This window comes from Rattus norvegicus, chromosome 15 (assembly GCF_036323735.1).
Source record: "Rattus norvegicus strain BN/NHsdMcwi chromosome 15, GRCr8, whole genome shotgun sequence".
NCBI classification, from domain to species: Eukaryota; Metazoa; Chordata; class Mammalia; order Rodentia; family Muridae; genus Rattus; species Rattus norvegicus.
This window is the reverse complement of record NC_086033.1, coordinates 41,046,461-41,258,179: the sequence shown is the minus strand read 5'-3', so window position 1 is coordinate 41,258,179 and position 211,719 is coordinate 41,046,461. Positions and strand designations below refer to the sequence as shown.

At 41.5% G+C, this 211,719-nt stretch overlaps 3 protein-coding genes and 4 pseudogenes across 13 annotated transcripts; 4 read left to right on the top strand and 3 right to left on the bottom strand.

Annotated features, from left to right (window-relative positions):
* Positions 1-24,064: 24,064 nt before the first annotated feature.
* On the bottom strand, positions 24,065-58,578 carry LOC134482069 (zinc finger CCCH domain-containing protein 13-like). The gene is made up of 3 exons (XM_063274833.1): positions 58,504-58,578; positions 38,435-50,691; positions 24,065-37,512 (listed from the first exon to the last, which is right to left on the bottom strand). The coding sequence occupies exons 1-2, from the start codon at positions 58,576-58,578 to the stop codon at positions 49,084-49,086; spliced, it is 1,683 nt and encodes a 560-aa protein (XP_063130903.1). The 3' UTR covers positions 24,065-37,512; positions 38,435-49,083.
* Positions 33,830-177,596, top strand: Ints6 (integrator complex subunit 6). Of its 11 annotated transcripts, XR_005493766.2 has the most exons (22): positions 33,830-34,163; positions 35,022-35,122; positions 79,146-80,401; positions 80,718-80,795; positions 81,610-81,759; positions 96,804-96,893; positions 125,307-125,490; positions 127,384-127,509; positions 128,011-128,165; positions 131,919-132,071; positions 132,508-132,640; positions 133,869-133,963; positions 135,474-135,584; positions 136,570-136,782; positions 138,138-138,264; positions 138,888-139,030; positions 140,366-140,597; positions 144,096-144,458; positions 145,207-145,300; positions 147,795-147,936; positions 163,538-163,855; positions 171,891-177,596. XR_005493766.2 is itself a non-coding variant. In XM_063274427.1 (21 exons), exons 3-20 carry the CDS (start codon positions 80,291-80,293, stop codon positions 147,886-147,888), a joined length of 2,652 nt encoding a protein of 883 aa, XP_063130497.1. In that variant the 5' UTR covers positions 33,830-34,163; positions 35,022-35,122; positions 79,146-80,290; the 3' UTR covers positions 147,889-147,936; positions 159,046-159,383. The 11 variants fall into 11 exon arrangements, 10 of the variants coding, with proteins under 10 accessions (XP_063130497.1, XP_063130498.1, XP_063130496.1 ...); XM_063274427.1 differs by lacking the exons at positions 163,538-163,855; positions 171,891-177,596 and adding an exon at positions 159,046-159,383; XM_063274428.1 differs by lacking the exons at positions 163,538-163,855; positions 171,891-177,596 and adding an exon at positions 151,772-152,025 and having other exon boundaries at positions 140,366-140,567.
* LOC134482128 (large ribosomal subunit protein eL27-like) lies at positions 40,692-41,257 on the top strand (annotated as a pseudogene).
* Positions 67,708-76,773, top strand: Sec61g-ps5 (Sec61 translocon subunit gamma, pseudogene 5; annotated as a pseudogene).
* Serpine3 (serpin family E member 3) lies at positions 149,174-173,361 on the bottom strand. Its single transcript, XM_063274875.1, has 7 exons — positions 173,100-173,361; positions 170,079-170,312; positions 168,593-168,790; positions 167,117-167,315; positions 158,089-158,189; positions 152,314-152,400; positions 149,174-151,862 (listed from the first exon to the last, which is right to left on the bottom strand). Exons 1-7 carry the CDS (start codon positions 173,359-173,361, stop codon positions 151,711-151,713), a joined length of 1,233 nt encoding a protein of 410 aa, XP_063130945.1. The 3' UTR covers positions 149,174-151,710.
* Positions 163,266-163,601, bottom strand: Rpl38-ps7 (ribosomal protein L38, pseudogene 7; annotated as a pseudogene).
* A 19,485-nt stretch (positions 177,597-197,081) lies between the features above and the next one.
* LOC120097246 (small nucleolar RNA SNORA17) lies at positions 197,082-197,206 on the top strand (annotated as a pseudogene).
* Positions 197,207-211,719: the final 14,513 nt, after the last annotated feature.

The window sequence follows — 211,719 nt, the reverse complement described above, 5'->3', positions numbered from 1 at the left end:
CAGTCATGAATAAAGTTAAGTAATGGGGAGCTGTGCGTCAACCTTCAAGTAGGAATTTAGGAGCAAGGGCCAAACCTGTGGCAACTGAGGAAAGATATAAAGGGCTGTGGAGTTAGAGGAATTGGTGTTCCAAACCAAAAGAGTGAGATGGGACATAAGTGCTTCACAAGGTGTCCTGAAGCAAATGGCTGAAACTGCTTCTCCACCTGTCAGTTATAGATGGATAATCCCAGTTTCAATTTACAAAATGGTTATAAAAGAAGGAAGAGATGAAGAGTCTTCATTTAGAGGAATAATCCCTGTATCTCGCAAAGAACAGTTACAGAGGATGAGGGAAAGGTATAAGGAATTGGAAGAAGTTAAAGAGAAGAAAAAAGTGTGGAGGCGACCTGACACCTTTCTCTCAAGACAAAAGGAGAGAAATGGATTACTAGTCAGGGACATGGGTCAGCAGTCAGGGCAGACCATCCTGCTGTAAAAGCCTCAGCCTTTCAAACATCAAAAGGCTGAGGATAAGAAAATAAAGGACCCTGTGTCTTTCATTTTCTAAGGCAGTTCAGAATTCAGTTTGAGAGTTGAGTTTTCTTACCAATTCAATTATATGTTGCTTACTCGAAGGCATGCTTTCAAAATCTCTACAGTGTAAGAGCACCATGATAAATCATGCTTCTTCGAGGAATACCTTGTATTTTAATCAAGAACACTAGAAAACATGCATTCTAAGCCCTGGACTGTGGCAGTGGATCTCTGTGAGTTCAAGGCCATCCTGGTCTACAGAGTGATTTTGTAGTACAGCCAAGGCTTCACAGAGAGACCCTGTCCAAAAAAAAAAAAAAAAAAGGAAGGAAGGGAGAGGGAGGGATAGAAAGATGCATTCTGCCTTCTCCCTGTCCCATTCCTTTGAACGGCTGAGCTCCCTCAGTAGGAAGGTTTGGTGGAGACTGGAACATGTAGCTCCATGACAGAGTGCCAGCCTAGCATACTCAACCTGAACTCAACCCCCAGTACAGCAACAAACAAATAAATGGAAACTCTAAATCCAATGGGTCTGAAGCCAGCTTCACCAGAAGGCCTGGGAGTTTCTGAAAATGTAAATTCCTAGACCCTCTCCCTTAAATTCTGCATCCGATGTTTTAGGAGGATGGCTTGAGTACTGTAGAACATGTTTCCAAGTGTTTTTAATGTAGGAAGCACACCAAGTCAGTCCAGTTCGAAATACTCAATAAAGAGCTCACAGGAAGATTGAAGGCAGTGTCGAGCGGGGCGCTCCAGCAGGAAGAGTGGCTCTCATCGGTTTTCTCCCTCAGGAAGGACCATCTAGGCCGATGGACTTTCCACTGTTAATGCATGCTTGTGTTAGGCTAATATCTTTGCTTAGACTGTACTCAGTTGCCCTGGGAACTGCCATGGAGGCGTTTTCTGTTTTGTTTGTGTGTATTGCGGGGGCTGGAGGGTAGGACGGCCTGGGTGTTGGGGGGTGGGGGTGGGAGTGGGGTGGGGAAGTGGTAACTTATTGTTTGAGTTTGTTTGTTTTATTTTTATTTTATTTTACTTTTATTCATTCTGTGTGTGTGTGATATGTGTGTGGGCCACCCTGGAAGGCAGAGGAAGGTGTCAGATCCTTTAGAGCTGGAAGTACAGGAGGCTGGAGCCACGTGAGTGAGTCCTCCGAAAGAGTAGTACACAGTCTTCTCCAGTCCCACTCGGTTTCTGATTTTGAGACCATGTTTCATTATACAGGCCAAGCTGGCCTTGGGTCTCTACTTCTCGGGTGCTGGGATTGCATGCCTCAATGCCTGACTGAACACAATAAACACAAGGTTTTGTATTTTTGTTGTGTTGGGTTTTGCCAGGCTTTCTCTTAACCTTCTCCATTTCTGCTGCTCTAACCCAGACAATATACGTAAAGTAAAGCTCTATACATACCAAGGAATTAAGTAAGATCTACCTACCTATCATCCATCTATCCACCTAGCCAGACTATCTTTTTTTTTTAACTTACCCTTCTTAAAACTTTTTTTCACATTCATATTAGAGGGGAGAATCATGCTACTCGTGAGTGAGGAGGTCAAAGGACAGTTTGCCTAGGTTGGTTCTTTCTTTCCACCATGTGGGTGGCAGAGATCAAGTTCAGGTCATCGAGTTTGGAGCCGGTGCCTTTCCTGGCTGAACCATCATGGCAGCCCAACTCCTATCTTTTTAAAAATAGACGTTATTTTATACAAACACAGTCACAGCAAAATTGAGCTGAGAGCACACTAAGTTCTCATGCACTCCCTGCCCTGACAGGGTTTCAGCTATCTCACATCTCCCACCAGTGTGGAACATTTGTTATAGTCAGGGAGTTCACAGTCAGTCATCCAGAATCCAGAGTTTCCACTAGGGTTTACTCCTGGGATTGTACGTTCTATAGTTCAACCACCATACGATCACACAATATAGTTTTATTTCTCCCCAGATCCTCTGTGTTCCAACTGTCCATCCCTCTTTCTCCTCAGCTTCTATCAACCACTGGTCTTTTAGTGTCTCCACAGCATTGTTTTGTTTTGTTTTGTAGGTCTGGGGATTGCACACAGGACCTGGAATATGTGGAGAAAGGACTTTATCACTCCATGCTCCTAGGCCAGTATAGATTTCCTTTTTCCTGAGTGTTTCATAGTTCCAATCCTACCATAGGTCATCTTTTCATTCATTCCTTCATTTGCTCTCCTGGGTTTAAGGTCCCTCTGTGGTAGTGCTCACATCTTTATGTCTTATTTCATGTTTCCATTGAGGACTCTCCCATTGTCTAGATGCACCGCCCTTTCTGTCTCTATTTGACTACTGAAGGCCATCTTGTGTGTTATCAAGGTTCAGCAAACTCTGATCAAAGTAACTGTAGCTATCAGAGTGCTAGCTTTAGTCCACATATAATTCTGCTAATGAAGAAGTTCAAAGGAGCAGGATTTCTGGATCATATGGCAAGACTGTTCAAGTTTGTAAGGAACTGGCAAGCTATCTTCGGAGTAACTGTGATGTTCTGCATTCCTACCAGCAACATACGCCAGTTAGATTACCTAAACTTCAACGGAAAAATCAATTCTTGGAATTCTGTACAGAAGAACTGAGAGAGCAGAACCCAGTCTTAGGGGAAGGGTGGTGGAGAAAGTCACTGCAAAGGAAAGGAAAGGTATTTTTATAATGCCCATGCTACTACAAACACACTAACCAGTCCCCCAGCTCTGCACTGGCTAAGGAACGAGCCAGGGACTACAGCTGCTGAGGTCTGCTTCTTAGAAGACCCAGAGCTCGGAAATCCCGAGGGCACGTGATCAGAAATAGTGAGGGCAGGGCAGCTCTCCAAAACTGTTGGTTAACTGAAGCTAGAAGAGAAACCTCGGGAGCTAACAACCACAAGAGTCCTAAAAGCTCAGGAATCTGAGCCTAACTCGCCATTCGATAGATAATATCCTCACTCATTCTGTTTTTCCAGAAAATATTTATTCAGTGTCTGCTGTGAGCTGGATGTTGAATATAATTAGCTGTCTTATGAAATCGGGGCAGAGTTCAAAGCTGAGCTTACCTTGAGTTGACCATTAGAAGGCCTCTAGGCATAAGGAACAAGTAAACCAGAGAGATAGCTGTGGTAAGAACTTAGTACTGAAAGTCAGGCTTTAGCTGAAGTCAGAAGTGTTTGGTGAGGGCATCAAAGTGTAGAAAGTACCAGTAGAGGATGCACATAGGACCTTGGGTTAGTCAAATAAGGGAGAGATGTGGATGTGACATATATTGTCATTTAGGCAAAATGACTTAATAACTTGGAAGCACACAATAAAATTCTTCCCTGGCTAAGGAATAGACAACTCCTATCTTGTGACAAATCTGGCAATAACATATTTTCAACAGGTGCCAGGCTTTTTTTGTTCAGTTTTCCACTGCAAATTATACAAATGAGAAAGAGAAATGATTCTGTTGATGAAGAATAAGCCAGTCTTTCTTCTCTAGGAATTAGTTGAAGGCCACTGGTTAATGACAAAAATTTTAATGCTGCCCTGAGAATCCTGGCAGAAATGGCATGTGACATTCTTTGGATATATCTGATGAAACTTTTAAATACTTTTCATGTGCTTCGAAAGTCAGCAAAATATGCATAGCTCACTGTACATGAGGCAGCTGTTCTGATATATGCCTCTGCCTCGCCAACATGGCTTCCGGCAAAGCACTCCCCATGCTGGACTCTACATTGTAAGTTCCTTTAAGCAGAGACTCTCTTATCCCCTGCTGACCTCCTGCCTCTGATATGGAGCACAGTGCAAGGCCTAAAGGGAGAACATAATAATGACAAAGTAGAAAGACTAACTGACTGCGTCTCTTCAGAGTAGTTTCCAGTGAAGTGGCAGGGAGGGGTCACATGTTTCTCATATCAACAGAATTGACTCGATAATTTATCCTAGAGCTCAAATCAGGGCAAATGTTTGTTACCAAAGATGCTCTTCCTGAAAAGAAATTGGTAAGGATCAGGTTCGTATCCCTTAAGAGTAGCAAATGTTCAGGAAAAGGAGCTTTTGAACTGAACAAATTAATGTTATTTTTACTGTTACTGCTGTAATGGAAAATGTCACTGCTGTATGTCTGTAATGGAAAAAAGCAAAAACAAAACCAAGCAAAGTCTTTAAAATGAAAGAGTTTGTATAGAGTATAGAAGAGCCAGAAGCCCCAATGCGAAACAGAGACCAAGACGTTACTGATAACCAAAAGCACAATCCCTACACTGAACTCCTCACACTCGGAAAGTTCTGTGGCTTTCTGTGAACGTAGAGTAGACACTATCAAATCAAGTGTTTTTGAATTTATAAAGATTTGTCTTATTCATATAAGCATTTTCCTGCATATGTGTATGCATAATATGTATATGCTGATGCCTTTGGAGATCAGAAAAGACATCCAAACCTACTGGAACTGGAGTTAGAAACCACCGTGTGTTTGCTGGGATCAAGACCAGGTCTTCTGCAAGAGCAACAAGCAGTCTTAACCTCTGAGCCATCTCTCTAGCCCTGAGTTAAGTTTTGTTGTTGTTTCTGAGAACTCTGGCTGGCTTGGAACTCACAGAGATCCTCCTGCCTCTGCCTCCTGGGTGCCAGGATCAGTGGCCTGCATCACCACACCTAGCTGAATTAAATATTTTTTAAGATAATTCCCTTTTGCGATTGGTGGGGAAAGGATCCAAAAGTGGCACTTTTGGATGGCACTTTAAAAGAAGAGGAAATAGGGGCTGGGGATTTAGCTCAGTGGTAGAGCGCTTACCTAGGAAGCGCAAGGCCCTGGGTTCGGTCCCCAGCTCCGGGGGAAAAAAAAAGAACCAGAAAAAAAAAAAAAAAAAAAGAAGAGGAAATATGACTTGAGTTTCTCACTGGTCCCGACTTGTTCTGTCCAAGCCATCCACAGTACAGCTACTGTAGTCATTTAAAAGTAATAACAGAGAGCGTCGCTTCCTAATATGACCAAATGTTTAAGTGCTTTCTTTCTGTGTCTCCACAGCAGACCCTGTTCTCACTGCAGAGACCACGTCTGTGGGTTCAGGGCAGCAACAGTGCAGAGTCCACTGGTTTCAGTGAGAAGACTCTCAGTGGTTTGTGTAAACAATGAAGAGAGACCTGAGTCACTTCATCAGTGGCCAAGTCACTGGCTCCATTTCTTTGCAATCAATCCCTTTAGCTCTCTGTGACAGTTTTCCTCTTGTTTTCTCCTCATCCTAACAAAATGAGAAACAGCAATCTTGGGTCCGCAATCTTGGGTCCGCGTGCTTCCTCTATGTCCAGTAGCAATGAGTGTGTCTCGGTCCCTTGAGGAAGCCATGGCTAATTTGCTTAGGCTTACAGGACATGCTTTGTGAGAACCAGCTGTGGCAAGAGAATGGATTATGGTGACTGGGGCCCACCCAGCAGCTAGGAAGGAGGTCTGTTGTTCTCGGCTCTGGGACTAGGAAACGTGAATGCGAAGAGAAGAGATACTGAAAAAGCAGCTCCAGGGTTGGGACTGAGAGCCATTCCTTACTGTCCTGGTACAGCTCCCCACCTGCCTCCCCAGAAGCCATGCTCCGATTCAGCTATCTGGTAAACCCTTACTCTCTAAACCTCTGATCTACTGCTTTGTCCTTTGTAAAACCACCTGGCTCCTCTCTTCTCTCTCCCCTTCCATAAAACCCAGGGCCTCTCACACCTAAACAAGTATTTCACCACTGACCAAACCTCAGGCTCTCCACATTCTCACTGTGAGTCACAGTAGACTTGATCTTGTCTCTGCTGTTACACCCTCCCCAGGTAGAGGATGAGTCCTTTGGGAGAGGCCTGTTTTTCTTTCTTCCTTTTTTTCTTTCTTCCTCTCTTTCTTTCTTTCTTTCTTTCTTTCTTTCTTTCTTTCTTTCTTTCTTTCTTTCTTTCTTTCTTTCTCAGCACTATGAAATAACCAGAAGATACATGAGCATCCCCTTGTATAAATTTTGGGTTTTATTGATTTTGTTGAAAGTCCTTTTTACCAAATTGTGTTCTCCCCCATTGTGGGTGTGACCTGTTCTGGCATCATGAACTAGAGGCGACCCTCAAAACTTTCACTGAAGACTGGAACACCTGCAGGTGGGGGAGGAAATGGCCATCACTGATAGGAACCCATGTTCTCTCTACTATTCTTAATCAAAAGGGAGGAGCATCCCCCCAGCACTTTTCCCCACCGTATAGCCTTAAGGAAACACTTCACCTTTACCTCTGCTTTGCCTCAATCAACAGTGTCTGGAGCTGAGGGCTCAGCTAACTTGTATGAGGCCCTGGGTTCCAGTCCCAGAGCTTTAAATAAATAGATAAACAAACAAACAAACAAATTCAGTATCAGTAGCTGAGGTAAGGAATCAAATATTTTAAAAAGAAGATAATTATCACTGTTAATAGTCTTTAAGTATATTTCCTCCTGATTAGGTGTAGGATCTACAGCCAAGAAACGTAGGAAGCAATTCAGGATTTCACACAAACCAATAATGAACCAGCAAATGAGCTGCACTGGGAAAATAATAGTGTTGATACTGATAATTCACGAAGTTTAGAATTTAAAGGGTCCTGGGCCTTGGCAATGAAACCTGCATTGTGTTAGATGCTTCCTTCTCATTTATATTACAGAGTTGGCAGAAGATAGCTCTGTGACCCTCGACATATGAACGTAACTGCTAGGCACCATTGATAAGATAAGATGTACTGAAAATAATGTCTTAGTGGCCCAGCCACAGCATCATTTGACTGCTGATGAAGACAGCATTGAAATGGTATTATCAGGGACGGTTCTTGGAGAGGCTGAGTCACTGCTTTTTGAACAAGACACTGACATAAAATAGATCATACTTTTAAAATGACATCTTGGCAACAAGGTAGAAAACGAAGTGAAGGTGCACAAGGCTAGAGGGCTGGGTGGGAGACAGTCATGTAAATGGGCTGAGGGACCAGCCCACTGCGGGGGCTGTACTGTACAGAGGAAATGGTTTAGACACAGCAACATTGCCTTTTGCACAATGGCAGGAGCTGTACATGAACTCACTTGGATTCCAATTCCAGCCCTAGCACTCTCCACTCAGGTTACCTGGGTAACTATTCGCCCCACCCTAAGTCTTGTCTCTCATCCACACACAGAGGCAAGAGGTGATAATATACTGAGCGCTCATCACCTCGAGGTCTGATTGTCCTGGATCAGAATGAATCAAGCCATTCTTCTTTCTGCTTCTAGCAGTCAGTCCACAGGCACATGCCTGAGCACGGCCACTTAGACTCACCTACCTTTCTGAGGGCAGTGGGTTGGGGGTAAAGGCAGTATAGCCAGTCTGAGAGTCTTCCAGACCATGGTCACACGAGAGTCCAGAGGCCTGGGAGGCTCTGACTGAGAAATTGCTACTCATGTGAAGGGTGGCAACCCCTCTGCCCCTATAATCTTAGCCCTCAGAAGACTGCGCAAGAGGATAGAGAGCTCAGGATTAGCCTGGGTCACATAAGTTCAAGATGCTATATAGGTGAACTCTGTCTCAAAACCAAAGCCATCGAAATAGAAGTTAGGGTCTGAACTTCCTGTTCTGCCTCTTGCCCCACCGATTCCTAGTCCTCCACTTTCCTGCTGATGCTCTGAGTTGCCAGTGCACTCTCTACAAATTCCAGTTCCAAGTAAGTTACTGTTAGGCCCCAAGATTTCCTTTTCCTAAAGTCTGAAATTTAGAGAAAACTCAGCACTCCCTCAGGGACTTAGGGAGCTCCTACTTGCTAAAAGGTGTCATTCTCCTTACCTCTGGCAAAAGGGACAGATGGCTCTTCAGTTAATTTATGCCTGTGGTGCTTATTAGCGTATCAAGTATGGTCAGCCTTTAGGCTCCCTCAGTCCCTACTCACAAGTATGTGTTATAGACAGCACCCTACCCTACACCTCTCCAGTCCCTGAGCTTCCCTTCCCTTCCTTCCCCCAGCTTCTCTTTTCTCCTATGTAACCCAGCTATTTTGCCTACATGTTCGCTTGTCTGTTGGTTCTCTTGGCTCCCTCTCTCCCCCCTCTTCTCTTCCTCTTCCCCCCCCCCATACACCATGACCCCGGATCAGTCTGGATACTTGCCGATGCCTCTGGCTGTTTTCTCCCTCGAATCTACATAAGCCTTCTTCTCAACCATACCCTGGAGCAGTTATGTTCTTGTTTTTCATTCAGTTACCTACTGTTCATTAGCAAGAATCTTGACTAGAACATAATCTTTTGGGATTGGTTTTGAGGACCGAGTAAGATAAATACATAAAGCTCTGACCCCAGTCCTTGCTACAGGGAAATGCTGCTAAGGAAATATAGTATGTGACAGAAGGTCAGATTTTGGTATAATCTCAGTTGAAAGGTGTTTGCCTCGCATACAGGAGGCCATAGTAATGGAGCAGGGTGGTGCTCGCTAATAATCTTAGCACTCAGGAGATAGAAGCAAGCAGATCCGAAATTCAAGGCTAGCCTTAGTTACATAGTTACTTTGAGACCAGCCTGGGAAAGACAAGACTCTCCAAACAAACAAACCAATAGGAAGAAAGGGATCACAGCAAGTCTGCAACTTTCCTAACTAACCTAACAAGGCCAGGGGAGCCAAGAGAAGGAAGACGGTTGGAAAGTGTTTGGGAACGGCAAAGGCAGAGCTCTCCGTGCTCCCACCGAGAAGACAGGTTTGCACACAAGGCAAAGTCCAAATTGTTAGGCAGACACATTAGATACTTCATAATCTGTCCCAACCTGCTTTCCCACACTGATTCTTGTCAACTCATGAAAAATGCCTGTGGAAGGTGTCGGCTTGCGTTGCCTAATGTGACATTTTATGCTTTGTTGCCTTTGGACACAGAGGCCTCTCTAGCTGAAGTGTCTTTTTCTTTTGTTCTGTTAGTGCTGTGGGTCAAATCCAAGGCTTCATGGATGCAAGATAAGCTTTCTGCCACATAGCTCCACCCCTGCATGGAATGTCTTCCTCACCCACCTCGACTTCAGCCCCTCATTTAAAGCACGGTTTACACTGGCTACATACTTTTTTCCCCGTGTAGCATTCTCTTGTGAGAGTTCCTCCCTGCCTTTCTACATTACCACAGACTTCCACTAATGCCTCTAGGATGAGTCACACTCTGTTCTCTGTGTTGTTAGGTGTCCAGGTGTGTGCAGATAGAGGCCAGAGGTTGACTTCAAGTGCTGTTCCTCAGATGCTGGCCCCTTTCTCCTCCTCCTCCTCTTCTTCCTCCTCTCCCTCCTCCCCCTCCTCCCCTCCTCCCATCCTCCCCCTCCTCCCCCTTCTCCTCCTCTTCCTCCTCCCCCCCCTCTCTCTCTCTCGTTTTGAGACAGGGTCCTTCAGTGGCCTGAATCTCCCTAAAGTAGGTTTAGGCTGGCTTACCAGTAAGACCCAGGATCCTACCTGTCTCAGTCTCCCCAGTGAAATACCCAGCTTTTAACAACTTAATTCTGCAGATCTAACTCAGGTCCTTCTGCTTGCAAGGCAAACATTTTACTGACTGAGCTGTCTCTCAGCCTCCCAGCTGATTCTAGTTTTCTCTTTATATCTGTCATCTGTGATCCATGACAATAGAAACAATGATTTAGTCTTCTCTGAATTACCCTGGCTTGACATTATCGGGCCAATCACAACACTACACAGGCTCATCACTGAACAACACCCAGAATATTGTTTTTGGGGGGAAAAAGGAGGCATGACTATAAGATGATAGATTAAACAATTCATGCACAAAGCCAGGTTTTTAAATTATTCATTGACCCGTGATATAATAACAATGTGTCTGAGTTTCTTAGATCCTTCAGGGAGGATTTTAACTCACCTGGTTCTGAAAGGTTGTGCATCAACAGATGCCATAAAGTAATTAGAATTCTTTGCAAGATGTTGCTTCTCTGTAACCAAAGCAATGTGGCTACTATGGAAGAGGGAGTGACTAGAGGCTTGTTATCACAGGCCAACTAGCAGGCTTGGTTATGTGTGTGTGCGTGTGCGTGTGCGTGTGTGTGTGTGTGTGTGCGTGTGCGTGCGTGTGTGTGTGTGTGTGTTATCTGTCCTTAGGTTTCTCTCTCTTTTTAAAATTTATTTATTTATTCACTTTACACCCCAATATCATCCTCCCTCTCCTCTTAGTACCCCTTCACACAGATCCTCCCCCATTCCACTCCCTTCACTCTCCCCACATACTACCCACCACCACCCCTACTCCCAACCCCAACCCCATCCCCACCCCCACCCCCAGCACATCAAGTCACTGCAGGACTAGGCACACCCTCTCCCACTGAAGCCAGACAAGGCAGCCCAGTTAGGGGATCCGCAGGCAGGCCACGGATTCAGGAGCAGCCTCTGTTGTTGGAGGACCTGCATGAAGACTGAGCCGCACATCTGTTACACACATGCAAGGGGCCTAGCTTCAGCCTGTGCTCATTCTTTGGTTGGTGGTTGGCTCAGTCTCTGGGACCCCTCAAGGGTCCTGGTTAGTTGACTCTGTTGGTCTTCCTGTGGGGTCCCTGTCCTCTTTAGGTCCCTTGGGCCTTCCCCCCAACTCTTTCACAAGACTCCCCGAGCTCCATCTAATGTCGGGCTGTGGGTCTCTTTCCATTGGCTGCTGGGTGGAGCTTCTCAGAGTACAGTGATGCTGGGCTCGGCTCCTGCTCTGCAGGCTGTTCTCCCTGAGGCTTTTCTAACATTATCTTTCTAGTCTAGTTCCCATGGTTTAACCAACTCACCCTACCCAGGCAGGCACCCCTAATGAAAATAAATATTTCCCTTAATATCTTTCCAGTTTAGGCTTTAACATATCATTTTCAAGGAACACAGACACAAGTTCAGAATTAATTATTTTACTTTCCATTACCCATTATTCTTTTAATATGTTACCTTAAAAGTTATAGAGATTTCATTTGCAATAAATAGTTTAGCTATATTAGGTTATAGGTATGTTAGGGCAATGGTTAGAGTTCTGTGCTAATTCAGACGTCTCCACAGTACAGTCTCCAACCCCCTCCTTCTTCCTTAGCCCCAGAACTTCACCATGGGTACCAAGCAGTCACTTTCCTATGTGCCCTGCCAGAGCAGCCTTATGTATCTAAGGGAATAGTCATCGTCTCTCGTGGCCTTTATGGAAAATGTGGCTTGGCATACACAGCCCTGCCTCTTACTATTTTCTACTAAACAATGTCCGTCATTGTTTTCTCATGACAGGGTCTCACTGTGTAGCTCTAGCTGTCCTAGAACTCACTATGTAGACTAGGCTGGCCTGAAACCCTCAGAGATCTACCTGCCTCTGCCTCCCTAGTGGTGGGATTAAAGGCGTGTGCCACAGGGATGGCTCAGTGGTTAAGAACACTGACCATTCAGCTCTGCCAGAGGACCCTGGTTTAATTCCCAGCACCCACACGGCAGCTCACAACTGTCTGTAGCTCCAGTTCCAGGGGATCCAACACCCTCACACAGACATATATGTAGGCAAAACACCAATGTACATAAAATAAAATAATCATAAAAGGAAGGCATGTGCCACTAAGCCCGGCAACCATTTCTGTCTTTGGATTTTTTTTGTACCTTCCAGTCTTTTATGTGGGAGAGCTGTAATCTGTTCTCTGTAAATGGACCATTCTCAGATATTTCCCAGTCCTTATCTTATGAACATCTCTGCAGCTCATCTAAGCCTCGAACTTCCTACTGAGCCTGCATCTCCTTCATTCTGAAAAACTCTGTCTTATCTCACAAAGAAGCAAACACCGTTGGCTGGAACTCCTGGCAATTTCCTGCCTCCTCTGCACCTGGTACACAGTGTTCCTTCAATACCAAACGACATGTAGTCCCAGCCTGCGTCTGGCTCTGTCTGGCCTCTTTGCCTCTCAGAATACCGTTTATACTCTTTGGTTTGCCTGTGAAACATCCTTTAACCTTTCAAACCCAAACCAGGATATCCCCCTACAAGGAGCCGATCAGTCATTTCTGTGTATTATATGTGCACCTCATGTGCTTAATGTATATGTAATTGTATGTGAGGCTCTGTCACCACCAGTCTTGCAAGTGCCTGCAGAGCTAAAATGTCACGATGCTCTGCACTTGCCACTGCCCGGTAAGAGCATCTACTTAGTAAGTGTTTGTTGATAAATAGTGTAGTATACACCATAACAACAGCGATCGGCAGAAGTAGAAATGGGTTGTCTGCTTTGTGACATGGCAGAACAGTTCTAGTCCATGGGAGCAAGAGACCTGCGATAGGCTCACTGCTGCCTCCTCAGAGCCCAGAGAAAGAACCGGCTCTACTAACGCTGGAAAAGACCTCCCAACGTTTCTGAACCTACAAGGATACCCTTGCCGTCTACAAGAAAAACAAGAACTAGAGAATCTGCTGCTTTCAGAGTAACTTAGCCAATAGCCAGCCTTGGGTAAAATATCATAGTGTTAGTCAACTTACTAATAGCTTAAATCAAGCAGTTCCAAAAGTTGACTTCTGTGTATGAGTAGTATATGCACACATGTGGACCAGTATGTGCCCTCATGTAGAAGCCAGAGGAGGGTGTCGGGTGTCTTCTTCTGTCACTCTCTTTATTTTGTTTGTTTGTTTTAAATAGGGTTCTCTTACTGAATCTGAGGCTCATTACTTTGGCTAGGCTAGCCAGCAAGCTCCCAACATCCATCTGTCTTTGTTTCCAGGTGCTGGGGTTGTAGGCAAGCGAAGCCATGCCTAGCTTCTACATGGGTGCTGGGGATTTGAACTTGGGTCCTCCTTACTTTTACAACAAGTGTTTTTACCCACTGAGCCATCTCCTTAGCACCCCAAAATTGCCTTTTTAAAATGTTGCTATATTTTTAAGAGCAAAATATGGACTTAATTGTGATGTTCAGTGAAAGGGATCTGGTTCAAGAAATGATAATATGGGAGCTAGAGAGATAGCTGGGGAGTTAGCACTGACTGCTCTTCCAGAGGTCCTGCGTTCAACTCCCAGCAACCACATGGTGGTTCACAACCATCTGTAATGAGATCTGATACCCTCTTCTGGTTATTCTGAAGACAGTAACAATGTATAGACACACACACACACACACACACACACACACACACACACACACACACTAAATCTTTAAGAAAAAAAGAAATGGAGGTTGGGGATTTAGCTCAGTGGTAGAGCGCTTGCCTAGCAAGCACAAGGCCCTGGGTTCAGTCTCCAGTTCCAAAAAAAAAAAAAAAAAAAGAAAAGGAAAAAAAAGAAAAGAAATGATAATATATAGTATGTGGCTGCAAAACCGAGCAAGGAAAATCTCTATGTTAATATAAGGATAACTTATACTATACCAATATTAAGAAAAATATAGAACAAAATATATATAGTAGGCTACTTTCTATGTTATAAGGTGAAAGAAAATATATATTATGTATATTCATATTGCCTTCAAAACCCTAGAAGCAGAGGCTAGTGAGATGACTCAGTGGGTAAGAGCTCATGGCACTCATTTGGAGAACCTGAATTCAGTTCCATAACCCATATTGGCCGGCTCACAACTGCCTGTAACTCCAGCTCAAGGAGATCTGATGCTCTCTCCTAAATCGCATAGGCACTACACAAACACACAACAAACCCTAGAAACAACGTCACAGATGTAGGAGAGGAAAGAACGTAAAAACCTGGAAATGTCAGGAGAGTGACAAAGAACTGAGACCAGTAAGGTATTATTTATTTAAAAGCCCAAACAAAGTAATATGTGACCAAAAAAGATCTCCAGAAATATACCACTGCGTTAGTTTTGTGTTAGCCATCTACTGATGAGCATGGGGTCTGCCTTTACATGTGATTTGTATACCCAGCGAGATTTCACAGAAGAAAACCAATTTTTCCTTTGTAAGAAGTTGTGAATTGGAGATCGCTCCTGAGTTAGGGATGGGAACTCAGGTCTGCTTCTCCCTCTCAGTGCTGGCAGCCCATCTGGCTTGGACCTGCACAGGCCATCTGCATGATGCCACAGTCTCTGTGAGTTCATGTGTACATCAGTCTGGTTGTGTCTGAAAGATACTGTTCCCTTGGTACCATCTGTCCCTGCCATTTCATACAATCCTTCTACATGTTCTCCCACATAATTCCCTGAGTCCCAAGGAGAGGACTTCAGTGAAGAGTGTCCCTAAGTCTCTCATTTTCTGTACAGTGTGCAGTTATGGGTTCCTACTGAGTAAGACGCTGCTCTATGGGTTTATCAGAATGTCGGAATGAGTCGTTTGAGTGTTACACTCCTCTAACAGTGTATTTGATTTATCCCTATAGCCTATCTAGTCCTGCATTCTCAGCCACCGCGGCAGTGTCAGGCGTAGATCCCATCTCAGGGCGTGGACCTTAAATCCAATTAGATAGTGGTTGGTCACTCCCACAGTATTTGTGCCACCATTGTACCAGCATGCCTTGCGAGCTGTCACCATTATGGATCGAGAGGTTTACAGCTAGGCTGGTCTTTACCTTTTTCCTCTAGTAGCATACAGAGCATCTTCTAGTACCATAAATACTAGTCAGTGGAGGTGAAGGCTCTACGAAGACATCAGCTCATCTTCTCTGTGTTCAGTGGAACACGTATGTGTTTTCTTCAGTAATGGGGCCTTGCCATCAGTTAGTGGAGATCAATCAAGAAGTTTGGCAATAGCCCCAGCTGTTTGGGGGTCTCCATGGGGCCTCTTTGGCCAACCATCCCATTAGATGTACCCATTCTTCGCAATGAAGGCTTTACTTGGTGGACAGAGATATGCCGTTGGGGCTCTGTCTACCCTGTTATTTTATGATTCCATTTAGATATCTTCATATATGTATTTATTTTAAGAAGCTTCTACTGTAGCACTTTTCCATAGACCCCTCAAGTGTCCCTTAGTATTAACTGTCCCTCCCTTTATTTCCCCCTTCACCCACCTCTTCCCTATCCTTTTTCATTTAAGCCTCTCATTCAAGTCCTGCTCCGATCCCTCTATAACTGAACATCCTAGTTCCCCTTCCTTGGGGGCACTCTTGCCCGTCAGTCCTTACACTATACTTAAGCTCTGTGGTTATACATTGCAGTGTGCCAGTGGAAGGTTTAACAGCTACTGTCCACACAGAAGCACACAGACTATCCTTGTCTTTTGGTCTGGGTTACCTTGCTCGGGATGATTTATTTCTAGCTCCATCCACTTGCCTGAAAATTTGGTTTTTAGACAGGTACATAATATTCCCTCATGTAAATGTGCTACCCTGCCACTCTCCATCCATCTGTTGATGGACATCTGGGACAATAGGTTTTCAATCTCTGGCTGTTGTGAATAAAGAGAGCAGCGATGAAACAGTTGAGCAAGTGTCTGTGTGTAGGACGGAGTGTCCTTTGGGTATGTGCCCAAGACTGGCATCAACCCCCAGCTTCTTGGAGAACCACCACTCTGATTTCCATAGTGACTGTACAGGTTTGCAGTCCCAGCAGCAAGGGACGAGTGTTTCCCTAACTCCACATCCTCATCTGCAGGAGCCGTCATTGGCTTTATTGATCTTAGCCATTCTGACGGGTGTAAGACGAAATAAATAGTTCTGGTTTGCATTTTCCTGGTGATTAGAAATGGTGAACATTTCCCAGGAGGAGGTGGTGGTGGTGGTGGTGGTGGTGGTGGTGGTGGTGGTGCACGCCTTTAACCCCAGCACTTGTGAGGGACATGCAGGAAGATCTTTAAGTTCTATGCCCTCCTGGTCTCTACAAAGTGAGTTTCAGGACAGCCAGGGCTACACAAAGAAGCTGTCTTGAAAAGCTAATAAAACAAAATTAAATTAAAAGATGTTGCATATTTTAAAGTGTTTCTCAGCCATCTTTGGAGAATTCCCTGTTTGGGTTGCTTGTTTTCTTTCTTTCTTTCTTCCTTCCTTTCTTTCTTTCTTTCTTTCTTTCTTTCTTTCTTTCTTTTTCTTTTTTTCTTTTTTCTTTTTTTCGGAGCTGGGGACCGAACCCAGGGCCTTGCGCTTGCTAGGCAAGCGCTCTACCACTGAGCTAAATCCCCAACCCCGCTTGTTTTCTTGATGTTCAGAATTTTTAGTTCTTTAGATATTTAGTATTTAGATGTTAACTCTTTATCAGATGTGCAATTGGTGAAGACCTTTTGCCATTCTGTAGCCTGACACTTTGTGAGATCCCATTTATTAATTGTTAGTCTTAGTGACTAACAATTGTTGGTCTCTGTGCTATTGGTGCCCTGTTCAGGAAGTCGTTCTGTGCCAGTGAGTTCAAGACTATTCCCTACTCTCTCTTCTTCAGACTCAGTGTATCTCGGCCTTAGGGTGAGGTTGTTGATTCATCTGAAATTGAGTTTTCTGTAGGGAGATAAGTATGGTTTTTTTTTTTTATTCTTCTACATTAACCCATCCAGTTTGACTAGCACCATTTGTTGAAGATTCCCCACCCCCACTGTGTATTTCTGGCTTCTTTATTAAAAATCAGGAGTCCATAGGTGTGTGAACTTATTTCTGGGATTTCAATTCCCTTACATCGTTCAAGGATTTCAATCCCCTTACATCGTTCAGTGTATCTACTTCTATGTTGATGCCATGCTGGTTTTACGACTATCGCTTCTGCAGTACAATTTGAGATCAGGGATAGCGACACCTCCATCAGTTCTCTAATCATCTGAACTGTTTTAGCTCTCCTGGGATGCTTATGTTTTCATATTAAGCCGAAATTTTTCCTTTCAATTTCTGTGAAGAAATTGGAGTTTTGGGTTTTTTTTTCTTTCTGATAATAGCATATATGTTTATTCTTTCCATCCCAGTGTCAAGGAGCAGAAACTACATAATTCTATTTTCAATGTTACAAAGATATGTATTTACATGTTTGAATATAAAAATGTGATTGCCTGTACATTTGCTTGAAATCAAGCTGCGAATTCTAAGAACAAAACAAGGAGACAAAGAGCTATCTGTAGAAATTGGAGTTTTGAGGGAAATTGCATTGAAACTGTAGATTGTTTTTGGCAGGATGGCCATTTTTACTATCTATATCAATCCTACTGATTCATGAGCATGGGAGATCTTTCCATTGTCTGTCATCTTCTTCAATTTCTTTTTTAATTATCTTAAGGCTTTTTACTGTACAGTTCTTTCACTTGCTTGGTTAGAGTTACCGCAAGATATTTTATATTATTTGAAGCACTGTCATTTTTGTTGTTGTTGTTTGTTTTGGTTTGGTTTTGCTTTAAAGATTTATTTATTTATTTAATGTATATGAGTACACTGTCGCTGTCTTCAGACACACCAGAAGAGGGCATTGGATCCCATTACAGATGGTTGTGAGCCACCATGTGGTTGCTGGGAATTGAACTCAGGACCTTTGGGAGAGCAGTCAGTGCTCTTAACCACTGAGCCATCTCTCCAGTCTTAATTCTTTTAAAAATACTTCTTCATAAATGATATAGTGCTTTTGATCCTACATAAGGGAGGAACTAATTTCTTGCTTTGAAGTCATTTATTTTTAAAAGCATATAACTTAAAATGTAGTTCACAAATACTTTGTCAGGTTCCAAAGGTAGAGAGTGGTACACAGAGGGATAAACTTTCTTCCTTGAGGCACCTAGCCACTAGGTTCTTTTCCATAGAACATCTATATTCTATTAGAGAATAGAGATTAAAAAAAAAAAAAAGGAGGAGGAGGAGTATCTGGAGAGATGGCTCAGTAGGTAAGAGTGAGCACCAGAGTGTGGTTCTGAGTTCCCACGCATGTTGGCATACAACCTTCTGTAATTTCAGCTCCAGGGGATCCTACCTCGTTTGCTTATGCACATGCACACACATATACACAATTTAAAATTATTTTTAAAAATAAATATTTATGGGCTGGAGACATGGCTCAGTGGTTAAGAGCACAGACTGCTCTCCCAGAGGTCCTGAGTTCAATTCCCAGCAACCACATGGTGGCTCACAACCATCTGTAATGGGATCCGGTGCCCTCTTCTGGTGTGTCTGAAGACAGTAACAGTGTACTCAGTCACATACATTAAATAAAATAAATTTTGGGGTTGGGGACTTAGCTCAGTGGTAGAGTGCTTGCCTAGCAAGCGCAAGGCCCTGGGTTCGGTCCCCAGCTCCGAAAAAAAGAAAAATAAAATAAAATAAAATAAATTTTAAGAAAATATTTGCACAAAGAGTTCCCGACGTTTACGTGATACGGTGATGTCAAATGGCTCAGTGACAAGCTGAGACCCCAGAAGTTAGAAGGGAGGAACCGAGACACGCGTCTAGTCAGCTAGTCAAATTTTAACTTCCTTCTACTTCCCCAGGAGAGCCAGATACTAATCTGAACTCCAATTTACCAAGTCATAGCAATAGATCCACCTAAAGTACACTATATAACTGCATAAAATGCAAATGCCCGCTACCTCATTGTCCCTGCTAGAGATGGCAAATGAGATTGGCCCCTGATGTCCCTGAGATAGCAGGCCAGGAGCATAGTGACAAATGTTTAGCTTCTTCAGTTAGATGAAAAACTAAAGAAATCAAAATCCTGGCATGAAAACAACTTGAAAGCCTTTCCCTAAGTAAAGGTGAACCACGCTGTAAAGAACTTGGAGCAGTCACATGAGCTTCAGTGAGCAATGCAGGTGACTGGACCTTACCCGGAGCCAGTGCTAGAGGGGCAGGGATGAGTCGTTGCTAAAGCCTGGGGCAGTGGAAGCAGATGGAGCAATCTGGGGGGAACAGAGCTTGTTTAAGGAAATCAAACTCTACCATTGCTTCATTGTATTAGGGGGTGTTTTCATCCCTCGACATGTCACGTCCCTGTGACAATGCTAGAGACCGCAACAACAGACGCTGGTCTCAGTGTCTGGGCAGTGTTGAAGAAACCACCCTCCTGTGTCTGTCCCCTAAGCTTCCCCTGTGGTCCCCCTTGCTGTCCACATCAGGCTCTGGTGTTACAGTCACAGGTAGCTCAGGTGACTTTCTACAAGGGACCCAGGAATTTAAACCCAGATCCTCGTGGTTGCAGTGTTCTTTCTTACCTGCTGATCCATCTCCCACCCCCCAACATGTTAAAAACTGCAGTTGTGTTGTTTTTAAATATAAATATTATACAACTTCATATAAAGAAAGAATAAAAAAATTACGTAAAGTTTTTAAAAGGTGGAAAAGCTGGGGGGTAAACAGAGGGTGCTTAATGTTAAAATTCAGTTTCTAGCATGTGAGTGTCTCTGGGTTGCCTAGTGTCTGTCTGATTCTATCCTTGCCTTTCTTCAACCTATTTATTTACAGCACAGGCATTGCCCACAGTGGGCTAGACATCAGTCATTAATCAACAAAGTGCCCACAGACGTGCCCACAGGCCAGTCTGATGGAGGCATTTCCTCAGTTGAAGCATTTCTCAGGTAACTCTAGCGTGCATCAAGTGGACATAAATTTAGCCCACATACCTCATCAGAAGTAAAAGCCAAGAGCGTCACTGTGCTCTTAACGATTATGGTATCTGTCACCCATCAGTGTGCTTTATGTGAGCTGATTTCAGAGCAGGTCTGGCTCCGAGCTGTCGTTGAGGCAAGCCGGGTCCTTGTCCTTGTCCTCGGCCTAGAGTTCTCTTCTCCTCCCCAGTCAGAGCTTCCTGGCCTCACCCAAGTACCAGCTTTCTTTTTCTTTTTCTCCAGTTTAAGTTTGTTTTATTGTGTCTCTTTTTCATTTTGCTTTACCTATTGTTGTTCTTGCTGTGTGTGTGTGTGTGTGTGTGTGTGTGTGTGTGTGTGTGTGCTTGTCCTGTCATATGCAGTACACTTTCCATAGAGTAATGCTGAACATTGTTTTGGTCACTGCTGCATCCCTGGCCCCAGCTGAGGGACAGAGTGACAGCACTGTGGAAGGAATTCAAGGAAGTGCTAGGTTCTTCTCCATCCACCATCTCATGTTGTCTTCTGGTAAAGGTTTGACTTTCCTCACAGTGCATTACCAGTGTCGGACATTATTATAAATGATGTTTTTATGTTCGATGTCGATCTTCCCTGAAATTAAAACTAAACCAAAAGCACCCTTCCTTTCTTCAGGCTGGAGTTTGAAAACACTGCTTCACATGGGCATATGCTTCATAGCCACCTGAAAGAGACAAAGATTACAGCAAGAAGTTTGCAGTCTTCTCCGCACCGGTGACATTTATTGCTTTTGGATTAAAATTAATGATGAATTTCCACCCAAGTTCAAATTGACCTTTTCTATTTCGGCATGACTTCTTCAGCCCACAAGACTCATTTTAACTTTTGTTCCAGTGGTGTGGCCTTGCTCTCTGCCTTCGCCTGGGTGGAAATAAGGCCCGCCCACTGTGTCTCTGCTTCCCACAGCAGATGACTTGCAGGCCACAGCGTCATTTAATGGTGTTCTTGAAAAAAAGGTGATGACTCACTCCACAGCCCCTGGGGAGGGAGGAGGTGATTGCAAACAATTTAGAGCCGTGCAGGAAAGCCCAGCATAAATGCCTCACAGCAATCAAAACCGACCAAAAAAAAAATTGTCTTGTCTAAACTTGATTGAATGCTGATTTTATTTTTCCAGAAAGATTTTAGCTGAGCAGTCTACTGAGCATCACTACTTCCCTTTCTCTGACATAGTAGAAGTTGTAACCATACCAACCAGATAATATGTTTTTCAAAGGAAGATTACCCTAAAGAATAAAAAAGGAAAGTTTTTTTTTCTCAAAACATGTGATTTTCACTTTATGGGGATGAGTGTCACAGCTTTATACAGATTTTTATGAAAGGAGCGTTAAGGGGTTTGTTTTGCTTTTCAAAATAGAAACCAAGATTTAAGACACATCAGTTCCCTGAGTCAGTACAAGGGCGAGATCCCAAAGCACTCCCCACTCCCAACTTGGCCTCTCGATGCCTGAAACCTTGAAAAGTGGGGGTGCCTTTGTTTGTTTGAAGACTTCATTTGTGGGACTGAGAGTGTAGTGCAGGGGTCTGGTTTACCAAGACCTACAAGGCCTGGGTTGCAATCCCTAGCACAGAAAATGCAGCCCACCCTTCACAGTTTGGAAAAGCCCCTATAGCTGTTAAAAGCTCACTGCTTGCCTGATTTTGCTTCCTGGTACTGCAATAAACATAGTGACCCAAAACAAACTTGGGGAGAAAGGTTTTTATGTCAGCTTGCAACTTCTAGGGCATACTCCATCACTGAGAGAAGCCAAGGCAAGCGCTCGGGTGGGAACTGATGCCTAGGCCATGGACGGGCGCTCCATTGGCTTGGTCCTGGTGGCTTGCTCAGTCTGCTTTCTTTTTTTCCCCAGGACTCCCTGCCTCGGGCAGCACCCTGCATCTTGGGCTGGGCCCTCCCACATCAATCATTAATTAAGAAATTCCCTGTCAGGCTTGCTTTCAGCTCAATATAATGGAGCCTCTTCTCAATTAATACTCCGTCTTCCCAGATGACCCTAACATCGAATCGACAACTAACCAGCATGCTGCTTTGGCAGAGGAATGGAGTTTGGTCCCCATCACCCACATCTTTGACTGACAGCCACCTATAACTTCGGTTCTGGGTGATCCAATACCTTTGGCAACAGCACACATATGCCCATCGCCCATGTACAAATAAATAAACGTGGTCAAATTAAATATTTTAAAACTCACTTATTAAAATAATAATGGACCCGTTTGGGGTTGCTGGTTAAACTTCTTAGCTGCTTTTACCCTGAAGCTACGGCCTTTGTGGAGGTCTGTGGAAGGTTCCCACTGTACCTCAGTTGAGATTTCTGAGGGTAGGAATAGTGTTGGGAGGAAATCAGATGAAGAAGTGGTGGGCAGTACTCAATGTGAATGGAACAGCATATGCAAAGACTCGAAGGCCACGCTCCCCACACGTCTTTGCCACTCCAGGACACGGCCCAGCTCTTACTTGTCACCATAAAACAAAGGCAATCTGGGTGTAGTGGCACAATCTTGGGATAGAGATGGGAAGATCCCAATGTCAGGGCTACCCTAAGCTACCAGAAATAGTATCTTAGTAACACAAAGTTTACAAATGGGCAAAGCAACCACGTCAATCACCATCATCATTGCCGTCTTCCTCATCATCAAGTATGCCCTGGTGTCTGTCAGTACAATAGCTAGTAATATACTCTCGGAGAATTTAATTTCTCTTGCTGATTAGGAAGATTAATGCTAGTGTTTCTGTGGCTTTAGTAATGACGATTACCTAACCACAATGCCGGGGACTTGAGACCTTAAGCAGGGAGTCGCACATCATATTTAGTTCAGTATAATTTATTTAGTAAATAGGTTGTGATTTCTACATGATCTTTATTAAATTAGTCTAAAGGAATCCCTGCCATCGTTTTCAAATTCGCAATTGAGGGTTACCAATGAAGTACTGTCTGATTCTGACACTTCTGCTAGGTCTTCAGTCCACGAGGCTGTCCCAGTGTCTCAGCAGTTCCGATCTTGAGCTGAAGGCCTAAAGGACTCCTGGAGAGCAGCTGGTCTTCAGCCTACACTGGGGTCCTGAAGAAGTTGGATTCAACACCAGGGAAGACATACCCAGCAAGAGGAGAGATGAATGTCCAGCAAGAGTGAGGACACACAAGCAAAAAGAAAATTTCCCATGTCTTTTATCTGGGAAGCCACTGGAAAGTGCCACCTCTTTTAGAGTGGGTCTTCCTGCCACAAGTAATCTGATCAAGAAAACCCCTCACAGGAACGCCCGACTTGGGTTCTAGTTGTTTGTAGATGCAGTCAGGTTGACAACCAAGGTTACCTGTTTACAGGTAGTACGTGCTCTTAATCACCAAGCCACCTTGCCATCTGCCTGGAATAAGACGACGGAGTAGACTTTCCTGACTTCTTCTATCTATAAGCACAGAGAAGGGAGCAGAAAGAAGAGAAGTAAAACCCACCACAGAGACAACTCAGAAGCGTTTCTCCTTCTTAAAAATAGATACCTGGAGACCTCTACCCCTTACTACAAAGCAAGCTAGTAATTGATGTAGGAAATGATCTAATTTGTTGAGTTTTCATGGTTCCCAAGCCAGGTGAGGGGTGGTGGAGTGTTGCCCATGCCCCCGACAGCTCTCAAATAGCACTGGCAGAAGTGGGTGACTCCACCCAAATCAGGCATGGGCCTGCTCATCATGTGGTATCATTACCACATAATGATAAGCTGGTTAGGCTTTGTCATTGTCCAGTTGTCAGACATCATGTGACAGCAGTCTGCCAATCTAGCTGATATGCTTTTAAGGCCCCTGTTCCCCCTCCCTAACCCCCCATTGCAGCACCTCCTTTGTCATGCCCTCACTCCCATTCAAGCTATATAATCTAACCCTTCTATCTCAATAAACAAGATGTCCTCTGACACAGTCTCCTAGGTTATCCATACTTACTGCTGCCCAAGACCCTGCTCTCCAAGTGTGATGACTGAGGGTGGGAGATCCACAAGGGTTTTTTTGTTTGTTTGTTTGTTTGGTTGGTTGGTTGGTTGGTTGGTTTGGTTTGGTTTTGGTTTCTCTGTGTAGCTGTGGCTATCCTAGAATTCACTCCGTAGATCAGGATGACCTCAAACTTGGAGCTTCCCTCTGCCTCCTGAGTGCTGGGATTAAATGCTTGTGCATTTAACTGCCTGGTGTAATACACTGAGTTTTGACAGTTTTATTAAGTTGATAGGACTAATATTCAGAGGAGCAATGACTGAATGTTTGTGGTTTCTTCAGAATTTCAGGGACATGGGCTGCATTGGAGGGCTAGTACAACCCTACTAAAGGCAGCTGGGAAATGTGACACAAGGTGGTAATGATCTTTAAGAACAGGACCTGGATCTCTTGTATTTGTTATTATTACCGAGATGGGACCCTGTGTGTCATTCGGGTTGACCTCAGGCTCATGCGATCTTCCTCCTCTAGACTACATCCTACCCAGCAAGCTTTTCTACATAAGAATTTGGTGCTACTGTGTCTGCATTCGCACCCAAATCAGACACTGAGACAGATGTGTGTGCAGGGAGTGTATTCTGAAGGCTCCGTGGTCAGTATCTGCAGGAGCATGAGGCTTGTGGGCTGGGGAGATCGGGAAATGAAACCATGATAATAAAGGTCAAGTGGCCCCACAAGCTGCTCCAGAGATGGCATGCTCCGTCTGAGTTAGCTTGCTTCACGTCAGGAGCTTTAGGCCTCAATTACCCTGCGGCCTTCAACCAGTCATTGAAGATAGCCTGCTTTCAGGGAGGAAGCAATGCCCTTAGGAAGGCAGCCATTGGGTGAGGAGAATTCTGCTTGCATTTAGCTAAATGTTATGAAGGCTACCACTGTCAGCAACTGGAGAAGTGGGGGCCAGTCCTGAAGGTCTTCATTCCACAGTCTCCACTACAGTTCTCAACATGGTTTGGCAACGATGCTTTCATACATGTACACTTGAATTCTCCTACTAGTTAGCATGGCCCTGTTGACAGATATCCAGTTGTATGGCAGCTCACAAGAAGTATAGGGATGACCATGTAACTCAGTGGTAGAGTATTTTCCTAGCATAAATGAGGCCCTGGGTGGATCCCTAGATACCCTTCACCAATGCATACAGTGCAGTAAATGCCAAGACTTTCCCGGGGGATTCATAGTATGGATATTAATGGTGATTTGAAAAGAGTAACCATGGGACTGGAGAGATGGCTCAGTATTGGCTGCTGTTCCAGAGGACCTGGGTTTGAGTCTCAGAATCCACATAGCAGCTCACAGCCATATGTAAGTCTAGGCCCAAGGGATCTGATGCCCTCTGAGGCCTCTGTGGGAACAAGAGGCTTACATGGTGTACAGTCATCCATTCAGGCACAACTTGCATGCACATGAAACTAAAAAAAAAGTCAAAAAGAAGAATCTGTATGATTTGCCTTCCTTCCTTGGCTAAAGTTATAACTCAAAATTAGGAATATTATCTGTAAGGATAAATACATCATACTCTTTTTAAAAAGATTTTTTATTATTTTTAACTGTGTTTGTGTACACACACACACACACACACACACACACACACACACACGTACGTACGTACACACACTAGGTAGAGTTAGAAGCAGTTGGGAATCACCATGGCTGCTGTGAATGAACCTGGGTCCTCTGGAAGAGCAGTAAGTGCTCTTAACCACTGAGTCATCTCTCTATTCCTTACATCATAATCTTTTTTAACAAGTTTTTTTCATTGATTCACCTCCCCCTCTAAAGAAAACAAAAAAGTTGTTGCCATGTAAGCTGCCGTATGTCACACACACAGTATAATCTTTTGTCCAAATAGCTTCACTTGCAAATGTTCATTGCAATGAGTCACTGGTCTGATTCAAGGTCTTTGGCTTCTGCCATTTTCAATACTTGATCTTCACCAGGACTCCTCTCCCATATCCTGTTGTTGCCTTGTGTCATGAAGATCCTGCAGCTTTAGTCCCGCAGGACTGGCCTCTTCATGTGCTTCTGCAGTTCATAGAGGGGGTCGATGATGATGCAGGATAACTCAAAAGTCCTGGAAATAGGCCTGGGTGGTAGCTGAAGTGGTCTGCCTGCCTGCACCCACTCCACCAGGGCTAGTTCTCCCACATGTCCCTGGCAAGAGGGATGGGGCCAGCTCTTCCACTCTTCTACCCTTGGCCAGCTCACCCACCCTTCTCCACCAGGGCCAGCTCTACTGTGCTGCCCATGTGAGCTATAGGACCCTTCCTCCCCAGTGCTGCAGCCATTTGAGTGGGGATGGGGGAAGGTCTCAAGCTCTCAAGCCCTCAGGTCCAGTCCTCACAAGCTGGCCAGGCGAGGGGTGGGGTCATCCCTCTGGCACACCACTGCGTGGCCGGTATTGGGTGGGACCTATATCATAATCTTAACATTAAGAAATATGTTTGTTCTTTGATTGATAATATTCAATTAAAGCCTTTATTACTGGGTATGAGGAGGTTAGAAACCACAAGTTAAGATAAAAGAATACAAGTGTAATCATAAAGATACTCCATTAAAAATTTGAGTTGTCCTCACTTATTAAATACGAATCTGAGAGGGACACTCCTGAGACGCCCTGCATTTGTGTTACCCAGGGGTATAGAGCATGTAGATCAATATCCTTAAGCCTACATTTAAAAATGGTCGTTATTTAAAAAAAAATCTCCCTGTGTTTCTTTTTTCTTTAGGGAAAAAAGTAAAGAAAACTTTCCCATCTAAAGTAACATAACTTCCCATCTGACTTGGTAACATAAAGATAACACAATCTGACATGGATGGCATCTTTTTAAAATGTGACTTGGAGCGTGGGAGGTGGCTCGCTGGCAAAATGACTGCCCTGCAAGCATAAAGAGCTGCATTTAATCTTCAGAGCCAGTGTTTTCAAACATCAGATATGGCACGGCATGCTTGTCGCCTGTTGCAGGGGGCACCTGGCCTAGCTGGCCTAGCCCACTTGGTAAGCTAGAGGCCAGTGAGAGACTGGGTTTCAAAAAATCGGGTGGATAGCTACTGAGGAACAACACCTGAAGCTGTCCTGTTCCTTCCATGTGCACATGCATATGGGACTGCATACATGCATGAGTTCACATGCATGCACATAGACAAATAACCTTTGACTTTTGTTGAAAAATATATTCATATATTCTTATTTCACCTAGAAGAACATTTGTTCCATAACCATATTTAATGCATTTATATATTACTGTATGTACAAATTAATTAAAACATAAGGAACAGACATTCTCCAATTTGTGTTTTGTTTTTGGTAGTACTGGAAATCAAGCCCAGTGCTTCCTGCATGGTAGATGAGCGTTCTACCTCTGACCCACTTCCCTGGTCCAATCTCCAGATTCTAAGTGTGCTTCAGACAAGAAGCAACCTTCAGCAACCATGGGTGTGACATTTTAGAGGCCAGGACATGGAGTCTTACTCACAGGTCTGAAACAGTAGGCTCAGAAGCCCTCTCCCAGAAAAGTAGCCATGGCTTTTTGGGGTGAAACAAGGGTCTACCTCATCAATTCCATCTTCTCAAAAGTGCCAGATGTCAGGGAAACTCTTCTTTGGAAAGACACCATTCAGTGGAGTTAGAGTTACTTTGAAATACTCACTTAGATCCCAAGATAAAAATTCACAGAATTAATGGTAGCACACACCTTCATGCAGTTTTATCTTTACTGGATTTTGTGAATTGTTGGTAGACTCACTTACGATGTAAATAGGAGGTGGAGTCACCACAAGCACTACTGAAGAGCAGAGGCTCAGAGGACATGTTGATCTGGGGGTGCGAGAGGGGGTCTGTCCACATCCTGTGTGTGTTCTAGAAATGCTGGGATGGGACAAGACCCCTCCCTAAGCCAGTATATTCTACCTTTGTGATCTGGCCATACATCCAATTCTTGTTTCTCTATATTAAATTAGCTAAACTGACATCGCTTAAGCCCCACCCACCTTTCCTTTCCTTCTATTTTTGTTCTCTGTTTCTCTGTATGTGTTGTATGAGTGTGTGTGCATGTGTGTGCAGAGGTGCTCACCCATGCAAGTGGCTAGAGGTTGATGTTGGATGTCTTTCCTCTGCCCCTCTCCATCTTATTTTTTGAATGAGGTATAGGCTAGCCTGCCAATGAGGCCCCAAGATCCACCTGCCTTCACCCTTAAGCATCAGAGTTAGTGACTGGCTTTTATGTGGGTATTGGAAGTCCAAATTTAGGCCTTTATGCATGGGCAGGAAGCATTTTACCCATTGAGCCATCTCCCCAGCTCTTCAATGTCTCTTCTTTATCAGGACTATGCTGACTAGAAAAAGGAGTGATTCATGATTTGATATACTCTAGAGAAAGTCATCAAGTGATTTTTCTTGTCTAGACATTACCATGGATGGGTACAGAGACAGATAAGTGCACACCCAGAGCAACAAAGTGCCATTAAAAAACTTAGAAGTATTTTGAAAAGCTTTATTCTAGAAATACAAACTCTTACATTTTTCTTCAGGATAGGGAACACAATCCCAGTGTCTCACACATACTAAGAAACCATTCTATTGCTGAACTACATCCCCAGCCCTGAAAACATAGATATTAACTCAAATTCACTTTCTACCTTGGCCACATATAGATAATAATAACAACATGCCAGAAGTTTATTCACCTGAAATTTGAAATTTTATAAAGACTAAGATGATCTTATTGACATTAAAGTTGTGCTCTAGAATTAAAACTATAGGAAGAAATCATTTGTTTTGTATTGTTTTTCCTTCAAATAAATGAAAAAGGTTTAGTATAATTCTCTAGTTCCCTCTAGTGAAATCTTTGCACTCCAATCCAGGTTATGTGGGGCTCTCCTTTTTCAAGGAAGGTGTCCCCAACAAATGAATGAATATGTAAGTGTTTGGCTTACTGATTATTTTTAAAAGGCACAATACTGTCCTTTACTAATAAAACAAAAGAGTTCAAGTACTTTAAACTACAATAATCCAGTTATCACCATTTCCCATTCTTTGCTTAGTATTACTGATCTAGAGTGGGACCTGGGAAATGGAGCCGATATGAGCCAGACCAGGCTTATGCAGTAGCCAACTTTATTCAGCACACCAGACAATTTATACTCTGAGGGTTAAAAGGAGTCACCTGAGTAAAGTGTACAGTTCCAAGGACAAGTGGCATGTGACAGAGAAGCTGCATGTGGCAAAACTTGTTTTTCCATAGAGGCATATAAACAAATAACATTATCCGGTTGTAATTGGTAATCTGAAGTAAACTCCTTCCTATCCACTCCACCTCTCATGAACACCAAAACAGTCCAAGAACAATCCCTTGGTTTGAAGAAACTGAGCCCACAAGACTCTGATCTTGTCTTGTTGGAGTTTTCCTTAGAATTCCCCTTATTGACTCCATTCTTGGACTATGACCCAACAGTTAACGATACTGTAACAATGAATTATATGATCCATGTCAGGTAACCAAATGCTTAAACATTTTAAAAACATTTGCATTTCTACCCCTACAGGTATACATAACCCTCCCACAGACTAAAATTGATGATGAAAATAGGCTAGCTCTAGGCACTGGCTGTCATTTCTTTTGAAGTTTCAATTATTTCATTCTTCTGGATTTGTATAATCAAAAATTTATGATCTATTTCAAAATAAAAGTCTTTTAGCTTTTTGCTTTTTAAAAATGTGCATTTTCCTCTCAAGTGCTTTCCTAAAATCTTATTGTCTCTCTTCTTTCTAAAAGAAAACGTGTGTAGCAAAAGTGTCTGCCTACCCCTGACACATTAGTGGCATTAAGCGATGGGGGTAACCAGCCATTACTGGACTGGATTTGAGGTCTGCTTCACAGGAAGGAGCTTGTGTTTGGTACTGTAGACCTCATCACCAAGGCCCTTGGGAGAGGAGGTCAAAGGCCATAGAGGGGAACCCACTGTTGTTGTCTTGCTAAATGGCATGTTGTCAACGTGCCTTTTAAATATTTATGTTTATACACAAAGGTTAGTGGCTGCCCTCAGCCTTGGCCAGAGAGCTGCAGTGGTCAGCAGTCACCATGAAGACTAAATAAAGCATAACTGGTCAGAGTGGAGAATAAGTGACTATATTTTTAAAGAATTATTTCTTTATTCTATGTACACTGTACACTGTAGCTGTCTTCAGACACACCCGAAGAGGGCATTGCATCTCATTACAGATGGTCGTGAGCCAACATGTGCTTTATCTCTGGGCTGAGTCATATCACTGTCTCCTCTCTTAAGAGTTAATTCTGTCAAGCTGGTCAACCATCTGTCCAAGGAAACAACCCTTGGTAACGAGGGTTCACCTTAAGCTGTGCTAAAGAGATGGGGGGAATAATTAGCCTTTAAATGAGATGCTGTAAATGGGTTGCTGGGACTTGAACGCAGGACCTCTGGAAGAGTGCTCTTAACTGCTGAGCCCTCTCTCCAGCCCCCAGAATAAGTCACTATTGAGTGCTTAGCTATAAATAGGACATTGTCATTATTGCCCCCCCAAAATATTTCAACCTACAATTCCTAAGAAAAAAGTAAGTTTCATATGGAATAGGTAGGCTGTATGAATTAACAGACTGTCTCAGGAGCCAGGTGCCTTGGCATTGAGTGAGGACACACACATAAATTTTTTGGCTTTTTACTAACTAAGTAATTGTCTGTGTCTGTCTTTGTTGGTGGGGGCATGCATGTTCCACTGGGTATGTACGGAGATCACAGGAAATCTCTAGGAGTCAGTTCTCCTCTACCATGTGGGCCCCAAGAATGGAACTCGTGTCATCACTTAGAAGCAAGTGCCTTTACTGCCCGAGCTATCTTACTGTCCCTAAATAGTCTTATAGTGTATGTTCAAAATATTTTTTTCACTGCTGGGAACTGAACCTGGGGCCTTGTACCTGTCAGCAAGCATTCTGCCTCTGTGTGCCACACCCTGTCGTGAGTTTTAAGTGTTTAAGTGTCTTTCTATGTCGCTTGAGTACAGAATAATGATGCTCTTAATTGGCTCTTACTATGTTTGTTTTTAATGCCATTAAAACCTTTATTCTATTCCTCTAGAGGACCCTAACTAATACAGCTCTCAACGGGGAGATTTAAAGTTTCCAAGGATTCAGGGCAGAGATACAATGGCTAGTTTGGGTTTTTGTTGGTTTGGTTGTGTTCTGATTTTTAGAGAGAAGTTTATTATAGACTCAGAGGTAGGAGTTTAATAGATCATAAAAGGTCGTCTACACGTTGAACAAGCAACTACATAGCAAAAATGGGAGGGAGACTTTAGAGAAATTAAGGAATCGCAGAACATCAGCAAAAGTATGCTTATTTCTGGTCAGCATCCAGAAGGAAGAAGATACCAGGCAGAATTAGCAGCATGGTGGCTCTTAGGAACTGTGGGAGGATGTGGGAATTCTGGGAAGTTTAAAGGCTAATTATTCCCACCCTCCGCCCATCTCCCAGCTTAAGGTGGACCCACCTTACTGAGGGTTGTTTCCTTGGACAGCTGATTGGCCAGCCTGACATGATTAACTCTAAGGGAGGAGACAGTGGCATGTCTCAGCCCACCAATAGATTGCAATCCTTTGGGTGGGGGTCGTAGCTTTCCCTCAGAAGCCTTCAGTGCTACCAGAGCATTTCCCCTTCTGAAGAGACAACCCTAAAATCATTTAGGAACCAGTCCAGGAATCAGGGCCTATAAACTCTTCTGGTATTTCTGCCTTCCAGTCATTAGTAGTTAGTGTTATATGTAAATTGGTTAGACGCAAGGTGCTGCTCAGGCATTTGGTCAAACATTACTCTGCGTGTGTCTGTAAAGGTGCTCGACAGACTAGAGCGGTGGCTCTCAACCTTCCTAATGCTCCGACCCTTTAATTTGACTCCTCATGTGGTGGTGACCCCCAATCACGAAATTATTTTCCTTGTTACTTCATAACTATAATTTTGCTACCATTATGAATCATAATGTAAATATCTGTGCATGGTCTTAGATGGCCCCTGTGAAAGGGTCACTGAATCCCAAAGGGGCTGTGTACACAGGTTGAGAACTGTTGGACTGGGTAAAGCAGATTGCTGTCCCTCATGTTGGCAGCTTCATCACTTCCACTAAAGACCACAGTAGAACAAAAAGTCCAAGTAAAAATTCATCCTGCATGATTGCTTGATTAGTGGCATCAGTCTTTCTCTGCCTTCAGACTCAAGTTGAAAAATCAGCTTTTTCTGTGTTTTATTTAGCTGGTTTCTTGACTGAATTAACGCCACTGGCTCTCGAGATTCACAGCCCTATGGGGCCGTAGTAACGGCTCAGAGCACTGCTGTTCTTCCAGAGGACAGGGGTCACCCACATGGTGCCTCACAACCATCTGTAACTCCAGCCCCAGGGCATTTGATGCCCTCTCTGTTCTCTTCAGGTATAAGGCACAGACATACATGTAGGAAACACCCCCCAACATACACAGAAAGACTTACACGTCTAAAACGCCATGGACAAGATATGGGAGTGAGTGCACGTCAGTGGAAGAGGACTTGCCCAGTTGTGGGCAGCCTTGGGCTTGATCTCTAACACTGACAAAGCAGACAAATCCCTAAACAAAATCCTTCCACATTGAATTCTGACAAAAGGCTGTTACATAATGAATGTTGATCAATGTAGTTTACCACACTAAGATGAATCTTAACCTGATAAAACAATAAACTGAGTGGAAGATGGGCTGGAAAGGTGGCCCAGAGTTTAAAAGCACAGTCTATTTTTCCAGAGGACCTGAATTTTGCTCTTAGCATCCATGTTGAATGTAACTCCAGCTTGAGGAGGCATCTGCACTGACACTCTCCCCCCCACCACATTCATGCACACGAACACCCACACATGTCCGTGGACGGGGAGAATGCACACACAGCACATACACACAATTCTAAAAATAAAATGAAACTTGAAAAAATGTAATGGAAGGTAACTTTGTCAATTTAATGAAAGACAGTTATAAAACACAAATAAAAATATTAATACTAAAGTCATTCTTGATGTTGAAATACTGAAAGTTTTCTCCCAAACTCTGGGAATGTAGCAAGCTTTTTCTAGGTCAGCATTTTTAGTCAACCTTGACCTGGAGACCCATTGGAGGAGAAGAAGGATGATGTACAAGTTTAAATGAAGGAATAAAACTGACTTGGTTCACAGCTAAAGTTGTTGTTCTCATAGAAACTCCTGAAGGACCAAGAAAAAGATCCCTGGACTGAGGACTCCCAAGATATAATGTTAGTACAATGTCAGTTGGGTTTTATTCAATGGTATGAGCACTATAATGAGCAAAGAAGACACAGACAATGAACTCAAAATCGCATGTAATAACACAGGACAGGAAATTTTCATGGATAAACACGTGTAACGCCTGCAGGTTGAAAAATACAAAACAACGCTGAGAGAATGTGAAAGTCTAAATAAATGGTGTGATCATCAATGTTGCAGGGAAAAATTAGACAAGAATGAATTTCCAAAAGACAAAGATAGCAAACATGGTTTAGAGGAAAAGTTGAAGAAAGTATCCATCTTAAGACTTACTATAAAACCATAAAAGAATGACTTGTTCCACCAAAATACCAACTAACATGAACAACACATAGTCTTCCAACGTTTTCAAGGATGTGGGGGCATCCTTGTGGGGGTAGCGAGCTCGTTCCCAAAGATGCCTGGAGCCAGCTCAGGTCTAGATACAAATGAACAGAACCTCTAGACCTTGGCAATGCCAGCTGGTCAAGCTGGTCCTTTCTACCTAAACGCTGCTGAGCTGTGCTCCTCACCCAAACTACAAGTTCAGAGTAAAAAGTCACTGACAGTCAAGCTTGCCTGCAAAGTCACGTGTCTGATACGTTTTAAAAGAAACAGGATGTAAAACGTAGAGAGGAACAGACATGCGGGTTTTGTTGAGAAGGACAAATGTAAAGATGAGATCTAGATGGCATCTGAAACAGCATTCTCCTGATGACTCAGTAATGAGGTGCCCATGCACTAGGGCTTAGAAACTGTTTTTGGTGCTCAGTCAGTGAGACTGTACTTCTAGGCTGAACCCTGCTTGTAACTTAAACCGGTTCTTGTTAGCTGCTCTGAGTCTCCAGGGCTCTTATTATGAAGTGAAGATCATTGCTTCTCACACCTGCAAGAGCAGTAGTGAATGAATGGCTGAGCCACCTCTCCCGCCCCAGTGCCAGCTCATCCTGAAGGCTCCTCCGTGCACACCAGGTGCGTGCAGCACCCTTAGAAGCTAGAAGAGGGTGTCTGGTCCCCTGGAGCTGGAGGTACAGGCAGTGCTCCTCCACGTGGGTGGATGATGGGAACTGAAACTTGATCCTTTGGAACAGCGGGCAATGCTCTTCACTGCTGAGCCAGCTCTCCCACACTACCCCGCTTCCAGCACAAATTCTTATTTATCCTTAAAACCGTAATTTACCACATAATTTAGACATTTATATACTGCAGTGTGATGATTTGCTACATATAAACAATACGAAAGGATCGAATCAGGAAAGCTGTCATTTCCAGCTTCGGAAGTAACTATCGTTTTTATATAGCTGGGGAGACCTAGTCCTACCTGTTCCTTATAAAATGAATAATAAGTCGTTGCAAACTGTTGCCACCTTACTGTGAAACGGGTGCTTGAACGTAGTCTTCCTCCGTGTGTGTGTGTGTGTGTGTGTGTGTGTGTGTGTGTGTGTGTGTGTGTGTCTGTCTGTCTGTCTGTCTGTCTGTCTGTCTGTCTTGGGATCTGTCACCGGACTTCCTTCTGTTGTGGCTTGAATGTGAACTGTCCCAACAGGCTCATGTGTTTGATCCCTAGGCAGTGGTGCTTTCTGGGGAGATCGTGGAACCTTCTGGTAAGAGGCCCTAATTGGTGGGTGCAGGGCTCTGAAGAGTGCAGCCTGATGTTTACAGGCTGCCTCTGCTTCTTCCTGAAGCCTGAGGGCTCTGGTTCCTGACCCATTGGGACATAAGAGGCCACTTGATGTGCTAAGGAGGCGGCCCCAGTGGCCATGCCTTCCCCACCCCACGAACTGTTTCCACAGAGCCGGAACAAAAACAACCTTTCTACTTCTGCTGTAGGTTGTTCCTGTCACTGTTCTGTCTCATTGATGAGGGAAGAAACAGAGACCTTGGTGCGGAATGGCTACTGTTGTGTTCTCTGCTGGTGTCCGGGTATGACGGTATGCTGTATGTGTCTCTATGCCTGGGCCTTTTCAGTTAACGTAAGGCCCTCTACTCTCGCTGGTGGGCTAAATAAGGGCTTCACAGAATAATATGCCGTTTTGTTTAATGCACTGCGCTTTCTTTCTTTGCTGCCAATGGACTTCTCAGACACTTCCATTTCTTAGTTACTGTGAATAGATCAGCACTAGTTCAATTTTTATTTACATTTATTAAGTTATCGATTTGGGGTGGTACAAGCTATGATGTCTGCGTGTGGGTGTGAGTGTGCGTATGGGCACTGGCTGTAAGCCAATGACCTGAGTTCAGTGCTAGACCCCGTGTAAAGGTGGAAGGAGAGAGACGAGTCCACAGAGCTCTCCTCTTGGCACATGTGCAATGGCATGAGCACCCACCCCATTCACACATCACCCTGCACATAATAATAGTAGATAGAACAGAAGACGACTCAATAGTGAAACTGAAGAAGGAATCCTTTCTGTGGAAGTGGAGGCCTGCACTCTAGAGGAGAAAAAACTGAGAAGACCTAAGTCGCGGGAGAAAGCAATGGGAAGGAAGACAATGGGAGGCAGCAGCCACGAACACAAAGGTTTGATCAGCACCACAGTCTAGTACAGACTAGGAGCTGTAAACGCGAGCTTTACTTATTTCCCTTGTAAGGTGTTGCTCACTCGCCAGAATTACTTATAATGGCTCAAGAGACAGACCTGGAAAATACATTTTTCAGACAAGGTTCTTGACTGAAAAAAACATGTGTCCTGGTGACCGCCATTTCGAAGGGCAGGAACTGGGCTTGTGTCTATCCCTCGATTTCACAGACAGGGAAAGAAGGCATTACATTGGGTTTCAAAACCACAGTCCATCCTGAGTTTGGAAACACGGCTGGCCTCCTGGCATTGGACACGAAATTTAGGCTGGTAATACCTAACCTGCTGGATTATGGTCAGGGTTAAATGCGACAGCAGATGGGAAAGCCCTATTCAGTTCATTCTCCCTCCCTCTCTCTAATTATAGTTCTGTCCATTTATTGGAGGGGGTCATGGCATGCATGTAGAGGTCAGAGGACAATCTGCCCGAGTCAGTTCTCTCTGCCACATAGATCTCTAAGAGGAATCTCAAGTGGTCTGACTAAGTGGCAGGTGCTTTACCCGCTTTACCTGCTCAGCCATTATGTTGGCCCCCTATCCATTCTCTATGATAGGTAATTATTATTGCTAGGAAAAAATTATTTGTTTTAATCAGTAATACTTGCAAGGTGAGGAAGACGGTATAAGAACATTCAAGACAAGGAAAGGAGAGATGGCTCAGTGGTTAAGAGCACTGACCGCTCTTCCAGAGGTCCTGAGTTCAATTCCCAGCAACCACATGGTGGCTCAACTATCTGTAATGGGATCTGATGCCCTTTCTGGTGTGTCTGAAGACAGCTATAGTGTGTGTGTGTGTGTGTGTGTGTGTGTGTGTGTGTGTGTGTGTGTATAAAATAAATCTTAAAAAAAGACAAGGGAAACAGATTCTGCAAAATTTGTTGTGGGACAGTGACAGATCCATTCTGGGAATATGAAATAAGAAGGTGGTTTGGGAGCCATGGTGTAAAAAGCCTTTAATCTCAGCATCTGAGATTAAAGAGAGGCAGGTGATTCTCTGAGTGTAAGGCAACATGGTCTACTTAGTGAGTTCCAGATCAGTCACGGATGCATAGCAAGACCTTGTCTCAAAAACAAGCAAACAAACAAATAAACAAATGAACAAATGGTATTGGGACTGGAGAGATAGCTCAGTGGTTAAGAGCATATTGCTCTTACAGAGGACTCGAGTTCAGTTCCCAGGCTGGCAACTACCTGTAACTCTAGCACCAGAGGATCTGACCTCCACAGGCTCCGTATAGATCCCCACACAGACACAAACATGTGCACACAATGAAAATGAAGAACTGGATAAATAGTTACACTCTGAAAGGTGGGATTGAGGAGGAGGCTGGAAAGTTAGGTCAGCGCTAGGATCTAGGTGCTTAGGCTGTTTATACTCCAGAGTGAAGAGACTAGGGTTTGATAAGATCTTATCAGTTGGGAGCAGAGCTCTGGTGACCACAATGAATGAGTCATGGTGGCTAGAGTGGAGCTGAGAGCGTTGGAAGTGGGGAGGATTTACTAAGATGCTCTGGCAGGGCTTGAGTTGAGATTTTGAAGGCTGGACCACTAAGGCAGCAAAATAAAGGAAGCATCAGGATCACCAGGGAATCCGGAAACCAAGGCGAGGTGAGAGTCCTGGGGATTCTGGAACTAGATGTTCCTAAGACGTTGAGCACAAGCCACATCTTGCACATCTGACAGGAGGCCAAGGACTTTAGTTAGCAGGACTAGCTTTTGTTGGAAGGAGGGATGCGCAGAATCTGAAATGTTTACAGAATAGTCAATCAAAAAATGGGTTTGGGCTTTGGCATCTGGGTCAGTTGGTGATAAATAGAGTATCATTCAGTCAGAGGTCACAGCTAAAGCTCCCTCAAGTGCCTGAGGCCATTGAGAACAGCAGCAGAAGGCCAACGTTACCCCCAGTAATGATGTTTGTACAGATGCGCACACTAGGGATATGGGCAGGGTGGGGCGAGAAGGGCATCAAACAAAATCAAAGCTCTGGGTCTCACTCAGTCACTAATTTTTCACACACAGTACTGTGAGGTACAAAAAGACAAGAGGGATGGATACTTGTTCATCTTTTCAAGATGTAGGCAGAAGAAAGAGAGCTACAAAAGGGACAGTCACAGGATGTGGATGTGGTGACAATAAGACTGGGACATCAGAGACAGGCGAGTTCATTGGTTTGCTGGCCAGCAAAGCTGGCCTGATTGGGGAGGCCAGGCCAAGGAGGAACACTGTCTTGGAAACAAGATTGAGGACAACTGGAGAATGGTAGCTGAAGGTGTCTTCTAACTTCTACATGTACGGGGTGGGGGGGGGAGGGGAAGAGGGAGAGAGAGAGAGACAGAGACGGAGAAGAGGGAGGGGGAGGGAGAGAGAGGAAGAGGGGGAGGGACAGGGACAGGGACAGGGAGACTGTTGTGACTATGGATTGTGCCTTCCATACTCTTGGAAGCACAGGATGAGATGCTGAGAGGACATTTGAGGAGTAACAAGCTCATGGCAAAAGCAGCCAACACTGCTTGGTTATGATTTGGGTTGAATGGCGCAGGTTTGCTCAGAGACAACAAAGGTGGGCTAACGTGTGGAGGTAGGTGTTCCAGGTAGGCAGTGGAACTTGGTGGTGCAGAGAAAGCCATGGATCCATGCCCTTGAAGGCCGGATGCTCTTCCTTACCGACACTGAGAGTTTCCTGTAAACTCGAGAGGCTCGTCTCCCTGCTCTGTCTTCACTCCGGGTTTCCCACGTAGTCCTGCTGCTGCTGCTGGAACATATATTTGTGGTCATCAGGTGTGACGAACACTGGCCTCTGTAACTTTTCTTTTAAACATCAGCACATTTCAGCTTTCCCTTCTGTGTCCTACCTATTTTAGTGTTGATATTTATTATATACCTTTGCTTTTTCTTTGTCTTTGGAGATAGACTCTCAAGTAGCCCAGGCTGGCCTTGAACATGCCATGTAGCAGAGTTGAATTCCTGAACCTCCCCCTGCCACTGAGCCTGGAATTACAGGAATGTACCATGCTTGACTCGTACCTTTGTTTTTAAACACTAACTCACCTCTGTGATAAGTAGTCTGGTATTATAAGCCAGTAACGTCGTGCTCAGAGATTGCACAAGACCAGTTGACTCCAGCTGCCTTCCTTTCTCCACAAAAACAGGAGGAAGCCTGGAGCAAGATCGCAGTTCACACTATGCTGGGTATTTGCAGTTCCCTGGCTGCCTTGCACCCGGGCTGGCCCTCCCAGTTCTTAAGAGCACTCTCCAGTCCTTGTCGGTAATTGTTTTGGGCCTGGGCAGCAACCTAGCTGGTCTGCTAATTAATGAGGCTGCCTGATTTATTCGGGCCACTCCATCTTGAACCAGGTAACTGAAGAACTGTTGAAGAAAATTGGAGCAGGATTTATTTTGACAATGTTGTCTGAGCTCCTGGATGTCTGTCTATCCCTGGGGAGATACAGGTTGTCCTTCCTGAACCTTGTTTTTCAGGTCCTTTCTAGCCTGTGATCTGTTCCACATCTTTCAAGTAAATTCTTTCTAGAATTAGTTTCTCCTGGGTTTAAAAAAACACAAGTCAATATTAAAACTGGTGAGATGGCTTTAGTGGTGAAGTGTTTGCTGCTTTTCCAAACATCACAATTAAGCTTCTTGTACCCATGTTGATAGGCTCACAACCACACACACACACACACACACACACACACACACACACACACACACATTTTATAAATAAATAAGACAACTCCATTTCTGACACAACTAGAAAATATTTACAATTGTCTGGCAAATTTATCTGCATTGCTTTGGGAAATTGAGACTGAGAGAGATAGGGGCTGGAGAGCACGACTCAGTAGTAGAGGCTATGCTTTCTGCGCATGAGCGTAAGGGTCTGAGCTTGGTCGTCAGCATTGCATGAAGGACAGAGAAAAAGAGGAGAGGAGAGAGGAATGAAGGTGAGGAAGAGAAGAACGAAAGGAGAGAACATACATAATTATGAGCCGTCAGAACCAGGTGTGCTGTGCATGCCTGTAATCCTGGCATTCAGGAGACAGAGGCAGAAGATGATGAGATCAGGGCAAGCCTGGGGTAAATAGGGAGTGAGAAATCAGCCTGTGCAACATAATGAATCCTGACTATAGACAGACAGACAGACAGACAGACAGACAGACAGACAGGGAGACATAGCAAATGCTAGTTTGTCTGTTTTCCTTACATTTAATCAAATCACTTTCCACAGTTGCTCGAAGCAGGCACCAGGAAATCGCCCCTGGTTTTTGCTTATGAAATAGACTAGACTAGTAGATATTTACTGTCTAAGGAATCAAAATGAGACATATTCTTAGGAATAGTTTTATCATAGTAAACAAGGGACAACGAGATTACACATGAAATGTGGTTATATTGCAAACATGTATGAACATAGCGTGTGCCTATGGTGAGCTATGTGGGTACAATGTGTGCCTATAGTCATCGTGTGGGGATGGTCTGTGGTTATACTCAGTTCTTATCTCTTTATCTAGCCTTTTTGAAATAGAGTTTCATACAGCGGTGAATTAGCTAAATGGCAAGTAAGAATACCAGTCCTAGGGCCCCTTTCCTCGATTGGGTCTGGGGTAGCAAAGATGAAATATAGGTTTTAAAAGATGTTAACTCAGGAATACCAGAGGGGAGTGTTTGCTAGCCTTAGGGAGATGTAGAGGTGCCCACCCATTGAGTTAGTCAAAGCATATGGAAATCAGCTGGCATGCCTGTGTCATTCATTCCTGAATCCAAAGAGCTCTAGCCACTGGCTGGGAACCAATGCCATTTAACTAATTCACCACAGTAAGGCAAAACATTAGAACCAATTACCAACAGTTTTATGAAGCCTCAAATTTACTATGTAGCTCAGCCTGACCTTGAACTCCTGATCCTCCTGCTTCCAACCTTCTGAATGCTAGGATTACAGCCACCATGTCTGACTTACAATCAATTCTATCTAAGGAAAAAGGTAACCTATCAAAAATGTAACAATGGCTTTTTTTGCTGGGTGCTGGCTGGCAAGTTTATGAAACCCAGGAAAGTGGTGCTGGTCCTGGCTGGACGCTACTCCGGACGCAAAGCCGTCATCGTGAAGAACATTGATCATGGCACCTCCGACCGCCCTTACAGCCATGCCCTGGTGGCTGGAATTGACCGCTCCCAGAAAAATGACAGCTGCCATGGGCAAGAAGAAGATCGCCAAGCAATCCAAGATCAAGTCCTCTGTGAAAGTTTATAACTACAGCCACCTCATGCCCACAAGGTACTCTGTGGATATCCCCTTGGACAAAACTGTTGTCAACAAGGATGTGTTCAGAGACCCAGCACTGAAACGCAAGGCCAGGCGAGAGGCCAAGGTCAAGTTTGAGAAGCGATATAAGACAGGGAAGAACAAATGGTTTTTCCAGAAGCTTCGCTTTTAGATGTATTTTTGTTTTCGTCATTAAAAAAATTAAAAAATAAAAAAAAATGTAACAATGGTTTGGGAATGTCCTATTTTGCTTCCTATTGCTGTGATAGAGACTATGTCCAAAAGCTGCTTGAGGAGGAGCAGCTCGAGTGTTTGGCTTAAGGATCCCATCATAATCCATGATGAGGGGAATTCTGGGTAGGAACTCAGGCGGGGAAGGAACCTGGAGGTAGAAACAGAAGCAGAGACCTTGGAGGAGGCTTATTCTCCCAAGGCTTGCTCAGCCTGCTTTCTTATACAACCAGGCCTACCCGACCAAGGATTGTACTGCCAACAATGGGCTCTTCCACATCAATCATTAATCAAGAGAATGCACTGGGCGTGTTAATCACATGTCTTCAATTCTCGAATTCAGGAAGCAGAACAAGCTGTCTCTGCAAGTTTAAAGCCTGCATGGTCTACATAGCAAGCGACTTACAGGTCAGCCAAGGCTCCAAAGTGAGACCCTGTCTCACAGAACAAAACAAAACATTAAAGAAAATGCACCCTAGACTTGCCTACAGACCAGTGTGCTGGAGGTATTTTCTAAATCGAGGTTCCCTATTCCCAGATGATCTGAACTTATTATGTCAAGTTGACAAAAAAAAAAAAAAAAAAAAAAAAAAAAAAAAAACTAACCAGCACAGGAACTTAAAAATACCTCTGAGAAAAAGTACACAGTATTAGTTCTATAGTAGATATAAAATCAAGGAAGGTCCTAAGGGACATGCTTAGAAAAAGCTTCTAATATGAACCCAGAAATGTCCTATAGGACAGGGTAAAATAACAGTGCTGAAAATATGTTTCGGGATTCGGATGGAAAGATCATATTTGGTTGAGGAAATCCAGAAAGGCTCTGTGGAGAGCTCTGTAAGGGTGTTCAGAGGAGGAGTACTGCAGTAGATAATTTTATGGATGTATAGATTTTTGTTTGTTTGCGGCCAGATTTCTCTGTGTAGCCTTGGCTGTCCCTGAACTCACTGTAGACCAGGCTGGCCTGAAACTCAGAGATTTGCCTGCCTCTCCCTCCTGAGTGTTGGGATTAAAGGTGTTCGACGCCATAGTCTGGCTAAACTTTTTTTTTCCAACAGAATTTGGAGAATTAAGAGAAAACCTTTGCAAAGCTATTAATGGTAACAATCCCAAGTTGTGTCTCAGAATGTTGACTTTAGGTAGAGGACTGTCCACATAGATAGGATGCTTTCAGGACAAAGGGCTAAGATGGTGGCAACTTGAGAAAATGGTTTGCACTGGTGAGGTGCTGTGGTCATCAAAGCTATTACCAAAGTAGTGGGGGCTATTTATCATGTGGACTCTGTAACAGTGTGCTAATCTTTCTCAAGTCTTTTGTTGTAGTGGTGGCAGGATAAAGACCTAGGAGATGGCTGTGCTTAAGAACAGCTTTGTGAAACAGCTAGGGATTGATTGGTTCATTGGGTGAGGAGAAGGAGATACCACCTTGCTCTGAGATTTACTCGAATCCTTCTCCACTGAGCTCTAGATCTGACAATGATCTGGATTGCTCTACACTGCTTGACTTCCTAAGACAAGTTTAGTTTAAAAGAGATTTGAAAAAGGGGAGAGCCTGAGAGCTCACTTTGGGCTGGTCTGAAATTTATCCATTGCTCCTGTCAGGGGACCTACTATTCAAGATTTTCCTTTCAGGCTCCTTGAGGTTTCCTTTCCTCTTCCCTTTGAGTTCAAGAAACCTAAGTCCTCGTCTTCTCAGTTCATCCTATCTTTTGTCTTTCCTCTAACCAGACCTTTTAACCAGCTTTCCACTATGTAACAGATACTGCAAGCTTATTTTGACCTACATCTTTGGAAGTTCCCAAGCATGATCACTTGACCTTATTATTTTGGGGCCTGTGGTGAGGTCCTACATCTCTATGAACCATGTGACAGAGCAAAGCACTTCATGGCCAGCAAGCAAAAGAGAGGAAGAGGAGGAGGCTGGAGTGCCATGACCCTTTTGAAAGTCCCCCGGAAAGACCCTACACAGAGTAGAATTCACCTGTCCAAGGTTTCATCACATCCCGATGTGCTGAGCTGAGCAGCAAACCTTTAGCACAAGGGCCTCGAGGAAGAATAAGCTGTAAAAGTTGGCATCTGTCTGTGATCAGTCCCGCAAAAGACCTAGCAATTTACCCCAACACTGCTTCCTGTTCATTCTACTTCCTGTTGTGGCACTGGCTTCACTTTTTAAATTACACAGGGCAAACCGTTACGTGAATAGTTAAATACTGACCATGCATGCAACCCCAAGCACCAAGATTGTTCTGGTTTTGCAAAAAGGTCCCACTATAGAGCCCAGACTGGTGTCTAACTCACAATGATCCTTCTGTAGCCTTCCAAATGCTTACCTCAGACACCATCATGCCTAGCAACTGCAGCTGTTCTATCACCGGTTGACAGCTTTCATGTACTGGAGCCAATAGCAAAATGTAATGTCAACTATAATTTTTTTCTAGCCTTCAGACTCCCACCCATACGCTGCTGTGTAACTGAGAAGAGACCTTTGTAGTCGAAGACTAAACTGTTTAACACTGACCCTGCACTGTCTGAGACAGATGTTCATCTATGCACAAGGAAAGCTTCGCTCCTACAGGTGCCGGGAAGCATCTCTGAGACTGGGTTCTCTTAAGATGCGTCTATGGGAGTCTTCAGGGTGTTGCTGTCTCTCTGGGGCCAAGTGTTTAAGCAGCAGAAGTTTCGGTAGCTACCACCTGGAACTGACCTTGTCCCTAGAACGTTTCTGGAGTTAGATTGACGGTCATAATGTTCACTGACTTCACACCCACTGTAACTTGTGCTCTTGTGCTGGTATGAGAAACCCAGTCCTTGGTTTTTCATAGCCATTTTTGCATTTCCTCCTGTTGGAAGTTTTTGTTCTGAGCATCCTGTTTGCTTTAAGCACAGGAATTGATTTACCCTCCCAATCCCTGTAGATTCCCTGACCTTGTACGTTGGGTCTACTTAGCTGTCTCCATCATGGCCTGAGTTTTTGGTGTGATTCTGCAGAGTGCACTTGTGTCCGCGCATAGATCAGCTGTGCTCTAATTCACCCTTAACCACCTAATCCTGCAGCGCTGTCGTCATTCTTCAGCTTGACTGAACACAACATGGCTCCTTTCGGTACCGCACAGGCTTCACCGGGTATTAGAGGAATTGAGCACGTCCTCCACGCTCTGGTACATGATTCACAGTGCTGTGAGAAGGAGGCTTCCCTACACACAGATTCACTTAGAATTAGTCCCACATTTTATCAGGTAGGGACAGCAGCTGAAGGATATTAAATAACTTCCCTGGTTATGAGGGAACAGAAGTGGGAGAGCATACATCCTAGTAGGGAAATTATTATATCAACACAAAGAGGGGTGTTTGATAAGTTAATGAAATTATGAATGAAAAATAAACTACTACTGTCTGAAGAGGTTGTAGATTAGGAGAGGGGCCATCAGGAATTGATGAGGTTCTCATGGCAGGTTGACATGACTAGTGTACTCACTGGAAACCAACTGCGTGCCTGGGGTGGGATGGAGGACAGATGGGTAAGGAGGGAGAGGGAAGGAGGAGGGAGGGAAAGGGACAGGGGGAGGGGGAGGGAGGGAAAGGGACAGGGGGAGGGGGAGGGAGAGAAGGAGGGGGAGGGAGTAGGAGGGGGAGGGGCAGAAGAGAATCAGTATCTTTTCACCAAAAGTCTTGTTCAACTGACTGGATAAGGCTTCTGCACATTGTGGAGGGTAATCTGCTCTACACAAAGTCTACTGACTTCAGTGTAATGTTGTCTAAAACAATTAATTTCATTGAGAGGCAGACTTGACTAAATAATATGTAAGTAGCATGGTCTATTCAAGTGGGCCCCCTACATTAACCCAGGAAAAAAGAGAGGCTGCTACTCGGGTGGGAGATTGATGGATGATACGGCATTGTTAGATTTCACAGTGTGAAGACAGCACCTGGGGCATAGTGGGCAGATAAGTTACAGTTCTACTTATTTGTAGAAATAGTTTGAAAGTTGTTGGGTCACTCAGCTACAGTACTTAGGAAAGGGTTGTTTGTTTGTGTTCTTTGGTTTTGTTTTTTGTTAGCAGTGATGTGATATGTAGCTGCTCTTCCAGGTGTGATGGCTCGCACACCCCAGCAAACCTATATGACATTGACAAATGTTTAAGAACAAAATGCATTAAATCCATCCAGTCCCTTGACATCATAGTTTGTAAGAGCTTATTATAAATGCATGCAAACCACTTACTTGGCCCACCATGGAGCAAATGCTATTTAACAGGAAGCTTGGTTTGTGCTGAAGCATTGTCTGTGTCCTCACAGGGAACCGAGGCTTGCCGTTGGCCAGAATGACGAGAGAGTTTGGTACTGTACATTGCTAGCTTGGAAGAAGTTCAGACATCAAAGTGTGACATGTGTTGCTTTGGCACCATTACAGAACTGAAAAACCTTAAGTCACATTAATTCCAGCCAGAGTTACAAAAGACAGGGCAAGGATGATAGATACCAATCTTTGGTCATGTAGACATAAAGGAAGAAACATCTTTTACTATGTGTCGGGTACCACTACAGCTTTCAGATACAGTATCTTATTTAATACTCTTTTAAAGAATTACTTATTTATCTTATGTGTATGACTGCACTGTAGCTGTCTTAAGACACATCAGAAGATGGCATTGGATCCCATTACAGATGGTTGTGAGTCCTGTGGTGCTGGGAATTGAACTCAGGAAGAACAGTCAGTGCTCTTAACCACTGAGTCATCTTTCCAGTCCCTTAACCATCCTGCATGTAGGTACTTATGGATCATTGCAACCCTGTGACCTCTTCTATCCTTCCTAGGGAACTTGTTGAAGATCTCATAACTAGTTAGGAGAAGAAATAGGATGAAAACCCAAGTCTGATTCCAACCCAAGCCATCATTAACAAAGCTGACAACAGGAGAGCTAAGAGGGGACAGACTAATAACATTGTGGCACTGAAAGAAATTAGCAGCAAATCAGATATCCTAGAGCCAGAGACAATGGTAACTGGCATGTTTGTAATCTAGCTATGTATTTTACAAAGATTGATGTTCAGGAAAAATAGAGTAGTCTGCGTTAGAAGCTGGTTTCAGAAGATGCAGGGGCAAATCTGGAGTTGTTCAAGAAATGCTCCTTGAGGCAAGTGTATGGAGTGGTTCTGTGTGACCTCTCAGTGGACAAAGCGGCCTGACCTCATCAGGCTTCCGCTTTCAGTGGAGAGAGACAGAACCTAAGTAAACCGCAGCTTATGTCAGTGACAGGTACCATGAATAACAGGAAAGCAAGGGAGAGAAATAGAGATGGTGCAGGGCAGTTAGAGGAGCCCTTGCAGAGAAGCCAAGGATTGAGGACCTCAGAGAGGAGAGAGCCAATCTTGCAAATGTCTCTGGGTGTGCACATTTTAGCTTTGAATTTTCATGCTTGTAATATAGTCCTGTGACCCTCCTCACCCCATTCCCTTCTCTTATGCCCCAACCCTTGGAGATCCCCTTTTACTTCCCAACTAGTCTCCTACTTCCATGTCCTGTACACACACATGTAGATCTTTTAAAGAGTTATTTTATTTTTAATAATGTGTACTTTGTATGTAGGTATGGGTGCCCATGGAGACCAGAGGTATCAGATTTCCTGGAACTAGAATTACAGGTGTTCATGAGCTGCCCGACAGGAGTGTTTGGAACCCAACTCAGGTCCTCTGGAAGGGTGGTATGTGCTCTGAACTGCTCAACTGTCTCTCTCCTGCCCTGCTTATTAATTTGTTGATAATTTCACACAACATATTTTGATAATATTTACTTCCACTCCTAATTCATCCCACTCCCCGTACCTTTACCTACCCCAACTTCATATTTCTTAAAAAAAAAAAATCACTCACTGACTTCAATTTAGGACACCTACGGAAGTGCGATTGCCTAACCAACAGTCAGGTCCTTAGAGAAAGCTGACTCTCCTTCCAGAAGCCACCAACTGTCCCTAGCTCCTCGGTTAGGGATTTGGGGTAGTGAACCTTTTCTCACTCTGTGCCAGAATGCTGACTGGCTTGATTTTTGCAGGTCTTGTGCAGATAACGCTGGCTGCTCATGGGTGCTGTGGTCATCCCCTGTCCATTAGACTGCAGAACTTGAAGGAGTATAATAACTCCAGGAATGTTTCTGTTTTTCTGTGTCAGTATGACTAAGGTCTTTTGTGATTCCATAATTATTTTAAGATTGATTTTCAATTCCTGTGAAGCTTCGCATCTAAATTTTGATGGCGATTGTATTGAGTCTGTAGCTTGCTTTTTGCTAAGATGGCCACTTTCACATATTAATCCTACTAATTCATGTGCTTGGGCAGTCTTTCCATCCTTTGGTGTCTTCTCTAATGTCTTTCTTCAGGGCTTTAATGTTTTCATTGTTTAGGTATTTCATCTCCTCAGTTAGGTTTATTCCAAGGGTTTCTGTTGTTGTTTCTGGCTATTGTGAATGGGACTGCTTCCCAATTCCTCTCTTAGTCTGTTTGTTTTGGGTATTATATAGGAAGGCTACTGATTTTGGTATTATCCTGTGACTGACACTTTGCTGAAAGTGTTTCCTGGTAGGGTCTCTCACTTACAGAATGAGGTAATATGCAAATAGAAACACTTTGCCTTCTTTCTTTCTTGTTCTGAACACCTTTTGTTTTCTTCTCTTGTCTTCCTGTTCTAGCCAAGACTTCAAGAACGCTATTGAATGAGCTTAGTGAAAGTGAACACCTTCGTCTTTTTCCTGATCTCTGTGGGAATGCTTCAGAGGGTTTCTGTTGTTGTTTTGTTCTGTTTGGCTTTTTGTTTTATTTTCATTTGATATGATGGTGGCTATCAGTTTGTAATAGATGTTAAGATATATCCCATCCTTAGTCTCTACAGGATTTGTTTTGGTTTTTGGTTTGTTTGTTTTGAGACAGTGTATCTTTGTAGCCTTGGCTGTCATGGAATGAGCTCTGTAGACTATGGCTGTCATAGGACTAGCTCTGTAGACTATGTTAATAATCAAGTGATTTCTGTCTTTGAGTCTGGTTTACATGGTGAATCATATTTATTGACTTAGCTATGTTGAATCTTACCTCCAATTGTAGAATGACATCGACTTGATTACAGTGAATGATCCTTCGGATGTGTTTTGAATGTAGTTCCCAAGTATTTTTTTTTAAAGGGAACGTACATTTATTAAAAATAAAATAGCACACAGTCTCTGATAATGAACAATTAAACCCCACTCAAAAGTCCAAAGACTTCCAATATATGATGTAGCAATGTACATGTGTAAAAAAATCCCATGGAGTCATTTATTTTAGAATTTTCAAAAGAAAAAAGCAAACCCACTGGGGTTTCCTTGTGAAGACTGCCTCCGGGTGCACTAGCAAGGCCGGCGCACCTCAGAGCTCTGTACACGGCACTGCAGCCTGTGCAGCAGCCTCTAGCGACACACCTTTCTGACTACGGTCAGTTCTGCGTGGTGATCCAGAATAAAAATCAGTGCTTTTATTTCATAGGAAGTATTCATAGGCTGGAAGAGCAGGGGTGACCTGGTTTCTTAAAATCTTCAATTTTAATGAAGACACAGACGAAATTACTAAATCTAGACATTTTCACATTATTTTGCCTGAGTGTCAATTACTGTATAAAAATTAATGTAAAATCTTAAATGAACCAAAACTGGTGTCTCTGAAGACTGAAGTTCTTCACATCTGATGTGGCCGGTGACTCTTCTGTCTCTGTAATTAGCAATGTCTCAAAACAAAAAACTTTTGAGAAAGATTATGCACTCCTGTGAAGAGAGAGCAAACGGGCCGTCCTCAATCTCTGCCTAGGACACACACAGCTCCTGCTGGCCACTGCACGGGGCTAATTTCCCATCTTCAGTCTTTTCCTGCCCAGGGGTGTGGCAGGAGGTCTTCCTCTTGAGTAACCGAAGACTCAGCCGAAGCAGCTCGTTGTCCACCATCGGAGTGTTGGTGTACGCCTGCTTCACGGTTCCCTTTTCGTTCTTCACAAGCTGCTTCCGGATTGCAGAATCCCGTCTGAAACATAATGCTTTACAACATGGTCCCAGGTCACTAAGGAGACTCGCCCGCTCTTCTTTTCGAAGTAAAGCAGCCATGTTGAGAGCCCCTAGTTCATGTTCAAAAAGGCTGTCTGCATCTTTGGGTTTCTCTAGAAGTTGTTGACATGTTTCTTTAACTTTTGTAAAGAGCTCAGAACCGGCCAACTTTTTAGAAATCCCAACTCGTAGTAGCACGGCTCCGGGTGTGAACTTTAAGAGTGCAGCCCCGGGCTCTCTCGGCTCTTTCCGATGCTTTGGCATTAGTCCAGACCAGTCCACATCTATCACATCTAATGGATCTGGCATCTTCTCCTCTTCCTGCTGGTCCTCTCTCTTTTCTGCATCCCCTGCCAGAATTTCATCTAGCTCGTCGTCACTGATGGGCTCATAGCCTTCCCCAGCACCAGACCCTAACGAATGCGCATCATCTAACTTGGACTCGTCATCTCCTTCCAGACTCTCTGTTCTCTCCGCTTTACTCACATCCTCAAACCCCTGCGCAGACCCCAGGTCTCTGTCCATCCTTTCTTTGTCCAAGGCCACAGAGTCCCGGGAGCTGCCCTCCAGGTCTCTGTCGTGTTCACTCTCCAATTTGACTTCACTTCGCTTCACAGATTCCAACTGAGATGTCTCAAAAGTTCTATCTCGTTCTCTGTCTCTTTCCATGGGGTCGGCGACCAGTCTCTCTCTCTCTCTGTCCAAGTCTCTCCTTTTGTCTCGGTCTCTCTCGCGTTCCCGAAGTCTATCACGGTCTCGGGTCCGAGGCCACTCTTTGTCTGCTTCCCGGTCCCACTCCCTTTGTCTGGGATCTCTCCGCTCCCTCTCACGCTCTCTGTCATGCTCATACCTATCTCGTTCTTGAAGCCGGTCTCTGCTGTCAAATGACCCAGACCTGGAGTGAACCTGTCGGTCTGACTCAGGAGAGCTTCTTCTGGAGCTGTGGCTTCTGGAATCCTGGCGATCTGAAGAAGTACTCCGACTGGGCTCTCCACGCTTTAACTGATCAATCCTAGATTTTCTCTCTCCTGTGAGCTCTAGGCTCTTTGTCTTTTCTCTATCTCTGGAGCCACTGTGGAGCACTCTCTTCCGACCACCCTGATCGTCCCCACTTCGATGTGCAGAATCATTAGATGGGGAGCGCAGGCGACCAGAGGTATGGCTGCGGTGACTCCGATTGCTTCCCAGGCTGCTGCTTCTCTTTTGATCCACCAGTTTGCGATGTGGTGTATCTTCCAGGGTCACATGAGACACCTCTACCTTCTCCCCTCGTGCCCTGTGGCATTTTCTGTGTGAGTCTTCACTGGCATTGATATTGGAGGTGGCACCAGAGCTTGAAATGGTGTTCCCAAGTATTTTATTGAGAATTTGTGTCTATGTTCAGACAAAGACACAGAAAGATTGGCTTATAGTTTTTCATTGTTGCTGTTACATTTTTCCATATTTAAATAATTTCTATTCTGATTTTCATTATTTCTTTTTATCTACTGCTTTTGAGGTTGGTTTAGCTTTGTTTATCCAGTGGCTTAAGGTTCACTGTGAGCTGTTTATTTGAGATCCCTCTAGTACTTTAAGCACTTAGAGCTATGAACTTCCCTCTTGGGACTTCACTGTATCGCAGAGATTGGGATGGGCTGTGTCTGTTTATCATTCAATTCTAAAACCTTTTAAGTTTCCTTCTTTTTTTTTTTTTTTTCGGAGCTGGGGACCGAACCCAGGGCCTTGCGCTCGCTAGGCAAGCGCTCTACCGCTGAGCTAAATCCCCAACCCCTTAAGTTTCCTTCTTGATTTCTGCAGTAATCTCTGAGTCAGCATTCAATAATTGTTTAATTTCAATGAGTTTGCATTTCCTATAGTCTTCTTTTGCTATTGATTTTTAGTTTTATCCCACTGTTGTCAGATATAGAACACAGAATGTTGTTTCAATTTTCCCTATTTGTTGAGACTTGTTTTGTTTCCTAATATGTAATGTATTTTAGAGAAGATTTCATGGGCTGTTGAGATGACTATAGTGTTTGTTATTTGGGTAAAATGTTCTGCCTTTTTGTTTGTTTGTTTTAATGTTCAGGCTTCTGCAGGCAGTCATTGCTGCTGTGTGTTGTAACACTGTGCCATATCCAGGGTGGTGGTTGAATATTCTTGGCCTAGGGACTGGCACTATTAGGAGGCACGGCTTTGTTGGAGGAAGTGTATCACTGTGGGGGTGGGCAATGAGACTCTCCTCCTAGTCATGTGGGAGGCAGTCTGTTCCTGGCTTCCTTTAGATGAAGATGTAGAACTCTCAGCTCATTCTTCAGTTCCATGCCTGCCTGGGCGCTACCATACTTCCTGCTATGATGATGATTGACCGAACCTCTGAACCTATAAACTCGTCCCAATGAAATGTTGTCCTTGATGAGAGTTGTCTTAGTCACAGTGTCTCTTCACAACAATGGAAGCCTAGGACACCCAGAGACACATCTTACAGCATTCCTCTCCATCCCTTGCTCTTTACTCCCTCCTCCATGGTGTTCCCTTCTCTAAGACTGAAAGCTACGCCAGTCTGTAGGCTGTAAACAAAAGTATTTAGAAGGCAGTTAGCGTACATGTCCATTTAGTAAAATAACAACAGATTCCTCCATAGACCTTGTGACCTCTCTAGGTACAGGCTTTTGACCAGGTGTCATATTACTTTTCTATTCTTACAATACAACACAGCCAAGACAACTTCAAAGAGGCATCATTTGATTGGACTTATGGTTTCAGAGGATTAGAGTCCAAGATGGCAGAATGAAGGCATGGCAGTAGGAACAACTGAAAACTCATCTTGATCCAAAAATAGGAGGGAGAGAGCTGAATACTGTGAACAGTGAGAGTCCTTTGAGACCTCGAAGCTTGCCCAGTGACACAATCCTCCAACAAGGCCACACCTCAGGATCATTTCTGAACAGTCCCACCCACGGGGGACCAAGTGTTTAACATATGGGTTTATAGGAGTAATTCTCATTCAAACTACTACACCAGGATCACAGTACCAGCCACGGATTGCCTCCCATGGAGGATGATCCATTGAGAAGTGGTTGGATACTCCTGGACCCATCAAGGCACTATTAAACACACAAGTGTATCTTGGGTGATAGCTTGTTGAGATCACTGATGGTTTTTCTATCTGATAGCCTGATAGAATCCTCTGACATGACAAAAGCTAATCATCAGAGAGGAAGCGTCCTATTGGAGGGTTTCGTACAAAGTTGTTGTGATGTGTCTTCTGCTTTTAAAGCATCATTTTGGATGCAGAGTTCACAGGAATGTGAGGTAGGATAAAGGTGAGAAGGTCTATAACTCAGGAAGATGGTTACAATGGCAATCCAGGCTAATTAATTGTGCCCAGATAGAGGAAATGAGGTCATAGTCTAATGCATTTTAAAACCAGCAGAGCAGATATGTGGATATCTATATGTGAGATATAGGAGGAGAATAGAGGAACTTTAGAGCAGAATACCAGAAAGATCTTTGCAGTGCTAAAAAAGAGGACAGTGACAGAGAGAGGTCTGAGAAGCACTCATAGTAGTGCCAATCAGAAGACCCAGAAAAGCAAATGGTGAGCGGGGGAATCATGGAGCTTGGGAAGATAGCGAAGCACCACAGAAGGTGAGAGAATAGAAAAGGAAGCCACCGCGGTGGAGGAAGCAGACAGGCTACCACTGAGTATATGGGACTTTGTACTCTGTGACAACCTTTGAAAGAAACGAATCAATATTGCCCAGTACTATTGTTTTGGAAAGTCTGGTGGTGCTATGACCTAGTCCTGTGTTTGATGGATCATCATAGAATACAGCTGGCAGCTGACAGAACTTTGATTGGGGATATCAGAATGACCATTTGTATCCGTCTACCAACTTGGTGCTTTCATTTCCGGTTGTTCATTCTGTACTTAGGAACTATGTGTGACTCACCTATGGTGAGTGAGTCTATTCATTCCATGTGCAGTAACTGACGTTTGTTTGGGTCATTTTTCTTTTTTACGTATAAAACACAGGAGTTAATGTCTAGTTCACTTTTGTGCTTATAAATACTTAAAGGGGATAAAAGTTGTCTTCACTGGGCTTTTCTTTACACACTTGAGCTCCATGTGAGAATGAGTGACAGAGGCAAGCCCCGCCTCCCACCCCCCCACACCACTAACATTAAAGCCTTCATTCAGCTGCAGTAAGAGGTCTTGTTTTCTCTGCTCCAGTCCCCAATAAACTGCTCAGTTTTCCATGCATACACCCCAGGCTCAGGGATGCGTCCCACAAATGCCCTTCACCTTGACTGATTTGGCTCTGGGTTTTCTTCCTAATCCCAGATCAGCAGTGAGCTCCCCATGGCTGCATTTCATCACTACGATCAACTGTATGGTTCTAGTTCGGCCTTCTCTGCTTCCTCACCTTCCTCTGGCCAGTGAAGAGCCTCCTTCTGCCCCTGTGATGGACTACACAAACTTTCTTCTAGTAGGAGCCTTCATCCCACAGCTTGGTCCTTTCCCATTGCTTTGTCAGAACCCACCAAAGACAATGTACCTATGATGTCCAACCTTTGAGATTCTTCTAGCAATACTAGATTCCAGCCTGAAGGTTTTTAAATTTAGAAGCTTTTTAAAAAAAACATGTGCTTGTACATTTTCTTACCTATACTCATTAGCATAGAAAGAACTTGCATGAATTTGCAGTTGCAGTAGCCAACACCGGGGGGGGGGCACACCATATGCCGAGCATTGTTTTATATTTTGCTTTGATACTTAGAGCAACATCCCATGTTCATCTTTCAGGCAATTAAATGGCAAGCAGCTCACACAGTCAGAATCGGACTTCAATTTAGCTGTCTGGCTCCACAGCCCAGCCTCACTGCCCTATACTCCCCTGCTTCTGTGGTTGCTCAAAATCAGAGTTTCACTGATTTTGTTGTGAAGGTCCCCTGGGGACTGTCACTGAATGTAAAGCTCAGCCCTCACCACCCTCTACCACCAAGAAACAGAAAATGCTCTCAGACATTTTGGGAAATGTTTTCTAGCTAAATGCTTCCAGGTGAGGCCCAACAAGAGAAAAGTGAACATCAAGAAGGCAAAAAAGATGTGAAAATATACATGTCATCTGTAGATCTATGCACCCGCTCACCTGGCTTTCTCCAAGTCTTGAACATTTTAAATAAATATAACTTTTACAAATGTTTCAACTTTCAAACACATGAATATAGTTGCTGGGCAAGAAATGGGCATGGAGATGAAGTGTAGCCCTCTCTCTCTCTCTCTCTCTCTCTCTCTCTCTTTCTTTCTTTTCCCACGTGGAGGGGTTTAATGAGAGAAGAGTAGAAGAAGAAAGAGAGGAGAGGCGGCCGGCCATGGGCACGTGGTGGGAGGGGGGAGGGGGCAAGAACAGAGAAGAACGAAGAGTGAGAGAGAAGAGAGCCCTCTTTTCTTTCTTATGTATGAGGCTAAATGATCTTGCATGGTCTAATGCTCATAGAAGAAGATAACCTCTACTGTTTACCAAGAGCCTGGCATACTTTTTAATAGTGCAAAGGTAAACTTGAATCCAGCCCGTGCCAACCCTCAAAGTCACAATCGGAAAGTCATGGTTTTCTTCCTGTTTACTTTTGGCTCTTATGCTTGAGAACATTACACAGATGCCCGTTGTCCTTTACCGTCTCCAATCCTTCCCCAAGGAGACCAGGAGCAAGAGTGGGCTGTGCCTCATGCTTTCTAGGCTGAGCTAGACCCTTTGAGTGGACTGTGCAGTGGACACTGAGTCTCTAAGGTCATCACATAATGAAAACACCTTATGAGGCTGAAATGTGGACTTCCATGGCTCTATTTTAAGTGACTGCTCCCTCAAGAGGTCTGCAACAAGGCGAGGAGCTCTGCTCTGGAAGGGCTACCGTCACTCAGAGAGGAAAAATGGGCAATTACAACACATATCCTGAAATAGAAACATCTAGAACTTATACTCATTTTTGCTCCCTTATTAAAATAGCCTGCCAGTCTGAAACATCTTGATAACTTTGCAATATATCTTAGGAATTATCAGCATCGAGGACACAACACTAGGCTTTGTCTGTCCCCTCCTGCTGGCAACATGTCTCTTCCATGGTGTCCTGCCAGAGCTTGGATGATACAGCAGATAAGATGCCTTCATGTTCCCAAGTGCTTCAGATTTAGGTCTCTTATTATTAGAACAATGTAATGACCCAGAGATTTTAAAAAAAGAATTTCCCTTCGAGTGCCACACACCTCACCGTGCAGCAGAATGTTTGAAGTACACATTACAAACCAGACAGTGTCCCTCACAGACATGTTTTCATAGTTTTTTAAGATTTAGTAATTGAAATTGTCTGGATACATTTTTATAGCTGAGAAAATAAGGTAAGACATACTTGAGAAAGCATTTTATCCATAATCCCCGACACATTATTGTTTCAGCTTTTCACTCCTCCCCCATACACGTTTTATCTACCCCTTCCCTGGGGAAGGGGAAGGAGGACCAAGAGAAACTCGCTATTAGCACTTTCCAGGCTCTTGGTCTGAAGGAATATGGCGGGAATGCAACCGGATTTGTGGTAGCTTCCTGCCAGGGAGTTTGTTTAGCCTGACCTGTTCAAAGGAGAAAAACCCCTGGATCTGAGGACATAAAAGGCTTCATATTCTTTTTTTTTTTTTGACACCCCTTACACTCCCAAGGTTTCATGTTCTTTATGAAAATGAAAGTGGTATTCCTTAAAGCATACACAGATCTTGCAGAATGCCTTAGAAGAAAAACGAAAAACAGTTTGACTTACTCTTTTTTTTTTTATCTGCCAAAGATTGAACGCATTACAGGGAAGCAGTGAGTAAGAGTAAGGAGGAAATGTGTGGCCAAGGGTGGCGCGCACGCCTTTAATGCCAACACTTGGGAAGCAGAAGCAGGGGGATCTCCGTGAGTTTGAGCCACCCTGTTCTTGTAGTGAGTCCCAGGCCAGCATGGACCATATAATGAGATACTGTCTTTTAAAAAGAAGGAAAGAAAGAAAATTTCAGGGAAATCTCAAAATTAATACACACACACAAAACACACACACACATACACACACACACACACACACACACACACACACAACAAGGGTTCTACCTGTGAAACTATAGATGAGCTGAAGCAGGTTTTTGTGATAATTCATATTATCTAGCTATTAGCTATATCAACAAGTATCTGTGCAGATATAATGCCAGTCTAGTAAATGTTGGAATTATGAGTTAGCCAAGTTCTTACCTTACATTGTTTTCTGATCAAGTAATGAGTAAGAAGGGGAGCTTTGTCCAGAAGGAAGATGCGGAGTGTGGCAGGTGAGAAACTGGGAGTGGTGGTGCCACAGAGGAGCAGACCCATGCTTCAGCAGGTGGTGGAAGGCACGCAGTCCTTAGAAGCTGCCACTCCCTCACAGTTAGTGAGGGAGTATTCACTCTATTAGTGTGCATGTGTTGGTTTGAATGAGACAAGTTCCCGAGGTAAACATATTTGAACACTTAGTTCCCAGCAGATGATGCTGTTTGTGGGGCTTTTGGAACCTTTAGGAAGAAGAGCTTTCCAGATTAAGTGTATCACTGGGGGTGGGCTTTGTGAGTTTGTAACCTCACCTGACTCCCTGCTTACTCTCTTTCTTCTTCTTTTTCTGCTTCCTCTATATGCATGAAAATGCAATCAGCCAGACCCTGTTCATGCCCCATGCCTTCCCCACCATGATGGACCCCCATCCGTGATGGTTTGTACATTCTTGGCCCTGGGCATGGCGCTATTAGGAAGTGTGTGTCGCTGTGGGCATGGGCTTTAAGAGTACATGCCAGCTGCCTAAAAGCCAGTGTTCTGCTAGCTGTCTTTGTAACAAGAGGTGGAACTCTCAGCACCTCCAGCCCCACGTCTACCTGGATGCTACCATGTTCCTGCCTTGATGATAAGGGACTGAACTTCTAAGTCTGTAAGACAACAATTAACTGTTGTCCTTGTAAGAGTTGCTTTGGTCATGGTGTTTGTTCACAGCAGAAAACCCTAACTAAGACATCCACCATGATGGACCCCATCCCTCTGGGTCCATAATCCAAAATAAACCCGTTTCCCCTTAAGTTGTTTTGGTCCTGGTGTCACAGCAACAGAGAAGTAAGAAATCTAGAAAAGTGGGTTGCCACTGGGAAGAACCTCACCATGGCTTTGTGAGGAACAGGGCATTAGGACTAGAGAAGCTGCTGAATGCTATAAGCAGAGCTTAATTGGCCATCTTGTAGGTATGTATAAGGCAGGAGTAGTGTTAAGAGTAAAGAGGTGAGGGGCCACTCTGTGGGGGGGAGCTTGGAGGCCTAATTCGTGATGATTCAGAGGGAAACAGAACGTTTAGCAATTGTGCTAGAAGGCATTCATGTGATGTTTTAGCAAGAAATACAGCTGCATTCTGCCTGTGTCCTGGGACTTTTCGTGAGGACCATAGAACTTACTTTGGTGGAGGACATTTCTAGGATACCTAACACTGAGTCTTAGGCGTGGTCATTACTGATTACTCTTACTTAGATCTATGGTGAAGAAGAGTGACAAACACATGAGGTGGATGGAAATGGGGAACAATGTCCAGCTGGAGAGGAGAAGATCACCAGATTAGAAGAGCTGAAGTTGTTATGGAGTCTGGTGACACTGAAGAGGAGTTTCGGCTCTGCCCCGCAGCAATAGACAAGGTTCCTGACTGCACCGCCACACCTAGCCAAGCCTCCAAGTGTTAAACCTAAAGGGTTCTTGCTCCTGGAAATCAACTGCAGCGCACAAAAGCCAGCGCCCGTGGCCCAGGGGCCAGGGCCCAGCCCAGGCGGCAGCCAGCTTGGCAGTGTTGCCCGTGTGGCACTGGTTTTGGAGATAAAAGGAACACAAGACTGAGGAGGTCATGTACTCTTCCTCTGTGGTTTCAGAGAGCCTTCGAGCCTGGTAATTTGTGGCAGGGGATATCCTGAGAGGAGGTCCCTCGAGGTCATTGTGTGAGGCTCTGATAAGGAAAGCTAAGTTTTGATAAACACCTCAAGACGTTGGAGATGTTGGAGCTCTGAGACGTGTCCGAGGACAGCTGCCGAGTGTGTGGAACTAGCCCAAGAGAGTTATGTGTTGTAGGCATCGAAGCTGGGAGTGGAACCATCTAAGACCCTGAAACAGAAGCCCCAGATACCAACATAGGAAGCTGCAGAGTTTCGGGTGTGCCTTCCTGGATTTTCTTTGGTCGTGTTTCCACACGCTGCCCCATTGCTCCCTTTTGTAATAGTACTATATATTTTGTGCCATTGTATGTTGGAAGTATGTAACTTGGTTTTTTAATTAAAAAAATTTATAGGGAACATAGTTTAGATCACCAAGCTTCAGAAGTGACTTTGTACTTTTGAATAGTGTTGGGACTGTAGGGATTTTAAAAATTACCTTTATTTCATTTATTTTATGCTGACGCTGTTCTCATGCCATGTTCTCATTTCTTCAGTTTCTTTTGGGGTGTCTTTTTCTTTTGTGCTATCTCCTTTTCTGGCTTTGGAACAATGGATTCCTCAGTCCAGACCATCTCAGTGTTGCTCAGGGACTCCAGGTATGGGCCGATTGGGCCATGAGCTTTGTACGTTTGACAGCACATCTTAGGTGCCTTGTCATCTGGATGAAGGCCTGACAACCTACGGTTATACTTAGTCCAGTATTACTCTCAGTGTTTTTAAGCATGTGCAGCAAAATTTCAGCACTGTTTGGCTTTGTCACACCTGTCTACCATTTTCCACCTGAATGGCACACATCTCTCTGATATTGGTGGCTTTTTGGATATGCATACCTTTTATGGCCTGGGCAGTTTCATGGCTGTTCTGGAAGTGAATATGAAGATTTGAACCCCTTGCTTTACATGATTTTGTTAGACTTCCTGGGTCATCTCATTTTCATGGTCATCCCAGTCCACTTACAAGAAGAGGTACTATGGGTCCTCTAAAGTTGGACTAAATGGGTTTTCCATCATGAGATAGCCATGAGCTTGTGTGGAAGGCAGGCAGTGGAAAGTTGTGGTTTGAATGAGAAATGGCACCATAGCTCATGTATTTGAGCACTGTTTGTGGAAGTTACAGAACTTTTTAGAACTGGAGCTTAGCTGGAGGACCCGTGACACTGGGGGTGGACACTGAGTGTTTATAGCCTCACCTCACTTCTCCCTTGGATGCTCTCTCTTTCTTCTGGGTGTTGATGAAATGTGATTAGCTCCTGCTCCTGCCTCTGTGTCTTCTCTGCTGGCTGCCATACCTTTCCTGCCAAGATGGACTCCTTCTCCCTGATTCATGAGGCAAGATAAACCCTTTCTTCCAAAATCCACTTTGGTTATAGTAGTTTATCACAGCAACATAAAAGTGGGAATAGAAAAAATACGATGTTATAAAAATCACAGAAGAAAATCATAGGAAACAACTAATAGGATACAAATATGAAAGGAGCATTGGAAAGAAGTCGGGAGGGCAGTCTGGATGGCTAAGGGATTGGTAGAAAAGGGTTACAGTAAAATTTAACACATGGATTTTACTTCAACTGGTCCTCACAAGTAAGCCTGACTTCAAAAGCAAGGCTAATAGTGGTTAATGCTGACACAGGCACTCTGGGTTAGAACAACACACATGCTAACTTGGGGACAGCAGAGGGCTTGTGTTGTGGCCATGAAGCAGGCTTTGTGAAGTAACAATGTTTGACTTCTTGAGACAGGCTCCTGCTTTCTAGCCCAGCATGACCTCTAACTCTCTATCCTCTTGTCTTAGCCTCCTGAGTGTGGGGACTATAGGTGGTAACCACAATGCTTGGCTTAAATAAAATAATTTAAAGAAGGTCAAAGGTTATCTTTAAAGGGCTTAACAATAGATGATGGACTCAATGTAGGCCAAGGGAGTGTAAGCAAGAACAGCTAAAAAGAAAAAATACACCTGACCGGGGCTGGGGATTTAGCTCAGTGGTAGAGCGCTTACCTAGGAAGCGCAAGGCCCTGGGTTCGGTCCCCAGCTCCGAAAAAAAAGAAAAAAGAAAAAAAAATACACCTGACCTTCTAGGGGGACTGGGGTCTCTAAAACTGAAATTTTAATATATATAATTGCATTCATGCAAATTAAATATACACAATTATACTCATTGACTGCTGATTCAAGCATTTTCATTATTGTAGAGGAAAATGATAAACCTTATTTAAATTGAAATACTTGGGATTGAACTATGTAAACTGAAATCATCAATTATCCCTTCATATTTATAATTGACTGAGTTGTCTTGGGAAAGCTAACGTCAATCACAGTCACATCACATAGAACAGAACACTAAAGCTGCAATGTATCTGCTGGCAGCACCAAAGGCCCAAACTGCTGAAGGAGATGCAAAGAGGTCAGTCACTTTCACCAACCAATGTGAGTCCCAGCTCTGCACCCTTGTGTGGAACACGCTTTTTCTGAGTGCATCCTCTCTGGGAACTTCCCTTTATTGGGTTACTAACTACACAGTAAAGATTAAACATAATGATTTTCTGTGTAGAATGATATTTTTTAATATTTATCTTCTTTTGCACTTCTTTTTCTCTCTCTCTCTTTTTATACTGAGTTTACTTGAAAGATGATGGGTAAAGGCTTTGTATTAATTGTCTAATCATTTAACAGTAATTTCTGTGACTATATTCTATGGGAAAGACGACTCACGTTTGTATCATGTCTTTGAGGCAGATGCTAAGCTCTGGATGTTGAGTTTTGGGTACACAGACCCACAGGTGCCTCTGTGTGTTTGGAAGGTGTTCTTCCACTGAGTCACATGCCTACCACAGATGCTTTTAAAAAATCATGATCAGAATATATTGTATGAAAACAAATTTGTTTCAATAAGACAATTTTATTTATGTGTATATAAGTGTCTGACTCTGCCTGCACATGTGTGTGGGTGCCCTTGGAGACCAGAAGAGGGCACAGATCCCCTGGAGCTAGCTATTATGGGTGCTGGGAACTGAAGTGCTCTTAACCTCAGAGCCACCTTGGCAGCCCCCATTGGTACTTTTAGATGCATGCAAGAAAATGTTTTATTTCTGTAAAGTAGTTCCACATATTTTATAACATCAAGCATGTTTTTATAAAGTGTCTGGCACTGTCATGCTAAGTAGTAACACACCACAAGTTGCTTCTTATTCACAAAAACCCAGGGTTCCTCAGAGACATTTCTTTCAAGTTCAGGGTCTTTATTTAACAGTATACAAATAACAGAAATAAATATCACCAAACTGAATAAACCCTACTTAGGATAAAATACACAATGCAGGGGCAATTAAAACAACAAATATTACCTAATAGTGGTGGTGCACTCCTTTAATCCTAGCACTTGGGAAGCAGATCTCTTTTCAAGGTCAGCCTGGTCTGCATAGTGAGTTCCAGGATAATCAGATCTACATAACAAGACCCTGTCCCCAAAACAAAAACCACACATATTTTTTCAAATCATAGAGAAATAGGGTATTTGTATCATAAAAATTTGAGACTCATTCTTTCTCCCATTCTTTTGGAGATCGGTCTCATATATCTCATGTTTGTCTCCAACTCTCTGTAGCTGGAAATGATCTTGAACTCCTGATCCTCCCACCTTGACATAGGTATAAAGTTATTGTGCACTGTGTAAAGATTGTCCTTGCATTATTCAAATGCTGATTTCTCTGCCCCCACATCTGGTTGCAATCATGGCGTTGTAATGCTTATTCTAAGCATCTCCTGCCTTGACGTTATTTAAACATTGCTCCCCATTTAGTCTCCAATAAAAGATGACCAGCCAATGACTAGTAAGGAAGAGAATAGGGCTGGACTTCCTCCCAGCCAGGGGAGGGGAGAGGGAGAGAGAGGAAGTGGGGATTGGTGAGGAGGAGAGAGTACTGGAGACACCATGAGAAAACACCTGAAGCCCAGAAAGCCAGATCAGTACTAAAATCCAAGTATCACTGGGATTTTGACTGGGAGGTAGCCAGATTACTTTCGAGGATTAACAGAGTAATACTGCTCAGTCGTTGTGCCCTTAAAGTTTGTTAAATAAATATAATAGTTTTGTCTCAATTGTTTGGTAGCTTTCTTAAGAGGAAAACTGCACAAAAATTTATTAAAAAGCCACTAACACTTGACCTCCTGAGTTATAAGTGTGTAACTCTACATATGGTTATATATGGGATCCAAACCAGGGCTTTATGTATGCTAGGCAAGCACAAGATCAACTAAGTTACAGTCTTAACTCCAATACCCCTTTTGTTGTTATCCAAATACTAATGTTCAATAAAATGAGGGTTTTTTAAAGTTCTGCACCAATAATTTAAAACCAATTTTCCTACTAAGTTTTTTTTACTACCAAATTGAATTCATTATATGTGGGAAAACATTTCTTCAAAATTATTAGAAAGGAAACCCTGGGATGGTGAGATGGTTCCATGAGTGTAGTAGGTCCATGCTGCTGGGCCTGACAACCTTAATCTGTTCTGAGGCCAACATGGTAGAAGAAAACTGGCTTATGTCGTCTTCTGACTTCCATGTGTGGATGCCCCCAACCCCATAGATAAATACGTAGTATTAAAGAGAGAGAGAGAGAAAGAAAGGAAAAAATAAAGAAGTGCAGAGCCATTACCATTCGTTTTGTTTTTCAGTCACTATTCAGTGCCTAGGGTGATGCCGGCCGGCACTTCCCTGTGATCTCTTATGACCTCAGTCCAAGTCTATCCATAGTAACTGCTGCTCCTCCTGGCTCCTTACTTACTGCCTCAGTTGCACTGCAGCTAGCAGTATGCTCAAAGTCTCACTTCCCAGACTCCCTTGCAAGTGGATGTAGTCATGTGACACGCTGGAGTGCAGACCTAAGAGGAAATTAACAGGGGCCGTTCTAGAAACTTTTAAGGGAGACAGCTCGACTGGCATGTTTCTTCTTTCCATCGCTTCTACCAAAGCAATACAGACAGGACTAAACTGGCTAATGATGGGAGGATAAGCCCAGGTGGAGACTGACTGAACAAGAAAAAGAGAAGGCTTAAAACCCCTGGTGACATCATGGAACAGAGCAGATGGATGGAGAGGCTGCTGGCCCACCTCCACTCTGACACACATCACGGAAATAACCTGTTTTTCAGGTTTCTTTATTTATCAATGCCCGTAACCCTCAACTGATTCACCTGGGAGGAAATGTTGACCTTTAACTTAGTGTCTGGCAGGAGGCAGGGCGGGACAGGATAATTGATACTTAGGTATCAGAATAGCTTCTGACATGATTTCTGGAGGCAGCTTCCCAAACAATGTAGAGTTTTATAAACGGTTCTTTTCTTCTTCTTCTTCTTCTTCTTCTTCTTCTTCTTCTTCTTCTTCTTCTTCTTCTTCTTCTTCTTCTTCTTCTTCTTCTTCTTCTTCTTCTTCTTCTTCTTCTTCGATAGTGTTTTATTATGTATTCCCTAGCTGGCCTCCAAGACCAGACTGGTCTTGAATTTACCGGGATCTGCCTGCTTCTGTCTTCCTCACGCTGAGATCGAAGGTGTGCCCCCATCAGGGTGGTGGGTGGCACAGGCCTTTAATCCAAGTACTTTGGAGCCAGAGGCTGGCAAAGCTCAGAATTTGAGGCCAGCTTGATCTACAGAGTGAGTTCCAGGACAGCCAAGGCTACACAGAGAAACCTTGTCCCAAAAAAACCCCAAAGATGTGCACCAGCGCACCTGTCCACTTGTCTTAACTTTATTTCAATACACTTTTATTTTAGGGGATTTTCTTTAAATTTTGTTACTCTTCCGTTTACTCGCCTGTCTAGATTCTGTGATTCATTTTTCTCTTTTGATTCTAGAGATAGAACTCAGGGAAGGGCATATACTAGGCAAGTACTCTGCCCTCAAACCCCACTTCTAGCCCTAACTCATCTTAATATACTAGATAATCCCCAAGGTTCTTTGTAGAGGTTATTAAGCTATTATATACACATTGGCATACAGCAAAATAATAAGTGATGACGGCCTGGCCCCCAAGTGAATAATTCCTTATGATTTGGGGATATTTGTGACCCACAAGTAGCCAGGAGACAAAGGTTATTATGTAAGAGGGACAGAACTCCCAAGCCTTAGAGGGACAGGTCTAAGCAGGCAGGTTCAGAGGAAGTTGTTGAAGGACTCACAGGACAGGGTGGACTCCAGCTTTTAATTTTGTTTTTTGAGGCAGATTGTAGTTTTTATGGAAAGACGGCTGTAAAGTGCTCTCCGGGTACACTGGATATTATAAAAGCTTTCTTAGCCAACATAGTAGGTAGTGACGGATGGGAAGGTTAAAACAGAAATTTTAAAATGATACGTGGTCAGGGGTATACTTCTGTGGCAGAGCGTGTGCATAGCAGTGGCAAGAGTTCCAATCCAAACACAAATATGTATTATTTTATTTACCAGTAAATACATGTGGGCTATTTAGGTTTTATTGTTTACTTTGGTTTTACACAATACTAAATTAATTGCCATAATTCCAATTACAAGCTTAACTTACATAAACAAGTGTGAGGAAATCTACAGCTTTGAGTGCGCTCCTTGCTGTGAATATGCATTGGAGAATGAGTACCAGTTTCCTGACAAATTGAGCAGATGCCGTGGGTTCTGCTATGTGCCCACTGTTAGTGATAAACTCTTCATGTACTCTTTAAGGCCAGCCTCTGGACATTAGTGAATTGATTATTACCAGCCCTGTCTTTAAGAACAAATCCTTGCTTTGGATGATATTTTGTTGACTGTCTCTTTGTCATTGTCTGATCCTGAGTGTCCTTTTGGTTTCAAATTTCAACAGTCATCCAGGGAATGGGAGGTCCCTCAACAGATGGTCCCACGTGCAGGTAAACAATAATTAAGGTCACACCTAGCATCTTGCCTCTAGATTCAGATCCGAATTCTAGTTCCATTCTGCTTTGCAGCCTCAGACACTGATTTAACAGTCTCCATGATTACCTGCTGTCAGAGGGGAAGCTCGGCCTACACTTTGGTTGGGTTTCATGATGAAGGGAGCTAGAGCAAATGTGCCATGGAACACTTGTTCTTGCCCCCTGTGGGGCCAGCTACAGGTGGTCATTGCCTGTAACCTTTCACCACATTCAACTCTGAACACTCACAGTTATGCTTGCTGAGCGTCCTAACTGCTGGCCATCGGCCCTGCGGCCTCTCAGCTCAGCAAGAGCCCAGATGCTCGGTTTGCGTCCCTATAATTTTTTATAGGGATTTTTCTGGAACACCATTTTTCTCAGTGCAGCCTAAACATTCATCCCCTTTCTACTTTCTCAACCTCTGAATTTGTCATTCAATATACATTAAAATTTTACTGGAAGGCAGGGTTTTTTAGGGGTCTTCAAAGAAATAGAGTCAATGGAAGATAGATACATGCATATGAATGAAAATAAGGAATTGGCTGAGAAGTTCTCAGACCTGTAGTCAGGAAGTAGACGGCACAGTTCAAGCTTGTCCTAAGGCCTGACAACTGTGAGTCAAATTCTAGTCACAGACCAGTAGCTCAAGATCTAAGAAGCTAATGCATCTGTTTGTGTCTGAAAGCACAATAAGCTTGAGGCAGCTATAGACAAGAAATTCATCTTCATCTCTCTCTCTCTCTCATCGTTTACTAAATTCTAATTGTTCTTGCTCTGAAAATAACTCCATGTCCTTTTTTTTTAAAAAAAAAAGATTTATTTATTTATTATATATGAGTTCACTGTAGCTGTCTTCAGACACACCAGAGGAGGGCATCAGATCTCATTATAGATGGTTGTGAGCCACCATGTGGTTGCTGGGATTTGAACTCAGGACCTCTGGAAGCAGTCAGTGCTCTTAACCACTGAGCCATTTCTCCAGCCTGTCTCCATGTTATTTCTATAATATGGGTTCCCAAGGGAAACATGGAGCTTTTGGTAATCTGTATTTTATTTTCTTCCTTAAAATGTCTCTACATATGTAACATATATGTGCAAAATATAAGCCTTCTAATGATTCTTGGCAAATTAAAGTACTTTGTAAAGCTACTAAAAAATGATTGGGGGTTGGTGGTTAGGAGAGCTTGCTGCTCTTTTCTTGGGGATCTCAGTTCAGTTCCCAGCACCCATATAAGGTGTCTCACAACTGCCTTCACTGTAGCTTAACTCAGGGGACTGAACCGCCTTTTCTGATCTCTTCAGAAAGCTGTACAAATGTGGCATGCATTCATACAGAGATACACACACTCATCCAGACAAGAAGAAATAAAAACAGAATCTTATAATGGATTCAGGCCATGGCACTTTTTTCCTGAGAGAGACGGGTCTCCATGTGCAGCTCACAGTTATCTCAGGCACCTGGATTGAGGTGCTTTTTCCAGCTTCAGCTTCCTGAGCTCTGGGACTAGGGTTGTGAGCTGCCATGCCTCGCCCTTCAAAGCTCTTTTGTAAACTCTATGTCATTGAGAATGGCGGAAGTATGGACTGGAACTTGTCCGGTGAACAAGTTTGCTGTCTGTAGAACGAGCCCTTAACATGCGCGTAGTACTCCTCCTTTAAGAAAATTTCTCCAAGAAGAATATTGGGAATGTTTGAAGTTATTCCTTTCTTGTCTCTAAAGTCACTTTCACTATTAACTTCATGGTTTTTCCCCAAGTCACACTGCCGCCTCCTGACTGATCTCCTTGTTCCTATTCCTCCCTCTGCAATCTACTCTAAGCTAATAGGTAAACGGATGCTCGGCTCAGCCCTGCCCAATGACTTCCCATCCCATCCCACATGGAGGCACATGCGCTCATCAACAGATTGACATGCGCTAGTTCCAACTATCAGGTCTTGGAGTGAGCCTTGTAACAACATTCTGTCTCACTCTGGTCACTTCTCTCCTGTCCCCTACATATGCAAGCTCCACTCCAGATTTACTGCTGTTACATTATTTTTCTGCCGAGAATGTAGTCACCCATTATCTACCTGGTTCTATGTCTCATCGCCATGGTAGCGCTCAAATGTCACTTTCTCAATGGGCCCTTTTATAAATGTCCCATTAGAAAAAACAATCCCCAGGCCTCTACTTCACCACTTTAAAAAAAAGACAATTTTTTTTGTTTCAAGTGTATGGGTGATTTGCATGCATGTAGGTACACCCCATGTATGCCAGTGCCTGTGGAGGTCAGGAGAAAGAACTGGATGCCCTAAAACTGGGTATTATGGATGACTGTGAGCCACTATGTGGAAGCTAGGAACTGAGCTTAGGTCTACAAGAGCAGTTCTTAGGGGCTAAGTCATGTTTTATTTGTCCCCCACCCCCACCCCCACACCCCCGTCCACCAGTGAGTGCAGAGGTATTTGTGTGAATGTGTGCATGTATGTATTGTTACTTTTTGTTTTGGTGATAAAAACCATGTCAGAAAGCAACTTGGAGAAGGTTTACAGGTTACAGACGAAACCAGGTATCTGTGCAAGATCATTAGGCACTCTTAGTTGCCGAGCCATCTCCCCAGCTCCCTCCACCTTATGTTTTGATACAGGGTCTCTCGCTGAACCTATAATGGAGACCTGTATGTATGGTATACTGATGCAATAACGCCGCAAATGCTAAACAGCCACTCTCTGATTAGATTTAAGGCCCACTCCATGAGAAGGAACCCCTGCCTTACATGCTCAGGTGGCCAAGAACCTAAGAATACATAGATCATAGGCCTAGGGCAAACCAAAAACTATTGTTCTGCTAAAGTAACATAGCAATAAAATGACTATTAAGGATATCTGCTAAACGGTAGACCAGTGTCTCACTCCTACCAAAGATGGGAGCTACCACAGAGATCCGCAACTGGACAATGTGCAGGGAGTGAGAAGCCATGGAACCCTCAGTCCTAAGTGGTTTGTCTCATCAAATCCCTCCCTCAAAGCTCAGGGAGCTATACAGGAGAGAAGGCAGAAAAAACTAAGAGCCGGAAAGGGTGGATGACACCAAGGAAACAGCGTCTTCAAGAAACAATAGGACTCCACTTACCAACTACTCACAAAGGGAAAATTAGTTCCTGCAAAGGAGTCTTACCTGGCACTCAAACCACACATATGGTCAGGCCCTAAGCCCAGCAGTGAACGGCCAACACAAAACGAACTCAAGAGTATGTTTAGGATTTCTTGTATCATATTGCTTTGGGGGATTTTGTTTACTGATCTTTGGCTTGAATATTATAGTTTATGCTCTTGAGTTTTCATAGGTTTTGTTTGTGTACACAGAGTGTGTGAGTGCGTGTGTGGGAGGGGCTTATGTATGCCTTTCTCATGCCCTTTCTTAGTTTCATTATGTTCTGTTTGTTGGTTTGTTCATTTTGGGTTTTTTTTTTAAGATTTATGTATTTATTATATATAAGTACACTGTAACTATCTTCAGACACACCAGAGGAGGGCATCAGAACTCATTACAGATGGTTGTGAGCCACCATGTGGTTGCTGGGATTTGAACTCAGGACCTCTGGAAGAGCAGTCAGTGCTCTTAACCACTGAGCCATCTCTCCAGCCCTGTTCATTTTGTTCTCTGGTAGCTTCCAGTACCGTGAAACCAGCCAGTAGGGATGAAGGCTCTAGTTAGACACCAGCTTCTCTGTGTTCAGTGAGATATGTGAGTATTGTCTTCAGCAATAAGTCATCAACCGATGGAGAGCAACCAATAGTATTGGCAGTAGCCTGAGTTGGTTGGGTGTTTCCATGGGTCCACTTTGCCCAACAACTCAATTAGATGTGACCCTGGCACTGCAAATTTCATTTGTAGTGAGAGATGTCTTTGTTTCCTCCATTACTTGATGATTTCATATATATATATATATATATATATATATATATATATATATATATATATATATATATATATATAATATATGGAATGAATGAAGCTCCTACTGTAGTAGGTTTCCATATGACCCTCAAATGGCCCTTGGTTTTAGCTGTCTACTCCTGTCTTTCCTCCCTTCTCTGTTTAACTCTCCCATTCCAGTCTCCCCATTATCCCTTTCGTTAAAAATAGAATCTCATGTGTCCTTCTAACTCTGCTTCCATAGTACTGGGATTACAGTCATATACTAAACTAGGTTCATGTGGTGCTGGGGACTGCATCTAGGTCTTTATGCATGCTAGGCAAGCATTCTAACAACTGAGACACAGCCCTGAAAATAACAGAAGGAATTTTTTCTTTGCCTTTTCCTTGTATTGAAAATAGATTCTTTTCTCATACAATATATTCTGATTCCAGTTTCCTCTCCCTTTACCCCTCCCAGCTCCTTCCCACCCTTCCAGGTCCAGTTTCTTTCTCTATCTCATTAAAAAAAAAAAAAGAACAGGCTTCTAAGTGATAACAGCCAAAAGTGACCAAATAAAATATGATAAATCAAAAACCCATCACATTGAAGCTGGACAAGGCAACCCACCAGAAGGAAAAGAGCCTGAAGAGCAGGCACAGGGATCAGAGGCCGGTTTGTTTATTCGCTCACTCAGGATTCCCATAGAAATACTAAGCTGAGTGATGTAATATGACCTTGTATAGACCTGCGTAGGCCCTGTGCTTGCTGCTCCAGTCTCGGTGAGTTCATATGAGCCTTGCTTAGTTCATTCACATGCTCTTGTTCTAATAGGAGGAAATTAAATTGTGCTATGCCCATGAAAGGAAAAACATGCACTTATTACATATTTTTCTAGGCATGACAGCAAAAGGGATCAGTGGGAGGAGGGAACAAGAGTGATGGGGATGAATGTGGTAAAAATGCTTTGTATACACATATGTCAGAATCAAATCCAAACTATGTATAATTAATATACACTAGTAAAAATCTTTAAAGTTATTTTAACATCTAAAATAATGTTATAAACTAGACATGGTGATGCACACCTCTCATCCCAGCTCTTAGAGGTCAGAGGCAGGTAAATCTCTGGGAGTCGGAGGCTGGACTGGTCTGCATAGATACTTTTAGTCTGTCAAGGCCTCTCATACACCTTCCAAAATGCTTACAACATATCAACTAGGAAAAAAGAGTTAAGACTCCAATTTTATTTTGAATATAAAGGGAGGGCTATATACTAAAATTCTACTTTTAAAAAATGTTGACTGTCACATCATTTCACTTTCTTTACTTTGTGTGGTGCTGGGGATCGAACTTCAGGGTCTCTCACGGGCCAGTCAGGTACTGTATCTCCCTCCCAAATATAACCTACACTTTTAAGTTAAAAAAGAATCTAAAAAATTAAAAGGTTTGAAGGGAAAAACCTGCTTCTTTCTATTCATGCCATGTCTGAATAAATTCCTTACTTCAACTGAAAGTAGGCTTTGCACATCTCTGCTGCCACTGACTTTCTCGCCAGTACTACGCATCTTTATTTCCTCTCTTAGGCCATGTACTTCCAGAAGGCAAATTCTATGGTCCTATTTTTAGGGTCTACAAAATGTTCTCTATTTTTATGAATTATTTCAATGGAACACATTTACAATGTTTTAGTAATCAGGAGTGGTATATGGTATTAGTAATGCAATTTCCATATAATGTTCTGTCATTATCAGTGTAAGAGAAATTCTTGCTGTTGTTAAAGGTGGTGTTAAAGGTGCTGTGTAGCCCTGGCTGTTTTGGAACTCACTATGCAGACCAGGCTGTCTTGAACTCATACAGATCTGCTTGCCTCTGCCTCTTGAATGCTTGGACTAAAGATATGAAACCACACTCAACCAGAAATTTATTTCTTGACATAAGAAAGTTCTTGGGGGTTCCATTGGGCTCAATTCTCTCCTAAGCTACATGTCTCTGCCCTCTCAAACCGCCATCCCTCAAACGTGGATCAGGTAATACAGTTTGTCAAACCGGCAGTTTGTAAAGGACTTAATTTGACTGCTTAAAAGATACACTCAAACCTGAGAGGAAAGAATTCCGGAAGATCACCATGGCCACAGCGATAGGATTTGTTATCCTGCGATTCACTGGCTTCCTTATGAAATGGATCCACATCCCTATTAACAACATTACTGTGGGAGGTTGAGTACTTTTTCATCATGGAGCTAGTGAACCAATGAGGGGGTGACAAGCTCATGAAGTAAAACGTTGCCTGGATGCTGTGTGTTTTTCATTTCTTTCCTCTTTCCTATGAAGTTTTCTATTTCTAAATTAAAATAATTTCAAAATAACCTTTTTTTCCCCCGGAACAACAAAGGAGAGTGTTCTTGGTTGTCAGGCAGATTTCCTTCACTCATTCAGGGTTCCCGTGACTTCTAATTTATGATTTCCTAGGTTACATAGTATTCCCCATACCCTAACTATATTTACTGATAATTGGTCTCCGGTGTGTTAAACTCATAGTATTGCAATGCTTGGTAAACAAAATACAGGAGGTACAATAAAGTGTGAATTTCAAAGAATATGTAGTTTCTACTATGAGTATGTCCCGGGTATCACAGGGGACATACTTATACTAAAATACTACATGTTATCTGACATTCCAATTTAATTCTAAATCCTAAGCTGTATTTTCTGCCCCTACCTAGGGTAGGGATTAGTGTTATCTGATTTTAAACTGAATCCCAAGAATCTTATAGGGCCACTTTATTATTAGACTAACAACTCTCTGTGTTCTATCCAAGACAGATGAACAGACACAAGGACAGAGCTGGGATTGGGTTGTCTGGGTTCTCAGATAAAGAACCCCCAGCACCCCGGAAGTTCAGCTTGTTTATGATACAGACAGAGTTGAGCAGAGAGGTGGGGGTTATTATGCATGCTGAACATAGAGTCACAGCCATTACAGACAGGTAAACAAGGGAGTGGGCGTTATGGTGTACGGCTGCGTCAAGGAGACAGGTGAACTATTCTCAGGGGAGCGGTGTCTGTCGGGGAGCAGTCTTTAGGGAAGCCTGAGGGAGGGAAGCTGTGCTGGGCATTTTTAAAAAAGATTTATTTATTATACATAAGTGCACTGTTGCTGTCTTCAGACACACCAGAAGAGGGCATCAGACCCCATTACAGATGGTTGTGAGTCACCATGTGGTTGCTGGGATTTGAACTCAGGACCTCTGGGAGAGCAGTCAGTGCTCTTAATCACTGAGCCATCTCTCTAGACCCTGTGCTGAGCATTTGTTTGTACTTACTATCAACATCTACACATGAAACTGTTTCCTAAAGTTAGACTTCAATTCTTTGGGTCATTCTCTGACCCTCTACCATTTTTTTCAACCTATCATTTAAAGCACAAAATCCAAAATATCTTAATTGGGCACATGAAACCTTCCAGGAGATGGCCCAGTTTCTGTTTTCAGCATTCTTCCAGGCAGAGGCCCTGGCTCCCCTTCACAAATCCTCATGTGGCCTCTGCTTTGCCACCATGGTATGAGGGCTATCTGTCCATCCTCACCGCTCACACAGCCCTCTGCATCTCCTCCCAGCATTGACTTTAACAGGTATCACCCATAACTGGTATTTCCCCATCACTATCACGTATATTTCCCTTTAAAAATTCTAAAACTGGGATTCTGACTTCCCAGTGACACCCTGCAATGCGGACACCAGAAGGCAGTTCTGAGCGGTTGTCAGAGCTGGAGCATGCGAACTTTGCGGTGGTTATTCTCAGTGGCATGACAACTGTACTTTCGAGGCTTTTCAGTCAGCCAGCTGTGTACAAAAGGATTTTAAGTTGACTGCAGTCTGAAAGGTACGCAGTGACACCTATTAGGTCAAAAATCTTACAGAACAGATTTCAAGGGTTTGGAAGGAAATACCAGAGACAGGAATAGTGTGTTCTTAAAAAAAAAAAAAAAAAAAAAAAAACCCGAAGGAAAGAAAAGAAAAAAGAAAAGCAAAGATCTCTGCCTCTCACTCATGCTCATTAGCAGAATTCATTATTGAGGATAATTTCTATGTGATGAGTCACTATTGTTACATACTTTAACTAGCAGTAGTCCTACACTGGTTCAAAATGAAAATCCTTTTTTTAAAGATTTATTTTATGTCTGTGAATACACTGTTCCTCTCTTCAGACACACCAGAAGAGGGCGTTGGATTCTTTACAGATGGTTGTGAGCCACCGTGTGTGGGAATTGAACTCAGGACCTCTGGAAGCAGTCAGTGCTCTCAATTGCTGAGCCATCTCTCCAGCCCCTGAAAAGTCTTTAAATTGAAACAACAACAAAAGTTGTGTGCATGAGGCTTTTGCCTATATGTGCATCAGTACAGTGTATCCAGTGCCCACTGAGGCCAGAAGAAGGCACTATGGCTCATTGAACTGGAGTTAAAGATGATTGTGGGCAGCCTTGTGGATGCTGGAAATTGAACCTGGGTTCTCTGGAAGGGCAGCAAGTGCTCTTAACCACTCAGACAACCCTCCACCCACCGCCCCCCAGGATGACTGTTGGCAATATAAGGTGTTCCTAAGCTGATGAAATGTGGTTCATTACCTTGCATTTTCAAAGAAATTCCTTAGCAATTAGTCTTACTCTGTGTGTGCAGAGGTCTTCTGAAGGCATTGTATCTCACTATTTTATGTTTCCTTTTCATTGAATTACAAAGTCTCAGGGGCCAGCACAGTGTTGGCCACTTAGTCCATGTGCATCTGGAGTTAGTTGAGCAATTCTAGTGATTCATGCCTGTAGTCCATTGGGAGGCTGAGACTAGGGGACAAGTTTAGGGACAGTGTGGGTTACAGAGGAAATTCAACACTAGTGTGGAAAACTTGGTGAGACTGCCTCAAAATTAAAAAGTGTAAAATATAGCTGAGCAATCGTGCTCATGCCTACTGTCTGCAAGAACCATAGCTCAGTCCCAGTGACAGAGAGACACAGATACTCACAGACACATACCCACAGGCAGACACACAGACACACACAGGCACACACACATGAACAGACACACACACAGACACACACAGACACACACAGGCACACACACATGAACAGACACACACACAGACAAACACACAGAGACACACACAGACATAAACATACACATAGACACACACACACATAAACACACTCACACACACACAGACACATTCCCACAGGCAGACACACATAGAGGCACACAGACACACAGACATGAACAGACACACACACAAACACAAACATACACACAGACATGCACATAGACATAAACATACACACAGACATACACACATAGATATCAACACACACAGATATCAACACACACACAGACATACACATACAGATATCAACACACACAGACATACACACACAGATATCAACACACACACAGACATACACACACGGGTATCAACACACACACAGACATACACACACAGATATCAACACACACACAGACATAAACACACACAGGCACACTCTCACAAACACACACACAGACACACACACAGACACACACATACAGACATAAACACACACACAGGCACACACTCACAGACACACACATGGACATAAACATACACACAGACACAAACACACACAGAGACACACACACAAGGACACACATATGCATACACTAAAAGAATATCTGCAGGTCTCATGTTCTTTTGCCAGGAAAACTATCTACTCTGACTCTCAACCTGGTTCTATCCACTCTAAAGGATGACCTTGAACCATTTGTGACTTGAGCTATTACAGCAAAACATTTCTCATCAGAAAGAAGTAAGTTCTTTTTTAGTAGCATTTTTTGAGGTCTTGCATTACATAATTTGTACGATCCAAACTAAGTTTCCTTGTGTATTATCTTATTACCTCATTCGTGTAATTTCATATCCAATGTTAAGCTTGTTAATTTTTGTTGTTCTCAGCATAACTATCTAAAAAGAGGTAGAGTAGCAAAGAGCTAGTAAGACAGCCAAATGCAACTGTGTTACATTACCTCTGAGGAACACTGAGTTCATCTGATTGTTCTATTCAGATGCTAAATCTCTTCCAAGGAAGAGACATAAATGGTGTCCAAGGTCCCAACAGCGAACCAAGGCAAGAGTCCACTAAAGTTAACTCTGGGGAACCAGTGAGTTTATTGGGCTTCCTTACATGGGAGTGGACCTCCTCTCTCCTCTTTCCTCTTTCCTGGCTTCTATTTCTTCTCCTCCCCCAGACCATGTGTCATTAAAGCAGAGTTGGGTACAACAGCTGGTATAACAGGTGGTGGAGAGCAGCTGGATAGTCAGGTGAGACTATTATGTCTTCTCAGTCCCTCTGTGCTGGGATAGAAACCACCAAGCCCAGCCCTGACAATCTTTTGCAATGGAGTGCAGCTGAATGCCCAAATATGGGGGTCACTTGGCTCAGAGGACAGTCACTCATGATAATGGCATATCCAGATACCAAAAGCCATGTTATTGACACATGACTATTTGAAAAAGGTTACTCTGCTTAGTTGGTTTAAAATAATCTAAAATGGTTCTGGTTGGCTCCTACAAGGAATATAACTCGGCAGTTCATAATTCTGCCAGAACAGTCTACTCCAACATTTCAGGTAGGCTGTTGTTTAAGCAGTCACCATGTTTCTAGTTTTCCATATAATTTATTTATTCCCTCTTAAAGTGGAACAAGGGTATTTGAGTTGGACTCCCTACTTTTAGTGTTTTTGAGAGAGAGTTCCTCTGTGTCACCTTGGCGGTCCTAAACTTGCTCTGTAGACCAGGATGGCTTTGAAGTTAGAGATCCATCTACCTCTGCCTCTTGAGTGCTGGGACTAAAAGCATGCACTCACAGCCTGGTTTACTCCCTATTTTTAAAAGAAACCTTTTTTTTTTTTTTGGTTTGCTTGTTTTTGTGTTTGTGAGTGCTTTACTGTACTGTGTGTGTCTGGTGCTTATGGAGACCAGAAGAGGAAGATGGATCCCTTGGAACGGAGCTACTCAACAATTGTTGAGCTGCCATGTGTGTGATGGGAACCAAACCCTGGTCTGTGGCAAAGTGAGTGCTCTAACTGCTGAACCACCTTGCCAGCTTCAGGACAGCATCCTTTTAAAAACACCAGCAAAGACCAGCTTCTCTCCCATCCTCGACGGATACCCCTCAGAAAAAGCTTTCACAGTGTGGCAGCACAGCTCCGGCACACGTCATAGTCAGGCACTTTACAGCATAAGAGTTATTTCTTCAGTTGAAGCTTTGGAAATACTTGGTTTGAATTTAGGGCCCCTGTTTAAGAAAGTAAGCCTGAGAAGTCCTCCAAGAACCACCTCCCCCAAAGAAAAATGAATGAAGGAAAGATTCACCATGTTCATCTCATGTTCACTTCTATGCCAAAGCTTGCTGGGTAAGGGTCGCACTCTGCAAAGTCATTTTGTGTTCTTGTTCTCTTTCTTTCCTTTGCCAAATACAATTGAAGTCATGTGTATACATCACAGACCCACCACACAGATTGGGGATCACATTCAGCATTTTCTCCACTTTTTAAAAGACAAATGCAGTGATTACAAGGACATGGGAAAAACACTAGAGGCCAAATGCATGTATTATTCTTGTACATTAAACATGTAGTATTGTGTATGCGCATGATGTTTATGGGAAGGGTGCATGCCACATGATGGTCAGAGGACAACCTTTGGGTCAGTTTTCTTCTTCTGCCATTAAGTGTTGTGAGAATCAAGTTGAAGTTGCCAGGTTTAGGAGGCAAATGTCTTTACCTCCTGTGCCGTCTTGCCAGCCCTAAATGTGGTTATTAATCAGTACTATAAGATTCACCTGAATAAAAACTTAAACTATGGAAACCAGAGCCTACCCAATTCTAATTTAATTTTACTATTGTGCATGTGATGTACAACATCCAGCATGTGGAGGTCAGAGGATAATGTTGTGGAGTATGATCTTTCCTTCTAAGTGGGTTTCAGGGATCAAACTCAGGTCCTTAGGAGGCAAGTACTTTTACCCTGTCAGTTACCTTGCTCTCCACTATCTTACCTCCACTGGACCTTCTTCCTCTGGGTATGGACACTTGGTGAATTACGTTTTAAAGCTCTATAGGCAATGCTGATGCATAAGTCTTGGCTAAGAACTGCTTTTAAATCATCACCCAGTGAACCAGTCACTTCAGAAGTGTGGCCCATTTCTGTCTGGGGACTGATTGTTAATATTTCCTGGCTTCTGTTTTTGTATGTGATGCCCCCTCCATATATATATATATATACATATATATATGCATGCCATATATATTTATACACACACACACACACACACACACACACACACACACACACACACACACACCCTATTTCCTGTTCAGGTAGATGGCCCTGTCATTTAGAACTTCTGAGCTTCCTGGCTGAACACCTGATCTTTGGTCCCCAGCGCCATTGCAAGCATGGGTTTTGGTTATTTGCTCCAGGTTAGTTCTCAAGACTTGGCTCTCCTGATCTTTGCGTCTAACCTGCATCTTCACCACACGCCTCCATAGCAACCCGAGATTGACAACCTGCAAATGCCACTGAGTCAGGGAAGAACTGCCAACTGGAAAATGACGACAAATAACTGTAAAAGGTTCAGTGAGTACCAGAGTGTATCAGCAGACTCATTCCCTTCAAACGTGGTTTTGGTTCTCACACACACACACACACACACACACACACACACACACACACACACTTGGTCAGAACTGATCTAATGATCTAACATGGAGGGGGAAATTTCTTTCTCAGGACTAAAGGTGATCTGCTATCTGGGCCTAATGACCTTGCTGGCTGGTGCCTCGGTCTAGCTGTGACTATGAGCAAAGCTGTTCTTTCTTCATATTTTTAGGGCCCCGATTTTTTTCTTCCCTTTTTTCACTAGCAGCTGCTACTTCTTTAGCTCATACTAGACTCATACTATTCCATAATACACAGGAAGTAGACATTATTATGGCCGGTTTTCAGACAGGCAGCTTTCACACACACCTGAGAGGCCCTGGTGAAAAAAAAATGAGACTAATTTTCTAAAAATTATGGACTAACATGGAAAAGAAAGACGTCAGAGCTGTGAAAACAACTTTTGTATTGTCACTGAACTCTGATTAGGAGATCTTGAGATCTGGAGTCTTAAGCAGTAAACATAAACCTTGGAAACTATTCCTATTAGCTCCAATTTAAGAGATTTTTTTTTCTTCTTGAATTACAGTAATCATTTTCTGATTTTCAACGTTTTTATATTTTCTTAGAATACTGCAAACTTTTTTTGAAGATAGGGACCACACCTCATAACTAGCATGCAACATATACTGGTTATTTAATCAGTTGTGATCTTACTCTCTAATAAACTCATGCCTCTACTATGGTTCATTCCCATAGAACACTATGCTACTATTGATTGTTAGTAAGTTAAAAAATATTCGGAGGCTTTTTTGTTTTTGAAATATTAGGAAAAGCCCAAACAACAAAGCCTGATTTTTAAAACGTGCCACAAGCATGTCACTTCAGATGCCTAGCAGGACAGAATTTCAGCGTAGAGAAAATCCGGAAATGCAGAGCCAACGGGAGAGGCCCTTCAAATACCTAGTCTTAAAAAGGTCTCAATGTTCCAAATTCAATTCATATTTTAGGCAGCGGGTCTTGCAGTTCCCCAACTTCATATGAGAACAAATCTCCAGACTTGCAGGTGCAGATTGAAGACTTTAGGTAACGTGACGGGCTGAGAATGTTTTCCGACACAATACTGGCAAAGACTGAGAGGCGGGTTTCCCAGGAACCTATCCATTCTCTGGGTCACCTGCGAAACGTGGTCATCCCTTTTCACTTTTAAAACGAGGGCAGTGGATTGGGGTTTGGAAAGCCCCTTTTATTTCTTAATATAGTCTAGTTAGTGCCTTAACAATTTGAAGACGGAACTAGGTTGGAGAGGACAGTTGCTTTACTAGTCTACATTTGAGTTCCGCTTCGTGTTTGCAGGGCTGGCTTCCTCTTCGGTGGATCCTCTGACCAGCTAGAGCCGGAGCCGAATGACTGGCCGGGATTAATACCAGGTCATAAACAACCTCTCACTTCCCCTCCCCCTGGGCCGCCCCAAGGCCCGGCCTGCTGCCGCCGCGTGGGCCTGCGCGGTCCCGTATCCTTCGTCAGTTCACCCTTCTCGGCCCTGCACTCTTAATCACGACACAGAGCCCTCACCCACAGGTTGGGGGCGGCTTCCACTTCCCTTCTCCCGACCCTGTCACGGTGCACAGCCAAAAGGCCGGACGCCCTGACACACACGCCTACAGCCCGCTGCCGCCCTACGCGCGCTGACGCAGTCCCCGGCCCAACCCGCGGTGCTTCCGCGGCCTGTCCCCGCCCCTTCCCGGAGCCCGCCTCCCGGCTGCGGGCCTCGGGCCGTCCGCCTCCCCTTGCGCTGGTTCCAGCGTGCACCCGCTGCCCCGCCTCTGCGCGTGCTCAATAACTGTCCTCTCAGTCGGCCTGCAGGCTTCCCCCGCCCCTGAGCTGTTTGAATATGCTAATGAGGCTGTAAGGACCAGCCAATAGGGCAGAGGGTCTCTGGATCACATGACTCGAGTACGTGTCAGGGGCGGAGCCTACGTAGCCCCTGCCCGAGTTAAAACCGGAGTGTGAGAGAGAAAAGCGCTTCAGTAGCGAGAGGGGCTGAGAAAGTGGTGACACCGCTGGGGTGCGGAGGGAGTCTCTCAAACTTCTCTCAACAGCCCCAGGGCCAATCTCCCCTCAGCCCACTCCCCTGTTCGCCAGATCCCTGGTCCCCACTCCCTGCACTGGGGGTGGGGTGGGGAACTGGGCCCGTCTCCCGCGGGGACACACACAGGGGCCGGGAGTGGGGACGGGACCCCCAGGCCGGGGGGGACGGACGGACAGACGGCCGCGCGGCCGCCCCAGCGGGCAGGCAGGCCGGAGGCGGGGGTACGGCCGGGTGGACCTGGGCTGGGGAGTTTCCTCTCAACTATCGGGGGAGAAACTCCCCATAGCCGGTGTTTTCCTCCCGGGGGCCGCGTTCCCCGCCCCGCATATCGGCGGTTGCCGCCGCCGCTGGTGCCTCCACCTCTGCCATCTCTTCACCACCTCGGGCCCCGGTGTCCCCGGCCAGCACTATGCCCATCTTACTGTTCCTGATAGACACGTCTGCCTCTATGAACCAGCGCAGCCATCTGGGCACCACCTACCTGGACACGGCCAAAGGCGCGGTAGAGACCTTCATGAAGGTACCGACTGACCGAGCCCGGGTGGCGACCCCGACCCGGTGGCCCGCGGGGGGCAGGGCGGGGGGCAGCGGGTTTACTGCGGGCTCCGCGGGCGCGGGGACCCCTCCCCCACCGCGCTGGCGGGCGGGCGGGCGGGCGGGCGCTGGGAGCGGGCTCTGCTGGGCCTGGCCCATGTGGGGCTGCTGTGGGTGCGGGGGGCGGCGGAGGGACGGCCCTGCGTGTGCGGTACTGTGGGGGCGGCCAGCGACCCTTCTGTGACTGGTAACCTCGCCTCTGTGCTTCCCTCTCTCCCGCCTGTCCCCACCCTGGCCCGCAGCTCCGTGCCCGGGACCCTGCCAGCAGAGGAGACAGGTATATGCTGGTCACTTTCGAAGAGCCGCCCTATGCTATCAAGGTAACAGCCCTCGCCCTCCCCCCTCCCTTCCCTGCTCCTTCCTAGCTCGCCCTCCCCGCCCCCTCTTCATTATGCTCCCCTCCCCCACCGCCGCTCCCGCCTCCAGGTCCCTTCCCCGCGGCCTCCCGCCCCTCCCCAGCTCGGGAGCGCCAGCGCGGTGGCAGTTTCTGGCCCACCGCCGTCCCCTCCGGGTCCAGCTCGGCCTGGCGGCGGAGGCGCTACGATCAACATGGCCGACATTTCCCCTCCGCGGCGTGAGCGGCAGCAATGAACTGTGGGGGATATTTATTCAAGTTAGCCCGAGTGACAGCGGGGCCCAGCCTTGCCTTGCCCGGTTTTGCATTAAAAGGGAATCAGCCAAGCTGGCAGGGAAGCCAGGAAGGGGGCTTCGAGACTTGGTCATCACTGAGTGGAACTAGGAAGGCCACAGATCGGTGGGACAGCTGTGGTCAACTTAAGAAGTCCTGCTGCCATCTGCCTTCCACTAGCACCTTCGAAACACCCACCCCTTACACACAATTTGGAGGATGTTATATTAGCAAATTTCCCAGTTGAAGTTATTAAAGTATTAAGACGGTTGTTACTTAACAAAAGGTGTAGGGGCGAGCAGATTGATTCTTGGCCACCTTTGGAAGAGTTTCCTCACCAGAGACAACAGTTATAACACATTCCCCAAACTGTATCAAGCAAAAATGAAGTTAAATATACAAACCCAAAATGGAATACCTGCTTAGTGGACATCACATTATAATCGGTGTCCATGTGTGTACATGGCTTCAACTGATAAAAAAAAATCTTACATCTTTCTTTTCAGGCTGGATGGAAAGAAAACCATGCAACGTTTATGAATGAACTGAAAAACCTTCAGGCAGAAGGACTTACGACTCTTGGCCAATCCCTAAGGACAGCTTTTGATTTGTTAAATTTAAATAGATTAGTAACTGGCATAGACAACTATGGGCAGGTAGGTTGAATACTAAGGTAGAAAAGAGTTGTTTTTATTTATGTGTACAAAACCACAAACCAGTCCAAAAGTATGTAACCTGGAATGCAAGTATAAAACATTCGAGGTTGAAAAACAGTGCACACAGTTCAAAACACCTAAGGTGTATGGTCTTACATCCCCAGTCCCCCTTTAAATGTATCTGCATTCAGAATTCAAACCTGAATTCTTGGCTAGAAAGTTGACACAAATTTGGTTTCAGTCCCTCAAAGTTCATAAAAGACACACAACGGAAGATGTCCTGTCTCAGTGTGCTGGTCTGAAATTTCTTGTAGGCACATATGTAACTATTGAATAGGTCACAGCCAGTATTGCCTCTGTATTATAGAGATGTTGGGCAAAATGATTGTTAGCCGAGGGTTTAGTTTAGCCTAGACGGTGTACTCAGAAAGGCAAGGTTTTACCATAGAGTGCAGTAACTGGTTGACTACATTCATTATGAAGCTGAAAATAAATGGCAGATTCTTAATTTCTAAAGTTTAAAATTCCAAGACTGTGGGAAGATGTTTCCTGGAGAACCTGAAAGCCTGCCTGTTTTCCTGAAGCTCCCCATAAGTCCTTTTTTTCATCTGTTGAGGATAGGGCAAGAGCTTCAAGTCACAACAGTCATTCACCACAATGTCGATAACTTTTATGATATTGCTGTCCTAGAAATACAAGATAACCAAAGAATATGCAGTGGTGTACACAAGGAGTAATATCACACCCAAGGATTTCAGTATGCAAAGCACTATTACCATAATGCTATATTTAGGAATATATGTTATACACTTTTCCCAAGTTCCATAATGCACAGTTCTCATGAATTTTGAACATGTTAAGGAAAATTTCCAGTGACTTCAAGCTATATGCCTCAATTGGGAATAATTCTTAAACATCTTTAAAAACTAGTTGAATTTAGTCCTTATAGCATTTAAAGTATGCATTACAAATCAGGCTTATCTGAAAATCATTTCCATCATTTAGGTAACTATAGTAACACATTTTTTTGTTGCTTTATTTTATAATTCTTGCCACTTGTTGGTCAGTTTCTGTAAAAGCATTTTTTTCCTTTGTTATATGTAGTGCTGTTGTCTTTAACATTTAAAATTTAATCCAAACTTGATGAGTTCAAACACCTTTGAAACTTGTTATTTAGTTCCTTTCTTTCGTTGTCTGGTTCTGTGTTGTAGAACTATTTCCTGTTTTTCTGTGTCATATTTCATATGAGGGAAGGACATTTGGTTACATACACCTCCTACATTTTTAAAACATGGCATAAAGTCCTGTAGGAGAATTGTTTACCATGGAGTGTTCGAGGGCATTTGTGTGCTTACTCTTGTAGGAAGTTTCAGGCTGAAGGGAGAACTGTTCTGAGCTTTATTGCTTTGACCAACAGAAAAACCCTGGAGACTATGATGTTCTCACTGGCCAGACGACAAGGACGAAAGATGCTCCGTAGTTGTTTCAGTGACTCTGCTAGGATGCAAGAAGCAGTATTGATGCTCTTTGCTTATGTCCTGAACTTTTACATAATGAAACTAGCATTAAAATAATTTAAAACGCTACAATTTCTGAATAAATAGAAATTTTTATTTGAGTAAAGTTGACTTAGAAGAAAACAGTCTTCTGGATTTTTTCATCATGAAACCATTTTTGTTTATTTAAATATCTTGTTATTTCCTATTTATATAAAGGTGGTCAGAATTTTGGAAGATTGAAACTAATTTAATACTAAATCTCGTTTGGATATTTGGAAAAGAGCATTAGGATGACTTTATTCTGTAACCTTAGCATTTTTTTATATAAGCATTTCATGTTGAATAATAGGAGTACTAAATATGTTCTCAGTAGTTGGAGAGAGTGAGAGAATGTGGGTTAACTGGAAGACAGCATGTTACTTTTACAGAGCAGCTCTACAACTTAATATAGTTCCAAGTTATTTTCTTAAATATGGGTTAATTGTGCACGTTTATTTATATACTTATATCAGTAACCCTTTCTCATATACATACAGATACATAGGTGATTTCAAATAATCAGTTGTAAGAACACTGATTTCTGTATTGCATTTATTAACTTAATACTCTTTTTTTTTTTTTTTTCTTTTCTTTTTTTTCGGAGCTGGGGACCGAACCCAGGGCCTTGCGCTTGCCTACGCTCTACCACTGAGCTAAATCCCCAACCCCTAACTTAATACTCTTTAAATATTTATTTATGTATATGAGTGTTCTGCTACACTGTACATCTACTGTGTACACCTGCATGTCAGAAGAGAGCATCAAATCATGAGCCACCATGTAGGTGCTGGGAATTGAATTCAGGACCTCTGGACAAACAGCCAATGTTCTGTAACTGCTGGCCATCTCTCCAGCTCCCAACTTAGTATGCTTAATTAGATAGAAGACTCAGGATTGTAAGGTTAGAAATAGCTGAGCAAAAAGGATTCTTGAATAGTTTTCTCAAACACCTTGAAAACACTAACAATTGTTCTACCTATATAAAGGTCCTTTTAAAAACTTGGTAATTAGTACCATTTGCTGGTTTTTCTATAGCCATAGATCAGTGTTAACCTCTAGTAATCCCTTCCCTTTACAGGCAGTACATTTTAACAATTTCAGATGGGTCTGAAAATAAGCTCTAGTTGATAAGATTAAGAATGCAGACAGGTTGAACAGTATTACATAAATTTTTTATATTCTGTGGGGTTTTTTGTTCATTTGTTTTTCAGTGTTTGCAGCATTTCTGTTTGGTTTTGGTTTTTGAAGTTAGGCTTACCTGCTCAATCTGACTCTGGTCTGTACATCCTCATTTTTCTCACTGGCCTCACTCTACCCCCGTCTACCAATATACTAGCTCTGATGGGATTGTTTAGAGTGGTGCCTGACATACTGTGTATTTTAAAAAGAATGCTTTGAGGATTTTAGGTGGGAGCAGTTACCCCGTTTGAAATGATGGCTTTGGTGTGAGGTGAGGTGGATGATCCTATTTGTCTTTCGAGCTGGTCTCAGTGAGTAGCCATTGCTGGCCTGGAATTCACTGTGTCGATTGGCTGGTCTTGAACTCACAGAGGTCTGCCTGCTTCTCCCTTGACTGTGGCATTACAGGTCTGCATCACCACACCTGGCCAGGTTCTCTTTAACGTCAGTTAGTGAAGTGGTGGGAAGTTGGCTCCTGTTTGAGTTTTTGGGTTTTCTTTTGCCTTAGATTATCAGTAAGTGTTGTTTGCTTATTTATTAAGCTATAGATGTTTATTATGTTATGCATATATTAAGGTATAGATAACCCTTTCAAGTGGAAATAGATTATTATACTTTGCCATGTAATGTCTGTACTACACTGCTGAAATGTAATTTGAAATAATAGTGAAGAGTTAGTTTTTGTGTGGTGTTAAGTATGAAACCCACAGCCTGGTGCATATTAGACAAAGATTTTACCACAGAGCTACACTCTGTTTCCTATTAAAAAACATTAATCCCTTAATTTAACAAAGTAAGTTTTGTTTTAAAAATTCATTGCCATTTGTGTGTGCCACAGTCCATATGTGAAGTAACCTGTGTAAGGTTTAGTGGTGTGGACCTTTTTCTGCTAAGTCATCTTGCTCTCCCAGAATTCCTTTTTTTTTTTTAAAGTACAAAACAAAATTTCCTACCTTCTTTATTTCTAAGTGTGCAGTTATATAGTTCTAGGTATATTCACAGTGTCCTATAAGCAATGCCTGTAACTTTTTCATCTCACAAAATTAAAGCTTATTAATAACCTTTGCTGCTTATACTCCCTTCAGGACCTTTTTCTATTGGGTGGTTTTGTTTTTGTTTTTGTTTTTGCTAGACTACTGTATATACCTGTGTTATCACATAAATATAGTTGGACCCTCCATCTGTGGGTTTGCTAATCTAGGCAACCACAGTTTAGAAACAATTAGGAGCTAATCCTGCATCTGTACTGAACATGTTTCCATTGTTGCTGTTCACTACATACAGCTCTTTACATAACAGTAAGATTATATTAGGTTTTTCAAATAACATAGAAATTATGTAGAAAGTACATAAGAGATGTGTGTAGGTTATAAATAAGTATACTATTTTATATGAACTACTTGAGAATCTGGATTTTGGTATCTCTGGGAAAGTCTAGGAACCAGCTGTTCGTGGATGCTCGGGATAAAGAGTGTAGTTGTCTTACTATGACTCAGGATTATTTGCCCAATTCTTAAGGTTCATCCACACTGTAGCATAGAGAATTTTTGTCAGAATTTTCTTGACTATTAGGAATAGTCAGTAATGGAATAGGTTAAGTATCTCTTTAAGACTCTATTTTTCACTTCTTTGGATATGCACATTGAAAGAGAACAGTAAATCTAGCCAGGAGTGGTTGTGTGCACCCTTAATCCTATTACTTAGGAGGCAGAGGCAGGTATGTTTTTGAGTTCAAGGCCAGCCTGGCCTGTAGAAGACCTGTCTGGAAAAACCCAAAAGAGGAGAAAAAGAATAGTAAATCTTAATTTTTTTGAGGTTTCCATACTTTTCCGTAGCAATAGTACACAATATTTCACGAACACCTTAGTGGGTGTGAGCAAATGCTTGCTATTGTTTTGGTTAGCATCTTTGATCATTGTCCTGAGCATCTGCCCATGAGCTGTTTAGCTGCTTTAGATGCAGTCTCTGGACATAGAGGTATTTAAAGTCACGCTAAGCATGGACTTGACACAAGCACAGACACACGAGTTTTTGTTTTGTTTTTGTGTTGTATTGGGGGTTGAATTTTGTTTTTGTGTTGTATTGGGGGTTGAATTATGGCCACACACACCTATTCAAGTACTCTGCCATTGAGTTATATTCCTGTTCTTTGGGATTTTTTTTTAATGTTCTGGTTATTAACTCCTTTACCAGATAATTCACATATTTGTCATTGTGTAGGTTAGGCTTTTACACTGTTGATTGTGTCCTTTTGGTGCATAGAACTTATTTAGTTCATTAACTTTCCCTGTGCTTCTCTTGTCTATAGAAGTTTGCTTATTCTAGTATTATTGAAGCATTTCTTTTATAGTTTTAGAACACACTTAGGCCTTTTATCTGTTTTGAGCTGATTTTTATATACAATGTATATAAAAGATCTGACTCTTCTTTTGTATGTGGCTGTCCAATTGCTCCAGCAATATTGGATAGTCTTGGCAAATCTTTTTCAAAGGCATTTTTAAATAATTAGTAATGAGAGAGGACTTTACACTTAATACCACCCCCACCCCCATGTGGTTTAGAGAAGAGAGCAATAGCTGGAAATGGAATGCCCAGTCTTCACTTTGTCATTAAATCACTGTGTGAGACTTAAGAAATGACTTTGCTGTCCTGTCTCTGCTGCTTATTCTGAATAATTGTACCCATGCCATAGAATGAGTGAGAGGTTTAAATCTGATAAATGTCTAAAATGTCTATGAAGTGTTTAGTTAGGGACAAAACAAACTTTTAACAATACGCAGTAAAATAGGCTTGGTAGCACAGGCCAGATGTAAATTCTGACGGAAGCCAGAAGGCCATCCTGGTCTGCCTATTGAGACACACTGCCTCAAAAGCCAGAACAAAACCCAAAGTAAAGATGTGCAGTAGCTTACCTCTAGTTTTCCTGTTTGTTTTTTTTTCTCCTTTGTTTAGAATTGTAATTATAAAAAAATCTAGTGAGCTTTAATGTTGGGTTCTATTACATGGTTTGAAACCTATTAGAATGTTGAGGTTTTTTTTTTTTTTTTCCCCCTTGAATTTTGTAGTTCATCCTAGAAAAGCAGGGATGAGAGAGATATTAATATAACTTTGTCAGAGTTGCTTAATGGCAGCTAATTACTATAAGATTGTGTTTTTAAAGAAATACATTGAGTGGAAATGTGTTAAGTATTGGGGAGACATTCTAAAAGCAGTACACTGAGCAAGAACTGGGTGTGAATTTGGCTAACAGGTCAGAGATATGACCTAAATCATATTGCCCTCGGATTTTTTTTTTGTTTTCTACCGGTCTGATTTATAAAGAGCTTTTAGGAGCTGTTTTCGTTCCAAAAAACTTGCTACAGTATTTTTTGATACTGTAAGTCTGTTTTCTAGATACTAAAAAAATTGCATGGATTTGGCATTTCAGAAGGAAAATGACAACATTTTATCCAAAGAACATCTTTGTGTTCTTAATTGTCTTGTGATGTCTTAAATACAAGCGGCAAGAAATTCTGTATAGTTGAAAAGAGAAAGACAAAGAGCAACTCTAGTGTCTGAGTGAGGCTTCTGCCGACCTAGAGTGTTGAGTTGATGTAAGATAATTTATGGTTAGAAGCAACTAAAGATTGGTTAGCCTTGTTTATGTTCTAGGGTCTTTAAAATGTTGCTCTATTATTATGCCATAATTTGTAATTTGAAATTTAAAATTTTTAGCCATTATAATCTGACATTTATGACTAAAATGCCTTAATATATATGTATTTTTTAATTTTAGGTGTTTTCTTTAGATGACAAATGATCATAGAATGAGCCCATTTCTTTCATTTTTAAAAATTGATTTCCCTAAATAAAGTAACCAATTAAAATTATTTAAAAAGCAAAAGAAATGATTTCCTTACATAAACTATTTTTGTTAGCTGAATTAATTTATGTAATTATGCATGTTTTACTGATTATAAACCTAACACAGAAGAAGTTTTGTTTTTGTTTTGCTTTTCTTTGTTTCTATAACTTTTAAAATCATGTTTACCTATTTATTGGGGCACAACATAGATTGGAGGTTAGAGGGAAATTTTGCTGGCGTCAGTTTTGTTCTTCCGCCATGAAGTACCATTAGATTGAACTCTATTCAGTTGGCTTGCTAGCATGTCCATGCTGAGTCATCTTACTCCCCTCCCCCACACCCCCTTTCCACTCAAGGTCTTAATTATCTCAGATTGGCCTTAATGCACTATGTAGCCAAGGATGATCTTGAATTTCTTTACAAGAATTACTTATCTCATGCATATTTGCTCATGCCTTTATGTGTGCTGCATTTGTACCTTGGCTTTGGTTCCTTTAGAACTGAAGGACAGTTGTAAACTGCTGTGTGGATGCTGAGATCCAGTCCTGGGGCCTCTGCAGTAGTAGCAAGTACCCTTAACTTTTCTGAGCCCTGCTCCTGAATGCTTGGTCCTCCTGCCCCCACTTCTTGAGTGCTGGGTTCCACCATGAAGGCTGGTGTGGTACTGTGGATGGAACACAAGATTTATGCATGCTAGGAAAGTCCTCTTCTGAGCTCTATATACTTCCACCCCTACTTTAGAGCCTTTATTTATATTTGCTATTACAAGTTTTTTAATGAAGCTTACTGAACTTTTATATACTCTTGAGCAGAATTCTGACAACTTTTCATTTTTTGTGGTTTAGCGTATCTTCTTAAATTCGCAGAAGAAGGAAAGGTCCTGAAAAGTTAATAATGCTTAATTTATTACAATTTTTGAAACATTGGAGCATTTCAAAAGATCTTAATAGATTTGAAATAGTCATATATCTTATAGTAACTGGTAATTTAAAGTGTTATTGAAAAGAGTAAAGGTATAACAGCAGATTTTCTGTATTTTTGTTTTTGTGTCTGTAAATACCATGTGAAGTCTTAACAGTTCCTGTTTGAAAACAGCATTTTATTTAGCTGGTTTATGTAGCCTTTTGTGTAATATTTCATATAAATATTACGTGTTACCTTGTTAGCTTCAATTACATTTCTTCCTCCAGTTTGGAAAAAAGGGATACAGTTGAATAAGGGACAGTTGATAGGTCCTCAATAAGGACAAGGTTATATTAATATAAATTTTACAAGTTCGTGTGTGTGTGTGTGTGTGTGTGTGTGTGTGTGTTTATCTACTGAGCCATCTCCCTGGCACCAAGGCCAAGGGTTATAACATATATATATAATATTAATATATTATATATATATGTCATTAATAGGATTTTTGTTTGCACATTTTAATGCTTTGCTTCCTGAGTTAAGTAGTCAACATAACAACTAAAAACTTGTTGGCTAATTAGCTGATCTTTGCATTTGAGCCAGCCAGTAACAGGGCTTCCCTGGACAGCTTTGTAGTTAGCTGTCATTGTTTCTTTTTGTCTAAGATAGTTTTGAAAATACTTAGCCTCCTGTCTTGCTTATGGCTATCCAGCACACTGGTGAGTTCCTCGTGTGTCTGTAGTCTCTAATCTTGCCTGTCTCCAGGAACATTTAATAGAAGAGCTCACCGCAGAGACTGCTGTGAGTGTTGAGTGATGTGCAATCCCCTTTATTACCGTAAAACAATTATTTTGTAAATTTCTTTTTGGAAACTGAAATACTGTGAATAGGAAGCTAGGTTTGCTTTAATTCTGCTTTTTTCCCTAGAACCTTGTGGTGATACAGAAAAGCAAAACCAAAAATAAACAGCAAATCTCCAACTTCCCTCATAAAATATGGATGTTGGTCTCTCTACTGAAGAGCTTATGTTTTAACTAGTCCTTTAATCTCTCTGATCTTCAAATTCTCATCCACAAAGTGATGAAAGTACCAATTTTGAAAGGTTTGTAAGAATTAGAAATAATATTTTTTAATCAACCTAGCAAAGTAACTACTGGCATATGGTAGGAACTCAGTTGATAAGGATCATTATCGGTGCCAAGGAAGACACTTGAGCAGGGCAGCGGCTTTCTAGTGTGAGGCTGACCAGACCTACAGTCTCTATGTCATAGCACTATAGCGCTGGCTGTAGGGAACATGTTTCTTGGCTTTAATTTTTGGTCTCAATGAGTGCTAAAAAGAGTATTTTGAAAAGTTTACTGGAATCGCTTCTCGGCCTTTTGGCTAAGATCAAGTGAAAAGTTTACTGAAGTCTTTCATGAAATTTTTTTTTCAAAAACAGTTTCATTCCAACAGACAGGCAAATATACTTGTGAATTTCAAAATAAGAACATCTTCAGTCTTTGAGGAATCTCACATCAGTCTTTTTCTAGGACTGTATATTTTAGAATTCACATTGGTGATGGTTAACTGGGGTAGATTGGAAGATAACTTTGGTCAAGAAGTTCAAGAGTAGTTTAAGAGTAAGATAATCCCTTTTTGTAGCTTTGTGTGGAAAAAGCTAGTAATAGGATAAATCTGCTTTTGTTCATATGAAAGATTTTTTTGGTGCGTACTGTTTGAAGTTTGATTACATATATATTGAGATACTGGTATATGTGGACAAGACCTCTTAATTTGGTCAGCTTAATGACTTCATAACAAAAAAATTTTTTCTAGTCCTTATACACTTTTCACTAATGTGTATCTTTAAAAACTATGAAATCGCGGTTGGGGATTTAGCTCAGTGGTAGAGCGCTTGCCTAGGAAGCGCAAGGCCCTGGGTTCGGTCCCCAGCTCCGAAAAAAAGAACCAAAAAAAAAAAAAAAAAACTATGAATGATTTGCCCAAATATAGTATGTGCTGAACAAGGATCTTAGAAGGGCTATATTTTCTACAAAACTTGATTACTAGTTTTAAGTATGTGAGCAAAGATCATGATATTACTTGTTAGCTACTAATACAATTTATGACTGATGAATGACAAAACCGATGTTGGTTTGTTAAAACATCTTTTTAGTTTTAAAGCAGTTGAACCTTGTTAGATTTTAGAAAACAAAATCTTCCTAGGGCTATTTTGGAACTTCAAGACTAAAAGCTCCACCAAAAAAAAAAGGATTAAAAAATTTTGAAACTAACCTTGTCTTACCCAGTTAAGATTTACTCTTAAGCCCTAGCATATGAGAAATAATACCCATGTTGTGAATTTTTTCCTTTTAAAAGTGTAAAGTTTTGTCACTAATTTTTGTGATCTGTAACATATTGACTAGTTTCTTACTATATAGAGAAAACTGTTGCAGAATTCCATGTTTTTATTTTTAAATTTTTAATTTAGAAATGTAGAAGCTATTTTATGTGTATAGGTGTTTGGGGTGTGTGTCTGTGTGTCTGTGTGTGTGTCTGTGTGTGTGTCTTCATCCACGTGTGCCTGGTGCCTTTGTGGGCCAGAAGAGAGTGTTGAATTTCTTAGCCTCCATATGGGTACTGGGAATTAAACCAAAGTCTGGAGGAGGAGCCAGTGTTCTTGTGAGTTGTCTCTCCAGGACTCTGGTGGTTTTGTTTTTAAAGGCAGTAATAAGTGTAAATTTATTCTTTTGAGGGCCTGAATGTGGCATGGATGTTTAAAGAGAAGTAACCAGAATTTTCCTATTTTGATAGACAATCAGGGTCTGCTTGAGAGTATTTAAAAGTGAATTTGATTTCTGAGTTCAAGAAATGGTTTATGAAGCTGGAGAAAGAGAGAGATGGTCTGGTGAGAGCACTGTTTGCTCTTTCAGAGGACCTGGTCAATTCCCAGTACCTACATGGCAGCTCACAGCCATTTGTATGTAATTTTAGTCCCAGAGGATCTGACACCCTCAGGTACCAGGCATACATGTGTACAGAAGTATGTGCAGTCATACTTCTGCACTCATAAACACAAAGTAAACTTAAAAAAATAAGGAAAAATCGAAACTACTAGCCTGGCTTTTGCTAAGGTAGTGTATGATGCTGTGGTGGTGAGAGCCCAAGGAGATGACTAAACTGTAGGGCAGGCTCGACAGATCTGGTGAGGGAAGCATACGGAGTTTTGTCCTGTTCATTTACCTGACATTAAAAGTATTTATACCTTTGCTTTTATTTTGCTTGTCATCTAACATGTTGCTGCAGCGTTTTTTCCAACATTAATTTTATCTAGTCTCTAATACAATTGATATATTAGATTTTTTAATCCATATTTCTAGTAATTTTTCTCAGTAGAATTATCTTCATATCTTCATTGCTTTTTCTGCACCAGTATAAATTACCAAAACCAATTTGTTAATCTTTTTTCAAACTTTAGAACACAGTTTATGTGTAACATCCATATTCTGTTTAAATATTAAACTTATCATTTGTTTCTTAAATTAGCTTTTTACAAAGTCAAGCCTTAGTAATCCTTTTTTAAAAAATTCTTTTATTTATTTACATTCCAAAAGTTGGCCCCCTTCCTGGTCACGCCTCACCGAGTTCTTCACCCCCCTCTGAGGGGGCACCCCCATCTGGCCACCCACCCCCACCTCACCCCTACCTCACCCCCACCTGCATCCCTCTTCCCTGGGACATCAAGTTTCCACAGGATTAAGCTCATCCTCTCCCATTCTGAGAGATTTGTTCAGCCCTGATATATTCTGTGGCCTCAAAGCCTGCTACCTCGGGTTCCACAAATATGCAACTGACTGACTTTAAATATGCCCTACAAAACCACTGAAAGCCCCATGTTTATTTGAAGGGATGTTTGTATAAAGCTTGAAAATCTTAATTACTATTAGAGTTTGTAAAAATGAAAGGTTTGGCTACTGAAGGCCTTAGTAGGAAGACTTCATGGTAGAACTGAGATTTAAACTGGGCCCCTTTGGAATGAGTAGGAATTAGATAGGTTTTAGATAAGCAATATAACAAGTATTTTACTAGAGAGAGACAAAACTTAGGTGGAAATGGACATTTCCAATATGTGGCTTTGTGAGAAGATCTGAACTTTTTAGAATTGAGGATTGACTTTCCCCTGTAACTCGTATAAGAAGCTGTGTGGTGAAATGGTCCCAAAATGTGTTCAGTCTAACGTGAAGAGGGGTGCTAGTGACTGTTTCCTTTCTGGGGATCTGGAGACATTTTAATGCTGTTGTATACTTAGAGTCAGTCTTTATTTGTGTTTCTCTGTCTCAGTCTTCGTGCATGTCTCTGTGTGTGTGTTTGAAATTTGGGGTGTGGATGGAAATCAGAGGTCAGTGTCATTCCTCAGTTGGTTCTCCACCTTATTTCTTTGGAACAGAATCTTAGTACTCCCAGCGCTCACCTATTACATTGGATTATCTGCCCAGCAAACCCATAGGTTCATCTTGTCTTTGTCTCCTCAGTGTTGGAATTAGAGGTGTGAACACTACTTACTAGCTTTATGTGTGTGCTAGAACTCTGCGAAGGTGGTTTTCTAAACCAGCAGAAGATAATCACTTTTTCCCCCTTTGCATCAATTTGAGAAACACGTGTTTGTTACAAGTTTGCATGATGTGATCAAAATACTTAACCTAGCAGATCTCCCTCCGTTAAGATGATTGGATTCTAATCATATAATTACTATAATTGTAAATTTATTCAGTAGATAGTATGAGCTATAATATGATAGGAGTTGAGAGTAGTAAATGAGAAGGGAAGATAAAAACTGCAGATGACTTATGCATATAACCCTTTACTATTCGAGGTGTGGTCTGTGGATATTAGCCTTTCCCAGACTGTGGTCTCATTGAGAACACTGAATGAACAACTATATTTTACCAAGATCTCCAAGTGATTTTTTATAATCACTATAAACTTCATCATATGAATAAACTTCATTCAATTTTTGCTGCCGACAATAGGAATTAAATGTCTTTGAATTTCCCTCCAGATTATCAGACTTCATGACTAGTTCCTTTACTACTGAACCAGCCTACTTGCTCAGGCTAGCTTTGAATTCAGTTCTTGAGTTGTGGAGTCTGTAAGTCTATGCTATGTGTAAACATCTTCAGTTTCAAACAAGTTTTACCTACTTGAAATTTCTATATTTTGTCTTATGTTTATTCTTCATTGTATGAGTATGTGGTATATGTACATGTGTGTATGTGTGGAGGCCGTTGGTTATTGTTAGGTGTTCCTTTTTTTTTGAGACCCAGTTTCATTGAAGCTGGAGCACATTGATTTCAGCTAGTGAAATCAATGACTAAATGCTTGGAGAGCTTTAGAGGTCTGGCCAGTGAGTTTTAGAGATCTGTTTGTCTTCAGTCCCTCCTATTATGACTGGGTTTATAGCCATATGCCAGTGCGCCTGGGTTTTTACTTGGGTACTTAGATTTATTTAACTCAGGTCCTCATGCTTATGTGACAGCCACTTTACTGCCTGAAACCATCTCCCCAGTCTGTCTTTTTTTTTTTTTTTTAAAGTTAATGTGGAGGCACTTGTCATGAAGTCTGATAATCAACAGGTCGTGGAAGGAGAGAGTGGACTCAGTTGTGTGCTGTGGCATGTATCTCCTTTAACCCCCCCCCAAATTAACATAACAAAAACCAATGTAATAAAAAAATTAAAGGGTTAATATTGAACATACTTAGATCTCAGCTGGGAACTATTTGAATGTAAAAGGCAAGGTTGTGTTTGTCTTTCCCAAAACTCATTGCCTTGAACAGATCATTGTAACATTGTGCTAGATCAGGATTTAAATGGAAGACACTGAAATAGATTGTCTTATAGAGAGCCTTTGATAGCAGCATGTCGTTTTGTTTTTTTGGCTATCATTGTTTTTATACATCCTTTTCCAAGCACTTACTTGAGGTGTAGTCATCCTTAATTTTAACTCCTTGTCTTAGACTTCTGCTAGTTTTGCTAACTAAGGATACCCTAATAATACTGTGAAATTGGTTTCTGTAGTCCTAGCCATGTACTAGTCACTTGCTGAGACATTGTGATTACAGGCAAGATTCTGATAATGGTCATCAACCATCTTGCTTTCCTCTTCAAGACTGTTTCTTTAAAATACTTCATTTTCTTCCACCCACAGGGGGAGCAAGACAGTGGTTCTATGTAGTTCTGGAAATCACTTATCTTCCTAACTCAGTTCATTAGTGGTAGAACTTCAGTTGTGTATTTTTTTTTTTTTTCGGAGCTGGGGACCAAACCCAGGGCCTTGCGGTTGCTAGGCAAGAGCTCTATCACTGAGCTAAATCCCCAATCCAACGTTGGATTTTTAAAGAGAACTTTTTTTTTTTTTAAAGATATATTGATTTTATGTGTGTGAGCACACTGTAGCTGTCTTCAGACACACCAGAAGAGGGCGTCAGATCCCATTACAGATGGTTGTGAGCCACCATGTGGTTGCTGGGATTTGAACTCAGGACCTCTGGAAGAGCAGTCAGTGCTCTTAACCACTGAGCCATCTCTCCAGCCCCAGTTGTGTATTATTGCACCTAGCTTTTAGACTGCTATTTTGTATTTTGGGACAGCTATTTTCAAACACATGGTCAGTTTTCCACAAGCTGGGATCACAGGTGTGTACCTCCATGTTCCTAGAGTATTGTCCTTATTAATCCAGTTTGTACCATACTTGATTTTAGCCAAAAGACTTATGAGGTGATTATTACCGGTCTGTGATATCCTTCAAAAATTCAAATAACTAGAATTCAGCTATAAGGATACTGTTTTAAGAAATTAAATGTTGGGACTGTAGAAACTGTTCAGTGGTTAAGAACATTTGCTGGTCTTCCAGATGAGGCTTCAATTCCCAGCACTCATTTCTGGTGACTCAGTTGTCCATAACTCTGGTTTCAGGCCATCTGAATTGTCTTCTGCCTTCTTTTAGCCTCTGTGTCATCAACCAGATACATAGTGTACATGTATGCATATATGGAGGCCAAACATTAATGTGTGTAATATAATTTTTTAAAGAAAATATGCTTTATAACTTAGACAAATATAAATTGCACACTATAAAAGTGAAAACATAATATATAAAGAAGTGAGAAATCGGTCTTTATATCTAGTTAGAGTTAAACACTGTTAGTATGTGTTCTAAAAAATGTGTTTTAAAATGTACAACAGATAATATGTGATGTAAATTTTACTAACAGGAAAGATTGGGTTAGTGAGATGGCCTAGTGGGTAATAAAAAGGTACTTGCCTACTGAACCTGACAAGCAGAGTTTAAGTCCCAGTATCCACATAGTAGGAAAGAACAGATTCTTCTGCAAGTTGTCCTCCAGCCTCCACACATACTCTATGACATTTGAGTATACACATACACAAAGTACATTAAATGCACTAAAAATGTTTTAAAATGAAAAGGGAGATGGTATACATTCCAGAGAGATTGTGGCTGTTCTTTACTTAGAATTGGTTTTGTAACTATAGGTTAAGCCAGAACTTAAGCCTTAATATCCTTTTGTTTTGACCCTAGGGAAGAAACCCTTTTTTCTTGGAGCCAGCAATAATTATTACAATCACTGATGGGAGCAAGTTGACGACTACTAGTGGTGTCCAAGATGAGGTAAGTCATGCGAGGTGTGTTACATGGGCATATAGATAAAATTGAAACCTATTGGTGAATGTGTGTAGTGTGTAGTAGGGTACTGAATACTTCGCAGTGCATTTGCTCTTAGTAATTAGTGTAGTTTGTAATAGTTCATCTCTTGAGGTCCTCTGTCTTTGTTCATAGCAGTTGTCATTATAATATTTTCTTGAGTAGGAATCCTTTCTGTGCAGAGTTTGTGAACATACCTCCTGCTTCCTTTAAGAACATCAATTGATAGTGAGGACAGTGTCAGTGTCTATGCCATAGTAACATTCTTATTTTCAGGTTTAAAGAAAAAAACAAATAGAATTCTAACAATTTTCTTATTTTAGCTTATTTATCTTATTTCTATGATAGCTTTTAATCAGACAGAATGAAGTAAATAAACCTATAACAAGGAAAGATTTAAGTCTTCAAAGAGGTTTCAATGTACAATCAGAAGACTTGAGAGTTTGGGCACTTTGGTGAGACAGTAATGGTGGGACAGTAAGAAAGAATAGCTACTCACTTCATGTGGGCAATAAATGAAGAGACAGGAAGAAACATGAACAGTTAGATAACTCATTATAACTTTCTTCAACCAGATCTTATCTCCCAGTGTTGCTAGCATCTCTGGCATGAAGACTCAATACATAGGTCTTTCATAGACATTTCATCCTGAGCCATGTCTGTTGTGGTTTTTAGTAGAATCCAGGAGTAGATTAAATATAGAAAGAGTGAAGGCGGGGTTGGGGATGTAGCTCAGTGGTAGAGCGCTTGCCTAGCAAACGCAAGGCCCTGGGTTCGGTCCCCAGCTCCGAAAAAAAAAAAAGAAAAAAAAAAAAAGAAAAAAAGAGTGAAGGCTTTTTCAACAATTATGTTTTCTCCTACATCATATGTAGTGAAAATAATTCAGAGCTAATGTTATTTGCTCTGTTAGTGAATTATGTATGCTGTAGTATGATAAATCCTAATTAGGTTAAAGAAAGCAAGCTTTATAGTGTTTTTACTGTATTTGAACTGTTGGTAAACATTGTTTTCCTTAAAATGGTGATCTTTAAAGACGCAATGTTTGCATTTGCTCTTAAGGTACAGATTTTAAAGATTTAGAATTAGAATTAAAATTTAGATTAAATCTTTTAAAATTAAAGATTTGAAATGAATTTCCATTTTTATGACACTGTTGAATATAAATTAAATGGAGTCAGAGCATGTGGGTTTTATTCTTAATTCAAGTACTGCTAGCAGTGAACTTTCTACCAGTTGGCCTAACTTCCCTAAATCTCTATACTTTATCAGTGAAATACTGACAGTAATCCTTGCTTTCCTTCAAAGAGTTGTTGAAATGTGTTAAATAATGGATGTGAACGTGTGTGGTGGACTGTAAAGACGAAGGGTAGTATGTTACTCCATCTTGAGATAATAGAACCAGGCAGAACTTAAATTACCTCATTTGACTGGGAGGGGGGCTAGAATTGCTTTGTTTTGTTGGTTAATATTAAAAAGATTTTAGGAATAATTATTGAGATAGCACTGAAAAAAGTAGCCTACTTGATTTAACCTTCTTGAAAGTGAAATTTAATGGGACTGGACTTTGTTAGACTTGGTTGACATCTATAGCCATTTATGGTCCTGCCACTCATAGTAGACAAGACACTAATTACGTCTATAATCACAAGCAACAGGAATGTTGCTTATCTTGAACTCAGAAACTGTCAAATCGAGTTTTCTTTCTTAAGCATACTAATTTTAGTATTTGTATTCATGTTCATTTTATAGGAATTCCACATCTTTTGATGCTTGTTTTTTACCTTAATGATTTTGATTAATATATTATTTCTGTTTTCTCTTGTAAAATAATCTGTCTGTAAGGTTATCCATTCAAGGCACTCTTTTTTGTGACTTTTGTAGAAATGCCTTCAGTGATATAGTTTGTTCTAATATATCTGGATCTAATTCATTTATAAAATCTGTTTAGAGGACATCTTCTCGCTTCAAGATATCTTGAAATGTACATGGGGGTTGGAATTGTTGAACTTCCTTTTCTGATTTCTTCCTTAGGAAGGATATTAGAGAAATACCACTGTTTTCATATTTCAATATTAAATTGCAAATAGATTGAGTAGATTTTCCTGTGGGCAGAGATCTTAACCTTTCTGTTCTTTTTATCTGTGAAATCTTTAACATAGTTCTAGCGTAGAATTTACATTAAAAGTATTATGATGTATGACTCTGATAGGAAACTTAAAATTGATTTCTTTTGTTGCTTCTTACCTAAAGCAGAAAGTTGATTTATTTTTAAGGCAAATATTTTTGATTATGAAGTTGGAGTATAGGCCTGTGAGTTATTTTGATATTAGAAAGTCCCTGCATATTTCTCTACCTCTATTTTTACAACCCAATACTCTAGGTCCACCCCAGGGCCTAGTGCGTGCTAGGCAAGTGCTCTATTGAGCAGTGTCACTCCTCCCTCCCTCCTTGTCTCTCTCTTTGTCTTTGTCTCTCTCCCCCTCTCATTGTGGATGTGTATATGTGCATTTATATTCATGCTCCATAGGTGATCAGATCTTTTTTTCTACTAGGGGATATCAATTTTGCCTTAATTTCTTGTTACTTTACCTTTGGCAAAACTGAGTTCTCTTTTTGTATTTTTAATGAGTAAATGTGTGGCTAGTTTCCATTTAAGGAATTTCATGGAATATTGTATATGTAATTTTTGGTGGTTCATGGCTGCTAGTTTATTTTTTTAACAGATTGTAGCACTGATCTCAAACTCAGATCCTCTTGCCTCGGCCTCCCAAGTAGTTAGATTGTAGGTATGCACCACCACATTTGGCCAGAAGCCACACCTGTTGATGTAACCTATTTCCATTTATATGTTTCACTCTCATGATATTTTTGGCTTGAGTGGTATGATACCTGCTGCGGTAAATCGTATCTGCTTTCTTAGTGCAGAATGAATGACCCTGCTGCTTTCACATAAACCCCATTGCGTATTATATATGAAGTTCATTTAGTCTTACCTTATAGTTTACAAATGAGGAAATTGAGAGTAAAAAAAACCAAATGATTTGTTTAGGTTATGGTTTTTGTTGTTGCCAAATCTATATTAGAATTAATCTAAATTATAATGATATCCCAGCCTAATGGTGCTCTCCCTTCCTGGATCTATCCAACACCTCTTTGATTGCGTTGTTGAATGTGTTTAGAATTTACCTTCTATGTATGTTTGTGCAGGTGTGTTGTAGTTCAGAGGTTGATGCTGGATATCTTCCTCTATTGGTTTCTACTTTAATGTTTGAGACGGGGTTTCTTCCTGAACTTGTAGCTCACTAACTGAACAAGATGGTCAGCAAATCTCAGGGATGCTTCTGTCTCCACCTGTCTCCCTGTGGGGCTGGGTTTACAGGTACTCGCTGAACCCAGCTTTTTATGTGGGTGCTGGGAATCTGAGTTCAAGTCCTTGTGCTTGTGGAACAAGTACTTGACCTACAGCCTAATTTACCTTCTATGTGAATTATTTTTTTATTTTAGCTTTCTATGCCAGTATGATATAGATACTGTTCTTAATTCTGTTCTTAATTTGTTTAGTCTCTCATGAATAACTCCTGAGCTAAGCATTTCTAGACAATGCGTATGGAACAAGATACATTTTTTTGTGTTCTGTTTCGTGACAGTGATTGAGTCCCATTTTTTGAGTGATAGACATAGTGATTTCTAAGTATGTGTAAGCACTGAGAGGGTGAGCTCATCCCATCTCAGACACTGCTACCTCAAACAATTGGCAAATTATAACATATACAATCTAATTTGATCTAAAGTTCTTAGGATAATCAGGTACTGCGAGTGGCTTATTGTATAAATTTGTGAAATTTATATAAAGGCCCAGTATTAAATTGTTTTGAATGTAGAAAAATAGTTAATTGGGATCTTTAGAGCCATATTAAACCTTGGCCTGAGTATGTTCAGGCCCAGTTTGCTTGTACAGTGTGTTTGTGAGAGAGAATAGAACTGCTCTGCACTGTACACTTGGCAGTATGCGGAGTTAGGAGCGAAGACTGTTTTCTGCTGTGCATGAACATCTCAAGCTAGTTGTGATCATTTTATGTTAGTTAAATGAAACTTACAGAACATAAGTTATTGCTTGAGATGATGCAAGTATTGTCTAGGACTTTTGATGACTGCTTAGAGTGGAAGTTTAAGTATATTTTGGCCTTTTTTGTGTGTTTGTATGTGTAAGTTATATAGCCATTTAGTAAAACTGATTGTCTCCAGTATTTTCACTTAAGGGAAATGGTTATTTGTAGATTTGAATTCTTGATTTTACAGTTCTTATTTTATGGTGTTGATAAATATTCCTGTGGCCAAATACTTACAATGCTAACTATATCAGCATTATTGGTATCTATCTCAAATGTTTCAATACAATCAGCAAATTATAATTAGAGTTGTTTTATTTACTAAGTTTTTGAGATTGTGTTTCCTTTTGAAGCCAGAGCCGAGGCTCACCTTGCACTCATGGAGCCTAGGCTGGCTTTAAATTTAGGGCAGTTCTTCTCAGCCTCAGCTTCCCGTGAACTGAAGTAAAGAGAGACATCACCACGCTTTGCTGAAAACTTGTTTCTTTTTCTTTCTTTCTTTCTTTCTTTCTTTCTTTTTTTTTTTTTCTTTTTTTTTTTTTTTTTTGCAAAGATCCTCTGGAGTCCAGAGCTGCAGTGGGAATGTGTTCTGAACTGATTTCAGAAACACATTACCAAGTGCATTGTTCAGTAAGGCAGCAGAAGAAATCCTGCTGAAACACTTACTGTAGTGAAACCATCTTTTTCTTATTCCCAAAGGTGCTAAAAATAGTATTTTATTTCAAATGTTGATATTTCTGGGTAGAGATGAATCTGTTGGCATTTTTGTATTATGATCGCCATGAAGGTAATGTTGATGTCGAAATTAACTGTTGGCTCTGCAGTACTGACTAGATTTTTAAGACCAAGCTGAACAACTACTTTTATAACTTTCTGGAGAGATGGTCACTTAGACACTTGTATAGGAGAATGTCAGAGCAGTCTCAGTTTATGGGTTCAGTTGCTCTTACGTTCTGATTTATCAGTTCTCAAAGTTGGTACAGAAGGCCATCAAGCTTTGAATTATTGGATTGGATGCCAGCAACCTTTTCTGGATCGTTCTGTACATTACACGTTGAAAATAGTTTTACTTTGACAGTGGTGTGTCATTATGCATTTACCTTCTTAATGATTCAAAAGTAATGTAGATTCTAGTATCTAAAATGAGTGAGAAACTGTTTCCTCCCTCCCCAAAATATTTTTATTCACTGAAATCACAAAAATATTTGTCAAAGGTTATTATTATAACTATTTTATAGGTAACGACTTAAAAACACATTTAGAGTGGGTTCCCCACTCTCTGGGATACTTAGAACGTTGGACAACATTCTTTGTTTTAAAAAAGAGTGAAAGAAATCTTGAGGAATTTTATTGTTTGATAGGTTTCTGAGTGTTGTGTTGTCCTGTATGTAATAGCCTCTTCATACTAGCATTATTGGAATCTAGTAACTCTTAAGGGGTCCTATCTTTTTTTCTGGTGAAATATTTAGACTTGTACTTTGTGTGTTACCTCTACCAAATCAGTTTTGTAAGAATACCTAAGAGAATTTGTTGGCTGTAGGTCATTTATATTTTGTTTTTCTGTCTATATTTTTGCCTCCCATTTTCTTCATTCCTGGATTTACCACTTTTGGTGTGATTTAGAGACGTTTGTACTTAGAGTTAATAGTTTCTTGAAAATTCGTACTTAAAAAGTTTGGCACAACTTCTTATAGTACATATTCAGCAGTTCAGATATATATAAATATTGAAAATAACAAACTATTTTCAATATGTACTAAGAATAATTTCTAAGAGAGGCTTCTAGACAAACAGAATAATTAAAAAGAATGCTTCTTCATAGTCCAGTGAAAGTGGTATGGCAGCAGTAACTAAAATTTTGTGGTAAGATGCATCAGAGGATGGTCCGTGTTTGTTTGTCAGTAGAGTTCTATTTAGAGCCATCTCTATCACTGCTTGTAACCTTCTATACATAAACTAGTGTGACGCTTACAATGGTAGTTTTTACATAGCTGCATTAGACTCACCAAGTAAACTTATAAATGTACAGACCTCAGATCTTACTATGGATTTGTTACTTTAGGCTGGAAATGGAGAGAGACGTCTGTATTTTGTAAACATGTTTCAATTGATTTTGATGAGATAAACAGATTTCACAACAGAAAATAATTGTAGATACATTTTTTCCACATAAAAGCATGTGAAAATACCTTAATAAGCAGAATAAGAAATGTTTTTTAACTTAGCAAGGCTAGCCTAGGTATTCTACAATATAAGTAATTCTTGATCTTTACAGTTGTCACACTTGGAATCCTCTCCAAGGTTGTGGAATTCTGCCTGTGTGAATATAACAGCATTGTTTTCTAATCTGTTGATATGGTTTAGAAGAGATTATTGACTTGTCAGTGTAAAGTTACAGCTTCAAGTGTGCTGTTCTTTCTACCCTGATTTTAAGTTGAGGGTAGAGAGGGTTAGCTGCCAGGAAGGGGTGAGTAACTGAGTAATGTTGTCTGCCATTACTATCCCTGCCTTCGAATTCTGACTTTATCCAAAGGATATTAGAATTCTGCTATCTTTACTATGCTATAATTACTGGTTTTTGAATGGCTATGTAACTATCATCATTTACAAAACTTGAGTCTATGATCCCGATGAGGGCCTATTTATCAAAAATTGATGACAATTAATGATTAACTTTCTGGAGTTGCTCCTTGATTACCTTCCAGAATGGATTCTTCAGATCTGAGCTATTAAATATGCTATAGTTTAGCATTTTTCCCCTGTGATATATGTTTGGCTGTATACTAGAACTGTGGCATTCACTGTACGTGTAGGTCTCTATTTAGGTACTGCAGGAGCAAAGTCTCTTGCTCTTAGAAAACATACTATTTTGGAAATAGGCAACAAAAGTAGCACTTGTATAGTGAGAAGTGTTATGGCAGAAGTAAAATGAAGTTTTTCAGAGAGCATAAACAAAGGAACTTAAATTTTGAGTAAGGAATTGAGGTGTGATATACCAAGAGAAAATAGTATGCCAAAGTATAAATACATGGATACCATTTAATAGATGATTATAAATTAGAAAATATCAGAGCCATAAAATGTGTATAGAATGCAGATGACATTGCTGTAAGGATATAGAATTTTATTATGCTGACATTTGCAGGCGAAGGTATTAAAGAAGTAGACCAGTCATATTAAATCCTCATTTTTTTTTAGCAAAATTGTTCAGCCAGCCAGGTGAGTAAAAATGGAGTAAAACCTAAAAGTAGGCACTGTATGGAAAGAATGAGTAAGCAACATAGGACAATCCAAGACAAATAACTATCTGTACCAAAGTTATGCCAGTGTTTGACAGGCAGGAGGAGACTGGAAGAGATTTGGTAGTATTCGAGGCAGGTTTTCAAAAGTATGTTAGGAGGAAAAGCAGTATTTTATAGGGTGATGAACCTAGAATCTAGGGGTCCTATAAATAAATTTCTTAAAGTAATATCTAAGCATTACATTTGTGTGCATGCACACTTTACTGGCTTACTGGGGAGAAGTCCATAGATCTATCTGATCGGTGTGGGGTTTGTGTGTGTGTGTGTGTGTGTGTGTGTGTGTTAGTTAGGGTTTTACTGATGTGAACAGATACCATGACCAAGGCAAGTCTTATAAGGACAACATATAATTGGGGGTGATTTACAGGTTGAGGTTCAGTCCCTTATCATTAATGCCAGGAACATGGCAGCTTCTGGGCAAGAATGGTGTAGGAGGAGCAGAGAGTTCTACATCTTCTTCTGAAGGCTGCTAGAAGACTGGTTATTAGGCAGCTAGGAGGAGGGTCTTAAAGCCCGCGCCTACAGTGACACACCCACTCCAACAAGGCCACACCTCCTAATAGTGCCACTCCCTGGTCCAAGCATTTCACACCATTACATTTGGTGACAGACAGTGTTCTGGTATGCAAGCCTAGGTGCTCTGAAACCCTTCTGCCTCATCTGGAGGTTGATCCACTGGTTGGATCTCAGGTGTGCATTGTTATGCCTAACTCATCAGCTTTAAATCATATTTTCAAGCGAATTTATAATGGTCTAGTACTATTTCTAGGCTTCCATCTTGTGTGTCTGTGTACATAGTAATATTGTTGCCTATAATATGGAGGCCTAAAAAAGTAGAAATAAGGAAAATAAAATAATTGTTTTTAGGGTAAGGATATTGTTAAGGAATTAAAATGTAACTTATAAAACAATCGTATCAGTCAGTAAAGGGCGGAGGATCTGAGTTGGTATCCCATGAAAATGCTGCGGGCAGAGACAGAAGGATCTCTGGGGTTCCCTAGCCAACTAGTCTAGCCTAGTAGGTGGGCTCTGGGTCAGTGAGGAGTAGATAGATAATCCTTTAGCTTTTATGTGTTCACACTGAAAGCGTAATCACCTCAGACCTTTACAGGCATCATTAGATAAGCTTCCAGTTTGTTATTCTTCTGCTCTATCGTCTAAGTGCTGTGAATACTGCCATGTATACCCAGAGTGGTCGAGGCCGTCCCATCCTGTCTGGATGTCTCTCTCCCATCCAGTCTCAGATCTGGCCTATCATTTGTATTTTACTTTTAAAAATTAAGTAGTTTTGAGACATGTGCTTCCTTGTCTGGTATGGAACTGGCTATCTAGAGCAGGCTGACCTCTCAGAGATTGCCTGGCTCTGCCTCCCAAGTGCTGGGATTAAGAGTATCTGACATCACATCCAGCCCTGTTGTTTTTTATTTTTAGGAACATAATGATGTGAATATTTAAATTTGCTTATTTAAAGCAGCCATTAGTATTGACATTCAAAAAAAAGTTAGAGCCAGACTCTTTTGTCTCCCTGACACCCTCTCTGCATGTGTGAGTGCGTGCATGCACATACATGTGTATCATCAGTATGTGCATCTACACCCAAGTTAATTTTCTGTTAAAATTTAATCTGTTTTGGTTATTTTTCTGACCTCATGAGTCAGATTATAATCTGAGAAAATGAAAATGTCAGTGTTTGAATTCCTGATGGCCATACTAATATAAGCATTAGACTCCTAGTTATTAATAAATGTATTGATTATATCTACTTAGCTCTCTTCCTAGTATTTTAAACATTATTTCCACTTTTGGTCCTTTTCAGGTATAAGATAGTAGATTTAAGTTTTCTAGATTTATATATTAGAAATAAACTTGATGAGGTGACCGGAATAATATTGAAACCTTGGCTTTTATACCAAAGCAAGGTTACATTTTGATCTAGACAAGGCTGTTTTGGTATATTTTTCCCCACACTCTCTTTTCAGATTGAATTACTGATTCCCCTCCCCCCTTGTTTTGTTTGTTGTGGTTTTGATGTTTTTTTTCCTTTCAGCTAAAGGAGCAGCCCAGTGGTTTTCAAGAAGTGCCAAAGTGCACTGACTGTCTCATGATGACTGGTGCCTCAGGGAGGGTCATGATTCCTGGATACAGGATCGACCTGATCCTGGATGTCACTTCAAGCAGTCATTTCGTGGGGAAAAGCCTTGTCTAATGGCTAGCCTTCCTCAAAAGTCTGATGCTAGTCATCTCGGAAGGCCTCAGAGAAAGCCTTAAAGGTGAGCAGAGTAGAGTGTAGTTCTCTCTGGGGACTGTGCCTTTTTGTTGAAGAATCTGATTCAACACAGAATGATAACCCTAACCTGATTGATTATTCAGGTCCACTTGAATTGGTAAATTAACCTGAAGCTTAAAAATTTGTTGTTGATGATGATCAGACCCCAACTTTTGAGTTACTAGAGACTATCTTCTGAGCATAACAGCTATATAGGGAGGGATTTGCTATTTCCCACACAATTCAGAGCTTTAGCTTAATATGTGTCTCTTTAAAGGACATATCCTTTCTGTTGTAGCTAAATGATATCTCGATGTCAACATTGCATCGAGTCGTTAGTTACAAATAGAATTATAAAACTTAGTTTGTGAAGTATTCTTTTTAGATCGTATTCTTATCAGATCCTGAGAATCAGGCAGTTAAGTTAAGCTTCAGAGGTTGGTTAGGACAAGTTTACATTTGACTTCTTTTCTACCATGTTTTATGGGTTTTTTTTTTTTTGTTGTTGTTGTTGTTTGTTTTTTTTTTAATCATAGTTATTGCTGGGCATGGTGGTGTATGCCTGTAAATGCCAGCATTGGGGAGGGAGGAGGATTATCAATTTGACTACTACATAGTATGACCCTGTCTCGAAAGAAAAATGAAAACAAACCAAATGAAAAGCAAGCACAGTAGTTATGAAGCAGTTCGTATCTTATTACATTGAATTTGAAGAATATTAGTACTGCCTCCTTGATCAACATCTTTCCTCACCATTTAAATGTTAGTTTTAATTTAGATTACTCTCTCTGTAATGTGAAACACTTACAGAACCCAATAATCATTAATAACCTCTGTTTCTGAATTTAAGTTAACTGAGAGGACTTGAGACCTTGAGGACTTGGGACTTATATATATAAATATATATACATATATTTATTTATATATATTTCTCAGGACTCATAGCTCATTGTAGCATGCTTGTAGATAGTTAGGAGGCCCTGGATTCAATTTCCATCATTTTGGAGGAAAAAATCATGTGCATAATCTCTGTGCGTATATGTTCTGAAATTTGTTTTCTGTACAACAAGAGCTGTGATTATATACCAGAGATTTGTGTTCTATATTGCTTTTTGTTGCTTTGATGAAACACTTACTGACACCAATTTTGGGAGTTTATTTCATATTATAAGTTATATCCATCACTGAAAGAAGCCAGGGCAGGAGCTCAAGATAGGAACCCAGAGGCTGGAATTGAAGCAGAGACTAAAGAGGACCGCAGTTTACTGGCTTACTGCCCTTGACTTGCCTCCCTAGGCTTACATAGCCATTTGTTCTCTGCAGGGCAGGCCTGTCTGCCCAGGGATGAGACTTCAACAATTGGCCTGGGTCCTACCATATCAATTAGCAATCAAGAAATTGCCCCTTAGACGTGCCCACAGAACAGTCTGATGGTGGCAGTTCCTCAAGTGAGATTCCTTTTTTCTGCTGTGTCAAGGCGATAATTAAGAATAGCTTTCATAGTTTACAATCTTTTTGACTGAAGTACTAAATAGTGCCCCTAGAGCTGGCATGGAGATAAGAGTACCCACTCTTGAAAGTCTTCCTGACCACCATACATGGACTGTGGCACATAGACATGCATATATATGCACATACACATACAAAATGTATAATTAAATTAAATTTTAAAAAAAGGGTAACCCATTTTCAGCCCACATGGTCTTTATTAGAATTACTGAATTCTGCTGTTCTAGGAAAGAAGCACTCAATATATTAAGAACAGTATATGAAGGAGTAAATACTGGTGTGTTCAGTACAGTTTTGTTTTCAGAGATACATTGGGCTGCAGTAGACTTTGGACTATAGTTTGGGGAACCCTGAAATGTTCTTTATTTTGTATTCCATTGCTATAGACCATTGGGGTTGTGTTACTTGTGTTGCTTGTTGCTGTAAAAACAGAAGAGTGGGGGGTTGGGGATTTAGCTCAGTGGTAGAGCGCTTGCCTAGCAAGCGCAAGGCCCTGGGTTCGGTCCCCAGCTCCGGAAAAAAAAAAAAAAAAACAAACAAAAAACAGAAGAGTGGCGGAACCATTTCTGCGTGCGCAGCCTGGTTGTTGTTCGCTCCGCTGCGACAGGCCATTGGAACTAATGCTGATTTATCTCAGATTAGTATCCCGGCGGCTGTCTGCTAGTTGTGAACTCTTTGGTTCCAGCTATCTGGTAAAACCAGTGCTCTAGAAGTCCAGCGGTGGCTGGCCAATTGTGGCTCCCTGCCACGGACTCTGCCCATGGTCCCAGCAACCGCCCCCTCCCTGGTAGTTAAAGTATAAACTCCCAACTGCCCGGTAAAATCAGGACTCAACAAACTGTCACCAGAAATCAGATTTATATGTTAAATTCTCACTCCACAATACATCCACACAGTAAACTCACAACCAATTGATAAGGATATAAAGCACCCACCTAGATAAGATAAATTTGCTTACAGAAACCCATCCCAGCTACCTTGGCAATTCAAGACCACCCGGATCTGGACATCCTTCCCCATCTCCATCTTGATTCTTCCTTTCTTCTCCTTCTCTCCTGCCTTATAAAAGCTTTGTCCCTGCCTTATTTTTTACTGTTCAATCATGGCTTTGACCTAACTTGTCTGCCTTCATCTGCATAATGACATCAACCTACATTAATTCCACATCAGCTTTGGAATTGTCTTCATTCACACTATTACTCTTTAATGCAGCAAGCAGAAGAACACTAGTAGCTAGAATATACTCAGGTTTTATTGAATAAGTAACTGTAAAACTGCGCTGTAGTTAGGTACTAGGTCTTCAGGCAGTGAATCTTTTATGTGCTGGACTTGTGAGCTCCTAGTAGGTTGTTTCAGTTTGAGAGCTTATTATTAAGTTCAAAAATGTTACTTTACAGTCTTTTCAGGCATTGCCCTTTACAACACCCTCCCCCCTCCATTTCTTTTATTTCTGGATAGTAGAATTTTGAATTGAACTTCGATTTTTGTTTTTGTTCTAAATGCATTTTCTTTTCTCCTGAGCACAGTGGCAGATGCCCATAATCCCAAGACGCTAGAGTTAGAGGCAGGCAAGGGAATCTCTGTTAGGTTGAGGCTAACCTGATCTGTGAGCTCCAAGCGACTACACTGAGACCCTTTTTTCCCCCCTTCCACCACTCTATCCCCACTGTTTCCTAATTCCCCTTTCTCTTATACCTGTTTTCGTTGTTTGGGGGAATTTTCTTCAACTGACTTACTAACCTGCTTGACTTTGTTAAGGGCCGTGTGTGTGTGTGTGTGTGTGTGTGTGTGTGTGTGTGTGTGTGTGGTATGCATGTGCACAGTTTTTAAATATGTGTGTACTTGTGTGGGCATGCATGTGGTGGCTACAGGTTGATGTTCGAGCGTCTTCCTCCCTTGCTTTCCACTTTATTTTTTTGAGACAGGGCCTCTATGGAACCTGGAGTTGTAATTCAGTTGGACTTCCTGTCCAGAAAAATACAGGAATCTGTGTCTGCCTAGCAGTGGAATATAGGTATGTGCTGCTGTGCTTGACACTTTACTTGGACTCAGAGGATTTCAGGTCCTCACGCTTGCATGGCAAGCACTTTACCAACTGAGCTATTTCCTCAACTGTGTGTGTGTGTGTGTGTGTGTGTGTGTGTGTGTGTGTGTGTACATTTGAGGAGAAATTTTCATAATAGAATTAATCATTTTGAAGTGAACAATATTTGGAATTTTTGTATATAAATATTGAATATGTGTACATACTTTTTTTTTTTGTGTGTGCAATGTTGGGTATTGAACTCTGGGCCTCACATGACTTCTGTAGCAAGCTCTACCATTGAGTTACAACCCAGACCCATTCCCTCATCTTTTCTTTTTTAGTAGATTTATGCTTGGTACCAATGAAATGTATAAATCCTAGGATAAACAGATAATCTTTCACATACAACCAGATAATTTTGGTTTGGATATCCTTGCCTTTAGATTTGCTGTTCTTAGCAATAATTAGAAAAGTTCTAAAAATTGAGATTATTGGAAAGCAAAACCTTAGAGGATGGATGTTGAGGATCTTTGCTCATGATCCATAAAATGAAATCCAGAAAGCAGAGAACCCAAAAGAAGGGAAGTGTCTGTTGGGAAGGAGGAAACTGAAATAAATCTGTAAGGACCTAGTATACTGTAGTTCTGTATTCTGGTTTGTTTTGGATAAAAGACCTAACTAAGATAATATTGTATTTGAGAGCTGAACTTTAAGAAATGTGAAGACATTAAATTCTTTTTCGAATAATTTCTATCTTTATTACCTAAGCAAATCTGAGAAACTGGGACTGGAGATATTAGCTTTCTGTTTCAAGTTACATAAGGACATATACATTCTTGCCCTTCCTATAGCAGCAGAGTGCCTTGTTTGCTTTTTGAGACAGGGTCTCATGTAACCTAATTGGATCTCTTGCCTCTGCTTTCCGAATGTTGGGATTACAGGTGTGTGTTACTCGCTACCATACAGGGTTGTTTTCTCTTTGAATGCATATTTTCTCCAGTAACAAATGACAAATTAAGAAGCCTCTAGTTCAGAGGTTCTCAAACTGGGGTCGTTTATCAGATATCCTGCATGTCAGATAATTACATTATAATCATAACAGCAAAATTATAGTTATGAAGTAGCAACAAAATAATTTTATGGTTGGAGGTCACCATAATATAAGAAGCTGTATTTAAGGGTCACAGTATTAGGAAAGTTGAGAGCCATTGCTCTGGTTGAATCTTGGCAGATTATTTTTTTAGTTGGTTTACTGATCTAATTGGAAAACAATAACAACAACAAAAACAGATAGATTTGTATTTTAAAGATAGGTCTAATTAGGTAGTAGTTCCGGAAGTAGAGTGCCTTGCTTATGCTGTGCTGGTCTCAATTGCTTCTCTTTGGTGGATAGTTGATGACAAATGGGTTTATTTTACAAAACATCTTGCAACCAAGGTTTGACTTTGAAGAAAAGCAGCAGACTTGGAGAATGAGAGGCTTCCTTATATGAAGGTTACTCCAGACTTAGGCAGGACAACTCCTATCAGCAGTCATCAAGTAGAACGTCACAATTTAACCAATATCTGTGTGGGTTACATTGAGATTGAAGGGGGAAGGAGAGATTAAGACTCAGGTAAAGATCTGGAATCAAAGGAATAATAAAGAAATTCTACTTTAAAAACTTGAATGTTTCTTTGTTTTCTTGTGTAATGTGTTCAAAGCTTACATTTTTGCCTCATGCTTAAAATTGGGTCAGGTTTCTCCTGGGTTTAGGAGTAATTTTTCCTATTAACCTCCCCCCCTTTGTCAACAGACAGAATTAGGATTTTTTTTAATCTAAAAGAGAAAATAGATTATGTATTCATATTTGTATGCACTTCAAATTTAAGTTATTTAAAGTGCACTATTCAAAGTTGTTGAAAGCCAAGTTTTGATTGTGGCTCTGCATCTAATTAGAGATCTAAATGTATTCTATCTTGTTACGAGGTTTAGTGTTCTTTAGAATGAGTACAATAATGACATCTTAAGATTACTTTGACTTTTAAAAGTCTCCGCTATCACTGAACAAAGATGAGACATTTTTAAATCTTAACAGGGGTGTAAAGGTTGTCTTTTGAGGTAGTCTGTGTGCCTTCAGAGGACTTGGTTAAAGTGGCCTGTAGCAGTTTATTTAGTCAGAAGAAATGCCTTGGTGAGGGACCATGATCTGCATTATTTAAAACCCAGAGCATAGGGTTCTGTTTTTCTAAGTCTTGAAAATTTCCAACTTTTCCAGATTGATTTATCTAACAGGGGCTTTAAATCTGCATTTAAACTTGGAATCAGGATTGGTAAATCTTACAAGAGAGTTTACTTGATGTTCTGATTGGGAATCAGCCGGGGAAGGGATGCCTTTTAATATTTTGTTATTCTTATTCATTGTTAGTGCTTATTCTCATATTTTCAACATCTTCAGTTTTCTCAGCAGTATTTATGAGCAGTCAGTGTATGAGCTTGACACATGTACTGTAAACCAGTATTTGATAACACTAGTACATACACCTGTTATCTGGTCACACCAGGCCGGTGTACATATACCTTTGTCTGGTCACACCAGGCCGGTGCATGTTCTCACAGGAGTAGATAGTAACTGAGTAGTACTGGAACTGAATATCTGCTGTAGAGTAATACCTCAAAATGACGAGCATTTTAAATTCTGCTTTAAGTTTATGATTTTTAATAGAACTATGTTGCTGAGCTTCATTGAAGAGGTGGTAATAAAAGTAAACTTTCCTTTCTGTTCTGTTTCCTTTCCACAGAAGTTTTGATTTGCATTTCCAAGTGTTTGTTCTAAAGGATAGGTTAAAAATCCTTTTATTGTTGAAATTTTCAAATGTGTACAGAAGTAAGTAAGTAAAGTGATGGATATTAAGAATCTTTGTCTAATGTCAGTAATTAGCTGTGTTTTGTTTTACAGTTTTCAGCTTACTCTGCACAGCTATTTAAGTCAGAGCCCCTAGCTTTAAGTCTTACAGAAATTTAACATAAAATTGCCTTCCTAATTCTTAAAGAGGACAAAACACAGCCCAGGTGCGGTGGCATATGCCTGCAAACTCGCACTCTACTGTAAAGGCGAGAGAGGCTTGCAGCCCGGTCTACAGAGGGAACGGGGTTCTGAGAAAGGTCACCAGTTATTACCTGGATCAGTGAACATGTACCAGTCAGGGTAAATAAATGCAGGCTAAAATTCCAGGTTTCTGAGGTTAAACTCAGAGCTTTAAGTGGTATTATAATTGTTTTAGCAACTATGAGGAATTGTTTTGAGTAGTCAAAAAATTATTTCAAGCCAGACTTAAAAATTTAAGCATTATTTTGACTTAGAGTTTACATTTGAAATAAAGCAAATACAAAATTATTCTAAAATCTGTCTACTAGAAAACACTAAGCAAAGTCTTTACATTATCATTTCTGGATATACTTAAACTATAAGGTGTTTTTAAATTTATAGTCAAGATAACTACATACTGGTACTCTGCTTAAATTTTTTTTCTTAAAATTTTTATTAGCTATATTTCTTTACTTACATTTCAAATGTTATTCCCTTTCCCAGTTTCCTGTCCATAAACCCCCATTCCCTCCCTTCCCCCTCCCCCATACAGGTATTCCCCCCCATACATCCCCCTTATTGCCCCGCCCTGGGTTAGTCCATGTATAGATTTTTGGTAGTGGTTTAGTCCCTGGAAGCTCTGGTTGGGTAGCATTGTTGTTCTTATGTGGTTGCGAGCTCCTTCAACTCTTTCAATCCTTCCTCTAATTCCCCCCAAGGGGGTCCTGTTCTCAGTTCAGTGGTTTGCTGCTAGCATTGACCTCTGTATTGGACGTGCTCTGGATGTGTCTCTCAGGAGAGATCTATATCCAGTCCCTTTCAGCATGCACTTTTTAGCTTCATCAATCTTACCTAGTTTTGGTGGCTGTATATATATGGGCCACATGTGGGGCAGGCTCTGAATGGCCGTTCCTTGAGTTGCTGCTCTAAACTTTGCTTCCATATCCCCTCCTATGGATATTTTTTCCCCTTTTAAGAAGTAGTGGGAGCATCTGCATTTTGGTCATCCTTCTTCTTGAGCTTTCTGTGGTCTGTGGATTGCATCTTGGATGGCTGAAAGGATTTGAGAAAAGCTAGACCAGTTTTGGAAAAGATTTAGACTCAAATTCTCAAACTAAAATTCTATGTGAAAGAAGGAGCTAGACATGCACTTTTATGACTAATCATGCACTATGTTTGGGATTTTAATGATGTTGTGTGTGAGCCATGTCCATAGAGGGTTTGAGCATGTCAGTACTCCTGTGGAGCTCAGAGAATAGCTTTGAAGAGTGAGTTCTTTCCTTTTACCTTTACATGTGTTTTGGGGATGAAGCTCAGATGGTCAGGCTAGTGATGATAGCAAGGCTGCCACTGCTCAGTCATCGTGCTGCTCAGGGAGAGGTTTTATGTGTGCTCAATATTAAGTTTGGTGAGCCAAAGAAATATATTAGATTGTTGCTTTTCCGTAGACTCTTAATTAATAGGTGATAGATTTGTTAGGAGAGTTAAATTAAACAGGGAATCTGATGGAGTTACATTTGCTATATGAGTTCAGTAAATGGAGAATTGTTGCCCAGCAATGATTTTTGGCTTACCAAAAATGATACATTTATAAAGCTTTTACTTTGCTTTTCTTTACCTATATGCTTTAAATTAACTTTCTGACTTAATAGTTTATGATTTGTTCCAGGTTGAATGTTTTATGCTATATTCGGAATAGTTTGGGATATAGTTAATAAACATGGATATAGTTGTATTCTTAAGAGTTGATAATATTGTACATCTTTTGAGAAAAATGTTCTGATTGTTTTGGTGGGAGATGTTTAAAACTTAGTTCACAGTGTAAGTCATGATTTATATAGTGTGGTTTTGAATGAGTTAAGTAGTTCCTATCATTTGTAGAGGTAACATTAAAGTTGTAGGGCTCAATACTAGGCTGTATGTCATTACTTTGTTTTTGGTGTCAGGTCCTTTCCTTTAGCAATCAGTCTGCTGCCTCCTTTCTTTTTCCATTGCTACTAGTTGTTTTAGTGGCCCAGCACTCCCTTACTCCTGCCTTCCTGCCTTCCCTCCCTCTCTCTTTCCATTTCTCTTTCCTTTCCTTTCCTTTCCTTTCCTTTCCTTTCCTTTCCTTTCTTTTCCTTTCCTTTCTTTTCCTTTCTTTTCCCTACATTGAGAGTTAGATCTCAGGCCAAACCTATGCTAGACAAGTGTTAGTGCATTCTGTTTACAATAAACTATTCGTTTATGTTTATTTTTCAATTATGTATGGCTGTGTGGTTATGTGCACATTAGAACAGGTGCCTGAGGAGGCCAAAAAAAGGTATTGGATCCCTTGGACTAGAGTTACGGGTGGTTGTGAGCTGCGTGATATGGATGTTGGGAACTGATCTCAGGTCTTCTAGGAGATCAGTGAGTGCTCTTTTTACAGCTGAACTACATGTCTAGCCCTGCTTTTCTTTTTTAAAATTTTATTTATCTTTTTACATGAATGAATACATGAGTGCCATGGTGCATGCATGGAGGTTGTTTTGTGGGAATTAATTCTTCTGCTTTCTGTGGATTTTGGGAATCAGGCTTGGAGGCGAGCATCTTTACTAACACCTTTGCCGTCCTGGCTCTTTTCATGACTACCTTTAATCTGCCACATGTGGCAGAATTTCTCTAAAATATGCCGTTTGTGGTGTATGTTACTCTGCTGAAACTATTCCATTGTTTTCAGTTGTTGAGTAGATTCCTCAGTGCCTTCACAGTTCAGCTAGTCACATTATTAATCCTTTCATTTTCATTGAACCATATTTATTGAACAATTCATGATCTAGGACATCAGATTCTAAGATAGAATGGAGGGCAAAGTGAATAGGAGTCCTGCCTTGGGGTACTGGAGAAGATAAAAATTTTAAAAATAAGGTAGATGAAAGTAAATTTGTATTCATCATTTATTCTCCCAAAATGGAGGGATGTGAATGGTATCTAGCTCAGGCTATGAGGTATCGGGCTCTGCCTGTAGCACTGGGAACAAATTAGGGTGGAGTAAAGGAGGAATGTGCTATGAGGGCGTATAGTAACTATGTTAGCTCTAGTCAGTGACGTCATGGGTTGTTAATATGTAAAGAGAAGCCAGTGTTGTGGCTCAAATCTGCAGTTCCAGGACCTGAGGCTGAGGTAGGATTCCTATGCCAACGTAGGCTGCAGAATGAGTCTTTGTCTACGAAAAGATCTGAAGAGAGTAAGATTTATTATAGAATATATAAATGAAGATAATACCAGGTAGAGGGAGTCCTTTCTTTGAAGGGAATGTTTTTAGAATGAGAAACTGAAACAAGGCTAATGGCACCTGTAGCGTTGACAAAGGTGGAAAAGAAGTTTGGGCCTCGCTGGGCAAGGAGCTTGAACCATGCGAAGTAATGGTGGTGCTAATACAGAAGAATCAGGAGCTGGCAATGTAGCTCAGTGTGTGAGAGCTTGCCTAGCAGGAACAAGACAGGCAGTTGTCATTCAGAGTTTTGTGTAGTGGTGGGGGAAGAGGAGAACAGAAGTGTTGGAAGACCAAGTAGGCACTGCTGTTAATTTTAGCAATTTGGTCAAGGAGGTGGTATAGTAGTAAAAGAGATGACAAATCTCACAATTTAAAGAAGTATTTAGGAAATCAAATTAGTAAAAGTCACTGTCATAAATTGTATTTAAGGCTTAAAGGGCAGGAAAATGGCTTCTAAAGAACTGTGTAGATGATGATACCATTCATTTCCTGGCCTAGCGAATGCTGGAAGACTTATGGAAGAAGAGAAATTGTGACTTTAGAATGCTTAGGTTTGAGGTATCTTAGAGTCATTTAAGAACGAATGTCAGGCAGAGAATTTGGTATTCAGAGAAGAGAATTCGGCTAGGCATATTTAAGTTGAATATTATCTAAATTTAGATAGTAACGAAACCTGTGAGTAGGTGGATTTGGGCCAAGTATAAACTGGCAAGGGCCCATGATTAAGCCCTACAGATCTTCAACATTTAAAGCGTAGGTATTTGGAATTGAGGCTGGATTGAGACTAGAAGACAGGAGCAGCCACAGAAGAAGAGGGAAGCCATAGGAATTTCTCCAAATTTGATGCTGCCTGTAGTTATTAAGTGGTGTATAACATATCATCTTGAAACTTACTGGCTTACACCAACTTGTACTTCTTTGGAGCATGTGGGTCAGTGCATGCTCCCCTGGGCTCTTGGTACTGACCAGTAGCTGAGGTTCTCTTCTGGAGCTTCTCTGTCTCCATCACTCAGCAATCTGGTTCAAGTTTCTTTACATGGTTTGCATTTTCCATAAGGGAGAAATAAGCCTCTTGAAACTTAGTAAGACTTAGTTCAGATTATTTGGGGTACACTATGCTGTTTACCATAGCAACTCGTGGAGAATGGCTAAGAATTAGTGCCATTTGGGTAATTGGAGTGGGTGGGCTAGCAGACACCTAGATAAAGAAAAGTACCTGTTTTTTTTTTTTTAATACTTTCTTTAGGCTTGACCAGACTACTGATTTCCCTGCATGTTCAGCTGTTTGTTTGTCTTCTTACTAAACTTGTACCCATTTATTTTATAAGTCACTTGCTGAAGTCTACTTGAGGGTTGTAGTATTTGTTTTTATTGTTCTCTCTCCTTTTTCTACTCCCTCTTCCTCTTCCTACACCTCTTCCTCACTTTTGTCTTTTTTTTCTTCTTGGCCTCCTTTCTTTCTCTATGTCTCTGCTTCTTTTGGAGGGAAGGTATTACTCCATAACCCAGGCTGATCTCGAAATGATGGTGACCCTCCTCCTTTAGCCTTTTTGCCTGGGTTATGGGTTTGAGCAACTATGCCAGGCTTAAAGGAATTCTGTAAGTCTCTAATCTCTTCTCGTTTGCTCTTTCCTTTCTGTACTAAAGTCTAGTTTTCAGTCTTAAGTGTGTGTGTTTGTGGGAGCTGTTGTTCCTCCTCTGTCCTAAACTCCCCAACCTTCATGCAGTTGTAACTGTTACTCTTGCTTGGGATGCCTTTCTTCATTTCCCCTAGATAATTGCTTGTCTGTGCCTGGTTCTTGCTTTACTGTTGCACATGCTACAGTTCCTTACTGATGTGCTCTTGAAGGCAAGAAGTTAGAGTGTGTAACATACTACCTTTCATTAAATAACCCACAGCTTGATTTATGATCTCTATGCTGTTCTTAAAAGGTCTTACTCGGTAACAATTAGACCTAATTACATCTTTGATACCCTGCCAGGCTTATGGGCACTAGGAACCTGCAGAACTACAAAAAATGTTATGGTTTGCTTTGTTAGGTAAAAAAATTACAACAAATGATAGTCAAATTCTTTATATAGCTCAGTAAAGTGTGAATTTAAGAGGTTGTATTCTGATTGGTTCTAAATGGATTATGTCCAATGTAAGTAAATTTTCATTGTGAGTGCCGAACAGGATAGGCATCTGACAGGGAATATTTTATCCACCTTCTCTGCATTCCAGGGGTGGGTGGCTTTTGTAGCTCATTACTTTATCCTTTGTCTGGGTGCATAGGCATGCTATCTGGAGAGCTAGGTATGTGCCCTGGGTAGAGTTAAGCCTGTGTTTCTGGAGATGGGACTACTTGGTTTCAAAAGCGCATTGTTTTTAAAACTAGGTAGCCCTGACTGGCAGGGAACCTACTATGTAGAGTAAAACGACCTTCTATTCACAGATATCTGCCTGCCTTCTGAGTAGTGAGATTAAACATTCACCACCATGCCCAGCTCCCTCATACTTATTCTATAAAACTGTTTATGTCTGTATATGTGTGCCTGTATATATGTATATGTTTATATGTATATATGTATATGTTTATGTCTGTATATGTATGCCTGTATATATATATGGTGTTGAGTTGGAGGTAGAGTTCATTGAAAGGTGCTTGCACTCCAGTTTACCACTCTTACTCATTTCTTCAGTTTCATTTTGCAGATGTTATGGGGAGAAAGAAAAGAATCAGATTGTCTTTTCTTCCCTCATTAAACTAGTAAGATGGGCAGCCAAGTAAACAGGCCATTAAAGCTCAGGTGGGAGGTACGTTCTGAAAGGATATACATTTGCAATTCAGTAACAGAGCTGGTTAGCAGAGCACGCCAGAGAAGTGGAGTGTCCGAGTGTTAGTGCACACAGTAGTGTGTTTTCAGCTGGGAGCCATTTAGGTCACAACCAAGAGATGTCTACCTAGATGCCAGAGTTAGAGATTGCTGGAAAACTATTTACTTTTAATTGTTTCTGGCTTCTGTTTATTTCTTACATTCTGTAATCTAAAATGTAGATAATGTGTAAAAATAATGGTTATTTGAGATTTTATACACTTTATTTAGAAACTGAAACAGCTAAAAATATCTTGAGCACATGGCAGCTTATAACAAACAATGCAGAGGAGTCTGCAGCGGGCCTGACATCCCCTTCGGACCTGCAGGCACATACAGTGTACATGCTTATATGCAAGTAAAATGCTAATGTACAATAATATAAAATAAATCTTAAATCAATTTAAAAACTATTATCCCTGCATTTGTTTATTTGGCTTTTCATATCTTTATATATACCCGTCCCACAGTCAGACAGACAGACAGACAGAACTTTTAGTTCAATTTTAGCAAGGTCACAGACAAATAGGATCCCAGCCAATGTCAAATAAGACCATCAAGAATGGGATAAGCCAGTGAAGTACTTGCTATATAAGCATGCGGACCTGCATTTTGGAGTTGCAACAAGTCTGTAATATCAGGCCTCTAGTTACTTTTCTCACAACTGACTGGCCAGTCAATTCAGGCAAAACTTTTTGTCTCCATGTTCAGCAAAAGACTGACCAGTGAAGCTACAACTTGCACTCCATTTTACCACTCTTATACATACACACACACACACACACACACACACACACACACACACACACACACACACACGACAATCAAATAGGCTACTGCACTTTAATAAAGACAAGGTTTGAGCAGGTAATAATTAAGTTGTCATCAGCCCGTTCTGCCATTTGTTTTCTGAAAAATGTTTGGAAGTTTAGTTTTTATAAGAAATCAAGGAGTCCCAGGGGAAAGGATAATGCTACCAAGGGATTGTATTGTATTGTAAAGGCCAATAATGTGGCTATGAGAGAAGTAACTGTTACTAAGTCATGTGATTTCTCCAATTTCTAAAGTTTATAGTCTTATCTTAGATGTTCTAAATATAACTATATAACGGATTTTTTGAAGCCATTGTACAAACAGATGGTTCTGAACGTATAAGCTCACACTACAGCTTACTTTCTCTGCAAGTGTAGTAATGATAAGATTTTACCCCATTTACTTGTTATAACTACATGTAAATCTTAGTAGAATAGCGCTCAAAAGTACCATTATTATCATTCATTTTTAATCATTGTTACTTCCCATGTTTTGAGAATTAGAAAGCAAAGAATGGGAAGACACTGCTGCTCTTTCCTGTTAGCTGCAAGGGTGACTGGGACGAGTAGAGGAGCAGAGCAGTGACCCGAAAGTGCTCAGAAGAGGATTGTAGACACAGTAGGTGTTTATAATCACTAGCTCAGTTCAGACACCATATACATTTTAAATAGTTATTTTTATGAAGTTTCAAGATTTTTCTCACTTAATAAAATTAGGTCTTTTAATAATAATGTTTTAATATTTGGATTTTTAAAAGGAGTGTGTGTTTGTGTGTGTGTGTGTGTGTGTGTGTGTGTGTGTGTGCGCGCGTGCGTGCTTTCAATAATAGTTAGGTTTTACGATCCAGTGTTAGAGGTCATAAATCACACTAACGTGGACTTTAATTCTGTTTCCTCACTTACTCTGTGAATCGTCCAAAAGGCTGCTGAAGTGCTTCTATACTTAAATCTTGAAGTGGGGATCAACTGATCATATTCGTGCTTTATGGATTAAGTGAATATTATGTGTGTGGTTTAGAACAATGTAGCATCTAATATTAACACTGCAAAGGTAGCATTGTTATTCATGGCTATTTGTTCATTGCTAGGGCCTCATTCATGTAAAGTATGCGTGTATTTTACCATTGAATTACATCTCTAACCTGGTGGCTGGGGATAGTTTAGTTTTATTTTGTTTTTTGAGATAGAGTCTCACTGTGTAGCTCTAACTGGCCTGAGATATTTAAGTTTGAATATTCCTTACCAAAATTTCTCAAGATTAAATAATATCTCTTACAAAAATAGAAATCCATGACAGCTTGCTGGTACTATGATTTTCTGTTTTCTTTCTGTTGTTAGCTTAATTTTAAGTACATCTATGAAAGAAATTCCTGAAATACCATGACTCCCTTCCTCACACCAAGTTTTCTTAGTGCTGGGACCATATTTTGCTATTCATCTTTGAATTACCTAAACCTAAATTTTCATTTGGCAGCTGCGGGCTGCAGGGAAGGCAAGTGCATTAGCACATGCTTTTAGTTAGATGATCAAATAGACATCTCTTAGGACCTTAGCAGATGTGCAACCTTAGGTTAGTTACCTAATCTACTATTTCTTTGAAGCACACATCAAGTTTTGTCTTTGACTTTGTATAAACTAATGACATGTTTAACAATCTGGATAACTGCCTAATACTTTGTTGGCTTCTATAGTTACCTGAGTATGGTGCATTATTTCCAAGTATTTTGCATAAGAATAAGGAATATAAATATTTTTGCCATGTTTACTTAGTTGTGTTTTGTGCTTCTTGTTCAGTTTTCTTGTCCATTTTGTCCTTTACTACACATATATGCTGACCATATAGGAAATGACACTTGTTTGTTTTACCCCTATATAGAGATGGCGTTCTGTTCGAATCATTTGCATTTTGCCTTTATGTTTTTGACTGAAGAATACACTTAATTACATGTACAGCCATCTAACATAGAAAAGTGGCTGTGTTCAAATGAAGCAATGAGAGGGTAATGTAAACATGATGGTAATTGTCATATCTCTTAAAACACACCACACTCAATTCCGGATGAGTTTAGGTTTTATTCTGAGTGGTAAGTACTAAAGTGTTTTTTAGAAGAAAAGGGCTAGATTCTCATGATCTATAAGGACAATGAACACTAATTAGAATAAAAATAAAGGCTTTATCAGATTATAATGCTGAACTAATGAAGGGTCACAGAGTAGAAGATATTTGCAGTACCTATATCCAACAAAAAAATAATGCCTGGAATAGATCAGTGGTTGAAATTACCCCCCCCCCCCCAAAAAAAGCACAAGACATTCACAAAAGAGGTCATTAAAATGGCCGACAGTTGAATAAAAAGACAGTCACCTTCTATACATCCCAGGGAAATTGAGACTCCACTGCAGTCCACACATACACACACACTAAAATGGCTAATGAAGCACAGTTTTGTACTAAGCATTGGTGAAAGAGAAGCAGGCAACTAGTCCTCCTCATACACTGCTTATAGGACTAAAAATCAGTACCACTGCTTGGAACATTCCCTTTTTCTGTAGAGACTGTTTCTGGGTTGCCTTGGCCGGTCCCACATTAGGAATCCTCCTATCAAATCTTCTCTGAGTGCTGGACATAGAGTGTGCCACTGTACTAATAGTCTTGCCTTCCGACTGAGCATCGTGTGCCTGTCACAAAGACCTCGTATACTAAATGAAATGAAATTCCTGCGAAAGATGGATAAGTTACAGCATTATTTACTGACATAAACACAATGTAGCAATGGGGATGATCTACATCTATATGCAAAACTTTATGAAACTTACCCCTATACTGTTGAGGGGGAATCCTCTAAGACAAACCATGTTCCACAATTTATATAAAGTTCAAAACCAGGAAAGAATATCAGTTTGGGAAAATACTGGCTAGATATGGTCATTAGTAGGTCACACTATTTCTAAAAAATAACCAAGTTGTACATTCATATGGTTTTTTTTTTTAAATTTAGTAGAATATTATAAAAGGTACTATTTTGAGATCTCTTCATGTTGGATCTTTGAGATTTAGATGTTGGATCTTTGAGATTTAGATTACTCTTTAACTATGGAATAAATGATCGACAGATCATAGTATGTATATTACTTATAGGTGGGTTTTCACTTTTCAAGTTGCAGATAATATCATTGTATGAGAGTTTGTGGTAATTGGATCTAGGGTCTCATGCATACTAATACTGATTATATATTCTAAAACTTTTTGTCCAAACTTTATGAAGAGAAGGGTGCCTCTAGGCGGTGGCATTCTGTGGTCTGTGCTTATCTCCAACACTGCCAAATGACATCAGCATCCTCCAGATGGCCACATATTTACTGGCTCACCAGCAGTGTGGGCATTCTTACTGCTTTGTATTCATACTGCTAATGCTCATTTTATGTGTATAACATAGCATTCCGATATTTCAGTTTGTATTTTCTGTGTGCATTTGCTCATGAGTCTTTTTTCATTTTTAAATTTTAGAATGTGTCCATTTCTATTGCATATTTTATGTTGATCAGTTTTATGTTTTTCTTGACTTCTGTGCAGTTGTCTTTAATTGTCAAACTGAGGAAGATTCTTCCCCTTGGTGACTAATGTTAACTAGGAGTTTAGCTATTTTAGGTTGAATAATGCCGTCTTCTCAGAATTTTTTTTTAACCTGTTCTTGCTTGCCAGCCATTACTCTTAACTCAACTTTACTCAAACATTCCTGTCCTCCCGGGAGATAAGAGGTTGATGATTGATGCTAAGGGAAGGGAATAAGTAAGAAATGCAGCAATACATGAACTAAAAAACGGATAGTTTTATAAAATTGAAATAACCATGCTTATTAAAGTATTGAAAATATTCTTGAGCCTATTTTATTTTTTTATTTAGAAATTCATCTTAGACTTTGTACAAGCAGAGATCAACTTTAATATTGTCATTGCTGCAGCTTTACGTGCTGAGCTGTGTATGTGAAATTCTAGCAGAGCCTCTGAATGCTTGAGGGGGGTTCTGTGCTTCTTTTAAGAGCCCTAAAGTAACAATTGAAATGTCTTCAGCCAGTCTCTTTGATTAGTGCATTTAAAAGTAAATTTGTGTATTTACTTCTTATTTATGTGACTGTGTGTGAAATCTCACACCTAGATTCCTGAAATTAAATTGGGTCTTTTGTCAATTCTACCTTGGTTTAAAACTCAAATTTCCTTACTGACTTAATAATTCCTTACATTTTTTATTCCTATTTAGAAAATGTGAAATTGCACTCATCTAAAGACTGTACTAGCAGACTGTACTTTAAGACTATACTAGGGATAGCGATCAGTCAGGGTTTTTGTTTGTCTTAAGATTTGTTCTAAAACCATTTTTGTTTGTGTGGATGTTTTGCCTGAATGTAACTCTCTGTTCTTTGTACATGACTGTACATGTGTAGTGTGCCCTTGAAGGTCAGAAGGATCTGTGAAACGTGAGGTACAAACAGTTGTGAATTGCCATGTGGGTACTGGGAATCAAATCTAGGTCCTTTGAAAGAGCAACCAGTGCTTTTAACCTCTGAGTCAGCTCTCTAGCCCCCTTAAGATTTATTTTTGTTTTTATGGGAGTGTGGGGTGTGTAGTGGTGTATGCCAAAGGAGGCCAAAGGTGTTGGATCCTCTGAGACCGGAATTAGGAGTAGCTGTAAGTACTCCCTGATATGAAATGTGGGTCCTCTGCCAGTACATACTTATATATCATAATTTTTTTATTGGATTATTTTTTGTATTTATATCCCCTTTCTCACAGAGAGAGCCATTTATAATAATACATATTTTGTCTTTCAGTTTAAGACTATTTAGTAAAATAGTATGTGTTATTAGATATATCTGAAGCTTTTACTTGTAAAACTTGTTTTTTGATGTGATAAGAGACTTAGTATGGTTTTGTTGTGTTTTTAAAGTTGCTTTAAAAAGTAGTATGTGTGGCTGGAGAAATGGCTCCCAGGTTAAAGTTCATTCTTGCAGAGAACCAAGGTTGGATTCCCAGTCCCCCTAGACAGATCACAACCATCTGTAATTCTAGTTGTAGGCTTCGATGGGTTCCAGGCAGGCATGTGGTATACAGACAATATATACAGCAACACACCCACCCCACACATATACATAACATAATTTTTGAAAAGCTTAACTTATTTTTCCCATTACTTTCAGCTCCATTTACCTCTTAATTCACCTTTGCCTGGAAGTGAACTGACCAAGGAGCCTTTTCGCTGGGATCAGAGACTGTTTGCTTTAGTGCTGCGGCTGCCTGGCACTGTGTCAGTAGAATCCGAGCAGTTGACAGGTGTGCCTTTGGATGACTCTGCTATCACACCCATGTGTGAAGTGACAGGAGGTACGTCTTTGCTAAAAGTAACTCAGAGGCTTAAAACAATTTATCTGAATGTGCTAAAGTGTGCGTTTCACAATTTGCATGTTTATGTTTGTTAAACAACATTGACATACCTGTAGTTTTAAAATTGCACGTGTTAATGATGGGTGTGTGGTCTTGATAAGTGCTGTATTTCATGAATGTTAGTTTTTATGCCCACATAGCAAATGGTGGTAGTTGAGGTTGTTAGACCAACTTTGCTGTCTGAAGATCACTAGTGATTTAGCTGGGGTGGTGGCATACTTCTTTAATCCCACACTGAGCACACAGAGCTTGGTTTGAGTCCAGACCGGCTAGAGCTGGTTACATAATGTATCTCTGTCTCACAATAGAAATGTTGTGCACGACCATTAATTAATTGGTTAAAAATATTATCTAGCTTTGATCTTGATATAAAATAAAATTGTCAAAGATTTATATGGAGATTAGAAAAAATGAATTAACAAATCATTTTACAAAAAAATTTACCAATCTGAAATTAGTTGAAGAGAAAAAGCAACTTTTTCTCTACTTTATAAACTGAACCTTATTCTGTTTAATGTTCCTCCTATGATTATTTTTAGGTTCAATTTCATCCCTTGTAATGTTTGATAATTTCTACCAAAGCATAAAAATCTGTAGAATGGGTCGTTTTAACTGAGGAAATAAAGTATGTATATTGCACACCTTCAAGTCAAGAGGTTGGCTTATTCTCAACTATTTAGGGACACATGGATGCGTGCACGCACGCAGGGCAGGCCACCCTCCATATAACAGACCTAGCATATGAGTGAAACAGTGAAGAGTCAGAGAATTTCTAAGTTGGGGCAAAGTTAAATTTATTTAATGTAGGAAAACCTGTAAGGAAGTTTTCATAGGATGCCTTTATGTTTTGAGTGGGATATGTGTTGGATACCTTTAGTTTGCTTTAATCCCCAAAGTACCTTCCCCTGGTGTGCATCAGTGACTGGAGCCCTGTAGCTCATTTCTCCAACTCAGGACAAATGAAGCATCTGGGAGTCGTCCTTGTTTTTCCTGTGCATCAGAGAACCTCTCGTCATCTCCAGATCTGGCAGACTAGACACACTAACGTGTTATGGTTTCTTACTGGTCTTGCTGCTTCCCTTTTCCACCATACTGTACTGTCTCATTGAAAAGCCAGTCTGTAAGAAACAATCAGTATTAGGCCTGTCTCTAAATCAATCAGTCTTCCTCGTGTAGGCTCCCAGCAAATGCTTTTGCAGGCATCCAGTATGTCTTCTTCTCTACGACTCTTTCTCTTTCCAGATCTTCTTGTGGGTAGTTCTGTTTTTCAGGTTCCTGATTCAGGTGTCACCCTCAAAAGAAACTTACCAAAATATATTCATTCTCAACTTTATTCCTACTATCTATATATTAAATAAATGTAAATAATTGAAATTCTGTGATAACTGCCAGGAGGGCAGTTGAATGATTATTATCTCCTGTGTACTTGTACTTACCATCTTTTTTGTTAAGTAAGAATAAGAGTTTTGGGGAGTAACTGCTAGATGTGTGTATGTATATCTGTTAAAGATATTGACTAACAGCTGGAAATAGTAGTGCCTTATAAAGGTGGATACTTTTTCTTTTTGTGATTTCCTTAACCCAGGGTTTCTATGCTCCATTTACCTTACCTGTAGTTAGAATAAGAATTGTATAATTGTATACTCATCTACAGTGAGACTGTTGGTTGGAAATAATAATTTTTATTTATTCTTCTTTAAATTGGGAAATACCAACCACTTAATTCTATTAATACACACACATACACACACACACACCCCAAACCCTACTGTAGTCCTTATGGGAGTTCGACTTTTTACAGCTAACTAGTTTACCTTATTCTTTTTATCTCAGGCCGGTCATACTCTGTATGTTCTCCAAGAATGCTTAATCAGTGTCTGGAATCCTTGGTGCAGAAAGTACAAAGTGGGGTGGTAATAAACTTTGAAAAGGCAGGACCAGATCCTTCCCCTGCCGAAGGTATTGTATTGTTCTTACAGATATTTTGAATTTGATTTATGAATTGTTGGCCTTGCCCATCCCCCTTTGTGAGTTTGTTATGTGTGTGTTCGTCTTAAGATCCACAAGGCCAGCTGGGTGTGGTAATGTACACCTTAAATCCAAGCATTTGGGAGGTAGGCCTCTGTGCTTGAGACCAGCAAGACAGGCAGGGCTACATAGAGATCCTAACTCAAAATAAAATAAAAATAAATTAACAAGGCCAGTTGTCATGGTTACACATTTGCTATTGGTACAGAAGTGGAAGATAAAGGAAAATCACATTGAAAATGAGTAGATTTTCCTAGCTAGCAAACCGCAGTCTAGCTAACACAGCAGTCATGACATCCTCCCACTTAAGAAGCAGGAAAGCCCATAGTCAACAAGCATGGGGTTTCTGTTGTTGTTGTTGAGTAATAATGGATGTGATTTAGTGGTTTTTTTCTCTAATGTATTTTCTTTGTCCTAACTTCTTTGCTATAGATGGACAGCCAGATATATCAAGACCTTTTGGATCTCAGCCTTGGCATAGCTGTCACAAACTCATATATGTCAGGCCAAATCCTAAAACTGGGGTTCCTATAGGCCATTGGCCTGTTCCAGAGTCTTTTTGGCCGGATCAGAATTCTCCCACACTAGTAAGTACCCAAGCAACCATGACTAATTACTAATGACCATTTCGACAATGATGTTGTTTATGGAGCCCCTGGATTTTAAGAGAAGGTCCTGCTTGCAGCTCAGGCTTTGTTGAACTAACTAGGTAACGCAAGCTGGCCTGGAGTATGAAGTGAATTAAGTCCAATTGTTATTTAAATTAAATGTGGCTCATTCACAGAAATTAGACAAATATATAATGTGCTTATCATAATAAGCCCTTCTTTTTTTTTTTTTTTTTTTTTTTTGGTTCTTTTTTTTGGAGCTGGGGACTGAACCCAGGGCCTTGCGCTTCCTAGGTAAGCGCTCTACCACTGAGCTAAATCCCCAGCCCATAATAAGCCATTCTTTGCTTTCACATATGGTCTTACGAAGCAGCAGAAAGAGGTATCTTGTTTCCCTTGAAATTTAATACTAGCTTACCATTTTGTTGCTTATATTTGGATACTAAATTGTAAATGCAGGAAGATTTCTTTATTTGGATTTTAAATGTAATGTAGCATGAGGGTTTATCCTTGGTACAATTTGAAATTTAAATGAAGGTATAGAATACTTGTGATAGTTTCTGATTCAGTAAATATTATTTGGAGGTTTCTACCTCCCCTTAGATCATTTAGTTCCCAAATAAAAGACACAAAAATCTCTTTATATTTATAATACACCTTAAAGCAATAGATATCAGCTCTCTATGCTATTTTGTGTCCTTCCTTGTCTGTAACCCCAAGATAGCACTTTCCATGTTCTGCCTCGGCCACTTCTGCTCCAGCAGGCTGTCCCTCGTAGCCAGTGCTCATGGTCCACCCACTCCATGATAACTTCTTCCTTCTTCCTCCTCTCTCTTGTCCTTCCTCCTTCTGAGACCCCAAACCTGGGAACCTGCTCCCCAGCCCAGGTTTAGGTATCTTTATTAACCCATCGTGGGTAACTTGGGGGGCAAGGTTTACACAACAAAAACTAGCAACAAGCCGTCCCAGACCAACCTCCTAAAGGCCTGTCTATAGGCTCTGAGGTCGTAGACTTAGAAACGCACGCTCACTTGCACTCCTTTACCTTTCACAGCTTTAGTTGTTATATCGTATCTTGAGCTTGTGGGGATATTTCTCATTTTACCTACATGAATTGTTTTTATGATGGTTGTTGGGTGACCATGGGACATAGTCAGTATTCTTTATAGTAGAATACATTTAAACAAAATCATATCCATTCAGACTTGTTTAATCTATTTTTTCTGATGAATTTTCTAGGGCATGCTTCTAGGGCATGACACTAATAATATTACTCTTAGAAGTTGGTTCTGTTGCAGAGTTTTGAGTAATTATTATTCATGTTGAAGTAAGCCACTTGTACTTTTTTTTAAACTATAGACATGTATGATTTTCTTAAGTTTTATTTTGAGATATGAACTTCAAGTTTACATCTATTAATAAGTCTTTTTCCATCCTTAGATGTAGTGGCACATGAAAGTAAAAGTTTAAAGTTTCATTGTGTTGCCTTGTTTATTCTTTTTTTTAATTTTCCTTATTAAATGTATGTAATTTTTTGGTTTGCTCTTATAAACAAGCTTTCCATTTCTTTGATATTTATTTCTTTTTTCCTAGATTTTTAAAAATTTTTCCATATCTTTATAAAGGATCTTTGTTGACTTCACATACTGTATTGACACTGATGACAGTATCTATAGTATTTCATGGAAAGTGAGAAAAAGTAGGGAAGTGAAAAATAATAAAGTGCATTTAGAGCACGGGGGTGTAGCTAGACTGCTGTTCAATAAATAAAACTAGAAGACTGTTAGAAACCAAACTCCTTGTGGTTTAAAATGCAGAGTTTAGGGACCGTAAGGTGTTCCTATTCACATTCAGAGTGCATTTGAGGTCGGCTTCAAGGAGTCACTACTACAGGAAGGTAACTTGGTGCACACTAGGAGGGGTGAGTCGGAAGCGCAGGTGGGTTGCCTGCAGGGCTAGTAATAGGATTCATTTAAGAGGCACTAAAATGTTTTTCCTAAAATGATGGAAGAGAACGATCCTAAGAAATAGTACTTTAAAATTTGTTAGTTGAAGGCTATTAGCAGGGTAGTGACATTTCTACAAATTATATATTTGCTACTGAAGTTAAGTGATTTTTCTATTAACTGAACCTCTTGATCATGACTCTTGTCTTCAAAAATTGTTTTAAACACTCATTTAAAGTTAAGATATTTGGGTGAAATATTTTTATACCCCCCATTCACACATGCATTTACACACCACACACACACACACACACACACACACACTCACTCACTCACTCTTAAACAAAATGCAGCTAGGCAAGAATATACTTATTATCGTGACCAGTCACTGTCTGTGGGCAGATTCTCAGACATACATATTGTGGAGCACAGTTTGCTAACTATAATGGAAGGCAGGCAGGCCCCAGGTAATGTCAGGAAATGGGACCTAACTGCTTGGTGTGTGTTTTGAGTATATACATTGGGAAGGGGTACTAGAAAACTCTCCCAGAGTTTGATTCCTAGCAACTCACTCATTCTCTAGACTTTTTTAGTTTTAAGAGAGAAAATAATGAAGTAGTCCATAAAACACAGGAACAAGAAAGATGATGACCTATTGGTGCAATGGCACATGGGTAGCATGGCTGGAGCATGGAGTCGCGAGGATGCTGAGGACACCAGTGAGGAATGCCTTAAAGACCAAAGCTGAGGCTTTTATTTGAAATTAAAGATGCAAACCCCTCCCCCCTTGTGATTGGTTGCTACTTTAACTGCATAAATTCAAGTAGGGAACTATAAGAAATGACAACAGGATTATTGGAGTAGAGTACCTAGTAGGAAGACTAGTTAAAAAGCAGTTGTGTATAGATCTGAGTTAAAATGGTAAGAAAGATTAATTGCTGAAATTGGTGATTTAATATTGTCAGAAAGAAGGTAGCATCAGATAGTACTGAGCATGTGCCCCATTCCTGTGTTCTTGCACTGTTGTTTCATCTAAGTCTTTGACAGTTAAAATGGTGAGGTCATTAGAAAAGAACTTGTGGTTTGGAGACAATTTAGATACAATGTATGTGAAGGCTGTGTAAGAGTCAGATTATGTCTAGTAGATAGCTGTAGACAGAAATGAAATAGTTTTGATTCTTAAAGTATTGTGCTTTTTATGCCTCTGGGACAAGAATCTTCTAAAATAAAGTGTTAGGTATCTTATACCAGAGAAATAACCAGCCACAGGAATCCATTGGGAAATACAGAAAGAAAACTAACTTAAAAATAAGGTTTATGTCTTTTATTAGATATCCATTATTTATATCTTTTTATATCCACAGTTTGTAAATAGTGTCTGATTATTACCTATGAAGATATTAATAAAGGAATGTGATTAGCTTGGAAGTTACTACTCTTTATAAGTAATTGCCACAAATGAGGTCTAGTGGGCTTTTGTACATTTCTTCTTTCTTAGATATGAAAATAATAAATTCCTTTTAGTTCTAAATTAGTTGAATTTTTTATTCTAAAATTTACATTTATTTTGCAAATACTGATTTTAAATAGATTTTTATTGTATGAATTTTTTTTTCTTTTTTGGTAATTTACATAATTTAAACATTTTTTTCCAAGCTTAATGGTATTTCTAGTAAATCAAACTTACTAAAAAGACTGAAGAAGTAAGCTTTGATAAGAGAAAGGTACTTGAGATGTGTTGATTCCTGGTATTTTGTATAAATAGTAATAAGATTTTCCCCTCTAGCCACCTCGTACATCTCATCCTGTAGTGAAGTTTTCCTGTACAGACTGTGAGCCAATGGTTATTGACAAATTGCCTTTTGACAAATATGAGTTGGAACCTTCACCACTGACTCAGTTTATTCTAGAAAGGAAATCTCCTCAAACATGTTGGCAGGTAAGCCGAAAAACCTGTAGTGAAGAAAATGTATAAGTGATGTTTCTGACAGAGCTAAACTGGGGACTAGAGACATGGGTCAGTCAGTAATGTGTTTGTTGTAAGAGCACACAGACCTCATAGTCCAAATTTCAGATACCTAGATCCTGTGTAAAAAGCCAGGTACAACAGCCCATCTCTGTGTGGGGAAGGATATAGGAAGACCCGGGATTCACTGGATAGTCTGGCTGAACTGGAGAACTCCGGGTTAAGTAAGAGGCTGTGTCAAAAGATAAGACAGAGTACAACTGAGGAGACACTTGGTGTTGGCCTCTGGCTTCCACACGCCTGCATGTACATGCATGTGCATAGGCACACAAGCTAAACTGAGTCTGTAGTTTGCATATCATTCACTGCAGGTTTATTGAATATGAATTTTAACCTTCCTTTTTACCAGGTGTATGTGAGCAATAGTGCAAAGTATAATGAACTCGGTCATCCCTTTGGTTACTTGAAAGCTAGTACAGCACTGACCTGTGTCAACTTATTTGTGATGCCTTACAATTACCCAGTCCTCCTTCCTCTCTTAGGTAAGTCATTCTTGCCGTATGCTCTTACAGAAAGTTAAGAAATAGCCCTGGCTGATTGCTAAAAATTAGTGAGAATGCTAAACCTACTTGAGGACATTTTAATAATAATCTGCTTGCGTTTGTGATAAATTGAAAGTTGATGTAAAATCCTTATATTTTACAAACAGGTACTACTATATTTAACTTGTAAAATTAAATATTCTAACTTTATACAAGTAAAATTTTTACTCAGTGATGCTTTCTGAGGTAGACTTTCTGTTTAGTGCAGAAAATATGCTCTTATTCATAAAAATCTGAATACATTTCTAAGAATTTATGTACTCTTCATTTTGAGAACAGTTTTGTGTGAGTATGTACGCGTGGAAGCAACAGGTCATTCTCAGGCACTGTTCTCAGAAGCCGTTCACTCACTGGTTGTCACTCATTGGTTGTTGGTTGTTTAAATTAGTGTGAGAACATGTGTTTATGTGACCATGTACTCATATGTGCTGTGGCACATGTTTGGTGGTCAAAGGATCACTTGTGAGAGTTGTTCTTGCCTTCTACTGTGGGAGCCTGAGCTTGAGCTTAGGTTTAGGTTAGCAGGCTTGACGGATGGCCAGTACCTTTGCCTGCTTGGCCGTAGCTGGCCACACCATGAATCTCTTATGGGACCTGGGGCTTGCTGCTAGCTGGCCGTGAGCCCTGGAGGTCTGTTTATCTTTTCTGCTCTGAGATTATGGGCATGTATAGTTTTTTTCATTTTTGCCAGTAATTAATACTTGTATCAACTGAGCTGTGTCCCCAATCCTGGAAACTACTTAAAATATATGAGAAAGTCTAGGGTCTAGTTTTAGTTTCAAGATGGCTGTCATTTTTGAGCAGTACTGAGAAACATTCCTTCTATAAACCATCAGATTTAAAAGTTGTAGTAAAGACATTAGTAGTTACATTTTTATAGGAACTCTTGTATACTGTGCATACTTGATTTTTCTAGCAGTACATATGATTTTTTCCTTGTGTATTTTCTGTTGCTGCTTCATTATTATGTATTCTTTTTTAGACCATAACAGCCTTTCACCTTTAAAATCGAGTTACAAACAAAATCCGCTAGAGCCCACTTTACTACTCTTAATTTTGTTAAGATTTTCTGGTGTTAAGTGCCTTACCAGTAACAAAGTAGACTTGAGAGAGGAGCTTTGACTAGAGTTAAGAACAATGAGTGATGCTACTCTATTGACTGTTCTAGATGACTTGTTCAAAGTGCACAAAGCAAAACCAACACTGAAATGGAGACAGTCATTTGAAAGTTATTTGAAGACAATGCCTCCCTACTATCTTGGGGTAAGAATAATATTGTTAAAATAGATCTTGACACATAGCTTATTGCCAGTATTATAACCTTTTACTCATCCCTATAAATAACCTGAAAATCGAATGTACAGATAACATATAATGAGTGTAATTACAGATTTTAGTGGTTTGTAGACTAATAGTGGTTGTGAGATTATGTGAATATTATATGGCCAAGGCCAGGTACTGTCATAATCATTATGCGTGTATTAACAGTGTTTAGTCTTTAAAGTCTCTCTGTAAGGTAGAAATGACTTGTTTCTGCCTCAAAGATGAAGTCAGGAACTGAAAGTATGTGGTCATTTCTAATTCTAGTCTTCTTTTGATGCAAGAATTTTATACCTCTGTCCAGAACTAATCTTTATAAGCGGTCCCTATATCATTAGATTAATAGCTTGATTTTATGGTTGTAAAAGTTAAGTTTCTTTGAAAGTCTAACACAGGGTACTTGTGGTGTTAGAGAGTAAGGAAGGAAGGAACTGGTAGATATGTTGACTCTGTTACCTTCAGCAACCTTTTTTAGACTTACCCAGAGCTTCATAAGTGTTACATAAATATGAGCTCTGGGTTTTGATTCCAGGACTCAGCAGAGCTTATGTACTTTCCATGCCATCGAGTTGTTTTCTGTCTTTATCTCTTCTACATGTATTAGGTGTGTCTGTGGATGATATGTTACTGTATAAAGTGACTCTAAAGTAATCCCTCCTTCCTACTGAAGATTGTTGCTGTTATATATGGGTTTAAATTTTTGACTATTCTTATTCTCCTGTGTCATCTCTGCAGTCTCATTCACAGCCTGTTTGCTGTGTTATTGGGGAGGGAGGGGCCTTATGGTCCATGTGTTTATCTGAGCTTCCCCAGTCAGTTAAGGTCCCTGAACTTCTGAGCCTTGTAAATTTCATGAGCTTCTAAGACTTCTTTAAATATCTTATTTATTTATCTGCTTGTTTGTTTAGTGGTGATGATAGATGAAAAGCTCAGTTAGTGATAGTAATAGTGACAGTCAGAACCTATCGAATGCTTACTGCATGCAAATGGTTTTCATAAGTGCTTTCCTGGTATTAAGTCACGTAATATCGTAACTTGTTAAAGATAGATGTCCTTTCCTCCTCCTAAAAGTAAGAGCTAACTCAGGACACATTCTGTCACTAGCTCAGATTGTGTGTCTAGCTGCTTTCCCCAGGTACTACTCAGACTGGCCCCACAGTTTGCCTGTGTTCTGTCTTCCAAATGAGTATCTCTCCATGGTACTGAGCACTTCAAGACTTGATTCTTACTGCCCTGGAATAAATTATTATGCCTCTAATTCATATTAAGTACCTTAAATTGATTTTCATGGCACTGATTAAACATTCTCCTAAAGTCCAAATGATACTACTGTATTGTTGTATTGTATTCCTTTTAAGGCAAAGAATGCAAGTTGGGGTGAAGGTGTTTAAAAGTTACTATGTAGAACATTTTTCAACACACTTGATGTTGAATGCTATTTCCTTTTCTCTAGCCTCTGAAGAAAGCTGTTAGAATGATGGGCGCACCTAATCTGATAGCAGACAGTATGGAGTATGGACTCAGCTACAGTGTCATTTCATACCTCAAAAAGTTGAGTCAGCAGGTAATGTCAGAAAGTAGAAGTGAGCATTAGGGATTTGACTATTAGCTAACATTTTTAATAGTCTCTTTTTATTGCTGTGGTACTTGGGTCAAACCCAGGGTTTCTCATATGGTAGGCAGTTTGCCACCAAGTTATTATCCCTAGCCAACCTTTTCATTTTGAGGGAAGTTAATCCACGTCAGACTTGAATTTGACTGTCTTCCTGCCTTAGTCTTTTGAGTAGCTGGTATTACAAGTGTGCTAAGACTACAAACAAGTTCTTGTTGATTCTACATTTTTACAATTTCTTATTTATGAATATGGCTTAACATCCTATATATGATTTTTTTTGTTTTTTTTTTCAAGATTTTAATTTAGAAAGATGTTTTCCTTAGGGGGGAAAAATACCATTCTTTGTGTTTTAAATCTGTATGTATTTTCTTTCAAACCCAGAAGCTTCTTTGGAACTGTTTGTAAAACTATGGGATTTTTATTATTCTGGCTCTAAGTTCTATTAAGATACTGTGACTATCAAGCAGAGGCAGTTTACTCCAAATCATGAATGTCTTTTTAAGTTTTCTAGTACTTTAGACCTCTCTCTGCAATTTAAAAGGAATCAAAATATGGCTAAAGTTTGCTGCCTCTGTACATGTGTATGCAGTTCTGTGCTGAAGTGTCTTCAGGTGTTTGTTGTATTATTTCCTGTTGCTTCTGAATGGGGAATGTTTTATGAAACAAACTTCATGGTTTATGTATGGTGGGTATTAATAAAGTAACTTGAAGGAATATTTATCTAGTTGCAAAAGTTTGAGTTGTATTATTTTAACTGATAAGGTATTGTTATTAAGGTATGTTTTTTGGCTTACCTATAATTAATGTAAGCTATGATTACTTGATTTAAAATTTTTAAATTCAATAAATAATTTGTGGAAGAGCATAGTCACTAGCATCTGATTTATGAATGTGTAGATTGTATTGAAACGGTTTTTGTTTCTTTTTACTTTAGGCCAAAATAGAATCTGATAGAGTCATCGGATCCGTAGGCAAAAAAGTAGTGCAGGAAACTGGAATTAAAGTCCGAAGCCGGTCACATGGGTTGTCAATGGCGCATAGGAAAGGTTTTCAAGTGCTGCAGGGTATTTCGGAGGATGTTCCCCACAGGTTGCTAGACCTTAATATGAAGGAGTACACTGGGTTCCAGGTTGCTTTACTAAATAAGGTAACAGTCAGTTTAACATTGCTTTAGTTGTGCTGTATTCTGTTAGAGCAAGTTACAGTTTATATTAACAATTTGTCTAGGCTTCAAAAGACCCATTTTTATATGGCTGTAGAATGATACTTATATTATCACTGAACCATTGAGTTTTAGAGTTAAAACAGACATTGTATATGTATGTGAATGAATGAATTGATAATGAAAATAAAGGCTTAAAGATTGCTTAAAATTACAGAGCTGATATTAGAATTCACAACACTAAAGACCTTAAGATGCTTTATAACTTATTATTAAAATTATTTTCTTTTCAGCAACTTTTCTGTAGATGGAAATATAAAGGGTCTGGGATAGCTGAACCAGTTTTAGAAAAGGAATAAAGTTTGGAGAACTTCACCCACGTGATTTAGAACTGAAAAACTGCTGTAATTACATCAAAGTGATTGTGGTTAAATCAGAGGAGAGGTGGAATGGAATAGGGCAGGTTCTCACACAGTCACTTAACAGAGGTGCTGTGATAATCAAAATGGGGAAAAGCCTGCTAAGAGGAGCTACAGCAGTGGATATCCCTTCACAGCATAATCACCTCAGATTATTTGAAGTAATGATAAACATAAGAATTAAACCTTAAGCATACAGAATAAAAAAGAAAAAGTCTTCATTGTGGTTAAAGCCAGTGAATATTTTTTTTGTAGTATAACACAAATTCAAAAAGAGCGCAACCCCAAAGAGTTGGTAAATTGAACCTTTTTAAGATTAAATATCCGCTCTTAGTGAACTGGTGTAATTTGCGATGTAGTTAAATAGTAGACTGATTGCCTAACATCTGAGAGTCCCTGGTTTAACTCTCAGTACTATATATATTAAAAAGAAGAAGAAGGAAAGAAAACCAAGGTAGGCAAGGTACAGGTCAGAGAAGTGCAGAACTCGTGATAGAAGACTGCTATCAAGAGAATTGGCATCTGGACTGTGGACGTGTTCTAAGCTAGCTGTGATGATGTCAGCCAGCTATAAACTCACACTCTGGTCATCAGGCCACGTGCTTAGGTGTCAGAGTGGTGTTCAGAACCTCCTAGAGTTTAGAGAAAGGCTTTGTTAATTGATTTGCTTCCCTTATTCAGAACATCTTAAAACTTAAAGGTTGATGTGAAATTATTTTGTTGAGCTTACCATAAAATCGCTGTCATTTGGCCCTAAACTGGTGTAGTTAATATTATATCATGTGTCTTTGTTTTCTTTTGCTCTTTCAAAGCTGCCTAGTTAGCTTAGATATTTTATATTTCATTTCTGGGTCATGCTTCAGGCTAAAGAGATCTTAAATTCTGTTTAGAAATATTTAATTCTTGGATGTGTTTGTGTAGGATTTAAAGCCTCAGACCTTTAGAAATGCTTATGATATACCAAGACGGAATCTTCTGGATCATTTAACAAGAATGAGGTCTAACCTTTTAAAGAGCACCCGCAAATTTCTTAAAGGCCAGGATGAAGGTTAGAGTATGATTTTAAATATTATTTCTGTTTTTAAAATAACTTTTCTTTATAATTTGTAAGGGGATGGTAATATACACTGTATAGGCTTATAATATTCTCATTGTTAATTCAAACAAATGTAAAAGAATCATTCACACATATACATTTACATAATTAAAATTAAAAATGTTTTCAAAGGGTAATTTACTACTTATTTTCTACTTTACTTCTTCCTGTCACTGTTGACCACAAATCTTCAGACACGTGGACACCTACAGTCATTTTCGTGGGCTGTGTTAGCATCTGATGGTTTGACTCTGGGTGACCATTTCATGACACATTCTGCTACTTCCTTGTTTCTTTGGCATCTGTTGTAAATCACATCATTAACTCTTGCTATGACTAAAGCCACTGCACTTGTATATTCTTGTACTAGTTTCACTCTACTATTTTCTAAAAATTGTACTTTACCTAGAAGATAGAATTAGTACTTTAAATTTCACTTTTGAAGAATTCAAAGCTGTTGCATTTATACATGCTCTATACTAACTTCCAAAATGGGGATGGTATTCATATATGGGATTGCTAGCGTCATTATTAGAGACAGTAATTTTTGTTGTTGATATATTCTCTCTGAAAAGATCAAGTGCACAGTGTACCTATAGCACAAATGGGGAATTACCAGGAATACCTCAAGCAAGTACCTTCTCCATTGAGAGAGCTTGATCCTGATCAGCCTCGAAGGTTGCATACGTTTGGCAATCCCTTTAAACTGGATAAAAAGGTAACTCTGAAATGTTCTATGATAAAATTTGTTGGGTAGCTGTTGTCAATATAGCTTAAATTATTTTGGGGGAAGAATATCTAATTATATTATTAATATTAAAGTATTTAACTTATCAATTAAAGAATTGAGGTTAGTTATAACACTTAAGAGTTGGGTCGAGGAGCTTGGGGGATGGCTTAGTGGGTTAAGTGCTTGCCGCGTAAGCATGAGAAACTGAGTTCAAGTCTTCAGAGCCCATATAAAAAGCCACACACAGGAGCACTCATTTATAATCCATGCCCTCTGGTGGGTTGGGAGGTAAGACAGTTGACTCCCAGAAGCTAGTGAGCCAGCTAGCCTAGCATGCACAGTGGCGAGTAAGAGACCCTGCCTCAGACAAGGTAGAAGGTGAAGACTTACGCCAGAGCTTGTCCTCTAACCTCCACATGCGCTGTATGGCATGTCCATATCCACACTGACAGGAATGTCCCCCTCTACCCCCAGCACACAGACAAACTGCATAGAAATTCAAGAAAATGGCATTTTCTCTGTTAGCAGGGAGTAGAAAGGTAGATAGATATCAGAGGCTATGAGGAGGATGAAGAAGGGGGGGGGGACATAAGGATTAAAGGGTACTAAGTCCCAGGTTCAGGAATAAGTTTAGTGAGCTCCCGACAACATTGCTATTCTAGTTAATAATAATGTGTTATGTATTTCAAAGTTGCTAAAAGAACATATTTCCAACATCTTTAACCCCTTCAAAGTTGATAATGTATTAGCCATGTTAATTACATTGAATCCTTTTTTTTTTTTTAAGTTTTTTTTTAACTTACATGCGCATGTGAACCTGTGAGGTATTCTCAATGTGTAGAGGAGCTTTGGGGCTAAAGGAGTGCTCTGGGTCTCCTACAACTGCATTCTTAGTGTTTGTAAACTGTCCTGTGGGGGCTGGGAACAGAACTTGGTGGGTTAAGAGCAGTAAGTGCTCTTAGCTTCTGAGCCCATAATTAATTTTTTTCTTCGTTTTTTAAATCTGTGAATTGTGTGTTTGTGTGCACATGTGCACTCATGCCATGGCATGCACGTGGAATCAGAGGGCAGAGTTTTGTGGAGTCCGTTCTGGCTCTCTCCCACCTTTCTTGTGATCCAGGCTTTGAACTCAGGTCACCCGAAGCACCTTCACCTGCTCTCCCACCTTGCCCGCCCTTGATTAACCCTTTCTACACATTATGCATAGATCAAGCTGTCACGTTGTATACTATAAATATGTAGTTATTCATCAGTTAAAATAAATGGTGGCCATTTATTAAAAAATTATTTATAAATCCAAGAACACTTTATATCTGTTAATAGGGTATGATGATAGATGAAGCAGATGAGTTTGTGGCTGGACCTCAGAATAAACACAAGCGGCCTGGAGAGCCAAGCATGCAAGGGATCCCGAAAAGGCGCCGGTGTGCCTCTCCACTCTTGAGAGGCCGAAGGCAGAGCCCTGCTGTGAACAGTCACATCGGAGGGAAAGGACCACCTGCACCCATGACGCAAGCACAGCCAGGTCTTATTAAACCCCTTCCTCTGCATAAAGGTAGCACTTTGGGCCTTTCAAATACTACTTGCTATTTTGGGGTTCCTAAGGGAAGAGATTTTTATAATAGAAACAAAAAGATTGTTCAGCAGAGTCCAGTGAGTATTTATTGTGAATTGGTATGTAGTAACTTCGATGTCTTTTTGATGAACATTTTATAAATTCGTACTTTGCCATGTTCTAAAATGATATTAGCAAATCTTCAAATATTTCGAAAAATGGTTTTGGTAGAAATATTGTCACTAACAGATAAAATAAATGCTTTTCAGTTCAGTAAAACTCCACAAATATTAAATGCATCTTATACATGCTACAGATGTGAGCAAGGCTGTAGTCATTTTTGTCTGCACACAGTAGGCAAGGAAAGAAAGTCATTCATCAATTACAGGTGTGATAAATGTTAGAGAGTGTATTCTAGAAATATTTGACAGGGAGAATGTCTGGATGAGGGGGAATTAAAGCTTTCCTGTGCTTAAACAGTCTAAAAAGAGTATGCATAGAAATACATAAGGAGAAAGGTATTAAGACCTGAAAGAATTCTATTACTGTATTGGTATTGGGGGCATATTTAGTAAGAAGAGAATGGAAAGACAGAATTCAAATCAGGGGTGGCCTTTGAACCTTTTATAAAGATTGTGTATTTTATTCCAAGGATGATGAGAAACCATTGAATAGTTTAATAGAGGTAGTAACCTAGTTAGTTAGCATTTTATGTATGGGAATCTAAGAAACTTAATAAGTCAATGTTTTTATTAATTGCACATAGTGATCTCACTGGCTTATTATATAACATCTTAAATGGAGAGAAACCCAGTATTATGTACCATTTGATGGAATTGTACACTACTCTTCTTCTCTTAAATACCCTTGACTCTTCTCCTCTGCCCTGTGTTGAATATCGGTGTGACCAAGCCTCTGGATCCAGTAATTGCATGGGAAATAAAAGAGACAGCAAAACAGGCTAAATAACAAAAGAGGGATATAGTCAGAAAATTTAGTTTATAGGGAAAAAAAATTTGCTGTGGGTTTTTTTCTTTTCTTTTTTTGTTACTGAAAAACATAACAAAAAGAGAGATGCAGAAAGGTTTTATAGAGTCAGAGGACAATGCATGCACCTCACTTGGACCCAGAATCAAATAAGATTAAACCTTCAAACACAAAATGTTCAAATAGCTGAGGGGTGTCAATACTGACTGGATAGTTGATACTGTTCTGTAAGTGTTGTGCATCCATAGGGCCTGCTTAGTGAATGCACACGGTTTGACCTGACAGCGTGTCTTGAGAAACAGTAGGCAGGTTGGGAAAGGCAGTAAGTGAGAGTTTAATAGTGTGTTGATGGTTTCAAACGATTTAGAAAACAGACCATGCAAATTAGAAACATCTTTTGGTCTCTGGCTGTCTTAACTACCACCAATACTTTTTTTGTGTGGAATAAAGAACAGAAAGCTTTTTCCAAAAAAATGAGAAAGAAGGATGGAGATGAAAAACTAGTTTTGAGTTAAGCTGTAAAGCTAAACTAGTGAGTAATCCACGATGATGAAAATGGTGGTTTTGCTTGCGAGTGTTTAAATACTGGCATCGTGGACCTAGTATATAGAAAGGTTAAAATAAAGATGGGAGAGGCCATTATCTCCACCAAGAAGGCAAAAGGAAATGAAATGACCCAGCTCGCTAATGAAAGAATGCTGTTTCTGTTGAACAAAATGAGTGTGGGTACAAATTGATTAGGTATAAGGGTGTGGAAGAGAGTCCTCATCCAGGGCTTTGCATCTCCCATAAACAGGAAGTAGGTGTACTGCCGAGATAGAGAGGATGACTGGAAAAGTTAGAGCTTGGAAGAGAATGAAGGAAATCTGTGGGGAGGGAGAAGGCATGTAATAGGCTTGCTTGCTAAGTAGTGCAAGATCCAAACCTAGATGGTAATTGAGACTACAGTGGTAGATCTGGCTCCTATTTTTCCAGCGCTTATCATCACTCCAATTAAATGCCTACGGCTAACAGACAGTGTAAACTGGCCATTAAGTCTGGTGTTTTACTTGATAGATACCATAGTGTGGGGTGTTAGAACTATATCATTGGAACTTTGGTAAAAGTGACCTAGCATGGGATTAAGCCTCATAAAGAAGAAAGTGTATGTATTACAAGAGCTTTATTATTAGAAAAAAGTAGAGGAGTTATAGAGTAAATGTTCATCTCTATTAAAGACAGGGAGCTGGAATATTGCGAAAGGATGCCCCTGCGTCTCCTGGGTTGTAGGTGCGGAAGGTGAAGTGGGAGTAGGAAGTTCTTTGAGGTCAGATATTTGGTAGATGACACTTGCATAGACATTGGTGCTATAGAACTTAGTCACACTGGAGCATGCTGAGGATTACCTGGAGTCCTTGTTAAATTTGTTATCATGCAAATCAAGACTGGGACACAAAGGAAGCATTGGAGAGGCTCTCCTGAGGCTGACTCCACATTGAGTTGTAAGAATCCCCTAGAATATCAGGAGGGGCTTAAGAATGAGTGTACAGTGAAGGAGGTGGCAGATGCATGTGCACTGATCTCAGGATGAAGATGGTGATGAAGGGATTGGGTAAGTGACAGGGTTGCTCGAAAGTGCATGAGACCTTTTTTTTTTTTAAGAATTAAATATGAGAGATTTTAAAATTACATTTAAGAGGTGGAAGAATCAGTAACTGTCTCACTTTTACACTCATGAAGAAGCAATTTGTACTCCATGTTTGAAAAGAAGGGCAGTGGTTTGTTTTATTTTTTAAATAGGAGAGCTTGCTTTTCATTAAAGCAGAACTTATTGTGATTTTTAGCTTTAACCTTAGACAAAGGCTAAGAAACAGTTGTGGAGAATTATCAGTAAAGAAATGTTTACAAACCATGGGGTAGGTAGAATTTAGAAAGTATGATGGAGGGAGATGGGAGAAGTAGAAACCAGGTAGTAGAAACATTGAGATACAGAACCCGAGGGCTTTAGCTGGTGCTCTGGAGGCTGGTGAACAAGTCTTACTTAGGAGTCATGTCTAAGAATCTTATATTTATTGGCAAGCTAGTAAACTTTTGGGTCTACCAGTCTAATGAGCTGAAGTGAGCACCAGATTACTTTGCATGGCTATGGGCTGAAAGGATAGATAGAAGACAGTGTGTTCCGAAATGTGCACTATTTGGTGTTCTTTGCAGAATCTTGAGCAATAAACACCATTCAGCATTTACTTTTCTCTAAAGAGTAACAGGTTTCTAAAGACAGAAGTAGGCTTAAGATGAGGTAGGTAGGACTCTTAAGCAAAAAATAACAATGACAATTTTAGTGGTGTATGTACTGAAAACTTGTTTAATAACATTGCTAAAATAAGGCAGAAAAACAGGCTAAAATTGGCTCTGTTATAAATGTCTTAAGTTTAAATTTTAGTTATTTGTAGTAATTGTGTTTCTTTAGCATTTCTATTCTATACTTTAATACCAGAGCTCACTTTTTGTTCCATTTCTTTGGTTTCATTTCAGAAGCCACTAATGATTCAGTAGTAGACGATGTGGTTGAAAATCATGTTGCCGACCAACTTTCATCAGACATGACAACAAATGCTATGGATACTGAATTTTTAACCTCTCCAGCCAATCTTTTGGAACCATCAACTAATCATACAGAGGCCCTTGGTCATGAACATTTAGGAAACAATGACCTCACTGTTGGTGGATTTTTAGAAAATCATGAGGAGTCAAGAAGTAAAGAACAAAGTGCTGAAGAGAATATACCAGCATCTTCACTCAACAAAGGAAAGAAATTGATGCATTGTAGAAGCCATGAAGAGGTCAACACTGAACTAAAAGCACAAATAATGAAAGAGATCCGAAAACCAGGAAGAAGTATGTATAGAGACAACACTTGTTACTTTGTCTTCAGTTAGGCAAAAACAAGTCAAATTCAGTAAAAGCATACATATTATTCTAGGTTATTCATTAAGGTTTAATTTCATATTCAGCTGGAAAGCACTAAAATAACCTTGGTACTCGAGGTACTCCAGTATGGGCGGTAGACAGCAGGATGCCTGTCTAAAGACTCCGTAGATGCAGCGCGTGTATGTAGTGATGTATGCATGTATGCATGTGACAGGGACCCAGAATCTGACTGTTCTAACTAGGAATTGAAATTTTATAATGGCTGACCCAAACAGATAGGGAGATACCTTTATAGCCCAAATTCAGTTCTCAACAATGTCCTGTGTGTGTGTGTAACGTTCCTCTCTACTCCCTGTCACCATGAATGAATTATGACACTAACCTAGATCATGTGCTTAGGCCCAAACCAGAGTCATTAAGGCTGTCACAAGAGTGCAAGGGAACTGTCTTGGTTACAAGAATTGTGAGTAGTATTGGCATCCATTCAGAATATAGCGGACACGGCTGTGCTAGTAAGAAAGTGGAAGGGCCTTCAGCAAAAAACAAAACAACAGAAAAACCAAGTGCTTGGAAGCTTTTATTTTTGGCGATACATACTTTCATGCACATAGATGTTAACAGTGGTCTGTGAAAGCTTTGAAGAGTGGTAATATTTTTATGTAAAATATTTTTCTATATAGCCAGTTAATTGTTTTTCCTTCTCTTTTTTTTTAAGAATATGAAAGAATCTTCACTTTACTGAAGCATGTGCAAGGCAGTTTACAAACAAGGCTAATATTTTTACAAAATGTCATTAAGGAAGCATCCAGGTAAAGAAACTTGCTTGTTGATAAATAATAATGAAATAATTTTTGGTTTGCATATGTGATTGTTTGTTAAGGCAGTTGGGTATATACTTACATGCATTTGATTCATTGAAATGTGTGGAACTTTTTTCTTCTATTTTTCCTCTTTTAAGCTAATTTAAAGTTGTTTGCCGAAATAGGCGCATAAGTCCTTGAGAAATTATGGACCTTTTCCCTGGTAAATTATTATATTCTTTTAAATTCTTGATTTTTTTTTTCTTCTCCATTGCTTTTTAGTGATGCTGTAAATCTTTAATTTCTTTCACTTTTCTACATTGATAATGATTGAGTGATTAGAAATAACCTGAAAAAGTAATAGTTGAATGCAGTCAATTTTTACATGAGAAGATAAGTAATCAAAGGGGTTGGTTCAATATCCCAGTATTATGTGCCTCGCTGTGTGAACTGATTCAGTATTGTAAAATGTAGCAATGAAGACAATGAATTGGTAAGCATAGTTGTATAACCTTTCAGATAATTACATTTTTTTCTTTCAGGACTTAAGTTTTAATATTATGACAAAACGTATTGCTTATATGATCATCTGAGTGTAAACATAGCCACCCACTAACTGTTTCTCTGTCTTTTCCTTGCTACCCATGAAGGCTTTAGATCAGCAGTTCTCAGCCTCTAGGTCATGACCGTTTTGGGGTTATGTAGAACAGCCCTTTGGTAGCAGTTGCCCAAGACTGTTATAACAGTAGCAAAGCTACAGTTAGGATAGCAATGAAAACAGTTTTATGGTTGGGGGTTACGACAACATAAGGAACTGTATTAAAGGATTGCATCATTAGGAAGGTTGAGAACCACTGCTTTAGACAGAAAGGACTTTTGTGTGGTGTTTCTTTTTGGAGTGGCTTGGGCACAGTCTACTTGGAATGCTGAAGATAATGCTGTATGTTTCATAGGTTGAAGTATTTAAGTTATTCTGCTGTTAATGAAAAGTCTGCCTTTTGTTCACCTCAAAGCATCCCTTGAATTTTTTAGTATTGTTGTTCATTTTTGAGACAGCATCTTCCCACATACCCCAGGCTAACCTCGATCTTAGGTTTCTTCCGCTTTAGTCTTCCAAATGCTGGGATTGTAGGCATGTGCCCACACACTAGTGCATCTTGGATCTAGTCGTGTTCCTTGCACATGCCTTTCTGCCACCTTTGCTGTAAACTTTGGTATCTGTTTGCATCATTTTATAAGTAAGAAAGTAGTGGAAATAGAATGTCCAGAAATATTCTCAAAAGCATCAGTGATGTTAATGATTTTGTGTGTAATTTTAATCTACCTATATTTGTTACTGAGAAACATTTTGTGCGTGATACTTGATTTCCAGGCCTTCAAATGATAGTAGAACACTGATTTTTGTAAATGCTACTATCAATTTTTTATTTTCATTTTGTAGGGACTTTTGAAAATTTGAAAAAGGACTAGATGATACTACAGTAACTGTTTTACAATTCAACTTTACTATAATGCTTAGAATTCTTGTGTATATTTTTATTTTTCCTTTTTCTTTTTTAGTGGTAGGAAGAATAACCATTCTGTCCTGTTCCTAAGATGAGTTCTTTTAAGGAAAAACTCTAATTCAGTTCTGGTTTGAACAGTAATTTACAAACTTTTCATTAGATTCGTACAACTTTATTTTGTGTGTTTCACACACATGTGGAGGTCAGGCTAGCTTTCAGAAGTCATGCTCTCCTTTTATATAAGTTAAGAGGACGTTATGGTTGGTCAAGGTTGTCTATAACCTCGTTATCTTCTGAGTTATTTTGCTAGTCCCCAACAGATATTTTATTTTTTAAAGTTTCTTTTTTGAGAGTCTAATATCATGATATCATTTCCTTCTTTCCTTTTCTCTTCAGAACCTCTTATCTATCCCACTCTTGCTTTCAAATCTATAGCCTATTAACTTTTGTTTACATTATATATATTCCTAAATATATAACTATAATCTGCTTGATCTTTATAATGTTACCTGAAAACATACACATTCATAGGTAGGTAGGGGTGTGTGTGCGTGCATGCATGCATGTTTTCAGGGCAGACCATTTGGTATTGGATAACTAGTTGCTGTGTCCTTCCTGGAGCAAGACTTATTTCTTCTGCTCTCAGCATTCCTTAGGAGTTCTGTGTTGGGGCTGAGACCTTCCGAGTCTCCATCCACTTTAGCATGTGTCTTTTAGTATTGTCCCTGGTCAGCTCATGGTTAGGTAGTTGTCAACAGATTGTATGTGTTGGTTTTCATTTTTTAAAATTAATTGTTTTATTTATGTTTCAGACGTTGCCCCTCCTCTAGTCCCCCCACTGCAGTTGTTCTTCCCATCCCCCCCTTCCCTTTGGTTTTCTTTTTCATTGTACTTTAAAACAAATGATTCTTTCCCAGAGCTAGCATTCGCTTTGAAACATGCTAGTATGTACTGTCCATTAATAGGAGATTAAGAATGCTCATATTTTTCTCACACAGATTTAAGAAGCGAATGCTGATAGAGCAACTGGAGAACTTCTTGGATGAAATTCATCGGAGAGCCAATCAGATCAACCATATTAATAGCAACTAAAGAAAATAGAACGCGGCCACTTATTTCATTATCTTCTCCAAATACAAAGTAAATACAAGACTGTCGTAATCTTGTATTCATTCTTTGACATGCATTGTTGGCTATTTGAAATACTAAAAACATTCTACAGTTCCTTTCCATCATTTTACAGTGACCTTTTCATTTTAGCTTATTTTTGTAAAGTGAAAAGTATCACTAAATTTTTTTCTTTTTTTTTCCTCTTTTTTTTTTTAACAAACTAAAACTGTTCTTCAGATCCTCTGCTTGTCATTGGCTCTTGCGTGTCAGTTTCCCTCAGGTTATATTTTCTTAAACCAACCTTTAAAATTGTCAGCTCTGTTAAGGTTGAACTTTGCCAAAAAAAAAAAAAAAAAAATTAAAAACAAGTTACTTTGTAATTTTTGGGGAAAAAAGCACATACATTAAAAACTAGGTAATGTTTTGTATATACAGTTATTTTGGATATATTATTGTAAGTTGTACAAATGTATTTTGAAGAATATTTAAGAAAAGCACTTTTGTTATTCCATCAATAAATGCTCTATTTTACTCTTGTGTGGTTTAGGAAATAATCACATTTAAAGTAACTACTTAAAAACATTCTAAAACAATGGAATTCTAAAGGCCTTGCTTTTTAGCATTAAAACAATACACACCTTATTATTTGTTAAACTAATGTAATTATGTGTTACGTAGCCTGCACTGTCTTTTTAACTATGCGTTCCTAGTTTTTGTTGGCCATGCCAATATACTCCACTCTTGCCTGGATAATGGTAATACCTCAGTCTGTGGCAGATAGACAGATGGGCATTTTAAAAAACAATTTTAAAAATAGATGAGTTGGGGCATTATTGGTTTCTTAACAACTTTCAATCTCTCTTACAGGATTTAGATGACACTCAAGTCTAGCCATTAGTTAGGGTGTGGTAGCTTTAGGTTACATCATATTTGGAAATGCCTAGTATGCCATAATTTGACCCATGGCTTGCTTACCTGACTTTGTAACATGGTTCAGAGAGCATCTCTTGGTTCTGCTCTCTGATTCTTAACTTATTTAGAAGCTAACTGGAGAGGAAACAGACTTAAGATGACTGTAGTCCTTTTCCCCCTTATTTGCACAGGATGAGGATATCTGGCACTTAACATTCTCCATCCTCACAGGGCTCCATCTTTATTTACTAAGGATGTGACCCTGTATCCTGACTCATGCACATATTCATAGATCACTGTTGTGCCTTTTAATGGTTTGGAGGGAACTAGTAAAAAGGTTAGAATTTTTAGATTTGGAATAATTGAGGGGGAAAAAACTTTTAAATTATTTTTTTAATTGAATTATTTTTAGATTAATAATATTTGGAAATCACATACCCTTAAAAGAAATTGTAAATATTTATAAAGGAAAGCATACATAGAGAAAACATTCTTGAGGTCTGTTTTTTTTAGTCAAGGGGATTTGAAACTCTGCCAATACTGAAGACAAACCCTGTAAAGAAAAAGAAACATTTAATGTGACTTGTAGTTTTTCATATAACAATTCATTAAACATTTCTTACTTCTTCAAAATTCCTGGAAGTAAATGAAGATATAATTTAGAGATGGATTTATTAAAATAGTTGCCTATAACCACACTGCTAAATTCAGCAGAAACTATACAAAATTCAGATTTATTTTGTGGTTGTGAATTATGTGTCTTAAGAGTGAGATCAGCGGGAACACTGGAGTCATTTAGATAGAAGCTATATTAAATCAGCACATGGGGTCTGTCCTTGGCATGGTCCTCATGTAATAGGCACGGTGGATCTTCTGCCTTTACTACAGTTTCCAAAATGCACCTCGAAGGAGTGTACAGTAGCAGGCTCTTCTGTGTCTGTGCTCCACTATTCTCCCTCTTCCCTCCCTCTCTCTGTTCCTTTGTCTAGCATAATAATCTTTACTTCCTAATACTAAAACTTAATACGAAAATTTGCAGCCTATCAAAACTACAGCTTAAGATTCCACCCACCTCAGGCTTTTGCCTTTCAAGAAATGGTGGGCAAGTTAGTTAAGTGAGTGGAGTTTCTACAGAATCCTTGTTAGCAAAGACAAGGGAGGATATCCTTGGGGGTAGGTACTTCATTTTTTTGAGATCATGGAGTGATGCTGTGCTGGACAAGTACTCTCCAAAAGGTTAATGTTGGAGTTTTTAGATAATTTTCTTAATGTTCCCTTATGTGTCCCATTTGTTAATTGATCCATTATGTCAATATAAGACTAGTAAGCCTCAACAGTGAAGGCGGAGACTCTAAGGTTATTTTCAAGTGTTTTGCCTCTGTGTATGTAAATGCATCAGATGCATGCCTGGTGCTTGAGAAGCCCAAAGAGAAGAGGGCGTCAGATCCCCTAGAGCTGGAGCTGCAGATTCTTAGGAGTTTCCACGTGGGGTCTGGGAACCAAGCCGGGTTCTTTACCAAGTGAAGCAAATGCTCTTAACCATGGCCATCTTCTTGCCCCAGCTGAAAGTTCAGAAAATTAGCCACTTTACCGTGGGTAATGCGAACAGCCACTGTCCAGAAAAGAAAAGCCACAGGGACAGGTCTAAGATTGTGGGGAGTTAGGGAGCTGGTTTTTTTATTAGACCTGAATTTCCATTCTGATACTAGAATGGTAGAAATTATATTATTGAAAGTACTGTGTGTCTAACAGCTTTACATGGTTTTTATTATACAGTTGAATTTCAAGAATTTGTTTTGTCTTCTGACTGTTCCCTTTATTGGATATGAGATTTAGGTAGTGGCCCTTCTGTTCAAGGTTAGTCCTTCCTCTTTGTTTGAGGGTTTAATTTAAAACTTGTCTTTTTGTTGTTACCAGTTTTTTGTCTTGGTGGTGGTGGTGGTGTTTTTTTTTTGTTTTTTTTTTTAACATACTCTCTGCTGTCTGTCCTTAGTGATCAGTGCTGTTTTTGTCTATCACAGTCACTGTGGGGTTGGAGTAATCATGGTGGGATACTAAGTGCACATTGTTATGACCTCCTCCTTCCCTAATAATCCCCAAGTAGATAGTTTTTCAGGGAATGATTACCTACATCCTTTGTCACAATGTTCTTTTGATTTCTAGCACAAATATGATTCTAGAATACAAATGATTCTCAGATAAAATGATGTTGACAGTATTTTCTTTTAACAATCTGTGTTAAACTATGCTAATTTTCATTCTAACTTTCGATATTCTTTCCACAAATAAAAGTGATGCCTGATGTTTAGTTAAAGTAGGTCCACCTTGGCTTGATTTTTATTAGTGTTGCTCCATACTTGTTTTGAACACTACTGAGAATTGCCAACAACTCTTTACTGAGAATCTCTTCCTTTTGAGGCCAATAATTGTTACAGGGAGACTAAGGAAAGAAAATAATTCAGGGACTATTTCCAATATTACCGAATTGTAGAAACAGCTACTTCTTCTCTTGTGGTAGCTAGGCTAACCTGTGTCTGTCATCTTTGCATTGGGCTCCTGTCCTATAGTGTGCAGAAGTGTTTGGCTTTTGAGGAAGACAGAAAAACAGTGTAGAAATGTGTGCATCACTGAAGTACTAGAGTCTCTGGGTCTTTTTTATCATCTTGGCCTGAAGAAACCATCTTTTCTAAGATCAATAGGACAACAGCAAGAAAAGCAAGATTTGATTGAAGTGTGTTTCCATGACTTTTTCAATCTCTAGAAGCTGAAGTCTACTGAACTAAAAAGAGTCAGCATTAGCTGCAAATAGAGTGTAAAAGACATGAAGGAAAAGTTTCCTTGTACTAAGAAGTAATTCCCCTTTATTTGAGATTATAATGGGTAAATAAATTGCTAGAGAGATGGACATAAATGTCTGAATCCAGTTTTGTTTTTTGTTTTGTTTTTTTTAAAGTCCGCACCTGTGTTATGTTCTCTCAGAAGAAAAATGAAGGGCCGATCTGCTTTAAAGGCAGGAGTCCGAGACCGCCTCAGCAGCAGCACAGCTGTAAGAAAGCATAGGTCCTGTCAGCATTGAAAAGTACCATGCAGATGGAGATAACATAGCTGTAGACCTGGATTTGTCTTTAAGGAATGAACAGCATCTTAATGACACTTTACTGTGTAGTATGGGAGTGCAAATGGGGAAATTAAAGAGGAAAGATACTACTTAGTCACTCCTGTGTCATTTTTTACAAATAGTTTTCCATGACATAGCTCCCTTGAATATAGGATCCTGTATGATTCCATTCCTTGTTGATGAGGCAATGATACTTTGTTAAAAATTGGTATCGTTGGTTTTCATAAGATTTTACTTTCTCTCGTTTCTTTCTTTAAGAATGCTGTATCACACCTGGGCTTGGGCTTAAGTGGTATGGTTTATAACCGGCAGACATAATAAGGGTAGATGTTGGTGAGCAGCTCCATGGGGCTAAGCGCTTGGACTTTTGAATGTACCTGTGGCTGCACATGACTTGGTGCCCTCCTCTGAAAGCTCCATCTTGGCCTTGTGGGTTACTTCAGAAACATAAAAGCCATCTCGGCCTAATTCACAAATAACAAGAACAGAAAGTGACTTGTTTGCATTTCTGTGCACATAGTGTATGTGTTTGAAGACTTGAGTAAAGCTTAAGGAGCATTCAGTGCTACGAGTATACAGGGAGTGATTATATAGAAAAAAATCTTATTTTTCTAAAACTCGAGCTTTATTCACTAAATTTAGTAAGACCCACCCCAAATTAGTAGTGACTGAATATCTAATAATTAATTTTAAATATTAATATTGAAATCTTTAGCCTATACTTAATACTAATGCCTAATACTTAGCTAAGGCATTAGGCTCCCAAGGGTGTGTTACAAAGTATAACCCAGGACTAATTCCAGTGAGCTTTTGAGATAATTCCCAGGCTGTCTATTGTGTTGGGCTGCAGTTTTTAGGAAGACATTGAAGTCATGGGTTTGTATTATGGGGATAATCTGGTGTTGAAGTGCCTGCTGTTCCATGGCTGCACTCTGGAGCTGGTTGTGCTGCTTGGCTAGTTAGCTCATCTTAAGGGCTGGACCCTGCAGAGAAACGGGAGGTTATAGCTAGATGTGTGTACTGCGTTTCAAAGGCAAGCTTAGCAAATAGAAATGAGAGAACTTAGGAGCCAGATTTCTGTCACTGAACAGGTATCCACAGATGAAATGGCATGGGTTGCAATAAAGGGTGAACGTCAACATGGAGAACTAAAATTTGAAGTCACTCAGCCCTTCTGTTTCAGAGGATTGCTAAGTCATCTGGTATCACACACACCCCATCTGAACTGAGAATATCCAGCTTTGACCCAGAGCCCATTTCTACCCAACCCTCCATTTAAGAAACTGCCCTCTAGTCAGATGAAGCACACTATCAGAGAGACCTATGTATTAGCAGCCATTTTGATGTCCTTCAGGGAGCTTTGCTTTTTAGATTGGACTGCCCAGTCATGCAGGAGATGGCCCCTGACAGTCATTTAAGACTTAAATCCAGCCTAGGGTATTGAAACAATGGGATATTAGGAGATGGTTGTTGAACTTGGAAGGAACAACTTTTTGCTGGCAGTAGAGGATGAGCAAGAGCCAGGAAGAAGTCACTTGCTATTTACTTGGTACTGGTGGGGAATCAGATTAGTTTAATACTGGTCTTTCTCTGCTTGTCTTTGAGAAAAGGAACAAGATTCTCTGTGGTAATGATTAACTCCTTCTAGCCCATTGAGCAAAGAGTGCCAAAATTAATAAGGTTTTATAAAGAGCATGTTTGCCAGTTGAGGTTTAACTGTGACTTCATTACTTCATTACATTATCTGAACGTTTCCATATGAGTAAATGAGTGCAGCTTCACTCAGCTTGTCAGCTAGCATACAGCAAATCTTGTATGTGGATCATTGTAAGAAGTGGGACTGACAGACACAAATGCATCTCCAGTAGGCTAGAGTGGCTGTTTGTCTTTGCAAGGCAAGTGAGTTGCTTAAGTATCCTAGCCCCCTCCCTCTTCTAAGGATGGCCCAATAACTGTCTAGCTCTGCATAACCCTTAGACTACTCAGCCAGCACGCTACCGACTGTCACATCTCTGAAAGTTTTCTCTTTGCTAAGACTCGACATTTTTGTAGACTAGCCTGTATTCCTCCTTTATCTTGTGTTCTGACTGTAGCTGGCCTATTTTATTAAGGTGGCTATTGAGTTATTCCACTAATAACTAGGAAAAGATGAGGGTTTTCCCAGCCTTTGTTTTTGTGAACTGTTGGCATTGTAAAAGGTTATATAACCCGTTTCCCCAAAATGTGCCCTCAGAATTCTTTATAGATGCTGTTCTGTAGACAGGCTCCTTAATTAGTTAAATGTGAAAGATGCAGGTTAATGGATTCCATGTTGTGTCTAGGAAGCTTTGTTGGAGCTGCTGGTTTGCTATGAGTGGCTCCAGCAGGACTGCAGTGCATACCTCTCAACCCTGAAACCACCTCCCTTCAGTCTCAGTTGACTAACAACTTTGTGGAAGGCGCACATCGTAGTCAACTATAAACATCGGTGCCTGTATTTCATGTTGGTGTCAGCATATATGGAATTCTAATGCCTTCATACCAGCATACTTTGCATTCCTTTTCCCTGGGGTTATGTCTCCCCTCCTAGACTTTTAGCAAGTAGAAATTATGGCATATTCACTTTACTACTGTGCCCAACTTTCAGAATAATGATTGGTTTGTACATGTGTAAAAGAAATGGTTGATGTGTACATCCAACAGGAAGAGGCACGTGAGGTCCTTTAAGCAAGGATTTAGTTCCCACCTCCTTCGGCGGTGGATGCTATCATTCTTTTATGTACTACCGGCCACACATGTTTTAAATCATTATCTGCATTGGGACCTCAGCTCCTCAGCACAGACTGGACATCAGTTGCCTCCTTTTGTCTCTTTGATAATGATGATTTCCTTTGAGAAGAGCTAGTTGCTTATCTTCTTCATCTTTTCACTTAGCTAAGAAATGAAGAGTGGGTGTATAATATATGATTGCAGCTAGCCCAGGATATAGAAAGTGTCAGGAGGGCTCTTCAATGGCTCACAAACTAGCTGTATTGGTTGCTTTCTCCACCTTTCCCCTACTTCTTACATCTTTCTGTCCATTGTTGACTTACTGTGGCTCAAGTCAATTCATGCACTCTAGATTGTCGGCCTGTTCAAGTCATGTAGCATATAGCTTGCACTATGGGTAGAAATTGAAGTTGACCACCCACTTATGAAGGCAAAGTATGAAGAATAGTTTCTATATGAAAGCAAAGACTAAGATAGTCTCTAAAAAGTGTTGAGTTTATACACAACACCTGAACTGGAGGCACATGTTTATGTCAAAGCTTGCTGGTGATCCTTAAGGAAGGGGATTACCCAGAACAGGTGCCTGCCTCTTCTCTTCAGTGAGAGGGAGATGGGAACAATTCACTAGCTTTGTAATCTGTAGGGATAAGAGGGTCAGGAGGGAGAGCTATGTGTGGGCTCAGCAGAGCTTTGAAATTGTGACCTCTTAAATAAAATGATGCCAAGAAGGAGCAGACATGCTCTGTTGTTGGGGAAGGAGAGTTGTGATTCTGGCTTTGGAACTGAATTGGAAGAAAGATTTTATTAGGTTTCCTCAGTAGTATAAAACTTGGTAACCCCCTGGTTCTTTGAAGAGAGGGTGGCTCTGTTTATTGATCATTTCTCTAATTAAAAAACAAAAACAAAACCCTCTGCAGATGGGGTTGGTGAGACGGCTCAGTAGGTAACGCTTGCCTCACCTAAGAGTGGAAGGAGGAACTTACTTCCCAAGAATTCCTCTCACCTCCACATGTGTTCTGTGTTCATGTCCCCCAACACCAGCATGCACACACAATAAATAAGGATTGTGTCATACAATTGGTGAATTGAGTGGTGGCTCTCCACTTTAGGAATGAGGACACTGTTCAATGGTCCTGTCTCTAGAGTAGGTAGAAGTCCACTTGGGTACAAGCATGAGTGGGCTTGGCATTGGAAAGAACTAGTTGGCAAGCCATCTATAAAAATAATAATTTTAGCTGTCACCAATCCCATGATGTCCAGCCCAGTGACTCAGTTTCACTACTGTAGCAAGAAAACAGCCTAGATTATTTTTAATAAATGTAAGTAGCTGCTTATTTAGTAAAAGCCCACAATAGGTCATCATTTGTTGACTTCTATATTACTGGAGCAAAACAGTGGGAGATCATTAGGTTGCATCAGTAAGCATGAATGCAAGCAAACTCCACATTTAACACATGGCGGCTTATTAACGAAGCCAGATCTGTGAGCCTATGATTATGTTGGTTTAAACAAACATAAGTAAACGAATTGCATGTATGTGAACCATGTAGATGGTACTTAGAAGACTTGGTGATAAGTTGGGATAATGGCTCAGTTGGTAAAGTTCTTACTGTTCAAACATGAGCACCCATGTTTGATTTCTTAAACCCATGTAAAAAAGCCAGGTGGCAAGGTGCATGCTTATAGTTGGAGCACTTGGAGGGTGGGGTAAGGGAGAAAGGCAGGGAAGTTCCATAGCTTAATGCCCCAGACAGTGTAACCCAATGCCAGTGAGAGAGTCTGTCTCAAAAACAGTGGATGCTCACATTATAGGCCATAGCAGTTTTTGCATAGAGTGGTTCAGCAAGATTGGCATTTGAGTATGTTTTTCTCAGATTCTGGGGGTGGGGGGGGGAGGTAGGGAATTACAAAGGAGGAGCAGTAAAACATTAAATACAATGGTGTGGAAGAGAGGGCCAAGAATAGCTTTAAAGTTCCTCCCCCCTCCCCCCGCTTCTGTAACTGGCTCCTGAATCCAGCATCCTAATATTTTTAATTTGGATGATTAAAGGAGTAATAGAATTTCCGATAGCTGCAGGGATACCAGAGCTGAACTCCGAAGCCTTGGGAAGTTATGGCCACCTGTTACTGAAAGTGGTAGCTTGGCCGCCCTGTCCTTCCTTACTCCTCGTCATTCTGCCTTCGTTCTGCTGTTCCTTTCCTGCAGTGCCAAAGCATGCCTGTCGGTATGGAAAGTTTCCAACTAAGCCACCAGTTAGCCACCAAGCATTGTGGACACTGCCAAAACTTGACTATTGTCTTACCTAAACATTTAGACAATAAGTAAAGGAGTGGTAGGTAGGGTTTTTTGTGGGGAGGGGATGGTATGTTGGAAATGGAGCCCAGAACTTTCTGCATACTCAGCAAGCATTCCTCTATGAAGTCCCACAGCCCCAAGATGGCAAATTGTTAGTACTCTGATTAGATCCTCCCTGTTATGCTTTATTTAATATAAAGTAACTTGTGGTTGTTCTGTCTGCTCACATCTAAAGCATAAGCCTGGACTTGAAGATCAAACTCCTGTTCTTTTCTGTGATAAAGAGGGAAGATTCTGACCAAAGTTTTAGTATCCTATGTTCCAGTGGTCTGATGTTTAAAATGGTAACTTTGAAGTTCAAGTAAGGGCAGTCTCAAGACCAATGAGAATGCCTGCTACAGTGTTCTGTCCTTATAATCTGCAGAGTAGAAACAATCCAAGGCCACCTAACTTGGCAGAAGTTGAGCCAGTGGTTCCCTCAAGGAATCCCCAAAGTAGATGTTAGCATTCCTTGTCCTTTTGGTGTGTGGTGGAAGCTCAGGTCATTGCAAACATGGCTCCTGTGGGTCAGCAGTAGCATTAACTGGGAAACAATGGGGCATGGATGCCAGGAAAAAGAGCATCTTAGGGCAAGGTCATGAAAGCATGGGGAATCTGAGGAATGGCCAAAGGAAAGATGTGTGTTTAGACCATTATAAAAGGCAGGAGGAGTTAAAGGCAACAAGGAAGGAAAGTGTAGAAATGGGATGGCCATGATGCTGGTGTGACGGCAGAGGGCGTGATGCTGGTGCTGATGCTGCCTACAGTCTCCATGAGAGTCTGGCAGAGGGAGGGCTCTGTATTGCATCCTATGGCCACTTGACTCACCATGAATGGTTTCAAAAACCATTCATATCATCAAGGAGCGAGCACCCCTCACCCATCAATTCTAGTCAAAACAGGTTGTATCAGAAGCTCCACATTCTTACACAAAGCTAACCCCTTTATTATTTTATGCAGTGTTCTCTGTGAAAAACTCAATGAAGCAATAAGGATCTCCTAATCAAAGTATGGCAAAACTTCCAAGCATAATACCCCGCAAAGATGGGAAGAATTGAATAATTATTACCTGAAATTCCTTTCAAGTTAGCTTTGAGTGGGTCAAAAAGATCAGTGATACCCCAAGATCTTAAAATACTTTTTAAGTCAAACTGATTTTGGATCCTAAACCTGCAAAACAGTAGTAAGTGATTAGTTATTTAGAATTCACACTCTTCTCATACCGCATGAAGTCTAAGGTTCTAACTGGAAATCAGTGCACACTGGGCCCCCCTCCCCACTTTACTTTTCATTGTTCCTTCCTGTGAATCATACTTGAGATGAGGCTGACCCCTCTGGATTTTCCCCCAGCGTTGTCTTTACATTGGGATGGCCCTGTTTCCCTGATTGCCTTTAAACGACTCTCCATTCCTCAGCTGTTACCTTCCTACTCAGCTGTAGGACTTTCTCTGACTTTCTCAAAATGGTACTAGAGATAGGATCCAGGACCTCCTACATGCTGGAGAAATATTCTATTACTTGAGCTCCACCCCCAGCCCTGTGACTCCTGGTTCTTAAAGCCCAGTTTGCATAGTTGTATTCAAGGTGCACACAAAAGTCTACTTCCTAATGATATGCTTTATGACACCATAAATGACCTAGAAGCTACTTCAGCTCGTTTTTAATATTAATAAAATAAATATAAATTAATTAAATGAATAGTGCTGACACTGTGTTAGACACTATGATGAGAGCTTCATAGAAATTACTTCATTTTCATATAATGGCAATTATCTCTTATGCAGTAGATGGAAAATTCAAAGCATAAAGTATTTAAGAAACCTGCCGAAGATGACCCAATGAGTATATGGTGCACCTCAGTTCAACTCTGAGCTCTGGGAATGTGGGGCCAGCCTAGCCAACATCACTCCTCACATTTGGGTAGAATCTTACGCAGTAGAGGAGAGAAAATACCCAGTACCTTGTATATAACACCTTGTGAAGCTTTCTCTACTGTGTAACACGTTTTCATGTTTGCTGTGTGCAGTATGTGCGTTTGATATGCATCAGAGAAGGAATTCAGCCCTGGCTTGCCTGGTAAACGGCAGATGAGAAAGAATGAGCACACCAACATGTACCCAGGACAAAGCACTTTACATTTGCCATCCAAGAAGCAAGCCTTCAAAGAGGATGAAACTGCTATTTGTCTTTGAAAATTAAAAAAAAAAATATATATATAATTTAATTGTCTTTTGTATAAACCATATATAATTTTAGAAAAAATGGTATGTTGACATTTTTCAAAATATTTGACTCATTTATGAAATTGTCTTAAGTCCAGAAAATATCCTTTTCAAAAAACATAAATGTTAAATGTAATGGTTAGTGCTGTGGACCTCACTTTTTCTGATTCCTCTTGCCAGGAACGGCTCACTTTCCAGACTCAGTGGCAAGCTACTTTACCCCATTTCCTTATTGTCTGTCTCTGCAAAGTAAGCCTGACGGCAGTAAAATTTAAATAGGGCTGTGATAATTAAATGAAAAGCCATTGTGTTCAGCACAATGCTTGGTATAGCATGTGTACTTAGCATTGTGTTTTGACTGTGATTTCTCAGTAATATTAAGAAAGTTAAAATCTGCAGCTGAGATGTGGTGGGTGATAAAGCTAAATAATATCCTGCTTTAGTTCAGTAAAAGCGACAAGTGAGGTATGATTTCATGTTCCTGCACGGCTAGGAAAGCAGAGCTAGAGGGAATGAGAGGGCACAGTAACTCAAGGAAACAACAACCAGAAAGCCACCTGCCGTTTACAGAAACTATCAAGGGCGTCACATGGAAAGAAAGCCATAGTCCATAAGAATTCTCAACTACATAGTAGGGATTGACCCAAGAAGAGGTAGGTTCAAATTGAGTCCAGCATCATAGACTCCTGCCATGACCAAGCAGAACTCATAAGAATGTAAGATGCTCACGACATGGTGATGACACATTTGTTGACAAAGTGAGGGATTAGGATCCCATGGTCATCTCAACAGATGCAGAGGAGGCTTTTGACAAAATCTAGCATCTTCTCACGATTAAGAAAGCAACAGGACTTGGGAGTGTGTAGATAGAGCACTAGCTTGCTTGAACATCACTCCTGAAAACAACATAACCCCAAGCAAACAAAAACCCCAAAGGCATCAAATACTCAGCCATCATGGGACATGAGGTAACTCAAGATGATGAAGAATGCCTACAACCTCTCGCCTTGAGTATTTTCTACAAGCTTTCCATCCAAGATCAAGAACAAGACAAGGATGGCCACTCTCATCATTCTATTTGGCCTTGTGCAGGGTTGGGGTTGGGGAGTAAGGGTAATACAAAGTTAGAAAAAAAAGGCATCCATATTACACAGGACGTAATGGCTAGGGATAGAGCTCAGAGGTCCTACCATGCAAGGACCCCTGAATTCAATCCCCAGCATCATGAAAAAAACATAATATAAAATAGAATTTTAAGAAAAGGAAAGAAGTGACTATTTGCCTTCACAGATGACTTGGTTTTGGGTGTAGAAAATATTGAAGAACACAAAAATCCCCTATTAGAGCTCATTTGAGATACACTATCATAAATACGATGTGAAGATGAAATTCAGAAAACATTTCTAATTCACCAAAAATAAGCCAAAGACTTAGAAATAAATTCAGCTTTAAGTATAACACAAACACCTAGAAGCACAAAACACTGTCAAAGAAACAGCAGAATGGAAGACACCCAAAGCTCAAAGCGCTCCCTGGCTGATATACACAAGACATGCCTGTGTCTAACGCCAACCTGCTTGTTTTGGAGAGAAACTGGTAAGCTGACCCTGTAGTTCATAAGTAAGACACTTCTTTAGGAAGAAGAGAACTAAGTTAGACTTACTTCCTGATTTCTAGACTGAAAATTCTAAGAGCCAGAGTGATACAAGAACACTAGAATCTATGCCTATGAAATCAAACTGAGAGAAATAAACCTACATTTGGCAATTAATTTTGAGAGTGATGTGATGTCAAGAAAATATGGAGGAGGGTTGGGGATTTAGCTCAGTGGTTAGAGCGCTTGCCTAGGAAGCGCAAGGCCCTGGGTTCGGTCCCCAGCTCCGAAAAAAAAAGAACCAAAAAAAAAAAAAAAAAAAAAAAAGGAGAGAAAATATGGAGGAAAAAAATGATCCTTTTGGTAAATGTTATTTGACACTGGGCCAATCTCCACATACAAACACATGAAGACTTGGCCTCTGCTTACACCAAATGCAGTTGACTCTTGATTAACATGGGCTTCATAGGTCCACTTAACATAGATTTTTCTTTTTTGAAATTTTGCAACAATTTGCAGCCAAGAAAAATAACACTTAAGGTGGACACATAAAACTTATGGTCTGGGGTTGGGGATTTAGCTCAGTGGTAGAGCACTTGCCTATCAAGCACAAGGCCCTGGGTTGGGTCCTCAGCTGCGGAAAAAATAAAAAAGACAAAATAACAAAACTTATGGTCTAATTTGTCATTTACTACCAGAGGATACATGCAAACCTGCTAGAACAAATTAAGCTTAACATACACTTAGAAACTGCCACATGCTGCACCTTTCACTCTTGAGAATGTGAGCAGACAAAGCGCTGCGTTGAATCATAACTGCATAAGACTAACAACAGTGTATTACAGTCATGTGATCACTTTACAGCTGCCTCTGTTAAACATCTGCAGTACCCTTCCTATGCTATCTTGATCATCTGTGAAAGTGGCATGGCCTCCTGTGGGCCTCATTTTTTTAGCCATACATACTACATATCACACACAAAATATATATTGTTTAACTACTTTGTATAAGAGCTGTCAAGAGCAAGCTATTAGTTTTGTGGGAGTAAAAGTTAGATGTAGGTTTCCCACAGTAAGGGAGGTTGGTGTCCTCTGGCACTCATGTTGTCAAGGTTACAGTAATTAATTCACAGTGGATCAAAACCCCAAAGAGTGAAACCTACAAAACTCTGAAAAATAGGCATAGATCTTTGAGAGAAAGTTTAAATAGGCAATCATGAGATAGTCTGTCCTAGAATGGCTGCATAAGCAAGACCAGAACAACGATAATCTCAATGGACCTCTTAACATGAAAGGAGAAATTTCCACTGGATCACACCCCTAGATAAAGTACTACAGGCATGCTGGTGGGGGGGGGGGGGCTGAGGGGCAGGTGCCTTCAATCCCAGCAGGCAGATCTCTGTGAGTTCAAGGCCAGCCTAGTCCACAAACACAGCAAGTTCCAGGTCAGCCAGGACTACACAGAGAAAACCTTTCTGGAAAAGCAAAAGAAAAAAACCAACTACAACAGTTAATGGTTGTTACATGTAGCAATAGTAACAATTTGAGGAGGAGCACAGAAGAGGTTCAAGAGAGGGTCATTGGAAGAAGGGGGGTGTCATTCTATACCATTTAAAAACATTTTAAAAGAATGCTTAAATAAAATATGGTATATCCACACATTAGAATATTATTCAGCCATTAAAAAGATGAAATACTAAAACTTTGTGTTCAGTGGGAAAAAAAGCCCAAATAAAAAGGCTAAGATTATATTTGTTGATTTGCATGAAAAGTCCCTAAGAGATCATTCAGAGAGATCATTCAGAGAGAGAGAGAGAGAGAGAGAGAGAGAGAGAGAGAGAGAGAACTAGTGGTTGCCTAGTACTGAGTAGTAATGACCAATAAATATGTGTTTCTTTTTAAAGTAATAAATATTTTTTTTCAGTTTTTGGGCTCAGTGTTATAAGCCCTGGCTTTCTTGGATTCAATTTGAGACCAGGCTAGCCTCGAATTTACAGAGATCCACCTGTCTCTGTCTCCTGAGTGCTGGGATTAAAAGCACACACCACCGTGGTCTAAATGTCTTTTAGAATTTGGTGTTGGACATATAGCTCAGTTGATAGGATGCTTGCCTAGTGTGCATGAAGCTGTGAGTTTGATCCCCAGCACTATATAAATCAATGACCCTGGTGCATACCTATGAGCCCAGCATTCAGGATCCAGAGGCAGACGGATCAGAGAGTTCAAGGTCATCCTTGGCTATGTCAAACACTTTCTCAAACAAAAAAAAAATCAAAATTATTATTTATGTCTGCAAAATTTTGTAAAAATACAAAAGAGCCATGCAATGTGCATTCTATCTATCTATCTATCTATCTATCTATCTATCTATCTATCTATCATCTATCTATCTACCTATCTCACAGAGATCTCTATCTGCCTCTGCCTCCCAAATGTTGATATGAAAGACATGTGCTACCTCACCAAGTACAATATGCACTACAAAAGTAACTTTTATATATATTTAAATGTTTTAACTTTTCAGGGTTTTTCATAGTCAAATGCAGAAGTCTGGCTCATTTCAGCTCCTTCACTGCCAAACCAGGGGGTAGGGACTGCTTCAGGCTCTCTGCTTCTTCTTGTCTGTGATGACCAGGATATAAAGGTTCCTGCTGCAGCTAACCCTGACCTTCACATTATCCCTGTTCTTCTTGATCTTGACAGATTTGGCGTCCTTTCGCTGGACTGTGAACAGGAAGCCCTTGATTTCCTCAGTTTTCCGAGGCATGGTGACAGCATTGGACTTGGACAACTGCACCCAAAACACTCACAGAGGAGAGAAACGAAGAGAGGAGACAGGGGAGCTATATCCCATATTTTTAAAAGAAAGCGAGGAAATATCCTTGGGAAACTTGTGCTTCATGATAACCATCAGCCTCTTCAAGGAGGAGCAAGACTCACTTTGGGTGTGTGGGTTACGTAGTTGGAACATTACTTGAGTGTTTCTGCAAAGGTTCTTGTGCTGGAAGCTTGGCTCTCTGGGTAAGTGGTATTGCATTGGTGGGGCCTTTGGGAAGTTGGGCCTAATAGAAGGTGACTACTCTGGACAGCCCTTGGGAGGTATAAACACAGTTCTACTGTTGGTTCTTACGAGAGTGGGTCTCTATGCAAAAGAAAAAGCCAGACCCTAAATCTCTGTCACATCCCTTCTTGCACTGTGCCCTTCTGCCACTGTGATGCCATTGTCTGTGTCCTGATACAGAGCAGACTTTCAGAACTGTGAGCTAAATGAAATGTGTGTATTTGTGTGTGTGTGTGTGTGTGTGTGTGTGTGTGTGTGTGTGATGTTCTAGTATATTAGGGAATAAACTGAAAAGCAAACTGATTTATATCTGGATTTATACCTTGGACCATGGTAGAAACAGCCAGGATTTCATTGCAAAGCAGGCTAGTACAATATCATATCTAATTTTGTAAATGTTCTCAGCTTTCTCCTGTCTATACCCAGAACATGCATTTTATTCATTAAGTATATTATTTGACATTATTAGTCTTCTCTGTGAGCATGGCTATGATTGCAGGATTATGGATACAAACAGCCTTGAAACATCCATTCTTGATTATTTAACAGGTTAAATGTTCTTAATGAAAGCCAACTATCCTTGTGCATTTAATTTTATAAATAAATAATTACTCTGGAAGATGGCTTCATAGTTCACCTCAGAGCACTGCTTGGTGATGTTCACATTCAGGCTCACCACCGGGCTTGTGCCCACTAACGTGTAACATTGCACTGGGCTCCACAGGGTATAGATCTTTGGGCTCTCATTCACTGAGGTCTATATGACAAGCACAGAGCACAGAAAATGAATACTTTGAGGAGCTAGAGTTAAGTTCTTACTCAAAAGCTGGCTGTGCAGTGGGATGTAGTAGCCCACACTTTAATCCTGACATGAGAAGCAGAGGCAGGAGGATCTCTGTGAGTTTGAGGCCAGCCAAGTCTACATGGCAAGTCCTAGAATAGACAGGGCTACACAGTGAGGCTCTGTCAAAAAGCAAACAAGCAAGCGAATGAACCAACTCCCAATCACATCAACTGTGGTCCAAGCTCTATGTCCAAGCCCAAACCTAAAGCAGTATTAGCATTTCAGTTCATTTCTTACAGGGGTGCTTCTCAACCTTCCTAGTGCTGTGACCGTTCAATACAGTTCCTCGTGTTGTGGTGACCTCCAACCACAAAATCAGTTTTGTTGCTACTTTATAACTGTAATTTTGCTACTGTTATGAATCATAATGTAAGTGTCTGATATGCCATCCCCAAGCACACATGGCCCACAGATTGAGAAGCACTGCCTGAAGAGTTTATAGCTTAGCTTTTTGTTTGATTGGTTTTTTGCTCTTTGGTCTGGAGTAAGTGAGTGTACTTGTGCATGTCTATGTGTGTAAGGTTGGTTTAGCTTATGAAATAGTTTTATTTTCCTAAAAAAACACTTCTATTAGTCTTTGTCTTAGTTAGGGTTTCCATTGTTGTGAAGAGACACCATGACCAAAGCAGCTTTTATAAAGGACAGCATTTAACTGGAACTGGCTTACAGTTTCAGAGGTTCAGTCCATTATCATCATAGCAGGAACATGGTAGTGTCTAGGCAGGCATGGCCCTGGAGGAGCTGGGAGTTCTACATCTTCATCCAAAGGAAGCCAGGAGCAGACTGACTATCTCCCAGGCAGCTAGAAGAGGGTCTCAAAGCCCACCCTCACAGTGACACACTTCCTCCAGAAAGGCCTTACCTACTCCAACAAGGCCACATCTTCTAATAGTGCCACTCCCTGGGTCAAGCATATTCCACAGAGCTGAATTAGAGGCCTGATACTTTTCTGGTGATTGTATTCATCAGAACAAAGTTGTTTAAGTCATTGCTGAGGCCCTCAGATCTTCTCTCTTTCTCTTCCTCTTCCTCCTCTTCCTCCTCCTCTTCCTTTCCTGTGTTTTTTGGGGGTCACTGCTGAAGGTTTGGGAGAACATGAGTGTGAAAGTGTCCTCTCTCTGTGGAGCTGAGCGTTTCCTTGGGAGTCTTCCTTATATCAGCTACTCTGGGACAATCTACTCCTCTTCATGTGAGATAACAAGTTCCTCGCTGAGCTGCACTTTCTCTCCATGAAGCCTGCAAGCACTCCCTCCTTCCTGCACTGATTGTACTGGAGCGGAACCAGACTAGAGGCTTTGGCAGGGGCTGAGCATTTGGCTTTGAGAGATGGGTTTTTTTCCTTGGGTTTGAGTTCAACTTTGGCCTGATCTCATTTTAGATCTAGGCCCTGCCTCCTTGGGTCTCTCCTTGTATGTTTTTGTTCTAGGAGATGGGCTTATTTTTAACTGCTTGAGGGAGCACTACTAAAGCTGTTACTTTATTCAATGGGAGCCCTGGTCTTGGAGTGTGACCAAGGCTTCAAGTGGACAGGTAGATAAAGAATCCTTATGCTGCTGATGAGCTCCTGGGTATCAACACTATGTCCTTAGGGCTGATCTACACAGCTATGCTGATTTCAGATTGCCAGACAATCTCATCATCTGAAAAAGTTTAGGCAGAACCATTTTGTAAACAATGCGTTTTGCTAACATCTTTGCTTTGGAAAACAAGATCTAGCATAGTCATTGGATTTTTAAAAATATATATATATATATATTTATATCTACTGAATTTTCTTCAACAGAGGAACCTCTCCACTTAGAACAAATGTATCTTCAGCACAGATGCACAAAGTCTTGAATTTACTATCTAATAGAGACAGGGTCTTACTGAATGGCTCAGGCTAGGAAGAATCACTCTGTAACCCACGCTGGCTTCGAACTGGCCATCATTCTGATTGCCTGCACTTATAGCTGTACCACCCCATTTCTGGAAACATTTTGAATTTTTGTGTCTTCATTTGGCTTCTGACTAGAATTACATATAAGTTTTCTCAGTTACATAAGCAATCTTATCTCTTTGGTTTGGTGGAAATGACAGCTGTACGTATAAGGGTTCGTCCTTGTGTTTCTTCATCACACCATGGCATTGCCTTTGGAGCAAGAGGGTGGGGACTTGAGTCGAATAGTTCATCTTGGGAAAACCCAGGGACTCAACTCTGTATGTATCATGATCTTCAGAATAGACACGAACTCCAGGGAACCTCTCCCTGGTTAAAGCTTATTTGGCAAGGTAGCCCAGGAGAAGGATAGGCCTTGAGTCTGATCACTTGGCTCTAAAGTGCAAGCCCCACTGGCTACCATGATAACTGTTCTGTAAGGAAGATGTACCCACTCACCTAGGGAGAAACACATCCATCCTGGCTCTCTTTAGTCTTGTGGTCCAGAGGTGGATGACTCTGGCTGTGAGGTGTGGTTCAATGTGGTCCAGAGGAGTGCCCTTGTCTTGGGGAAGCACCAAGAGCAAACTGGCCACCCTTCCGAGGTAGAGCAGCTCCAAAACATCTACCTTATGGCCTGCAGCATCCTGGAACTGGCCTAGGGGTTCAAAGGGTCAGGAAGTAGCTCTGACCTAGAAGCTAGGAAAACCCAACGATGCTACAACTTGGAGTAAGCAGACTTACAAGACAGCAACAGTAAAACAGGGTGTCCTCCTCAGCCTCAGGAAGCAATCTGAGACTGGGAACTATTGGGTGACCCCGTTAATGTTCCTAACGCTCTCTGAGATCTCCCACAGAGCCTTACTCAAGGATCCAGCCGCTGGGCCTGCTGGGCAGCGTCTTAGGGAGCTTCCAGTCTGACCTTATTAGGATTCAGGCTCTTGGTGTTACACCTTATCTTTCAAGAAGGTCTTAAGGGTGGGTGGGTGGGAGAGCACCCTCATAGAGGCAAAGGGGAGGATGTGGGATGGGGTTTTGTGGAGGAGTAACTAGGAAGTGGGGTTCATTTGAGATGTAAACAAATGGAATGGTTAATAAAAAAATAATAATTATCACCCCCCAAATTCCAAAATAAGCAAACAAAAAACAAAGACTTTAAATCTACATTTCATAATGCCCAACTCTTGAAATATTCTACAGACTCAACAAAACACATATTCTGGCTGGATTTGACTTAAGACCAACCATTTCCGTGACCTAAATAGGTCTCAGGATGGGCAGCTGGAAGTCTGTGGCCAAAGACAAGTCCAGGCCACCAGGTGGAGTGCTGTTATAGGATGTGATGGGACAGGTGACAGCAGCAGAATTCACTGAGTTGAAAAAGGGTCGGTGCTGCTGAGGGAATGTAGAAAGGTGAACCCACTGCATGCTGTCGCTCATACTTAGTACAGAGCCTGCTGGCATCTGTAGCAAACATGAGGCCACTAGGCATCTGCTGGCACTGGGAACCTCCCCTCTGACTGGGACAAATAACCATAGGCCAGAGGGCCATTTGGACCAATGGCATTTCAGGACCAGGGGTCCTTTAGTCTGGGGGCCTTTCAGCCCTCATTTGGTCCTGGCTGGATGTTGTGTCATAAGGGTGTCTTCTAGGAGAATTTGGTCCAAGTATTGTTGATTCCACACGAACATGTTCTTAATCAGTGTGGAGACCAATACCAAGCATGAAATTGTGCCCTTGGCATCCAGATAGACATACCATTCAAGGCCCCTCTATAAGCCTCCTGTTACCTTGAGCCTTCCCACAGCCCAGAGAATGGACCCCCAGAGATGGACACATCTCCAACCAATCCTATAAAACAGAGGCTACCTCCCCTCTCTTGCCCATGTTGCTGAGTTTCCTCCAACTTTATGAATTTGGAGAGGAGAACTTACCATAGCTGACCTCTGCCACTTGGTGCATCGCTGGGACTTGAAGTACAAGGCCATGGGCACAGGTGAAAGGCAGGGGCTGTAAGGCCACCGAGGAGAACCTCTGCTGCCAGCTACTCTGGAAGGTCATGGTGCTCACGATGGAGAGTTGAGTAGACAGGGCACCAGCCCGCCCCCACAGTGGGCTACCTGGGCCTTCACCTACAGACAGAAGAGCTTCTCTCCAGCCTCATGTTGTTTTTAGTTTACTACAAAAGCTTTAATTCCTTATGCTGCCAAGGGACCCACAGTGGCCATGCTAACTGGCTTTTAATTTATTGTCATGGAAATGGAAAGTAAGAACACAGGATTCAGACTGGGTCCCTAATGACTGAGCTGCTGCTCTGGGGCAGTCACCTTACAATTTGAATTATAGCCTTCTCATTAGCATGCATTCAGTGTGGCCTCCCTCCCTGTTTCTACTAGTGCTCTGGATGTCCCTGGCTGTGTTGAGTCATCCCAGAGATCATTAGGCATTGTCTCCCTGGGCAGATGCTTGCACGGATGAAGCTCTTTGACTGCACTGTCACCCACCTTAGGACTTGTTAAATACTGAGCTGAATCCCTCTCCACACCTTTGTGGAGATAGCTATGATTATAACACACTTTGGGGAGGGTTGTGGTTAAAATTTCCTGTAAGAACAGGAAGAGGCAAGCAGATCATTCCTACAGAGACAGCTTCTGCCGCAGGCCTGCAGTTGTTTAATAAATATACTCTGCTAGGCTCTGCCTAAACGCTTGAAGAGATCTACACAACTTCTGGTTGTCATTCTACTTCCCAGATGTGAGACGTGAGACTCAGGGAAGCTGGCCACACACTACTATCAGTCACCCAACAAAAGAGCACTTGAATCTGAGCAACTTTCATACCCATGCCTTTGCACTTGAGAAAGATCAAGTCTTTCTTTTTCTTAAAGAATACCAGGCTGGGAGTTGAGAATACCTATGTTGGATTTTGAGTGGATCTCTTGACAGCTCAAGAAGGATATAGGGAATCACTCCTTAATTAAAAAGTATTTTTTTTTTTGGTTCTTTTTTTCGGAGCTGGGGACCGAACCCAGGGCCTTGTGCTTCCTAGGTAAGCGCTCTACCACTGAGCTAAATCCCCAGCCCCAATTAAAAAGTATTTTAACTATGTGTCTATGTATCTGCTGTGTGTGGGTACATGCACATGAAAGCAGGTAAACTTGGATGCTTTAAGCAAGCATCAGATACTCCAGAACTGGGGCTAAGGGCAATTGTGTGCTACCTGATGCATCCTTTTTTAAAACAGCTGAACCACTTCTCTGGCCCCAAGAATCAGTTCTTTAAAAGTCAATTGTCAAAGCTAACCTAGAGCATTTGAAAATGTTGAGGGCACCCTGAACCTCACCATGGCTTCGGACAAGTGATAGCTGGTGCTATTTCTTTGCAGCCCTTAGCCTTGCCAAGGAAGGCGGTTTTCCTTTACCTGTGCTCGGTCTAGTTGTGCCTTTGGAGGCCTCCATGGTAGTGGTGTTAGGCTCACTGAAGTCAGCTAGCTCCAGACTGCTGTTGGCCCACCGGGAGACCTGCTCCACAAAGCAGGGAGACAGAGATGTTCCGGTTTGCATGAACAGGGTGCAGGCCAGCTCCATCCCGATGCCTTGACTGGAGTTGTGCAATGTGATATAAACAGTGTGCAGGAATTCTCTCACTCTTGGGTCTGTGAGAAAAGAGTGTTTGTAAGGGCTTGCCCAGCTTCCACCTTCAGGTTGTCTCAGGTGTGTCCACCTCAAAGTCCGTCACTGGAAATGGCATAGCTACCCTCGTGGAAATCACCTAACCCACAGCTTAGAAGTTGGAAGAAAACATGCTAGATCACAAACAAGTCTAGCTGGAAGAGAGTCTGGCAGTGCCTTGGAAATGGCAAAACTGTGTTTGACTTCCTGATTTAGGGACATTGCTGCGTTCTGGAGGAGAGTCTAGACATGGGGATATGACAGGTCCAGTGTGTCATAGTGGAACTTCTAACAGGACGCCAGAGGAGTTCTGTGCAGTGTCGTAACAAGGATGGGCAGTGGTTGAAGAGTTGCTTTCCTAGATTGAGTTTGTGCTGTGTTAAAGACCATAACTAAAAGCAACTTGGGTGGAAAGGGTTTATTTTGCCTTCTAGTTTATAGTCCACTACCTAGAGAAGTCAGGGAGAAACTCAAGGCAGTTAGAGGCAAGAACTGAAGCAGAAAACATGGAAGGACTTTCTTGTCCTGTGTCTTGCTCAGCCTGATTTCTTACACATCCTGGGACTACCTGCCAGGTGGCAACAGCCACGGTGGGCTAGGTCCTCTCACATCAGTCATTCATGCAGGAAATGCCACACAGACTTGCCTATGGGCCAGTCTGATGCAGGCATTTTCTCAACTAAGGCTTCTCTTCCCAGATCAGTCAGATCTTGTCAACATGTCACGTCTGAGGTCTCACATCCAGGGTTTTACTGTGCTAACCCCGGATTCTCGAAAGCTGCTTTTCTCAGATGTTTCAGCACAGCAAAAAGAACAACAGAAATGCAGCCTGAGATGAGTGTTGTCGAAGCCAGAAATATTGAAGTAGCAGAGCGATGGCCTGGAAGTGGACCTCTGAGCCTGATTTTTCCCTGCCCATCTGCACACAGAGAAGAGCCCTTATGTATGTTCCAGAATGTACAATGCTAGAATAAATTCTTAAAGCTTCATGGTGTCTATAAGCATTGCAGAGAACACTCCACAGTCTTAAGTTATAATGAATGCTCTCAATGATGCTTTGAAGGAAGGGCTATGGTCCTACTACACAGGGTGGAGACAGATGAGGGACAGGCCCACTCATCATGTGCTTAGCATCACCATGTTGGAGGTAAAGCCACGTCCTCATCCTGTTGGCCACAGGGTGAGGAACGGCTGGGTTCGAGAAGACCCTGCTTGGGGAAACTCTGTTCTCCAAATGAATGGGGAACTGTTGAGCACATTGATTTGGGGTTGGGGAGAATTAGGGATTGTATTTACTACATTCTAGAAAATCTGTTTTCAACCTGTGGTCCAGAAATTTAGGGGGATTATTGTCCTGCATAGAATTCCTGTCATCTGAACAATATTTCGTGGGCTCTGTTCATGGTCAACCAGTTAACCAGATAGCAGGATGGGATCTGGTCTCAGAACTGACACCCTCTTGCATGTCCTACCGAGATCCTTTTTCCTGACTTGTGTGAGACTCTGTTGAAGACTCTATGCCTGCCTTTTCTGTATTAATCACATTTCTTTTTCCTGACCAGCTCAGATGTACTGTCTTCTGGGGAGCCTCTGACCTGCTTGGTGGAATCACAGAACCACGCAGCACCCACCCCCTCATCTACATGTGTGGCTCCCCCAGACAGAGTTGCCGCCTTCAGAGTTCTCCTCTTGTGCATAAGACAAGTTCCTGACCAGCCATGGTCTATATTGCAAGAGCACCACAAAGGAGCCTGTGGACGTGTACGCTGCTGTGGTATAAGTGCTGAGAATGACCAAGTTCTAAAAACTATCTTTGGTTTCAGTTGTCCCTGCAGAGAACAAACCTATCTGTTGTCCATCAGGATTGTAAGACCTGTTTCAACAGTGGTCAGAGTATGCATTGAGGAGGATGGGCAGTTCAGGGGGCACTTGGTGCCAGACATGTTGAGTGCTAACCTTGACTTGCTAGCTCAAGTGTCCAGAGGAAGTCATAGCCAGGCTGAGTTGGCATTATTTCATGTACCTTCTGACAAATCTTAGTTCATCCAAAGCCTACTCTCGTCAGTTTTAGTGATGCTCATTGTTTTGTTTTGAGATGGGGTTCCTGCTACATAACAGACTGCCTTGGAACTAAGAAATCTTGCCTCACTCACCAACACTAAATTTTATATTTACATCTTAGTCCTTGATTGAGAAGGGAAGGCCATGTTTGCCTTAGCTGCATCACGAGTGCAGGTTAATGCTGCCTGAGCTGTGTTCTAAAGACTCTGCTGTTAGCAGAGCTGTTTTGAGAAATACAATATGTAGATATAAGCTGGCAGAAACCTAAGAATCATGAAAATAGGTTGGTCAAAAGCATAGTCCTGGGTCGAAAGAGTTTACATTTAAGCACAGCCCCTTATTGATTATGTGATTCCCAGCAAGTTGTCTCCACCCTCTGCCTATCTGCTTCCCCAAATAGGGGTGCCAATGAAATCATCAACCTCAAAAGGGTTGTTGAGGCAATCAGTGAATGTTTAGAAGGTGTTTCCCACCCCTCCCAGCCACAGCAAGCATTCTAAAAGGGGCAGTGACTCAAAACCATCACACTGCCATGAGGCTAGAAGGGAGTCCCCTCAATCAAGAACAGCGCTGGTAAAAATCTGAGTGCTTCATGCATGGCCCTGTCTCTTCCCCTGTGCACACTGGGATCTTAGCTCCCCACTGAGAGCACCTGAGCAGGGTGGAACAGGGAGCAGGGCTGAGAGGAAGTGAGAGGGGAAGCCTCTTACCTTGCACAGTATATCCTAGGGCCTCTGCCAGCTGCCAGCCAGTGTTGCCCCTGGCTGCAAACTGCAGGATCTCCAGGGAGAGGGATACACTGGCTGGTGAGATGACAAAGTTTGTCCCATTTGTCTCTGCTGCTGCACTCTGGTAGAGGTGGAGGGCAAACTCAGTCTTCAGCAGCCACAGGCCTTCACTGAGGGGGCTGCCTCCTCCTGCTGAAAAGCAGGAGGAGAGAAGGAAGAGGGTGACCTGCAGGAGAGGCAGCATGGTAGCCAGACACCTGCAGTTCAAAGGGAGGAGAAGCTGGTGACATGGACGAGAGCAAGTCACCTGAGAACTGGGGCACCCAGCTCTGTTTTCAGAGCCCAAAGGACAGTCTTGCTACACTTCCTTGCTTACCCACCATGATCCTACCTCTCTAGGCTGCTTGGCTGGGCTGGGATCCTTTTGAAAACTCAACCCCGTGCTGGAAGATCTGCTCCTGTTACTGCATGTGTGGCCTTGGAAAAGTCCTGGTTATAGCAAAACAAATCATTATGTTAGGAAAAGAAATGCGAAAAGTGCATCCTGTGGTTTCTTAGTACTTAGCCTGCTTACAGCTGGGCCATGCTTCTCATGAGTAATTATAGTACTAATCATGCTCAAAGTTCATTTCTTTATGCTAAAAAGATTGTATATTCTTGGTTGAAATTCCCATAACCATACTAGATATTGTAACTATAGTCATGGGGGCTGTGCTCTAGAGAGCTCAGTGACTCATTGGTATGGGAAGAGAACAGAGCTGTGACAGATACCTGGCCTTTAAGAGTGTTACATGAAATATCAAGACCGTATATGTATGTTCAAAGAGTGATGCATGGGATAACTGGGCCTAGAATAGTAGACTCCATGCTACGTAGTAGATTATTCCACATAGAGTAGAACAATAATAATAGAAAGTCCCTCCTCAGAACTGTGCCCTCCCAGGACGAGGGGCTACCACGAGTAAGAAAGGAATGCCAGAAGGGAGCAAGAAGAGCAGAGCAGAGCACTTTTGTTGGCTGTGCCGACAGAGAGACGGTAGCAATCTTTGCTAAGTGCTCCAACTGTGGAGCCAGGCTAGGTTGATGGGAGAGGAATGCCCAGTCAAAGCACCTCTTATATAAGTTTATAAGCAAGGCCATGGGCTCAGTGATATTCACTTTAAATAAAGATCCAAGAGAAAAAGCCATGTTTCCCAGCTCTTCCCTTCAGGGCTGAACACAAATGTACATGACCTAGGAACCCATGACGAGGGAATTTGCATGGGTATGTATGTCTAGAAAGAAAGTAGGCTTCAGTATCAGATCATTAGTGAAAGCTTCAAGTCCTACTCTGAGAGCTCGTGCAGTTTCTGCCAGCTCCCAAGACATGAACACTAGCAACCCTTAGCAAACAAACTCTGATGCCCGGACTTCTGGTGACCCAGGTCCTGCCATGACGACCAGGGATGAGTTCTATACTCACCGACTCGTTAATCAAATGGTAGTTTCCTTGTTTGATTCTGTCCTTGTGCCTTGAGCATCAACATGCTGCCCTTTTTAAAAGAGTGGAGCAGAATGTGCTCTGAATCACAAGACATCTCAGGGAGGAAGCTGGCAATTGCCGTCTCTGCCGGCGATGTCTCTACCACTCTGTCCAAATTCCTGGAGCGTCGAAGTTCTGCAGGGAGCGAGGGGAAGCGACTCAGCTCCAGGCAGCAAAGCTGAGATGAGAGCAGAGTACGCCTTCTAAGGCTTGTGACCTGGTTGTACCAGCAAGGAACCCTCCATCTAACCCTTTATGACTTTGAAGAATTCCGAGATAACTCTGGGTTTTGCTGGGTGCCAGGTACCTAATGCCTCTCCCCTCCTCCTGGAAACAAAACAATAGATCAGTCTTTGAGCATGACCTCAAACTTTCAGCAAGTTCAATGCTGAAAAAGAAAAAGCAAGCAGTGAAAAGTCTGGTTCAATCAGGTTAGAGCAAGACAGCTGGCTTTACCTGTTGTTAACAAAAGCAGGTAGGTGTACCTGCTGTGTAATGTGAGCCCTAGATTGGTCCTGAGATTCAGTGCAACAAGTCCACCATAATAATTGAAGAGAGATCCCATAGGGGTCCCTTTAACTTGACAAGTACTCACAGCCCTATAATCAATCAGTGGGCAAGTCACTTTAAAGTTTAATCATAGATATTTAATCCAGGAGTCTTAGGGGAGTTACAGTTTGGTAGCTGTTTCATGTGAAATCTCTCCAAACCTTGAATTTTGATGTAAATTTACCATTGTGTGTCTTGGACTCTAAGCCACAGTATGGCAGGGGAAAGAAATGTATTTAATTCCCATTAAAGTACCCAGAGAGAGCATTCCATCCATGCATCTCAGAACTAGCTCCTGATTGCCCGCTGGGTTCCAAGGCTCTGGACCAGTTGGGGGAAATGTAGCACTGAATCAGCAACCTGGGCTTCACTCTCACTGGACTCTTTCTCTGTGAGTGTGGACTTTAGATGTTCATACTGACAGTGCTAAACAGAAAGCTGCAGGAACTCCACGGGCTTCCTTGTGACACTTCAAGGTTCCTAAGGGTGGACTTACTTTAGCAAAGGTTGATTAAGTAATTGCCAATAGTAGGATGGAGATATGCCTGAAAAACAACGTCTGAAATTGGGCAGTGTGGCTGTGTCACTTCCGTGAACATGATTTCCTAACTTTATGAATGTACAATTCTAAACTGCTTTTGAAAGCATTCTCATGAAACAATACCAGGGAAACTTAAAATGCTAGAGTTATTTCCCACATGGATTAAATATTTCAATGTGTGGATGAATAAAATATGAATAGCAACTGGTGTTGCTTTGGAGTGCTCGGCAGAAGCCATCATTGGTCTCCGACCAGTTATAGAGATTGCGTGGTGGCTTCCATCTTGCCAGGATGAATATTGGTTATTTATATGGATATTGGTTATTCAGAGCCATAATAACAAGCAAAGCAAATGTTATTGAATATATCCGCTGTGTTTTACGAACTGTTACTTTCCACTCACAGCTGCATATTATGTGACTTCCCAGGAGCTCACATATTATCCCCATTTCACAGAGGGAGAAACTAAGACAGAAGAACTCAAGAGTCTTGAGGCTTGAACCTATAGCCCCCTGTTTTCACTCTCAGGCTTACGTTATTTCCCATAGTCTCAGTGGTGTCTGTTAAGGGGCCAAGACATTGGGTCTTTTGAATTCCCACGGGATTCTAAGGCTTTTGATAGTCTATCCAGACTCTATGGACTGGTGACATGCTTCTAGACTGCTTTCATTTCTCAGGGATGCTCTGGTAAAGCACCTCTAGACGGACAAAGTGCAGCACTATTAGATTATGATGCTTCTCTTCATTCCTTCTGGTCACCCTACCGATACCTCCTTCAGACCCCACTCTCTCCCTTTGGGACTCACTCACTCTGAGCCTATTCCCAACTTGGTACTTTCTAGCAAGCACATGTAGTTGGAAGACACAAGCCATTTCCACCTCTGGGTTCACCAGAGCCCTTGCCAACTGCCTGAATGGGACCCTCTTACTGTCCTATCCCATCTTGAAATCCAGAATCAGTCCACACTATCTCAGGGGAAACTTGGTCCAAGTTCCTTGATCAGGCCACTGAAGGCATCAAATTGTAGTTGACAAGCAGAAGACCTGAAGAGAGTTGTATTTATACTCCAAATACAAATAAATAAAACAAAACAAAACCAGAAGAATCAACATTCCCAACCCCTGTATGAGTTAGCCTCCTGAACAGTGTAGTCATTCCTGGTGAAACAAGAAGGTAATTTGAAGGAAGAAAGGAAGGAAGGAAGGAAGGAAGGAAGGAAGGAAGGAAGGAAGACTCAACCAATAAACTAACTTCAGATGTTCAAATCCCAACACAGAAATAAATCAATATGAAGCCCCAAAAGTAATGACCCCCATTGAAGATGACCTGGAAGAACTCTAAGATAAAATTAAAAATAACAATTAAAAACTATGGTCAAACACTCAAAGACAAAAAACCAAGTGAGGAATGAAACAAGATGTCCAATCTGAGACATGAAAACAGTTTGAATTTTAAGAAAACTCAAACCGAAATGATTCTGAAAATGAGAAACTCAATAAGCCAATTAAAAATCTCCAAGATAAGCCTCAACGATGGAACGACCATGTAGAAAAGAGAGTTGGGGAGAGAAACTGAGCAGAGGAGTCAGATAGTTCAGTAATGGCCAATGAGATAGAAGTATGAGTAGAACATGGAAAGGTTTGGGGTCCCATGAAAAGACAAAAGCTTTGAATTATGCTCATGAAGCAGGAAAGGAAACCGTGGTGGAGCCAGGAAATATCTTCAGGAATATCGTAGAAGAAAAATTTCCAAAACTGGAAAGAGAAATGCCATTCATCTTCAGAAGAAACACATTCATTTAGAATGTGGAACAAACAAGGCCAAAAGGGAATTCTCCAGGATGCATTACAACTAAAACATTAAAAACAGAATAACAAAGTGGATTGAAACTTGCAAGAGATAAAGAAAGGTCAAGTTATTTACAAGAGCAGCACTGAGTTGCCTCACAGAGACCATCAAATCCAAAAGGGTCTGGGAAGCCATGCTCTAAGTGCAGGAAGACCAGAACTGTCAATTCAGATCATCATATCAGTACACTATCTATTAGAATTGAAGGAGAAATAAAAATGTTCCATGATCAAAACAGATCATAGGGCTTTATGAATACTAAGCCATCTCTACAGAGGATATGAGAAAGAACACTTCAATCTGAAGAGAAGAACAAATTCACCCAGGAGGTCAAATAATGCCAGAACAGGTAACCAAAAGAGACCTAAGTAAACATTAAAAATGAAGTCAATAAAATGACAGGAACTACTATATATATTTCAGTAATATGTCTGAATATGAATTGTGTCAATTCCCCAATGGAAAGACACAGGCTGGTAGGTTGGATTGTAAAATAAGATGCATTATTATTGTTGTTGTTGCTGCTGCTGCTGCTGCTTCCAAGGGGAAACCCTCACTATCAGGGGAGCCATCACTTTCTGGTAAAAATGGATTTCCAAGCAAATGGAACTGAGAAAAAGCAGACATAGGTATTCTACTATCTGACAAAATAGATTTCAAATCAAAACTAGTCAGAAGAGATAAGTAGGGATTTATTGAGAGAAAAATTCACCAACAGGATATTATAATCCAAAATATATATGCACAAAACATGGAGGGAATCTAATTTTATAAATGAAACACTATTAGATAGAAAACTATAGATTGATGCTGACACAATGACAGTGGGAGATTTCAACACCCTACACTCACCAACAGATCATTTGGGAGAAAACACACCTAAATAGAAAAACTTTGCAGCTAAATGGCATTATAAATTAAATGTGTATAACAGACATATACAGAACGTTCCACACAAACATTAAAGAATTCAGTCTTCTCAGCAACCCATGGGACTTTCCTCAAACACAAGGCAAGTCTCAATAAACAGAAATATGGGAAAACAGACCCTGCAGCCAATCTGATCACAGTGGAATAAAGCTGGACATCGACAGCGAGAGGAAGTACGTGAGCCTATGGAAAGTAAACAACATACGACCGGGTCAAAGAGAAATGATGCAGGAAAATGTAAATTCCTGTAATTGAATAAAAATGTAAATGCAATTAAAATCTACAGGACATGCCGATGGCACTCCTGAGACTTGAGAGCACTAAGTGCCTGTATTAAAATTTTTGAGACATCTCAAATTAACAACTAATGATATTCCTGAAAGACTTAGAAAAACAAGAAAAACGTCACTCAGGAAAAAGCAGACAGGGAGCAATAATCAAAGTCAGGGCTGAAATCAACAACAGAGAATCAATGAAAGGAATCAATAACATAAAGAGTTCATTTTTTGAAAAGATTAATAAGATTAATAAGAGTGACAAACTTTTATTTAAATAAGCCAAAAGAAATGAGAAAGAATCTAAATTAATAGAATTAAGAATGAAATAGGAGATATTTCAACAGACACAGGGAATTCCGTGAATTTGAAGGACATGCTTTAAAAATCTTTATTTCAGTCTCTGCTCCTCTCTGTTCCAGAGACAGCCATATCTTCTTGTGCAGTGTTAGCCTCATCCTGTAGACAAGATGGTGAAGGTTGGTGTGAATGGATTTGGCCGTTACCAGGGCTGCCTTCTCTGCATCTGGCAAAGTGGAGATTGTTGCCATCAATGACCCTTTTATTGACCTCAACTACATAGTCTACATGTTCCAGAATGACTCTACCCACGGCAAGTTCAACGGCACAGTGAAGGCTGAGAATGGGAAGCTTGTCATCAACGGGAAGCCCATCACCATCTTCCAGGAGCGAGATCCTGCTAACATCAAATGGGGTGATGCTGCTGCTGAGTTTGTCATGGCATCTACTGGCATCTTCACTACCATGGAGAAAGGTGGGGTCCACTTGAAGGGTGGGGCCAAAAAAGTCATCTCTGCTCCTTTGGCTGATGCCCCCATGTTTGTGATGGGCGTAAACCAGGAGAAATATGACAACTCGCTCAAGATTGTCAGCAATACATCCTGCACCACCAACTGCTGAGCCCCCTGGCCAAGGTCATCCATGACTGTAGTCCTTGCCACCACTGCCACTCAGAAGACTGTTGATGGCCCCTCTGGAAAGCTGTGGTGTGATGGCCGTGGGGCAGCCTAGAACAACATTCCTGTATCTACTGGTGCTGTCAAGGCTATGGGCAAGGTCATCCCAGAGCTGAACGGGAAACTCACTGGCATAGCCTTCCTATCCCCAATGTATCCATTGCAGATCTGAGTTGCTACCTGGAGAAACCTGTCAAGTATGATGACATCAAGAAGGTGATGAAGCAGGCATCTGAGGGCCCACTAAAAGGCATCCTGGGCTACACTGAAGACCAGGTTGTTTCCTGTGGCTTCAACAGCAACTCCCACTCTTCCACCTTTGATGCTGGGGCTGGCATTGTTCTCAATGACAACATTGCAAAGCTCATTTCCTGGAATGACAATGAATATGGCTACAACATCAGAGTGGTGGACCTTATGGCCTACATGGCCTCTGAGAAGTAAGAAACCCTGGACCACTTACCCCAGTCCAGCAAGGATACTGAGAGCAAGAGAGAGGACCCCAGTTGCTGAGGAGTCCCCATCCCACCTCGACTATCAACACTGAGCATCTCTGTCACAATTTCCATCCCAGATCCCTGTAATGACAGGAGGGGCCTAGGGAGCCCTCCCCACTCTCTTGAATACCATCAATAAAGTTCAATGTACCCACAAAAAATCTTTATTTCACCAAACTGGAAAACCTAAAAGAAACAGGTGAGTTTCTAGATAAACCTAGCATAGCAAAGTTAAATAAAGACGAAATAAATGAATTTAATAGGCTCAAAATATAGCAATGAGGTAGAAGCAGTAACTAAAAGTCTCTCAATGAAATAACCAGGACAAGATGGATTTAGCACAGAATCTTATCAGACCTTCAGATAAAAACCAATACCAATACTATTATAACTATCACACAAATTGGAAAGCGATGTACATTTCCAAATTCTTCTTATGAACCCTTATTACACCTATATTAAAAACTAAGCAAAGACCGAACAAAAATCCTTAAAACTGGCAATTAAAAATTAGGACCTTGTGAAGCTAAAAAGCTTCTGCACAGTAAAAGATATCATCACTCAAGTGAAGAGGTAAGCCCACAAAATGGGGGAGAAAATATTTACCAGCTATACATCTGACAGACTGTTAGTATCTAGAATATGAAGAACTATAAACATCAAAGAACAAACAACCCAGCTAAAAACTGAGGTATGAAACTAAACAGAGTTCTCAAGAGGAAATATAAATGAGAAGAAATGCTTTAAAAATATTCAGTCTTCTCAGGGAAATGCAAATTAAAACTATTTTGAAATTTCATGTCAGCATAGTCAGAAGAGCCATCCACAGTCTTCTGAGTGTCAGTGATGGGATGGACTGTGGTCATGAGCCCCTGGGCAGGTAGTCCTGGGTTGTATAAGAGAGGAGGCTGAGAAACCATGGGGAGCAAGCCAGTAAGGAGCATTCCGTCTCCTCAGCCTCTATGTCAGCTCCTGCTCCCAGGTTCATGCCTTGCTTGAGCTTCTGTCTTGACTTCCTCCAATGATGAACAGTGTTACAGAAGTTAACGCCAAACACCAACCCCCCATGGGCTTGTGGCCATGGCGTTTCATTACAGCAATAGTAAACCTAAATCAAACTGATGCACACCCAAAGGACTCTATTACGGAGATACCTGCACTTCTATGTTTGTTTCTGTTCTATTCACAGTATCCAGGAAATAGAAATAGCCTAATGCCCATCACTGGGTAAATGAATAATGAAATGGTGGTATATTCGCACAATGGAGTATTATTCTGCTGGTAAGAAAAATGAAATGATGAAATTAGCAGAAAAATGCATGGAGCTAGAAACCATCATTTCGAGTGAGGGAACCCTGACCCAGAAAGACAAATGTCACATATTTTCTCTTATTTGTGTATGTTATCATTGAAGCTTTGAATATATATGTCTTCTGTGGAATACCCACAGAAACCAGGAGATTATTAAAGGGCCATGTGGGGTGAGGACTCGAGAGAGGGGAGATAGAATGGAATGGTGTGTGTGTGTATGTGTGTGTGTGTGTGTGTGTGTGTGTGTGTGTGTGTGTGTGTGTGTGTGTGTGTGTATTCAAGATGGAATTATCCTATGATAGAGTGAAGATACCCTTAGCAGACTCCAAAGGCTAATAAATAAAATGCTCGGTGCCAGGAATGGGTTATATCTTTTATAGGTGTTGGTCAATGAGGTCTCATAGATGCCCAAACGTTATGAGCCTGCGAAGACTCTCGGTTGCTCTTGATCTTGACAGTAAGACCCTACTGCTAAGTCACCACATCCCCGAGTTGTGGAATATTGAGAAACCAAGCTGAAAGCTCCACCCTGCTCACTAGCTTTTATAGTGCTCGAAAGTTCTATACAGGCTCCCAGAGGAGAACAGTAGCCATCAGCCTTACCCCGCTGTGAACCCTCTGAGCTATAATAGTAGTGACAAGTCTGATAAGATGTGCCCTGATACAACAGTGGCATAAATATTGTGGGTGGAACCAATCACTCTCTGCTTGAATTTGAGTCCTGCTCCACAAGATGAAACCAACACCTGACTCCATTATCCGATGAGGGATCACCTACTATATTATTCTGCTATATAGATATTTTATTTATATCTAATATATAATCTAATAATAAATAGTATTAAACTGGGTCTTAATAACATCATTATACCCATAGACTACTGGATGTCCTAACCTCCTTCAGAGTAGCTTCTATTTGCAGTAGATGGTAGCACAATTAGCACAGAGTCCCTCAACTGACCAAGGTTCAGAGGATGGGACTAAGAATGCTTAGCCCTTAGTGAAACACCTATACTTCACTTCCCTCATTTCAACTTTCAAGAAAAAGAAAAAAAAAGGAAGGAAAAAAAGGAAAGAATTCAAGGTAGTATGGGAGGGGGCAGGGTGTGGAACCCAGAGGAGTTAGGGAGGTGAGGGAGGTGTTAAATATGATCAAAACATTCTATATAGCATGTTCAAAGAAGTAATAAAACATATATTAAAGAAGGATGGCAAACATTTTATGATGAATCACTTTACACTGGCTAATTTCTTATAGGCATAAACATCATTTTCAAACCTGGAGTTCTACTATTCAAACTGATATGTTGAATAGAAGCGTTGTGTTTAAATTCAGGTAGAACGTGTTCAATATGCAGATGTTCCCTCATTGTGTATTGCCTGCTTGCCTGGGTTTGTGTGGGGACAGTCCTTATTCGTAGCTCTACCCTTCAGGAGTTCATGAAAGGAAGAAAGCATACTAGCTGTCTGAGACATGCCCTCATTAAAGAGAGCGGCCCTAGAACCAGAATGAGTTGGAGAATAATATGAGGGGACATGATACCACGGAGTTAGAGGAAAACTGTGTCCTGTGCATTTGAGCCTCTGCCTGTCTTTCCAGAAAGGGAAGGATGGAAGGGACCATCTCCGGGTTTCCTGCTGTCAGTGCTGATAGTTGCAACATGGCCTTAGAATTCTTCAAAGTTACCCAGTGCATAACGTTCAAACAACTAACCTTCTGATGCCTGCCAGTATCATTGACTGGATAATTCACCTGACTGCCTTTTACTCACTATAGATCCAGAGGTCTTTGAGCTGACCACGGTTTCAGTTACCTCGTCAGCCAGCACAGTGGGCTTATAGGATCCACCTCTCACTCTGAAGATACAAGAGTCAGCCTCTATGCACGACCCAGCGTAAGAGTGGAAGGCGAAAATGATCAGAGTCTGTGGATCATGTCCTCTTGTGCTACTTTGTTACAATAGCAAAATACCTTAGGAAATCAATTTATAAGGAGAAAAGGTTTATATTGGCTCACAGTTCTATAGATCCCAGTCCATGGTCAGTTAGTAGCACTGTCTTTGGTGGTGAGCATATTATGTTGGAGGTACATAGTTGAGAAACCTTCTCATGGCATGACATCAAAAGGGAGAGAGAGAGAGTGAGAGAGAGGGGGGGAGGGGGAGAGAGAGAGAAGGAAGGAGGGAGAGTGGGAGGGAGAGAGGGAAGGAGGGAGGGAGGGAGAGAGAGAGAGAGAGAGAGAGAGAGAGAGAGAGAGAGAGAGAAAAGAGAGACTAATGATTTCTTCAAAGGCTTTCACCAAATGACCTAGCTTCTTCAAATTAAAATTTCTTAAAATTTCTACTTCTCAGTAACATCAAGGGCTAGAGATCAAGCCTTTGACACACCTGTATTTGGGAGACATTTTAGATTCAAACTACAGCCTGTGTCCTAGTTAGGGTTTTACTACTGTGAACAGACAGCACAAAGACAACTCTTATAAGGACAACACTTAACTGGGGCTGGCTTACAGGTTCAGAAGTTCAGTCCATTATCATACAAGAAGGCAGGCATGGTGCAGGAGGAGCTGAGAGTTCCACATCTTCATCTGAAAGCACTGACTTCCAGGCAGCTAGGATGAGAGTCATAAAGCCTACACCCAGTGACACACCTACTCCAACAAGGCCAAGCATACCACAGGCATTGAAATGTCTTTAAAACAGAGAGCCTAGAAATTTTTACTTTTATTTAAAAACTTTTATATATAACAGTTATATATATATGTTATATATATCAATTATATATATGTTATATATATCAATTATATATATATGTTATATATATCAATAAACCTTTTCTTTATAACAGAGACTTCTACTTATGAATTCAGAACTAACTTTTCTGTTTAGACATAATCTTTCTCTAACCCCAGGCTTGCCTTGACACTGTGATTCCCCACTGTCTGCATGTGTTCAGTTTCAGAGGTTAAGTTTTGTCTAACTATGAAAGGCAAGCCACTCAATAACGTTATCTTGGGAGCCAAGGCACATTGGTTCCTTTTCTAGTTGCTCTGACCAAATCATCGACAAGAAGCAGCTTAAAGCAAGAAGAGGTGATTTTAGCTTACAGTGTATGGGTACAGTCCGTCATGGTATCAGCCGAGAGAGGTGGCTGGTCTCATTGGGTTCCTCATCAGAAGGTAGAGAACAGATGGGAAGTGGTACCAGACTATCAAACTTCAAGATCTGTCCCCAGTGACTCCCCTCCTCTGGCAACGCCTCACTGCCTAAAGGTTCTACAGCCTTCCAAATCGGAGCCACTAGCTGGAGATCCACCATTCACACATACAAGACCTTGAGGGAAAGATTCTCATTCAAATCACAACACCAGGGGTGAGCTAGTGAGAAGTGTAGGGACTGTGTGCACTGAAACAAGAGGGGAGAGGCATGGCCAGGGCCTGGTTGGCTGGCATGAACTGGCATGGTTCTCAGTGCACACAGCCCTACACTTCTCACACGGGCTGCATTGCCTCCCTAGAATGATTACAGAGGGAACCAGTTTGGGGGAATAGGATGTGTATGAATGTCGTTGAAACATGGTCCACCTGGGGCAATAGAGCATCTACCTTTTTTGTGCCTACCAACATCCCACATCCCAACCAACATGTACCTAGTCCATGGTCAGTTAGCACCACTGTGTTTGGGTGGTGAGCATATTATGCTGGAAGTGTACGGTTGAGTACTTCTCTCCTACTTTCCTGAAGTACTTGATATGAAATGATATTTCATTGTGTTAATGTGGTCATTTGGGTGATCACCCGTGACTTGGAGGATTTCATGGTATGCTTGCCTTTCTGTTTCCTCTCCTGCAATTACATGCTCATAGCCTTTATGTGTTTTTCTATATTGTGGGATTTCCTTTTTTATTACATTTAGTGTGTGTGTGTGTGTGTGTGTGTGTGTGTGTGTGTGTGTGTGTGTGTTAGACATATTGTGTGGCTTGTGTGGAAGTCAGAAGACAACTAAAGATGATGAGTACAACTTTTCGAGTCTGAGGTCCACATCATAAAAAAAAACAAAACAAAAAACAACTAAAGTCACTTTTCCTATGCCAATGTGGGGCCTGGGATCCACCTGCAGTCATTAGGTCTTTAACTGATGATCCATCACTCCATAATTAGAATTTGAAAAAAAATAATTATTTGAAAATTTCATACAATGTATTTAGATCATATCTACACTCCTACTTCTCCCTCTGCTTCCTCCAAGATGCACCTCCCTACCCAGTGAGACACCAAAAATCCAAAGTTGTGAAGCAAATGGTACCTGACTCAGGACCCTTCAGGTGGGTGCGGGAAGTCAAGGCTACTGTGGTTCAGGGTCCAGCTGGGATTCCTCTCTGCAAAATTCAGAGGTCCCATGCGAAGGGATTTCTTCACAGCCTGTGCTCTGCAGGTGAAGTCACCATAGTGAGGTGCCACAGATTATATACGTGGCCATATTGGTTGATTCCCAAATATGCTACCATGTGCTGATACAGCCCATCAACTTTTAGCTTATGTTGTATTTCTGACCTTGGCATAGAATAGATGGCTGTCTTTTGAAAGGGCAGCCAGGTAGCTGTCCATAATGAGGTAAGCATGCTTACAACTTTACTTTTGAGAGAAACATTTTCACAAGTAAACAAATGCTTTTGGTGGAAAATAGTCACCAGTTTTAAGCACAAGTATTTTTTTTTAAATTCATATATAGAATATAGGATAAGAAGCCTTTATGAACTTCATTATGTGTACCACAGGCTAATGGGTTATCCTTGGTACCTACTGTCTGTGTTAAAGTATATTTAGAGTTCTCATACACTGGGTTTGTCCTTCTAGAAGCAGATTCCTTCCTTCTTCTGGTGAGCATCCCATTAAAAAGAATGCTACAAAGATAACAATGCAAAGAACAATGGGGTTGTGGCCAAAAACTGGAAATGCGGGTTTAGATTTTTCTGAACACTGCTTCACGAGGATAGAGAAGGTTTGTGTGCACAGCTATATTCTCCACTCTGAGAAGAAAGTCTGGTCTGTACAACAGACCTTCAACACATAACTTGTTTCTTAATTGGAGGGATGAATGTTAGTTGTCTGTCTGTCACTATAATAAATATCTGAGCTAATCAGACTGATGGGTTAAAAAGCCCGTTTTGCTTCACATCTTTAGTGTTTTAGTCTATCACGGCCATATTGCTTTGGGACTGTTGGAGAGGTAGGACACCATTGTCAGAGCATGTGCAGAACAAGGCTACTCACCTGAGAGCCAGGCCATGACAAAGAGGAAGAGCTTGAAGCCCAATGACCTAAAGGCCCCTGACTGGGACCCTTCCTCTGACAATTTTCACTACCACCTTCCTGCCTAATCTGGGGACCAAGTCTTTAGCACACAGATATTGGGACACATTTCTGATCCAAACTAAAGAAAGATGGGAAAATTAATGTGTTTTGGTTTTGTTTTCTGAGGTAGGGAGGGTCTCATGTAGCCAAGGCTGACCTTGAACTCACCGTATGCCCAATGCTGGTCTTGAACCCCTGGTTTTCCTTCTTCTGCTTTTCAAGCTTCTGGGTTTACAGGCTTGGAAGGAGGCCGGACATGTTAGTGCTCACTGAGTCCTCCATGTCAGGGAGTTTAAAGCACTAAGTGCATCTTACTTTTTATCCTAAGCCTTTTTTTGGATGAGAAAAGAGAAAGCATTTGACCCGCTGTGCAGCTGTAATGAACACAGATTTTAAAAGCTCTGCTCTCAGGTATTCAGATGGAGTCATAGTGACGTGTGTTCCCCTGGCCCCTTCCAGGTTCTAGGGGGCGGGGGAGTGACCACTCTGCTGGGTGGCCAGTGTATGCTAACTGCCCACAGGTCTGCCAGAGGCAGTTCTCTGGATCCTCAAACTGGCTTCCCTTCTTTTATCTCCAAGGTCTGGGGTTTATCCAAATTTCTGTGGGATGGGAAGGGTTTGCAGGGTCTAGGGGACTGAAACTCAAAGTTTTCAGAAGCTCTGTGCTTTGGTTTCTAAATTCCAAAGTTAACAAGAGCAGCAGTCAGGGACCTGTCAGCAGCGACAGGTTGTGCTCCTGATGAGGCCTAGGTGAGTGGAGCTAGAGCCAGGCCTGTGAGCAGGCTTCGCACCGGACCCCAGGCTGGGTCAGTGAGACAGTTACCATAGCTGACACACGGCTGCTGATTGAATCATCTGGCCACAGTTCTGTAATGTTCTGAGCCACGGTCTCACAGTCCCCGAAACATGAAAGTAAACGAATGGAATGGTGGCAGGAAGACACATTGTAACTGGTGACTTTGATCAATATATTTTGCTTGATGATTGCGAGGCACCACATAAAATCTTTCAGAAGTCTTCATTTAACACGTACCAGTTATGATCTTTTGTTTTCTGGGTTATGTTCCCCACGATCACTGCAGAAATGATTTACTAACACATAAAGATGAGGACCCCCTCCCCGCCCGTCGGAGGTATTGGTTATCTTTTCTTTTTCAGGAAGGGATGCTGATGTAGGTGGATGGAGGGGGAAGGTCCAAGACAGTTATGTGTGCGAGGCAATGTGTGCCCCTGTGCTCTGGCATTGACTCTGGCCAGTGGGAAATGGGGGCATGGCCACAGGAGGAGCTAAAGTATACAAGTCCAGGAAGACTAGGATAGGCAAGGGGAGGGGAAAGGGGGAGGAGAGCTCCACCAATGTGGCTATGGGAAAGAAGTCATCTCCACTGGGGTAGTTTCTGCTGAGGCCTTTTGGGGGAAGGGAGGAAGAGCACCCACACCCCTGTAGGTAGGCCCTCATCTATGCACTATAGGAAGCTCATTAAACTGATCGGCTCCCCTCAGAGTGAACCTGGGTGGGATGATGCCTCTGTTTGTCCCTGGGACCTTAGGAGAAGGACTAGTTGTTGCTTAAGTCTTCCCCTGGGAAGGAATTTTGGCAACGCTACTTTCTCTGTGGGAATTTTATTGATCTAGGAAAGAGAGAGGATAGCGGGAACATGTTGCAGAACCAAAAGAGGCAGTAGTGTAAGCCCAGTCCTCAAGGCTGGCACACTCAAGACCCAAGGATAGCCAGAGTTTTCAGTTCAAGTCCCACAACAGGAAAAGACCAACGTTCAGCTTCAGATAGAGCATGAGCCATGGCATTGTCACACTGCGTGTGAGATGGATCTGGGTAAATGGACTGGGTTCTATCGTCACGGTCACAGTTTATAGCAAGGCTGGTATTTGTGGTGCTCAGTAGGGACAGAAGCAAAGGCTATGGAAACCTTAAGACACAGGGCTTGATTCTGCCTAGGAGGTTAGTTAGGGTCAGTCACCACCCAGCAGTCTATGAGAAGGAGGGAGTGCGTGAGGGTACGCCTCAGGGAGAGGAGACCTCACACATCCTCAAGGGCATGCGTGCTTATGGGCTGATCAATTTTGACTGGTACAGTTGCAAAACTCCCCGTCACCTGACACAACCCACACAGGGTTGGACCCTGTGCCCAGGTGTTTATCACAGGTCCCAGACGTTGGGTGCTCAGTTTACTGTGATGGGCATCACTTGGTGCACCTTGGCCTGTTAGTTTTCTACTCTTTAGACTAGGAGTTCTCAACCTGTGAGTCATGACCCATGCCGGGGTGGGGGTGGGGTTCACATATCAAATATCCTGTGTATCACATATTTGCATGGTGATTCCCAACAGTAGAAACATTACAGTTAGGAGATAGCAATGAAATAATTTTATGGTTGCGGGACACCATGACATGAGGTCCTGTGTTAAAGGATCACAGCACAGGAAGGTTGGAAACCACTGCTTTCTTTAGATCAAAGCTGAGGAGCTCCCAGGCTAGATATGGATGCAAAACCCTAGTTGGAGCTGAGCCCCAGCAGGGCGCTTCTGGAGCTGACATTATGGTTCATTGGCTGTCATGGTTTCCTTTTTTAAACCCCAGCTACTGAGCTCTGCAGAATTTTCCCAGGTGGCCCTTCCAAAATAATCCCTTGTATTTTGATATTAAGTAGACTTGCATTATTTCTACCCAAAATTATGATATGCATTTAAGTTCAGTTCCTTATCCACCAGCTCAGACAATGGCTGGGTACCCTGGGTAGCATCTACTGGGGCTGGTTCTTCCTACGGTGCAATGCAAGCATGACCAGGCTGATACGGGGCATAGGAGGATAAGCCAAAGGAAGCCAAGCTGGGCCTGATCTTGCCAGAGTACCCAACCTTCAGTGAGTGGTGTGAATTTGAGTGTGTGACAATGTTACAAGTCCTCCTCATCGTGAATTCTAAAAATTCTTGTTGGTTAGGAGGCAATGTCTTCTTCTTCCTTGGGATGTAGAAGGAAGCTATCGCATCACACATTCTGGGTACATTACACAGTTAATTAATGTCTGCATGAAGATTTTAGTTGCTTTTTCCCTGCTATGAATGAAGTCCGCATGATCTCCGGTCTGTTTCTATGGTTTCCTTCCTCTGTTCAGATACATTAATCGGCCTGTCAGTTTATTATGGATTTTGGTGCCTTTCTTTCTCCTCGAATCTGAGTCCATATTAATTTAGTCTTCATTTCAACAGTATTTAAAAATAGAACAAAACTGTTTTGACTAGCACACAATCAAGAGCTAGCTGTAGAAGGAATGTCCCCCAGCAGTCTAAGCCTCCACTGCCTTTTCCTTGTCATCTCTGAGATGTGGCTGTGCTCCCTTACCACAGAGTAAGGTGAGGCAGCTGCAGTTTTCTCAGTGATTCTCCAGGTCAGTCATCTCAGCCGAGCTCAGAAATGCACTTGCACTGCTAAGGCTGACCCCGGCAGACACGCCCTTCCGGAGGAAAGCTGGGAAGCGCCACTTTTATTTGTGGTTGAAGAGCCTCATCCAAAGATGCTGGGTTGTCACCTGCGCTTCTCCAATGAGGCCACGCCTTCAGTCCAACTGCACAGCACATTATCTCCCTGCAGTGTGGCTGACAGGAGGGCTCGTTTGCTCAGTACACAGTGTGTTGCAGAGGTTAAGTACATGAGCCTTGGGGCCAGGCCTGGGACAGGCTACTTACTGGTCTCTCTTACTGGCTGAGAGGACTGGACCTACCTTCTTCCTGACTTCTCTGAACCTCCCAATTGCTTACCTACAAGATTAAGGGAAAGAAGGTCTACTATTGCTGGGAGGTTCAGGTTAGACGGTATGCAAGTACACACCAGTGCCTCCACCAATAATAGCTTCTGTTATCTTTTATACCTTTTGGTAACCTTTGGGTCTTGAACGTCACCTACATATCCAGAGTGATGCTATAGCAGATGGTATAATTTTTAGGAGATGGGATCCTCTAAGAGGTATGTAGCTCGTTCATTAGAGTGTGCCCCTAAAGAGATTGTGACCCCTTGACACCCCCCCCACTTCCTGCTCTTTGGTTACCAAGCCATGAGGGGAGATGATTGCTCTACAATGTGGCTGCTGTTACTGCCGCCCTTCAGTCTCTTGGGAGGCCTGAAGGTGACAGAAGACTTCCCCTACTTTACTCCTACCCGGGCAGCACAGGCTGGAGCCTCTAAAGCCGCTAAAGGAATGGTTTCTCTCTAGTGGTTGTTTATTTCAGAAAGGTTTTGATGCTGACCAAAAGCCAGTACTCACCATTGGTGACATGCTAAAGCCATTTCCTGCCACTGGTGACATTCTCCCTGAGCCTAGAGTTGTGCCGCTTGTTGGCCCACATGTCTCCATGTCTTTTGATTGTTTTGAGACAAAAAAAGGCCAAACTCCCTCCTCAGCCTCCTAAGTGCTGGGGTTTGGCCTGGCTGATTTCTTGTTTTTCAAAAGCATACCTACTACATGCTGGCTACTTTGTTAGACACTTTTTCTGTACACTCTACAATTTTATTTCCATAGCAACCCTACAGGAAGGTACTCCTACCTCTCTGAAGCAAAGGGGATCCTTGAGGCTCAGCGGTGGAGACCAGGTCACCTACCTGTCAGGGAGAGAGTCAGACCTTGCTCTGGTCTCTGATTTTTGTTTTTCTTACATCTTTGAAGACTGAAACCTTCATTGCTCTCAACTTTATAGTCTCTGTTTTGTGGGCGGGAGTGCTCTGTAGCTGTCTAACAGGACTGCAGGGTGGTGGCTCAAACAACAGGAATACGTCTCCCTCCTCTCCTGGAGGCTGGAATCTTAGACTGCAGTGTTGGCAGGACATGTGTTCAGCTTGCAAACGGCGTCTTTTCCCTATGTCCTCATGTGGTCACTTCTCTGCAAGTGCCCAGTCTCTTCTAGTAAGACGCCAGTCATATTGGGTTTGCCTATCCTAATGCCCTCTTTTTATGGTCTTTAGCTTTCTAAAAGTTCTCTCTCCCCATGAGGTTACATTCTGAGGTACTGGGCATTAATTACGGCTTCTGTAGACACATCGGCATGACAAAGAAAGCCTGTTATAAATACACCTGCAATCACTGTAACTGGGATTTGTCACATTTGATGATGTCATAAGAGCCTGTTTCTCATCACAGTTGGAAAGGCTATAAAGAAAAATGTCTTGACATGGGCCTAGTGTGACATTTGAGGTGTTGAAGGAGATCATATGGTGACGGACTGATGAAACATCGTGGAGGAGATATGCTAATGGTTGTATTAGTTATTCATAGTCTGTATACACATATATGTATAGAATTTCTATTACTATATGTAGATACTATGGTACACATATTTGCATCTAGAGAGTGAAACACAATGACTAAAGCACATATTTTGTATACATATATACAGTATGAGTGTATGTGTGGTATGTCTTTAGTAGTGTAGTGGCTGTAGCATGTGTTATACTTTATATATTCATATATGTATACGAGCACACAGTATACATATATATATGATCTGTTTATGATAGCATCTTCAGTGATTATGATACACTCCTTGGGCTGCCGGGGGTGGATGTCTTCCTTTCTGATCATAACTCATCATTATGTCTCGAGATGGTTTTGCCTCATTTCCAGCTGCATGCACTACAGCTTCCTTAGAGATTTAAGCCACTGAGTTCCCTCATTTCGCAATAATGACAGCCCCCAGGAAATGCACAGATTGGATTAGCACACAGCACTGTTATTTCAGCACCCTGGGGAGCCGCAGCTGTGACTCACAGCTGCAAAAGGCTGCTTCAGCCCCACACTCACTTTTCCTTAAATCAGCAATGACCTAGACAAATGAACTGGGATGCCCGGGGAATTCAGCTGGAGTCAGTGCTCTGGCAACTGGAGGCACACAGGACAGAAGGAAAATTTAATGGCTGCCAACAGCTGAAGCTGTAAGCCAGAATTTACGGATTTGTCCATTGTAGTCCTCCAGAGCTCCCAGAAACTGACAAACTGTTTAAATGGAAATGTGGTAGCCATCCCAGGCTCCCCTAACTTTCTCATGTCATTGAAATGTGTGCATCTGCTTCCCATGTAACATTTTCAAGGCTAACCAGCTCCATACAGCACATTTATAGAGCTCCTAACAGGAGTGAGATGCAATGTAGGATTCCTAAGGAATTCGTAAACCAGTGAAGAAGTCGTATGCTTCCAGCAGCCCGTGACAGGCACCAAGGAAGCTGGAAGGAAGTATGAGGTAAGCAGATGGGAAGGAAAGATTAATTCTGATATGTGTGTGGGGAGCCATCAGTGAGACATTTCTCTCTGGAGAGAATATGGGACCTGGGTCTTCTCAGACTTTATTGCTTCCTTTGCTTGGGTTATAGAGGGTCAGGGGGGCGTGGAATGCATCCAAAGGAAGCACATTGCTGGCATCTTTGAGAGCAAAGGTAGTGCTAGTGAGGAGTAAGAGCTTGTGAGGTAAGGCTCTGCACAGATGGAAAAAGAAAAGAAGCTGAGATGAGGTGCAGCAGGCTGCCTGTCTTCTCAGAGGATTAGGACCTACCTATGCTGCACACACTATCGACAGTGTCCAGTGCTGTGAAAGAACCCTGCTCCATATATAGTCCTCACAGTGACACATTGGCAAATGGTAATGGGGAGTGGGGGGAGGCGAACAGGTTCATTTCAGATGTGAACACTCTCAATTTGCCAAATGGCACTTTGACAATTTTTTTGATTGTTATTGATTACTTTTTTTTTAATAAGCAAAGGCGAGGTTTATTACGGAGATCTATTACGGGGATCTCCGGGTCGACACGTATCCTGCGCAGGAGACAGAGGTGTCGACCCCGAAGTTCAAAAGTCAGGGGTTTATATAGGGAAGGCTAGGGGGTTTGGCTAGGTTACACACAATTGGCTAATTTCTGGTGTGGCTATAAGTGATTGGCTCATTTAAACATGGCAGTGAGATTACAGCACAGCAGGAGAGTACGTATTGACAGGATTTTAGAAGATAGGGGCATATCAGGGTTTGAAGGACATCTGGTTAAGGTGTGACTCTGAGTAAGCTGGGGGAGGTGCCCTTCTGCCAGATGGTTTGAGTCAGTCCTGATAACTCAGGCTGGTTCCTGCATTCCTTTTCTTTATCTTTATGGTCTGTTAGTCCTAGCGGCAGGGCGGGGCTGCCTGGACTTGCTTTTCACAGTGTTTAGCCCTGAGTCTGTGAATTTTGAAACTTACTCTTTTAACTTCATATTTTTAAACCTTAAATATGTATAATTTTCCTTTCATTTCCCTCTTCTTCTACTAAGTAATTCTAATCTTAGAATTTTGATATCAAATCTCGTATTTGGTCTCACCAGTTGTCCTAACTGACTGGTACTGTTGTCTCAGAACCATCAACTGCATAGCACCCACTCGATTTTTAACAAAAGCAATTAACCTGTTTGTCATGCAGGGGCCGAAAACTAAAACCAAGAAAATTATTAGTAATGGTCCAGCTATAGCAGAGTAGGGTAGTCATCCAGGGAGACCGAGTGAACCAAGACTCAAACCAATCTTGTTAAGTGTCTCTATCTTTTTGTGTCTTACTAAGTCTTTAGCATCAGGATTCCAATCTGGACACTATCTAAACCTACACACCAAGGTCATGACTATCTTAGAACTTCTAAACTTATACAGATTGTGATCCCTGAGGCACAGTCCCAAGAAGTGTTAGGAGTACTTACATATGCAATGTTACATCATTTGTAATAGAAATCAAGCCTATCCCCACATCTATCTTGATAGAACCCAGGGCAAACATGAAATTAAGTCTATGGAGCTTTTTGAAGATCTGAGTTTCCCTCTAGGTCCCAGCTCTCAGCCCCAACAGCTAGTACATGGCTGGTGAGGGCTGAGAATTGATGGCTGTCAGGGTGGTCAGCAGCACCAGGTATGGTCCTTTCCAGTGAGGCTCGAGTATCTGGGTTTGGTGCCATCGTATGTAGCCGACTCTCCGACCTGGAACTGATGAGATGTCTTGGGGGTCCCCAGGGCATAGGCTGCTGCCAGCTCTGAGCAGATTTTTTTCTGTATCACCTGTAGGTCTTTTAGCCTCCAAGGGGTCTTCGGAGTCTGGGGTGGTCGTGAAGATCCCGGATGAGCCCCCAAATGAAAGAACCTGGCTCGAGTCTCAGGATGGTGCGCCCCAGGAAACACCGATCCCGGACGAGCCCCCAAATGAAAGATCCCTGAAGAGAGACCCTTTCTAAAGTCGCGGGAAATCGCAGACCCCAGACACAGAGAGACCATTTTGGATGTAATAAACAAAGGCGAGGTTTATTACGGAGATCTATTATGGGGATCTCCGGGTCGACACGTATCCTGCGCAGGAGACAGAGGTGTGGACCTATTGATTACTTTTGTTGCTTTTGGGAAGCTTTAAAATATAGTCAGTCAGTCTATCTATCTATCTATCTATCTATCTATCTATCTATCTATCTATAATTTATTACCAATCTTCTCTTACTGATTGTGGCTCTTATTTGTCGGACAACTTTTTAGTGATCTTAAAATGTTGTACTTAAAGCAGGCAGTGGTGGTGCACACCTTTAATCTCTTTTTTTTTCTTTTTTTGGAGCTGGGGACCAAACCCAGGGCCTTGCCCTTGCTAGGCAAGCGCTCTACCACTGAGCTAAATCCCCAACCCCCGCACACCTTTAATCTCAACACTCAGGAAGTAGAGGCAGGTTGATCTCTGTGAGTTTGAGTTAAGGATACACAGAGAAACCCTGTCTCCATAAAACCGAAACCAAAACCAACAAAACAAAAGTTGTATTTATACTCAAAGCACTCTTGAGGCTGAAGTAAGATTGTGGGTTCAAGGCTGGACTGTGCTATGCAGTGAGTTTGAGGCCATGCTGGTCTCTACAGTGAGAACCCACCTTTTAAAAACTGGATTTAGCTCTTAGTGAATTGCTCACAAAAATAGTTAAAAATCAAAGTATCCCATGAAGCCTTTTTTTTTTTACTTCATATGTGATTACTATGTTCAATTAAAGAAGACTTATTTCTTTTCGTGCATGTCTGTGTGAGTGTACGCTCATGTATGCTGATGCCTAAGGAGGCCAGGAGAGGGTGTTGGATCCTTTGGAGATGGAGTTACAGGAGGGCTAGTGGGACAATGATTCTGTGTTCTCTTGTTCTGTGCATTTCTCTAGTTGCAATTATGATCAATTATTAATTTATTGGAACTTCCAATGCTCAAACTGGGGGATTCTTGGCAACTCAAGCTGATTGACACTTTAGGAAGTAATGCCTCTTGCAACAACCTTTTTGCAGGTACCCATCTTCCACCTCAGTTCCATTCACGGGAGACTCCAACTCTTGGTACAGACACAAGTTTGCTCTAGCCTTTAATTCCCATCTCTCTAGATTACTATTTACTTTACGACAAATATTATTTGCGGGATCCCCTCTTCCCACCACACCTCCCATTCCTTGAGGGCCCCACCTCTTGGTGTGGACAGGATCTCCTTAGCTCTTTCCTGAAGCCTCTCTCAGCCTTTTCTCCTAGCCTATCTCTCTTCCCCTCTTCCATTCACAAACCTGAAGAAGCATTCTCTACCACGCAGCCCACAGCCACCACACATTCCTAAGTTCCAGTGAATCCAACAGAAACCAAGAAAGGGAATGCCTACCCAACAAAGACACGACAGATGTCAACACCTAACATCATACGCTTGGACAGCAGTGCAAAGGCACTAACATGGATAGTCAGACAATATACCAGAGCCCAATGACCCTTAGAAGTGCCATGTAACTGAAGCACAAGACAAGGACTTCAAAACAGCAACTGTTAATATTTTCAAGGACTTTGACAGAATGTGAATAAATACCTTAACAAAGTCTGTGAAAATACAAACAGTGGGATAAAGTAATGGCAACAGTTAACAGAGTGGACATAGAGATAAAATCACCAAAGAAAACCCAAACACAGATACAACTGGAGATGAAAACTTTAAGGAGTCAAACAAAACCTCAGACATAGATCGTCACCAAAATAGTATAAGACATGGAAGAGAGCATCTAAGGCATTGAAGACAAGGTACATGCTAACTGGTTTTATGTCAACCCACATAAGCTGAAGTCATCTGAGAGGAGGAACCTCAACTATGAAAATGTGTCCCCTGCTCCTAGAGGCATCACAGGTATGGCTGCTGTGTGTGTCAGTGGGTGGCAGGGAAGAAAGAGGCTATGTCTACACTCTGTATTCTGACGTTTGACCATCTGAGTGATCAGTAGTCTAACATTCCCTGAAGAAAGCAAGCCTGTGATGACCACTAGACCAGTGCCAGAGATCAGTCCTGCATCAGGAAAACCTAGATGGGCTCCCGGGACAGGGAGCAAGCCAGAGGCATGAGTATGAGAGAGATGGGCCTGCCACTTGTCTGCCATATGGCAGCATGGGCAAAAGAGAGATGTCCTCCCCTGACACTTGCCCCTTGCCTCCTACTGCAGGTGGGAGAGCTAACTCTGGGTCATGAGAGGAGAAGAGCCGTTCCTGCCCTCATCAGCTACAGCACTTGGGAGAGCAGGCTCTTGAACCTCAGCTGGGCAGCAGAGTAGAGCTGGCCCTGGATGTGGGGGTTGCACATGAGCAGGCCCTAATGGCGTGAGTGTGACCTGCCCTGCCTCTTGTCTCCTGGGCAGTAGCATGGAGAAGGGAGTGATACCCTCCTCTCCACCCTCCTCTCTACACTTGTCTTTTGCCATCTATGGCAGGCAGGAGAGCTGATTCTGGGGTCATGAGAGTGGGAGAACTGGCCCTGTTCTTAACCCGTTGTAACACTTTGGAGAAAGTAGGCCCTGCAACAGGCTTGCTTGTGGCCCTAGTTGAAAGGGTTGCTGGTGAGCTAGTCCTGAGGGCATGAACGCAGGAAGCCCAGAGTCTGACCAACTCATATACCTCTCAGACCCAGATTCCAACATCTACCCCAGCGATGGAGTACATGAAATGGCTGGTGCTACAGACCCAAAACTGCAGGATCTCCAAGACACAGAGTAATAATAGGGTATCCAAGAGGAGTCCCAGTGAGGTTCCAGTATTGATGGAGTAGCAGAAGTCAGAGGCTGCATACCAAACCCACGAGCCATTGCAACAAGTATTTGCAAGCAAAGAAGTGAGAGACACCCAGTGACATACTATAGCTTCCACAATGGGATTTTTTTTTCACTATTTGGAGGAAGGTTGTTAGGGTGGAGAGTAGGTATAAGGGGAGGGGAGGAAGAGTGAGATTGGGTGCAGGATGCAAAATTCACAAAGAACCAATAAATAGAAAAAAATGCTTCCATAATATCATGGTATAAGCAAGCCTGTAGGCCTTTTTTTCTTTTCTTTTATTAGATATTTTCTTTATTTACATTTCAAATGTTATTCTCTTTTCTGGTTTCCCATCCAGAAACCCCGTATCCCATCCCCCACCCCCTGCCTCCATGAGGGTGCTCACCCACCACCCACCCACTCCCTCCTGCCCCTCTGCCCTGACATTCCCCTACACTGGGGCATCAAGCCTTCACAGGACCAAGTGACTCTCCTCCCACTGATGTCCAACAAGGCCCATCCTTTGCTACATATGTGGCTGGAGCCATGGGGTGTCTGGTTGGTTGATATTATTGTTGCAAAACCCCTCAGTTACCTCAGTCCTTTCTCTAACTCCTCCATTGGGAACCCTGTTCTTAGTCCAAAGATTGGCTGTGAGCATCCGCCTCTGTAATTGTCAGGCCCTGGCAGAATCTCAGTTCCTGCCTCCAGGTTCCTGTCCTGTTTGAGGTTTTTGTCCTGACTTCCTCCAATGATGAACAGTGGTATGAAATTATAAGCCAAACAAACCTTTTCATCCCAATTTTCTTTGGTTATGATATTTCATCACAGCAATAATAACCCTAAATCAGATAAGGTAGATAAATTGATACCTCAAAGAAAATGTTAATGTTAAATATCTATATCTGTATATCTCCAGGTACAGAACACCCAGGAAATCTGGGATACCATGAAAAGACCAATCTAAGACTAATAGGAATAGAGGAAGAAGAAGAAACAAAGGTCAAAGGCACAGAAAATATTTTTAAGAAAATCATAGAAAAACTTTCCCTAACCCAAAGAAGGTGATGCCTATTAAAGTATAAGAAACATACAGAACATCAAATAGACAGGATCAGAAAAGAAGTTCTCCATGACACATAATCAAAACACCACATGAACAAAGAAAGAGTACTGAAAGCTTCAAGGAAAAAAAGACCAAATAATGTATAAAGACAAATCTATTAGAATAAAATCTTTCTTTTTAATGAAAATTCTAAAAGTCAGTAGGGCCCGGACAGATGTTCTGCAGACTCTAAGAGACCACAGATGTGAGCTCAGACTACTATGTATCCAACAAAATTCTTTTTTTTTTTTTTGGTTCTTTTTTTCGGAGCTGGGGACCGAACCCAGGGCCTTGCGCTTCCTAGGCAACCAACAAAATTCTTAATCACCATAGATTGAGAAAAACATTCCATGATAAAACCAAATTGAAGTAGTATCTCTCTACAAATCAAGCTCTGCAGACTAAATTAGAAGAAAAAAATAGTGCAAAGAGGTTAACTATACCCAAGAAAACATAAATAACAAACAATCTAAGACCAGTGAACTAAAACAATAACAGGAATCAATAGACGTGGCTCATTGGTAACTTCCAATTTCAATGGTCTCAATGTCCCAATAAAAAGATACAAACTCATAGGTTAGATTTGAAAACAGGATCTATTCTTCTGCTGAATCTGAGAAACATACCTTAATATCAAGATAGACATAATTTGAGGTAAAAAGATTGCAATATTCCAAGCAAATGGGCTTAAGAAGAAAGTTAGTGTATCTTTTTTAATATCTGACAAAATAGACTTCAAACAAAAACCAATCAGAAGACACTATATATTTATGAAAGGAAAAAAAAACTCTCCAAGAGACTATTATAATGCTAAATGTTTATGCACCAAACAGAAGGGCACCTAAATTCATAAAAGAAACAGTATTTCAGCTTATGTCACATACTGAATCTCATAATGTGAGACTTCAATACTCCACTCTTGCCAGTAGACAGGTCACCCAGACACAAACAAAACAGAGAAATTCTGGAGTTGAATAATGTCATAAATAAAGTTGACATAGTAGATATTTATAAAACATTCCACCAAAAAACTAAAGAATACACCTTCTAGGACCCAGCTATACCTCTCCTGGGCATATACTCAAAAGATGTTCCAACATACAACAAAGATACATGCTCCACTATGTTCATAGAACCTTATTTATAATAGCCAGAAGCTGGAAAGAACCCAGATGCCCTTCAACAGAGGAATGGGTTCAAAAAATGTGGTACATCTACACAATGGAATACTACTCAGCTATCAAAAACAATGACTTCATGAAATTCATAGTCAAATGGAATGAACTAGAAAATATCCTGAGTGAGGTAACCTAATCACAGAAAAACTCACTTGGTATGCACTCATTGATAAGTGGATATTAGCCCAATAGCTGGAACAACCCAAGATGCAATCCACAGACCACAGGAAGCTCAAGAAGAAGGATGGCCAAAATGCGGATGCTCCCACTCCGTCTTAAAAGGGGAAAAATATCCATAGGAGGGAATATGGAAGCAAAATTTAGAGCAGCAACTGAAGGAACCTGCCCCACATGTGGCCCATATATATACAGCCACCAAAACTAGATAAGATTGATGAAGCTAAAAAGTGCATGCTGAAAGGGACCAGATATAGATCTCTCCTGAGAGACACATCCAGAGCATGTCCAATACAGAGGTCAATGCTAGCAGCAAACCACTGAACTGAGAAAAGGACCCCCTTGGGGGGAATTAGAGAAAGTAGTGAAAGAGTTGAAGGAGCTTGCAACCCCATAAGAACAACAATGCTAACCAACCAGAGCTTCCAGGGACTAAACCACTACTGAAAGTCTATACTGACCCAGGGCTCCAACTGCATATGTAGCAGAGAATAGCCTTGTTGGGGCACCAGTGGAAGGGGAAGCCCTTGGTCCTGCCAAGGTTGGACCCCCAGTGTAGGGGGACATGGGGGTGCTGTAAGGGGGATGTATGGGGGAATACTCATATGGGGGAGGGGGAGGGGATGGGGGGGGGGCTTGTGAACAGGAAGCCGGGAAAGGAAATAATATTTGAAATGTAAGTAAAGAAATATATCTAATTAGAAGAAAAAGAATACACCTTCTTCTCAGTAGCCCATGGAACATTCTCCAAAATTGAGCAAATACTCAGACACAAAGGATCTCTCAACAGGTCCAAGAAAATTGAAGTAACACCTTGCATTCTATCTGATGAACATGGATTAAAGCTTCATATCAACAATAGCAGAGAGTATATGAACTCATGAAAACAGAACAACTCACTACTGAATGAAAATAGATCAAGATAGAATTTGATAAGGAAATATAAAACTTTTTAGAATTCAATGAACATGAAAACAACATAATCAAGCTATGGAACAAAATGAAGGTGATCCTAGGAAGCAAGTTCATAACACACCACACATTAACATTAAAATGAATAGCAGTAGGCTATAAACTTACTAGTATAATTGAAAGACCTAGATCAGCAAGAAAAAATAACACCCCAAACAAGTAGATGCCAAGAAATAACCAAATTTGAGCCTGAAATTAATAAAATAGAAACAACAATAATAAAAATACAAAGAATCAATGAAATAAAGAGTTGGCTTTTTAATTTTTAGCCAAATTAACTAAAGATAGAAAAAAAAGATACAAGTTAATAAAAAAATGGAAATGTAAAGGGGGTATAGCAACAGATAGTAAGGAAAGTCAGAGAATTATAAGCATATGCTTTAAAAATCTGTATTCCATCAAACTGGTGGAAAATCTAAATGAAATAGACAAATTTCTTTATATGTATGTATACATACACATACATACATACAAAAGTTAAATCAAGATCTGATAAACAATTTAACTAGACCCATTACTCCTAATAAAAAAGAATCATTAATGAAACATCTCCCAACCAAAAAAAAAAAAAAAAAGTCCAGGGTCAGATGAATTCAATGCAGAATGCAGAATTCTTCTAGACCGTCAAAGAATGAACACCAATACTCTTCAAATTATTCCACAACATAGAAACTAAAGGACACCCAATTCTTATAAAGTTAGCATTCCCCTGATGCCTAAACCACACAAAGACCTGACCATCTCCCCCCAGGCCCCAAAAATTACAGAACAATTTCCCTTGTGAACTGTGTTGGTTTGAATGAAAATGGCCACTATAAACGCATACAGATTGACACTATTTGAAAGGATTAGGGTGTGTGGCCTTGTTAGAGTAGGTGTGTCTTGATTGGAGGAAGTGTGTCACTAGGGTTTGCTTTGAGGTTCCAGAAGATCAAGCCAGGGCCAATTGCTCATTCCCTCCTCCTTCTGACTGCAAATCCGGATGTAGATTTCTTGGCTCTTTCTCCAGTATCTGCTTCCTGCCGTGATGACAATGAATTAAACCTCTTACCTATAAGCCAGCTCCAGTTAAATATCTTCATTTATAAGAGTTGCCATGGTCATGATGTCTCTTCACAGCAATAGAATCCTTAAGACATGAGCATATATGAAACATTCTCAATGAAATACTTGCAAACGAAATCTAAGAACACATCCAAAAAGTCATCCACCATACTTAAGTAAACTTCATCCCAGAGATGCTAGGATGGTTCAACATACATAAGTCAATAATCTTTACATAGCCAGAATGAAAGAGAAAACCACACGACCATTTCATTACATGCAGAGAAGGTCTTTGACAAAATTAGAAAGCACCATTGTAAGGTACCTCACAGAGGCCATGCTATTGGAGGACACTGCTCAGGGCTCCTGGACCGCAGTAGTGCATATTATCATGCATAGGGTGTGCATGCCTCCCTCTCGGTGGCTTCTACACGTTCTTTATAGCTTGCAAAAGACTCTTAGAAACATATTTGCTCAAGGAGAGGAACCTACTCAGTGTTCAGCTCCTTCAGGTGTAAAAACATACTAAGTGAGGCTTGCTATTGACAAGATTGTAGCCTTCATTATACAGTTATTAACACTTGGATAGAGGACACTTGTAGTCCCACCAGGGACCACCAATCTGTATCAATACGGGCGGCATCATTTGCTCCACCTTATCAGTTCTCTCCAAGCTGTCCCTGGTGTGCTTGTGGCTTCTTGCATCTAGGAGCATGGAATTTAAATTCAGCTGCCACTGTCATCTGATTTATTGGCTGTGTGCTTTGAAAGAAAATGGGCCCCACAGGAAGTGGCACTATGAGGAGGTATGGCCTTGTGGGGGAACTATGTCACTAGGCTTTGAGGTCTCAGATGCTCTTGCCAGGCCTAGTGTTTCAGTCTCTTCCTGCTGACTGTGGGTCTGGATGTAGAACTCTCAGCTCCTTCTCTAGCACCATGACTACCTGCATGCCACCATGCTTCCCATTATGATGATAATGGACTAAACCTCTGAACTGTAAGCCAGCTCCAATTCATTGTTTTCTTTATAAGAGTTGCTGTGGTCCTGGTGTCTCTTCACAGCAGTGGAAACCCTAGTGAAGAGACCTGCCAATTTCTCCTATTTATTTTTGCGCTTTTCACAAGCCACAGGTAGATGGCTATTGACTCTGGATGTCAGCGAGTCAGGATACTTGGCGGTTGTCTATGTTTCTCATGAGCTTGCTTACACCCATAGGCAGCAGTTTTTAATCTAGGAAGCTCACTTTTCTCTTGTGGTGATGTCTTTTGCCAGGATTTCTTTGATATCATCCCGGTTTCACAGAGTTTGAAAGCATTAGCAAATGCTGGGTCTACTTCTTAGTCTCTGTGCTGCTACTGGAGGCCCCTGACCTCTCAGAGTAGGCTCTGCTTTATCCTCCTGATAACCGTCCTGAATTCAGAGGCCCATTCATTTATGTGCCATGGAATCACTGATAACAGTAATGGGTCAGTAAGGCCAAGATTATGTCAAATTCGTGCCTGTGAGACCCTCACATTATCAGCTCTACTCTTTCAAGACTGGGCTCATCTTAAGGAAATGTGTATCTAATCTCAAGAAATACCAACTATGCTTTCAAATGAGATGTCTCTCAAGTCCATTCTTGCTTCCTTCCCGTCACAAAGCAGTTTGGGTTTAGTTAAACAAATGATCTCCAGATCCAAATTACACCTTCCAGTCTCCCTTGCTGCTATGTATGGCCTATGGCATTCGAACCAAATGTAAAATGGGCAGCCTCTGGGCTTTTATTTAAATTGGAGATTTGTCCTGCCTTGTCTCTTTCACCTTTTCCCAATTTGGGGAATGGCAAAGACTAGAGCAGGAGGCCACTTGTGAGTGCTGTGGTGCCCAACACGTCTACTTACCCACTAAGGAATTCCTTATAGACCCGAGTTTGGTAAGAGACTTCATCTGTTCTTTAATTCCCACAACAAGTGATTATAATAGGAGAAATGTGTGCCCTTCTTTCCTAGAGAGCACAGTAGATTTGGGGGCTCGTGTGTTTGAACACTTGTTCCCCATCTAGCATCTCCATTTTGGACAGTTGCGGACCCATTCAAGTAGTGAATTCTCCTGTGGGTAGGAAGCTTAATTCTTTAAAGCTTGGCTCTATTTCCTTTCTTATCTGATCCCAGCATCACCAGGAAGCAGGTGAGGGGTCCCCACTGCAAACTCCTGTCACTACGGAGCCTCCTGATCACGCCTTCCCTTTCGTGACAATATATTCTCCAAGATGTAAGACAGAAAAATCATTCCTTACTCTAAAATACCTTCCTAGGGTTGGTTTAGCAGCTCAATGATGGTAGGGCCTTGCCTTAGCTTCGCTCCTTTTGACTTTTCCCATGATTCTAAGGCAGCTGCAGTATTTCCAGGCCTTGAGTCTTCCAATTATTCAAATGAAAAAAGGGGGAAAAGCATTTTTTAAAAAAAATTAGGGATAAAAGTATTTCCCTCTTAGCAAATTTTCTTGAGATCCTTGGCTTCACATAAGCATATTATATATCTATGCCATCACCATAAATTGGCTGGTGAGGTAGATTATAAAAAGAAGGCTCTGCCTGCAACACACAGGAAAACAGCAGGTACAGGCGGGCGTCAAGGGTGTGTTCCAAGAGTGTCACAGGCTTCCCTACCGTAAAGTGTGCCTGTAAGATGAAACGTTAAAACCCGTTCCCTAGAGCCGTAAGGAAATGGTTCCCTTGAACTGTTATAGGCATGAGTTATTAGTCAGTATACAACTGACAAAAGACAATCTACTACTAGCTTTTAACAGATAATGAAACAGGAATTATGAGTGAAGAAGAAAAACATGATTTTGTCAGCAATGTCTTCCTTAACATTACTGGATAGATCCATGCCCAGGGTTTCCCACTTGGAAAGTCCTTGGGGCCACCTGTGGTCCATGGGCTTCAGCTTTGTGAGTAGTGTCTGTGAGGACCAAATGAGGTGACCTAGCTGGAAACTTGTCATAAGTTGTGAGGAGAACTGGCATGTGCCCAGTGCTAGAGTTGAGGGAAGCTTGACCTTTAGCTAAGGCCAGTGTGCAGTGCTGACAACAGCTCCTTCCTCTGGGATGTGTGCAGCCCTACACTGCTCACTCACAGAGACCTGCGGCTGAGACCCGTAACTCCGCCTTGTGCTGTACATAATAGCTGAGTTCCTGATTGCTCAGTGGGCATCCTCCATCAGAGTGAGCATGCTCCTCTAATCCCAGCTTTTCTGAATGTGTGTCTTTATTCCTGCATCACCACAGTCGGGTTTCTAGAACAAAGTTGTGCAGGATGCCTCATTAAAGAATGAAGGGGTTGGGGATTTAGCTCAGTGGTAGAGTGCTTGCCTAGCAAGCACAAGGCCCTGGGTTCGGTCCCCAGCTCCGAAAAAAAGAACCAAAAAAAAAAAAAAAAGAATGAGGTAGACAGACAAGGAGGGGTGAGCCAACAAGGAGGGCTTCGTTCGTGCAGGAGTAACAACTCAAATGACGATATCGAAGCTCTGGGTTCTCGGCAGTGGCTGGATGCCAGTGGGGACAGGCTGCAGGTGGGTGTTGTAGCTTTGAGCTCTTGGGGCAGTGGGATGTCAAGCAAGAGCAGGCCTCCAAAGAACAAGTCTGCTCAGAGCGGGCTACCAATATGAGTGACAGCAGCAGGAGCAGGAGGTGTGTCGCCAAGGCAGGAGGCAAGAACAGTCTTCCTCCTGAGCAAGGATGCTGAAGGTACAAGGTTTGCAGAGATGCAGGCAGACTGCATAGGACCAGTGGGCAAATAGATGAAAGGGAGGAGGATCATTTAGGAGAGAGCATCATTCAGGAAGGAAACACAGCAGCCTGCCATTAAAGGGTCATACCAGGGGACCTGTTCCTTTGTTGTTACAGGGAACTCTGGGAAATGACAGGTTGTACCAAGGGTTGGGGGAGAAGGGGGTGTGGTTTCTCACCCTGACTGCCACCATGCTGTGTGCCTCTTTGTTCTTATCATCAAAACTTGCTATGTTGAGGAGTGAGACAAACAGGCTTGCTTGACAGCCCAGAGTCACCAAGGAGGGGCAGCCATGCTACAGATTGATGACATTGACCAATACTAAGCAGGGGACTGACTTTGTCTCACCAGCATGTCATTGTTTGGTTTGGAAATGTCATTGGCCTTCTTGTCCTTCTTTTCTTAACACCCGAGAAGCAGACCCAGTTGGGGTGGGTGGGAATTGGAGTCCAATCCCTCTGAATTCTCTGTGCAGTGTGATTTTCAGTTGTATTTACCTCTTGAAGTTCTGTGTGAGAGAGGCCACACTGGTAGCCTGAGATCATCTATGGTGAGGAGTTTTAACTGCCTGGACCAGCAGAACCACAAAACAATGCTTCACCTGTAACCAGTGTGCTGGGCCCACCCTTAGCGACCTCAAAGCTGGCCAGGAGGTGCAAGAGTGAAGAAAGGCAAATATGGGGTGTAGAAGGGGCCATTCCTGGGGACCACTCTGAACAGAGAATACAGGACTGCTGCTGCAGCTGAGAATTAGACATGTGTATACAGGAATGGCTATATGGGGCTGGGGCATGAGACTGAGTTTGAGGCCATACATAACCTGTTCAGGAAAATGATGGACACGAAACTTTCTAAAGACAGAATTCAGTGTTATGAGCAAGGTTCATGCTGGGTTACCTAAAAAGAGTGAGTCAGAAGGACTTGGGTTGTTTCTTGTAAATTTCTTAGCAGGGGCGCTTATCTGGAATGAAAAAAACAAAACCAAACAGCCTGAAGGAGTGTTAATAGTCATTTGAAGAGGTGACAGCCCTGGCCCTCTCCACTGATGCAGTTCTGAGATCCAGGGAATCTTTCTAGACCCAGATGGATGTGGTTAGAAGATCAACAATCACTAAAAACCTGAGACCATAGATTTCATGAAGATTAAAAATACAGAAAAGCTTGGGTTTACTCGGAGGAAAGGAATGCTGGGCCATTAGGGAAGTGAGGGATTAAGGGAAGGGAGAGAAACTCCTGAGAGGGGTTCCCAAGAGAGGCACAATCCAACTACCCTGCTTAGGGTTTTTAGACTCGTGGCAGGAATGGGGACAAAGATTGGGGTAGCTTCTGTTGAGACCGGTTAGTGTTCTGTACCTGTCATAAGCCGAACCAATTAGGAAGTGGTTCACTCTGCACTTGTTTTCTGGCTAACCAGAGAGGTAGGTCATCGTGCCCTGTGGATATCCCCAGTTAGAGGGAGTGCAGCCTCCCCTGTGTGCAGTGTGTGCTCTGTTAGCTGCTGACTGTTACTGCTTGCCAGCCTAGGCTTGCCAGCCTTCAATCTTGCAGTGAGATTGTACAGCTCACTCTTCTCACAGCTATGGAGCCACAGTTGTCTCACCTTCCTCATGTGTGACTCCTTGTCTATGCAGGGGATACGATAGGCTTTTTCCCGAAATAAAAAACTCTATTTGGGCTGGAGAGATGGCTCAGTGGTTAAGAGCACTGGCTGCTCTTCCAGAGGTCCTGAGGTCAAATCCCAGCAACCACACGGTGGCTCCCAACTATCTGTAATGGGATCCGATGCCCTCTTCTGCCTGCAGGTGTACATAGAGCACTTACATACATAAAATAAATAAATCTTAAAAAACTATTTATTTTTATGTATATGAATACACTGTCACTGTCTTCAGACACACCAGAAGAGGGGATTGGATCTCATTACAGATGGTTGGGAGCAACCATGTGGTTGCTGGGAATTGAACTCAGGACCTCTGGAAGAGCAGTCAGTGCTCTTAATCGTTGAGCCATCTCTCCATCCCAGGTGGGGACTTCTTAATTATCTGCTCTTGCAGACAATTTAGTCTGTTACAACCAGCTGCATTAGAAGCACGAGTCGGGGGAGCAGCGCCTTCTCTAAGTTCCCAGGGTATCACAAGCCAGCAGGCCTGCTGACACTGACTCGCTTCCCAGCATCCTTAGCTCTCCTCCTTCAGGGAGGCTGTCTCATACCAGCTGTAAACCCCGTTATCTTCCTCAGTGTTCTGGACTTCACCTTTCAACCCTAACTTTCCATTTATTTATATTTATTTTTGAGATTGTAATTTAATTGCAACACTTCTCTCTTTCCCTCCCCCACCCCCACCCCCACCTCCCACATACCCCTACCCACTCTCCTTCAACTTCATGGCCTCTTGTATTCACTAATTATTATCGCACAAACATATGAATATATATTATATTTGTGTGCATATGTATTCGTAAATATAACCCATTGAGTCCTTATGACGTTCCTTGTTTGTAGGGCTGACCATTTGACACTGGACAGCCAGTTGGTGTGGCTGTCCCTAGGGATGACTACTTCTCCCACTTCCAGCTTCACTCGGTTGCCTTTAGTTTTTGTATAGGGTGGAGGCCCTATGGGCTTTCTCCCGCCCAGTGTGGCATGTCCCTTAGTGTCATCCTTCCCTTGGTGTCATCCTTCATCCTTGTTCAGCTCATGTTTAGATGATCATGTTGGTGAGGCTTGACCGGTTTACCTTCTGATGACTTTGGAGACACAATCTCACAGCCAACTCCCCCATCCTCTGCCTCTTACAACCTTCCTGGCCCCTCTTCCCCAGTGTTCCTTGAGCCTTAGGTGAGGGAGTTTTGTAGGTGTGTCCACTGGGACTGGGCTCCACAACTCTGCATTTTGATTGGTTGTGGTTTCGTGCAGTGGTCTCTGTTCCCTTGAATGAACATGAGGACTTACATATATTTGGGTATAGGGTTGGTGTTTAGATCATTGTTAGTGATTATGCTGGCTTAGTAAATTAGTGGTTGCAGGTTCTCCTCCCATATTGACTAGCACTGAGTAATTAGTTAGGTTTCCAATACCAGGCACGGTTCCCCTCCTGTTGTGAGGGTCTCGAATCCAATTAGAGAGGTGTTGGTTACCACCAAGGTGTGTGTGTGTGGGTTACCATGCCATGCTAGTCATTGTAATTCTGATCTTCCTTTTAACATCTGTATTCACATTGACAACTGCTATCAGTTTATACTTTCTACCAAGGCCTTGCCTTTACTTCCTCAGTGAGATGGCTCTTCCTCACCCCCAGAGCCCCTGAAAATACTCTCCTAGTGGCCAACACTCCAACTCGCTACCCCAAATTGAGATGGATAGTGAGCGTTCAGTATCTACCAGTACATCACTAACTCCAAGTCCCAGGTACAGGAAGCCAGCATGTGCCCAAGGGAGCAATTTAAAAATAGATGTGTGTAAAGCTTAGTAGATGAATTTAATCATCTTAATAATAAATGGTTTGAAAGCTGTTAGCAGTTGGAAAAGTCTTTGGGGAAACCTGCTGCTCAGTAAAAAAGCTGATTTTGGCAAAACATAATGTTATATTAAAAAATCAATCTCCTCCACGCCTTTCTCCCTTCTTCCCTATTGATTTAACTTAATTTTAAAAATTGCTTGTTGGTACTAGGAACTGGAACCAGGGCTTGATATACAGTAAACTTTTGCTCTTCATCTAAGCTGCATCCAGACACCTACCTGTATTTTACATGTTAGAACTGCTCAATGCAGTGTCCAGCATAACCAAACAAAACGATGGTGAAAACAGCCACTGTATACTCAAGAGCTGTGGAACATACTAGAAGGTAATGGGGACCTCAGAGATGTGTTCCTCCAGTGATGTCCAATTGCCCTTGAGCTCTTGCCTTCCCCCTGGGCTTCATCTCCATGGCCTCTTGACCATAGATAGAGCAGCACTGGTGGCTCTTGTCCTGTCCCAGGCTCCCATTTTACGCCTGACTTGGGTGGAGACTTCTGTGTCTATGGAGATGCAAGCTGGTTCCTTTCTTGGCCAAGCTGGTTTAGGCTCTAGAAGAAGGTTCTGTAGGAGCCTTGGGATCCTTCCTCCCTCGGCACTGACTTCATTTCTAAGGCTGAGCAGCTAGCTGTGCAGAGGAATTGGTTCCTCTGCAGAGCTTTAAGGAGACGAATTGTTTCTGTAATAGGACTTTCAAAGGAAGGCGGGAATGCCTTCTCATAACAGCAATTGGACTCCATCTCTGCTCAGAAAGCAGATCGACTCCCCAGCAGGTATGCCAACCCAGTACTGCTTTAACTTTCCCAGCTGGGCATTTACGGAGGGCTGGGCTCTAGGTCTCCCTCACAGGTCAGTGCAGAGTCTCCTTTCCCTGGAGATTCATTTCGAGGGAGATAACTATCTTAAAAAAAATGTAAAGACTCAAATTTTAGACGGAACTTGAGATGCAATTATTATTTTTTATTAATCTCCACAGTTGCTCTTAGAATGAAGGCTATTACCCATACGGTGTTATTGTAGCCACAAAGGGAGGTTTCCACATCAGTTAGGACTAAGCTTGGCTGAAGTAGGAACCTGAACACAGTAGCATAAGCATAAGCTTTTTCTCATTCGTGGAAATGGTTGTTTGGGCAGTCCATGGCCCCCTCAGGGCCCTCTGGCTTCTGACTTCTCCTTCGTTAGCAGAGCGCCTCTACCCCAAGCGGAGGGGGGACTGCTCTTCCTCTGTCTTTGCCCCAAAGGTGCAGGCCAGAAAATGACAGTAAGTAAAATACAACACTGCAGGGACATGATCCATTGGCCACACACCTGGGCATTCAGCAAATAAACTGAAAACTTGTCTACACACAGACAACAGCACGAGGATGCTGCTATGGGCTTTCTCCACCATTGCTCAAACTTCAAAGTAGCCAGGCATCCTTTAGTAGGTGATGGGGGACTCGTTGTGGTGCACATGTCAGTAACAGCAGAGGATGGCAGGCAGGCAGAGGGCCACATCAAGTTTAAAGCCAGCCTGGTCTATAAGCCAGGGTTGTAAGACCATGTTCAAAACACCAAAATGTAAGGGGGCTCTGGGTGTGGCTCAGCTGTAAAGTGATTGCCTAGAACATATAGAACCTTGGGTTTGGGTCTTAGCACTGTGCACACAAGGTCTGGCGGTGTACGAACTGTAACTGCAGCACTCAGGATGTGGGGGCAGGAGTTCAAGATAGCCCTCAGCTATGCAGCAAGTTGAAGGGCTACCCTGGCTACCTAAGACTCTGTCTTAACACATCCCCTCTCCCACTACCCTACCCTGCCAAATAATATCAGCAGCATGTGCTTGTAGGAGAAGGGCTAAATCAACTGTGGTACATCCAGACAGTAGAATATTAGTCAGCACTGAAAAGAAGTGAAGAGACAAGGGAAACCTAAAAGCATCTCGACGAGCAAATGAACCTAATACGAAGCCATGC

Coding starts and splice junctions, on each gene's coding strand:
- Ints6 (XM_063274427.1), top strand. CDS start 80,291: ATGCCCATCTTACTGTTCCTGATAGACACGTCTGCCTCTATGAACCAG. Junction 80,402..80,717: donor CGGTAGAGACCTTCATGAAG/GTACCGACTGAC, acceptor CCTGGCCCGCAG/CTCCGTGCCCGGGACCCTGC. Junction 80,796..81,609: donor AGCCGCCCTATGCTATCAAG/GTAACAGCCCTC, acceptor CTTTCTTTTCAG/GCTGGATGGAAAGAAAACCA.
- Serpine3 (XM_063274875.1), bottom strand. CDS start 173,361: ATGCTGCCTCTCCTGCAGGTCACCCTCTTCCTTCTCTCCTCCTGCTTT. Junction 168,791..170,078: donor CACAACTAGACCGAGCACAG/GTAAAGGAAAAC, acceptor TTCTGTCTGTAG/GTGAAGGCCCAGGTAGCCCA. Junction 167,316..168,592: donor AGTGGCAGAGGTCAGCTATG/GTAAGTTCTCCT, acceptor TTGAACCCCTAG/GCCAGTTCCAGGATGCTGCA.
- LOC134482069 (XM_063274833.1), bottom strand. CDS start 58,578: ATGGGGCAGCGTGTGGAAACACGACCAAAGAAAATCCAGGAAGGCACA. Junction 50,692..58,503: donor CTCTGCAGCTTCCTATGTTG/GTATCTGGGGCT, acceptor GTCTGAACATAG/ACACAAATTCTCAATAAAAT.